The sequence below is a fragment of the Periophthalmus magnuspinnatus genome, chromosome 18 (assembly GCF_009829125.3).
Source record: "Periophthalmus magnuspinnatus isolate fPerMag1 chromosome 18, fPerMag1.2.pri, whole genome shotgun sequence".
Classification (NCBI taxonomy): domain Eukaryota; kingdom Metazoa; phylum Chordata; class Actinopteri; order Gobiiformes; family Gobiidae; genus Periophthalmus; species Periophthalmus magnuspinnatus.
This window is the reverse complement of record NC_047143.1, coordinates 20,065,107-20,285,095: the sequence shown is the minus strand read 5'-3', so window position 1 is coordinate 20,285,095 and position 219,989 is coordinate 20,065,107. Positions and strand designations below refer to the sequence as shown.

Below are 219,989 nucleotides of genomic sequence, written 5' to 3'. Positions count from 1 at the left end.
TGTCCCACCTCCACTGCCCCCCTCCCTCCTTCTCTCACCCCTCTTTCTCTGCACAGCCCTGTCCCGGCCCCTCCCGCCTCTAAACCAGCTCAGTGGACCATCAGGGGGCCCTGCTCTAATTAGGGTCACTAATTGGAGGTCGTCCAGGGCAGAGACCCCTCCACACCTGCACGGTCATGTGACATTCAAAGAGGTGCGCGGGGCCAGAGGTCGCGGAGTGTACGGGAGGGGTGAGATTAGACTGCGCATGAAAAGAGGTACAAGAAAAAATTAAAGTATGGGTCAGTTTGGAGTTTTCGGAAATATGTGTTAGGCCATTGAGGTTAGTTATTTTCTGGATTGGGAAATTGCTTTACTTCTCCAGGGTCAAACTATCCCTTGGTATAGTATTTTTGAGTATTTTTATCACTATGAGAAAACAAAAAAAAAAAAAAAAAAAAAAAAAAACTTGTTAAATGACTGCAACAGCCGAGATGTATGAATTCTATGGGCCTTGTAAACCTTGTACAGCTGGAAACTGCAAAAAAAATGTTGAAATTTTATTGAGGTTTAAAGTTCCATTGACAAAAATATATGGAAAAAGACGACAGTCGCAATAGCTGTTATTTGCATCGTTTTGGCTCTTTAAGATTGATAACCTTGTACAGCCTGTACTGGTAGTAGTAGAAATTGTTACATTATAAATTATAACTTATATTGATAGTTTGCCCTGGAATTGTGAATGACAAAGATAAGACAAGATAGACATGTCTTTGGGCACTTTAAGCTTGATAAGACTGTTCAGTATATAGTTTACTGGTGGTGTTAGTACAAGTCTTAGTTGCATTATTATTTATTATATTTTTTTTAGATTTGAACTTTCCTCTTGTATGTGTAAAGGTCTTATATTGCATAAAACTTTTGCAATCTTTAAGCCATGTTTTTATCTCTTTGAAAACATACTGCAAGTTGTGTTTTGTTTCATTCACACATGTTTGAGTAACCCTTTATTATTAATCTGTTTACATCTTCAAAGCTCAAAATGCTCCGTTCCACCTTGTGATGTCATGAAGCTGTATAGTTCACAGTTAACAGCTAACAGCTAAGTTAACGTTTTTACCTTTTGTTCAATAGAGATTGGCAATTTTAGAGCTGAAATCATCCAAATGATTCTAGTGAAGGTGTATGGAGTTTAAAAACACAGTGGAGCACTTCCTGTATCACCACATGACATCACAAGGTGGAACATTTTTTGTGTTTGAGACCAAATATGCAGGGTTTGTGTGTTAAAAATGTGTGAATGAAACAAAATACAACCCCAGGTATGTTTGTGATGAGGAAACAACGTTATAACATAGATCAGAAAATAGCATAATATGGGCCCTTTAAATAAAACTATTACATGAAGAGCAAACGGACATGCTCTGTGGCCCTGTAAGCTTTATAATGCCATGCAGTAGTAGTAGTAGTAGTAGTTACAATATTAGTTATATATATTTTTTTAATTTGATCTTAACCTTGAATAGTGAAGATACAATTATCTCTGAGAATAGGATGAACATGTCGGAAGTGTAAAACCATAATGGGGTCTAGTCCAGAGGTTAATTGTATGGGAAGTCTCTCTGAAGCCCCCTGTCGCACCTGGTCCCCCTCCTCTCCCCCTTCATCCCCTCTCTGTCCTACTCTGGACTCTTGGACTAAGTGATGTCTGCATGTTTTGACACGGTTCACACAAGACTTGGCCTTAATCTCCACCGCTGCATTCCTTAGAACAGCTTTCAGACACAATCATGGAAACTAATAATGGGTAAAAGGGTTAAAGAGTATTTTTACAACGCAGGAAAATGTTATATGAGGCGATGAATGGTGTGTTGATTTGTTTGGTCCAGTGAAACAGGAGGTCAGCACTTGGGCAGTGGATAGAAAAGATATTATAGTGTCTATAGTGTAGCCGCATCAATACAGCAAGGCCATAAGGAGAGAAAAAATACATCTGATTTAAATTTAAACCTAACTTGCAAAATGAAATGCTAATATATTTATTTGCATACATGTGACATGAATGCTTTCACACTCTCACACACATTACGTCAAAATTTGGACTAAATTGGGGCTAAATTGGGACTAAACTAGGGCTAAACTAGGACTAGAGGCAAACCAAGTCTACATCAAGACAAAACCGGGGTCCATGAATGTATCTTTGGATCTATTTTCTTTAATGAAAATGCTGAAATCCTGTGTATCTTTTCACAATTTATGTTACATATTTTAAAAAGTATACACAAAACTGAATCAATCAAAAAAGAAAATCTGGTGGATCACTTTTTTATACAGATAACAAAATGCATGTCCTTATGATACAAACACACCATTAGCATACTACTGTACTGTTGATGTGTCACTTAGCCTTTTCTTCTCATAAGAGAGATGGTTTAACCTTGGTTTAACAATACACCACAGCACAATGGCATTTTACAGGTTAGTTTCTACATGTAAACCTATCTGGGTGTGCTTTAAAATGCTGCCTTTTCTAATCAGCTTTACCAAATGATTCATCAGTTTTCAATCACGATCATAGTTATGAGAAGTAAAGGATTGAGACTTTTATATTGGCTATTTTTGTATTTTAATAAGTCAGTTCAATAGAAAGTAGGCCCCTTTGCTAATTGCTATAAGCTATTTGTGGATATAAACCAATGTCAATTAGTAGCTTCTGTATAAACAAAATACTACGCTAACTATACGAGTGGAAAAACATGTTTAGTTTTAAGAAGATATTTCAAGGCTTCAAGCGAGACTATGTAACTTTTCTGGTGTAGGGTCTTTTGATGTTTTTCTTTTGCCTAAAATGTTCTCCAGTATGACACTAACCGAGCAGATGACACCACCAGGACAAGTTACAGGCCAGATCTGTGGAGAGTAGGTATGCATGTATTTCTGCGCAATAAAAACACCTGATAAAACTAAATAACTTCAGCGCTACTAACATCTCAATGGAAACAAGCAAATGAGGGATGGTCCACCTGAAAAGTTACACAGTCTACTTTTATTCTCAAGCATGTAAGTAAACAAATGCAAAAAAAAAAAGAAAGAAAGAAAACTATCTTTCCACTGCAGCTTAGTTTAATAACAAATGTTTTGCTAACACCAAAAACTGGGTAAAATTGTTGACAAGAATAAGCTGTCTTTGTTATAATGCAAACCAATGGCATAGTTCAAGGCCTGCGGTGTGTGCATTTACTGTGATAAAAGTCTTCATTGTGTTGGCTCCATTGTGATCCACGAACCATCACACTTCCAATTTCCCAGCTTTCCCAGCAGTGAATACCCTGTACATACAAAAAGCACCCACACATAAACAGCTAAAATTACACATTGTATTTTGCGCTTGCGTACAATAACTTCTACCATGAGGCAAGGCTGCAATGTCTTCCATTCTTGACCCAAGGACCGTTCCATTCTCCAGCCAAATGTCACGATTTTTACATCACCCTCTCACCTATTCAATCCACGCATATTTATGACTGTTTAGCCCCTCATTCAATTCTCTACATGCTGATATTATGTATAACAAGCCATAGACGCATCAACTTCATTATACAGTTTTTGTATTGTAGGTGGGAGCCAATGGAACGGATTGCTAATAGCTTGACTTCAGTTCGGTTGGCCTTGAGGTAGAGAAAGCCGCTTTTGTAACATCAATTTGATTAGGTTGGTTAGTATTCACGCATCAAGGATAATAGTTTTCACCTTACATTTGTCTCTTTGTGCACAATAACTTTGAAGCAATGATCTTTTTGCCATTATGCCAGTGCCTTGTCTCAAAACCTTGGACTATTCCCGCAGAGTGAACTTGCTTTTCAATCCATGTTTGTGGTCGAGTGCTGTATTCACTTTATTTATTCTAGATTTACATTAAAATTGCATAGGGCCAAAACATTCAAGGTGTCTATACCCACAGACAGTGCATAATTAGCATGTAAATGAAGAGGTTATCCAACAGCGTTAAAGCAACAAGAAAAATCACAGAAATGTACTCAATATTAAAGTGCGTCCTTAAGAAACACATTCAAAATTTAAGAGGACTTGTAAATAAACATTTCCTTGGTTATTGAACTCTTTGACTCGTATCTTGACTCTCTATAGTTAGATATTGATAGCGTCTGTCTTCCTATAAAACCCCCTTCTGTGTTTATTTCCCATCCCAATCACAGCTTTGTTTTGTTTGTCAATGGCAGTTACAGTTAAGCTATAGGGCAGTGTCAGCTGTTTGCACGGGCTGTAATTGTAACCGACAGTCAATGTAGAATTACAGTGTTAAAACTACATGTTAAAACAAGGCTGCAATTTCTAAACTGGCTTGGAGATTGAGAAGGGTTTCGTTTGACATGTTAGCTGAAGAAGCATTTTTTTTTCCATTTGGTGGTCTAGTTTTCTGCGATTTTGTGTATAGAAATTGTATTCATTTTAATTCAGCTAATTAACAAACACACAAGTACATATTGGTGCCTTATACAACATAATAACCTACAACATGGTGTTTTTCTAATAACTGAATTACGTATGTTTTCTGCAAATGGTATTCACTGTTGTCGGAACACCATGTAACTTTTCTGCTTGTCTCCATTGAGATGTTATCACTTTGCCTAAAATGTTTCATAATATGGTATTAAACTTATCTATTCTAAACCACAAGGAGAGACAAGGAGGTAAACTGGTTGAAAATAAGAGTCCATGTTTTTCAAGGTATTTGTTTAGCAATGAAAACACCTGCTGTAACTGAACCAATGCAAGATAGATTACTTTATTGTATTTATTCATTTAATAGGGACAATGGCATTAAACAGGCAAAGCAATAACTTCTGCATGATGACAATAAGATGGCGAGCCCTCTACCAGAAAAGTTACATAGTACACTTATTGTCTTCAGTTTTGTCCTGTATATGCTTTTAATTATAGAGGCCTAGTGTTGTCACGATGCTAAAATTTCAATTTCTATAAAGAGTAAACTCAATCCTGATTCTGATACCACAATGATAATAATAATAATAATAATAATAATAATAATAATAATAATAATAATAATAATAATAATAATAATAATAATAATAATAATACAAAAAAAAACAACAAAAAACTCTTTATAGACAATAAAATGTGATTTTGAACATTACTGTACTGTCTTTTATATTACCATGCAGCCTTATATCTGTCGTATGTGGCCTTATACTTATACAGCTTAAGATCATTCTAAAGCTATTCAGGAAAGGTTCAGTTCTGTCCTGTGCATTTGACTTGTTAGTGCTCAAGTGTGTACCTAGTTTCCATACTAGTCTTGGTATCAATTAGTATCAGATTTTTGATACTTCTGACAACCCTACATAGGCCTTCTATAGCATTAACCACACGCTTGTAATTTTATGTAATTATGTGTATTTTTTTTTTTTTAAGATATTATTTTGTCTGTACTGGGTTGTGTGAAGGCAAATAAAATATGCATTTTGGCATAAAAAAAAAGTTATTATTGAGTCGCATATTGAAGTGCAATGTAAATAAATCAACAGTGCATTGACACAGGACTTGTTTATGTAGCCACTGAGGTATCTTTTGTATGTAGCACCTTTTACAGCATAATTTCTCCCCCTCTCTCTGCAGCTGTCACCGTGGTAACCGTCCCTCCTCAAAACCCTCACCAAAAACACCTGACGATTAACCTCTGCTCTCTCTTTTCAAACCGTAACCATCAACCGCCATCATACTCCAAAACACAACAGCTCAATGTTCGCTGGTGACAACACTTTACAATCAAAATACAGACATCTCCTTTCTTCTCCTTCTGTAACCATCTCAATTGATGTGACTGAAAAACTAATGAACTATAATAAGGCTACTTCAACATCATCTGAACGAACCTAAGAGGATTCTGTGAAAATATTATATAAATTATGTCGATGTACTGTGAAGTAGTGTATAGTCAATCTTGCAATTATGTTTATCTTGATTAGATTCGAATGGTACATTATTCCAATTATCACTTGTAGAGAAAATGCTCCTGCTTTGCAACATGTTTAGCCTATATTGTATTGTGGTATTATTGTAAATATATGATGACTTTTTCATGGCTTTCATCTTCCTCTGGTGCCATTTGAGTACTATTCATCCTTCAAAAACTGCAATATTTTGTTTTGATGTTGTTCATCGCTATGGTAACTGTCCTAATTTCATATTAAAACCTCCATAGATTAAAAAAATATAGATAGAAAAAAAAAAAATTATTTTGACCAATTTGTTCTAGTCTTTATATAACAGCTAGTTTAGATAGGGCTGTCTGAAGTATAATATATTGTTACAAAAAATATTATTATGAACTAATATTAAAGAAAAACAAAAAAACACTTTATTGTAAATAGGCTGCAATAAATAAATAGCATAATGGAACATTTTTCCTGACAAGTTATGGATATGAAAATTATTCAACCATTTACAGCTCAAAAGTTAATGTAATACAAAAACAAAATAAGTCCCTACTAGTTCAAATGAAAGCTATTTATGATCATGTTTTTTACTTACTTATTTTGTTATTATGGTAACACGCCTATAGATGTAGGTGGTTAAAGGGTGCAGTACTGGACAATTCCCAGATAATCGCAGGGCTAATGCAGAGGCAGTCCATTACCAGCAAATTGGATTAGCCCCACCTACTTAGCATAGTCTTTTGTGATTGGTCCAAACTGGCTTCTTTGCAGTCAGCCATCAGTGTAGCAATGTGGCTAAGTTTTAGTAGCTAAAATGTAAAGACTTTTAAAAGAAATACTTGTTAAAAGAAAAAAAAAGTCATATTTAGATCAATTCATTCCTTCTCATCTAATTTCCCAAACCCACACCTCACTGACTGACAACTCATAACTCCTAAACTATGAGGCTGGACTATGTTACAAGTTTGAAGCTCCATTAGTTTGCTTTGCCTGAAATGTTCCTCAGTATAGCCATAAACTTATTTATCTCTATGGTGACAAGACCAGGCCAAGGTCAGACCTGTGGACAGGCAAGCCAGCTCACAGTCAGAATCCATGTTTTTCCAAGGTATTTATTTACCAAAAAAGACCTGGCTAGATAAATTTAAGTCCATACAACACTTAAACTTGTATTTCTTAAAATAGTGAATCTTCCGTAGATAAATTTAGGCCGGTAGCACCTCTCTGAAATGTCAATATTTTCAAATTCTTGAGTGTGACCACAACTAACTGATTTAGGTCCATTAAAAAAACAAAACAAAAACAACTCTCTAAGGAATCTTTCAGCGCTTATAAAAGCATATGTTGATACTGATACACTTAGTGTCAGGGGTGTGAAATACTGAAATATCAAAGAAGTACTGTAATGTGAGTCATAGTAATATAATGCAGAATATCACTGTATCAGGAGCCATGTATCGTGTGTCGAATCGTGAGGGACCCTGCAATTCCCAGCCCTACTTATTGATAGCACTTCTCATGTCTAATTTCTCTATAGTCATTTAACTCTTTACTGGGGTCACTGGCTCCTTCCTTGCTCGACCTCTTGGACCCTAGGGTCGAAGCAGGTCGCCCTCATTAGGGGACACAGCCCATTTCTCTATTTATTACCTTTTTAATAGACCCATGAAGACCACACATGTGCTGGCAGTCTTACCCACAAACTAACCTCTAACCCTGAAGACTTTAGTTTGGCTTTGCCCCATTGACATCTCATTCAGGGTACCTCATGCAATCCTTTTAGCCAGAGAAAACAGACAAATATGGTGCAAACTAGGAATGCTTCCTCGTCTTACCTTTGGCTGCAGCTAGAGTGACCACTAGGGCTTGCGATTTGATTTTTAGAGTCTTAAAAATGTGAATATACAAAACTAGTTCATTTTTCAGTGGCCTAAAGTTATTCCTCGCTTACCTCATGATTTCGAGCACCTCAATAATTCACCGCGATGAGTTTATAAACGCTATTGACAACTTTCGGAGAGCAGAGATTGGCTATCATGGTAATGCTAACAACAACTACCATGCTTACGTGCACTTTCTGATTACTACAGTAAAACGCATTACTCAGTGGACTTCTGAACCCTCAAGAGCTGCTTATACATTATATCTGTACTGAGGCAATTTTGCTCAAATACATGGAAAAAAATGATACCGGGCCTTTAAAATGAATCCCCCTTCCTTGTCCCAACACATTCAACAACTCCTTTTTCCCTCTTTTTCTACAATTTGAGGTGGTCACCCTTGACTTCAGCCTTGAACGGCCACACACATAATCTACTGATCATGCAGCGCTCCTTTCCGGGTAAGACATTTTGGGGAAAAAGGCTATTGGAACACAGAGCAGGGGCGCGTCGGTCTAGCCCCTTGAACAAAAGATTGGTTGAAGCCTTGGGTGTTTACTGTTCTTGTATCTATAACCGTGCAGCCCCCATCCCATCTCTTTCTCTCCCCCCTAACTCTAAAGCGGGCCTAGCTTCATTGGGAACAGCAAATTAAGGAAGCATCCATCTGGGTGTGATCAGCAATTACGGAGGGAAACTGTCAACCTGCATTAGGGCCTGCAGGGAAGGCGGGCGTGCTTTTATGGAGGAGGAGAAGAAGCTAAAGAAAGAAGCTATGAAATGCCAAACTAATGAGATATGATTAAGTCTCAATTGGAAATACAGTTTTTGGTGTGCCAAGATTAATCAAGCCCATAGTTAAGTTTGGCACCAATGGGAGATTCACTGTTTTAGAAAGAAATATCTTGAAGCTATTGTAAAAAAAAAAAAAAAAAATCACTTTTGTTTGTTGAAGCTGCAGAGAAGTTGTTAAACTTTATGCCAGTCTTTCTTTCATGTGGATAGCCCCAGTAATGACATTGATATTTAACCATAAACCAGGTCAACAAACCTGCAATGTGACAGTTAAACAGCTCCATTTTAAAGTTTCAGTTTCAGATCCCTGTTATCTGCAATATTTTAAGGACTTTTCATTCGAAATAAACACTATTTTGTGTATATTTTATTCACTATGACAACTGTCCTAATTTTTCATCATTCCAAAACCCATGGATAGGGAGTCTAAAATGTTATGATGTCAAGTAAACCCAACCTATGAAGTTAACTAGTAAAAAAAAAGCTTTAACGTTTACAATATTCACTTCTTGCAGACTCAAAGTTGGAGTTTGTAAACAAATCAATATACAGTACTACCCAATACACACAATATCAAAATGTCAAATAACACAGAAAATAAACTCTTTTTTGTAACAAGGACAGCGGCACAGTGCTAAAATGTAAAGATGCACATAAACAGAACAACAGTGTGTTCTATAGAAACTCAGAGCATAAAGATCCAGGTGTAGTTATGTCAATAGTTAAATTGATTGCAATGTAAAGTGCAAGGCTATGCAATATTGTACAGGCCAATCATATGGCAGAACATTATTTTAGTAAGTCCATGCTATAGGGAAGATGTTGAGAAGTGTAAATATGAAAAATTGAATATTTCTATTCATCAATCCCTGCAACAATTTTGAATGTCTATGTGTGTAAATGTTTTTTTTTATGTATTATACTAATATGTGCTGTACTTTTTGTGTATTATGAAAAACATATAATAATAATAATAATAATAATAATAATAATGTTATTATTGTTAATAATAATAATAATAATAATAATAATAATAATAATAATAATAATAATAATAATAATAATAATAATAATAATAATAATAATAATAATAATAATAATAATAATAATAATAATGTGAATTTTAGAAGCAAAGAGATAGATAAATAGATATCTTTCTACACTCCAAAAATGTAAGCTTAAATATAAAGTCCTTTTTATGTCACATTAACTTTCTTTTATAATTCAGAAAGTTTGTGTTCGTAAAGCTGGTCATATACTAGCAGAATGGTGACATTAAACATTGTGAATAAAAGTAAATTAGGATTAGTTTGGTCATGGTGTCAATAATTGTGAATAAAATCATGATGTTTCTTCTCACAATAGTTGTAACACTAAAATCTTGTATTGTGACAGGCCTAGTTCATGCACATTTGGCTTTTCAAACTAGCTGGCCACCTACTAGAAGAATAGTGATCTATTAGACAATGTGAATGAAAATGAAGGATTTCACTGTTGTTTAAACACAGTGTCAAAAATAATCATATTATTGTAACATCCCTAGTTCATGCATCTATGGCTATCTATAGCTGGTCATCTGGTGATCTAATAGACACTAAATGAAAAGTTACTTATTTCACTGTTGTTTGGCCATGGTGTCAAAAATCCTAAAACAATAGTCATAATCCAAAATGTTTATATGGTGACATCTAAACTAGCTGCAGTAAACATTAGCAGGGCACTTCATCTCCCATGTAAGCGATATAAATATGTTAAAAACTGCAGAGGCGCTTCACGGGACGGCCCCCTTTTGTCGCTGCTCAGTGGCACAAGCGGTGATTCCCTGTAACACTTTTCCTCCGACCGGCTTCTCACAACACAATGGACCCATCATTAACTTTTTGCTCCATCGGAATGCCAAATACGCCCCCCTTTCTCCGCTCCAAACCACCAACGCTCCAGCCCACTCCATTCTCTGTCCATGCAGGCCCTAATTTGTGAAGACCAGGTGTGCAGGGACCCACAGTGACAGGAGGGGGCGAGAGGGTGAGAAAACGGGTGCAATACAAAGAGATCGGACACAAACACAGAGGGCATGGGTGCACAAAGTTCTCAGGGAGGGACACTGCAATTTGCAACTGTTTATCATTTTCTTCCAGTATGTTCTATGAAGCCTAGGTCAGTTATATGTTTTATTATTAGAATTACTACTAATACTATAATTTGTGGTGATGTATTTCTACATACATAATTCGTCTCAATGAACTAACTTCATCTTGCATTTATTCAATTACAGGTGTTTTTATAGCTCAGAAGTCCCGTAAAAACATGCATTCTGTATGTCTAGATATATATACAACAAAAATACTACACAACTAAACTCAATTGGCTGTTCCTGGGCTAGATTGAGTTCCCTTTGCCATGTGTTTGATGTGAGGGAGTTTGGAGCAAAGAGCTGTGTGTTGTCACTGTGAATCTGCACTGGGACGGTTCATACCAGTGCAAATGTGTGAAAGAGTCATTATTGTGCAGAAGTGAGGGGGGCTAGTCGCAGTTCGGACCAGGTTAAACAAGTCGCTTGGCCGTTTTATCCCTCTTTTTGTGAGAGGGGGGAAAGTAGGAGGGAGGGGAGAGGGGAGAGGGGAGAGGGTGGTGCTAGTGGCGGACCAGGACTAATTGGCACTAATTGAATTGGAAGTGCTGATCAGATGGGAGGCTGTGGAAGTAATCGGAGTTGTCACAGCAGATAAAGTTGGGCTGTCCTGGAGTGTCTGCCTCATGTGACAGCCTGTAACATAGCTTGCGAGAGGGCATCGGACCTCTTTGTCCCTGCACAAATGGGGGCAGAGGAGAACTGAGGGGGGAGAAGTGAGGGGCAGGGGTACAGTGAGAGCAACTGGCTACAGCTGCATATGGAAAACATGAAAGAGAAGCATGGACATCAAAACAGGGGGACATCAGACATACGTTAAAGCGTTAGGGAAGAACAGAAAGTGCAGAGTTGGCCGCTTTCTTTCAAGAGCCAAAAAAATTATTTTGAAGTTTGTGGCTGTAAAGATAAAAGCATGGCCATCATTGTAATTAGAGTATGCTCACTGTTCAGAACTGTCCAGACCGCATATATATATATATATATATATATATATATATATATATATATATATATATATATATATATATATATATATATATATATATATATATATATATATATATATATATATATATATATACATACACACACACACACACACACACACACACATATGTTTTAGCTTTACAAAGCAATAGATTTGAATAAATGACAAAATCATTTTTCATTTTAGAAAGATTTTACAGAAATTGCCAATAACTTTTCAATTATAAAATCTGTGGGTGCATAATAGTGTTGTGATTATTTCAGACTTTTGACTTAATGATAAAATATTCCTCATAAATTATTTATCTTCTGTTTGTCTGAATAAACATGATTCTTGATTAGATTTATTTTTTGCTGTATCCAAAATTAAAATATTGAATTTGTGATTTTCAAAGCCAATTTAAATCACTTTTACCAAACTAATAACTCCTATGGATAAAGAAATATTTCAAATAATAGTGCATGTATATATCTGAGTGAATTTTAAAGTTATAGGCTCTCTCTCTCTCTCTCTGTATATATATATATATAAATTTAATATAAAAAATAAATATAATATAAATTTACTTTGCTTATATTAATGTAAAAGCCATTATCAGTTACCATGATGTCCACAAAGCCTCTATAACATATCTGTATATTTTCAACTTTTGAAGAAGACTTTTATTTTATAGAAACCTTTCATTCCCTAATTTATCAAAAAAAAAAAAAAAAAAAAAAAAAGAGTCCTTTCTTCCTCCCCACACCTGCCTCAGCCTCTGGTCACGATCCAGTGCTTTTGGACACAGTTCAAAAACAGGTGACCGACAAAGAGTGGTCTTTCCCAAGCCTCCATCCAATTAAAGCAGATTCCTGCAGCAGCACAGCTCACAGGCCCGGGCAGCTGTGCACCCCTCCCGTTTGAGAAGAGGAGGAGGAAGGAGGAGTGGGGTCCAGATATGCCAATGTTTTTTACAAGTGCGATGAATGAATGAAGATTTTTATTTATTAATTTTTTTAAATCTGATCTATGGTAAGTCTAGTTTTAGCCACACACTTAGTACGGCCTTCATTTGGTGGACATATCACTGACTTTCTCATCTTCAGTATTTATTTTAACTTCAGTATCTTTAACATTAGTTATTAAAATACATTTTTATTTAATGCAGGGACAAATATTTTTTCTTACTTTTAAACTAAAGATTTAAGTATGTAACTGTAGTTTTAATCAAGTACGAATCTTCTGTACTTTGCCTGTCCTCATAGTATTCGTGTGTGTATTTGGGGGTGCGTATTTGGGTGGGGGGGAGCGGGTTTTTTGGGCATCCCGGGGCACGCAGATGTGTGAGTTGGCCCGCTGCGAAGGGTCACGACCTTTACAGATTCAGTGCCTCTGCATGTCGGGACTAATGGGACGCACCCCACCAGCTGCACAGGGACAGCATAAAACACAGAGGAGGGACATTGAGATTTAGGAGGAACACGGAGTGGAAAAGGACAAAAATCTATGTATGTAATACATGCATATTTTTGGTCAAATATAAAGTGGTATTTTTGTTACTGTAAGATCAGAAAAATAGAGAGTAACACAGAAAATAATTTATATACGATCTATGTGCTCAATGGTATCATTATTGTGTTATTGTCATGGTAGAAGAGAAATGTAGTGAAATTTGTAGAGACAAATTAAAGTCACAAAAAATATGTTAATGGAGTTGGCCACATGAAGGATAAGAATCTTTACTTTGTGTATGCCAAAAAAAAAAAAAATCTTCCTCATGAATTATGAATGACCAAAAATGCAGGTATGCAAAGTGAAAAAATAAATAAATTAAAAATCGTGTTCAATCAATGGTGAATTATAAATGAATTTTAAATGGACGGGTTGTAGGGCAGAGTCTTATTTATCGTATTGGTTCAGACATTTTTATTTTAGAAATGAGGCACAGTAGTTAAATGTTAGTTTATATTTTATATTATAGTGTATTATAACATGAAGAATATATAATTTTATTTAGATGATGATGAAATTTTACCAAGCTTGTAAGCTGTAATTAAATGTGTTGAATGTAAATTAAATGTCTAAAATATTCAGTATAACTTTTTATTATTTTATGGACAGAATCCTTAGACATTTTAATTAAGAAGCTAATTACATATTTAAAAAAAAACAAAAACGATTATACTCTATTAATAGAATAATGACTTGCATGGCTATTTTAAGAACCTTTCATAGGAAAGTTAAGCCTAAAATTACAAATAAATAAGATTAAAAAAAAATAAAAAAATGTTACAGCTAAATTGAAATAATTCGGTTAATATCCTGTCCACAGAGTTTAGAGTTATGTCTATGCCTGCTGGCTCCGATCCACTGGCAGAGACCTTACTGTTTATCAGACGCACCACTTCCTCACAGGGTAATGCTATAATGCCCCTGCTGTCTGGGCATCCTCGATTTGTGCCACTGTGTGCCAGGTTTGGGTTGGCGCTTCCTCTCTGACATCATCACTGTGAGACGATGGAGTGGTTCTTCACAATGGGCTGCGAATCCGGAGAGAATGATGCAGCGTCTGGTCCAGTCTGAGGCCTTACCAATATAAACAAAGAAACAAAGGAATTACACCACTCACTATTCACCCACTGAAATAAATAATGTACTGAATTTTGTTAATATCTTATTTTGGTTTATTACAACTGAAATATCTATACAATTACTTAATTACATTATTTGCGCAGATAGAACAGCCTGTTGAAAACTAACAGGTAAAGCAACAGGTGGCAGATCGCAGGGTTAGAGCGACACCTACAGGTTTAAAAGTGTAAAATCTCCCAAAAAATGTAAAGATTTGAGGGATTGGTGCCATTTGTACCAATGAAATCACTATGGTATTTTAAAGTGATATATTTGAACTTTTTTGTGAATTGTAAATACTTCAATAGGAACTCTTATTTGTAATAGCTTTGCATTTAGAGGTTTATTGTGGAGAAACCCTAATCTTTAAACTACATTTCTTATAAAATGTAGTAGGCTAAACAAAACATATATAATAATGGTATATTTCTCAGTATATTTTTCATAATTTACTGTTCTAAATGTTTCATTATCAGTGTCTTTTAGTGTACTATATACTATATAAATAAAACTATTATTATTACTATGTGCAAGACATTTCTAAACATTGATTGGTCTGTGTGATTTCTCCTTTAACCCTTATGCTGAAGTTCCTCTGGGGTCAATTTAACCTGACTTCAGCTAATGCACAGACACCACATTTATTTTAATATTTGGAAATTTTGGTCAGTACGTTGTATGTGAAAATGTGCATTTTTGCCCCTCAAAATGTACTGTAACTGTTTGGTGATTTGACAAGTGCATTTGTCAAAATATTGTGATAAAATAAAATAAAAAAAATAAAAAATAATAATAATAATAATAATTACATGAACGAAATGGACCCCCTTGTACACTTTCAGTGGTCACTGGGTGCACAGATAACACTTTCACTGTGCACCCAGGGTTTGTGCTGTTCACTGCACTGAACAGCACAAACCCTGGGCTCTGCCTGTCAGAGAACATGTCTTATGGAGGTACAGGTTTCTATAGGAGACTATGGCTCTGTTCAATTTGTGTGTTTTAGTTGTTCTAAAGCTCTAATTAAATATTTAGAGTGATATTTTATCCCTGTGTTAGTCCTGATCCTGTATTAGAAAAAGCCTAGTTCCACTGTCCATAGACTTGGCTCCAAACGCAAGCTGGTCTTCTGCTGTTTACCTGCACTGTCAAACGGCTCTGAACATTCATTTCATTAAAGATCATAAATTCTGAGGCAAAAATCTGCTTTGAATGATTTTTGAAGAAATATGAATAAAAACACTATTTAGCTATATGTAAACACTGGGTTTTTGCAGAGGTTTTGTGGCATTAAAACTGAAAAATTATAAATCTAAAATCAAGTAAATATCCATGTAAATTAGGTCCTCTAAGATGTATATTTTATAAAAGCTGGCACTCTGAAGTTTGATTGAAGTTGGGATGAAAGGCCAAACACAGAAATGTAAGCATAACTCCCTGAATCCTGTTGAAATGAATAGGAAAATGGCTGGGATCATAACCCCAAGAAACTTCAACATCACTTTTTGCTCTCATTCAAAAATCTCACATTTTTCAAAAACTGCAGTCACACCAAATTTAGACCCCTCCCACCTTCTAATTAACCAAATATTTTTATTTCAGTACAGTCATTTCACTCATATAATATCAAAGAATTGACTTTTTCCACATAAAAAGGCCTATTGACTCTAAATGTATAAATGTAAGGCAAATGTAAGGCATACATCAGTATCATGTATCAGTACATTAATCTGAGAAGTTAGGCTAATTATAGAACCCAAAATTATAAGAAAATGCTATTTTTTGGCTGAGTTATAAGAGAAACACAATGGGGTCAAACTGACTCCAGAGGAACTTCAACGTTTTGCTCTCAGTCAAAACAATTAAAAAAAATTACATTCAAAACTGATTTTTCACTAAATTCCAAAATCCCCCTTGGCAACTGACCAAATAGTGTTTGTTCAGTGCAGTGATGGAAATCAAGAGTTACAGGACATTTTGAGGGACAAAAATGCACATTTTTTTAAACTAAAATACAAACCTTGCACACCAAGATGAATTCTTGTGGTATTTGTGAGTTTACAAACTCACAAAAATCCATCTGGGGCTTATGGATATGGAAGCCTATTTCCGCCATGAAAAAAAAGAATAAAAGCCCCACAGAAAGTCGAAATTACGAGTTTTAAACTCGTAATTAGTAGTTTTAAACTCGTAATTAGTCGTTTTAAACTCGTAATTAGGAGTTTAAAACTCGTAATTATTAGTTTTAAACTCGTAATTAGGAGTTTAAAACTCGTAATTAGGACTTTAAAAACTACTAATTATGAGTTTAAAACTCGTAATTATGAGTTTTAAAACTACTAATTATGAGTTTAAAACTCGTAATTAGGACTTTTAAAGTCTTAATTGAGCTTGTAGCACACTGCAACTGAGTGTACAGAGCAGAGGAGACAGGAGGAGGACTGTTATGTTTATCACCTACATACTTTTAAAAAATGAATAAATTAAGCTCCAGTAAAGTTTCTGGCGTCTTGAACAAATCAGTGGGCCCTGAGTGCTGTTCTGACCACTCATGAGCTGTGCTCTGTGTCTGTGAGCGCTCGTTTTCCTGGTCTGAGCAGAGTGCTAGCTGGTCACAACCCCGCTGGTTTATTGAGGAAATTATTAAAATACCAAATTCATTTAATCAAAATTGATAAGGTTCACTTTTTGTAAATGTTACATTCCCAAAATTACGAGTTATAAACTCATAATTCATACTTTTAAAAGTCCTAATTACGAGTTTTACACTCATAATTAGTAGTTTTAAAAGTCCTAATTACGAGTTTTAAACTCATAATTAGTAGTTTTAAAAGTCCTAATTACGAGTTTTAAACTCATAATTAAAGCCGCAAGCGGCGATGATGGCCCTCGCCCCCCATGCGACCGCCCCCCCATGCAACCGCCCGGGGCTGGCCACTGCCCCCACGCACCATTTTCCCCACCCGGCCACCCCACGGCCGCAATCCGCCCCCCTTCACACAGTTTCTATAGAAATATCTGTGACCAACACATTATAATGGAGGTCCACGGCGTTGAACCGGCAACCTCGTGCACAATACAGGTATGGTGTAATGGACTTTTTTGCCCCCTTTGAGGTTCACAATTATCTTCCCAAGTTTCATGCCAATCGGACAAAGTTGTGTTTTTTACCAGTACAGTAGGGGGCGCTATAGAGGTCACTGTCCATCTGCTCATTATGTTTCTCTATTCACAGTTTTATTCTGTATCAGTGATTAGAATTTGAGCTTTTTAGGCTGATCAATGTGTCTGTGAGAGGGAATAAATTATGCAGGAAAGCAGTCATATTTTGACAGTGTGCTGTGCATAAACCAGAAAGAATATCCCCAAAACGTGGTTGATTATTGACAATCGACATATGCACATACTGTATGTGGAGTTTGATGTAATTTGGATGAAAAACCTAGGAGTAGATATAATTCATAGACATGTAAGTCAAAGTGCCAAGTGCCAATTTCTTTTCAATTCATTGCGCCCCTGGTGGCCAACAGTGGAAAATAACCCATGGCCATAATGTAATTTTTTGTTTCTTCTGATGCCACCGATTTATTCCCTGAATTTCGCAGGAATCCGATAATGTTGGCGTTTCACCCCTATGGTAGGGGGCGCTATGGTGTTCATTTTGATTAAAATTAATATTTCATTCCATTCATGCCCCAATCTCGCATATGTGATGTGAATGTGAGCTCTGTAGGGCAATGCCTGTGGTCGTGAGAGGACATCGAAAAAACAGGAAACGAAGGCGTATTTCGGTGGCGGCGTACGGGCGAACCGTGTGGAATTCGGAGAAAACGTGGATAACTTCTGAAAACCCATGTGTCTGGATGTGGCATGTGAAATCTGAGCTCATTTGGACCAAAAACCTGAGACTAGTAGCGTTTTGAAAACACGCTGCGAATGAAGTGGCGAATTTTTTATCAAAAATGGCCGACTTCCTGTCTGTCATAGAGCAGTACTTCAATTCATTTTTATGCTTGTCCGATGGTGCTCTATCACTGTTCAGAATTTTGTGAATGTATTCCAAAATTAAACAGGCTCCTCTCCCATAGGGGTGAAGTTTTAGGTGGCGCTGTCGAGTCAGGGGGCATGGGTCATTTTCCCGACACCAATTTTATGAAATTTTTCACCAAGCCAGTCGATTTTATACCCCCATGTGAGACTTTTCGTGAATGTTCAGGGGGTGAAAAATGCGATTGTTTTGGCGGAAAAACGAAGAACAATGTTAATATGCAGTGTGGCCCTGGGCTGTGTGGCTCTGACTCTATATGAGAGGGGTCTGTGGCTTTGCACCGGCAACCATGTACATAATACAGGTATGGTATAATTGACTTTTTTGACCCTTTTAATGCCCCCAATTATCTCCCCAAGTTTCATGCCAATCGGACAAAGTTGTGTATTTTACCAATACTGTAGGGGGCGCTATAGTGTTCATTTAGATAACAATTAATAGTGCATTCTATTAATACCCTCACATCACACGTGTGATGTGAATTTGAGCTGTGTAGGGCAATGCCTGTGGCCGTGAGAGGACATCGAAAAAACAGGAAACAAAGGCGTATTTCGGTGGCGCCGTATGGGCGAACCATGTGGAATTCGGAGAAAACGTGGATAACTTTTGAAAACCCATGTGTCTGGATGTGGCATGTGAAATCTGAGCTCATTTGGACCAAAAACCTGAGACTAGTAGCGTTTTGAAAACACGCAACGAAAAATTTGGCGAATTTTCGATTCAATATAGCCGACTTCCTGTCCGTCCTAGGGCCGCACTATGATTGGCTTTTTTGCTTGTCTCCATGAGCTCTATCACTGGTGTGAATTTCGTCAAGCTAGGGCGAAAAATGAGTGTCGGCTCCCAATTCATTTTAAAATTTTGAATTTTCTGGGTGGCGCTGTCAAGTCAGGGGGCATGGGACATTTTCCCGACACCAATTTTATGAAATTTTTCGCAGAGCCGGTCGATTCTATACCCCCATGTGAGACTTTTCGTGAATGTTCAAGGGGTGAAAAATGCGATTGTTTTGGCGGAAAAACGAAGAACAATGTTAATATGCAGTGTGGCCCTGGGCTGTGTGGCCCTGACTCTATATGAGAGGGGTCTGTGGCTTTGCACCGACAACCGTGTACATAATACAGGTATGGTATAATTGACTTTTTTGACCCTTTTAATGCCCCCAATTATCTCCCCAAGTTTCATGCCAATCGGACAAAGTTGTGTATTTTACCAATACTGTAGGGGGCGCTATAGTGTTCATTTAGATAACAATTAATAGTGCATTCTATTAATACCCTCATATCACACGTGTGATGTGAATTTGAGCTGTGTAGACCAATGCATGTGCGTGTCAGGCATTTTTAAATGATTTTTTTTGGAGTCTTTGCGCCCCTGGTGGCCAAGTGTGAAAAATGACCTATGCCCGTAATATTATTTTTTGGTCCACGTCATGCCCCCAATTTATTTCCCGAATTTCGTAGGAATCCGTTAATGTTGTCGTTTCACCCCTATGGTAGGGGGCGCTATAGTATTCATTTTGATTAAAATTAATATTGCATTCCATTCATGCCCCAATCTCGCATATGTGATGTGAATGTGAGCTCTGTAGGGCAATGCCTGTGGTCGTGAGAGGACATCGAAAAAACAGGAAACGAAGGCATATTTCGGTGGCGGCGTACGGGCGAACCGTGTGGAATTTGGAGAAAACGTCGATAACTTTTGAAAACCCATGTGTCTGGATGCGGCATGTGAAATCTGAGCTCATTTGGACCAAAAACCTGAGACTAGTAGCGTTTTGAAAACACGCTGCGAATGAAGTGGCGAATTTTTGATCCAAAATGGCCGACTTCCTGTCTGTCATAGAGCAGTGCTTCAATTCATTTTTATGCTTGTCCCCCCATTCTCTATCACTGTTCTGCTTTTTGTGTGTGTTTTCCAAAATAAACCAGGCTCCTCTCCCATAGGGGTGAATTTTTAGGTGGCGCCGTCGAGTCAGGGGGCATGGGACATTTTCCCGACACAAATTTTATGACATTTTTTGCCGAGCCGGTCGATTCTATACCCCCATGTGAGACTTTTCGTGAATGTTCAGGGGGTGAAAAATGCGATTGTTTTGGCGGAAAAACGAAGAACAATGTTAATATGCAGTGTGGCCCTGAGCTGTGTGGCTCTGACTCTATATGAGAGGGGTCTGTGGCTTTGCACCGGCAACCACGTACATAATACAGGTATGGTGTAATGGACTTTTTTGACCCTTTTAATGCTCACAGTTATCTCCCCAAGTTTCATGCCAATCGGACAAAGTTGTGTATTTTACCAATACTGTAGGGGGCGCTATAGTGTTCATTTAGATAACAATTAATAGTGCATTCTATTAATACCCTCACATCACATGTGTGATGTGAATTTGAGCTGTGTAGACCAATGCATGTGCGTGTCAGAAATTTTTTTATGATTTTTTTTTTAGTATTTGCGCCCCTGGTGGCCAACCGTGGAAAATTACTCATGGCCATAATGTAATTTTTTGTTTCTTCTGATGCCACTGATTTATTCCCCGAATTTCGTAGGAATCCGATAATATCGGCGTTTCACCCCTATGATAGGGGGCGCTATAGTGTTCATTTTGATTACAATTAATAATCCATTTTATTAATACCCTCATATCACACGTGTGATGTGAATTTGAGCTGTGTAGACCAATGCATGTGCGTGTCAGACATTTTTAAATGATTTTTTTTGGAGTCTTTGCGCCCCTGGTGGCCAAGTGTAAAAAATGACCTATGCCCGTAATATTATTTTTTGGTCCACGTCATGCCCCCAATTTATTCCCCGAATTTCGTAGGAATCCGATAATGTTTGCGTTTCACCCCTATGGTAGGGGGCGCTATAGTGTTCATTTTGATTAAAATTAATATTGCATTCCACTCATGCCCCAATCTCGCATATGTGATGTGAATGTGAGCTCTGTAGGGCAATGCCTGTGGTCGTGAGAGGACATCGAAAAAACAGGAAACGAAGGCATATTTCGGTGGCGGCGTACGGACGAACCGTGTGGAATTTGGAGAAAACGTGGATAACTTTTGAAAACCCATGTGTCTGGATGTGGCATGTGAAATCTGAGCTCATTTGGACCAAAAACCTGAGACTAGTAGCGTTTTGAAAACACGCAGCGAAAAATTTGGCGAATTTTCGATTCAATATAGCCGACTTCCTGTCCGTCCTAGGGCCGCACTATGATTGGCTTTTTTGCTTGTCTCCATGAGCTCTATCACTGGTGTGAATTTCGTCAAGCTAGGGCGAAAAAATGCGTGTCGGCTCCCAATTCATTTTAAAATTTTGAATTTTCTAGGTGGCGCTGTCGAGCCAGTGTGTGTGGGTCATTTTCGTGATGCATATTTTCTTGAATTTTTTGCCAAGCCGGTCGATTTGATACCCCCATGTGAGACTTTTCGTCGACGTTCAGGGGGTGAAAATTGCGATCCCAGGGGGAGAAAAAAAATAATAATTAAAGCCGCGAGCGGCGATGATAGCCCTCGCCACCCGCGCGACCGCCACCCCACGCGACTGCCCGGGGCCGGCCACCGCCCCCACGCACCATTTTCCCCGCCTGGCCACCCCACGGCCGCAACCCGCCCCCCTTCTCACAGTTTCTATATAAATATGTGTGACCAACACATTATAATGGAGGTCCACGGGGTTGAACCGGCAACCTCGTGCACAATACAGGTATGATGTAATGGACTTTTTTGCCTCTTTTGAAGTGCCCAATTATCTCCCCAAGTTTCATGCCAATCGGACAAAGTTGAGTATTTTACCAATACTGTAGGGGGCGCTATAGTGTTCATTTATATAACAATTATTAATGCATTCTATTAATACACTAATACCACATGTGTGATGAGAATTTCAGCTGTCTAGAACAATGTATGTGCGTGTAACACATTTTTTAATGATTTTTTTGAGTGTTTTCGCCCCTGGTGGCCAACCGTGGAAAATGACTCATGGCCATAATGTAATTTTTTGTTTCTTCTGATGCTACCGATTTATACCCCAAATTTCGAAGGAATCCGATAATGTTGGCGATTCACCCCTAAGGTAGGGGGCGCTATAGTGTTCATTTTGATTAAAATTAATATTGCATTCCATTCATGCCCCAATCTCGCATATGTGATGTGAATGTGAGCTCTGTAGGGCAATGCCTGTGGTCGTGAGAGGACATCGAAATAACAGGAAACAAAGGCATTTTTCGGCAGCGGCGTACGGGCGAACCGTGTGGAATTCGGACAAAACGTGGATGTTTTATGAAAACCCATGTGTCCAGATGTGGCATGTGAAATCTGAGCTCATTTGGACCAAAAACCTGAGACTAGTAGCGTTTTGAAAACACGCTGCAAATGAAGTGGCGAATATTCGATCCAATATGGCCGACTTACTGTCTGTCATAGAGCAGTGCTTCAATTCATTTTTATGCTTGTCTCATGGTGCTCTATCACTGTTCCGAATTTTGTGCATGTTTTCCAAAATTAACCAGGCTCCTCTCCCATAGGGGTGAAATTTTAGGTGGCGCCGTCGAGTCAGGGGGCATGGGACATTTTCCCGACACCAATTTTATGAAATTTTTCACCGAGCCGGTCGATTCTATACCCCCATGTGAGACTTTTCGTGCATGTTCAGGGGGTGAAAAATGCATTTGTTTGGGCAGAAAAAACGAAAGGAGGGAAGGAAGAACAATGTTAATTTAAAGCCGCGAGCGGCGATGATAGCCCTCGCCACCCGCGCAACCGCCCCCCCACGCGACCGCCCGGGTCTGGCCACTGTCCCCATGCATCATTCCTCCCGCCCGGCCACCCCACGGCCACAATCCGCCCCCCTTCACACAGTTTCTATATAAATATGTGTGACCAACACATTACAATGGCTTTGCAAGGCGTTGGACCGGACACCACGTACATAAAACAGGTATGGTGTAAATGACTTTTTTGCCCCTTTTAATGCCCAAAATTATCTTCACAAGTTTCATGCCAATAGGACAAAGTTGAGTATTTTACCAATACTGTAGGGGGCGCTATAGTGTTCATTTAGATAACAATTAATAGTGCATTCTATTAATACCCTGATATCACATGTGTGATGAGAATTTCAGCTGTCTAGAACAATGTATGTGCGTGTAAGAAATTTTTTAATGATTTTTTTTGAGTGTTTGCGCACCTGGTGGCCAAACGTGGAAAATGACTCATGGCCATAATGTAATTTTTTGTTTCTTCTGATGCCATCGATTTATTCCCCGAATTTCAAAGGAATCCGATAATGTTGGCGATTCACCCCTATGGTAGGGGGCGCTATAGTGTTCATTTTGATTAAAATTAATATTGAATTCCATTCATGCCCAAATCTCGCATATGTGATGTGAATGTGAGCTCTGTAGGGCAATGCCTGTGGTCGTGAGAGGACATCGAAATAACAGGAAACAAAGGCGGGTTTCTTTGGCGGCGTACGGAAGAACCGTGTGGAATTCGGACAAAACGTGGATGTTTTATGAAAACCCATGTGTCTGGATGTGGCATGTGAAATCTGAGCTCATTTGGACCAAAAACCTGAGACTAGTAGCGTTTTGAAAACACGCTGCGAATGAAGTGGCGAATTTTTGATCCAATATGGCCGACTTACTGTTCGTCATAGAGCAGTGCTTCTATTCATTTTTATGCTTGCCTCCCCATTCTCTATCACTGTTCCGATTTTTGTGCATGTATTCCAAAATAAACCAGGCTCCTCTCCCATAGGGGTGAAATTTTAGGTGGCGCCGTCGAGTCAGGGGGCATGGGACATTTTCCCGACACCAATTTTATGAAATTTTTCACCGAGCCGGTCGATCCTATACCCCCATGTGAGACTTTTCGTGCATGTTCAGGGGGTGAAAAATGCATTTGTTTGGGCAGAAAAAACGAAAGGAGGAAAGGAAGAACAATGTTAATTTAAAGCCGCGAGCGGCGATGATAGCCCTCGCCACCCGCGCGACCGCCACCCCACGCGACCGCCCGGGTCTGGCCACTGTCCCCATGCACCATTCCTCCCGCCCGGCCACCCCACAGCCACAATCCGCCCCCCTTCACACAGTTTCTATATAAATATGTGTGACCAACACATTATAATGGAGGTCCACGGTGTTGAACCGGCAACCTCGTGCACAATACAGGTATGGTGTAATTGACTTTTTTGCCCCTTTTAATGCCCAAAATGATCTCCCCAAGTTTCATGCCAATCGGACAAATTTGAGTATTTTACCAATACTGTAGGGGGCGCTATAGTGTTCATTTATATAACAATTAATAGTGCATTCTATTAATACACTAATATCACATGTGTGATGAGAATTTCAGCTGTCTAGAACAATGTATGTGCGTATAACAAATTTTTTAATGATTTTTTTTTAGTGTTTACGCCCCTGGTGGCCAAACGTGGAAAATGACTCATGACCATAATGTAATTTTTTGTTTCTTCTGATGCCATCGATTTATTCCCTGAATTTGGAGGGAATCCGATAATGTTGGCGATTCACCCCTAAGGTAGGGGGCGCTATAGTGTTCATTTTTATTAAAATTAATATTGCATTCCATTCATGCCCCAATCACACATATGTGATGTGAATGTGAGCTCTGTAGAGCATTGCCTGTGGTCGTGAGAGGACATCGAAATAACAGGAAACAAAGGCAGTTTTTTTTGGCGCCGTACGGGCGAACCGTGTGGAATTCGGACAAAACGTGGATGTTTTATGAAAACCTATGTGTCTGGATGTGGCATCTGAAATCTGAGCTCATTTGGACCAAAAACCTGAGACTAGTAGCGTTTTGAAAACACACAGCGGAAAATATGGCGAATATTCGATCCAATATGGCCGACTTACTGTTTGTCATAGAGCAGTGCTTCTATTCATTTTTATGCTTGTCCGAAGGTGCTCTATCACTGTTCCGAATTTTGTGCGTGTTTTCCAAAATTAACCAGGCTCCTCTCCCATAGGGGTGAAATTTTAGGTGGCGCTGTCGAGTCAGGGGGCATGGGACATTTTCCTGACACCAATTTTATGAAATTTTTCACCAAGCCGGTCGATTCTATACCCCCATGTGAGACTTTTCGTTAATGTTCAGGGGGTGAAAAATGCATTTGTTTGGGCAGAAAAAAAGAAAGGAGGAAAGGAAGAACAATGTTAATTTAAAGCCGCGAGCGGCGATGATAGCCCTCGCCACCCGCGCGACCGCCACCCCACGCGACCGCCCGGGGCCGGCCACCGCCCCCACGCACCATTTTCCCCACCCGGCCACCCCACGGCCGCAATCCACCCCCCTTCACACAGTTTCTATATAAATATGTGTGACAAACACATTATAATGGAGGTCCACGGCATTGAACCGGCAACCTCGTGTACAATACAGGTATGGTGTAATGGACTTTTTTGCCTCTTTTGAGGTGCACAATTATCTCCCCAAGTTTCTTACCAATCGGACAAAGTTGTGTATTTTACCAATACTGTAGGGGGCGCTATAATGTTCATTTAGATAACAATTAATAGTGCAATCTATCAGTGCCCTGATGTCATATGTGTGATGTGAATTTGAGCTGTCTAGACCAATATACATGTGTGTCAGACATTTTTTAATGATTTGTTTTTTGTTTGTGCGCCCCTGGTGGCCAAGTGTGAAAAATGACCTATACCCGTGATATTATTTTTTTGTCCACGTCATGCCCTCAATTTATTTTCCGAATTTCGTAGGAATCTGATAATGTTTGTGTTACACCCCTATGGTAGGGGGCGCTAAAGTGTTCATTTTGATTACAATTAATAGTGCATTCTATTAATGCCCTGATGTCACATCTGTGATGTCAATTTGAGCTGTTTAGACCAATGTATGAGCGTGTCAGACATGTTTTAATGATAATTTTTTTGATTGTTTGCACCCCTAGTGGCCAAGTGTGAAATATGACCTATGCCCGTAATATTATTTTTTTTGTTCACGTCATGCCCCCAATTGATTCCCCGAATTTTGTAGGAATCTGATAATGTTTGTGTTTCACCCCTATGGTAGGGGGCGCTATAGTGTTCATTTTGATTACAATTAAAGTGCATTCTATTAATGCCCTGATGTCACATGTGTGATGTGAATTTGAGCTGTGTAGACCAATGCATGTGCGTGTCAGACATTTTTCAATGATTTTTTTTGGAGTCTTTGCGCCCCTGGTGGCCAAGGGAGTAAAAAGACCTATGCCCATAATATAATTTTTTTCTCCATGTCATGCCCCCAATTTATTCCCCAAATTTCATAGGAATCCGATAATGTTTGCGTTTCACCCCTATGGTAGGGGGCGCTATAGTGTTCATTTTGATTAAAATTAATATTGCATTCCATTCATGCCCCAATCTCACATATGTGATGTGAATGTGAGCTCTGTAGGGCAATGCCTGTGGTCGTGAGAGGACATTGAAAAAACAGGAAACGAAGGCGTATTTTGGTGGCGGCGTACGGGCGAACCGTGTGGAATTCGTGGAAAAAACGGATGTTTTATGAAACCCCATGTGTCTAGATGTGGCATGTGAAATCTGAGCTCATTTGGACCAAAAACCTGGGAGGAGATGCATTTTGAAAACACGCAGTGAAAAAATTGGCTAATTTTTGATTCAAAATGGCCGACTTCCGGTCAGTCCTAGGGCCGCACTATGATTGGCTTTTTTGCTTGTCTCCATGAGCTCTATCACTGGTGTGAATTTCGTCGAGCTAGGGCAAAAAATGCATGTCAGCTCCCAATTCATTTTAAAATTTTGAATTTTCTAGGCGGCGCTGTCGAGCCTGTGTTCATTGGACATTGTTGTGATGCCAATTTTATGAAATTTTTCGCCGAGCCGGTCGATCCTATATATATATGTGGGACTTTTCGTTCATGTTCAGGGGGTGAAAAATGGGATCGTTTGGGCGGAAAAAAAAGAATAATAAAAAGAAACCATGGAAGAACAATACCCCTCGCCATCACTTTGTGAATGGCGAGGGCTAATTAAAGCCGCAAGCGGCGATGATGGCCCTCGCCCCCCATGCGACCGCCCCCCCATGCAACCGCCCGGGGCTGGCCACTGCCCCCACACACCATTTTCCCCGCCCGGCCACCCCACGGCCGCAATCCGCCCCCCTTCACACAGTTTCTATATAAATATGTGTGACCAACACATTATAATGGAGGTCCACGGCGTTGAACCGGCAACCTCGTGCACAATACAGGTATGGTGTAATGGACTTTTTTGCCTCTTTTGAGGTCCACAATGATATCACCAACTTTCATGCCAATCGGACAAAGTTGAGTTTTTTACCTGTACAGTAGGGGGCGCTATGGAGGTCACTGGCCACATATTTATAATGGTTCTCTATTCACAGTTTTAATCCGCATCAGTGATTAGAATTTGAGCTTTTTAGTCTGATCCACGTGTCTGTGAGAGGGAATCAAATATGCAGGAAAGCAGTCATATTTTGACAGTGTGCTGTGCATAAACCAGAAAGAATATCCCCAAAACGTGGATGATTATTGACAATAATCATGTGTACATGCTGTATGTGGAGTTTGAGGAAATTTGGATGAAAAACCTAGGACTAGATAGGTTTCATTTGCACTTAAGGAAAAGTCGTGTAGGAATTTAAATCCAATGACGAAGTCATATTTTGAGGGCATCCTACTCATGAACCATAAAGAATATCCCCAAAACGTGGATGATTATTGACAATCGACATATGTACATGCTGTATGTGGAGTTTGATGTAATTCGGATGAAAAACCTAGGAGTAGATATGATTCATAGACATGCAAGTCAAAGTGCCAAGTGCCAATTTCTTTTCAATTCATTGCGCCCCTGGTGGCCAACAGTGGAAAATAACCCATGGCCCTAATGTAATTTTTTGTTTCTTCTGAGACCATGAATTGATGCCCCAAATTTCATAGGAATTGGATAATGTTGGCATTTCACCTCTATGGTAGGGGGCGCTATAGTGTTCATTTTGATTAAAATTAATATTGCATTCCATTCAAGGCCCAATCTTGCATATGTGATGTGAATGTGAGCTCTGTAGGGCAATGCCTGTGGTCGTGAGAGGACATTGAAAAAACAGGAAACGAAGGCGTATTTCGGTGGCGGCGTACGGGCGAACCGTGTGGAATTCGGAGAAAACGTGGATAACTTTTGAAAACCCATGTGTCTGGATGTGGCATGTGAAATCTGAGCTCATTTGGACCAAAAACCTGAGACTAGTAGCGTTTTGAAAACACGCTGCGAATGAAGTGGCGAATTTTTGATCCAAAATGGCCGACTTCCTGTCTGTCATAGAGCAGTGCTTCAATTCATTTTTATGCTTGTCCCCCCATTCTCTATCACTGTTCTGCTTTTTGTGTGTGTTTTCCAAAATAAACCAGGCTCCTCTCCCATAGGGGTGAATTTTTAGGTGGCGCTGTCGAGTCAGGGGGCATGGGACAGTTTCACGACACCAATTTTATGAAATTTTTTGCCGAGCCGGTCGATTCTATACCCCCATGTGAGACTTTTCGTGAATGTTCAGGGGGTGAAAAATGCGATTGTTTTGGCGGAAAAACGAAGAACAATGTTAATATGCAGTGTGGCCCTGAGCTGTGTGGCTCTGACTCTATATGAGAGGGGTCTGTGGCTTTGCACCGGCAACCGTGTACATAATACAGGTATGGTGTAATGGACTTTTTTGACCCTTTTAATGCCCACAATTATCTCCCCAAGTTTCATGCCAATCGGACAAAGTTGTGTATTTTACCAATACTGTAGGGGCGCTATAGTGTTCATTTAGATAACAATTAATAGTGCATTCTATTAATACCCTCACATCACACGTGTGATGTGAATTGGAGCTGTGTAGACCAATGCATGTGCGTGTCAGAAATGTTTTTATGATTTTTTTTTTAGTATTTGCGCCACTGGTGGCCAACCGTGGAAAATGGCTCATGGCCATAATGTCATTTTTTGTTTCTTCTGATGTCACTGATTTATTCCCCGAATTTCGTAGGAATCCGATAATGTTGGCGTTTCACCCCTATGGTAGGGGGCGCTATAGTGTTCATTTTTATTACAATTAATAATCCATTTTATTAATACCCTCATATCACATGGGTGATTTTAATTTGAGCTGTGTAGACCAATGCATGTGCGTGTCAGACATTTTTAAATGATTTTATTTGGAGTCTTTGCGCCCCCGGTGGCCAAGTGTGAAAAAAAACCTATGCCCATAATATTATTTTTTGGTCCACGTCATGCCCCCAATTTATTTCCCGAATTTCGTAGGAATCCGATAATGTTGGTGTTTCACCCCTATGGTAGGGGGCGCTATAGTGTTCATTTTTATTACAATTAATAATCCATTTTATTAATACCCTCATTTCACACGTGTGATGTGAATTTGAGCTGTGTAGACCAATGCATGTGCGTGTCAGGCATTTTTCAATGATTTTTTTTGGAGTCTTTGCGCCCCTGGTGGCCAAGTGTGAAAAATGACCTATGCCCGTAATATTATTTTTTGGTCCACGTCATGCCCCCAATTTATTTCCCGAATTTCGTAGGAATCCGATAATGTTTGCGTTTCACCCCTATGGTAGGGGGCGCTATAGTGTTCATTTTGATTAAAATTAATATTGCATTCCACTCATGCCACAATCTCGCATATGTGATGTGAATGTGAGCTCTGTAGGGCAATGCCTGTGGTCGTGAGAGGACATCGAAAAAACAGGAAACGAAGGCGTATTTCGGTGGCGGCGTACGGGCGAACCATGTGGAATTTGGAGAAAACGTGGATAACTTCTGAAAACCCATGTGTCTGGATGTGGCATGTGAAATCTGAGCTCATTTGGACCAAAAACCTGAGACTAGTAGCGTTTTGAAAACACGCTGCGAAAAATTTGGCGAATTTTCGATTCAATATAGCCAACTTCCTGTTCGTCCTAGGGCCACACTATGATTGGCTTTTTTGCTTGTCTCCATGAGCTCTATCACTGGTGTGAATTTCGTCAAGCTAAGGCGAAAAATGCATGTCGGCTCCCTATTCATTTTAAAATTTTGAATTTTCTAGGTGGCGCTGTCGAGCCAGTGTGTGTGGGTCATTTTCGTGATGCATATTTTCTTGAATTTTTTGCCAAGCCGGTCGATTTGATACCCCCATGTGAGACTTTTCGTTGACGTTCAGGGGGTGAAAATTGCGATCCCAGGGGGAGAAAAAAAAAAATTAAAGCCGCAAGCGGCGATGATGGCCCTCGCCCCCCGCGCGACCGCCTCCCCGCACGACCGCCTCCCCGCACGACCGCCTCCCTGCACGACCGCCTCCCCACGCGACCGCCCGGGGCCGGCCACCGCCCCCCCACGCACCATTTCCCCCGCCACCCCACGGCCGCAATCCGCCCCCCTTCACACAGTTTCTATATAAATATGTGTGACCCACACATTATAATGGAGGTACACGCCGTTGAACCGGCAACCTCGTGCACAATACAGGTATAGTGGAATGGACTTTTTTGCCTCTTTTGAGGTCCACAATGATCTCACCAACTTTCATGCCAATCGGACAAAGTTGTGTTTTTTACCAATACTGTAGGGGGCGCTATGGAGGTCACTGGCCACATGTTTATTATGGTTCTCTATTCACAGTTTTAATCCGCATCAGTGATTAGAATTTGAGCTTTTTAGTCTGATCCACGTGTCTGTGAGAAGGAATCAAATATGCAGGAAAGCAGTCATATTTTGACAGTGTGGTGTGCATAAACCAGAAAGAATATCCCCAAAACGTGGATGATTATTGACAATAATCATGTGTACATGCTGTATGTGGAGTTTGAGGAAATTTGGATGAAAAACCTAGGACTAGATAGGTTTCATTTGCACTTAAGGAAAAGTCGTGTAGGAATTTAAATCCAATGACGAAGTCATATTTTGAGGGCATCCTACTCATGAACCATAAAGAATATCCCCAAAACGTGGATGATTATTGACAATCGACATATGTACATGCTGTATGTGGAGTTTGATGTAATTCGCATGAAAAACCTAGGAGTAGATATAATTCATAGACATGCAAGTCAAAGTGCCAAGTGCCAATTTCTTTTCAATTCATTGCGCCCCTGGTGGCCAACAGTGGAAAATAACCCATGGCCATAATGTAATTTTTTGTTTCTTCTGATGCCACCAATTTATTCCCCGAATTTCGTAGGAATCCGATAATGTTGGCGTTTCACCCCTATGGTAGGGGGCGCTATAGTGTTCATTTTTACTACAATTAATACTCCATTTTATTAATACCCTCATATCACATGGGTGATTTTAATTTGAGCTGTGTAGACCAATGCATGTGCGTGTCAGACATTTTTCAATGATTTTATTTGGAGTCTTTGCGCCCCTGGTGGCCAAGTGTGAAAAATGACCTATGCCCGTAATATAATTTTTTGGTCCACGTCATGCCCCCAATTTATTCCCCGAATTTCGTAGGAATCCGATAATGTTTGCGTTTCACCCCTATGGTAGGGGGCGCTATAGTGTTCATTTTGATTAAAATTAATATTGCATTCCACTCATGCCACAATCTCGCATATGTGATGTGAGTGTGAGCTCTGTAGGGCAATGCCTGTGGTCGTGAGAGGACATCGAAAAAACAGGAAACGAAGGCATATTTCGGTGGCAGCGTACGGGCGAACCGTGTGGAATTTGGAGAAAACGTGGATAACTTTTGAAAACCCATGTGTCTGGATGTGGCATGTGAAATCTGAGCTCATTTGGACCAAAAACCTGAGACTAGTAGCGTTTTGAAAACACGCTGCGAATGAAGTGGCAAATTTTTGATCCAAAATGGCCGACTTCCTGTCTGTCATAGAGCAGTGCTTCAATTCATATTTATGCTTGTCCCCCCATTCTCTATCACTGTTCTGATTTTTGTGTGTGTTTTCCAAAATAAACCAGGCTCCTCTCCCATAGGGGTGAATTTTTAGGTGGCGCTGTCGAGTCAGGGGGCGTGGAACATTTTGCCGACACCAATTTTATGAAATTTTTCGCCGAGCCGGTCGATTCTATACCCCCATGTGAGACTTTTCGTGAATGTTCAGGGGGTGAAAAATGCGATTGTATTGGCGGAAAAACGAAGAACAATGTTAATATGCAGTGTGGCCCTGGGCTGTGTGGCCCTGACTCTATATGAGGGGGTCTGTGGCTTTGCACCGGCAACCACGTACATAATACAGGTATAGTGTAATTGACTTTTTTGACCCTTTTAATGCCCACAATTATCTCCCCAAGTTTCATACCAATCGGACAAAGTTGTGTATTTTACCAATACTGTAGGGGGCGCTATAGTGTTCATTTAGATAACAATTAACAGTGCATTCTATTAATACACTAATATCACACGTGTGATGTGAATTTGAGCTGTGTAGACCAATGCATGTGCGTGTCAGAAATTTTTTTATGATTTTTTTTTTAGTATTTGCGCCCCTGGTGGCCAACCGTGAAAAATTACTCATGGCCATAATGTAATTTTTTGTTTCTTCTGATGCCACTGCTATATTCCCTGAATTTCGTAGGAATCCGATAATATTCGCGTTTCACCCCTATGATAGGGGGCGCTATAGTGTTCATTTTTATTACAATTAATAATCCATTTTATTAATACCCTCATATCACACGTGTGATGTGAATTTGAGCTGTGTAGACCAATGCATGTGCGTGTCAGAAATTTTTTAATGATTTTTTTTTTTAGTATTTGCGCCCCTGGTGGCCAACCGTGGAAAATTACTCATAGCCATAATGTAATTTTTTGTTTCTTGTGATGCCACTGATTTATTCCCCGAATTTCGTAGGAATCCGATAATGTTGGCGTTTCACCCCTATGGTAGGGGGCGCTATAGTGTTCATTTTTATTACAATTAATAATCCATTTTATTAATACCCTCATATCACACGTGTGATGTGAATTTGAGCTGTGTAGACCAATGCATGTGCGTGTCAGGCATTTTTAAATGATTTTTTTTGGAGTCTTTGCGCCCCTGGTGGCCAAGTGTGAAAAATGACCTATGCCCGTAATATTATTTTTTGGTCCACGTCATGCCCCCAATTTATTTCCCGAATTTCGTAGGAATCCGATAATGTTTGCGTTTCACCCCTATGGTAGGGGGCGCTATAGTGTTCATTTTGACTAAAATTAATATTGCATTCCACTCATGCCACAATCTCGCATATGTGATGTGAATGTGAGCTCTGTAGGGCAATGCCTGTGGTCGTGAGAGGACATTGAAAAAACAGGAAACGAAGGCATATTTCGGTGGCGGCGTACGGGCGAACCGTGTGGAATTTGGAGAAAACGTGGATAACTTTTGAAAACCCATGTGTCTGGATGTGGCATGTGAAATCTGAGCTCATTTGGACCAAAAACCTGAGACTAGTAGCGTTTTGAAAACACGCTGCGAAAAATTTGGCGAATTTTCGATTCAATATAGCCGACTTCCTGTCCGTCCTAGGGCCGCACTATGATTGGCTTTTTTGCTTGTCTCCATGAGCTCTATCACTGGTGTGAATTTCGTCAAGCTAGGGCGAAAAATGCGTGTCGGCTCCCAATTCATTTTAAAATTTTGAATTTTCTAGGTGGCGCTGTCGAGCCAGTGTGCGTGGGTCATTTTCGTGATGCATATTTTCTTGAATTTTTTGCCAAGCCGGTCGATTTGATACCCCCATGTGAGACTTTTCGTTGACGTTCAGGGGGTGAAAATTGCGATCCCAGGGGGGGAAAAAAAATAATAATAATAAGAAGAAGAAACCCAGGAAGAACAATGCCCCTCGCCATCACTTCGTGAGTGGCGAGGGCCAATAATAATAATAAGAAGAAGAAACCCAGGAAGAACAATGCCCCTCGCCATCACTTCGTGAGTGGCGAGGGCCAATAAGAAGAAGAAACCCAGGAAGAACAATGCCCCTCGCCATCACTTCGTGAGTGGCGAGGGCCAATTAGGAGTTTTAAAACTCCTAATTACGAATTTAAAACGACTAATTACGAGTTTAAAACTCGCAATTCCGACTTTCTGTGGGGCTTTTATTTTATTTTTTTTTATGGCGGAAACGGGCTTCCATAGAGGCTGCTCTTGCCGCAAGGTTAATTGGGTGGGCTGACCAATCACAGAGCAGCATTGAGGTTTGAGCGGAAGCCAAAGACCAAGTGAACCAAAACAAACAAGGCGATGCCGACAGATGTATTTCAGCCTATTTTAGCGTCAACACAGACTATTTTGTTTGTGAAAAATGTGCATAAGTTTAGCGCTTTGTACATTTGTGGACAGGGAAGATCCGCTTTTCTCTCATCTGGATGTAACTAAAATTTTATTTTTCATCTCATTGCACTGTTGTGACGCTTTGACCCATCAGATTCCAGTAGCCGTCATCACTGTTCCCTCTAAACTGCGCACGCGCGAAAAATCGTACCGGAGTTGAAAATAAAATAAACACACAACAATTCATTCTGCGCTATTTTTCAATGTGAGTCAGTGAGTGTGACCGGTGACTAACTGCTCCAGCCAATTATGTGATTCACATACGTATTTGCGCTGTCAACGTCATTGACAGGGGTCCTCATGTCCCGCTATCAGTGTTTTGGCCGACGTGGCCGACGTGGAGTGAAAACTCGCTAATGATTCTAAGTGCTGATTCTAAGTTTAACCCCTTTACGTTCCGACGGCCCGCCCTCGGGCAAAGATCAGCGCGTAAAATTACGCACGCGTAATTGCGTAATTTTACGCACTGTTTTGCAGCAGTTTTGCGTTTTAAACATAACGAAACGGACAAAACAAAGGAAGTACGCGACCGAGGACACTGTGGATGTTTGTACAAGTTAAACTAGAGGCATCTCGGACCTGGAGCAGTTCGTGGAACCGAGTGACGATCTCATGATGGAGTGAGGAGCAGAGGACATTATGTTTTGATGGACTGGATGCTGTTCCTGATCGGTAAGCGTGGTTTATTCTGCTATTGACTTAATTGTGGGTCAAATGTGTATTATGTGTAATCATTAGCATTAGCTAATGCCAATCTGCGCCCCCTCCGACCACCACCAATCATCACACACACACCACTTGGGTGAAGTGTCTTGCCTAAGGACACAATGACAGAACTAAGGACACAATGACTGAAGTTGGTCCGAGCGGGACTCGATCCTCCAACCTCTGTCACAGAATGACTGTCACACTGTCACATGTACAGTGTATTTTTAGTTTCCAGTGTGTGTTTGTTTACATTTTGAAGTGTGTGTGTGTGTGTTTGTTCACTGTTTGCAGTGTGTGGTTTGTAAATATATATTTATTTTGACCCATACCACCTTGTTTTGAATATATTTTATACACAAATACACATTATATATTGTGTTTTGATATGATATGTAAATGTACAGTAATAGAGCAGCTGGGTGTGCAGATACAGATTCCTCTCAGTGTGTATTGGGCGTTGAATACTGTCACTAGTTTATGAGTTGTAAAAATCAAATGATCGTGTCATATACTGAAAAAAGAGTTACCAGACTGTCTCCCAGACACAGTAGGACAATCTCACTCAGTGCACAAAGCTTCACACAATGGCTTATACTCATAATACAAGTCAGAGCTTTATCATAAAAATGTTAAGTGTGTTTTCAACATTGGAGTTTACAGTTGTCTTGGTTTGGTTGGAAGCTCATGTTTTGCCACAGTTAAAATTAAATATTTATCTTTAATTATTTATTGGTTTATTTGACAGGGACAGTGTACATTAATAGCATTGCTGCAAATGCACCAGAATTAGCCAAAAGGCTATTTTTCATCTGTTGTCCCTGGACAGATGGCAGACCTGTCTCTCTAAAAACAAGAGTAAAAATATTATACAGCGAAAATTACAATATACTATAGAAAAAACATTAAAAACAGATATAACAAACACTGTCAACAAAAGTGTTCAGAAACGACAAACAAAACACAGGCATCATACAAGACAGTCCACAGCCATTCCACAACATCCAACTCAAGAGAAAACACAAGTGCTCGTCTGGTTAGTCAGGGGGAAGTCATTAGAATTGTTAATGTAGACATGTTTGATGTGTTATGAACCAGTTTTTTAAATGTTTTTTGAACAGAATATAGGTGCTTATTTCTCTGATGTATACTTCCAATAGCATTAACATACTACACAGGTCATGAGCAAGATTTTTGTCATTTTCATTGTATAAGTGGCTAAAGCACTTAATTAAAAGTCTTATAACAGAAATGTAAATGCGGTAATTTGATTCTTTTAATAAACCATTTAACTTGGATGGATGCGATGCAGCATGACCACAGTGCGCACGTCTGATGTTGCTCACAGTGGTCCATGGGACCGCTCAGGGAGTTTGTATGTTTGCTCAGACTCGTAAAAAATTAGAGGGAACATTGGTCGTCATGAAGTTCCGCGCTTTCTGATCGCTTTCAGCGAGAGTCATCCCAGACTGATAATGTGTAGAACTCAATTCAGAGTGACACATATCAATCTGGTGTGACCCAGGCTACTAAAATACAGCCTACTGGCCAAAATATCAGTACTAAATTTGATATTGGTGCTGAATTTGACTGAAGTCTGGAAATAGAGCACAAAATTATAAAAATATATTAATTTATGACTAAAAGGAACTTCAACATAACTTTTTTCAAACAATCCTTATTATAGAATCATTTTTTTCTGCCAAATTTAATTATTGATTAAAGTCATAAAAATGAACAACTAGCCCAATGTTCAGCCCATTTGATGAGGTCACTTTTGGGGTCATAAATGACCCCAGAACAACACAAGGGTTAGAATCATTATTTTAGTGGTACTGAACAGAGTGTATTTTGTTTCTGTGTATTCATACTTGCACAGGACTAGAACAGGACAAAAACCAAGTCTACATCAGGACTAAACCGGGCTCAAATCAGGGCCAAACCATAATAAACATAGCCTTAGTGAGTTGACACTGCAGGTTCACTGTGTCGACTTGGGCAGGTCTATAGGTGTAAGTGAATTAACATGAGGTAGAGTTGAGCAGTCAGAGGCACCGCGACGGGAGACTGTGTGCTCCGGTCTGAAGAAGGAGAAGAGAGTCCATTAGAGAGTCAATGACAATATACTGCAGTGATTAGCCCCATCACACACACAGCCAGAGCCTATGCTATAGATCAACTCAATGCAACCAAGACAGATATGAAGTTTAAATATATATATATATATATATATATATATATATATATATATATATATAAAAAATGAATTGCAGGTACTACAAGTGAGATTATATTTGCAATTTATGTTTAAAAAGTAGGATTTTGTTCAGAGTGCACATTGTAAACAACTCCAGAAGCATTCACATTTGAGAGAAAACCGAAATCTGAACACAAGACCCCATGCATTTCAGAACATGTTTGTAGAGGTCTAAACTACAATAAATAAATCAATAAATAAATAAATAACATCTTTATAGCAGGAATAAGAATACTGAACTTTGAGTCCCTTTAAAAACATTTATTCCCAAATTTTTACTTACTAAAATTGCAATACTGTACAAGTACAGTATCTTTACATTTATGTAGTAATACAAATTTAAGCAGATATTTTCAAAAAGGAGGTTGCCAAAACGTTATCTATACAAAGTGGTTTTAATGTTGATTGTAAAACCTGTGGACATCTCTGTGGTGAAAGATTAAGGTTAATTACTGGTCTAGTTGCAAAAAGCTTTTCTGAGAACTCCAAGTCACTTCTTAGTTGTAACAACAATCTACAGTAATCCAATATAATAAACTGTATTTAGGATACACACTGTTACTATGGAAAACATTTCTAAGAATTTTGTTTTCGCAATCCTGTTTTGCAAGTACAGTTAGAGCAACTTGGAGCAACATAATGATTTTATAATACTCAACCCAATGCCATGGTCCAAGTCTGTAGATAGAAGCAAAGAATAGAGAATATATGATAGCACATTATCAATATAAAAATGTATATCTGTTTTGTCATTCATAATTTCAAGTTTGTTTATCCCTATAATTGCATAAGTGGATAAATATTATACACTTTGAATATCCTCCAGTGATAAAATTTGAAGAAGTTACTGTCACCAACTATAGCCGTGACATTGATTTCACTCCATATGTTTTGTGCTATAGCCTAATGTTTATGTCTTGCATGCTTTATTAGATCTCAGCTGGGTAGACTCAATCTTGATTTGTGTGTATTTATATATTTTAATTTCCTGGAAAATCCAGGATGATATCTGTGTATTTTTTATACAGATTGATATCAGTCTGGTCCCCATGTCCTCCGTTGCATCTCAAACTTGAATGTGATTGTGCAATCAGATCTGTTTTTTCAGTGACGCATGTGAAACGAAGTAGCTTATTGGTCACCTATGATTTTCAAATAAATTAAAATTTATCTCACCTCAGTTTAACAGTTCATTGCTTCGCTCATTGATTCTGCAGAAATCCTCAATGTTTTTCAGTCCTCTGTGAAATTTTTTCCTTTATTTTTCCGATACAGATGGACCATGTGTATCCCCAATTGGCTAATCCAATGTCAACCACGCCCATCTGAAAACGGGGAGATTCACTGGTGACTAGACTCACATTGATTAATTTCTTTCTTTTATATTGCCATGTGGTAATCTCTCAGTTGTCCAGGTATATGTGGTCTTACTCTAGTTCTGATAGAACTTAGGATCATTCTAAAGCTATTCAGAAAAGGCTAATTTCTGTTCTGTTATGGTGACTTTTTTAGTATTGATACTTGCTCAAATGAATCTCTAGTTTCAGTACTAGTTTTAGTATTGATTAGCATCTGATTTTTGATACTTTGACAACCCTACTTGTAAAAATTGATTACAAAAAGTGCATGCCTTTTATTTGCCCAGAACCATTTGAACACTTATATCATGCACCATCCCAAGACGCTTTGCTGTCAGCGCCAAAAGCTGAGTATGAACTCCCATTAAAAAGCTCTTAGTCTGTATTTAAAGGACAGTTTTAGGCAGCGGCTGTTTGTTTGCACTGAACTAATGGCTTGGTCGCGGTGTTGTTGCGCGTGTGAGGAGCACACAGAGCCTAGAGCCACTGCAGCTTCAGCCCTGGTTGTGTTTGTGCTGCAGTGAATACAGTGGAGTCACCAGGAGGCCAGTCATGTCTCCGAGCCCTCCCTGTCAAAATGCATCCCATCTTGGTGTTCTGCTCCCCCTGCCTCTCTCTTCACCCTCCTCCACCTCTACTCCTACCACTATCCATCCAGAGTTACCATGCATTCTACCCATCCTCCTCGTTAAGCCTGTTACAACTGTGGGTGGGCGATATTGAAAAAAACAACCAAAAACCCCCCCCCAACTTATCTCAGTATCTTGACATTCATATGATATTTTGCAACTGGAATATGATAAAATGCACTTGTAAATCTTAGTTGAGATTTAAGTATTGCACAAACTTAGATGGAATATAAAATTAACCATAGAATTGCAGAAATGTAACCTTGTTAAAGGTATTTTATAATTAATTTAATTACAATAAACTAAATATTCAAATTTTGCATACCTGTAATAAAAATAGCTATATATGTTATTCATTTTTCAATACATCTGTCACTGCTTATTGCAACATTATAATTTTGTGGGCTTTGCCATATATTTTAAAATATTCCATATCTGCATATGTTAGTTATTGGCCACACCAGTAAGACAACTATTAGATGCATTAGCTGAAAAGAATATATATTGTACCATCCCTAACTTGTAAAATTCAAATGCTCAATAATTATGTACAGAACTTTTTCTTTTAGTTATATGCTAACATTTGAGCTGTAGGTTTAATTTAAAAATGTGTCACAATACTAACTACAGCCAAAATACTTGCTAAAAGGTGTTTTTTTTGCAGGCTTACCCTCTGCTCCATCGAGAGTTCCCATGCACGTTTCCTAAGTATATCACCATGAGAGCTAAAAATCCTGCTTTTCTAGTAATCCTTAAGTCTATAGTTCAGTCCCTGCTCAGTTCTTGAACCAGGGGCCCAGTCTTATGCAAAGGACGTGACCCGTTGGACCTCTTGTTGACCTCACATTGACCCTAACAGGTTAGAGTCTCTGTCAGCCGCAGCTGTGGAGCAGTTAAGACCCGATAATCCAATCACAGCCATTAGAGCTGTGCAGGAGGCAGAGTGTGCATTTAAGTGTAACACTCGGGTGCATTCTAAAAAGAAGTTCTTTTTCTTACAATAAACATAAGGATATCTATACTTGTATTTATTAGTAATCTATAGGTACAAAATTTAAAGGTGAATTATGTAACTTTTCTGGTACAGCGTCCACACCTGCTTGTCTCAATATAGATGTCATTGTTCTGCCTAGAATATTCCATAGTATAATATGTTTGGTGCAATTCGAGCCTATTCAAGTTAAACTTTGCAGTAGCACCAACAGAATAGCTTGCTAATAGCTAACCAAAGTACTGAAATAGTCCTAAGGAACTTCCATAAACATAAAAACATAAAATTCTAGCAAAGAACAATTATATTGAATACAGCTTAATATTTACTTTGTGGTCTTGCATAATATTACCTGTTCCTTAGTTAGTCTGTCAAGTGGTCAGATCTGTAGAGAGGTAACACTGCTAACAATAAAAATGCAGGCTCTTCAGTGTAGTTTTGAGCAATAAAACATGTAACAACTCCATGGAGACAAGCAGGTAACAGGCCCTCTACAAGAAAAGTTTCATTATGCACCTTTATATTATTATTATTATTATTTTATTTTATTTTTTTCTAGGGCTAGGCAAAGAAAAAATACATTAAAAGGTGGATCACTGACTTCTTGGTGCTTGGGGAAAGATCAGCTAAATGTGATCCATTAATCCAATCAGAATGGTATAGTGTGGTTTTATTTAGACAGTGACAGTGCACAGCAATACATTGACCTTAAAAAACAGGAAAGATGTATGGTGACAGGAATCACTTTTATTCATCCCCAAGGGGACATGCTAATGCATCACTCCACTTACACTATTTACTCAGATACATCTACTTGAGTAACTTTTGAAGAAATAAAGAAATAAATTGGACAATAATATGGTGTTTTGTATTCCTTCTCATATCTATCGCTCATTCATAGGTTGCAGGTGGAAAACAGTTACCTAGGTCGGATAGTTCGGGTAGAAAGGCATGCTTGTTCCCAATCAAAATGTAAATGAGGTAAGAGACATAAACGAGGCTATAATTTTATATTATATTATTAGCCTTATATACGACTGCATTTTAATTCAATACTTACATTAGCGTTAAATGTCTGCTGTGTCTTCTGTGGCGTTGACAAAATGTACAAGACAAAAACGGATGTCAGAGCTTTCAATTATCCATTTCGATTATATATTTATTTTATTTGTCTACATGTCAAATAAACTTGAAAAACTTCGAGGTACTAGCTGTTAGCTACTTAGCTTTTATTTTACCTGGCTCTCAGCACCGCAGCGTCAGAGCAAGCTCAGATCTTGATGAATTTCTCTTTCTATGCATTTTCCATGGTATTTTTCTCAGGTAACTAAAAAACCCCCAGTAGTAACAAGAATTAAATCATGTTATAGTTTCAACCGCGTGAGACTTTTATACTGTATTAGAGTTTGTTTTTTTTATGTACCGAAGTCAAAGAACGGGCTAGGAAGGAAGGAATGTCACGGGAGTGTTGCACGTACTGGGTCTACGGTATTTTCCGAAATATTAAAAAAATTTAGTGCTTGACCAGCACGCTGACATTATAACGCATATAATATAAAGAAATATAAAGAGAAATATTCAGAGAAAATGTCACATTACTCTGGTTAAAAGACCATGTGACTTGAAACGTCTTTACGTCAGGATGGCCGAGCGGTCTAAGGCGCTGCGTTCAGGTCGCAGTCTCCCCTGGAGGCGTGGGTTCGAATCCCACTTCTGACAATACTTTTTCATTTCCTTTTTTCTAAAATAAGATTATTCATTTATTCAGTCTAGCTAATCCCAATCAAAAAGTGCATTCTGAAGATACGTTTTAAGTGTGTGTGTGTGTGTGTGTGTGTGTGTGTGTAGGGGTGTGTGTGGGTGGGTGTGTGTGTGTGTGTGTATGTATGTATATATATATATATATATATATATATATATATATATATATATATATATATATATATATATATATATATATATATATATATATATATTCAAGTAATTGAATGTCTAAAGTAAGTCCTTCAGATTAGGTCCTCAGTGAATAAATGCAAAAATCAAGTTTTTATTTTTGAAGACATCTTTTGCATCTGACTGCCCTTGGTAACTAGGTACTGTAAATTGACTGTTATGCATTCACACTGACAGGCATTTATTAAATGGTATTCAAACATGTATAGGCACATACATAAATAAAGTGCATACACTATATACTATATTATTAGCTCTTTTAGCTAAGTGAGCCTAAAGCATTTAAAGATACACCCTTAATGCCATTACTGTCTTTGAATGGAGGCTGATAGACCATTGAAAACCGCTGGATTAGCTTTCAAAATCATTATTCCCTTTTTTCTCCACAATAATTATTCAAGTCAATTAAGCTTAAATGAAAATGCATTCTAAGTACTATGCTCATAATGATAAACCAGACAAAGATTGAACATGACATGAAATATACTTCTTGTTTATTGTTAGCGGATTTTAATTATAATTGTTCACTCCAAAAGCTATTATAATTTGCTTTTAAACTGACCACAAAATTTAATTATTGCCCATTTTGGTGTATGAAAGGTGAAAGACAAAAGAAACCAAAATAATAACCCTTCATGCTTTGTTAATCACTCGCTGTTTAGATGGAAGACCAAAAGCTTGAATAATGAGCTATTTGACAATGTGGCCACTAGACAACGGTTGATGTTAAGTGACAATTTCACCTTTATTAACATGTTGCAGAATCATTCAGAAAGGTCATGGCGACAGACTGGAGGAGGCGGGACTTCTCAGGTGGTGGTGACTGGAAAAGAGCAGTGGCAACAAAAGAGTGAGAAAATACTCATTAGCCATTAAGGGGTGAGCTATATTGACAAAAAGATATTTTGGGGATTCTTAAAGATGTACACTAGGTCAGTTTTCTCGTGGATTGTGCTTGTTTCCATGAAGATGTTTTGTTTTTTTGTGTTTTACCACAGTATGACATTAAACATGTCGATCTCCATAGAGATAAGTAGGTGACCCCACCAGGCGACGTTACAGGTTGGTTCTGTGGGCAGGTGACTATACTCACAGTAAGAATGCATGTTTTGAGCAATTAACTAGATCTAGCAAATCCATAAGTTATTGGCTTTGAAATGTTAGCCATATCTTGCTTAGTGTTCTTGAGGAGCTCTTTGAAGGTAGGTGAATTAATAAATCAAGAGTAAGAGAAGGGATAAATTTGAGTTTGTGAATTATTTAGTGATGGCATCAACATGAGCAGCAGCATCTTTAGCCTTTGCCATCTCCTGACTGATTACCCATGATGCCGCTCCCCTGGCAGTTAGGGGTCGTGAACTTTTGAGCACAGATGCTAAAAGTGCACTGAGAGGAGAGCTGGCCTTAGCGTAGTGATGAGTGACATTGATCTTGCTGCGCATAGACAGTGGCTCACCCAAGAGACCACATTCATCAGGAAAAGACGTTGTTCAAAATTTTTGTCTAAAAAAACAAGGAAATACGATTTATTTGAAATACTGAAAACTATCTTGAAAGTCCATTTACTCTTCTGTCTCTCTTGCATTTATTGCGTCTTGCGTTTTGTTTATATAAAGTACTGTGAAACATATATTTTTACTGTGAGTGGGCTCGCCTCTCCACAGATCTGGGTTAAAACTTGGCTTGGTGGCGTCACTTGTTTGTTTTAGAGGAGGTAATTTGAATGTCTTTACTGTGGAATCTTCCAGACAATAGAATCTCCATGGAGACAAGGAATGAAGAAATTGCATTGTTTGTCCCACACCAAGTACAAGAAGGCAGACATTTAATGATGAAGGGTATACAGATAGCAAAATAGAAGAAAAATGCACATACAAAAAGTTCTACTACTAAACCCAAGCTGCTCTTGAAACATTGGGTGGGAGATCAAAACTTACCATGGTGCCTGCTTATGCTACTTACTGTCAAGTGAGCATAAAGCCACTTTGTTTTCAAAACTAAGGAAAAGTTCCCTTTTTAAAAGTTGTGGGGGAGGGTTTTTGAGCACAGATTCAGACTTCCTTCCTTCAGAATGAACGAAGAACTCCACAAGATTCAACACAAGTTTTAGTTTAAAGCTGGAATTTGCAGTTTTTTTTCAGTGGGATCAGACAATAAAATACCAGGATGTGGATACAGGACGAAGAGGACTATTCAACTTCAGGTAGGACAATTAAAATGTAGGGATTGTGCAATAGAAGTGAAAGTTATTATGTTATGTTTTCAATGTAGTGTAATTTAGTAAACTATAAGCTATATTTGAATTGCATTTTTTGCTTTATCCAGAAATATTTGATTGGTTAATTGTTTCTAATAGTTAATAACATTTACTTTCAACAAAATGTCAATACTAGTCAATTAACAGAATGAATCAGGTATGATGATTTGTTATACCACATTTTGTTTTTCTCAGTTGTAGTTTGATAATGTTTAAATGTTTTTGTCTTTCATTCCTTGTTTTCTGTCTTTTGGCTCAATGTATTGTCTTCCTGGCCAATACCAACAAAATTCTAAAAGTCTATTTGCCATTCATTGCTTTTAAAGAAGGCAAATTGAGGAAAATAGCTGCATGTAGTTTGTAAAAAAAAAAGTCAATTATATATTAGCTATCTTAGACTGCGTTGTCCTAGGTTAAGCCCAGTTTGAGTCTAAACATAGACTTGGTTTGGTCCCAGGATTAGTCCCAGATTAGTCCCAATTTTAATGTGGTGATTGTGTATGTGTGAACGCACCCTTATACTGTATATGGTAGAGTTACATACTATAACAAATAAATAATTAAAGAAGTACAAAAAGGAAACAATAAAATTACTATGAAGAAGGTTTTAGACAATGTTTGGCCATATAAATTGTTGCAAAATTATCCAGGCCATATGTTCTTTATTATACAACAATAGCTCTGATAGCTCTATCCTTTAGCTCAGCTCTCCTCCTGTTTCTTTATCTAAGCCATCCATTTTCTCTATGGGTCTATAGCTGAAACTTACCTCTAATGCACTTTCAAGGGCAGGTGCAGTATTTTAGTGCCATATCTTACTTATAGCCAACACTGTGTGCATTGCTTGTCTGGGCTTGTTCCTAAGTGTGCCTGTATTTTCTGTTATTATTTTAGATCCATTTGCAACGTTTGGGTAAAATTATGATTACATATTCCTCCCACAGAGTCTGATGGAAGCTCGGAAGATGAGGGAGAGATACAGGTACAAAACTGTCAAAAAGAACTTGAAGACTTGATTATGCCACGTTTTAAATGCATTAGTGACAATCAGGGAAGACTACGCTGCTACACAGACAGATAAACCCAAACAACATAGATTTAAAGACATGAAAACGTGATTACATTACAAAAATCAAATCAGTTCTTAATGAAGATGCTTATTTTATGCTGTGATAAATGTTTTTATTTGTGATTAGTGTGAGGTCCTGGAGAGGCAACGCGATGAAGCTAATCAGAAACTGTCTGAATTGGAGGAAGGTAAGAATAATCAATAATTTTATACTTTCAAATAGTGTTGTCATGGATACCAAAATTTCAACCTTGATTTTAATACTGAGAAACTAACTTTATATGCATTGTGATGCCATTGATAGTAAAACCAAATTTTTTTAATTCATGGATTACAGAATGATGAAAATTAGAACCATTGTCTTAGCAATAAACCAAATATTAGGCCTATATATTGAATGGAAAAAGTCCTCAAATGTTGCCTATAACAATGACATAATGTAATTTTCAAAAATTATGGTAGTTTTTTAATATTACCATGTGAATCTGATAAAGTGTAAAATCTTTCAAAAACTATTCAGGAAAGTCCTTTTTTGTCCTGTTTATGCAGTTTTGTTCAGTATAAATATTCTTTCAACTGAGTATTTAGTTTTTATATATATATTATTTGACAATTTGCTTTCAAATGTTGGTTGTTGTTGTTGTAAGGTTGAATTTAATGTAATCTAAATCTTCTTTGATTACAGTGTCCAGTCAGCTGCTGAAGGAAATGAACATGTTAGAGATTCAGTTTCAGATTGAGCGTTCGTGCAGAGAGTCAGCAGAGGCTCTGGCTGTCAAGGCATGTCTTATTTTACACAATATATTATGATATTTTCAATAGGAAATCTCTATGTTTGTGTCTTTGAAAATGGTCATGGCAAATGATCATGGTAATTGCATTGTAAAAATAAATTATAATTGCTAAGTAGGTCAAATTAGCAAGGTAACACTTGGTTGATATGACCTTTTTGGATCAGCAAATCATCTGACTATTAGAATTCTATGGTGAAATGTAAATGCCAGATTGTAACTGTCAGTATAAATAAACTATTAGCATTTTTAAATTCTTGGTTGAAAGGACGTAAGATTAATATGGCAAGTTTGCGGAGCCAACACCAAACAAATAATGATATGATTCAACATTTATAGATCATAAGTTTGGATATTTCTTTCAAAAACAGCACATCCATCATAGAGTTATATAGGCCCCCTGCCCTCCATCTGAAAGTATGAAATCAAATTATACAACATGAACGCAAACCAGTTGGCAGAATCACCATAATTTTATCCTTTGGTACTTTTAAGTGTAGAAAATACACTGTGGTCCTTTTCACTTACAGCCCATTCCTTATTGTATACCTATGTATATTGTAATGCATTATCTTGTCTGAATCCCACTCACTGTAGAATCCTGTGTGTCTCCTAGGTAACCAGAGAGAACACTGTACTAAAGCGACGGAGCCAGATGCTGCTGCCACTGATCCCAGAACTGCCCGAAAATGTCCTCAATATGGCCCCCAATGAAGACCAGTGTGTGAATCTGATAGAAGACATGTCCGCTGTGACCTTTGACCTCGAGTTGGAGGGGGTCGGAGGCGACGAGTGCGACACAGGAGCACATGGAACGATGACACAGGAGGATGATGGTCTACTACTGCAGAGCCAGGCCAAAATCACAGGTTTTAGCAACTTTAGCATATGTCAGAAATGTTTATGCCTGTAATCGTGTCAAGCAGTGTTTCCCTTACACAGAGAGGTCCCCCATAAAACATCTTGTTTGGCTTATATTTAATTTATGTTCAAACACTATACATTATACAACCTATTTATTATTTAAAAAAACAACAAAAAAACAAAAAACAAATCTCTTATTTTTACATTTTCATTATCCTCAAATTAGACCCTTTATGTTGAAATTTTGTCTTGAATGTAATTAAATATATAGATACATAATAAGCAAAGGACAAAAGAGCAAAAGGATAACCATTTTGGACTATGATGCAACTCCCACCCTCATTGTTTAACTGAGACCACAACAGGAACCAAAAAAACTCATGTGAGTTGGTGTCTGATGACTTACTTCAGTCTCTGTAACATTATTATGAAAATGAAAAAGGTGTAAAAGCCCACATATTTATTTCAGTTTTATTGAACATCTATATTTTTTTTATATTTAGCAAGACTGACAAGATGTAAGCCTGTATGTAGCATTCTTTATGGTCATATTTCTGCAGATAAAAAATATATGGTAATTACTCATAAAAGCACTGACAACATAATGACAGGTAGTAGTGTGCATATAAAAGTTAGTGCACTATGCAACTTTTCTGGTGGAGGGTTGCCACCTATCCCAGTTACAAGTCAGATCCTATTTTGTGATATCTGTATATAAATAAAGAAATAGTAAATAAGTGTAACGTGGAACATTCGGGGAAAAAAAAGTTACGTAGCACACCATTAATTGTACTAATAATGATACATTTTATTTTATTTTTAATAAATTTAATAACATATCGAGAAAACTAAGACATGACATATTAACATTACAACCATGATGCAGCTTGCATGTTATCTTGTATTTCATTGGCCCTTCAAAAAGTTAAAATAAATACTTGATTCATTCTTTGGATCCTATGCAGAGCTACAGGCCTCAGTGGATGGACTTCTGTCTGAAAAACTACAACTGGAAAACCAAGTGGAGCTTTTGACCAAAGAGCAGATGATGCTTAAAGAACAGGTACTATAGCAAACCCCAAGACATCGTAATTGGGTGGTTATGTGTTGCTATCTATTGTTAATGGTTTTCTGTATTCAGCTGGCGATGGAGATGCAGGAAAAAGAAGCATTATTGAGAAGAATGAATAAACAAAGCAAAACTATGAATAAAATCAAAAGAGGTAAGTCACACATTGCTGTACGTGCCAGTAAGTAGAATAAAATCTTATAGTATTGTATTGCAGTGTTGTAGGTTAAAGGTGCATTATGCAACTTTTCTGGTGGAGGGTATGCAAGCAGTTTTTAAGCAATAAAAAGCAACTATAATTGAATAACAGAAATATCCAAGGAGACAAGAAGGTGACGTATTCTCCACCAGAAAAGTTACACAGTGCATCTTTAAACTAACACTTTGTATTGGCATCAGTCTTTTCCACTTTAATAACACAAAAAAACTGAAGCGATGTTCAAGGACTAGTCATTCAAGTGCGACATTTGAAAGCATTTTTGAGAGACCTGTTCAGTGTTATATTTTATGGGACAGAAGTATTAAAGTCTGAAATGATCACAGCTATGTTAAGATTTGTTCAAGATACTAAACATTTTTAGCATGTCTCCTCTATTGCCCTTTGTGACATAAAATGGCTGGTACGTTTGTGTTATTGACATACCTCTACATTTCTGATCATTTTTGTGGATCCCCTGTCTGAAAATGAACTTGAAATGGTTCTTATTCAGCATTACCATGCAGGCTTGTAATTTTGCATAGTGCTGGAACAGTATTAGGACAAACTTGTAGTATATGAAGTATAACACTATTAGACACATTTGATTCAGTCCTCAATTTAAGAAGAACTGAATTAAGATAAATGTGCCTGTATATTAAGCAAACTCTGCACTAGCACTAGAAGATGACTATGTACCAAAAGTAGGACCTCTGTTAGTATATAGTTACTCTTCAAAAAATTATTTCTGAACATTCATCACACTATTTTGTTATTTTGTTTTTTTATTTTGTTTATTTATTAATCGTATTCATACTATTCAGTTATTCTTCGTGACTAAAATTAGGACAAATTAGTCTTTGACAGAACTAAACATGAACCAGGGTACCACTAGCCAATATGCAAAAAAAAAAAAAACAGGATCTCACAATCATATGGGATGTTGAAAAATAGTATAGTAAGTTAAATTTGAGTTTAAAGAATTAGTAAGAAAGCTAGTTTTATAAACCAAAAAACTCAATTCCAAAAAACTTCCCCTTTAAAGTGCTCTGACAGCAGATGATGTGTTGTGTTTCGTGCAGTGTCCGAGCTCATCACGGAGGAGTTCACAGACATGTCTCAGAGACTGGAGCTGGAGCAGGGCCTCAGGCAACACGCCGAGGTTTGGGCTGTCCAGGTGTGATCCACAAACACACCCAAAACATGCAAAACATTCACACCTATTCCATCTCTCTATACCACACACATGTTGGGTTCACATGTTTCTTGGGGACATCACCTTGACTTACATTCATTTACTGGAGACTGATCCCAACCTTAACCATAGTTACTACTTGACTACTTGTACCCCTAACCCAAAATTTTTGGTAGACTAAAGACTTGCCCTGTGTACTAATTAATTAACTAAAAGGGGGAGTGGTGCTAGTTAAAGGTCTCAAAATGATAAGGATCTTCTGCAAAAACTACTACATATACAGAAAAGAAATCAGCATCTTTAAGTGTAAAGTCAAATGCAGATCCAACTGTCCAGTCACTCCTAAAAACTCCAGCTAACTTACTCTATGCTTTCTCCTTTCGACTGTTGTGCAGACATCTTTATAATCTTTATAAAATAGTCTACAAATAAAAATATGGTCGACTAAGACATCATCGATGAGTTAATTGACTAAACAACAACTAAAGGACTAAATCTTCAACCCTAGCTTTAAGGGATCTGTGTGTAGCCTGCGCTCTCACTGTTACAGTCACACCTGAACCGGGGTTGCCAGTGCCTAAACCTGCAGATGGAGATAAAGCATACCATTTTCTCATGTCCAGTATTTTTGGAATTAAGAATAAATCAACAGAGTGAAAGTAGAATGATTATAATTAAAAGCAATATTTGATTTGAACATGTTTATTGTTTACCTCATATATGGGGACACAGATTTATAAAATTTAAAATCTTACATACAGTTCCTTTAACCTATTTTAACACATATCTTAACTTTAAACCATGTCATCGATCTAGTGTTAAAGGCAGTTGGGGATGTTTTTGTCCCCACAAGTGAGGCAGGTCCCATAATGTGATTGTGTATACAAATTTTAGTCTCAACTATCACCTGGCAACCATAATGTTAACAAATGCCAGAACTTGTCTAAATTGCACCAAAGCTGTGATTACACAAATAAATGTTAATTGAAGGTTTAAAACTACCAGAAAAATGCCTTCCTTGCACGTAAATCGTCCCTACATTTAAGACAGAATTTTTGTTGTTGATGACATAGGTGGAGCTTCTCTCCGCTACTTAATTTTTGGACTTTTCTTCTCAACTTTATCTCCACAAACTATTTTAAAACTGTAATAAGCATTTACCACAGGCAGTATCCCACCAAACCAAGTAATAATAAGAAAAATATGAAAACCTGTCATATGCACATTAACCTATTTTAATGCATATCTTAACATTAAACCATGTTGTTGATCTAATAATAAAGGATTTACATCATGGAGACCAAGTTTTTGTCCTCATAAGTGATGAAAGTGCCCATAATGTGAGTGTTTATACCGATTTTAGTCCCCACCATGTGATTAATACCTGCCCACACACACAAGATGGAGCAGGCTGAGAGGACGGTGACAGCTCGTGCCAGACTACGGTACAGGGGTGTTGGCTGTGACCTTCAGGCATTTGGGGTGCCAGAGCAGAGAGAGGTCGTGCTTCTGTCAACAACTCCTTTATTTGTCGAGACAGGAGAAGGGGTGTCCATACCTCTGTTTTTCACTCCAATGTTTAGATGGAAGCAAAACAATACAAATGCTCAAAACCCTGTGTTCAAGTAGGTTTCACAATACTTTTTAAATTTAGTACATTTCCCGAACTTAAATCAAATTGAACATAACCTGCACTATGTACATTTCTGATGAAGTGTCCGCCACTTGCTTGTCTCATGTTATTTGCCTAGAATGTTTCATAATATAGCATTAAACTTTTCTTGCATTTATACAACTTGCGTTTTTACTGCTTTGAAAAATTCTTGCTAAAAGTGGGATGACCTCTTCACAGATCTCCACAGTAACCAGGTCTAGTAGCATGTGCTTGTCTCCATGGAGATAGATGTATTTATGCTTTATAGTGGATGATTTCAGGCAAAACAATCTTTATGGAGACAAAAGGATGACTGACCCTACATCAGAAAAGTTACATAGTGCACCTTTAACCATAATTCATATTTCTATTATCTGTTATTATTACCTTATGATCTCTGAACATCTTAATTATTTACCATGATGAGCACATTTCACAAATATCAGACCGTGGCGGCAAAGCTAACAACAACTAGCATGCTAAATGCGCATTTCCTGTTTTCTCATGTTTTTGTAGTACATTTTTTCAGACCATGTACAGACCAGTATATGCACTCAAGTGTACATTTTCACCTATCCCACATGTCAGTCAGCCTTCCCAGCCGCACCCATTCACGAATATAAGACAAAAGCAATGACAACACCAATTCACTCACATACCCAAACACACACACGTACACCCCAGTGTTGTGCCTGCTCCAGCTGCTCCCATTATAAACCATTTTCTTTCACCCAAAAACGCCCCCTATCCCCATTTGGCCCCTCCCTTCACTATAATTAGTGGTCATCTCTGCCACCGGCGTAGAATAGTGGTCTTTAAGCACAACCTGTCTTTCCCTGACACCTTTATGTTTTCGCATATATAGCAATTGTCGCTTTTGTGTGCTTCGTCCCACATTTACCGGACAGGCATACAATAGGCCGCCTAGCAGGGGTCCTTACCTGTGAAAAGCACCCCCAACTGTTCATACAATTCAACCCTTTTTACTCTCAATTCATGTTAAAAGACCCCCTGCGCCTGAATGCCTCTTGTATGCTCCACTATTTGTGTGTGTTTTCATCTATTTTCACAACACAAACCATTCACACCTCTCCTCTCCGATGCATGGTGGTATAATGACGCAGGACCCCCAAAACAGGAAGCAATTTGAACCTTTTTGTCTCTTTGTATAGCGGTGTGTGTGTGTTATTCTTTGTGTTTCTATGTATGAAATAATGGTGCTAATTGGTGTGAGAAAATGGGATCTTGCAACTAAGGGTTAGGGGAGTAGATAGTATCGAATGAGACCAAAAAAAACTGTTCCTTAAAGTTTTTCTAGGAAGGCAGAAATGAAAGTCAGTCATGCGTGTTTCCAGTTTTCACATGATTGTTCTTCTCATAAAAAGGTCACAGTTCACACATGATCATATTATAGTTAATTGGGCTTGTGAAAGTCACGTTTCAACCATGTTTGGGTACATTTAATGTTAGCTTGAAACAACAGATAATGGTGTATACAAAAAGATATAAACCTGTTCCTATATTACAGTTATGTAAATTAAGCTTTCTGACTAGTCATTATTATTGGGATTTTGCTAAATATGTACAGTTTCAACTGTAAACACCTTTTTACAGCCTTTTTACAGTTATAGGTTAATTATAAATAAAATACACATTAAAATAACTGCAGCATAATTTGTGCTACATTTAGTTTCTTTCAGCTAGACAAAATCTTGGTGTTTTGTTTTATTGTTCTTGGCCTATGTGTCATATTTTCTATCTGTCTGTTTTTGTTGACTTTTGTGTGAAGAACTTTGGCCATCTTAGGTTGTATTTTGAATGTGCTATATAAATAATATTGAAATAAATTTCAAAGTGGAACCTACCTGGACTGAGGGATTGCACAGAGATATGAAAGTGGTAATATTTTTATGGATTGTCTCAGCACGTAACCTAAAAATATACAGTATCTGCTTATTTATTTAACATTTTACCATATTTTATTTAAAGATGCACAGTTTAACTTTTCTGGTAGATTGTCCACTACCTGCTTATCTGAAAATATTATTGCTTTTCCTGGAACACTCCACAAAATGGCATTAAACTTATCTATCTGGTATTTATACCATTTCAGGTGCTTTATATCTTAAAAATACCTTGAAAAACATAAGTCACAAGCCATAACATCATCTATAATAATAACATATAACATAACTTATATCCATAAGCCATACTTGAACATTTCAGACTATAACGTCACCATGGAGACAAGCAAGTGGCAGACTCTCAATCAGAAAAGTTACATAGTAGACTTTTAAGACAACAGCATGACTCTATTAGTGTCTATTAGTGAGTCTTATTATCATAATTTTATTTGGCTTAACATTCATTATGAGTGTTCAATTTTACTTGTAAAAGATTTGAGCAAAAATTTTGTAAACTGCTATAAACATCCTGAACATATTTTGCTTTAAGTCTTTCATTGTTGTTGATATATAAATCTTAATATTTAGGTCACATACTGTTTTTGACTTGAAATGGGTTACCACACATACAGATGCCCTGAACATAGCTTTGTTGAGTGGTTGCATGCTTTGGACAAATTTGGAAAAACCACCAGTGTGTCAATGGCCTACATTACTGACGACAGAAGAAACCACAAATTCAATAGACCTATTCTGGCTCATTTTTAGCATTTAAAAGCTTTCATTCCAGCCACATAAAACAGGTACCACTTAGCAGATACGTGCGGTCAAAACAGCTCACAAAGATAATATCGCAAATCGACGCTAAACACAATAGCCAGTAATGCTCATTTATACAATTTCTTTCCCCTCATTATTAATAGAAAAAACCTATTATGAATCAGGTAGCGGTTTGGCTTCCATAAAAGCAGCTCTTGTGAAAAAAAACTGTTTTAATTTATATTCCGTAAAGCACAATTATTCCTGTCTTTTTATGTTCATTGTGTCACGGCAACCATACAAACTCCCATTTAGACTTTAAGCAAAACATGACCATTTATCCACGAGCTAAAATACATTGTTGATTTTCTTCGCTGCAGATAGTGAATGAATGAAGGCATTGTTCCATAAAAACTTTGCTTTGAAAAGGCTTGTTCTACATTGTGACAACCTCCTGGGGTCTGCAAATGAACATGTAGCCATTTAGATCCCACTTTATCGCACTATAATTGTACCATTTTGTGGGTTTCAGTGCCATTTTCAAGATAATCATAAGGCTTTGTTTAAATTTCTCTCTTTTTCTTAAATTGAATGTTTTTTGTTTCAGATGTTAGAAGCACAGAAAATAAACCCAGCGTCAAACCATGAGACCAATGTGCAGCTCCAAAAAGCTTTAGAACAATTACCTCAGATCAGTGATGCCTTGAGTAACATACAATGCTACTACCAGAATCAGGTTTGTATTATTAAACATTACATTACAAAAAATGAAAGGTTAAATGTCATGTATAGTGACTAGACCTGGAAAGAAACTGTATAATTCTTGTTCAGTGCTTAATGCTTTTTCATTAATCCACAAAATAGTTATATTGACTCATGGTAATTTTAAACTTAGATTAGATTAGCCTTTATTGTGTCCTATGGAGAAATTCTTGTTGGACACTCAAAGATTAAAGTATATGTAACTTTTTTGGTGTGGAGTCTCTGCTTTGTTTTATGGAGATGTTTGTTTTGCCTGAAATATTCTACTGTATGGCAGTAAATGTGTGAATCTGGCATTTATTCAATTATAGGTGTTTTTATTGGTAAAATATATGACACAATCTCCTTGTCTCCTTCTAGATTGAAATATTTAATGTTATAGTGTGGGACATTCCAGGCAAAGCAATAACATCTCCATGGAGACAAGTGGGTAGTGGACCTCACCTAAAAAGTTACAAAGTCCACCTTTAAATAAAATTTGTTCTATTTAATATCATGTTGCTGAATGTCTCTCCCTGTTCTTTGCACGTTTTATGTTGCTTGGTGTCCTATCAAATGTATTTTTTTTTTTCTTAATTTTACATTTTAAAGATTTATGTAAAAATGTGTCCAACAGATTTTGGCCCCAGTTTCTCACTCAATACAAACCAGTGATATGTTTGTGTTTATAAGTAACAAAAACTGTTGCCATGGCAATTGACAAATTGAAATGTTGAAAAGTGCTCAAAATGGCGCCTATAACAGGAATCTGAAGCCCATCTTCCTCCACAGTACATTACAAAGTACATGATGTTTTTATGCAGGTTAACCAGGGTTCACATGATGCAGAGGAAGTGGCCTTGAAATGTGAGCTGCAGGATTTGAAAAAGAAGCTAAGAACCTGCGATGATGAGAAGAAAGCCTTGGAAATTAAACTGTCTGAGGCCATCAGAAAAGTTAATATGCTACAAGAAGAAGGTAGTGGGCCCAAATAGTATTTCTAACAGAAATTCTCAAGATCAAATGGATAAAGTGCCATCTATTGAACAGCATGCCCGAGGTTCTCAGTTTGAAATATATCATTGGAAAGATGTGTATTTCATTTTAAACACGTATTTAGCCAGTAGCATTGGACACATCTTAAAGATACACAAAAAATACATAAAAATAAAGTTAAAGGTGCACTAAGTAACTTGTCCTGCATGTCTTCGTGGAGATGTTATTGCTGTGTCTGGAATGTTTCACAGTATGACTTTAAACGTTTTGGTCTTCTATTACGGGTATTTTTACTGATGAAATACACTTAACTTGGTCGGTCACGATAATTACTATATTGGCTTATTATTCAGTATATGATAGGCAGAACAATAGTTTTTCAGGCTCAGTAATTATATTATATTATCTTTTTTGCCCTAGTTGGGCATTTTGTCTTATTTTTTGTAGTATTAAGCCTATCTGATAAGATTTAAGAGGGTGCCGGTTGAATAATTAACTTCTATGACACATTATAGATACTAAAACTTACTACTAAACTGTATTTATGTATTGCTGGCCAAATTTTTTCAATGTGGTTCACTTAAAAAAAAGTTTTAGTGGCATCATCCTGCCAGAGATATCGTGTCAGTGGTAAAAGTAGTTTCAATATTACCGTGTATCGTGATATTATTCTGTAGCAATATCGTGACAGATCTACGCCTAACATAACATCTCCATGGAAACAACCAAGTGGCTGACCCTCCACTAGAAAAGTTAAATAGTGCAGTTTAATTTAAAATTTGCATTTAATATTATGGTACTATTTTATGCTATATTGAAGTAGTATATAATATTGTTAGACTATAGTGTATGGGTTTGTAACATTTTTGTAATGCAGTATTCTATTTATATAAGAGATAATGTGGTAGTAAATACTTGTAATAAGCATTAAGTTTTGTTTTACATTTATTGAAGTGATACAGTTAAAAGATTCTCAGACACTGATGATGTCTAGAGAGGACCCAGAGGAACAGAAACCTTCTACTGCTGGAGTCCCTCCTCCTCCTCCTCCTCCTCCTCCACCTCCACCTTTACCTCCACCTGCCGCTCCTATGGTCGAGTATGTATATGAACAGGCCAAATACTTCCTCCAATTATAATACACACCTTGGCTGCACAATACATTGCAAATGTATTAAAATCACATATTGGCTAATGCAATAATCAGTATTGCAACAAACTAAATACGGCCTCAAACAGAAATGTGTTGTTTTTTATTTAGTCTAAATAAGTTTGACTAATACATTAAGGCTTGTAGTATATATTGGTTATAATATAACTAAAATTATGGTGTATATGCAAATGTTACAGTTATATCAATCAATCCGTAATGAACAGCTACATCTCATATCGCAATAAATGAAATATAATATTTTAACATTTGATTTGCTTTATTATCACAGTGCCCTTCAAATTCTGAAACAAAGACGTAAAGAATCAGCAGCTAAAAGTAATGGAGAGAAGAGTGAGTTTTAATATTTCTATATTCTACTAAAACTATAACGTGTAAAATAAAATATTAAAATATGTTTGATTTTTTTTTTAGAGGGGCCATCCTTTGCCGACATGAAATCAATGGCAGTGAATGAAATGATGGAAAGGATCAAGAAAGGAGTCGTATTAAGACCAACTAACCAAGTGCAGGTCAGTCTACAATATCTTGTGTTAAATTGCCCTGTGTAACTTTTCTGGTGACGAGTTTGCCATCTAAGATGTCATGGCTTTGCCTTGAATGTTCTGCACTTTTATTGACATTAAATGGAGACAAGAAGGTGATTCCCCCAAGGCAAGTTACAGATCACATCTGTGGAACAAATGCCTCAGATTAGTGATCAGTGTATTAAAGCATGTTTTTCAAGGCATTTCAGAACACACCTGTAACAGAATATAGAGATGTAAGTTTAATGCCATATTGGCACATTCCAGGCATAGGATTTCCATGGAGAGAAGAATGTCCTGAGCCTTTTACCAGAAAAGTTATATAATGCTTCTTTAAAAATCTATTTACTATAAAAATCTTATCTTTCATGTATTTTTTAAGGATGATGATGGCACCTGGAAGGTATGTAAGCCATTTAATGTCTTTTTAAAATATCAGTTTAGAAATCAATTTTGAAATGTCATTATTATACAGGACCAAAGATGTGAAAACCGAAAATCAGCCATTGTGGAACTTAAAGGAGTCTTGGTAATGGACCCATATAAAAAATAACTTCTTCTTTCTTTGTGTCTAGAAATTATAGGTTTTTCACTGTATGCTTAATGGGATGAATGATGATAAAAGCGTATTTACATTATAGGGTAGGGATGTGCAATTAACCAAATTTGAATCGAGATCAAAACTCTGTAATTTCTAATCATCAATGATCAGCTTGGGTCTTTTTTAATCAAGAGGTCTTCAGCCAATTCTCTGTCATTAAAATCATGTGGTTTGGAGCAGAGTTCAAACATTGAAGGAATAAATTTGACTTATTTTGGCAATGATTAAAAGTCTGTTGTTTATGTTCAGGAAAATAATATTGAAAATAATTTTATTTGCTTTTAATAAGAAACATCATTAAATCAAATTGAAAACTGTGATTGTTTAATAGGAGGAAAAACATGATTCATTTTTGTGTTATTTTACCCAGTTTGAGTATAAGATCATGATGTGCATATGTTTGTTTTGTCAGAACACCTTGAAATTGAAGCCCCGTTGCAGACAGTCCTCTAGACGAGGTTTGAGCAAAAATGTGGGAGAAACAGAGCTGCATTCTGTGCTGCAGAGGAGGAGGAGGGCCATGGAGGACCCTCCTGAGCCACTGGAATCGACACAGTCTCAAGGTACACAATCTATGGAAAAAATATAACAATCATTTTCTTTTCCCTCACAGATTTTTGTACTATGTGATTTTTCTGGTTGAGGGTTCACCACCTGCTGGTTTTCATGGAGATGTCATAGTGTTGCAAGGAATGTTCCACAATTTGACTGTAATTTGAAAATGCAAGCAAGATGCAAGTTTAATACCATAATGGGGAAGATTCCAGTCAAAACAATAATAATAACAATAATAACATAATAACAACATAAGATAAGCTGTTGGTGAACTCCTCCAACAGAAAAGACAGCAGCAATATTGAAAGAAATAATCAGTTTATACATTTTTTTAAAATATACATATATATTAAATTTTCTTGAATTAACCCCATCAGACTCGTAATAAGAATATAAAAGTCAATGGGGAAAATGTATGATTTTTTTTTTAACTTTACATTCAAGATTTTGGTTTTTTTTAATTTATACTTTTTAGCTATGTTCTTAAGCAAATGTTTTACCTATACAACCAGAACAATTCTATGATAATAATAATGTATTTTATTTATTAGCTGCTTTTCTGTCTAAACATACAAAAAAGCATTAACATCCATTCATTGACAGTTGTGTGTCAGTTATCCATTTTCACTATGTGCTAACCTTGTTCCAGGTGCATCCAGCTCAGTGAAACCTCAGGACGTTTCATGGTTCAGTGACAGTGGATCTGCCCCTGTGCTGCGAAGACTCAAACAGAACAGAGACCAACGCGACTCCAGAATCAGAGCCTCAGCTTTGATCATCAACTCGGGAAACACTCCACAATAGGCTGCATTCACGTTACAGCACAATGAGTTTCAGCTTCATCTTATCCATAGGTTTCAGAAATTGCCATAGAGATTAAAAGCAAAACATTGTATCTTTTGAATGCAGAAAAAGTTCTCAAAATGTTGCATATAACAGTAAGCTGAAACCTCTGAATAGGTGTCATTTTGAGGACTTTTCATCCTTCAAACGATTAAATATATTGTGTAAATATATTATCACCATTCTGAAACCCAAAACCCAAGGATAGTTTAAAACTGAGCTGCAGGACAGGTCCCAATTGCTGTTTAACTGTGAGATTGCAGATTTGTTGACCTGATTTATGCTTAACATTATTAGGCCTATCCACATGAAACAAAAACTGCCATATAGTTCAACAACAAAAGTTTTGTCTGAAATAATGACATCATCAAATTATACAATGTGAATGCAACCTATACCTGGAAGAAATACCATTTTAGTGAATTGTAGGGAAAAGTGATTTGTGTTGAGTAAATTGCTGTTGGAGAAGGCTATTATGTGTTTAACTGTGAAATCAATATGAAAATGCCTTTGTGTTTTGTGCGTATAATTACAGGAAGCAAGTGCAGTTTTATGGTAAAGGTTAACAAAAGTCCTGTCAGTAATGAGTTCAAAGCCAAAGAAAGCTAACGCAACCACCACGGTTTTAAATAATAAATGCAGCCTATTCAACCAAAGCTTTAAATGATCATTGTGAAAGGATGTAAGTAGGTCAGTGTTTTGTGAGAAAGTTGTTTACATGTAAATCTAAAAATGACAAGCTAAATATACTTTTATTTACAATATTATGGAGGGTTCTTTAACTGTGTCAAAGGCCAATCAATTTTTTTCAGTGATACCATTTCGTAAAGGTCATATATTGTGACGTTGTAACAGATCAGGAAATAGTGTAATATGGGTCCTTTAAGCTCAAAGTATTTGCTGACACCCAACAACACAAATGCAGAGATAGAAAGAAGATGAATTATTATTTTATCACAAATCTTACCCCAATGTGCAACTATTATTTGCTCCTAAAGGTGTAGGTAATGAGTTACCTGCTTGTCTCCATGGAGATGTTATTGCTTTGTCAGGAATTTCCCACAATATGTCATTAAAGTTATGGATCCCCCTGGTAACAAGCAAATGACGCCACCAGGCAAAGTCACAGGCCAAATTTATGAAGCTAGAAGTTTACCGTATTGCGGCACAGACCAAATTTCAGGTGCCAAAATGTTTATCTATTTATGTGAAAAATATAACTTCAACCATTCAACCATGCTTACTGTCCCCACACATTTAAGTGAAAGTTTAAGTACTGTATACGGGTAGAAAATGACCAAACCTGTTAAAATCCACTTTGGCTACTGTGTCCACTTTTTCCAAAGGTGTCGGCCTATCTCTTAAAGTCTAGCAGGAGCACTACTCTATCCAATGTATTTTATTTAAGCCTTTTAAATAAATATATCAACGCCATTGCCAAAAGGCGTTGTCCCAGGACTCAGATGATCTGTAAGTCTATGCTAAAAGTATATTTAAATGTGCTGGGTTGCCATTGTTTTCTCACCTTTACAGACCTTATACGCATGAATGGATAGCACAAAAAAAAATCCGGCATTTTTATTTGTTAAAAGCATTTGAATGACGATGAAGGTACTCTCACCTTTGACTTTGACACCATTTAAGTGCCTTCTTCCCACTGTTTGCACTGCATTATATATTTACTTTACTTTAAATATTAGCCCCTTTTGCCATAAGATCTTTCTTTTCACTCCTGCATTTTTCATTGTTCTCTCCCTTAAACTCAAAAGTGTCAGATTTTCAAATGAAAGTATGGTCTGACTCTTTTTATGCAATCCCTTTGTGTGTTTATGAACAGAAGAAGGGGGGGGGGGGGAAATGAAATTGATACGGCTTATTCAGGGGTATAGCAAGTATACAGATAATGGATCATTTGTGTTGCGAAAACCCTAACTGCCAAAAAAACAAACCTAAGATATGTGTACCTATCTATTTGATCATTTAGATTAAAAGGCCCATATTTGGCTATTTACTGACCTACTGTATGTTATAATGTTGTTCACGTGTCAATTTTATGTAATATAGGACCTTTAATTGCCAAATATAATAATAGTAATAATAATAATTGTGTGGCATTGCTACAAGGCAAAGCATAAGAATCTGTTGATGTTAAACAAGAAAATTTACAACATATGCCTATATAAACTATGTGAGAAGAAAACCCTCTTACTGAACCTAAATTCTAAAATTGATACACAGACCTGTCTGATATTATTCTTCTAAGTAGTATACAATTTTACATAAGCTTTCGATTTGTTGCAAAATGTGGACCGCTATGAAATATTTTTTGTTGTTATTAGAGCCTACATAAACTGCAAGAGAAAAGATAATATTTTTATGTCCAGTTGAAATGATGGCCTTTAAATATTTGACAGGGGAGAAGTGAGTAGTGAGAATGAGGCTATTGGATTATGCTCGGTGCATTAATATTTACCACTTGTGAATAATATAATGACCACTGTACCATGAAGAAACAATGTTGAAAGAAGCACAGTAAAAAGCAATGTCAACTTATGGCATGTTTAATTACATTTTTGTTTTTGAACTTCTACTCAAGTAGAAAACATTTTTACAATTTTAGAGGCGAAATATATACAAAATAAATGTTTGCCTTTGCAATTGCAACATGGACATAGGTTTCATTGATAGAACTGGTTTGAGTGTGGTGATCATACAGGAAGAACAAAATATTAAAAAGTTGTTAATATTATCATATAAGAAATAGGAACAAGTATACCTGGTTGAGAAAACATGTTTTCTATTTAGTTTACTTTTCTGGTCAGTATAAATGCAAAAAGTGTAACATAAAAATATATATAATGATATGCATCCAAAGTAAGACAATTGAAGATTTCATTCACTAAAACAGATATGTCACAATGTTTTGTGGTCTTTTTGACACTATGTCTTCTATATCTATTAACCTCAATTCAACCATGCTTATTATCTTCGCTATCTTAAAGTGTAAGTAACCATAGTGGGCTACTAGGTTGAAAACAGCCAAAGCTGTTGAAGTCCACATAGGGCCTATTTTTGTAAGTTAGTTAGTTATGTTTGCTTAAAAATGGTGAACTAAAATAGATTTGGCTTTTCAAAACACTGCGGTGCTTTACAAATAGTACATTTTTAGCCTTCAACAATTTATTCAAATAGTATTTATGTGTTGCGAATAAACTCTTCAACTGCTCCTCCTCGCCGCTGGAGTCGCTGTTACAAAACCAGCGGAGCTCTTCTCTCGAAAACACAGGAACTTTGACACTGTTACTGCAGCATTAGCAGTAGCTCGTGTCTTTTTGTATTATTTTCATGTTCGTGTGTGTTTTTTCTTATGCATAAAGATGTGGTTTATTTATTTACTGAGCTGGTTGTCTTTGGTCATCCAGATTTCATTCGTCACTTTAGCGATAGGTGAGTAAAACTAAGCATGACTGCACCAGCTAACTTCAAAGCAGCGTTAGCTTTATGCTAGCGCCGCTCTGCAATATTAACCCAAATTATCTTTTATTTACGTTATATTTCTGGTTACTGGACAGTGAAGCATTGTGTGTAACTTGTGATTTCGACTTACAAAGCGTTAGAAGCCAAGTATTTTGCTTTTTAATAAAACATAAGCAATCAGTGCATAAGCTATATTTTATTGTGATCTCATCCAACAAACTGGGTCAACAATGTGACTGATCATTCCATAATTAAATAAAAGATTGATGTAATTGCGTGATGTCATTTTATCAAATGTTGGCTCTTGGCATGTTCATTTGTAAACATTCCCTTTCTCTCTTGTCAACTTTTCAAGCTAAACTGTAAGTAGCATAATATGTAATGTCTGCTATTCAAATACAACATCTAACATAAGTCTAACTTTATAAATGTGTACTATTGTGTAAACTAGAGAAATGTCTTTTGTGCTGCTTCAGATTTGGCTATATTTTACATTTCTGTTTCAGCCTGTGTACACGTTGACAAAGTAACCTAAGCACGTGACCTGTCAGGTGTGGCTGTAGGCTGTCAGTGCTCTGTCAGTGCCATAACTTGTTTTTGTCAGTTCCCTCAAATAATCATAACTATAGTCCACTGAATAATTATCCTGTCTTTTCACAGCTGCTGGTCTGTACTATTTGGCAGAACTAATAGAAGAATACACAGTTGCTACAAGCAGAATAATAAAGTACATGATATTGGTGAGTAAAGAGACATCAAACAAGACATGTTATGCTTTTTCTAGTGCTCAGTATTAAACTATAATACAAGTAAAATTTATATATATATATATATATATATATATATATATTGTAAACTGTAATATTGATTTAAAATGACTCAATAATAGGGACTATTGACTTATAGTCCAAAGCTATCGAACAGATATGCCCTGCCTCTTCACAGTGGTAGTTTCATTATAGTAAGTAGTAGATTTTCATTTAAGTGTTTTTATTGTTGGAAAAATAGCTAGGCAACATTTTCAAACCACATGTGTATAACTTGGTAAGAAATGAAAATTGGGGATGTGAGCAGCCTCAAATGCAAAATAATCAAACATGCATGAATCTATCAAAATGCAACTTTGAGTTAGTTAAGCTGAGATAAAAACACAAAAGCTCAAAAAAGGTGATTTCACATACTGCATACTATGTCTCCCATAAATAGTCATTGTCTAACTGTACTGTCATTCTCAGTTTTCCACAGGGGTGCTAGCAGGCCTGTATCTGTTTGAAGGCTTCCCGGTGTTAATGGTTGGAGTGGGTCTCTTCACAAACCTTGTGTACTTTGGCTTACTGCAGACTTTCCCCTATATCCTTCTCAGCTCCCCTAACTTCATCCTCTCATGTGGTAAGCATTGTGTAACTTTGACCCATTGTATTATAAAATGTTTAGCACCTTGTTATTGAATATTTTTGATGGTTGGCATATTACATTGAGGCACATTTGTTTGGCCTCAATGTGTCAATCTTGTTAGGTAATGCTATTGATTTGATTCTTTGTTTTAAACATGTGAATGGATGTTACATAGTCATACACATCTTATCATAAAGGTCTGTCTGTTGAGCAAATAATAGATAAGTGGTTGCTCTAAATTACACATGTTCGAATGGCTGTGGAATGTAGATAATTGTAGTATAGGCACTTATAACAATATCATTTTAATGACTTTATGATGAGGAATTGGCTTAATGAAATATATTCTCCCTTGTTCAGTTTTTATAATTTTCCCTGTTCATTTGTGCTTCAGTGTTAGTGGTTGTGAACCATTATATGGCCTTCCAGTACTTTGCACAAGAGTATTATCCATTCTCAGAGGTAATACCTTAATCTCTTATCACATTAATGCACAACCTTTGGACTAATTCAGACTTATAACACTCATATAATACTTGTTTGCACAGGTGCTGGCATACTTCACTATATGCCTGTGGGTGATTCCTTTTGCCTTCTTTGTGTCGTTATCAGCGGGCGAAAATGTCCTTCCATCCACAATGCAGCAAGGAGGTGAGATTACAACCACCTCACTCCATCTTGCATTATGATTACAACAGTGGTTTTTGAAATTAAAGACTGGACACTAAAATGAGTCATGAAGCAGTCCATTAAAGTACGTGATGACACTAAACTTTGGAAGCTGAAAAGATGACCTTTGTTTTAGTTTGAGATTGAATTGAGTCCCACCATCCGATTATTATCTTAGAAACCTTTTTCTCAAACTGCAGGCTCCTTCTCAGAAAGTTCAATTCTATTGAGTCCTTTTAAGCTTTTGTCCTGTATACAGCCTGTAGGCCAATTTCAGTCCAGTTTTTACTTTGAAAACCACTGGTGTTGCATACGTTTTACATAAAAAAAATGAAACTAAAACATTGACATATTCTATGTTTCAGATGATGTGGTGTCAAATTACTTCACTAAAGGGAAGAGGGGAAAGCGATCTGGGATCTTGCTGGTGTTTTCGTTCCTAAAGGAGGCGATTCTGCCCAGTCGGCAGAAAATGTACTGAGAAAAAATTAACTCTGGGTATTTGAGCAAGTTTGCCATCTTTTGTATTGGAGCATATGGCTGAAACAGAAAGAACTGTGGACTATTTAACTTAAGCAGTGTCCAGATTTAACCAAGAGGATGGACCAATGAACAGAGCTTACTGCAGAATTCAAGTTCAACAGGCCATATCACTCCCAAGTATTTGTCTCTGTTGAATGCCAAAACATCAAACCCTATGACTCTATGGAGGAGCTGGTCTGTAGCCCAGTACTTCATCATCTTTGACAATTTAGAGGGTCATATCAAAATGTTTCTACCAAATTAACTACAGCACAGTGAAAAAGTTATTGGTTTAAGTTAAATTATTGGTTAATTTGCAATTTCAGGTGCACTACGTGACTTTTCTGGAGAAAGCTCAGCTACCATGCATATGTTAATGCTTTGCCTGGAGTGAATGGCTTAACTTATCTATTTTGCTTTTATTGAATCAAATGTATTTTTATAGCTCAAAAATACATTAAAAACATATCTTCTTACTGTGAGAGGTTTCCACCAGAAAAGCTACATACTGCATCTTTAACAATAATAAAATATTTCGGGTTTCTGTTGGTGGATAAGGGAAAATACGGTGGGGTACATGTTAATATTTTTAATAGTAACATGTCTTTTGGCATATTCTAAGTGAAGCCAAAGGAAAAGATAATTAATTAATACAAAAATGTTATTGGTGTACAGAAAAACTATAAACAACCACTTTCACACTATTTATAGTATTAACAGTCTTCATATTAAGCTAACATACAATGAAAAGTCAATGGATCTCTTTTTATACAGTATAAAACTAAACATTAGATGTTAGCTTTCATATTCACAACACATTACATTTTGAACTGTTCACAACTTCATGAAACATGTTTCCTACATTTTTATTATCAGACTGAAATGAAGACCCTTGTGTGGATCAATCTATAGGCTTTTTCCCCCTCCCCTCTTTTTAGCGATTACTGGATACAGTTCATCATGAGCCAGGAAAAAAAAACAAAAAACTTTGTAAAACAATAAAAGATTTTGAAATAGACTAGTTCGAGCATTTTCCTTTTGTATTTTATTCAAAACATGACATTTTTGCAACTTTGGACAAGGAAAAAATATGGCAAAAATGGTCAAACTTGTACTTTGTCTTCTTAATACAACAGTTTCTCTAAAAAAAACAAGAAAAAAAAACATGGATTAACTGACCATGATTAGGTGGTTTTCATAATCAGATTTTGTTTGTGCATGTAAACACACACCAAAAAACTGTTCTAACCTTTGGGTTATCTGATTATTCTATTTATCTGTATTTTACTGGCCATGTAAAAACCAAACCCAATGTTCTAGTTTCACAGAATTTATTGCTCATGGTTGGGTACGACTTGGGGTCTGCACTGAGTTGACCTTACTGAGGTGTAAAGGTTGTAGAAAAGCAGAGATCAGCGGACCATAGTCCTTCAGATGACCAGAGCTTGTACATTGTTGACAAGGGCTCACCTGGCTCTGCTCCGGTCCCTGGAGGAGAGTGAGGAGGTGACAAGGGCAACCAAAGTGCATGTGTGACAAGTGACCGAGTTCACCCCTCCCTCACCTCTCACATCACACGCACTCAGTGGTATTTATAATTTTGACACTTTGAGAAGGACCCATAAGGCGTCCTTTTTAAGATTTTTGTACTTAAAATATTTCAAGTAGAATTTTTTGCAACATGCCCTATTTCCTTAGACGATATACTGACAAACCAAATAGATTTAAGCATTTTAATGTAATTGAATTCTAAGTTCTGTTGTTAGTGATGCTGTTTACAAAATGTTATGCTTATTGTTGTGTTTATTTACACTTATCATTGTAATGACAAGTACAGAGTCTTAAACATTTTAAAACATCTAGAACAGACTACCAACACTTCTATAATATTTTCATCAGCCCCTCTCCTGTAGACATTTTCCTCTCATTTCTTGCATTAGGGCAAGATTATAAAATAAATATAGTAAAATTATTTGGTATTCACTCTACAGCTATAATTACTGTAGTGTAAGGCAAGATGTAAAGACCCATATGTACCGTATATATTATTGAAACTGAGATTAAATTGGATTGGTTTTGATAATTCAGGTACTGTATTTCATCAAAAAATAGAAACACTTTTTGACAACATGCTAACAAAGCTATTAACATCTGGTAATAAAACCAAATCTATAATGATCTTTGGTCAAATTATATAGATTTAGTAGCTAAAAATACTAAATATTAACCAGTTCTTTTACTTTTAATAATTCATTTGGCTTCCACCTCCATAGCCTCTCAGTAGTGTCCAGGCTCCAGGCTTTCTTGCAGATGCATGGCTATATCTGTCCAGGCTGAGGTGCTCCGTCCCTGGGGGCATGCTCTGTGCAGGACTCCCTCTATGTCTTTAGCCTCGAAGCCACCCAGCGTTTGGATCCTGGGAGGGAAATCTCGGGGAAAAAACACTCTCTGAATTGTGTCTACAGGCAGGCTAGGGGCTTCACGAGGCATTCGGTCCCACTTAGATTTATAGCGTGGTTTGGTTGAGCTAGCATCCCTCCATACTTTAACCTTGCCTCGTAAATCTGGTTCTACCAATGGGCTATTTGGTTCTCGGGCAGTGTATATGACCCATGGTTTTAACTTTGGTAATTTGAAAGCCTTGTTTATTTCTTCTTGCCCTACAGAGGAAGTAGGAGAGGTGCTTTTATCCTCTTGGGGTCTCTCTTCAGGTTGTGGGCTATATTCCCGCCCAGTTTTCTTTTCTTTATGACTATGGGCTTTCTTATTATCTGATATAAGGCATTGTTTATGAAATTGACTGACCAGGACTTTGGGGCAAAACTCTTTCTTGTTGTCCCACTCAGCTGCATTTTTATCAATTTTTGGCTGAAATGAAAAAAAAAGCTAAAAGTTAAAGACAGCCCATTACTACTATCACATTTTCATGGGCAACGTACCTTTTTGTTAATCTTATTGTGTTTATCACATTTCATCAGATCACAGTATAAAGTTTGAGTTTGCCTCCTCGCCTCCAATTCCTTATTTTTTTGTTCACGCCACATGCAGTCCTTGAGATATCTGCAAAGAAGTTAATACCATTCATTTCTGCTTGGGAAATGAGTGCTGTCCTGTAAAAGAGACACTGGTTATGTTTACATGCACAGCAACAATGTTATTATTGGCTGATTTATGGAGTTGCTAGATTTTTTTATGTTCTCTGTGTCTGTCATTTTTAGGTTAGGCACTCCGAGACCATATTTAGAAAGAAACTGAATTACTCAAATCAGATTCTACTGTTTACATGTCATTTTAATAATCAGACAAATCCAGAAATCAGATCATAATCAGATTTTAGTGTGCACCCCTAGCCACTGGAGACTATGGATGTCTATCGACCATCAGTACGGGATCTGGAAACATGAAAACAATGATATATAAACAATGGCATTAGAGTCTGACCATACTTCAACATTATTTTTATTTAATTCAACATATATCGCTAAAATTAGAATGCTTATTATAAGTCAACAAGTGCATTGGAGATATGGTGTAAGATTAATAATTAAACCCCCAAAAATTGCTTATGGTAATAGGGAAAGCCACAGTAAGGAGTCTAGTGTTATACAACAGAGACACGTAATGATATTTTTGTGTGATTGATATGATAAACTGCTGGGATATTTTTATTTTAGTTACCTGCCGACCTTTCTGCGGTTCCACATCCGGGCCATGTCCAGAGGTAGGAGCCCGGAGTGATCTTGGGCAAACAGGTCTGCCCCGACTTCCACCAGGATCTGTGTGTAGTCCATTTGTCCTCCAGCTGCAGCCATGTGCAGAGGGGTCTGACCAGAGGCTGTGGTGCTGAGTACATTATGAACCAGTAAACAAATGTATCATCTTAATTAAATGAGAAATGAAAATCAAAGCAAATGCAGGTATAAATAGTTAATTAGTTCTTCAATGAACATCATGATTTTAAATGTGTGCCCTTTATAACTCAATTAAGCGTAAAAACACAGTAGCTTTTCTATCTTAAAAGGTGTGAAGTCAAGCAGACCTAATTGTATCCCATTTTTAACTTAGGGAGCGTTCCCATTTGTCCTAGTTTAGACCTGGGATGAGTTCAGTTTAGTCCTGATGTAGACTTGGTTTGGTTCTGTTCTAATCCTGGTCTAGCCCAGGATTAGTCTCAATTTAGTTCCAGTTTTGATGCAGTGTTTGCCTAAGTATATAGCGGCATGTGGCCCAAAATATCACAGGGGGTGTAGCGGAAAAATAAGAATGTTAGTAGCTGGACTGATTATCTTTCTACATTTTCAGATGCAAGTTGAGCGGTTTTGTTTGTGCATGTCTTTTTAGTATGTTTTGTAATGTTTCACAAAAAAGCATCAAAATATGATCTTAATAATATTCAGTCCATCAACAGGTTATGCAGTTTCTATTATTAAGATGGAAACTCTTACAGATTGACATCAGCCCCTTGCTGCAGGAGGTAGCGAAAGCAGGCCTGAGCTTGTGGTGAACTGCGTATGCTGAGAAGCATGTGAAGAGGTCTGCGTCCCTGAGAGTCATCGCTGCTGTTGACCCACCACTCCCCAGACTCCAACATGTGCTGTAGGCTACCCAGCTGACCCTGCAGACAGGCCACATGGAGCGGGGATAGGCCCTGGAGGAGACAGAGGGGCACTACTGGATAACTCAAGGACAAAACATGAAAATGCAGAGTGGCTAGAACAGCTACAGTACAGCACTATGCAAATTTAACCTGCTTCTCCATCACAGAAAATATATGGACTTTCGAGTACCAGCAAATCTAAAACCGGTATTTAACCAGACAATTCCAGGTCTAAACTACGGCTAAACCAAGTTTAAAATTGGACCACACAATTGTAGGTTAGTTCAAAACAACGCTCATCCCACTTATTGAATGTTCTGGGGTTTTTTTCATTTTTTTTTTTCTCTTTTTGGATATACTAATATTCTGGGTTATATAAGTTGACATATATTGTTATTCCAATTTCTCTGTGCGTAGTCACTGATAAAAACTGAAAAACATAGTGTGTTACTGGAGTTAAGTTTAGCCTGTCCTTTCATGTCTCAACAAATTTACTACTTGTCCTTCTTTTTCTACAATTATAGGTGCCTGGTCGCTTTGATGATAAATAAAATGTATTAATTTTATAAATGTAGCTACCTACCTGCCCGTCGACCTTCAGGGTGCGCACTATCCTCTCCAAAAACTCATCAGAGCTCTCCGAGTCCCTCCGCACATCGTCAGCAGGGGGCGCTCTTTCAGACCTGAAGGCAGTGTGGCAAAGACTTTTAAAATATCAAATCGAAATACACTGATGATGACCAGAGGACCTTTTAACTTAAGCCAAAAGAAGCGGTCTGTGTCAGTTCTTAATCAGGTAAGCTATCTTATGTTAGCCGACAACACAAAACTTCAGGTCATAAGAAAAGTCTCAGACACGTGTTATTTATGCTAACTGCTGCTAAAACGTTAACGATTAGCTTTCCAGTCCCCATAACACGTATTCGCCTGTTGTGCTAGCACTTGTAATTGTTCCATGAAGTTAATTTGTTAATTTATTCACCTTTTGCTCTTGCCTCGTCCCTTTTTCCCAGATTTGTTGTCTGGTGCCATCGTTGCCATGGAAATGAAGGTGAGGGCGGAGAAAAACTTGGATTTTCTTATTTAGTGCTCATATACTAAAGTATATCAAGTATATTATATAAAGTAAATTTATATAGCATAAAGTAAAGTATATATTATATTTTCGGTCTATGGTGGTGCCATATGAACAGTTTGAGGACCACTGTCTCATGATTAGGGCCTGGCAATATGACACAAATATTCAAGTTGGGGTTTTTTTTCGTCATATTGATCCATCACAATTTTGATTTGAGCTTGTCTTAAAATGGCCATCATTACTCATTTTCCAGAACATAAACTTTTAATCAGAAAGTCACAAAGTCAGTATTCTGCTCCAAACTACATGCTTTTACTGGCAGATTAAAAAAAAACAAAAAAAACATCCAGTGCACAGCCCTACTTATGATACAGTCAGATGAATAGTTATAGGCATATAAGTCACAGATATGCTCCCCTCCCTGTTTAAGTGCCTAACTCCCCCTGTGCTTGTATTGAGCACACATCATTATTGGCTGCACACATTTGGTCTGACTAAAGCAGATCAATCCTGCAGTGGAGGCATGTTTGTTTCGGTGCGACCCAGAGAGTCTATCACGTGCTACAGTCCAAAGTGAATCGGCACATTTATATTCTCCATGTCTCTGTGGGACTGTGCTGTCGATTACCTTATTGAGTGCTGGGGCAGTGTGATCTCAGTTATTGACCATTTGACCTGTCTTTGAACTAAAGGGAGCTGCACAGCAAACAGCAAAAGGCATGCACTCTGGAAAGTAGTGCAACTTTTTCACATATGTATGCACGGGTTTGTAAAGTTGTGGACTGGTGTATTCTATAATTGTCCACATGGGCTCAATATTCATTGTATGTTTTGTACTATTTGAGAATTTTATAGAATATCTTTTTTCAAATTACTGTATTAATCCATGCTAGGAGACTGTGATGGAGGCAAAATCTAGCACACTTAGTACTATGATAATACTAGCACCAATGATGTATGTAGCAAGCTGCAGTATTTTATTTCTTTTTGATAAATTTAACATGTTAATCTTTCTCCAGGATTCTTAGTTGTGATTTTGTTCTAAAGCTGTCTTTCTGTGCTGAGGTTCAAGGATAGTCCATGGATCCCTGGCTTCCTGCTCCCTGAGGCCATCATCATGACAACGCCCTCTGCAGTTCAGCCCTGCGCTGCCCTGAGTGAGTTCATGAGTCCCTTTATGTATATAATATGTATGTGTGAGTGTGCGTGCTTATCAAGGTATGTGGGGACTCAAACATGTTTAGGGCGATTATAGGGACAGCTCCTACAAATGCATACTGCAGTTGTGTGCTTCAGCAAGACACTATCCATCTATGTAGAATTGTACATAAGGTAAGAGAGAGGGCAGTGCATCAGCAACTTGAAAAGGGTGAAATGTACACTAGCTTCACACTTCAGACTTGGATAATAATCTTTTTTTCTTTTTTGTTGGGTGTAATTGTTGGATGTAATAATTACTGTACAATTAATCAAAGGATTCTGTTTGCACAGTCCTAATCTTAACTTTATATTGTCTGTCATTAAACATGTACTTGGTTTGTTTGGCCTGAAGTGACAATGAAGTCATTGTAATGTCCTCAGAAGACACATGAACCCACCATTGTGTGTGTATCTGTATGGGGTTAACAAAGAGCACCGCTTGGCCGCCCCGTAGCCCCAGCATCTTGCTCCGTGTTTGGTCACATGTCGGTGAGGAGGTGGGGGTGGGTTGGAGGTCGTGTGGAGTGTAGAGCCATTTCATGTTTGACTTTCAGCACTGGTCCCTGGACAGCGACCCTGTACATGACTTTCCCTCTAAGGAAGTGAATGTATGTTAGATTTCCTATGTACTGTCATATTCCATCTACTAAAGAGGCTCCTCTGATATGAACTAGAAATGTTTGAAGCAACTGCCATATGATTTAAAGACTTATTGATTTAAACATTGATTTTGAAAGAAAGTGTTGCGTAAGAACATCTGCAATGAGACAATTTTATGCATGATTCCTCCTAATAATAGTAGTAATGGGTTAGTCCTATATAGGGCTTTTAGTCGCTTCATAGTTATACAGTTACACAAATGCAAGAGAGAGTTATAGTATCGGACACAACTATACTGGTTGCAGGAATCAAACCAACAACATTTGGATTTCTGTGCTGACTGAATTGTTTCCACTTCCTATCATAAATATAGTAGTTGAGATGAGATAACTTTCAAACATATTTTTTTCAATGCAACAGTTACAATATATATTACAAAATGAATTAATTAATCAAGTGCACCCCAGTTATAGAACAATTATATTTACAAGTCTGTAGGTATTGTACTTGAATTACTAAAGTGATTTTTTTTTTTTTTTTATTGCAATGAGCATATTGCAAAGACTGCTATTTTTTAGAAACCCGCAAGTTTAGGCCTCTACAAACGTGTTTTGAAATTAATTAATTAATTTTAATTTTTGTTTGCCAATCCATATTTATGTCAGGATTCTCCCTAATGCTAAATGTGTAAAATGTGCCCTTTTAACAGAATCTTGATTTCAAAGCTTAAAACATAAATCTAACCACAATACTAGTAAAAAAAAAATCATAATTGGATATTTTCCCAACTTTTTCAGCCTTATAAAGTCTTTGACTGTTTGGGTAGATTTCAGTGTTTGCATGTGCACATTAGCTAGGGCACATCCAGTTGGTGCAGAGCAGATTAACTGCAGTGAGATAGTAACTGTGTAACCTGCTTAGGGCGAGGATGAGCATGAGATCATGTCCCAGCTGCCCCTCGGCAAGCGCTCTCATTGGTCAGATTTCTCATCCAATCACAGCCCATCTGTTTGTGTTGTGGCTGGTGGCACTGGACAAAAGGTTTATCATCTCTCACTGTACATCAGGGAATTGGGAGGATCTAGCACCCGCAGTTTAGGGCATATTGTGGAACATTTTTTGATTTTGGAAATAGTATTGGCCTAACATTGCATACAATTAGAGGAGAGAATTCTCAAACTAGAGTATAAAGTGATATTTCTGCACTTGTGTGGTTAATTTTTAGGTTTATATACATATTGTCCAATACTTGAACCTCAACCATTCCTGATGCATTGTTAAAATATTGCCAGAATATTGAGATAAAAAGATATTCTCCATTGTGAGATAAGATCCATTTCTATGATTTCTCAAAAAGTTGTTTCAGCAACCTACTCTAGAGCCCTCTGCTTGTTACTTTAGAAATTAATTCATTTTCCAACTTAAAGTGACACCTACTTGGATTCAATTTATGAGAAGTGGTGGAGGAGGCTGAGTAGATTCGTAGCGACCACACAGGCCTGATCTGCTGTATATTTGATGAGGGACCTCAGAAGGACCCCGAGCTCCTTCTGTAAGTGCGCTGATGTTCTTCTTTTCTCTGTTCCCTCCTTCACTCCACCCGCCTCTCCTCTGGCTTCTCATCTCCTATCCTGATTCTCCTTTCTCCCATATGTCCCATTCTCTCTCTCTTTCTCTCTCCCTCTCACTTTTCTTCTTGTCTCTTCTTTCTTTCCTCTCTTGTCACTCCTCTATCTTCTCTCTTTCACTCCCCTTTCTCTCCTCCTCCCCCCTCCCATCTCTTTTTTCTCTTCTTTCTCACCCCTTTTCTTTCCCCTATCTTCCTCTCCCATCCCTCTCCTCTTTTCCTCATTTTCTCCATCCACAGCCTTTTATTTTTCTCTCTCTCTTTTCCCTCTCTGCCTTCGGCCAACTGTTCTTTCTCCCCTCTCCCTCATTCTCTCTCTCCTCTCTTCCCTCTCCCACCTATCACTTCCTCTCTCTCTTCTCTCATCTTTCTTCATCTCTCCCCTCCCTCTCCCTTTCTATCCTCTATGTCCTACCTCTCTCTCTTCTCTCCTCTTTCTTTACCTCTCCCCTCCCTCTCCCTTTCTATCCTCTATGTCCTACTTCTCTCTCTTTCCTCTCCCTTCTCTCACCCCATCTCTCTCTTTCTCTCACTCTCTCCTCTCTTCCTCCTTCTTTTTCCCCTCTCTTCTCTCTCCTCCTCCTCTTTTCTCTTCTCCTCCTCTCCCCTTCTATCTCTATATCCTATCTCTCCTGCGCTCTCTCCTCCCTCCCTTCCCTCTCCTCTCTCACTCACTCACCTCTTCCTCCCTGTCTCCTCTCCCCCCTTCCCCTCTGCTCGCTTCCTCCTCTTCCCCTCTCTCTTCTCTCTCCTCCCCCCGTCTTTCCCTCCTTTCTCCTCCTCCCTTCCCCTCCTCTTTCTCTCTCCTCCTCTCTGCCTCGTGTTCACCCAGGCGGCAGCGCGCTAATGCACCATGTCACATTCTGCAGCTCACAGTCACAGTGCACCAGGCTTTAGGCAGTGACCGCAGCTCGACCTCCCTCTGCAGCTCTGCTCTACTCTGGAGGTGCGGCCTGTCCCCTGTCCCCTCTGCCCTGACCCTGGTCTGGGACAGTGGCTTGGGACATTAACCTGAGTTTAGGACAAAAATTAAAAGACCATGTGCCCTGATGATATTTTGGGGCGACATTCAGAAAAACAAACAAATGTTTCAATTACAAATTTATTCTCTGTTGACATATAGCAGAGGTAACAAAAGTTTTTGCTGTGCGAAATAGTGCTAGAGCAGTGATGTGCGTATTGAGTCACTCTTATATTATATTGTGAGAATCAAATTGAAGGATCTGATAATGCTGACCACATGCAACCTGTGTGTGTATAGTGTGTTGTCATTCTGGTTTATTCCATTAGCGTGAGAATTGAAAAACTGAAACTAGCTCTTGGCTTCCCTGTCTGGTTTGTTTATTTGCAGTGATTGTGGGTGACTCTTATATAAAGCCTAAAGCGTTTTCTGTCCATCTGCTAGTTGTCACTGTGTCCTCATCATAGACTGTAGACTTCATAATGACATCAGCTCATTTCGGTCTTCATTTGTTCAGTGTGCTACAGCAAAATGTTATTGCAACCATTGCTCCATCATCCTTTGTACTGTGTATGAATCAGACTCAAGACTAGGGAATATATGGTCCGATTTGGATATAATATGCCAATATTTTACCTCTGTACCATATTTCTTGACCATTTTATTAACTTGAATCAACTTTTCCATTGTGTAAAAAAATTTGCATTGTATTAAATATCATTTCTTATATATTTGTATAAATAAATACAAATATAAAAAATGCTTTGTTGCTCTTCCATTTTCATACATTACAGATATATACAGATATAAGTTATCCTTCCTTTTTGGTTCATAACCTAAAGCAGCATTGAAATGTGTATCTTGTATATGTTCTTTGTTGATGTCCTTGTGTATGAGATAGTAAGTGTGACATTTTCTCGCTTCACCTTTTGAACTTTGGTGACCTCTGTGTTCGGTTGTTCAGCCTCTGAATAAACTCACACTGCGAATGGTGTGTAAAGCTGCTAAGATGCACCACTCAGCACCACATTAACACACTCACATTTAAATGTACTTTGTTTAACCCCATTTTCTGACGTGAGACATGACTCCAATCCAGCAGCAAAGACTGTGGCACGGCAGCTGAAAGTGATGCAACTGCAGTCACATGCAATACACCTTAGCACTGCTGTTGTATGTATTTCAGCTTCCTGTTATGTGACATTTTGAGGACTTTTTCCCCATTCAAAGGATATAATACTTTGTTTCAAATTCAATTTCAGGTGACTTTATTTGTACCTGTAGGTAGAGTTATTTTGCTGCAATTTTCAATACATATTTAGAATAATAATGTGACACACATAATCAAACTTTCAAAATGTTGATATTGGCTTGCAGATTGAATCACATTTGAATAAACACTTTGTTAAACAAATCTCTTAAAATTTTTGTAAAATTATTCATGGATAACAGTCCAAAGTTTTTATCATTCTGAATTACATGGATAAATGCAATCATGTAGACTAAACAGATTTGCCATAACATAGTGACTACATGAAATGAATTACACAAATTATTTCTTCATGATGGCACCTACTAGTGTGTTTCAAATATTAATACACTGCTAAGTAGTATATTATAATAGGGTACCATGCTTAATTCTTGTAATGAGTAAATTTTGTTTTTCCCCATAGAGCAATGTTTCCCAAATAGATACTAACTAGTTACATAGAGTCAAAAACCTACATCCTCCTTTCGCAATTTGCTTTAAATTGCCAAAAGGAGAAGATGGTGTTTGGACTAAACTGACATGGTTAGATGCCTGAGTCAAAATATCCCAAACTGCAGCACTTGTGTGTTCTTGGTCAATATTTATCAAAAGTGATACAACGAAGAAACAGTAGTGAACTGGTGAGGGAACGGATTTGAAGGCCATGCAGCTTTTGTAGCTCCGGTTGTTGAAAATGATCTGGCCCAATGATTATTTGAACATTTTAAAAAGATTTTAAGTAATACTGTAATATAGTGCTTTAAGGTAGATCTAAGTTCAAATGAAGATACGTCTCATCTAGTTATCCACACTCACTCCTCCTGTTGGTCAACTTCCATTATGCTCTTAGTGACACTTGGATGTAGACAATCCCAGTGAAATGCAGACTTTCAGAAGAAGCAGTTACCTTCAGTTACCCTTAATGTCAATAAACCTCCAATTTACACCAAAGCAGTAACAGATTGTAAGCACAGTAAACATCCAAGAATTGCTTTTGTTATTAACCGGTTAGACAATCTACACCAGCAATGTCATACGTGTATCCAATGGGCCTAAGTACAAACCTGTCATTCAAATTAGGTTGGAGTTCTAATTTCTCTAGGCTTTTCAGTAGGGAAAGACAGGAAAAAGGCACGTGGTGTCAAAATAAATTTCCGGTTCCCTTTCAAAATAAGTTCTCTAAAAACATTACAGTCACGTAAACAAGCCTTGCATCCAGGACCTCGTGAAATGACTCATTGATGGACTACGGATAGTTACTTACCGTTGCAGAAGCAGCTGACTCTTTTAAAGCAGGCCTATTACACAAAATCAAGTTCTCATAGCTTTTAGTTATAGTTGTTACGGTTGTTTACCCTTCTGATTTACCCTCTCAAAGTTGTTTTTGAAGTGTTCCGTGCATGTTTGAGCAGTCTTTAATCGCTTATTTTCAAGATGCCATATTGCTGATCAGTCCCCGTTTTCACTGCCACTGGTACATGTCCATTGCTCTGTACTTATTGTTCTTAAATTTTCTTAATCAATGAAATGCATTAGGCAGCGTAGTCATCTTGGTACAAATGAAAAAAAAATCTGCTACTCACTAGCGTGAACTGCAGCTATCCATAGGAGGGGCCTGTGTTGCCAGATCTACAAAAGCATAATATCATACAGAGCCCAAAATTATTGTATTTTTGGCGAAATTATTGTACAGTACAAAGCTATTAACAATAACATGCTAAAATATGTTTACAATGCCTTAAATAAAGAATAAATCAACAAAACTAGAGTTCCACACCATCTAGAAGCATTATTCATGCATAAGGTGAGATTTGACACCTAATACATACATGCAAACACTATAGCCTACAGCTCAGACTGCAAAGCACCACGTCACAAACAGTCCATCAGCCTGTCTTTTAACAACCACAAAACACCTGTATGCACTATACTCAGGAGCTCTCAACGCACTATTATTTAAACAGCATATCATACCTAACAGCATTAAACATCACATAAAGGACTCATGCAGGATTTATACTTTAGAACTTAACCGCTAACATTAAACTGCATTGGCACTTACTGCGTCATTTGTCTGTCTTTTCACAGAGTTGTGGAGTTGCTCCTCTGTTAAGTAGTTTGACACCCTATTTCTTCTACAAATACAATCCACAGAAGACATCCAACGTTTGAACTTCTGCTCTCCCTTTCAGATGGCTCATTTATAAAAGAGATAGCTACACTTCTTGTCCAACTGTAAGCGCCATTATTTTGAACTGTTTTAGAAAGTGCATTTTCTACTGATCCTGGGTCAGTTTTTCTGTCTAACAGGAGAACATGTAGTAGTACTACTAGTACCACGAGTACTGTTGTAGTGGTGTAGTGTACTGTGAATACAGAGGGTTAGACTGACTTTATCTGGCACTCAGAAAGTATTGTACTGTTGGTCCTTTTTGGAATTATTGATATGATATATCATACGGGGTCAAAATGATCGTACAAATACGATGTTCTTTACATGGTTCTTTATTGAGATGTCATCTATGAAGCTGATCTTTCTTGTGAACTTACAGTGACACCATGACCTTACTAAGATGGCTGCTTTTTGCTATGCCTCTATCCAGGTCAGAGAGCATCAAATTGTCCCGGGTCAACAACAGGGCAAACACAAAACCTATTGTTCACTTGGCATGCATCTTCAGAAAATGGTGGATATAACATGGCGTGAATATGCAAATGCTTTTGGGACAGTGACACCACAACTACCACTCAGGAGAAAGATGGTTAAAATGGTTAAAAAGAAAGATGAGGATTGTGAAGAAGTGCCTGGGGACATTTAGCTAGTTTTTGTAGCTTTCCCATGTAATAAAAGACATTACATGGGCAGACAAATAGGCCATTGATTTTGTCTTCAGAAAGCAAATGGGTCAACAGCTTCAAGTAGTGCAAAAGTAAATACAGTGTGTAGTAATTAGTATATAATGATATAATCAATATAGAAAATGTAATTATTCAAAGGAAGGTCAATCTGTCAAACTAGTTTTTCTAAACATTTGGCACATTGCAAGTACAGTGGTCCTTCACTATATCGTAGTTCACCTTTCACGGCCTCACTCTTTCACGTATTTTTTTTGTTTTTGAGCAATTCTGCATGCTTTTTTTTTTTTTTTGCAGCGCATAAACGCGCTGTGTCTCCTGTACAAAATGTGCTGAGCCAAATTTACATAAATGTTGGATCGCTAGTAGTGTGACTCTGAAGTGCTGTATGTTTGCAAGTTTTCTCCCCGACAAAACCCACAATGTCGATGAAACATTCTGCACCGACAAATTTCAGAAATGCAGAACATAACCCCTGCGATAAACTAGGGACCACTGTATTAATATGTAAAAAGTGAAAGAAAGAGGACCAGGGTGCACACCCAATCTCATCCTGAAACATCAGACATAGAAATGCATGCAGCATAATCGCCGACAAAGATGGGGTGACAGTAGCTCAGTTTGCAGTGGGTTGTTGGTTTGACTCCCACTCTCAACATGAACATAATTGGTTGGGCGGTCTGATCTACTGATCCACAGGTTGGAGGTGGGATTTCAGATCTCATAGATGAATGCCGCTGTTGTGTCCTGGGGCATGTCATTTAACCCACCTTGCCCCCATTGTCTGTGTACACTGGTATATGAATGTGTGTGTGATTGGGTGAGTGGTTCCTTGAAGTGCTTTGAGTGTGTCACCAGAATGATCATTGTTGTTTTCACTTGTCACAAAGTACAATACTATAACAGTTCTTTAAATATGTAATTATTCATAATATTAAAGTTACAATTATTTATACCCATAACATTTTTACTGGCAGCAACTTTAATAGTTATCGTGATATAATCGTTAATTGCAATTATTTTGACCATGATAATCATGACACCAAATTTCAATATCATCCCGTGCCTACTCTGCATATCGTACAGCATCACCTCCCATCTCAGCTGCAGAGACAAAAGGTAGCCTCAGCAGCCTAATGACTGTCTTAAATAATGCAACACTTGTGCCAGCTACATGCAGCAGAGACAAAATCCATTTGGACTTACAACCCTAAGAGGATGTGGCCTTATAGTCCTGTGTACAACATGTTGATCCCTGTATTATTGATGCGTGCTATGCAGTGTGTTTTCTCAACTGAATCAAACTGGAATAGACCTAAACTTAGCCCCAACATTGTTTCGGAGCAAGATATTTCCATTTTAAATTTTAGCTTTAAAAAACAGAAAACTGAATTTTAAGTATCTATTTGCTAATGCATTCTTAACATGTTGTCTTTATAAATCTTGGAAAATAGGCTATGCAGTTGAGAACATTTTAAAAAGTGCAGAGTGGAGTTTGAGTTCAAGAGGTTGGCAAGGGTTTGACTCTAACAACATGTAGCGATCACTGCTTATTAAAGTTATAAACCTATTGCAAGTTCAAGCTGTTCTTTATGTCAGTCAAAATTAAGTCCAGTGATGTTACACCAGAAAGCTAACCTCAAATGCCATTACAGGTAAGAGTTAGTGTCACAAGTGTGCACATTTTGGAAATCTGGTTAGAACTTGTGGTGGTGGTTGTCATCTGCTTAAATATTTAGTTTTCAAAGAGTATGTATCAAATATATCAAACACTGGATCATGAAATTTGCAGGAGTATATTAAAAAAGTGCTTATTTATTTCATTTTCTTATCTATTATTGTTACACCCCTGCTCTGACCATATTCTCTCATTGTGTCCTTAGGCAAGATGCTTCTCCATGGCTAGTATGAATGCGGGGTGTGTGAGTGTTGGTGGTGGTCTGTGGGGCTCATGGTGCAGAGTGGCACCCTGACTTCTGTTAGTCTACTCCAGGGCAGCTGTGGCTAGATAAGTAGCTTAGTATGGAGTGAATGAATAATGACAGCTTTGAGCCTATAAAGCTTATAACAAGTGTGAGGCATTATTATTATATAAAGCTGTTCATGAGTCGAGATAAAATGCAAATTGAGATCTATAAGCTCTGGAAAATTGTTATATAATTTTGGCCTTTTTTGCCAACCCCTAGTTGCTCACTTTTGTGGTTGATATCTCCAACTTACCATACCAGAATGATAAGTTGGAGAAATCTTCCTCTGTGCAATGTATTAGCTGCAGTTACAGGCGCTAGTACTGTGCTCTGTCCCTCCATAGGTGTATTTTACAGTTTAATGTGTTGATGATGCTCACGTCCTCTGGCATCTCCCACAGCGCCCACAGCACACTCCCCCTTATCTCCCTCACCCCCACTCTAAGGATGGGCTAAGGTGGGCTGAGGGGCAGCAGGAGGCAGCTGGACTGTTATGTGGTATAGGAAGGATAGTTATCTTATGTGGCATGTTTGGGTTTGCGCTGTGTTTGATCAGATGGCTGTGTGAGCCATAGTATACACTATACAGTAGTGTGCAAACGTAGGTTTTCAAGAAGATTTTAGACCAAAATTAGTTTACAAGAATAATCATGTTGCCTGGGATGTCCAATTTTTTTGTGTTGTATATATTTAAATATGCACGTAGCAGAGGGCCACAGAACAGTGCAATGAATCCTTGGCCAAACCTCCTTGTCAATCCCAAATTTCAGAAGCTGAATGTTAAGAGCTACAAAAACCCTTAAATTCATTATCTATCCCAGTCTCAAAATGGTGCAGAGTTACAAACACTCCATTATACAACTACAACTGCCCTAATAAAATGTATTCACTATTCTGGACAATGTTGTAACCTGTATTTTTTAACGCACTTAATTTTTTTCACACCACCCTTAAATTTTTGCTTGGATGCGTGTATGACTGTTACAAAAGCTGACACATTCTCTTCTCATCTGCAAACTTCACATTAGTGGTGACATGTGGTGTATACGCTCACATGTTTGGCCTATAGCTGTCCATGTGTGCATCATATTGTACACAGCCTATAATGTGATCTCATTTAATCTAATTCAAAATTGTGTGGAAGTAAATATGCATGTCTCTATTGGTTTACATGATTTTGAAGAGCTATATGTAATACTAACTAATAATTAATAATATAATACTACTAATATCACAGTAAACAGCCAACAGAAAGTACTCTACACTAGGGCTGAAGAAATTTGGGTAATATATGGAATTATTATGATTTTTCTGACTAGCATTGTGATTGAGATTATGTTTGCAATTTTTGTTTTAATAATAAGATTCTGTTCAAAGTTCACAATTTAAACGCATCCAGAAGAATTGACAAAACACTGAAATATGAACTGACAAACTAATACAAGAATCACATTTTAGAACATGTTTATACAGATCTAAACTACAGCCTTAGTAGTTTTTATGCCATTAAAAAGGATGTTTTGAAATTATGGTACTTCAAGAATAGCAGCCTTTGCAATTTGCCAATTGTGTCTATTCAAATTGTGATTTTGATTCAATTACAATGAATTGTCCATCCTGACACAATAACCCTAAAGCAGCATAATCCCAGTAAAATGTTTTGTAAATGTAGTAGTAGTTAAAAACACGACCTGCAAAACAATAAATGGCAGAATGAAACACTTTAGTAGTCCGTTTTTATTAGGGTTGCAAGATTAAACCCAGTTAGCAAATTGAAAGGCCGCAGTTTTTAGTACTACTGTTTCCTCCACAAAATACCCTGCCTTATTCTGCATAAGTGTAGTTTAGAACTGTAATATGTAAATATATTTTAAAATACTATTTTTGTTTTGAAATGTAGTTTTTGTCAATATTCCTGGATGCATTTAAAATATGACCAGAATCCCATTATTATAACATAAATCGCAAATCTAATCACCATTGCAATGCTCACAAATATTTTTCACAAATCATACAGCCCTAGTTTGTATCTGTAATTGGTCAAAGAAGTTAGGTATTTGACACCTTAAAGCTCAAATCTTAAGATACTACAAAAGAATACTCACTAGTGCAAAGAAAATGTGAACATGATAAATACTGAGTACCAAAAATATTGTTCTAGTTTTCATATACTGAACTATAAGTCAGTATTGTAATTATTATGACAGGGGATTTAGCATGTCCAGCTAATGTGACCGCTTGCCTGTGGGGACCTCTTGATGACCCGTAAAGCTGAGTTTGTGGTCAGATGAGTTGACCAAAGTGTGAAACCCGATGAGTTTTTTATAACGCTTCAATCGCACCTCGCTCGGTCTCACTCCTCACGATCCCAGGTGTCATGTGCTCTCACCTCACATAACTTTAATGTGCGGAAAAGACTTTGCGGAATTTGGAGACAATTGGAAAGAGGCTGAAATACTGTGTTTAAACTAGGCAAGGGTAAAGAATGGTACACAGGTTGTCACAATAGTATTATCTCAAACAAATTAATTTATGTACTTTATTCTTAAAGACAGGGTATTCGCTTCTCTGGGGTATTAACTGCTAACACATAACATATTTACAATGTTACCTTTTATTGTTTTGAAAATGGTATATTTGCCAAAACCAATGTATTAACATGTTTTACAGGGATGGGACAAGATATTTTCAGAAGAAGGAGCACTTCTCTCCTTCTTTAGTACTACGTTATGGATGAAGAAGGCCTAAATATATCTTTGTGTATCTTTTTTAAACTATGTGTAAGTGTGAAAAACATTGCATGTATATTTGGTTATATTATCTTTTCTACCAACTTTAGCACATATTATTTGCGTTTTTCTTTCTTTCTTTCTTCTTCAGGGACCATGTACGAATTCATTAATGTTACAAAAGAAGAGATGATTTGTACCAGATTTAGCTACTGCTACTTTCCATCTGCAGTCCCTGGACAGGTGAACACACATTAAAAAACACATTTCAATACGATTACATTAAAATGTGTATTTTAACATGTGTCAGTATTGGTCCTATCACTATGTAATGAAAAAACTGGGGTAGAGTTGAAGTGTTCTCTGTCAGAATATGTGAGCTAAAAGTCTTTGTGGAGTGGAGGAGTTCTGATACAGCTGCTCAAAAATATGTAAATTTCCACAGCTGGTGCAAGCTGTAAACCTATCATGCCCAGGTCAAATGTAAAGACGGAGGATTAAAATCTTGCAAGATCATTTTTCCCACGTGTGCACAGCCTTCTAGCAATTTTATCTCTCACTGCACCTGATCTAGTCCCATGCCTAATGTCTGTGTAGACCGTCAGTCGTCCAGGTCTGATCCATAGCAAAAGACGAAGTTCAAATCTGTCAACTCGACAAATTGTTGTAGGAGTGAAGACGTTTCGCTGCTCATCCAAGCTGCTTCTTCAGCTCATCTTGGCTTGGATGAGCAGCGAAACGTCTTCACTCCTACAACAATTTGTCCAGTTGACAGATTTGAACTTCGTCTTTTGCTATTTCCCATCCCTAATGTTTTATAAGTTTCACTTTTTTGATGAGGGATTTTCCAAATGTGCATTTTGATTCAATACTAGCTTCAGTATCAATGAGGTCATGTGTCATATCAGAACAATTCTAAAAATAAATACAATAAAGTTAATCCATTCTCACTGCGAGCGGGGTCGCCTCTCCACTGATCTGACCTGTAACTTCACCTGGTGGCGTCACCTGCCTGTCTCCATACATATTTGCCATACTGTGGAACATTTCAGGCAAACCAATAATATCTCCATGGAGACAAGCAGATCCTCCTTCAACAGACTCAAACTTTATGGTCATTCAAATGCACAGGTACAATTGTAACTGTATATGAACAGCAGTAGCAGAGTAGCTTTCAGTGACTAATATCTGTAGGCTCTCAACTCTGTCTCTCAGCTGTAGTGAGGAGGTGTATGGTTTTATATGGTTCAGTTGGAGCTCAGTGGCATCTCACCCACACAGTATTACAGCTTTAAAGCACTCCCTGTTACTCTCCTCTGAGTCCAATTTTACACCTCCAGACCAGAGCCTGACCCTGCCCCTGTCTGACCTAATGGGCTGTGAGGGAGCCAGAAAAGGGAGAGATTACTCATATATAAAATAATTCAACTATTATTTTTGTGTGTGATTATGGGTCAAAATCTGTTCATTTAGAAACAGGAAATAACTTGATAATTTCCTCAGGAATTTTCATTTGAATTGATGGCATTTACAAAATACTATTATTATGGTAATATAGTTGGAAGCCTTTTTTTTATGTAAACGTAAATCACTAATAGTTGAGGCAGTAGTATATATTGTTAGTTATAGTAAATGGCAATGCAAAAATACATTTAATTGAAATACAGATGCATTATGTAACTTTTTTGCTAACCCTAACCTTCTTGTCTGCTTGGAGGTATTAATGCTTCATCTGGAATGTTCCATAGTATGGCATTAAACATATCTTTCTCCCTTGAGACAACCAGACTAGTTCTGTGTAGAAGTGACCTTAGAATGCGTTTAAACATTTTGTGACTGTTAATATACCCTTTAACTATGAGATATTTTATATTGTTGGTTTTCAGATTCTAGTCTGTGATGATGTCATAATCTCAGATGGGGACAAGAGACAGTTTTCCCTATTGATTATGTTGTATTTTCCCATGAAATATCCAAAAAGTAAATTCACAAATGTTGAATCTGACAATTTATATTAATGACTAGACTCAAGAACTCACTGTGTTACCACAGAAATAACAATTAATTCAAAAAATTAAATCAATTTAACAATATTCATTTTAGCTGCCCCTCGTCTCTATAAATGATAGTGGCCTATAGAATGTTGTGATGTAATCTGAAACCCAGTAATTGTGTGACATGCAGCAGCAGCACAGAGAATAAGTGAAACTAAAGCGGTGTTAATAAAAAGATGATTGCTATTGTAAAAATGCTGTAGTAATAATGAGTGGGTTAACAGGTTAATGCTTCATTATGAGACAATAATAGTTGATTGAATCAGCTCCTGATTGTGGCACTAGCCTTGATTAAACCCACAAAGACGTTTTGTTTGTTCTGTAATTTGTTGTGACATCTGTTTTATTCTGTTGTGTCCCTTCCTCTTCCCTTTATCATAATTAGAAAACATATCTTATTTGTTGTTTTACTGGTGAAAAAAGACCAATGAAATATACCGTGTAGACATGTCTTTCAATTTGACAATAGTCCTGTTTGGCTGGTGGATGTCCATTTTAATAAAGCAAGATACTATAACTATAATGCATCTTAACCCAATCCGCAACTGTTTTATGCCAAAAAGAGACTATATTGTTTTTTACCCTCTTAATCTATTTTTGTAGTGAGTTGATATGCACATAGTGCTATAGGCAATTACATAGCATTCACAAATTTGTCATTTTAAAACTATGTAACTTTTACTGGTGAGGGGTCTGCTACCTGCTTGACTACACTGAGATGTTATCCTCTGACCCACAGGTTGGCGGTTGCTGTGTCCATGAGCAAGACACTTAACCTCCCTCACCCGCAGTGTCTGCTTACACTGGATTAATCATGACTAGTTGCCTATAAAAAATAATTGTAATTGCATTTTGATAATCAGACAACACAGTTCTCCAATACTTTACAAATATGCTATTAGTTTGCAGTAAACTGTATCTGTCTTGTATCTATTTTTTATTTAATCTAACTTGTATCTATTGAGATAGGTATATATCTCAGAATTACCACATTTTACCTTGCATTTTTCTATTCTGGAGCTTTCATTCTATATGCTGGACATTATTTTATGCTTCCCTGTCTGTACATTGGCAGTTTGTGCCTGTCAGCTGACCTCTCTGTGTTTAATGCTTTCTGTCACTCACACGCAGACTCTGCTTTGACATCTCTACATCAGGAAGTGGTGACTGACAACTGACATGGGATGGACCCTTTATTCTTACACTTACCCTATAAATTTCTCCTACTCCAGTTTGTTTTTTATTAGGGGGTTAAGAAAGTAAAAATCATATTCATATTCATCTGTGGGATGATTGGCATATTGGAAACTTTCACAAGACAATGGTGCCTTCCTATACAGGTTTCTGAATGATAAAAAATAAGGACCATAGCAAATAACAATTTATGAACAGCAAATAACAATTTATTCTTTAGTCTTTTGAATGCGAAAAACTCCTTACAAATGTTGCATATCAGAGGAAGATAAAACACATTAATAGTATATTTTTCTATGGTTACCCCATAGGCTAACACTTGCTGACTGATAAAATGGTATCAAAAATTAAACTTCCTGCCTTATCAGTTTCCACGATTTCTACCAGATGCCCTCCCCCATAAAACGGCACACTTCAACTTTTAACTAGATTCGGTACAGACCCAATTTTTACATTTATTTACATAGTTGTTCTCAATACAGTGATGATGATTATCCTCTAGCAAATTAATGTCCTCCAACTTCCTGGTCTAGAGAATACAATTTTGGAAGTCATATAATAACCACAAACAAAAGCCATATTTCATGTTTTTTTCCAGCCCAAATGCACATGTCAAACTATATCTAAGAACTCCTGTCTTCCTTGTTTTCCTCTGTTACTTTCTATTCTGTGGCTCTGTCCTGAGTGGCAGAGACAGCATCATTAGACAGCACTGCTCACACGAAAGGGATCTCATGACTAACCATAGTGTTGCTGAACTGAAAGCTTAGTTTGAGCCTAGGGATATTTGCTCTTCCTCTATGGGACAACCCAAGCTCTACCCCCTAGTTTAAGCACTGCCCCCTGGTCCTACCCTCTTTATAGGTCTTTTATATAGGGCTGCAACTGATAATTATTTTAGTAGTCAATCGATTATTTGTATTGTACATTTACACTTTTTTATCTTTAACCAAATAAATATTGGAATATAGTGACAATAGACAATATTTATAAATATTGGGGGCAATGCCTCAGTTGGTATAGTGCTTGTCAGCGATTCGAATCCCGCTCTCAACATAAACATTGTTGATAGAGTGGTCAGATTCACTGACCCACAGATGAAAAGTGCTGTTGTGTCCTTGGCCATGACACTTAACCCACCTTAACCCACAGTGTCTGCATACACTGGTGTACAAATGTGTGCGTGAATGGGGGACTGATTCCTTCATATAAAGCACTTTGAGTCTCTTGAAGATGGAGAAGCGATATATAAAACTGTGACCATTGACGAATTAAGCATATTATTGATAAAAACATGAAATGGTTTATTATTATTAGGAGTTTGACTATAAAATATAATTGTAATTGTATTTTGATAATCAGATAATCCCTATCTGAAAGCCCTAAAACACATATGAAAACAACTTTTTTATTTGCTTGGGATCAAGAATAGACAGTTCTCTATTACTCTACAAAGATAAGTCTGGTGAATCTGCCCGAGTTCAGATGAATGGGATTGAGTAGCCAATCAGGGACATGCATGGTTGGTCCAGTATACAATAGAAATAATCGTTTGACTAGTTTATGAATCAAAAATCATTGCTGTCTAGTCGACTACTAAAGCAGTGGTTAGTGGTTAGTTGCAGCCCTATTTATTGACATTTTGATTTAGTAATGCCACTGTCTTTGATATAAAGACAGTATCTTTTTAACTTTGTGCATGCCCTTATTTGTATTTGTATTTATTCAGTGTGTTTATGTTGCACTTTTTCACCGAAGCAAGTTCCTAGTTTGTGAACTGTGTTCACAGACTATGGCAGTAAAAGTCTTCTGATTCTGATTCTGATAAAAAACATTAGCGTCTATATAATCCAAGTAATGATTATGATTATCAATATATGACTGTGATTATGTTTATAGTCAACCAGTTATGATTAGTTGATTAATCTATAGAGCCCTTACATGTTGCCAGACTTTTACATGGCAAAATCAGTAAAATCATGCGACAGAGCTAGATGCGTTTGCCTGGCTACATGGTTGAACTAGATGGCTATTTTTGCCATGTTAATTTGCTCTGTGTTAAGGCTGTGGTTCACAGCTCGGTCAGCCTTCCCTGATACTATATTCCCGTTTGTTTCTGTAAAGGTTTTGCCGTCACATCGCATTTAGGTTGAGATGCCGGTGAACTGTGAATGCACCGCGCGGAGGGACCCCAGCAGCCAGCAGCGAGGAGGATCCTGGGTCCTTGTGTCCGCAAACTTACAGCAAAACCATAATAAAAAGAGTGGGGTGTGTGGTAAGTAAAATACATTGTAGAAAAGAAAAGCTGCAAAATAATTATTAATTTATTTGTATTTTAATAATATTTCATGATTCAATTTCACAATTTACAGAAAAAAAAAAAAAATTCTGGCCCTTACATTTTTCAGCAGGTCATAAAATATTTATAAACCTCTGCCAGCAGTAAAATGGGAAATTCAGATCATTCTCTTTCTGTTAATATTAGTATTCATGTTAAAATAAGACAGATAAAATTACAAAATTGCAATGTAATATGGGAATATCTAAGTACAAGTTGTATTACAAGAACCTACCAGAGCTTGAAAATGCTAACATTTCTCAAAAAAAAAATAAAAAAATAAAAAAAATTTTTTTTAAATTAAAACATTAAAAAATAAAAATTCTATAGAAATAAAAATAAATTAATTTAGAATTATATTAAGTTTTGGTTATAAAAAAAAACAAAAAAAACCCAAAAAACAACAACAACATAAAATCTAAATATATAAAAAACATTATTACAGTATAAAATATGTAATAAAAATTATAGGCCTACTCTTTATATTAAAACATATACAGACTTAGTAGAAATTTATACCAGCATCACAAGCAGCAGCACAATGAAATAAAAAATATGAAATAAAAATAAAATATATAATAAAACATAACGTTTTTTAAGGCCCTGATACGTACCTGGATAGCAGTAGTATCTTGTCAACACAGTAGCAGTAGTAGCAGTAGTAGTAGTAGCAGCAGTAGCAGTTATAATAGTAGTACCTTATAGAGAGGTGGCTGTCTTTCCAGGAATGGCCAGCCTCTGTCTCTTTTGGTCCACCCCTTGAGTGGGCAGCAGCGTCTGTGTCTCTAGTTATCTCTGATTTCATAAATAATTCATTTCACAGCAACCCACAAATGAGAAGCCCAATTTGTGCTCTTTCAAAAAAACACTACCAATTATAATCATTATTATTATTATCACTGTTACTTCAGTCTCCTGTTCATGAAATTAAATTAAAGTGACGGTGATGAAAATATTCTGCTAATAGCCCCAGCAGTAACCCTCTTGTAGAACTATAAACAAATTTAGTTAAATTAAAACAGATAATTGAAGAATTTATTTGAGTAATTGCTCAATTTATTTGCCAGCAGAAATATGGTAATGTCTTTTCACATTTGACTGAAGCAGAGGAAGTTACTCACTGAGGTTTAATTAAACATTAATACAACCAATAAACCCCCCCCCCCCCCCCCCCCCCCCCCTTTACCTTTGTTGAAAGATTCTTGATTTATATTAAAAAAATACTCAAATTTAAATGTATCATTTATTGCTATTCATTAAATGTTTGTTCAATCAAAACTGTTTTAATATTTTGCTGTTAGCTATAAGAAAAGGCAATGGACTATTACACTATTAAAATAACGACTATTTTCAAAATTGTTAGTTGTTATCTGGAGTACGTATAAAACACATTACAAAAGATGATCAAAAGAAATCAACATTATTAATTCAAAAAGAATGAACAATTTGGCATTTTCATCAATAATACACTTTTTGGTAAATATTATCTGGCCAGAACCTTTCTGTTGGCATAGTTTGGTGAAAAATGCATTATGAATCTTAATGCACAATTAAAAAAAATCATTATCTGACTACTATTTCTAAGCAAATATTGCATTGAAATCTGATACTACTGGATAAGAAAATAATTGTACAAACTTACACAGTACAGTTAAGATATTATTAAGAGATGTAGTCCAAAATTGTATTGTTAATTAATTTACTGTATGTATGTATGCATACATACAGTAAATTAATTAACTTCTTGCACTGTTTACGTAATTTGGGGCTAACCTTTAAAACAGACCCTACTTGTCATCCCTCCTAACAACTTAATGTATTCCTATAATATATTCCTGTTTTAAATAATGTCTGGAGGTAATTGAATATTAGCATCCCTATAGGGGCCCACGTTGCATGTTTACTGTATGGCCCTTTAAAGCAGCCTGGAGCTCAGTGAGAGGTTAACGCATGGAAAGGCTAAATGTAAACATAATTAGGTCACATTAGGGTCATGACTGCCTCAATGTAATTTTTAATGTGTTAAGTTGGTCAATGTGAGGCAGAATGATGGAGATTATAGGAACATTAAGTATTTCAAATGTATGGATTCAGTACATTGTTTTTTGTTGGTTGTAGTGATGTCAAAATTAATATTAATGATTAAATGTAGTAATTGTTCATGCCCATTGACTGTTTTTCAAAATCTCACTTTGTTGCTCATTGTATTGAAATATAAACATATGGATTTGACTATATTTGTCAGAAAATTTTTACTTAAAGCCACAGCATGTGACTTTTTTTTTGTGCCAAAAATAGATGTAGTATAGTATGTTTTCATTTGGTTGTGTTTACTGAAAAATGTAGAAAAACATGCACTCATGTGTGTATCATAGATATGACCATGTTTAGCTGTTAAACACGATGTTGTATTTGGCTGTATATATGTGATTTTTTTAATGGCTATTGTTGACATGACCAGAGAGCTGCAAAGTGAATTGCCCTTTTGGGATAAATAAAGTTGATTATTAACTTAAAATGTCAATATATTGAGAAACATTAACTGTGCTTATTTGCTTCCAGGACCCTTTTTCAGTGTATTTGGTATGAGAAAAAATTGCCTGAACACCCTTGTAGAACACGTAGTAGCTGCAGAAACAGCAGACAAGGCAACTGGCAGTGAATGGGATGTGACCAACGCACTGGAAAAACACTGGTAATAATGTGCGAACGATTTGAGACCTGTGGTGGTACCCAAAACCTGTCATTTCAGCTCCTCTTTCACTCCAAAATACATTCCACCTGCAGATATTTACAGACAAAAAAAACATCTCTCTTGTCTCTACCCATCAGCCACTGCAGCAAAGGTGGCAGTTACCATGGCAACAGGGGCAGACATCAAAAAGGGCTTTCTCCGTATGATAGTGGGTGAACTTTTGACCTCAGAGCTTAAAAAAGAGAATTGTCAGTAATGGATATAGATTTGAGTACGTATAGGGCCTCTGCAGCAGCCTGGTACACCATGTGCCAACTTATGCATTTTTTATCATATTGTCCTGCTTTACTGCTGTGCCAGAAGAACTCACTTCATATCAGCTGTTTGAAGCATACCTACTTTAATTTAACATAGTTTTACATCAGCCAAGTGGCAGTTTGTCCAATTTGCCCTGATTAGTGACAGAGCATACATTTTCTGGTGGTGGGGGTCTGCCACCTGCTTATCCACATGGAGTTATTGCTTTGCTTAGATTGTACCACAGTATGGCGTAAGCTTGATTAGGCAAGCAAATAAAATAAAACACTCAGAAATGTTAAATAAACAAAGGATTACCTATAATGCCCATTTAAAGGCATTGTACCTCATTTTTACTGTGTGAAAAACAGATCTAGTTTATTTTAAAAGGTTTGCAGTGATCCAAAGTTATTCCTCGCTTACCTTATGCATTCCGAGCATCCTAATTATTCCCTACAGTGAGTTTTATAGGAAATAATTAGGATGGCCTCAGAGGCCAGAGTTGAGTTCTGTCATCACAATAACGCTAAAAAGAACTATCATGCTAACCACATGTTTCCTGTTAGACAATAAAACACTTTCTAATTAAATACAGACAGCAGACAGTGGACATATTTAGACTTTAAGAGTTGCTTATATAATATATCTGTACTGGGGCAAAACAGATACATGGGAAAAAATCAGTACAGGCCCTTTAAGGAGGATCACCTTGGCCCTAAAAAAGTGACCAGATCAATTTCCAAAAAGTTGATATTTCCTTAAAAATGATTATATATATATATATATATATATATATATATATATATATATATATATATTTTTTTTTTTTTTTTTTTTTTTTTTTTTTTTTTTGCAGTAACTTTATAATTAGTGCATGCATTGGGTCAGCTCTGTACTGGACTAAAACGCCTAACCTGTTCCTCACAGCTGTCTGAATAATCTGAAACTAAATGCATAGATGCATTAGTGGCCTGAGGCGCCGGGTGAGTCAGAGCCAATCTGCAGTGAACCCAAGGACTACTTGTGCTCACAACACAGGGTCTAACAATCTATAGGCAGCTCAGCTTTACATATTTAGACCGGCACTTTAACATGCACACACTGCTTTAAATCTCAGGAGAAACTATATGCACTTAGATTACTTTTTACATGATTGAACATCTAGAGATGTTATTGCTTTGACTAGAAGGTTCCACTATATGGCATTAAACCAGCCTAGCTTGCATTATTCAACTACAGATGTGTTATTGTTCAGATGTACTCTGTAAGATGGGTCCACTCTGCACAGATCTGACCAGTAACTTGGCCTGGTGGTGTTCCATTGGTATACATAAGTTGAAAGCCATATTGCATAACATTTCAGGCAAACAATAAAATTGCCAGACAAGCAGAGGCAGACCCTCAAGACTTACCCATAATGCCCACTGAGTTATCCTAAGGACACCAAGTAGATGAACGTTTAGCAACCCATCCAAAATATGCTCCACAATATCACTTTATACCAGACATGTCCAAAATATGGCCCGGTGGTCAAATGAGGCCCTCAGACTAATTTTTCTTAGGCCTCATAGTGTGTCCTATTGAGGATCTAAGCATGAATAAAGTCATACTGGCTCATCCCAGTGTGTTATAAATGCACATATTTGAAATATTCACTGTACTGACCACCAGTCTATGGGTCTCAATCAGCCCCATGCTTCATCTGTGTTTTGATGAAAAATGAAAAAAACATCCCTGTTTTACACCTTTGTTTATAAGTTTAGAAGTTTTCTTTTTTATTTTTAGTCAGCTCTTTTGCTGCTTTTTGATAGCTTTTAAGAAAATTATAGATGATATACTGGATATTAAAATTTGCAAAATAGCTATTTCAATATTATACATTTTGATGTATAATATTGGAGTTTTTTCATTTTTCTTGATGAAAAATGAAAAACACCCGTTTTACACCCTTGTTTAGAAGTTTAGACACTTTCTTTTTTATTTTTAGTCAGCTATTTTTGCTGTTTTGATAGCTTTTAAGAAAATTATAGATGATATACTGAATATTAAAATTTGCAAAATAGCTATTTCAATATTATACATTTTTTCAATACACATCCCACCTCTACAAATTTGTTACCAAATATGTATTGTATTGTATTGTATTGAATTATTGTGTTGTGTCTCCACCCTGCTGCATCACTATACTAGTGTGGTTGTGTTGATGGTTGACAAAGTAACTTCAGTGTTTTGTGTTTCCACTTAAATTCAACAGCAAAATATTTCAATTAAATAATTTCTTCTTAATGTTTTACTAATTAATTCATCCAATAGAAATTATAGCAAGACTATCACTATTAAAAACTTTAAAAAAGTAAGGGCTCTCAACTTAAAATTGAATCAGTTCAAATTAATATACATCTTGTTTGACGGAGCAATAAGTTCAAATTATACCTCAGTTAGTAGTTTTTGCTGTAAAAAGAAACATTCACGTTTGGATTGTCAAAAGAAAAGATTTTCACAAAGACATCAGGAAAAAACATTCAAGGTTTGTGAGCCACTTTTGTCTTTTGCATCAAGTTACAACTACCAAAAAGTCTATGATCCAATAAGTCTATCTTTTTCCATTCACCTTCAACTGCATAACCTTGTTTTCACGACACATTCTGTATTGGCTGAACTCTACTTTATCTTCTATTTTCTAATTAGACCTTTCAAGTCCAAAGTGTAATAGAGCAAAACAGTACAAAGTGTAGAAAATCACTTTACTTTCAGTAATATAAGTGCTAAGTTCAATGATTGCAATAGGAGCGGTTTTAATATAACTGTATTTTGTTCAAGGACGTGTGCAAATGAAAGAAAGCAACAGTTGTGAATTATGCATCAGCAGGTGTTCTAATGGGGTCCATAATATGCCCCTGTGGCAATAATAACCACTGATTTGAACATAAGATCATAAAGTTATTGACATATTAGTTTGCAACTATTCACAGCAGAATTATAAATCAGAATTAGATTTGTTTTCAAGTCTCTGTAAATGTCATTCACCCTGCATTAGAATTATCAAGGAAAGCCCAAAATTAATGCTATTCAATAAAGAAATCTCAAATGTATGATGGAAAGGTGTCAGGCCTTTGTATAGTTTAGTTATTTGTGGATTTTTGGCACTTTCTGGTGGAGAGTATCTGCTTTTCTCCATGGAGATGTTATTGCTTTGCATGGAATGTTCCACAGTATAACAATAAATTAGCTTTTTTTTTTCATGGAGACACACAGGTGTTGCCACAAGGCCAAGTTATAGGACGCCTGCAGAGAGGCAACTCCACACAGAGACATGATTTTAAAGTTTAAAATTTTGATTAAAAAAAAAGAAAAGAAAAATACCTATACTTCAAAAGAGAGATACATTTAATGGTATACTGTGTAACATTTCAGGCACATCAGTACTGGGTATATGCTGACCCATTGTAATAGTGTATAGTTTGACCCTCAATCCTATGCATTTATTCCTTCACAATTTCCACCTTTTGCAAGCCCACTATCATCTATGTTACACATCCTACACTGAATGTTGTTTTAAAGCTCACCGAAGAAAAGGCAAAAACAATTTCCAACATTGACTGGATTTTACAAACTCAATTAATCTTTCATCTTTTGCTCATCTCATTGCAGAGCTGTGACTGCCAGACCATCAAACTTTCATGAGGGTAATTGAGATAAAACTAAAATGGAAGAGTAGAGCTTTTTCTTTAAACCTTGGCGGAGAAGGTGAAGAAAACATGCTCAAGGTGTGTGAAGGTGCCAGACATTTTCACTGTGAGTAAATGCAGTCTAAAGTACTCTAAAAGTATGAGTTTTAATAGCATAGCAACAGCGTTTTAGGAGAAGATGCAGTTTCGTATAGGGTGAATGTAGTAAAATAAAATAAAAAGTTGATGTTGCTCATAAAAACATACCTGTTACAAAAACATACCTGTAGTTGTGTTTTGTTTCATTTGCACATGTTTGAGTAACCCTTTATTATTAGTCTCCAAAGCGGTTAACAGTCAAGTTAACAGTCAAGTTAACAGCTACAAAAGCTCACCTTTTATAGCTGTTAACTTGATACAAGTGAAATTTAAAAACACAGTAGAGCACTTTCTGTATTGCCAGACAAGGTGGAACAGAGTGTCTGCTGTTTGAGAGAAGAACTCAACCTAAATAAGCAGGCTTTGTGTGATAAATATGTGTGAAACGAAACAAAACCTCAATGTTTTTGAGGAGGAAACAACATCATAACATAGATCAGAAAATAGTGTAACATGGGCTCTTTAATAATATGAGACTTGTGCCTGCCAAAAATCCTCTTTAATAGTTGCAGACATTTTTTATATTAGAGAAAAATATGGTTGCTTTAGGATTACAGATTTCAATCACTTAGTGAAATATCTATCTGTGCAATAGTGACACAATACTGTATGTAATGATACCATGCAACAACAGCTTGAACTCAAAGACCTTTTAAATAGCTCATGTTGGCGGAAGTTGCATTATCAAATTAACCACATGTAACACTTTAATGCCATACCATAGCATACGGCACTTCAAGCTGTGTTTTCCAACATATAGATTCCCATGGTAATTATTTTCCAATTAATTACAGAGCCCTATATTTGCGTGTTTTAAAGCTTTGTATCTCTTCCCATAAACACATCATTGTGGACTTATTAGGCAGCTGCAGATTACCCAAGAGGGTCTATACATTGCTGTTTAAACTCACACGCTAATTCCCTGCTGGTTTGTCATATCCACGCAGCCGTATTTACCCTTTGTAGCTTATATAATGGCTTACACAGGTCGTCTGAGGATCCGTTGAACTAGATTTGACGTGTCTATAAGAGCTATGGTATATCACAACAGAGGGGTAGAATAAGCATGGCCGCAGGGTTGTTTCATGCATGTGTGGGTCTGTATACAGCCCTATACCTTAAATAATGAGCAGAGTGCATTGGGTGCGTTGTACAGATGGGGCGTGTTACTTTTCCACTAGAGAGCGCTCATCCCTTTTTGAACTTTTGACCCCGCGCTGCCGGGCAAACACACAATCACCGCATCTGCTGCAGTGTTATATGATTTCATTAGAACAACGCAGGGGACGGAGAGGTGGAGTGTGACTCAAGTACTGTAAGACTGTTTCTTAAAGGTATATTATGTAACTTTTGGAGGGTACACCATCTGATTGTTTCCATGGGTATGTTATTGGTTTATCTGAAAGTTCTGCAATATGGCATTAATATACAGTATTTATTTCTTATAGTATGTTTTTATTGTTTGTGTGCGTGAAAAAGTCACTTCTCAAAAGATCTCACCTGTAACATGGACTGGTAGTGTTGACTGCTATTCTCCATGGAGATAGATCCATTAAAGGATTGTAGGCAAAGCAATAACAATTAAATGGAGACAAGCAAGTGGCAGACTCACCACCAGAAAAGTTACATAGTGAACCTTTAAACTATTCAAATTTGCGAAAAAAAAAAAAGCTTATTTATTATATATATTGCTTTTACATTGCTGTAGTTGTATGACCTACTTAGCATGCTATTAAGTCAGTAGTAGTGGTAATACCAGTATAATGATGAAAAGTAGTATTAGTGCAAGCTGAAGTACTTTCTGCTAATACTCTGATTTGCAAACTAGAAGTTTAGTATAACTGTCTTAGCTGGCCTGGTCGCTCAGGTAAAAGAGATGATTAATCTAAAAAAGTTTTAACCTGGTTCAATAAAGGTAAAATAAGAGTATAAAATGTAGTAACTGAATGAGCGTCAGTAGTTGTATCTAGGAGTAGTTGGTTTAGTACAATAGAGTAGTAGTAATAGTAGTAACGCCAGTAAAGTAATTTTAGCAGTAGTAGTAATAGGAGAGTTGTAGTTGTAGTTGCTTCTATTATATTCTTTTTGTGGTAACTGTACTTACAGAAGTTCTGATGCTTCCACACTGAGCCAAGTATGCTGTATCTAAAGGGAGAGCCTCTCAAAACTATTAGGCAGAAGCAGAGAGTAAATGTAGTGGGCGAAGTGATGTAGATGGGCACTGTGATAGAGATGGTGGGCGAGAGAAAATAAAAGAGAGGGAGGCTAGAAGGAGAGAGGGGAAAGACAGGAGACAGGACAAGAGAAAATGAGGAGAGCCAAGAGGGGAGAGAAGAGAGAAAGAAGGAAGGCGAATGAAAGAGAGGAAAAGAGAGAGGAGAGAGAAGAGAGAGAGTAGGAGGAGAAAAAGAGAGAAAATGAGGAAGAGGAAGGATGTGAAGGGAGATATAGGGTAAGAGGAGAAAAGGAGGACTTTGACTTTTGAATACACTTATTATGTGTCCCTTAAAAAGAAATGCGCAAAACCATAGAATGCAATCACACGTCTGTCACATGTACCAGTCCCTCTCTACAGATGTAGCACTAACTGCCTAACTCCACCTGCCCCAGCAGCATACTGTACAGAAACTCCACTTTGATCTGTGCCCCCACCAGACTCTTTAGAAGGAACTATGGGTCTGTGCAGCCCGAGACAGCCATGTGGTTCCTCTGTGAGATCTTTTTTTTTTTTTTCGTTTAGGAGAAGGTTTATTAAAACAATAGTTCTGCTTTGCCACAGAGACCCAAACACAAAGAACTCCTGGGCCCAGATTTCCAGTGTATCCTCTTGATTTCAAAAGGCACAGTGGCTGTCTTGAGCCACATGTCTGTTTGTGGCCACGGCCCCGTGCTCCACCCTCCCATCTGCGCAGTGTTTCTCTATGGGTGAGATTGTTCATAAAGCCCCAGTGCCTTTCTGAAGCACACACCTCCTGCAGCAGCATCTGCAGCACCAGCTCAGACCTCACCTTGTCCGCAGGGTCAACCTCACTCAGTTCTTAAGCTTTGTGAGCCCTGCTGACATGAACGCCGGTCTCAGAGGCCAACAGGCTGCTCCTAACCATGAGGTTAAGTAACAGTGTCCCTGCCCCACACGCCCATGATTCCTCTCTGGAGCACATCAACACAGAGCTGTAAAAACCTAAAGTCCGCGACCGGTCCACAGGAGGTAGCCCTCAGACTTAGGCCAGTTCACCTGTGCGGATGAGGGGCACTCACAAAGGGACAAACTCTGCTGCACTGTACCAATATCCTCCTGCCCCGAGATGACCACAGTGATGTCGTCCACATAGGCTAACAGGCAGAGGGGCTGTGAGGCCTGCTCCAGCCTGACCCCCTCAGTCCTCTCTTGAGCATTTGGAACATAGGGTCTATGGCCAGAACATTGAGCATCCTAGTCAGAGGATGGACCAGCGTGATTCTTCTCTTCATCCTTACCGAGCCTTCCCATCACTTATGAACATCCTGGGAAACCCAAAAGCATGCTTGTCTTGAAAAGGTAGTTGTGGGCCGCCCAATCAAATGTCTTCTCCTGGTCGACAGGAAACCTACCTCCAAGTCCTTTCATTTTGTAGTTTCAGTGATTTCACTTATGAGAAAAAGATTGTTCATAATAGTTAGTCCAGTGATGAAGTAGGTTTGTGTAGGTGAGATTATTGTGTCCAAACACTCATTCTGTTGGAGAAGACTTAGACAAATATTTTAAAGCCCGTAAGGAGCAGAGAGGCTGGCCTCTAGTTAGGTCGACCTTCTTATTTATTTATTTATATATTTATTTGACAGGGACAATGCAATCTGACATAGTTACAACATGAACATTGCAGCTGATGTGATGCATATAGAGTTTGTAGCAAAAGCTAATTCTCAACTCCCGTCCCTGGTTGAGCTTCTCCACAATTCACCAATATGCAAAATATATTAAAACACCTGCCCCATAAAATAGATACATCAGTGCACAAAAATACATTCAACACTCACACGTTCTCTCTCTCTCTGTCATACTGCCTATTTACAAGTGGGTACAGTTTTGACTCATTTTCAGCCATTTCTTAACCCTAGAGGTGAACATTTTCAACTCAGAAATGTTTTTTATTTCAGTGGGCAGTGAGTTCCACAGTTTGCAGCTCTGATATGAAAAGGCGGACTGTCCAAAAGAGGTTCTGCGTTGTGGGATTGTACAGTTCTTGTTTATGGTGCCTCTTGTCACTCTGGTGCTGTTTAATCTTTGTATAAATGTACTGAGTGGTTCTGGGGCCAAGTTATAAATACACTTAAAACATAATTTAAGAAAACATAAACTAGTAAAACTTTCAAAACTTAATAGATTATATTTTTTAAGGATGTGACAATGATGAAAACGGATTGGCTTTCGATCCATAATTTTGATTGCTTGGTTGTACAAAGAACCAATGCGCTTTGTGGCTGAGGGAGCTGCCTGGGCCCATGCTGTCATGCAGTAGGAGATATGAGAAAAAATCATACCATGCATGTACAGCAGGGCTGCCTGATTTGGAATATATTGCCTTATCAATTTAAAACAATTTAGATTTCTTTGTATTGTTTTGGCTATACTCTTGGGTATCAGGTCAGGACCACTGTGGTCCTGACCCAGATCCAGCTCTGACATGAAGGCCAGAACCTCTTGTAGATCTCTGGAGGCAGCTCATTGATCCCTGGGGCTCATCCACAAATGAGCTGCTGCACTGTGGCTGTTAGTCACATTAACATGACTGTATTATTCAGAAAGTTTGATTTCATAACGCTGGTCACAGGCATGAAGAATGTCAATATATTACTCTCTGGAAATGAAAGAACATTAAGGATTTCACTGTTTGTTTAATAAGGAAAAAATGTTAAATTGTGATGTTTCTTCTCCCAATGATTTTAACACAAAAATCTAATATCATAACATATCTAGACATGCACACGTTTTACTTAATTACAGTTTTGGCAGCAGTACTTGTAACTTGTAATTATACTTTACAATACAATTTTGTTATACTTTCAACACTGGTGCAGAGGAGAGAGGGGGGCAAGGGAAGAGTTGAAAGAAGAGAAGGAGAGATGAGAAAAGAGAGAGCGTGTAAGATAAAGCTTTGGTCCTGTGCAGATCTGGTGTTAAATAGTTGTACGTGAGAAGACAGACAGCAGCCTTGACCCTGAGTTTGTGTGTTTACATTATGTCTTTTTTTCACACAAGGACAGAGTTCACTAAGTACATGACAAATTACTATGAAATCACATCCAGTAGACAGTAATGTATGATTTCACAGCGACAATTCACATTGAGACATGTTGAATGACTTGTATGTATAAACTATGTGGGGATGAAGTAACTTTGTATCCAATTTAAAGGCACTTACAGGAACATTTCTATATGATCCATATCTAAAATCCAACTAGCACAATCATGATATGGCATACAAGGGTCCAAGTTGCCCAAGTATTTTGTATTGCACAATAATGCTTCAATTAACAGAGACTGACAGGGTTTTTTACATGTAAAAACATCAAATTGTAGTGTCTGTTTATATCGTAACATAGTTTGACTGGTAAATTAAGTTATTTACAAGTAGTCATTTATAAAGTTTGTTTGAATTTAACAGATTAAGCTGTTTCTAGGTAAATAAAATAAAATATACTAAGTATGTTGAAAGTAATTTAATAAGTTACTGCAATGTCAAACTTAGTCATTGAGTTTGTGGGTTAGCATTCACCCTTCGCTGCAAGAAGGTTCTGATTTTGACACCTGGGTCACCTGGGCCTTTCTGTGTGGAGTTTGCATGTTTCTCCTTGTGTCTGTGTGGGCTTCCTCAACCCAAAACATACACCATAGATAAAATACTGAGTCTGGCCAAGCTCTGTAAGGATGGGTCAAATGCAGATAAAAAATCTCCTCATGATTATTATGTCAAAATGTCAAAAAGTATAAGCAATTAGTTATTTTCATCAATAATCACTTTATTTTTAAATATTCTATTTTAAAGACTTAAATTAACAACAGAAATAATCGTTTGACTTAAATAATGAAGATAATAATCGCTGACTAGTTGACTACTAAAATAATTTTAACAGCCCTGATCATGTCGCCTACTTGTAAACAACTTAAATCAACCAAATGGCTCTCCCCTCCTGTTGTGTCCCTATCCCTCTTCTTGCTCCATGGAGCAGCCTCAGAGACACGTGCCTCCAAATGCCCAAAAATACAGAATAGAACAGACTGGTTTGAACAGATCACTGCTGTGCCCCGTCTTCACTCGACCTCCATCTGAACTCGCCCAGCAGCAACAACTGAGCCACGGAGATAGAAACAACGTGACAAACACGCAAAATTAGGGTTCAACTTAGGGCTAAACTCAGGTCATGAAACACAGGCTATGCAGGGTTAATCATTTTGTACCAAATTAAATGCAAAAGTTCAGAGATTTATTTATTTAAGGTGTATTGATTCTGTTACATCTATACCTTAAACTATATATAAATCGACATAGCGAACCAAATGGGGAATGAGCATGTTGGGCGTGTTTCTGGCTCCATCAACTCTGGCCCCAATTCACTTTCTACTCGAAAACTGTCACCCCTATCTCCGTAACTGCAGCTGTCATGCTCGTCATTTTGGTCTTAAAATGTTCGTATTAACCTGCTCTACATGATCCTGGTATTATTTCGCTGTTGTGTCTGTAAATCAAGATATTATCATTAATAACGAACAAATCGGTCGCCTTTTTTCCCCCGAGGTTGCTTCTGAGGTTGCGTTTGCTTACTGGCTCCAAATTGGTTGCTATCATACTTGCGGTCAGAATTCCAAATATGGAGCTCGGCTCCAAATTTGCCTCAATGAGCTTTATTTGACTGGAGCCGATGTGACACTCCCTTAGTCCACTTCTTATACAGTCCCTGGTCTATAGTTAAGACCATAGACTGTATAAGAAGTGGAATAAGGGAGTGTCACATCGGCTCCAGTCGACTCTACGTAACTTTTCTGGTGGAGGGTACACCACCGGCTTGTGTCCATGGAGATTTATTGCTGTGCTACAGTATGGTATTAAACTTGCCTATCTCCCTGAACACAAGCAGCTAATGCTACCAAGTCTAGTTCAAATTCAGATCTGTGGTGAAGAAACCCATCTTATAATAAGAATGTATGTTTTTCAAGGTATTTTTTTTACCCTGAAATTAAATAAATTAATAAATTAATAAGCTCAGTGTCATCCTGTGGAACATTACAAATAATTACATCTCCATGGAGACGAGCAGGTGGTAAAACCATCACCATTTGAACTCGCCCAGAAGTAACAACTGGGCCACAGAAACAGAAACAACATGACAAACAGGCAAAATCAGAGTTCAACTTAGGGCTAAACTCAGGTTACAAAACACAGGCTTTGCTGATTACTATGCAGGGCTAATAACTTTGTACCAAATGAAATGAAAAAGTCCAAATATTTATTTATTTAAAGAAGACCTCTTGTGCTTTTTTCTGCTATATAGTTATAATCTATGACGTCCATGGATTATCATGTTATACTCTGCACATTTTAAATCACAGCATTCATCTAAAACAAGTCCACTGACTTCCATGTTAGAAAACTGTGGTGCCCAGTGAGCGCTGACGTCACCGTAAACATCACCACAACAAAGAGTCAGCACCTCCGATGGATAGTTGCAGATCATGCTAGCAACCAGTGAATATTTTTTTCATTTATACCAAAATGACTACACTGCGTGGCCAAATCCTGCATGTATCACTAAGACTAAGAAAATAAAATTAGAGAACTAAGTAAGTACAAAGCAGTGGGTGTATGACGGTGGCAGTGAAAATGGGGATTGACTGGCAATATGACGTCTTCATAATAAGGAATTAAAGATTGCTCAAACATGCAAGAATTACTCCAAATACAAGATCGAGTGAATAAATGTTGAAGGGAAAAAACTATAACACGGTTAAAAGCCCTAAAAGGTTGATTTTGCATAATAGGTCTACTTGAAGATTTTACACAGTATGGTTTTATTATTAAGATGCCACTACACCAAGTTACAGGTCACACCTGTGGAGAGGTAGGCCCACTCACAACGTGAATGTATGCTTTTTAAGGTATTCTTGAGCAATACAAAGAAAATAAATAACTGATAAATAAAATTAATACAAACAGGTGGTGAAAAATCACAAAAGTTACATAATTTGGTTTTAAAATTAATAGTAATAGTTTAAACATTTTAATAATCTACCAATGGAGTGTTTAAATGGGCAGATAAAAGGTTCAAAACCATTTGTAATTTGCATGCATAGCAGGTTAGCCTCAAGAAAAACACCTTAATTTTGCACAACGTAAACTAGATCAGGTAACAATTATTTTGAAAAGTTCCCCCAAAATTGTAAATAAATTGGATTTTAAGAGTAAACATGTAGCTCTAGCATCACATTATCATACATCAAATTTTGTTTCATGATGTACTTTTCTACATGTTGTTTAGTTATGTATTGAACTATGTTAAGTTTACCAAAGTGCCCCAAAAAACATAAATGCAATATCCCATTTGCATGTTGTAAAAAAAACTATATTTTATTCATACCACAATTCTACTGCATGTTGCCTTTATTGTCTCCGCTTCAAGTCTTGCACTGAATTAATAAAAGCTGCTATGTATGTGCTATTGTTTGTATTGTATTATATATGTGCTATTTTTCTGCGCTAGTCTTGTTATATAGGGAGCATAGTTTGTTTGTGCTGAGTTGAATATAGCCTTTTTGAAATGAAAGGAAAACCGAGTGGCGTTCTGTATGGAGGCTTCATAAGTCATTCAACCAGAAGGAGATGAAAAGATCATATACAGTTTGCAAACAGAGTGCACAGAGTTAAATGCGTTGTGTCAAATGGTGTAAAACATGTAGGCAGACGAGAACATTGGCTGCTAGACTAAGTAGAAAATGGTTAATGCATTTTCTATATTCAGTATTTCCGTTCAGTAGGTTTTGGTATGATGATAGGCAGATAAATAAAAGGTTTTGATGCAGGTTAACGGGTTTGTTAACTTATGGGTTAAGTCATGTTTTTAAACCATAAAATGTAAAGAAGACATATTGTGCTTGTGTCTGCTATACAGTTATACTCTGACACCGGTGCATCATGGACATTTAAAATATTGATCTAAATAACTTTAAAGAAACTAGTCTGTTGACTTCTGTGTTGGAAAATTGCAAGGCCCAATGTGAACTGATTCCCGCCTGCCCCATTATGGTGCGTTGCTGTAAACATCATAACAAAGTGCCGCTTGCTCTTGGCCCATCCTATGTATAGCTGCAGATCACGCTAGCAAGCTGATGATTTTTTTTTTCTCAAAATGACTATGCAACGTTGCTGAATCTGATGTGTGTCACAGATTAAGAAATTAAGAAAGTGGGCGTGCATTGTGGCAGTGGTATATCAAAGCAATGACTTCTTGAATGATGAGAATAAAGATTACTCAAACACACATGACTCACTCTAAATACAACTTTGAGAGGGTAAATGAGAAGAGAGACAATTATAACATGATTTTAAAAAGTCTATTAGACACTTGTATAAGCCTCCACTGCAGTTTGACTTGTGGGGTTAAAGGTTACATATTTTACAGCTAAATTCTTTTAGTCCAGTCAATTGACTTCTGTTTGAAATTGTATATTTTTTCTTGTTAGTTTTGTGGTTTAGAGTCTTAATTATCTCCATTTGATGAACATATATTTTATTCTTCTAAGGGATGCTCATTTTGCATTTTTACAAGGGAGATAAGAACATAGCCTATTTATCCTGACAGTAGCCCATCCTCTATTCAGCCAGCCAATCACGACGGCCGCTCAGAGTGTTTCAGCCAATCGGATTCGCTGCAGCCTCAGGGGGGTGTTTCTCATTAGCTAGATTCCACGACCTGGCTCCGGCCCACTGAACGCACTCGACCAGAAGTGATGCAGTCCGGAGGGGCATTCGTCATCCAAATGTATTGCCTCCCCCACCTCTTGTGTGCCTTTTCAAAGCCCTTTACGACACACGGACATAAAACTGCCAAAATTACATAAAAATCATATTTATTTGATGAAGTCTGCTTTGCATCTCATAGCTCACTGCTCTAACTCTCTGCCTAAAAAGCCAGAACATTTTGTACTTTTGACTCATTAGGGGCGTCTGCCGTGTTGGACCAAGCTAACTGCTCTAGTATAACATATCATCAGAAAAATAGATTACAGACAGTAGCAATGGTGAAAATAGGTCAAACAATATAACTTGAATTAAAAGTATCATTAACATAGTTAAGTATTTTTATGCACTACTTTGGAGGGCATCAAATTTCATGTTTGTGGCTATACGACTATTTGGACTAGGCATCATAAACGACTGGCAATTTTGACTTCTTGCAATCAGAGGGCCTTCTGTTTATACTGTAGAACGTAAGAGGAAAAGCACCCTACCAGAAAAGTTACATACTGCAACTTTCAATCTTGTCTTGGATTAGCAATACTAGTTTATTTTTCAGCATCTGTAGCCATGTAGTATACCTTGATTTCTCTTGTTATGCTTCTTGTAAAATGACTTCGAAACACACAGTTAGTAATACCAAATAATTTAACTAGTTAACTTAAGTTTATGACAAAACACAGCTGGCATTTGTGTCCTGTTCCTATGTACTGGGACATACTTGCTCCATTGGTCAGTATGTAACTATAGGCAGTCCCTTTTCTGGCTCTAAAAGGTTGTGCAAATATTCTCTGTGGGAGGTGCAGGTGTGCTTCTCTCTGACCGCATGCTCCATCAGGTCCGATATAAATCCACCGCTCAGAGGGACCAAGCCTGACCTTTGGAGGCAAGTCCATACCTGAGTAGAGCACAGGTTGAATCCTTGGCCTCTCTTGCACTCTCCGGGAGAACTCGCTCACGTGCTCCAGAGAGATACTGCTGGAAATGAACATCAATTTTTCTAAAACATCCATGGAAATGTCCCGGAAAAGGCAAAGACATGAGCACATATTGGGGACAAGTTTGATGTGCCAATAATAAGAATCTTAAGTGGCTGTAGCCAATTTTTGTCTATGTAGTTGAACAAAATTAGTTTTGCCCCTGTGCAGATATATTGTAAAAGCTTTTACAATACAAGTGTTTTACCATCTGTTAACCAGGAAGTAATGCTGATACTTGTTTCTGAAAGTTCTGAAAAGGCATTTATGAATTCATTGTGGTGAATAATGTTTGTACCATATTATACTGTATATTTATTTTGCAGTACCACTTTACAATAACTCTTGCATTTAATGAGCCTTAAAGCCACAGTATATCACATTTACCCAAAGCATGTTTTTTGGTTGTTTTTATGGCTCTGAAAAACTTGCTTTCGCTGACATATCTCTTCACTGTCAGATGGCTTGCATCTCCACAAACCTAATTCTTAATTGGCTTGGCTTTCTTCTGCTTGTTTCTGTGGAAGTGTTTGTCCTTTGGGAGTAATATTCATTCTATTCTAGTATGGCCTAAAAAGTATATATATTGCTATAGAGAATGCTGCTAATGCTGCTGTTTTAGCTGTTTTTCCATGGAAAGACAAGTCATGATGAAGAAATAGTGTATTATGAAATGTTACCTGTTTTGCAAAGATTTTACATCAGATGCCCTTCCTCACATAACTTTGAACTTTTAACCAGGCTTGGGACTAGCTTTTTAAGGAAAATACTTAATTGAATTTATCTTATCTTTAGTATTACCTTGCTAGACAAAGCATCTGCTTAAAATACATTTATCAAAACCTACTCTTATTTGATATTCTAGAAAATACAGTATCCTGATCCTTTTATGAGCTACAGATAAAATTATTGTTCCTCTTTTAAACTCAGGCCTTGAAACATCTGTCTCTGTATTACATTGACATGTTTCCTTTGTAACAAAGCCTCTCATTTTTCACAATCAAAACATGATTTATCAGACTGCTGCGCTAATTACAGAGAGCTCAAAATAAACGCGGGGTATTACGGCCCACTTGAATATTAATGGAGGTGAATCACGTCTGTTCCTTTCTCGGGTCAAGTACAGGCAAGGAAAAAAAAACACAACATTGCTAGAAAGACCATTATTCAAATGAGAGTGCACGTACCTTAATAGAAATCAGCAATGAACCATTAATTTGTGTTTTTAATGTCGCTTCATAATTTGTGTCTAACATTTGTGATTGACTGTAAGCGCTTGCTGCAGTGCATGTAAATGTGTCCAAAAGTGCTAAAAGGCTCCGAATAAAGATAAATTAGGGTTAGCACGTAGCGTTAATCCTCGCAAATTCTAGCTAAAACCAATGTGAGAGTGCCCAGAGATGGCTTTATCATCACCATTCATCGAGATTAGCAAGCTTTGACCTATGAACTTTTGCTATCCGCTGGTTGCGTTTGGCTTCCTGAATAGATGCATTATGGCCTTTGCTGCAAAAAAGAAAGTATGATTTGGCATGTAAGGTCAAAAGTCACTTCGCATTTTCTTATCTGCATACCTGAATGTCCCTGACGCTGCTTATCAAGTCCACAAAGGTTAAAATATTTCTTTTTTGTGCAAGAAAAGCTATTGATTTAACTTGAAAGGCAAGAACAAACGTCTACATGTCCTGCGTTTACTTTGGCCAGAAGATTTATATAAAAGTAATTCATAATCCTCTGCATAGATCTGTATTAAGACCGATAATGTGCTGTTTTGATGTCCACATTTCTTTATATTTGCAATACAAAGTGAATATGTAATTTATAACTAACTTGTACTCTATGCCTGATTCAAATGCTTTCTTATTATTTTTGACCCTGGCATTCACATAGTACAGAAGCAGTACAGAACCAGTCAATTTACAGTGATAGAAAACACATTTGCTTTGAACATAGGAATCTTTAAGTCTTCCATGACCCTGTTCAAGTACATTGCTTTAACACGTTTACAAGTAAAAGTTTCCGGACTAAAACATCAATTTGTACATAAAAGTACTGCTTCAACTTCCAGTTTAAAACAACATTAATTGAATTTTCCACATAACAATAATGAGATATCCTTCATTTCCTGTGTGTGTAGAATTGCTATCTTCCTCCCACTGCCTATCTATAATGATCCATATAAAGTCTATTCAGATGAACAAAATCATGTAGGCATCGCATTTAAGGATAAGAAAGTTAAATTAACTTGTGGGCAAATAATGAACCAAGTTGGATTTGTCGAAGAAAGCAAAATCACTAATGGCTAGCTGTTGCAGTGTGTAATCAACCCAGCTTATAATCAATTGTGCCAAATTAGCTACACGATGGATAAATCTATGGACTTAAAAGTGCAAAGGGAGTATTTTAAATGACACTTTATGGCTGTTTTGTCAGGTATCTTAAAACATTACGCCTAAAATGTATGAAAATTATGTGTGCATCAACAACCGTAATTTGGCAACTTTTCCCCGTCTTCTTCGCGCCTTTTCAAAAACAGTGCCCACCCCGCAGAGATGATCAAAGACGGCTAGATCCATCTTGACATGCTACACCCTCTCATCTATCCCTCCAAAAGGCAAAACGTTTTTTTTTCCCTACTGAATGAATGGACAGATTAAAAAAACATTTCTGCCATGTTGGAGATAGAGACCAGCACTCACACACTCCATAATTATTAGCCCGATGATTGCACATGAGTGTTTTTGGATGTTGCATCTGGCCTCGAAAAGGGTTGATAGAAACTTGTTGTATATATCCAAACGCGCATTTTCCCGGCTGTCAAAAAATTGCGTTCAGAAAAAGCTGTACTCCTCTCATCAAGAGTCATAATTTACTTGTCAAAGCAGGGGTCCGCGCCGCATGTGGGAGGCACCATGGGGTTATAATTGCGAGACGGTTTTTGCTTCTCCTGAAATGCCTCTAGTCAAGAAGGAGCACAGGCGTGATAGTCATGCTTTGTATGTGTGCTCCTTTCTTTTTAAAAAGTATAGCCATTTGCGCTGAAAATTGTAAAACATGATTAAAGGAATATTTGACTAGACTATTTTGCCATCAACTCCCTGTCAGGGACTACTCTCAACACTATTTCAACACTGATTGCCACTCAGCGTGATCTGGTGACTAGCGCAAGGTAGCCATCTGGTGGAGAAGCAGGGGAAGAACTGTTTTGTGGTGGAACAGGGCAACAGACTGCATTTAAACTTTTACATACATACCATATAAAAATTGGCACTATACCTGGAACTAGACCAGGACTAAACCAGGACAAAAGCAGTACCAAACCAAATGTACATCAGGACTAAATAGGACAAAATCACAATCAAAACTGAACAATTTTTAGATGCATGTTTTAGGCTTTGGAACAGATCAAAAGATAGTAAATATAATCACTTACCTGTATTTATTTTTTGGTATTTTTTTCTGAAATTTTTTTTCTCTATTTTTATTTTACTTTTTTGTTTCTTTAAGTAGTTAGTAAGTTTTGTAATAAGTACAAACAAACTATGTTCAAAAACATTCTTCTCTATAATGTTTATGTAGATGTAATTTCTTTATATCAATTTCAGTATAAAAAGACTAGCAAATTTACAGATTAAGTTTTACCTAGACTACATTTGGTCTCAGTTAGATTTGAAAAGATCTTGTTTTTCGTCTGGTAGCCCCTTAAGTTCGTGTCCATCGCTCGCTTGTGTGGTCCAACCATGCGATTGAAATCACTGCACGTTGCTGCTTATTTGCTGTTTTATTTGCTCTGTATGAAAATGAATCATGCATTGAGGCTACATAATTTTATTCATAGATATTTCCATCATAAGGCACATTTTTTACATATTAAAATGAAACCACACAGCCAAACATATTTTAAAGTAAATAATATGTTTCTACGGTGACATGCGCAATTTAAGACGTTTTTCATTTTATGCGTAGAAAACTCAAAAGACCATTTAATATCTAACACTGCCACACCAATGTATTTGTATTGTCACTCGTATGAAATTCATATTTAAAATGAAAGCTAGCACACTCTAATCAATTGAATAGAGCGTGTAAGCCCAACCAATCTGCAGCGGTCTACAAAAACAATCATTTTATCTGGGAACAAAGATGCTAGTGATTTTGACTTGCTTCATCTGAAACTGTCAAATTAATTATTGGATTTTCGCAGTCACAAATTAACAAGATCCTAGTCAATGATGTTAAAGCAGTGTTTTTTTAAACAAATGGTAGCTTTTCAAAATGCTGTTTGGATAAAACCATTTGTAATTGTATGCACTTAGTACCACTGACTTTAAATATTTGCAAAACTGAATTATCTTAAGTCTCGCCTGTTACTACCAAATCGTCTCTTTTGTTTATAGCTTCATTCATTTTCTCAAACAGTTTCGCAATGCTTGAGTTGTTTTTCTTGCTTGTCAATACATGATATCGGCCCTTACATTTCTCAATTAGCTTTCTATGTTCCCCATTTCTTTGTATATGCTGTTCTATGTTTACCCCTAAAGTCTCCCCCCATGTAAATAGCACCATTGCATGCTCCCATATGTCACTCGCGACTAAGTTAACATTATATTCTATGGCTTTTCTGTATGCTTCTGTGCAGGTTAAAAAAACAGGCAATACTACGATGACAATATCAGGCTCGGATTCGCACCAAGTTACTGCATCTCGTATATTTTCACTTGAAGTATTTGTACAATCTTGCCATTTCAATCCTTGTGGTTCAACGATTGATACTTGCCTTCCTGCTATCCCCCCGCTCCAATACCTTAAGTTTAGACCGTTTATTTGGGACATTTCTTCTTCTTTTCCTGTCAGGATACTAACCCCAGATGGTGAACGTGCTGACCAACTTTCTCTTAACATCAAGATAGTCAAATCGCTAGTTTCTTTGTAGTTTTTGGGTTGTTTTGAAAGCCCTGTAAGGTCACTGATAACCTTTACGCTATCTACTTCTTGTTTATTTTGTGTTTCTTTGCTTTCATTTTGTTCCGCTATCTCATGCAGTGTTTCAAAGTGACAGTTGTTGCCTTTTCGAGATGCTAATTCAGCCGTTTTCTGAACCCTATCTTTTCTGCCTATATCCTGGTACATAAATTCAACGTCTTCTTCCTTAGGCGTATAATCTAACCGATTTTGCCTCGTGCTTAACTCTGTCTCTCTTTCTTGCAAACTAACTTCCCATTTATTTAAATTTTCAAACATTTGCCTATACTTTTGGTCTTTATGTTGTAGTTGTTGTTTGAGCGATGCTAATTCTCGGCCCATTTCGTTCAGTTGTTGCGTCGTAAAGCTAACGTGCTCATTTTGTGCATTCAACTGTGATGTCCAGTTGATCAGCTCCTGTTCTTGATTTTTTAAACAAAACTCTTTGTCTTTCAGCTCTTTTCCCTGGTCTTTCAAACCTCTCACTTTCTTTTGCAAATCTTGACCATGAAAATTTAACTCTTTTTGCTTTTCTTCAAGAATTGCTAACATTTTTTCAAATTCACGTTGTTTTTGTTCGATATATTTTTGTCTCTCGCGATCTTTTTCATCAAGTTTGCTTTGTTTTGCTGCCAAAGCTACTTCCCATTGGACTAATTCTTCCTGCTTCAGTTCAAAATTCAACACTTGTTCCTCAATATTATGTTTTTCTTTTTTCCAAATTTCAAATTCTTTAAATTTCTCCTTTAAATCCTGTTTTTCCTCATCATCTTTCTCTAGTTTCTCTGCCAACTCTGCAACTTGCTTTTCAAAGTCCTTTTTTATATTTTCTTTTTCCTTTTGTAGTTGGCTGTTGATTTGACCTAACTCCAAAATCTCTTGTTTATAGTTTTTACAAATTTTGTCAAATTCAGATTCTTTAACTTTAAACTGTTTATCTTTCTCTTCACAATCTTCTTTCAATATTTTACATTTTATTTCAAGCTTTTGCATTTCCTCTGCCATTTTTCCTTCAATTTCCTCAGTTTTCTTTTGACTATTTTCTAAAGTTTCCATAACTTCCATTACTTTTTGTTGCTTTTCTTGTTTCAAACATTTTATAGCTTCATCTTTCTCATTCACAATAATCTCTAATTCTTGAGTTTTTCTTTCTATACTTCTTTCATACTCCTGGATCAAGTTTGTCATCTCTCTCTCCATTTTTTTGGTCAGTTCATTTAGTTCTGCTTTTGTTTGTTCAATTATAAGTCGCATTTGATCACAGTCTTTGTCTTTCTCAGCCAGTTTTTCCACCATTTCTCTTACTTTGCTTCTGTAACCCTCCTCAACCTCTCCATGATTTTTGACACAGTTTTTCAATTTAGAAATTTCTTGGACATAACTCTCTTGCATCTTCATGACTTCCCCGTACTCCTCCTCTTTTAACATGAGTTCATTTTGAATCTGCGCAATTTCATTTGTCAGTTTTTCGACTAATTTCTCATTTTCAAAATTTTTCTCAGTTTTGTTTAAAAGTTTTTGCTTTATCTCATCTATCTCTTTATTTCGAAATTCCAGCTGGATCTCTGCCTCTTTTTTCTGGGTTAGCAAAATCTGTCCCCTTTCATCATCTTTTTTTTGCAGCATTTCTTCAATTTCTTTTAATTTCTCACTGAGCATTTGTATTATTTGTTCTTTCTCAACCAATTTTTGCTCGATCTGTCTCCATTCGTGGTCTTTTGTGTTTTCAAATTCTTCTAGTTTCTTCTCTCCTTCCTTTAAACACTCTGTCAACTTAAATATCTCTTGTTCTCTCTCTTGTAGTTTTACCTGCACACCTGACATACTGTCCTTCTCCTCCATTTGTTTTTGCTTCAATTCTTCAATTTTAGTTCCAAGTTTTTCAATTTCTTCACCTTTTTCTTTCAAAATGTTCTCAATTTCTTTATTTTTCTGATTAATCTCATCAATATATTTGCATTTGAGGTCTTGAATCTCTTTGTCTCTCTCTATAATATGCTGTTCTTTGTATTTTTCAAATTGTGACATGTTTGCATTCAACTCTTCTTCATGCTTTAGACGTAGTGTTACCATCTCTTTTTCTTTTTCTTCTAACATTTTTAAAAATTCCTCCTTAATTTTTTCTATTTCAGTTTTTTGTCTCTTCAAATTATCTTGAATTTCCTTACTTAGTTTAGTAATTTCTTCATCTTTCTTATGTATTTCTTGTTTTTGATTTTCCATAATTGTTTGCTTTTCAATTTCATACTCTTTGGACTTTTCTTTCATTAATTCTGTGTATTTTTCTTCCATTGACGCTAACTCTCTCTGCTTGATTTCCATGTTATCTTTAGCCTCTTTTGTTAACTGCTCTTTTAAGTTTTTGTTTTCTGACATTTTTTCATTCAACTCACTTTGATGTTGCTTTAAAATGTGTTCAGTTTCTTCAAAATGCTGTATCCTCAACATCTCTAGTTTATTGTCCATTTCGCCAAGTTTGTCTTGCATCTCATTGTTCAAAATTAGCTTAACTTCCTCTAACTGCTTCTTATGATGGCCAGCCATCTCATCCATTTTCTTTAGCATATCTTGTTTATTATTTTCAATACTCTCCAACGCTTTCTGCTTTTCATCATTCATCAACTTTCTGTTTTGTACAACCTCTTTTTCCTTTTCACATAACAAAATTTCAATTTTTGATATTTTAACCTCAAAATCTTTTAGGGCAATTTCTTTTTCTTGTTTTATTTTCTCAACATCATCCTCATAGCATTTTTTAGCTTGTTCTAAATCTTCGTTTAACTTTGCCGCTTTCTCCTTCCACTCTGCGCAATCACCCATCGCCATTTTAACATTTTGTTGTAATTTCTGTACTACATTATCACACTCCTTGAATGCCTCCTTGTATTGTCTCTTATCTTGTTCATGCCCGACTGCGATGCGTTCAAGATCAAGTATTTTTGATTGCTGTTCGTCAATTCGTTCATTCAGTTCTTCAGTCTCTCTCTCTTTAATTTCAATTTTAAGAACTGCCTCCTCAGACTCCCGTTTACTTTTGTGCAGCTCGGCCAGTATCCTCTCGTGCTCAACATTCAAATCTATTATTTCTCTTTCTTTCTCTTCTATCATCAGTCTCATCCTTTCTTCCAATTCTTCAATATTCTGGTCAATACTCCTCTTTTCCTCATCCTCCTCCTCTTCTTTTTTCAAATTCCCGGACGATTTTGACTTTTTCTTGCGTTCAAAAAACCACCTCAAACTTTTCATCTCCCTATCCCTCAGTTTTTTAAGCTCCGCCTCTTGCCGTGACATCTTCTCCTGCAGTTCTTTCAAACGTTGGTTGTATTTCTCATTTTTTTGCCTGCTTAGCGTCTTCACTTCCCAAACCAACCCTGAAAAAGCCTCGCATCTATTTGTCGTTGCCAGTTTTTCAACTTTTTCCAGCAATTCCGTTACTTGCGTTGCCTTTTGTAACCCATTTGCATAGCTTATTGCGTGGTATCTGCCTTTACACTTTTTCAATAGCATCTGCAACTCTTTACCCCCCTTTTGAATATGTTTTTCAATACTGACCCCCTCTCGTAGTTGATCACAATGAGTAAATAGTAAAATTGTATATCTCCAAGTGTCCTCACCTAACAGCTCCAAATGATTGCAAATATGGCTTTCTCTAACCGCCGTATCGATTCGTAAAGCTAACAAAAATGCATGAGGACCTGGCGGGCATAAACCAACACTTGTAACTATCTCCCTTTTAACTCGTTCAGGTGTGGCTCCCATGACGCCTCCCTCCCATCCAGGTGTGTCCACTACAGTCACGTGTCGCTGGGAGACGTTGGCCTGCTTACGAACACACTCCTCTGTAACTGTTCCAGCTTGGAATAGGCCAGAATGACCCAAGATGGTGTTCCCGGCGCAGCTCTTTCCGGTCTCTCGCTCCCCCAAAAGAACGAGGCGGATTTCTGGAAGACGCCGAGGGGTTTTAGAGAAGGAGTGGTGGACGTCGGACTCGGAGCACTGCAGATTGTCACCTATGAACAAAAGGTAAAGAAAAGTTATTCATTTCCAGTTATATGCATTTTGAGGACTTTTTCCTATTTAAAAGATATAATATTTTATTTTAAATTAATAATGACCATGGCAACAACTAATTTTTTCATCATTCTGAAACCCATTGATTGGTATTTTCCTCATAAAACTAGCCTACTTATTTTGCATATCATTTTATATTTTTTTATATTCATGTAACATTTATTTTGTTATATGAATATATTAAACAATAAACTACTACATTTCAATATTCTATACACAAATAATTCAAAACAACAAATAAGCTGTGGGGAAAGAAGTACTCAGTTCTGTTACTTATTTACTGTAAAAGTACAGATACTGGAGCAAAAAAATTTACTCAAGTAAAAGTATCACATGAAAAAATCTATTTAGGTAGAAGTATTAAAGTACTCATTTAAAAATGTACTTAAAGAGTATTTTGTGCAGATTTTGGAGCTTTTTTGTGCTCTTTTCAGCAGGTCTCAAACAATAATGAAAAAAACTTGTACTTTTCAGTTCTTTTTAAAAATGTAGTGGAGTAGAAAGTACAGCTACCTTCTCTCAAATGTAGTGAAGTATCATTGTAAAGGATCCACTTTAAAATGTACTTACTGGTAAGTAAAGTACAGATATCTAAAATTTGTACTTAAGTACAGTAAATCACTACTTTCATTTTGTTACATTCCACCACTGCAAATTAATGACGAAAATATGTACCGGTGTTCACTTATATATATCACCCCAAATGTGTGGAACCAATAAAAAGTAAACAGCTACTTTACAATTTAGCAACTATGTACAGTATTCATTTATAAAGCGACGTGTCAACCTTAGGCTCAATTAAACCAGTAACTAAATAGTAGGCTAAAAATAATTTGGTATAATTAACAGGGACGATCCAATTTTGAGACAGCATTTGTATTGCCTAATCACAACTTTTCAGAAATTGACAAGTTAAGTACTGCACTGATCAAGTCTTATTACTATAAAGTGTGTGGTCTAAAAGTAAAGCTACGTCTCAAACAGTAGTGCCTATCATACTTGCATACATAGTCTGTTAAATAACTCACTGATGAGAGCAGTCTTGATGGTCCCTCTTTGTGCCTGGGCCTCCATCTGTCTCTGTCTTTTCCTCCTCTCTCTCGCTCTCCTCGTCCCGTCCACCTCCAGTACTGATAGCACCGCAGCATCCATCCCCAAATGTTTGCACCTCTCTTCTTTCTCCTCCACCATTTCTTTCAACTTCCTGATCAGTTCTTTAACCTGTGTCCCTTCTTTGGTTCGATTCTCAATCACTTGATATCTATTTTTACATTTTTGAAGTAGCTTTTGCAATCCGGGACTAGTTTGAATGCGTTGTTCCATTGACACTAATCCTAATTCATCTCCTCTTGTAAATAGTACTATTGTGTACTCCCAAATGTTTCTTCCAAGTGGCAAAAGATGTTCCCCTATTTCTTTAATGTAATCTTCATTGACAGAAGCACAGGATCTAACCACAAGCAGGATGGCATGAGGTCCTGGGGGGCATAGGGTAATGCTTCGTAAAGTCTCGCGTTTAACCCAATTTGGGGTGCTGTTGAGTGGGTAGTACCATTCCCATCCTGGGGTGTCAACCACTGTTACTTTAATCCCATTCACATCTGCACGTCTTTTGATACATTCTTCAGTTGGTTTTCCAAATTCAAATCCCGCTCCCAAAATGGTGTTCCCGGCCATACTTTTTCCAACACCTTTTCTTCCTAATAGGACCAGCCGGAGATCAGATATAGGAGAAACAGGGCTGTGATTCATTGCGGGACAGGATGAAGGAGATGCAGGGGTGGTCATGATGGATTGTAAACTACAGTCTGTGAAGAAAGGTAGAAGGAGTTCCTCAGTGCAGTGGACTGGGTAAGCTGAGAAAGACAAAACAGAAATCATCAATTATTATCACTTCTATTAAATACTATATAAATAGATCATACATTTCAAAGCTTCAACAGTGTATAGATTATTCTAAAATAAATATAATCCCATTAAACCTATAATGGAAAAGTAGCAAGGCCTGTAATAACTAACTTTGGAAGTCATGGATTTCAGTTTCCTCTTTATAAGCACAATTTTGAGCACTTAATTTAATAATGTAATTTTTAATAGTTTTGAACAACAGTACTAATTTTTCATTTTACATGTACAAGTATGATTCTTGTTAAATTTATTGTGGGGGTCATGAATGGTCATGGATAAAAAACAATGATTATTTTTATTTTATTTTTTTGTAACCCAGTTACAACAAGCAATCCATCAGATATCGCTAAAATGTTGAGAAGTGATGAATGTACTGTAAAATTAGTGCAATATAATTATAGACCCTTTTTTGAGAGATTACGCTGCAAGCTTTTTTTTGGCAGCTTTTTGACAGCTTTATTATTATAGTCAGTATACTATATATATTGAGATGTATCTTTAGACAAAACACCCCCTCGCCTCAAAATCAAGGTTTAAAAGCCATCAACTACCAGCTACGACTAATGATGAAAGGCTTTTTAAAATGAACCTAATATGGGAAGAATACATACATTGAGAAACTGAAACTTTAACACAATGATAGGAATATACTGATGTGCAGTCAATAAACTGTGATGCCAATCCTGTATTTTTGTAGTGCTGAAATTGTTGATGGCTGTGAAGTTTTTGGCTACATACAGGTTTGAAGTTTTGAATAAAAGTGAGCAAAACATACAAGGACATTTTACCTAATAACTTGTTTATCTGTAAACTCTTTTTTAAAAGGCCACAAATTTATTATAATCTTTGTTGTTAAATAAATGGCATGTCCAATGCCATTTGAGGGTAAAACAGCACAGATGTAGTGCTTAATAACCAACTTCACCGGTTAATTAAACATTAAATTATTTTTAAAAGATTGGAAAACCAAGGCTGGTACTTCTGTTGATTGTTTTTTTTTTTTTTTTTTTTTTTTTTTTTTGCAAATTAAATTAAATTGGGGAGCACATGGCTTTGTGGAGTTAACAACTTTTGCTTTTATAAAAAAAAAACCCTGAATGAATTATTTCTATGGTAAGGCAATGTGTAGGGAAATTTGTCCTCTGCATTTGATTCATTCTATACAGTCACTATTGCAGCTTAACAAGAGCAGTGGACCCAATCCCCTGATTTGGAGTGTGCTTGCTTGGTCAGAAGTACCTTAGCTGGAGGATTAGTGTACATATCACAACTACTGTAAAAAACAGTAATGTTAGTAGTTAGTTATATAACAGCTGACTAATGAATACTCGCTTGATTAGTAACGTTAGCAACAGTTAAATTATTTGAAAGCAATAGCCAAGGATGGTTCACCAACATAAACACTCAAATGGTAAACTAATAAAAACTTTAAAAATTAGGCAGGTTATTCAAATGTAGTATGTGATATGTAATATGGCTATACTGAGGTAGAGCAATACCTTACCAAGAATGAACACACCTCAACATTCTTCGCAAAACACAAAAAAATGTTCAAAACTGTAAGAAATTTTAGATAGGACATTCACAGTAATGAGCAAGTGCAAACTGAACAAACTTACCTTCATTTGTGTCCGTGCCGTGGCCTAAGCTGCTACTATCTGCCTCCATCACCTCTGTCCTTCCTCCTTTTTTAGCTTCCTCTTTCTACTTCCCGTTTCTCTTTGTAAAGCAAGTATTTCTACACTAGAGTAGTGTCAGATGCAAACTGTTTCAAATTCAAAAACTATATGAAAACTAGAGATGTTTTAGTCACATGATTAACTGTGGTTTTCCTCATTTCACTTGACAGGAAGTGTAAGGGTATGCCACCGAGAGGGTTTGAAAAACATAATCAGACTTTTAGATTCAACGCTATTGTCATTACACTTGTGCACAAGGCAAGTACAATGCAACAAAACACACACACACGCACACACACACACACACACACATATATATATATATATATATATATATATATATATATATATATATACACACACACACACCCTATGGTTATATATGCAAAACAAGCTTAACTTAAATTATCCATTCAGTTGAGTGACATTAGAGGATCATAAATGCAGCACAGTTTGATGTCGGTGGTAGACTTACATAACGTGCCTTGACACTGAAATTGTGGTGAGGTGTGACTATTTCCACTTCCTCTCAAAAACCTACTTAGACCTGTTTCATCTGAGTACAAAGTGTACATTTTGTAGTTTATGTATGCATTTATTCATTCATTTCCAAAAACAGAAAAAGTCTTGGCTTGCAGTTTAATCTTAGTGTAGTAATATTTCCAAAAGCCAAATTTGTTTTACTGCTATCAAAATATATTATTATTATTATTATAATTCCATCCCCTCTTGATAAAATCCACTGTACATTATTTCTTTCTGTGTGGAGTTTTGCATGTTTCTCCCCGTGTCTGGATGGGTTTCCTCCGGGTACTTCGGTTTCCCCCATCAACCAAAACATGAACGCCCTTCGAGACAACTTTTGTTGTGATTTTGGGCATTACAAAAATAAAATGAATTGAATTCAAATGAATTATTATCATTGCTAATATCTTTAGAAAATGGTAACTTTAATTTTTTTTTTTTTTTTGCTCTTGAAGTCTTCATATCAAAATCTGTTAAAAAAAATGTATCATAATTTTCTTCATTATATGCCATTTTTTCCTAGGTGTTATCCAGCACCCAACTAGTAGAAAAAAAATAATGTAGGTATTAAGGTGTGTTATTGGTGTATTGACCTTTTTCTGCCCTGCCCACTTTTGCCTCTGAATGCTTCTAAACCACGCTTTCTTTGTGGTGGTACTCCCGGAAACTGCAGCAGTCACTGGAGGCAGCACACACTCAGTTTGTGACCAGACCACTACAAATTTACCTAGTTTGCACTAACATAAAATAATGACAGTAGATAATGCTATTAAAAGACCATGTAGTAGCAAACAAAAGTAAATTTAGTGTTTAGTCCCACTTTAAAGACACATTTAAATAGCTCTGAATGGACTTTTTGTTAGTCCTTAGTCATTGCTGTCGCTGCGGTAACAGTTACATGGTACAACCTGTCCATTTCTGCACATAAATAACTATGATTCACTCTTTCCAGCAGCTGTCCTCTGACTTTTCTAAAAGCAGTCATTGTTTATGGAATAGCCTGTATTAATTCAGACCTATTCACTCCATAGAACTGTATGTCTAAATGTTCACTGCTTATTACCGTGATGGACTAGTTGGTAATGTGCTTTTTGTACATGTCAAATGAATTACTCCTTATTAGGCTCCCTGCAGTGCTAGCACTTTTCTGCAGTGTACGAAATATGAATAAAAATGTATTTTTTTAATATCCTCTGTCAATGTTCATCATGTACATTCAATCATGTGTTGCTGTCTTAAAGAAATGTCAATTACATTTTATTAATTAGATGGACAAAATAAATTTTAAAATGGAGCTATCAGAGGTTTTTAGCTGGGGGTAGGCAGTACTCACCTATAGAATTATTTTTGTACAAAAGTTAGACATAGGCGGTGTTCATACTAGTAAAACTAAGGGAAAGGGTATATTTATTTTTATACCACAAAACATATTTTTTTACACAACAGAATTTAATTTTCTGCATAAAATATTGGTAGCTTATTTAATGTTACCACATGTTACCACATGGCATTATGCTAGTCCTGATAAAGCTCAAGTTTCCATGTTGCTATATAAGTTTAATAACATACTTATCACTGTGTTTTTGTAAGCTATTGGCTTAGTAGTTTTAGCTTAGAACCTCCTTTATTTAGTCATCATTTAGGCTCTTTTAACATTTTACAATTGTCGGAATTCTTGAAAATTCTCAACTTTAAATGAAAAGTTTGAGAATCAGTGGTCTACTATATATGGTCATTTAATGTTATCAACTTATGGAAGATTGTAAAGATTTTTTTCCTTGAAGTCAACAGTACACTTGCGATTATTATGTTGGTATGTGACTATATTTAATTGGTATTGATTGGTTTATAAAGAACATTTTACCCTCCTATTCTCCTGACTCACATTTTTCTCTTTGGCCTTGTCCACTGTCACTAAAAGAGTAGATTGTGATAAAGGAAAGATATTGCCAGACCAATTGAATGGAAGTGGACTGGCCATAGTTGGAAATAACAGCAATACAATCTCGGAGTAAATTAGTTTTTGGACAAATGGCCCTCAGAGAAAACTTGTTGAATGAACTTTCTATTTCTTATTGATTTATACTTGAGCTATACTACATGGGCTTGGACAAGGTTTTGCTATCCTTGTACACTGTGTTATGTCCTATTGACTTAAGCATCACTAAAAGAAGACAAAACTATCCACTCAATACAGAATAATAATATCCATCTTGAACTATGTAACATTTCTCAATAGGGATGTTATTGTTTTGCCTGAAATGTTACTCAGTATGGTATTCAACCTGTCCATCTTCTTGGAGACAAGCAGGCCAAATTACATGTCAGATCCGTGGAGAGGGAACCCCATTCACAATAAAAGTGTTTTTCAATGATTTTCAAGATATTTTTGAGCAATAAAAACACCTATTCAAGAAATGCAAAATAGATCAGCTTAATGCCATACTTTGGAACATTGTAGGCACAGCAATAAGATCTCCAAGGAGACAAATATGTGGCAGACTCCCCCCTCCCCCATTTAAAGTACACCTTTAAATGTTAAATTATTGGTTATTTTCATATATTTTTAAATGTATTGTCATACTCCCATTTAGAAGAACCAGTTTTCCCTTATCTCTTTTGACTATATTTATATGACCTGACTTTTTCTTTTGATTGAATAGTTGCCAGGCCCTTGATCTTGCCATGTTACAACTAAATTTAGTAATTTTATATGCCCCATATTATAATGTTTTGTCTGTATTGTAAACTTAGTAAACTTAACCAAATATGGACGGAATAACATAAAATGTGTTTTGAAAAGTAATTGACACAAGGTTTATGTCTTTGTCAGTAAATAGAAAAGTTTGATATTCCCGCTAAAGCAACTTGGTTTAAGATTTGAGAAATGCCAAAGTCAAAAATAGTGCAAATAATAAATAAATTGTTTGTTTAACCTGGACAGAATCTGCTTTAACACTGTAAAAATAGAAAATCCTTATTCACTGTGGAAACACAAATAGCACTTGTATTGACTTTTTATTTTGTGGTTGTGCTAAATTATCCATTGACTTTGTCAACAAACCATTTGATCCAGAGGTCACTTGATGTGGACAGGAAATAAATTACATACTTTGATAGCTGTACCTGGAAATGTTAGAACCACAATGGTAAATCTTCCCAACCAAAGCAATATTAAAGGAAAGTGTTTGAAAGACCACAACTTTGAACTGGCCTATTTTGTGCGATGTAAACATTATAACTTGTCACTGAAATCAGAGGTTCTTTTATCCATAAAAGGCCAACTGTTGTTTTATAAATAATTAGTTATTATAGTTGCATTATATTTATTGTTATTTCTGAAATGTTTTCCAAAAACAGAGCAAGCACTTTGCATTGTAAATGAAGTGTGCTGTCAATTCTAAAGAAAGGGAGATGTTTATATTTATGTTTATTGCTTAATAATAATAATAATAATAATAATAATATAATTTTTATAATAATTTATTTTTAATGCACTCTTCGTTTCATAGAATCTCAGAGTGCTACAATAAAACAAGAATTTTAAACCAATACTAAATTGCTCAATGCTCAAAACATCAACAATAAGCTTTTCTAAATAAAAATTTAGATTAGCTTTTTGTCTGGAATGTCCCTCAGTTACCGGTGTTTTTATTGTTAAAAAATATATCTTCTTTCTGTGAGCAGGCTTCCTTCACAGATCTAACCTGTAACTTGGCGTGGTGGTGGCACCTGTTTATCTCCATAGAGATATATAAATCTAGTGTAATACTGTGCATTGTAGGCTAATAAATAACATCTCCATTGAGACAAGCAGGTGGCAGTCCTTTAACCTGAAAATGTACATGGTGGACCTTAAAATGTTCTTCAAAAAGCATAATCACATTCCTTTTCAGTTCATATTTACAGTATTGCTGATTAAAAACAAATAACATAAATATTGAAATATATATTTAAACAAAATGGTTATTTAAGCATCTTCGTTGAATACCTGTATAGCTGCAGTTAGTTGATTTGGTTGATCTCTGCATTTCAAAGTACTTCACATTCATTTATCATCACCTCATCTTTGTATCCTCCCCTGTGGTTGGTACAGAGACGGTAGATTCCACATCCTGCTCCCAAGTTGGAACGGCTGCACAAAAACTGCACAACACAAAAGTACACTAAAGTACACACGTCTACCCCTTGATGCCTCCTCCTGGGTTTAAAAGCAGAACTGCAGTGTCCCAAACCACGGCAGACCAGGCTCTTGCACTGAGGACAGCAGCTTCTCTACAGATTACAACAGGTACTACTACTACTTCTGCAGCTAAAACTACTACTAGTAATGCTATTGGTATTTTGTTACTACTGCTAAAAATATAACTTCTTGTATATATAACATATGATGTGATATACGTAACTGCTAGTGCTACTACAACAACTACTACTGCTACTTGAACTTCTACAACTTATTCTTGGATTTGTTTTACTATTGCTAAAACTACTACCACTACTACTACTATGCCAATCTCTACTAAAGAAGAAGTAATGCAATTGATTAACTGAAATGTTTGAAAGTATTTCAGTAAACAGGAAGAATTGTGTCAGAAACTGCAATATGGAATAATTTTGAAACAGTTTGAATGAAACTAATTACAAATGAATGAAACATATTATTATGTATTAATTGGTCAAATATTGTTTTAACTATTGTAATTAAAAGTTCACAAATCTCACTTAATGAAATTCATACTTTTGAAATCTGTGCCAACAATACACTGTCAGCATTTGGGTATTTGAAATATGGGTGTGAACATCTGCTGGAGCTGCATAACTTTCTCTGCCTTGTACAATACTTCTTTTCAACAATTATCCATAATCATCCAATTATCCATTGCCTCTCACCAGCCTCACCTCACAACGAAATGGTCCTGAGTTTTATTCCTTGACTAAACAGAGCCTTTATATTGATTTTTTTATTTTTATTTTTTTTTAATAAGCACCAAGGTAGACACTCATGTTTGCATCTCTCCATATCTGCATGGGTGTCCTTCTGCTACATGAGTTTCCTATACATTCAACATGCCGTTAAATATTCATGCAACAAAATAAAGGTGTTGTCATATATTTTTTATTTGTCAAAATAATAACCATTTTGTGATTAAGACAAGCTTATACTTGTGTCACAAATTCTGCTCTTGTCCAAGCAGAAATTAAAATGAGAAACTTTACCAGAATTGTCAAACTAGGGAAAACTAGACAATTTTTTTTTTTTTTTTTTTTTTACAAAACTTACTTACTTTACTTATGTAATTATACTAACAGTGTTTAAGGCACTTAACAGACTATACTTATGTTCACTATGTATCTATTCTGGTGTATGGTCTGCCGCTTCTTGTCTCCATAGAGATGTTACACGTTGACTATAATGTTCCACAGTATGGCATTAAACGTATTTATTTCCATGAAGACAAGCAGATGACACCGCCAGGCCGAGTTTGAGGTCAGATCTGTGGAAATGGAAGATAGAATGCAAGATAATTACATTTAATGCCATACTGTGGAACAAGCGAGAATATCACTCTATTAAGGCAAGCATGAAAATCTACATCGTGCACCTTTAAACAGTGCCTTCTTTCTCTGTGTTGGGCTGACCGACAGCAGTGCCCAGGCGCACACATTATGTAACTTTGAGGTGGGCAGGTGACAGAGCCTCACACAAAACATAATACTGCATATGCCCACAACGTAATTACATAATCCCCTGGCGTTGCCCCCCTGTGGTCATACTCTAAACTGTAATTTTAGTTTTGGTGGATTTAATGAGTCACTCGGAGCGGGACACTGGGGGCTTTGTTGACAGGATTATAGCTAAGTTTGTCAAACCCACAACACGTTTCCACTCAAAATATGTTCATTTGCTTTGGTCAGCCACAAAAGCCAATGCAATAGTTTTACTCGCACTGTACATGCTACATTTAGCACATACTTTTCTAAATATGAAATACATTCAGTTGTTTGGTTTGTTCCCATATAATTTAGGTCTTACTTCAGTTGCGAATTGAATAGAATTATTTTGTCTTGAATGGGCACTGCATATATGTTGTTATGCAAGGTTTGTGTCTGAAGACATGTCAAGTAGTATGTTAGTAATACTTCCAGGATAAGCTATAACATCACCATGGAGACAAGCATGTACATGGAAAAGTTACCTAGTACCACTTTAATGGACATTAATTAGCTTAAATGTACCCGCAATAGCTAACCTCATACATGCACATAGACATATTTGGTACAAGAATTACAGAAATTAATGTTCAGAGTAATTGTTCCCCTTATGTTGTCTTAATGTATTATAAATGTATTGGATGCAAACCTATAGAAACCACCTCCCTGAATAAACTTGACACAATAGGTAGTCACTGAAAGGTTCACACTCATAATACCTTCTTTTACTGTAGTATATATATGAAAAAGAGATATAACTACCATATTTACCAACTTTTTATGTAAAACTTGTGTTATGGTTAATGTCAACATGTCAGTTTAAATACATGTTGAAGATTAGTAGCAATGTTGCGTGAATGAAGCTTGTGTGTAAGTCACATGTTTATTTTACACATGAGGCAACCACAACCTGTCTTTAGTCAGACTTTCCATACAGAGCATACATATGTTTATTATGTTACTCATGCATTTTATATAATGTTGACTTTTAGGACAAACCAACGGTGAATTAGCTGCAGTGTCGTTAATGATTCAAGGTCCTATATTTAGCAAAATTGACTCGTGTGAGCTTTAGGCCATGTTAGAATGTTGTTACCTCATCAAATACATACCTGGATTGTGTTTATGATTATGTTTGTGAGTAACTTGTGATTTCATGAAGCTGTAGATTTCAAGTGAACAGGTAACTTTTATCATTTATTCAGTAGAGATTGGAAATTCCAGGGCTCAAATTATTTAAATGATTCTAGTGAAGTTGTAAGGAGTTTAAAAACACACTGGAGTGATTCCTGTATTGCCACATGACATCACAAGGTGGAACAGAGTGTTTTCTGTTTGAGAGAGGTATTCACCCTAAATATGCATGGTTTGTGTGTTTAATATGTGTGAATGAAACAAAACACAACTTCAGGTATGTTTTTGAATGACAACATTATGACATAGATCAGAAAATAGCATAATATGGGCCCTTTAAATCACCAAGACTCCCAATTGTAATGTTTTAGCAAAGCCAAATAACTATTTACCATTAGAAACCAGCACAGATGCAAACCAATTGTGATGCAAGACATTTTTTCAAAGTATAGTCATGATTCTCAAAGCCACATTGCAATATGTTTGTTGGGCTGTGGTTATTGTTTACTGGCAGAGCAGGGTTGTTCTTTATATTGAAACCAGATGCAGATTATACTATAAGAATGTCTGCAGACCAGATGATTGGATATGTTTTGTGTTTTTGAAGCAAATAGATAAATACAAAAGTCAAGTGTTTGCCATCACGATAGTCCTAACAACAACTAGCATGCTAACAGCTCACATGGTTAATGGAGGATAAAACACTTTATATTTAGATGTTGACAGAACTCTGGTGTCTTTTTTGACCCAAAGAGCTGTATATCTCTGTGCTGTGGTAAAACATTTGACTTTGTTACATGAAAACAATCGGATATAGCTCCTTTAAGTAACTCTTCAATAATAAAAATGTTTTGTATGTTTGCTCTGGAATGTTAGAAATATTTACATTTTAAGCATTACAGCAGGTGTACCTAACATTGTGGCTAGTGAGTCTTCTGTTTTCTTGTCTTTTTTTCAGTGACTCTGATCTACCTTCACTATGTCGGACCCATCCACTTTCGTCGAATCTTCTGCCCCTCCCCCTCCTCCCTCCGGACCACGCCCCAGAATCACCAACAGAGGGCGCACTGCTGGCCCGGCCGCCAACTCAAACTTGGACACTTCTGACATCCCAGAGTACGAGTACTTTGTGGCGCCCGGGCCTAGAGGGTACCCACCCCTGACCGGTGAGCCAAAGCAATAGCTATTGGTTATAGTGAAAAAAGTCACAAAATGTACCAGTACTTGAGTATCATAATAAAGTCATTTTTGCTTAAAAAAAAAAAATCTTTTTCACTTACATTCAAACTATTATTTTAATGGATTAATTCTTTTAAGATACTAATCAATATTAAAACTAGTATTCTGGAAGTTGCCATGGGCGTTGCCATTGCCATTCAGGTTGTATTATTTTGTATGGGGATGCTGATCTTGACAGCAAATAAGTTCTAGATGTACTACAAAGCCATTTTAAAGCCTCCAGAATTGATGCCCTGTTGATTTGTTGCTGTACATGAACATTGAACATTTCACACAAAGCAGCCTACTTTATATCATATTTTAGCAGGGGATTCCCACTTAAGCGGAAGTGCCGCCACAAAGAAAGTGCGGTTTTAATGTCATTTTGAGGCAAAAGTGAGTGGGGCAGAATAAGGTCAACTGAACCTAGAAATACTGAAAAAATACATAAATAGGACAAAATTGGACCTTTCCTGAATAGTTGGTCTTGATCTATATCAGAACCAAGGAAACATTAAAGAAAGTACTATTATTTTGTGTGGAACCATACATTCAAATATTACTCTCAAAAATCTATTTTTATTATGATAGTGATATCAAAATTGGTATTGAGTAGCAATTATTTTCCTTAGTATTGAGTTTGAAATTTTAGTACTGTGACGACACTAATGGTAACAGGAACTTGCATGTTAAAAAAAAAAAAAAAATATATATATATATATATATATATATATATATATATATATATATATATATATATATATATATATATATATATATATATATATTATGGTTTAATTAACATTTCATCAGTTTTAGAGGTCATTAAAACCAAACAAAACCAAAAAAGAGTGTTTTCACCTTTTTGTGAGAGTTAATATTAGTTATTCTCTATATTTAAAATAAATAACTTGATTAATTTTACCTTTTTATTTGAAATAGCATAGTTTTATACATTTTGTTCCTCAAATGCATTTTCTTCTTTCCCCAGAGTTTTTGGACATCGTTGATGTGGACATGAAGCATCTTCCTGAAGGCAAAAACAGGATCAGTCACAAAACTCACCTCTTTAACCTGAATGCCCTGGTTGTGAGGCGTGGACAAGAGTTTGAAATCAAGATCATCTTTAATCGCCCATACAAGCCCTCAGAGGACAAGTTTGCTGTGGAGTTTGTCATTGGTGAGAACTAGATGAGCTGTTTGAAAGATAGATGTATATTTTTAGTATTATTATTATTTTACTGTAATATGGAGACTAGAACTAGAATTTTATTAGATTTTTATACACTTAAAAACAGAAGGATCACATTAGTCTTAATGGATAAACAAAAATACACCTTTCATTTACAGCATTTCATTTATTAATAGTTCATTATATTTTGTAGCCATGGATTGGTTATCAAATTTTGGTTGTAGTCAGTGGAGACATTGTATGGTTTGATACTCTCATTCTCAAGGTCATTCTGCCCTTGTATGTATCAACCTTTATTTATTTAAAAAACTACATTTCAAAAATCATACTGTACAATAGAAATTATACTAAACTATCATACATTTATATCCCATTGACCCTTTTTGTAGGCTCCAGTCCTCAGTACAGTAAAGGCACATACATGCCAGTGTTCACGAGCAAAGACCGGCAGACATCTTGGAAAGGTCGCATCACTGATACATTTGAAAACACCTTGACCATGGGCATAACCCCGGATCCCAACTGCATTGTTGGTAAATACCACATGTATGTTGCCGTGGTAACACCCTATGGCATCCGCAGAACCAAACGAGAGAAGAGCCGTGACCTCTACATCTTGTTCAACCCATGGGCAGCAGGTTGGTAAAGCCATATTATGTAACATTTCAGCCAAGAAATATACTAACATAGAAAATTGTTATTTTATTACAAGGATTTTATTGCTCAGAAATAACATGAAAAACTTGAGGCTTGCCTTTCCACATACCTGACTTGTAACTTGACCGGCACGCGGGCATACCAACTGCTTGCTAGATAAGTTAAAGCCAATTCCCTAGGAAATGCAGCATGAAGAGAAGCAGGTGGCATGCCCACCTCCAGGAATATTGTACAGTGGGGCTGTTTACTTACATGTAATTTTCTCTGCTCAAGATGACGAGGTGTTTCTGAATGATGAGACTGAGAGACAAGAATGTGTGATGAACGAGATGGGAATCATTTACCACGGTTCCTATGATGACATTGCAGAGAGGACCTGGAACTTTGGACAGGTACAGTATTTACTAAACTCTATCTAATCTATCTATCCTATTTAGTGTTTAACTAAAGCAACAAAAGTAGCCTTTCTACTGTCAGCCTCCTTGTATTATTGTAAAAAATATTGAAGGCCTTTCCATAACACAACAACACATCAAATGATATATTGATATATATAAGAAAATATAGACAATAAACGGTATTATTATATTATTTCTACTAATTCATGCGACTGACAATATAACCCTGAAGCTGGATTGTCCCAACTATTCTAAATGTACAATATTGTTAAAGACATAACAGTCTTATATGTAGTTCCCCACTAATACAAACAAAAAAGTACCTATTCAATCCATCATTTATAAACTAATGTAGCAATTATTGTGATTTATAATCCATAATACCACACATTTGGATACTCTGACATCCCTACAATCTAAAGTGCAATTTGTATAACTTATAATACTTAATTTCCTGTGTTGTTGTCTCTAGTTTAACTATGGGGTCTTGGACGCCTGTCTGTACATTCTGGACCGTTCTCAGATGCCCATCACCAACAGAGGAGACGCAGTCAAAGTTGTGCGCCAGGCCTCGGCTATGGTCAGTGAAAGGGTTCTTAAAACACAAAAAATAAATGCATTTTTTAAATATGCAAATATAATTTATACAATATAAAAAAAATCTGGTTTTGAATTTTTTGTAGGAGTAGTAGTATTTTATTTTAGCAAGTCATTAACTTAAACAGGGCTTGATTCAGAATGTTTACTATGAACAGTGACTGAAGGAGTTTAAGCTGAACCTTAACTTACTTAACCGTAAATTTGATTAATATATTGACTTTGACAAATTATGATTTAAATTCTTTTGGTGTGCCTTGTGATTGGCTGTTTCTTAAGTAGTCAGATACAATTTGGCAGTGCACGTTAGTAAATCAATAACATGGATCCAGGAAGTGTAGCCAAATGCACAGTCATTTATAGTGGACAGTAATTTTAACTTACAAAAAATGTTACAAAATGTTAGTTTGTAATATTATAGACCTCACTTCCATATAGATTCTAGTTTTAGTTATATGTTTCATTTGTAATCATTCGTGCACATTCATACTGTTTTTATTTGTTGATGTTAGCAGTTTTGTCAATAGCCACTTTAATAGATACTGGCCAGTGCATACCAAGTTAACCTAACTAGTCATCATCACGAAATATATTTAACTGAGGCATTCAAAAATGAGTTATTTGTAGCATGGCTAGTAGTAGTTTAAAGCATGTTTGCGTTGATCTTTTAGCCTGTGAAATTGTAAATACACATTTTTCTTCTTTTTATTCATAAGTCATATAAGCAACCTGGTCTTAGTCAAAACTACTAAAATATATTTGGTGAAATTGAAGTAATTTTAAACCATGTGAGATAATCCTTTTCTGCAGTGCTCAATTTGCTTTCCTTGTTATGCTCCTTCCTTTGTAGCTGAACTCCCGTGATGACGAGGGGGTGCTGGTGGGGAACTGGAGCGGGGACTACACCTATGGAGTGGCCCCCACCTCCTGGACTGGGAGCACGGACATCCTGCTGACCTACGCCAGCAGTCAGCGCTCGGTCTGCTATGCCCAGTGCTGGGTCTATGCTGCAGTCTTCAACTCCTGTAAAAGACACTTACTCCATATTATCAGTGTGCAGTAGGGCTGTGCCAAAAATCGAAAGGCAATAGATTGATAGATTGCGATCTAAACTTTGGCCGATCTCGGTGATAAGGCAAGTGCATTTTAATCGACAGGTCAATAGCCAATCCTGTGGCAGTAATTGCGCATGATGTTGAAGAGTAGTCACTGCCCTCTTGTTTAGGGGAAAGCTCTGAGTCAGGGCCACAGATTGCCTCTTTATGTCTCTTCGCGTTTCACAATTGCACAATTTGACTAAAAGTCCAGTGTTTCCTTCCCTCTGCCTCTGTGTGTGCGGTTCCATCTGCCCGTACAACATCACACAGTAGCTGTTGTGCATGCACATCTGTCGATAGCAGTAATGCCTGCATGGTTTTAGTTTTAATATATTGTACAAACGATTTCCACTTTGAATGTGGATTTGTCTGGAATTATTGGTCCTGTCAACACGAAATTAAAAACTGTAGTGATCCTGACACCCTGCTCTTTATGTCTGTATTTTTACAATTCTTAACTAAACTAAACTGGTCATTTATAAGTCCTGATATCAAGTCAAAAATGTGTTTCAGTTCTGCGGTGTCTTGGGATCCCGTCTCGTGTGGTGACCAACTTCTTCTCTGCTCATGACAACAACGGAAACCTGAAAACTGACATAATTCTGGATGAAAACGGCAGAATTGACCGCGGACAAACAAAGGACTCAATCTGGTAACTCTACTCACTTATTAAATTAATCAAATATGCTCCTTTTAAACCCTATTAAATCCCTTTGTAATGTTTATTTTTAACCAAAAGGAACTACCATTGCTGGAACGAGTGCTACATGGCCAGAAAGGACCTTCCTGCAGGTTTTGGAGGCTGGCAGGTCGTTGATGCTACACCACAGGAGACCAGTGATGGTAAACAATTCACTTTTTCTGCCCATTTTTACCTATAAATACATGTTTAATGGGCTCTAAAGATTATACATTGAGTTTTTGTAGCTTTGAATCACTATATTGCATTATACGAAGAGAAATACACTCCCTGACCAAAAAAAAGTTGCCATCTGGATTTAATTAAGGAAATAGGTACAAGCCTTCTCCAGTTAGTCAGGTCTAGGTTCAGCAACAGTCTGTGTTCAAAGAATAAGGTCACCTGAATATACTGAATGACCAGGTTATTCCTCTAATGGATTTTTTCTTCCCTGACGGCACGGGCATATTCCAAGATGACATTGCCAGGATTCATTGGGCTCAAATTATGAAAGAGTGGTTCAGGGGCATGAAACATCATTTTCACACATGGATTGGCCACCACAGAGTCCAGACCTTAACCCCATTGAGAATCTTTGGGATGTGCTGGAGAAGGCTTTGTGCAGCGGTCAGACTCTACCATCATATAAATATAAAATAAATCTTGTGACATTGCAGAAGCTTATCGAAACAATGCCACGCTGAATGCGTGCCGCAATCAAAGCTAAAGGCGGTCCAACGAAATATTAGAGTGTGTGACCTTTTTTGGTGGCGACTTTTTTTTAGCCAGGCAGTGTATCAATGTCATGGTAAGTAGTTTTAAAAGCAATACATGATGTATGATATTTTAGGACACATACCACAATTTGGCTGACCAAAACGATAGGCTCTGTACACAGCAGCATGCTAACTAGCTCACTGTGTCTCAAAGCTAACTGTCACTTTTATTAAAATCAGAAAACATAAAATTAACCATCTCTTAAAATTCAAATTAATTTAAATAAAGACAACACAATGAGATTTATATTTGGAATACTTTAGTTTGTGCTGTTTTATTTATTATGCCTCAAAATTAGCATTAGCATTAGCATTGAGACACAAACCTTCCTCTTTCTAAACACAAGTGTCCTCCAGTGAAGTATTAATTTTATTGTGTAGTTTTTAACATGTTGTCAGTGACATCCACCCACAGCTTCCTGTCTACTGCCTTATCTTTAAATTTGTATTCATTTTAGCGTGACTTGACAAAAAACCCATAGAGATAAACTTGGACAGGAAGTAGTGTCGCTAACAGTTAGGTTACCGGGCGCTGTTCGTCATAGAGGCCATTGCGGTTTTAATATGCCGATAGTACCTTATCAAAAAGTCCAGTTCCTAGATGACCAAACTATACAGTGTTTCAGTAACATTTCATAAGTGAATTTGCTCAGAATGTTTTGTCTGGTAAAGGTTAAAAAAATATAATAATAACTATGCTTTTGATAGGCCTGATTAAGCGTGAACGAAGACTTAACTGATATTGAACAAATAGTTTATTGAGAATGACTCATGCTTAGTAATCTAATTAATACTCTAACAACCCTAACTCCTAACTCTAATCAGTCATTCTTAATTTTCATATTTGTTCATTATTAATTAAACAGAGACATAGTTTTTAATATTTAAATATTATTCTTTTTTGTCTTTTATACAATCTACAGGCATGTACAGATGTGGACCTGCCTCTGTCAATGCCATCAAACACGGACAGATGTGTTACCCCTACGACGCCCCCTTTGTCTTTGCTGAGGTGGAGTTCTTATTGTTCAATTTCGACATAAAGATCATTTTTAGCTCAATAAATTGTATATGTTTTTTTTATCTTGTAGGTGAACAGCGATGTAGTTTTCTACATGCGCGGTAAAGATGGGACCCTGGAGCCAGTGAAAGTGAACCATTCTCACGTGGGACGAGGCATTTTCACCAAAACACCTGGAGAGCTTACTCGCAAAGAAATCACAGACCAATACAAGTTTGAAGAAGGTAATTATTATAATGTATAATATTAGTCAGTCAACAAATGTTGAACAAAAGGAAAACAATATAACCTGTTCAACTTCATCAATAATTTGTCAATGTTTACCATCAGCTGTAACATTTGGGATTCCTGCAAAATATTGTAGCATTCTGGTGTAAGGAAGCACACCAAATTTTACTGTACTTCGTAACCCACGCAAAAACAAGAGCAAAACAACAGGTGTCTCAACTCAGTGGAGCAAGTCTCCAAAACAGACTAGTAACTGACCAATAGAGCCTCCACATCAACTTGTCGGCATAGCATCCAAGTGTCACATACAAAAGCAGTTACATTAACAACAACACATAACCAGTTACAAGAACAACAAAAGTTATGGCAATTTTATCTTTAACTTACTTGAACTTATTTGGAGTTATTCCTAAAATAACTGACTTCGGGTCATACTTATAGGGTTAAAAATATCATACTTTTCAAAAACAAAGACAAGTTAAAAAAAAAAAATCATTATGAGCCTATTAGTTCAGTTTTAAATCGGAAGTCGCCGACCCTCTTTTTGTTAACTAAGTAATTTTATATCAGCATTGTGAACAATGAACAAAATGTAAACAAATAATGTCTGTATGCAATAGTTCAGTGTTGAATGCCAGAAAAAAGCTGAATTTGTCTTCTTTGTGAACACTGCAGAAGCAGCATACTAATTCTTTGTATTCAAAAGTTTTAAAAAAATATATTTTGAAACTAAGAAACACATATTTTGGGACCACATAATTTACTATGAAAATGACTGGTTTTGTGGCTGGTTTTGGTTGGTTGTATTGGCTCAACCCCCTAAGGCCCTCTGGCAGTTTTGGTGGTTTTGGTGATTCATTTTTGCTAATTTTCCACCAAAACACAGCTCTAGTTGCTATTCATTGTGTTGGAATCACTGCAAAAGTTCTGCATGAAAATAAATGTAGTACAAACTGTATAATTACTGCCAAATCTATCAAATTTGACGTAACTGTAGTGCCATGTTTTGCCATTATGAGTCATCTTTTTTTCTATTTAGGCCAAAAACCTTCGGCCAGTGGAATTAACTAGACTCACTATCAAAACAAGTTTATACTCTCTTCCTCTTCCTTTTTAAGCTGTACACTATTGAGGACTCACCATATCATAGACACCCTGTTTAGGTTTATTGTCAACAGGTATTTTGTTGTAGTTGTAGGATTAGGCAACCTAAAGTGAGGTGTTTATTCTGTCTTCCAATAATAATCATAATCATAATCATAATCATAATCATAATATTCTGTCCTCCAATAATAATAATAATAATAATAATAATAATAATAATAATAATAATAATAATAATAATAATAATAATAATAATAATAATAATAATAACTGTCCAGAAAACCAAAATACAAAATGTTAAGAAGCAACTTTGAGAGCACATGTTAATGTTTCAATTGTTATCAATGAAATCAATATTAGATTTTAGCTTGTTTGTTATCTGAGGACACCAAATTATTTCTGGTTGTTTATTTTTTGAACACAAGGGTTACTGTACTCTGTAACCCACACTAAAACAAGAGCAAAACAACAGGAGTTTCAACTCACTGGAGCAAGTCTCCAAAACAGACCAGTAACTGACCAATAGAGCCTCCACATCAACTTGTCGGCATAGCAACCAAGTGTCACATACAAAAGAAGTTACATTAACAACAACACATAACTAGTTACAAGAACAACAAAAGTTATGCCAATTCTATCCTTAAGTGATGTTGAGATTTCAGAAACTTACAAGAAAGTGAAGAAAATGTCAGATTAACTATGATGCCAATGTGTTTGAATTGATTCATGCATGTTTGAATAATCCTGTATTGTCCTGCATTTTAGGCTTGAGTGCTCCTAAAATTGCTGCTTTCATCTACCCTGTATCTCCACCCACTCACTTGAACTTACTTGCAATTATTCCAAAATATCTGACTTCGGATCATACTTGTAGGGTTAAAAATATCACACTTTTCAAAAACAAAGACAAGTAAATAAAAAATCACTATGAAGAGGTCGAGCCTATTAATTCAGTTTTAAATAGCAAGTTCCCAGCCCTCTTTTTGTCAACTAAGTAATTTTAGATCAACATTGTGAACAATGAACAAAAATGTAAACAAATAATGTCTGTATGTAATAGTTTAAGGTTAAATGCCAGACAAAAGCATAATTTGTCTTCTTTGTCAACAATGCAGAAACAGCATACTAACTTTGTATTAAAAAAAATAAAAAAATAAAATATATATATATATATATATATATATATATATATATATATATATATATATATATATATATATATATATATATATATATATATATATATATTTTTTTTTTTTTATTTTTATTTTTTTTTATTTTTTTTTTTTTTAAACACATATTTTAGGATCATAATTTACTATGAAAATGACCTCTGGCAGTTCTGATGGTTTTGGTGATTCATTTTTGCTAATTTTCCACCAAAACACTGCTCTAGTTGCTATTCATTGTGTTGGAATCACTGCAAAAGTTCTGCATAAAAATGAATGTAGTACAAACTGTATAATTACTGCCAAATCTATCAAATTTGGCGTAACTGTAGTGCCATGTTTTGCCATTATGAGTCATCTTTTTTTCTATTTAGGCCAAAAACCCTTGACTAATGGAATTAGTCAAACTAGACTCACTATCAAAACAAGTTTATACTCCCTTCCTCTTCCTTTTTAAGCTGTACACTATTGAGGACTCACCATATCATAGACACCCTGTTTAGGTTTATTGTCAACAGGTATTTTGTTATAGTTGTACGATCAGGCAACGTAAAGGGAGGTGCTTATTCTGTTTTATAATAATAATAATAATAATAATAATAACAATAATAACAATAAAAATAATAATAATAATAATAATTGTCCAGAAAAACAAAATGTAAAGTCTTAAGAAGGAACTTTGACAGCACATTTTATTGTTTCAATTGTTCAGTGAAATCAATGTTAGATTTGAGCTTGTCTGTTATTTGAGGACACCAATAGGGGATATTAAAACAAATTGCCTTTTAATAAGTTTTAATAATCTAATAGTAATCAGTTTTTACTGAATCAGAATCTGAAAAGATTTATTGCCAGTGTAAAAGAGAAGCATTCAAATAAAAAATGTGCTGTGTTGATTTTGGTGCAAACATGTGTCCGGGGATATACAACAAAACACAAGAAAAAAAAGTATTATCCTATTACAAATTTTGATTACAAACTTAATTCGCCTTAATACAGCCTGAATAATGACTTAATTAATAATGAACAAATAGTTTATTAAGGCATGAATAAATATAGTTATTATAAAGTGCTACCCACATCTCCAAATATCTCATCTCTAGGCAGCACAGAGGAGCGTACAGTGCTGGAGAAGGCTGAGGAGTTTGGGTGTAAGCGCGAGCAGTCTGACCCTCCTCCCGCTGATGTCGACCTGGTGCTGCCCTCTGTGGAGCTGGCAGTGGGACAGGATCTGGAGCTCAGTGTGGAGTTTGTGAACCGCAGCCAACAGCGCCGCACGGTGGACGCATACGTGAGCGGCAGCGTGGTCTACTACACCGGAGTCACCAGCTCAGAGTTCCTCTTCAGAACTCCCTCTGTCACCATAGGGCCCAACAAGAGTGAGTACTATTTATATAGTACTTACACAGTTTTATTATTAATATACCATAGGAGAGGAAAGCATTTATTGTTGTTTTTTTACAGTAAATGGGAGAAATTTGCACATTTGCTACACAAAAGTAGCATTGTAGTATTAAGTAGAGTTATGTTATAAGTAACTGTGAGTAGTATATAACATAGTTTCCTTCTGTGCCCAGGTGTGAAGGAGCTGGTGGACATTGAGGCTCGGAGCTACATGAAGCACCTGGTGGAACAGGCTAATCTCAACTTCATTGTGACCGGAAAAGTGAAGGAGACTGGGCAGATTGTCACCGCCATGAAAGTGGTGACTCTGCACAACCCCAAACTCTTTATCAAGGTCTGGGATAAGTCTAAAATCAACTGTATAAAATGAATATATCTGACATACATTTAAACATTCCCTGTGATGTGAGCAGGTATCTGGAGTGGCCAGAGTGAGTGAGGAGATGTTGGCCACGGTGCAGTTCACAAACCCATTCACCTTTAACCTGGAAGGAATCTACATGAGGATGGAGGGGCCTGGAGCCATGCTGCCGCGTTTCAGATACTACAGGTGAGTATAAATGACATTTGCTTTCTGAATATCTCATTGAGTACCATGTTTGTAGGGCTAGACAAATTGAAATAAATAACTTAATTATGATAGCTTAAATTAAACACTTTTATCTTGATTTGAATAGACACTTTAATTTTCATCCCTTTCCATTTGAGCAGGTAGTTTGATCAATTGCAATAAGACTTTGTTTCTGTCATAGCAAACAAAATATGTTGTATTACAAATACTGTCAGATGAAACTAAGTTAAACGAAATGACAATAACGTCTTCCAAACTAAAAGATAAACACGTGTATGTACATATTCTTGGGTTTCAGCTTTCTGTTTCCACAGTTCTAAAGATAGAATGTTTTGGTTTCAGTTTTCACTTTTTTATCATTCTGAAACCCATTGACACTGTTTATGACCAACTGTCTGGACTAACTTTATTAACAATTAACTACCTTTTTTCTTTTCAACATTTTGCTGCCGAACCTAAACTGATTTCCATTTATGTTTATTATGTTATGTGTATTTATACTTCTATATTTTTATTACATTTATATTTTACATTAAATAGTGTTGCTGGCAAATAAATTAAGATTATTCTTCTGACATTGTTCATACATTTACATGTATACATTTTATTAAAGTTTTTCTCTCTGTCCCTCTTCAGTCTGCTGACTCCGAACTCGTCTCTGGTTTGGTCAGAGAAGTTCAATCCGCAGAGAGCTGGGACAACCAGGATTATCGCAAGTCTGGACTGTCCCGCGCTCAGGCAGGTCTATGGAGAGGAGTCCATCATTGTGGAGCCATAGGGAGGTCACAGGACGTGTAAAGTGCAAATGACAAGTTTTCAGGTTTTTCTCATTTTTATTTGGTTTAGAACTTGTAAATATTTATCATCAGTTAAGTAGCAGTATGTTGGAAAAGGTTTAAAAAGAAAAGGATAAAAATACAGGAAGGAGCTGTGACTTCTAACACAGAATACCTCTACCTTTGTCACCAATAACTAAAATTTCATCCAAAATGTCGGGGACAATTTACGAGCAAGGAACACATTTTTCTGGTAGTTTAAACCTTTATTAAACAAAATAAAGATGTTGTCATTTATTTTTATTTGTCTAATCAATACTACTGCGCAATTTAGATAAGCCTTTGTTAACATTATCGTTCCTATGTCACATCTATATTATAAACTTCACCAACATTTAAAAACTAGAAAAAACTAGGCAAGCAGGATGTTAGTAAAATGTTAAAGGTATTGATGCTAACTATATTTTAGTGAAATGAGGAGCCTGACCTGTCATATGCACTTTGAATAAAGGCTTTTATATGCAGCCGGGTCACAGTAAACACCTAATAATCTTTATATTTGCTTCATAAGAGCTTATTATTAGTAATTCATGTTTTCTCTTTACGCTATTATGGAAAAACAATATGAAGTTATTTAGTAATGATATTTACGCTGTTTTTTTAGACGCAAATATTGCAGCAATAAATTAGTGTTACTGAAAGACAGCTAAGAACTTTTACTTTTACAGACAAACTTGAATATTTTTTTAACTCACAGACAAAATGAAAAATGGGGAAACTGTCTGGCTTGAATAAAAATGTTTAATATTTCAGGAACAAATACAAATATCAACTTCAATAAAAGATTAAAGCATCTTGACTGATCTGGGTTCTTGGATTAATTCTCTGTTTGTCTTTACAAAGATGTGAGTATGGTCACTGGTGAATCTCTATGAGTTCAGATGGGCGTGAGGGACAGGTGGAGTAGCCAATCAACAACATGCATGAGGTCTGTTCATATTAAAACAAATAAGGCTGCTTACAAGGAAAAAAAGACAAAAAAATATATCACAAGAGACTGAATAACCTCGCAGATTTCTATAGAATCAATGAGCAAATCACTAAACTCTTGAGTTGAGAGGTGTTTTATATTGTTTGTAAAAGATAAGTGACCAATGAGCTCCAGTCAGTGAATAAAGCACATCAGATTGCACGATCATGTTTGGTCGGGCTTGAAACGTAACAGAGGGCGTGAGGACAAGACTGATATCTCTTTATATAAAAATACAGAGAGATATAATTTTACATTTGAAACCTTCTCTACATTGAACCACTCTTGGACAAATGAGGGATTACACCGTCTCACACTGTGGAACATTCCAGGAAAAGCAATAACATCTGAATGGAGAAGAAAAATTACATGATGCACCTTTAACTATTATGTATTATTAGTTTGTCTAAGTTTTGGAGATATTGAAAATATATTGAGTATTCTGTCTTCACTACAGTGTCTACCAGGGCTAACAGATAACAAACAAAAAAGAGAGTCTACACAACCATACAGAGAAGACTTTACTGATGTTTTTCCCCACACTCTTTGTAAAATTTTAAAACTGTAACAAACGTTAGCACCCACTAGAGGGCAGTAATCGACTTTAACGTAAAAGATTTTGAGTGAGTGAGTGAACAGTACACTAAGTATAAAATACAAATGTTATAATGTAATAGTTTTACATTACAGGAAAAAATTACTATATTTTTCATGGACTGCAAAAATATGGTCATCAGAATAATCAAAATAGCAGTCATATTAAGTGTGTCAATATTTTTCCCACTCCTTTTCCCTGTACAATCATTTAAAGGTGATGAGGTAGTCTGGGTAAGCCTGGTGGTCCTGGAACACTACAAACATATTGGGCTGGAGCATGTTGTCTACCACACTGTCGAATCGGTCATGGGAGGCTCGGAGGTCTCGGGGTGGGGGTAGTTTCATGTCCTTCTGTCCCAAAGTGTGGAGACCTGTCAGGACTCGAACCAAAAACATGCGCTGGGTCCCATCCATAGTAGGTTTAGAGTAAGTAGGATGGGCAGAGTAAGAGGCATGAAGGGCGAAGTAGTTGCCTTGACCAAAATAAGTGGCTGTAAACAGAAAGAATTACAATGTATTGACAACAGACTTTAAGGCCCGTACCCAGTTTTCTCCCATGTATTTGAGTGAAATTTGTCTTGCTCCAGTACAGATATAGTACAAAATAAGTGAATTGGGTACCCAAGATTTAACGGCATGTAGGCCTATTACAGTAATTACTATATCAATCTCAATAGATGAAAGAGAGAGATGATGAGAGATTAAAACCATATAAAATATATATAAATAATATATATCTTGACTCAGTAATTATTGTGCTATATATCATTATACAAATATGTTTTATTTGATTAATTAGCAAAAGTGAATGAATAATTGAACTAAAATAATACATCTTAGAAAAACATCATCTGAAACACAATGATAATGGCAAGATCATTTGATTGGGTAAAAATAATATATGTGTTTACAACTGTTCAAAAAGTTCTTACCATTTTGTCCAGCAAAGCGCCAGTCGAACCCTTTGTTCATGATAGCTTTGGTGCATTCATTGGTCGTTCCATGATACAGTAGTCTCTCTTTGGCTCCTCCAATGCGTTTGTTTTTATCTGAGATGTGCTTCAACTGAACCTCATAACATCTGCGCAGGTGAATGTTCTGTACTCGCTCAATCTGATAAAATGGAAAAAAGTACATATTATTAAGGACCTTCTACAGCTGCAATTGTATATTTCTGAGTCTACCTTGATCACAGTTTTGGGGCAGGACTGTTTAAATTGCTGCTTTACTTTCTGGTACTCTGCACACGATTCCAACAATGGGACTACTTTGAGTTTTTCATCAGAGGCCATGTCGTCCCAATACAGAGGAAAGGTGAAGTCTAGAAACATAAAAAGGCAATTTAAAGGGAGGGTAAGTGTAATATTCGTCATTGTCCAGATACAGGGTAAATATGCTCTTCAAATATAACTTTTAATGATAGTTATTATAACAATTGTAATTACAAAAACATTGACCATAATGGGCAAGTTGTTTATTTTAATTATATTAATTTGTTTGGTTGTCAAGGTAATTATCCAATCAGAAAGCAGAATGAGCCTTATATGAGTCTCTCATTTGGGTTGCCAGTTTCAATGCTGAAATCCAGTTGTCTTAAATTTAACAGGACTATCTTTGATCTGAATCCTCTCTACTTAAACCCAGGGGTGGAAAGTAACTAATTGCAAATACTCACATTACTGTAATTGGGTAGATTTTTTGGGTAATTGTACTTTTTAAGTAGATTTTTAAACCTGTGCTTCTGCTTGTAATTGAGTATAATTCTAACCATGTAATTAGTTAATTTACATTCAAATCAGAAACATCTGCAGCTTTTTACCACCTAAAAAACATTGCAAAAATCAAAAATATACTGTCAAAGCCAGACTTGGACAGACTTATCCATTTGTCTGTAGTAGGTTAGACTACTGTAACGGCCTGCTCACTGACTTCTCCAAACCAGCATTAAGACAGCTGCAGTGCATCCAAAACACTGCTGCTCAGCTCCTAACAAAAAACAGGAAGTACTAGCACATAAGTCCTGTGCTCAGGTCTCTGCACTGGCTCCTGTAGCTCAAATAATAGACTTTAAAGCAGCTCTGCTTGTGTATAAGTCTCTCCATGGCCTAGGTCCAAAGTATATCTCCAACATGTTAGTTCCATATGAACCATCTCATGCTCTGAGGACTTCAGGGACAGGCCTCCGGCTGGTGTCTAGAGTCAGGACTAAACATGGGGAAACAGTGTTTCAGTTTTATGCAACTAAAACCTGGAACAGTCTTCCTGAAAATGTGAGACAGGCCTCTACTCTGACAAAGTTTAAATTCGGGCTCAAAACAGTTCTGTTTAGTTGTGCATATGACTGAAAGGTTTTTATTCTGCACTCTTCTGTTTTAATGTTATTTTTATGATGATTATTTGTGATTTATTTTTTGATTTGTGTGATTTTAATGTCTTTCTTATTCTGTAAAGCACTTTGAATTACTTTGTGAAAGAAATGTGCTGTACATATAAACTTGCCTTGCCTTGGCTTAAAATCATATGAGTACTGAGTACAGCACAAGTCCAAATCATTCTTTCTTTTTATAACAACAAACACACATAACTGCACAACATCACCTGCTCTGATTGGACAGAGCTCATAACAATTCTTCTTTATACCCACCTGGTAGATTTTCTAGTCTTTTCAGTGCTGCTTTTTCATTTGAAAACTTTTTGGTGAGCTCCATATTTGTCAAATCAACATCCCACTCCAGCCCATGAGCGTCTTTTACCCCTCCCTCTGTGTTTTGATTCTCCAGCTCGTAATTTGCAGCTTTGGGCAGCCTTTCCCACTCTCCATTGGATCCTTGAATGCACCATGCCACTTTTCTGTACAATTCTTCCTCCTCCCTTGTCCTCTTCTCTCTGGTCAGCGTCCCATACATGAAACTTTGAACTAAATTTATTACTTGGTTCACTTTGACAGTTAGTCCAGTCACAATCCAGTCGCCTTCACTGGTTTGTACTTTTAGACCCAAAGACTCCACTACTTCCTTCAATGTTGCAAAATCTGCAGGCATTAAAGCTTCTAGTTCTTGTTTTTTGAATGTTTGTGAGGAGCTTTGGGCTTGGTAAACTTCTTTCATGGTTGTCATAGCTTTGGAGATGTTGTTTTGAGATAGACCGATGATTCTAAAAACAGATTTCTGATCAGATGAGCTTGTCCGAGATCTAGGTGTGGTAATGCTGGCAGGAGGGGGAGGGGGAGCAGGCTCACCAGGAGGATAGGAAGATGGAGGAGTGACCACTGGAAAAATATAAAATGAAATAATAAATGTAACCTGGCATGAAATAACTGACATGAAAGAATCAGAGAACCCTATTGTAGCCTTTACAGATACTGTTCAATATATTGGTAGAAAATAATAGTGTACTTTATGCTTCTTGTATTACTGTTGACATTTAAAAGCAACAATTTTGTGAGAAAGGACTGCGAAGATTAGGGTTGTTTTCACACATGTTAGTGCGCTCTGTGGACCCACCTCAGCGCACATTAAAGTTTGTTCTGGTTACTTCAGTTTTGGGTCAGTCGAAACACACCATGAGGATTGTACGTGCTGGTAGCGGAGGAGGAAAAGCTTGTTGAATGGCACACACACAGACCCATGCTCACCTGAGCTGTGTTAGATTCACACCCACCCAAGTGCACCGCTCTCAGACCTAATACTCTTTTACACCGAACTAACTAGTGACAGTGTGAAAACGACCTAAGTGACAAACTAACTGTTTTAGTTGTTTCAAATAAGGATGTCTTGTGCCACTAGTTGCAGTAGTACGGGAAACAATGGAATTGAATATTACTTATTTATTAAATTGTACAGAATATAAAATGCTTTGAGTGCGTGGAAGATGGAAAAGCACTATATCAACATGTGACCATTTATCATTTGTCATTTAACTTTCTGGAGGTGGCATGTCACCAGTATAATTTCATGGGAATATAAGTTAAGTTAAAAGCATACACCAGAGCATTAGCTACATTTGATGTCATACTGTGGAATATTATTGTATTATTATTATTATTATTATTATTATTATTATTATTATTATTATTATTATTATTATTATTATTATTATTATTATTATTATTATTATTTCCATAGAGATAAGCAGGGGGAGGCCATTTTTCAGTGCCATAAACACATAAAAGGAAAATACTTCGGCTAAAAAGTTACATACTGTGGCTTCAATTACTGTATAAATAAACATATGAAAATAATTTTACTAGTGTAACGTCAATATATAAAAAATCCCCATAGTTAAAGTACTGTATTATAGTGCTATTCTTTATACCTTTTCGAACGGCTGAAAACATCTGGGAAGCTTCCTCTCTGAAAGTTGAGAAGATGTTGATTTTGTTGAAAACAAGTCTGACTTTGACCAAACTTGACAGAGGATAGGACAAAGAGTCACTCAGCCCTTGAAGCATTGCAACGGCCACATCCCCAGCAGACAGACCACTAGCTCCTGAAATAATGTTTTATTCATTTAAAGTTGTTAAATTGGTAAAATGTTCATGTTAAGGATGTTCAACTGACATGTTTCCTGTTTTAAATATGCAAAATAAGTTGTTAAAGGTGCACTATGTAACCTTCCTGTGGGAGTGTTGGCCACCAGCTTGGAGATGCTATTGCGTTGCCGGGTACGTTCTATTAAATTTCTACCTCCACAGAAACAATGCCAGGCCAATATGCAGGTTAGATCTGTGGAGACAACCCCTCTCACAGCTTTAGATTTTAAAACACATGTAATTCAATAAATGCAAGGTTTAATGTCATACTGTGGGAAATTCCAGGCAAAACAATAACATCTCCATTAACACAGCATGTGGCATTCCCTCTGCTAGAAAAGTTACATAGTACACCTTTAAATCTAGGGGCAAAAAGGACAAAATGTTGATATTAGCTGATGCTGAATTGTCCAACGTTTGTTGCCCCAGTTTCTGTGTTTGTCAGTTAAAACTGAATAGGAGAGCAACATAAAAAGAAACAACAAAATCATATTGAACCATTCTTTTCTTCAGTTAACATACATATATACCAACATATTTACCAGCTCCAATAGCAGGTATAGCCACAGACGACCACCCGTACACTTCACAGTATTGTACAATGCTGCCCATTAACTGTCTGATGAGTTGTCGGTCCCCCTTTGCAGACACATGCATCAAGCCCTGGCAGGGGAACCGGCCAGGCTGGGTCACAAACACTTCCCCTCTCTCTACTGTGGCTGAAGAAGATAGGGAAATATACACATTGTTATACATCTTGAAAATAAGAAGATGAAAAAAAATAGGAAAATGAAAAAAATCCATGTAAAATACAATTTTACATGCAGTACTAGTTGTTGTGATACAACTGACTATGCAGCTGGCAATCACTGAAGCATGTGTTGGCCTATTTATTTGCCTTGATTCAGTTCAACAATATTCAAAGGAAATAGTTTAGAGAACATCATTTTTATATGTTTGTTTGTATATTTATATATAGCCTTAATAAAACAAAGAAAGGCCAAATTCATGATAAACAAAAAGTTAATTAAGAATAATTTAGGCTTAGAAATGACTTAATTAATTAGGGTTAGGTTTGTTTGATGCAAGCCCGTGACCTTTAATTTACCTGACTTTAGTTCAGCTTCCACTTCTGGTCCTGCTACAGCCAATATATCTTTGCACACTCCAGCTTTAAAACAAACAGTCAATTAACAATTTAAAAACAATAATATGAAATTATGTATATGTGTCATTATAAATCATATACGTCTTACTGTTTAAGTTCTCAAAGTTGGTGGAGTTGACCACAGCTTGTGTCCTCTCATTTGTGATATCTCCAAAAACAAGCTGCAGCTGAACACCACCCACAGTTATGGACAAATCAACAAGTTCACTGCTGATAGACCTAAAGCTCACTATGAAAACAAATTGGACATATTTAATTAAATATTTAACCAGACTATTTTTATTTCATTTTGGAGAAAACCAGGTCTAAACCAGAAAAGGACCAAAATTTCCTTTACCTTGTCCCTGGTTCATGTTCTGGATGAGCTGTCTGTAGACCTCATGGTAAATCTGTGGGAAATAATTATGTTAATTCATAAACACAAGAAAAAAATTTAAGGTGCACTATGTAACTTTTCTGGTGGGGGGATTTGCCACCGGCTTGTCTCCGAGGAGGTGTTATTGCTGGAAGGTTCCACAGTATGGAATTTAACTCGCATGTCTTCCATGTCAAGTGCATTTATTGCTAAAAATAATACCTTGACAAACCTGTAATTTGACCTGGTAGCACAAAATGCTCATCACCATAAATATAGATAACATTAACGCCATACTGTAGAACACTCTAGACAAAGAAATAACACCTCCCTCGTTGCAAGCAGGTGACAGACCCTACACCTTTAAAATTAAACTATATATTAGGACTACATTGTGACTGCATTATAATATTCTTAGCTATGTCTATGTCCAATTTGCCAGGGAAATTACACAAGTCTTTATGTTTACATTTAAAAAGCAGAGCTAGAGCTCACAGACTCCTGTTTGAATGAGTTTAGAGCCAAGTTCCAGTAGTTAGCGTGAGCAAATCAAAATGACATGAGGCAAAAAGAGAACGTGTGTCTTGCTGTAGCAGTGGGCTGAGATAGGCAGGTGTGAGACCCATGGTAGTTTTATGTCCCAGTAAATGTTGCAGCGGGACTGCAGTGAGGGCCAGTGAACATGAGCGTAGAGCAGACAGTGATATATCTTATTGGGGCATTTTTAACTAAATAAATAGGTTGCATCTAATTTTTCAAGGTTTCCTTTGCAGGCATGACAATAAATTATCACCAAAGTCAAAAAGAAGATGGATAGACATTCAAAAATGACTTCTTTAGCTGAGGCAGAAAAGGAGGAGCAGCTTCTGTACCAAAACTCCAGTTTAAGCTTAATCTGGAGGATAATCAATCTAAGGTGGTTCCTTTGGCAGTTGTAAAATAGAATTTGAGAAAATTAACGACTTTGTTGCCACTAAACCAGATAGCTTTTTTTTTCGTCTTTGCATTCAGTGGAAGATCCAGACAGGGAAATGTTTTTTTCTACATTGAGGAAACTCTCCTGTAGATTCTGTAAGATCGTTTTGGGGGTTGGGCCACAGGAGTACAAAATTGTGTCATCTGCTTACAGATGAACAGTTTCTTAGCTAACAGACCACGGAACATCATATATATAAATGGAAAAGAGAGTTGGTCCAGGGCTGGGCCCTTGAGGCACACATGACATGCAGGGGGGATGATAAAGCTGAGAATCAATATTTTCCTTTAAAACGCTGGTGGACTAATGCAGATTTCCACCCAGATGGTATTTCACCAGTTTGAAAAGAGAAATTAAAAATAATAGCAAGCGGAGCTGCAATAATAGCCACAGCTGTTTTGAAAAAGAAAGGAGCAAGCCCATTAAGTACAGCTGGATTTTTATAATGCAAAGATAACAGCTCATTTCTTACTCCTTTTACAGAGAAGGGTTTTAGAAATATTTTTTGGAATGCAGCAGGTAAAGGAGTTTTGACACTAGGACAGACACCAGGACATGTACTTGCCTCAAAATGTTTTGACTTTGTAATATGTTGGTTAAACAAATTTGCCATGCTGAACTTATCATTGACTATTACAGTGATGTAATCTAGACCAATGTTCCTCACCTCCTCAGTCTGTTCCCCATCAGGTTTAATGACAATGTGTATGGATTTGAGAGAAGAGGACATTGTAACTGTTCTTCCAAACTGATGGAGCTTCTCTGTTAGCAGCAGGATGGCATCTCTGAGTGGGTATTTGAGCACTTTTCCAGGACCTATCACGGGGAGGGCCATTGAGCTGTACCTCTGCTCCTCACACAGCTCCAGGCAGCGCTGCAGACCGACGCTCAGGGTCTATATAAACATAACAATGAATGCTGGGGCACAAAAACAAATATAATGAATGAGAAGAATGGCACAGGAAATGTTTAATCGTGATCTGAAACCTTGATTAGGCCTATTTTGTAAATTTGGATTTATTTGCTCAATAGGGGAACTTAAAGCAGAATGAAGTATCTTTCAGCATTGGAGCATCCCCTTAGAATAGACTGTCAGGAGACTCAAGTTTTTTTTTTTTTCATGTCTTCATTTCTTTTTTTTCCCATCTTCAGTATAATCACATATAACGTTACCATATATCTTAAAAAGAGCCGTCATGTCAGCCATATTTCAAGACAGCAGGTGGAGATGACGAACAGTTCAAACACCCCGAAAAAGCATGTTTAACCATCACAGGGACTTACGAAGACATTTAATGAAGACAAAATGTTAATTAGTTCTGCTTTAATAGAAATATCTTACTACAACCGTGTGTGATGAGTGAATGAATGATACAATGTAAAGCAAGTTTTATTATGCAATATTAATATCTGGAGACTTAGGAGCCAAACAAACGGCAGCTCGTGAAATCAGAACCAAGCCCGCATCAGCATCTCAAGCATGATGTCTACGCACAGCACTGACTCTTATGTTTTTCAATGGGAAAGCTGTTCAAACCTGATTTGTAGAGCCACTTGTAACAGGTCCTCAATGAAAGATCCCTACCGTCATGCTCTGCCCTCCCAGTCCATCCCAGGGCATGCACTCGATGAAAAACAGTTTGGAGCAGCCCACAGAGGCAGGGGCCATCATCTCCAGCACCCCTCCAGGCATCAGGGACTTACTCCTCACAGATTTAAACTTCATCTTCATCGCTAGACCGCCTTTTCTCACCAGACTTTTACCAATCATAGTGGACTGTAGACTCTTCTTCAGCATTGGGGCCACCAGCACATCCACCTGTAGATTATATACGACATGTTACTTTTGTAGACATTTAAAACATGATGGAGCTACAATACTGGCCTGCCTAAAAATTGTTTAAGAGAAAGTCCAGGAGTCTTTAGATCAATGCTGAGGCTATGAGAGTTTGCTGAATGCCTAGCTCCACATTTCACTCCAATTGTACACTTCTTTGCTTACTTCTAATAATCTCTATGAAAACTCCACCTATTTGCTCATTCATATATAAAAAGTAGACCTATATCACCAAATCCACAATTTCAGTTCAGTTTCAGTCGCATGGCTTATTTTTTGTTACTGAAGCCATTTTGAGGACTTAAAAATGAGAATATTTTGTTATTGTATTAATTTGTCACTACCAGTTGACAGACTAGAGTCTAAGAAAGGGTTACACTTTATATATAATTTCTTTTCGTTTCTTCTGTCAGTTGTTCTGCTGCTTATAAACTAAAAAAGAACGTGTTTTGTCTCACCTGTTCATTGACCAAATTTCCCAGCTTGACTTCCACATTGATGTTGTTGATTGAGGTCTGCCTGTCAACAATACTACTCCTTCTGGATACTTCTTCAACATTGCTTGTGGCTGGTAGACATGGCACAGAATATATAATTTCCTGAATTTCTTGTATGAGAACTTGATTCAACCTTTCAATCAGTTCTTTACTTGGTTTCCCTTCTGCATTGAAGTACTCAACTGCTCCTGGTCCATCTATAACTAAATTTTCCGAAATCAAACTTTCAAGTTCTCTGTTAAGTTCCACTTTGGTTTTTCGGACTAACTGCTGAGGCCCTGAAAGCAGCACGCAAGGATAGGGGACTAGTGATGCGTTCAAGGACACTCTACTATCCTTTCGTGCAAACAAAGTCAAAATTTTACTAAAAAGTTCAACCATTTCTGCATTAAGTAGATCTAGTTTGTCTTGTACTGTTACATGATTCAGTAGATAGTCATGTAACTCCTCTTTTAACTGGTTTACACATTCGCTGTAGCCTACAAGCTGGACTTTGATTGTACTATTTGGTTCAGGGACTAAATTAACATCAATTCTACGTTCCTGGATATTTGCATGATCTTTACTTTTTGTTAAAAGTTCATTCATTCTATCCAAATCTGGTGATTTTGCAGCGTTTCCCTCCAAATGCACAATAGCCATACAAAAATCTCTTTCTAAAATAGCTGCAGCTTCTTCAGCAGCTTCCACTGACAAACTTGACAAAATTAAATCTAAATTCAACATTTCTAAGCAGACTGGAATTCTTAGACATTGCTGGAATCGTGCCTTGTACTTTGCAATTGCATCACTGGTGGTGAAGAAATTTTGCAGTTCAGCTGAAAATGGTACATGCTTTAGTTGGATCTTTTTGAGTAATTTGTCATATACATCCAAACCTAAATGCACTTCAGTATGAAGACCGTCAAAGACTATAACATTATTGTTTTTTACGATTTTAACATTTGGCAAGTTTGTCCGCATCTCTCTTGTGAATTCTTCTCCAATCAAGTTATACTGCTTTTCATCTATTGACAACTCTGTTTTAGTCGGAAAATTTCTGTTTAAATTTAGTATTTTTTCCTCAACCAAGCTTTTTTCTCCAACCGCAACCAGATATCCCAATTCATTATACATTTTCACATCATCATCTGTGAAAGTTTTATCTTGCAAAATAGTTTGAATTTTCTTGGGATCAACCACATGATGGCAAGTGAAGCTCTCTCGAAAACTACTCAAAACGCGGTCAACTTGGATTTCCCATTTTTCTGGTACGCCACTGAACGCACCACCAAGTCCATTCTTTGCATCTGCTTTCACCACAACAACTTCCTGATCAAAGTTAAGCTCGACAGTGCAGCCAATGCAAGTTAACTGCTTCTCCAAGATTTTAAAAGCTTTGCTACAGTCGCGTAAATAGCATAAAAGGAAAATATCCCATGAAAAAGTCCTCTCCAGGTAATTTGATGCATTTGAAGGCTTTGGTGGTGCTTGCACTGATGTTGTCTGTAAGAAAATAGAAGCAGGAATATATTTTCAAGTCAAGAAAAACTAGTTGGTTCACATAACATGGGAAGTTTTTTACTGAAGAGATTGCCGGTAAATGACAATTGAGTGATGTAAGTTAAAAGCATTACAACATGGAAATCCCTAATCTAACCATGATATTTACATATTCAAATATACTGGTCACTGGTCAATGTCTGTGAAAGTAATTGAATTCAATCAATCAACAGTAAATCAAGAAAAAAGATCATTTTGAATGCCACATGTATATATATGTATGTGTGTATTAATATTGTTAAAACTGTAAAAAAAAATAAATAAAAAAAAAAAATATATATATATATATATATATATATATATATATATATATATATATATATATATATATATATATATATATATATATATATATATATATATATATATATATATATATACAGAGAGAAAGAGAGAGAGAGAGAGAGAGAGAGGCAGGCAGGCATTGAACTGAGCTATCTGCCATTTATTCATTTATGGCTATAGACATACCTTAAAAAATGCATTCTGTTGTCACCTGCTTGTCTCCATGAAGATAGATGCCATATTCCAGGCAAAGCAATAGCAACTTCATGGAGACAAGCAGGTGGTAGACCCTCCACTAGAAAAATACACAGTGCACCTTTAATTATTGCCCTCAAGAGGTAATAGTCTGTTTGCATAGTGGCAATAATCACATCTGATATTCAATCAAATTTGTTAGATCTCACTACTAGTAATAATATTGTTACATTTAACTTTAACTTAAATACAGATAAAGAATTTTCTTAGTTAATAGTTATCATGTACTGTAGCTCTATGCACCATTATTGTACAGTACATATGTACATGTTTCTTGTTGCCCATGTAATCAAACTATTATTACAACATCACAATATTAACAAGCAAGTTATGTAAGTCATAATGACAGCTGAGAACCACCTTTATGTGATATTCATACATGTAGTCAGTCTGTATAAACTGTATAAATGTAGCCTAATTTGATTATTTCATTGACTTTCAGTTCACAAATTGAAAGGAGCAAATTCCTGTACCCAATAGCCTATGTTTTAGGCATTAATATTGGTATATATGGAAACTTGCAGTAAGCCTTCATTCACTTATTTACAATATTATATCTATCTATTCTATATAGTTTTAACAGTGTTAAGTTTTGTAGTTTAATTATTGGATTTAACAAATTTCACAGTGAACACATCTAAACTAAAATATGAAATGAATCGCTCTGATGTGGCGTAACTCATAGGATTATATGATTCGAAATGTCACATAATAAATGTGGCCTATTGAACAGTAGAAGAGGTTTGGGTTTATCCAAATGATTAACTCACCTGCAAACTTATAGCTTCTGCCTCAGTCCTGGTCACATTAAGATGTAACTGTCCAGACGGAAGTGAAGCTGTGTGAGTTTTTCTGTTCAAAACCCTTTCTTGATCTGTAAAACATTTAAAAGGACAATCAGTCTCTATTTAACTTACCCAATGAATAAACGTGCGCAAGTCTTACCTTCTTGTTGTTCGAAACTGATTTTGTAAAGTTTCTCACCGACTTTTTCTATCACTCCACAGTCGCCTCCTCCTGAGTCCCGTCTTTTCATAAAGTACCTTCTTATTTTGTGTCTCGCTTGATCCTCGAGGTCGTCAGCCACAAAATACAGCGGATATTTATATTTTTTATCCATTTGACACCTGCTCTTAGCTTGTTTATGTCGAAGAGTTATGGCAGTATGACAGGTTACTTTCACTTTCACAGGTAAATGCAGGTTTATATATGCGTACAGGAACTTGGGTACTTTTGGTACTTTTACTTTGGAACTTTTGGTTACCTAGGCAAGATTTGTTTTACTAATTAGCCTAGGTCAATTGAACAATTTTAACCATTTTAATAGCAGCTTAGACTTATTTTAAAGATATTGCCAAGTCACACACTTTGCGGTAGTATCAGTGCGTGCCACTAGATGTCCCAGACAGACTACATAAGCTGTATTAGTCTGCGTCTCTTTACGCAGCCAAAGCTGTCAGATAAGAGCCTTTACCCTATTTGTCCTCAGTGGGGAAATTCCAGCGCCGAAACGCAAGGTACGAGTAGGCCTATTAGGTTCATTATTTATTAATTTGTTTTTGTTTGTCTCAAAGTTATTCTGACCCGTGTGCTGACATGGCTCACGCAGTGCAGACTATAGACTGTAGGCGCAGAAAAAGTCCTACACCGCGGTTATTCAATTTACTCTGTATTGTGGTGATGTCGTGTCATCAAGATAAGAAGAGCTATGTGGTATAATTTGTCCAGTTTCAATCAAATTAATTGGCTGGACGGTTCATACTTGGAAAACTTCACGTCCCTGGGTGGGCTCGAACCACCAACCTTTCGGTTAACAGCCGAACGCGCTAACCGATTGCGCCACAGAGACCTACTGCACCATAATCTGAGGCTCTGAGTACCTCGATTGATTCATACTATACATGGACAAGTTGCCCAGGTTAGTCGATTGCTAAATATTCACAACTAACTATCACTTTTTTGTTGTAGTACCATTGCAATCCCAAAGGATGTCCAATTTAAAGTAAACATGAATGTGCTCTAAATCCATCCATCCATCCATCAATTTTCTTCTGCTTATCCGGGGCCGGGTCACAGGGGCAGCAGTCTAAGCAGGGACTCCCAGACTTCCCTCACCCCAGACACGTCCTCCAGCTCCTCCGGTGGGATCCCAAGGCGTTCCCACGCCAGCTGAGAGACATAGTCCCTCCAGCATGTGCTGGGTCTTCCCCGGGGCCTCGTCCCGGTGGGACATGCCCTGAACCTCCCTAGGGAGGTGTCCAGGAGGCATCCTGAGCAGATGCCCAAGCCACCTCAACTGGTTCCTCTCAACGTGTTGGAGCAGCGGCTCTACTCCGAGCTCCTCCCGTGTGACTGAGCTCCTCACCCTATCCCTAAGGGTGCACCCAGCCACTCTGCGGAGGAAACCCATTTCGGCCGCTTGTATCCGCGATCTTGTCCTTTCGGTCATTACCCAGAGCTTGTGACCATAGGTGAGGGTAGGAACGTAGATTGACCGGTAAATCGAGAGCTTCGCCTTCCGGCTCAGCTCTTTCTTCACCACAACGGACCGATACAGCAACCGCATCACTGCAGACGCTGCACCGATCCGCCTGTCAATCTCACGCTCCATCCTTCCCTCACTCGTGAACAAGACCCCGAGATACTTGAACTCCTCCACTTGGGGCAGAAACTCCCCACCCACCCGGAGAGGGCAAACCACCTTTTTCCGGTCGAGAACCATGGCCTCGGATTTGGAGGAGCTGATTCTCATCCCAGCCGCTTCACACTCGGCTGCAAACCGGCCCAGTGCCTGCTGCAGGTCCTGGCTCGATGAAGCCATCAGGGCAACATCATCCGCAAATAGCAGAGATGAAATCCTGTGGTTCCCGAACCAGACCCCCTCTGGCCCCTGGCTGCGCCTAGAAATTCTGTCCATAAATATAATGAACAGAACTGGTGACAAAGGGCAGCCCTGGCGGAGTCCAACATGCACCGGGAACAGGTCTGACTTACTGCCGGCAATGCGAACACAGCTCCTGCTCCGGTCATACAGGGACCGGACAGCCCTTAGCAAAGGGCCCCGGACCCCATACTCCCAGAGCACCCCCCAAAGGACACCACGAGGGACACGGTCGAATGCCTTCTCCAGATCCACAAAACACATGTGGACTGGTTGGGCATACTCCTATGAACCCTCGAGGACCCAATGGAGAGTATAGAGCTGGTCCAGTGTTCCACGACCAGGACGAAAACCACACTGCTCCTCCTGAATCCAAGGTTCGACTATCGGTCGGATTCTCCTCTCCAGTACCCTGGAATAGACCTTACCGGGAAGGCTGAGGAGTGTGATTCCCCTGTAATTGGAACACACCCTCCGGTCCCCCTTCTTATACAGAGGGACCACTACCCCGGTCTGCCATTCCAGTGGTACTGTCCCCGACCGCCACGCGATGTTGCAGAGACGTTTCACCCAAGACAGTCCCACAACATCCAGAGACTTGAGGTACTCGGGACGGATCTCGTCAAGCCCCAGCCCAGAGCCTTGCCACCGAGGAGCTTGCTAATCACCTCGGTGACTTCAGCCAGGGTGATGGACGAGTCCGCCTCTGGGTCCCCAGTCTCTGCTTCCTCCCCGGAAGACATGACGGGGGGATTGAGGAGTTCCTCAAAGTATTCCTTCCACCACCCGACAACATCCCCAGTCGAGGTCAGCAGCTCTCCACCCGCACTGTAAACAGTGTTGGTGAAGCACTGCTTCCCCCTCCTGAGGCCTCGGACGGTTTGCCAGAATTTCTTTGAGGCTACGAGCGGCCGCATTGACAATAGAGGCGGGAGAACATGGCCCACTCGGAGTCCATGTCTCCTACCTCCCCCGGGAGAAGGAGGAGATGTTCTCCCGGAGGTGGGAGTTGAAGACCCCTCTGACAGAAGGCTCTGCCAGGCATTCCCAACAGACCCTTACAATACGCTTGGGTCTGCCAGGTCTGTCCTCCGCCAGTGGATCCAACTCACCACCAGGTGGTGATCAGTTGACAGCTCAGCCCCTCTCTTCACCCGGGTGTCCAAGACACGCGGTCGGAGGTCAGATGACACGACAACAAAGTCGATCATCGACCTCCGACCTAGATTGTCCTGGTGCCACGTGCACCGATGGACACCCTTGTGCTCGAACATGGTGTTTGTTATGGACAAACTGTGACTAGCACAGAAGTCCAATAACAAAACACCACTCGGGTTCAGATCAGGGAGGCCGTTCTTCCCAATCACGCCCCTCCAGGTGTCACTGTCGTTACCCACATGGGCGTTGAAGTCCCCCAGGAGAACAACGGAGTCCCCAGTTGGTGCACTGTCTAATACCCCTCCCAGGGACTCCAAGAAGGCCGGGTACTCTGCACTGCTGTTTGGCCCGTAGGCCGACACAACAGTGAGAGACTGCGCAGGGACGCGACCCTCTCGTTCACCGGAGTGAACCCCAACACAAAGCGGCTGAGCTGTGGGACAATGAGCAAGCCCACACCAGCTCGCCGCCTCTCCCCGCGGGCAACGCCAGAGAAATGGAGAGTCCAGCCCCTCTCAAGAAGTTGGGTTCCAGAGCCCAAACTCTGCATGGAGGCGAGGCCGACTATATCTAGTCGGTAACGCTCAACCTCCCACACAAGCTCCGGCTCCTTCCCCCCTGCTCTAAATATGATCTGATATCACTCACAAATTGGCCCATTTCCAGTCTAAAATGGAAATGGGCCAATTTGAAAAAAACAAAACAAACAAACAAAAAACAAAACAAAATTTGCACATTTTATGTTATTCTGCCTACTAATCCAATGTGTACATTGGGTTAGGGCCCACTTCATTGTTGCCCCCTGTTATCCCCATTCCGGACCGTACAATATTGGACAATTCAATTACACACTTTAAAATGGTTTACAAGGATATTCAAACATTTTTCACCAAGGGCCAAATTTTGAAACCTACACAGAGCAGAGGGCTACAAATATCGGTCACTGAAGTGAATAAATCAAAATGCTGCATTTGCGAAGGTTTGAATGAACCATCACACCATAGGCTTGGAACATTTATGTTAAGCCTGTACCACATCAAAATGTTTCTTATTTAGGTTGTAATAGGAGAACTTTTCAAAATTTGCCATGAAGTGAACTACTTTTGGTCATTTGTTCCAATTCAGCCAGATGCTTGAGGGACAACAAAAATTGGTCTGAGGGCCTGATTTCACCAAATTTGGCCAAAGGCATCAGTCTGGGAGAATGGGAAAAGGTGTGTATTTGTTCACTTTTGTATTCTAAATGCGCCCTAATTGACAGCACTGTCGGTTACATAGTTATTTCAGATTTAGAAGCTGTAACTCTTTTTATTACATTTGATGTTAAGTAGGTAAGGTAAGACTCTTTAAAAGTTATTTTAAACATTATTTTACACTGAAATGTATGAATAGGATTTTACTACAGCTACTGATACAATTACTTTTGTGTGTTAACTTGTATGGGCAACTCAAACAGCATCCCTACTGCTTGCTATTATGACTACTACTACTACTACTACTACTACTACTACTACTACTACTACTACTACTACCTTCTTTCTGGAGTCATTTCTGGCCAGACTGTGTTATGATCATGCATGTTTTTCAGTGCTATTATAATCATGTAAAACCATGTAGTCATGTTTAGACATGTATGACACTGTTTTAAGTCTCTGATCAACTGTTGTATGTTTGTTTAGGAAATTGTCCCGAACCGGTGCCAAGAAAAATCCTAAAACAACAACTGAACCATCTGCAGAATATTCACCTGCATCTGTCAAAACTCTCCAGACATCACCAACTTTAATTTCTTCTACTTTAAAACAATAATTGTGCCGTAGGAAAATGAGTTCAAATGAGTCTTTACAGTGGTCAGGCATGACATGGCTTGAAACCTTGAATGTTTTAGTCTTAAATGCCAACAACAAATCATAGTTTAGACAACGTTTTTTTTTTTTTTTTTTTGGGGGGGGGGGGTTTCCAATATAATTTTATGTTTCAAATACATTTTTCCATGTCATTGCACACTGTTATTTCTACTAGTTGAAGTTATGAAAACATTCATGAAAAACACACTATTGGCAGGTGTAATAAAATGCATAGTTCACATTTTTATAGTGACCATTGCGAATGAAAAGGACTATGAATCTTGTTTTGTATAATACGTACATGTATACATGACATTTTTTGATATAATAAAAGGACTCACCATTTTATTTCTTGTTTGTTCACACCTTTTTTCAAAATAAATAATTATTAGTTCACAAATTTTTCTGTTGTATAATTATGAAGGAATTACACAACCCAAAGCAGAAAGTACCAGGTAAGAAGTTAGTTAACAGGAGTTTGGGAGTAAATTGGGAAAATAGTGATATTTGATTATTTGTTTTTATGATTAGGTAAATTATTTATCCATTTATTTTTTGTTTTTCCTCAAAGTTATTCTGACCCGTGCACTGACATGGCTCAAGCAGTGCAGACCATAGACTGTAGGCACAGAAAAAGGCCTACACTGCGGTTACTCTTACTCTGTATTGTGGTGATGTCATGTCATCAAGACAAGAAGAGTTATGTGGTATAATTTGTCCAGTTCAAATCAAACTGGCTACACATTTAATGTTAATTATCAAGGAAAATTGATCGTCCCTGGGTGGGCTCGAACCACCAACCTTTCGGTTAACAGCCGAACGCGCTAACCCATTGCGCCACAGAGACCTGCTGAACTCAATCAACTGCTAAAGAGACTAACAACTAACTACCACTTTTTTGTTGTAGGACCATTGCAATCCCAATAGATGTCCTACTTAAAGTAAACATGAATGTGCTCTAAATATGCTCTGATATCACTCTCCTACAGTCTAAAATGGAAATGGGCCAATTTGGAAAAAAACAAAACAAAACATTGATTTGCAAAATTTATGTTATTATGCCTACTAGTCCAAAGTGTACATTGGGTTATCTCCATTCCATAACATATAATATTGGTCAATTCGATTACACACTTTTAAATGGTTTACAAGGATGTTCAAACTTTTTTCACCGAGGGCCACATATTGAAACTTATACAGAGCAGAGGGCCACAGATACAGGTCACTGAAGTGAATAATTCAAAATGTTGCATTTGATTTAGGTTTCATTGAACCACCACACTTGTAATAAGGCTTGGAACATTTATGTTAAGTCTGTATCACATCAAAATGTTTGTTATGTAAGTTATAATAGGAGAACTTTTCAAAATTTACCATGAAATGATCTACTTTTGGTCATTTGTTCCAATTCAGCCGGATGCTTAACGGCCAACAAAAATTGGTCTGAGGGCCTGATTTGACCAAATTTGGCCAAAGGCATCAGTCTGGAAGAATGGGAAAAAGTATGTATTTGTTCACTTTTGTATTCTAAATGTGCCCTAATTGACAGCACTGTCGGTTACATAGTTATTTCAGATTTAGAAGCTGTAACTCTTTTTATTACATTTGATGTTGGCCCATGTAATTATTTTAAACTATATTATCTTGTTTTAATGCATGTACCATTTTTCTTCTGTTCTTTAACTGCAATACTGGAATTTTCCCACTGTGGGACTAATAAAGGCATATTGTATCTTATGTAATAGGGCACACATACTGCAGCATTTACCCATGATAATTTCTCAATTGTGTTTCAGAAAAGGACAAGATTTTTAGGTAAAGTTAAAAGTCTCACATGCACTTGGATTTTAACTTTTTACTCCAAGCTAAAGATCTTGCCCTTTCTCTGAAATCCAATACTACTGTTTACTGTCCTGGCTGCACAGAATTTCTAGGCACAGTCAGGGACCAGAGGGGGTCCAGTTTGAGAACCACTGGATCTCATCTCTGCTGTTTGCAGATGATGTTGTTCTGATTAAACCAGGACCTGCAGCATGCACTGTGGCGGTTAGAACTGTGAACTGGCTGGAATGAAGATCAGCTCCTACAAGTCGGAGGCCAGGGTTCTTCATTGGAAAAAGGTGGTTTGCCCTGAGCAGGTGGGTGGAGAGTCTCTTCTCAAGTGGAGAAGGTCAAGGAAAAGATAGAGCATGAAACTGAGAGGCAGGTGCAGTGTCTGCACTGCTGTGGTTGCCCTGTGTCGAAAGGCAAAGCTCTTGATTTAGTCCCATAGAGATAGGGTGAGGAGCACTGTCACACAGGAGGAGCCCAGACTAGAGCTGCTGCTCCTCCACGTTGAGAGGAGTCAGTTGAAGTGGCTCGGGCGTCTGTTCTGGATGCCTCCTGGACACCTCCCTTGGCAGTTAAAGGTGCACTTTGTAACTTTTCTAGTAGAGGGTGTGCTACCAACTTAGCCTCTATTCACAGTGTTGCATAGATGTATGCATCTCCTTGAAGACAAGCAGGTGATGCTGCCACATTTTAAAGGTCAGGTCTGTGGAAAGGCGAGCCCACTCACAGTAAGAATGCATGTATTTAAAGGTATCTCTGAGCAGTAAAAACTTTCATAATTAAAGTAATTTTTAAAAAATCAAGTCAGATTAACCAGTTAGTACAGTAATATTAATAGCAATCAGTTGGAATGTCTTATAAAAAGCTCCATCATAAGACAAATATGATACATTTGGTAACCCAATCTCAAAGAAAACAATCAATGTATACATTTGAACATTCATAATTTTACACTGCAAAGAAGATTTGAATTTTACTGTTGTCTATTCAATTATATGTAGACATGTGGTATGCAATGACTATAGAAAGTAGTAGTGGATCAATGAGGTAATTGGGACATTTTTTAATTTGAATTTTTCGTGGAGCTCTATAGGAAGTGAAACACAGTATTTGGAGGAGAGTAAATAATTGGAAGGTGAATGTTCCTGAGGAATTCTTTTTTTGGAAATCCTGCGAGGGAGAATTCTCCCTTTTACTTGAGAACCTGAGAAGGTAAGATTCTTTAAAAGTTATTTTAAACATTATTTTACACTGAAATGCATGGATAGAATTTTACTAGAGCTACTGTTACAATTACTTATGTGTGTTAACTTGTATGGCCAATTCAAAAATCGTCACTACTGCATGACTACTACTACTACTACTACTACTACTACTACTACTACTACTGCTGCTGCTGCTGCTGCTGCTGCTGCTCCTGCTGCTGCTGCTGTTAGTACTACTACTATCTACTACACAAAAACAAAACAGCAAAAACAACTGCTGCTTTTGCCTCTGCTTACTATTACCACTACTACTACTACTAGCAATTCTACTACTTACCAATACTGATCCTACTAACTATAACTCGTTTTTGCTTCTGCTGCTGCTACTATGCTGCTAACTATTACTACTGCTACTGCTACTACTATTACTGTTACTACCACCACCACTACTACTGTTATTACCATTACTACTACTACTACTAGTAGTAGTAGTAGTAGTACTACCACTACCTTTTTTCTGACCAGGCTGTGTTAAGATTATGCATATTTTTTAGTGCTATTAAAATCAAGTAAACCATGTAGTCATGTTTAGACATGTACAACACTGTTTTAAGTCTCTGATCAAATGTTGTATGTTTTTTTTTTAGGAAATTGTCCAGAACCGGTGCCAAAAACTTTAGAACAAGAATAGTAGCGTAGGAAAATAGTTCAAACGAGTTACTGTTATCTTTACAGCTGTCAGGCAAGACATGGCCTGAAATTTTGAATGTGATAGTCTTGTATATTCTAGACAATGATATATATATATTTTTCAATATAGTTTTGTGTTTCAAATATATTATATATAAATATAGATGTCATTGTACAAGTTTTTTCTACTAATTGAAGTATGTTTTTGTGATAATGTTTATGAAAAACACACACTATTGGCAGCTGATTCTAGTAGTAAAATGGATTTTAGTCATAATAAATTCATAGTTTGTATTTTATATCGACCATGTGAATGAAAAGGACTATGAATCTTGTTATGTACAATATGCAAATCTTGTTTTGTACAATATGTATACTAATGTAGACTGTTAAATTATACCCAAATAATAAACCATGGGTTACGAAAACCTTGAAGATCTTACTGGGTAAGAAGAGAAGGGCTTTTCGCGAGGGTAACCTGTTAGAACTAAAGCAGGTAACACGAGAGACCAAATGTGAAATTAGGAGAGCTAAAATCAATTATAAATCAAGGCTTGAGAATCAGTTGGGACAAAATAGAATGGCCTCGGCCTGGGATGGCCTAAACACTATTCTAGGTTCCACCAGGCAGAAACAGTCTAAGATTAACTTGAATGATATTAAATCTGATAAACAATTAGCTCAAGTTTTTAATTCCTTTTACCTTAGATTTGAAACAATGGATTTTACTAATGAAATTCTTAAACGGAAAAATGATTTGCTTTGCCCTGGCTCACCACCTTTCAATGAACGGTTAGTGTTCTCTTGCTTTAGACAAACTAATGCGAAGAAAAGTCCAGGCCCAGATAATATTTGTGGCCGCCTATTGTCCTCTTGTGCGGAACAATTAGGTCCAGTCTTCTTTTATATATTTCAGATGTCAATCCACCAGCAGAGGGTACCAAAGACATGGAAAAAAGCACAATAATTCCTGTGGCCAAAACAAAACACCCCAAGGTTTTAAATGATTTTAGTCCAGTGGCTTTGACCTCATTAGTCATGAAATCCTTCGAGAGGCTTATGAAAAATGAACTTGTTCCTTTAGTGGAGCACTTGCTTGACCCCCTGCAATTCGCATACAGGGCGGGCCGTGGGGTGGAGGATGCCACAGCAACTCTTTTAAATATGGTCCTTAAACACCTAGAGAGCTCGAAAACACATGCAAGGCTCCTATTCTTGGACTTCTCCTCAGCTTTTAATACCATCCAGCCACACCTTTTAATTGATAAACTTGTTTCAAATTTTAATTTGGATTTTAACATGGTGGGCTGGATTTTGGACTTCTTAATTGGGAGATCACAGAGGGTAAAGGTGAATGGGTGCCTCTCTGATGTCTTAAATTCTTCTACAGGATCTCCTCAGGGTTGTGTGCTCTCACCACTTTTATATATTTTGTATACAAATGACTGTCGCAGTAATTATGTAAATCGACATATATTGAAATTTGCAGACGACTCTGTCATCATCAGTCTTTTGCATGGTGACGAAAAGGACCATGGCCCAGTTGTTGAGGACATGGTACAGTGGTGCGACAACTCTTTTTTAAAACTAAATGTCAGTAAGACTAAAGATATGTCTATTGACTTTAGCAGACAGGTCACAACTCCCAGAGTGACCGTTATCAAAGGTCAAGAGGTAGAGCTAGTGGAAAATTATAAGTACCTGGGAACCTTGATTGACCACAAACTGAACTTTAATGATAACACAAACATGCTGTGCAAGAGAGGTCAGCAGCATCTGTTCTGCCTCAGAAAACTGTCGTACTTCCAGGTGGACAGGACTTTGATGACTTTGTTCTATAAATCTTGTGTTGAGTCTGTTTTAACTTTTTCTATGTTGTGCTGGTATGGGAATCTGAATATCAAAGCTAAAAAATCACTCAGTAGAATTGTACATTTGAGTGAGAAAATCTTGGGGGCCCAGCAGACGTCTCTGTCTGAGCTGTTCTCCAGACAGGTGAGAAGGAAGGCTCTGAGCATCTTGTCTGATGATGCTCATCCTCTTCATGATGAGTTTATTTTTCTTCCTTCTGGCTCTAGGCTCAGGTTTCCTTCAGTGAGGAGTAATAGGTACAAGAACTCTTTTATTCCTGCGGCCATTTTGCTTTTAAATGCTGCTCAGGGTAGAAACCCATTTTAATCTTACTTACCGCTGTGTATTTTTCCTGTTCTGTGGATAGATGAATATGTACTGGTTTTTCTTGTGTCCTTTCAATGTTTTTATATATGTTTGTCTTTTTTGTTTTCTCTCTATTGTAAAACTAATTGCCCCATGGGGGACACAAATAAAGTGAAGTTGAAGTTGAAGTTGATGTATGGCATTTTTTGATTTAATAAAAGGACTGAACATTTAATTTCTTGTTTGTTTACATCTTTTTTCATAATAAAGAATAATTAGTTCACAAATTTTTATATAGCCCAAAGCAGAAAGTAGCATGTAAGACGTTAGTTGACTGGAGCTTGGGAGTGAATTGTGAAAATAGTGATATTTGATTATTTGTTTTTATTATTAGGTTCATTATGTATCCATTTGTTTTTTGTTTGTCTCAAAGTTATTGTCTCAAGCTGTGCAGACCATAGACTGTAGGCGCAGAAAAAGGCCTACACTGCAATTACACAATTACTCTGTATTGTGGTGATGTCATGTCATCAAGACAAGAAGATTTGAACTGGTATAATTTGTCCAGTTCAAATGGCTATACATTTCATGTTAATTATCAAGGAACACTGATCATCCCTGGGTGGTTTTGAACCTTAAACCTTTCAGTTGACAGCCAAACACGCTAAGCAATCGCACTATAGAGACCTACTACACTGTGATCTGAGGCCAATCAACTGCCAAATATTGCCAACTATCACTGTGACTTAATGTTCACATGATTAATAAAAACAAGATGGATTACCCTCATAGAAATACCCTCATGTGGAACTAATATGTGTAATTTCTGTAGTCATCCTCTAACAACTAAAAATGCCTAAAGTTAAATGTGTAGGCTACTAAATAAATGTCTGGTACAATGCATTTGTTAATGTGTACCACTTATGTTCTGATATCACTCACCTACAGTCTGAAATGGACATGGGCCACATTTAAAAAAAACAAAAATAAAACAAAAACAACAAGAACACATTGATTTTCACATTTTATGATATTCTGCCTACTAATCCAATGTGTACATTGGGTTCGGACCCACTTCACCATTGCCCCCTCTTATCGCCATTCCGGAATGTACAACATTGTCTAATTGGATTAGAAACTTTTAAATGGTTTACATAGATGTTCAAACTTTTTTCACCGAGGGCCACATATTGAAACTTATACAGAGCAGAGGGCCACAGATACAGGTCACTGAAGAGAATAATTCAAAGTGCTGCATTTGACGTAGGTTTGATTGAACCACCACAGATTTAATAAGTCTTGGAACATTTATGTGAAGTATGTATCATATCAAAATATTTGTTATTTAAGTTATAATAGGAGAAATCTTAAAAATTTGCTGTAAAATGTACTGCTTTTGGTGATTTGGGCCAATTCAGCCAGATGCCTGAGGGCCAACAAAAATTGGTCCAGGCATCAGCCTGGAAAAATGGGAAAAAGTGTGTATTTTTTCACTTTTGTATTCAATGTTGGCCCATGTAATAGGGCACATATACTGCAGCACTTAAGCATGCTATTCTCTCCATTCCATCCATCCATCAATTTTCTTCCGCTTATCCGGGGCCAGGCCACGGGGGCAGCAGTCCACGCAGGGACTCCCAGACATCCCTCCCCCCAGACACGTCCTCCAGCTCATCTGGTCGGACTCCAAGGCATTCCCAGGCCAGCCGAAAGATGTAGGCCCGCCAGCATGATCAAACCAGGACCTGCAGCATGCACTGTGGCAGTTAGTAGTGTGAACTGGCTGGAATGAATATCAGCTCCTCCAAATCCAAGGCCATGATTCTCCATTAGAAAAAGGTGGCTTGCCCTGACCGGATGAGTAGGGAGTTTCTTCTCAAGTAGAGGTGTTCAAGGAAAAGATAGAGTGTGAGAATGACAGGCAGGTGCAGTGTCTGTAGTGATGTGGTTGCTGTGTCAGCTGTTGTGGTGAAGTTGTTGAAAGGCAAAGGAGGAGGCCCTCGATGAAGACCCAGGACAGGCCAGAGGAACGATATCCATCAGAGGGCCTGGGAACCCCATGAGGTCCTCCTGGAGGAACAGGAGGACATGTCCAGAGTGAGGGAAGTCTGTAAATCCCTACTTAGACAGCTGGCCCTGCGACCGGCTCTGAAAAAGCAGAAAAAAGTTCAATAATATACTAAACTGAAATGATTTAACATAAAGCAGTTAAAGGTGCACTTTGTAACTTTTCTAGTGGAGGGTGTGCCACCTACATAACCTCATTTCACAGTGTTGCATAAACATATGTCTCTCTGTGGAGACAAGCAGGTGAGGCTACCAGATTTGAAAGGTCAGGTTTGTGGAATGGCGAGCCCACTCACAGTAAGGATGCATGTTTTTTAAGGTATCTCTGAGCTGTAAAAACTTTAATTAAAGTCATTTTTTAAAAATCTAGTCAGATTTATCAATTAACAGACTAATGTTAGTAGCAACCAGTTAGAATGTTTTATAAAAAGCTCCATCATAAGACAAATATGAGATTCATTTGGTAACCCAATCTCAAAGAAAACAATCAATGTATACATTTGAACTTTCATAATTTTACACTGCAACGAAGATTTGAATTTTACTGGTGTCTATTCAGTTATATGTAGACATGTGGTATGCAATGACTATAGATATTTTTTCAGTCGAAAGTAGTATTGGATCAATGAGGTAATTGGGGGATTTCTTGACTTGAGAGTTTCGTGGAGCTCTATAGGAAGTGAAAAACAGTATTCGAAGGAGAGTAAATAATTGGAAGGTGAATGTTCCTGAGGAATTCTTTTTTTTTTTTGGAAATCCTGCACAACTTTGGAGTATAAATATGAGACTGGAGATTTTAGGGGCATTAGCAACAACAAGAGGACAAGAAGACAGCCAGACTAATACAGACGTCTACTTACAACTGGAGAAAACTCAACAGTGCAAGATGAAGATCCACTTTGTATTTCTTCTCATGTGTGCTGCTATGTGTGCATCAAAACGTAAGAACCTAATATGTTTTATGAGTTTATTTTTTGCTTTGTTTTTTAGTTGTAAATTATGCCTATTTATTTCAGCAATTGAGCCACATTGCAAATGTGTGAAAACAGACAAACAAGTGTCCCTTAAACTAATATCATCCTATCAAAGGACAAAACCAAATCCATTCTGCAACAAAGTGGAAATCATGTAAGTAGTGTGAAGAAAGTTGCCTATTTGTAAAAGTAAAAGCTAAAATAGTCATTGTTATAATTTGCAGACTGACCCTCAAAGACAATAGAAAAGTGTGCATTGATCCTGAGGGAGAATTCTCCCTTTTTCTTGCGAACCTCAGAAGGTAAGACTCTTTAAAAGTGATTTTAAACATTATTTTACACTGAAATGTATGAATAGAATTTTACTACAGCTACTGATACAATTACTTGTGTGTTAACTTGTATGGCTAATTCAAACAGCAAAAACAACTGCTACTTTTGCCTCTACTTACTACCACTACTACTACTAAATATTCTGCTACTTACTAATAATGATACTACTAACTATTACCGTATTTTCCGCACTATAAGGCGCATCGGAATATAAGGCGCACCTTCAATGAATGGCCTATTTTAAAACAAATTTCATATATAGGGCGCACCACATTATAAGGCGCATAGAATATAAACTACTGTAGTAGCTGGGGTTGTGTTACGCATCCACGAGATGGAGCTGCGCTGAAGGGAATGTCAACAAAACAGATAAGTCAGTCAAACTCAAAAAACAAGTTAATGCATTCACAATATAGTAACTCTCGAAATAGTGCAACGTAATAACAATAACTCAACGTTGTTCAAACGTTAATGTCCATAGTCACAATATCTCCCAGCCTTGTTTAGTTGTAAACACGTGAAAGAAACACGTAAAGCCTCACTTTTTCAGTTCATTCCTCATTCACGAATCCGTCGAGTTCTTCCTCTTCAGTGTCTGAGTTGAACAGTTGGTCGAGCTCATTCAAAGTGCCCGATTCCGTCTCGTCAAAATCGCCATTATCCGTGTCGCTGCTGTTGTCTTAACAGTTCAGTGACATTTCCTGCCTTCGCGAAACTCGGACCACAGTTGAGACTGATATCTCAGCCCAGGCATCCGCGATCCATTGGCAGATTGTGGCGTATGTCGACCGGCGCTGTCTCCCCGTTATCCCTATAGCGTCGGATCCTATCGTCGCCGTTAGACTCGCGGTTGCGGACTTTCCAGCAGCGTAACTCCGCGCCCAGTCGTGCTCTCATGTAAATTCAAACGGCGTCTCAAAGCGGAGACACGGGGCTATCTAAATATTTTACTATCATTACGGTAATCTGCCTCTGTTGTCCTGAAGGTGACGAATGAGAGCGCGGTGCTGCGGGGATTTTCCCAGTCATTTATTCGACGCGTAAAAGAAAAAATACGGATGGATGTGTAAAATAGAAGTAGTTGTGTGGAAAAAATGCAGCAAATGCTGATACTTCGTTTAACATGATTTTTATGGCTAAAAAATAATAAAAGTGTAGGTCTAGGTGAGCTATACTGGCCCACAGTGTGCTCAGTCGTTAAAGGGATATTACCGCTATTACTTCAGCGACGCCTCCTGACTACGGGTGTCATAATTGACCAATATTGATCCATATATAAGGCGCATCGGATTATAAGGCGCACTGTGGGTTTTTGAGAAAATTAAAGGCTTTTAGGTGCGCCTTATAGTGCGGAAAATACGGGTACTCCTTTCTGCTACTGCTAATATTACTACTAACTGTTATGACTGCTACTGCTACTTCTATTACTGCTATTACCACCACCACTACTACCTATTGCTACCATTACCACTACTGCCACCACTACTATTACTTCTACTACTACTACTAACTATTACTACTACTACTACTACTACTACTACTACTACTACTACTACTACTACTACTACTACTACTAGTACCTTCTTTCTGGAGTCATTTCTGGCCAGACTGTGTTATTATCATGCATATTTTTAGTGCTATTATAATCATGTAAAACCATGTAGTCATGTTTAGACATGTACAACACTGTTTTAAGTCTCTGACCAACTGTTGTATGTTTGTTTAGGAAATTGTCCCAAACCGGTGCCAAGAAAAATCCTAGAACAACTGAACCATCTGCAGAATATTCACCTGCATCTGTCAAAACTCTCTAGACATCACCAACTTTAATTTCTTCTACTTTAAAACAATAATTGTGCTGTAGGAAAATGAGTCTTTAAAGTAGTCAGGAATGACATGGCTTGAAATCTTGAATGTGTTAGTCTTAAATGCCAACAACAAATCCTTATTTATATTATAGACAACGTTTTTTGTTTTTGTTTTTCAAATACATTTTTCTATGTTAGCTTACACTGTTATTTCTACTAATTAAAGTATATTTTTGTGGAAATATTTATGAAAAACACACTATTGGCAGCTGAATCAAGTATTAAAATGGATTTTAGTTGTAATAAAATGCATAGTTCTCATTTATGTTGATCATGTGAATGAAAAGGTTTATGAATCTTGTTTTGTACAATATGTGAATCTTGTCTTGTATAATATGTTTACGTATATATGATATTTCTTGATATAATAAAAGGACTGACCATTTTATTTCTTGTTTGTTCACACCTTTTTTCATAAAAAATAATAATTAGTTCACAAATTTTTGTGTTGTATTATTATGAAGGAATGATACAGCCCAAAGCAGAAAGTACCAGGTAAGAAGTTAGTTAACTGGAGTTTGGGAGTGAATTGTGAAAAATTTGATTATTTGTTTTTATTATTAGATTCATTACTTATCCATTTATTTGTGTTTGTCTCAAAGTTATTCTGACCCGTGTGCTGACATGACCCAAGCAGTGCAGACCATAGACTGTAGGCGCAGAAAAAGGCCTATGCTGCGATTACACAATTTACTCTGTATTGTGGTGATGTCGTGTCATCAAGACAAGAAGAGTTATAGTTATGTGGTATAACTTGTCCAGTTCAAATCAAATTAATTGGCTGAACGTTTCATACTCGTTATAAAGGAGAACTGATCGACCCTAGGTTGGTTCAAACCACCAACCTTTCGGTTAACAGCTGAACTCAATAAACAATTGCACCACAGAAACATGTGGTGCTACAATTTGAGGCCTTAAATAGCTCAGTTGATTCATATCGTACATTGAAGAGTTGCCAAATTCAATTGACTTCGAAATACTGACAACTAACTACCACGTTTTTGTTGTAGTACAATCAATCCTACTTAAAGAAAACATGAATGTGCTCTAAATATGTTCTGATATCACTCTCCTACAGTCTGAAATGGGGGCCAATTTGAAAAAAAACAAAAAAACAAAAAGCTAAACAAAACATTGATTTGCACATTTTATGTTATTCTGCCTACTAATCCAATGTGTACATTGGTCTTAGGGCCCACTTCACTGTTGCCCCCTGTTATCTCCATTCCGGACCGTACAATATTGGCCAATTCGATTACACACTGTAAAATGGTTTACAACCGGTGTGTCAAACTCATTTTCACAGAGGGCCACATCAACAAAATGGTTACTCTCAAAGGGCCAGATGTAACTGTAAGATAAATGTAACTAAATGTTACCAAATGCAATGTAAAATAAATGCAACTACTTTTTAATCTTGTTAATCAACCGTTTCTATATTTATTACTTATTCAAGTTACAAATATTGCATATGGATTTGCATAGATATGAAAAAATGGTTGTGTAACTGTGTATCTCCTAATAAACTGATAGTTCAAAACAGCCATACCTTTGAATTTTCTTTGCCGCGGGCCACATAAAATGACATGGAGGGCCAAATTTGGCCCACAGGCCTTGAGTTTGACACATGTGGTTTACAAGGATGTTCAAACTTTTTTCACCGAGGGCCACATATTGAAACTTATACAGAGCAGAGAGCCCCAGATACAGGTCACTGAAGTGAATAATTCAAAATGCTGCATTTTACATAGGTTTGATTGAACCACCACACATTTAATAAGGCTTTGAACATTTATGCTAAGTCTTTATCACATCAAAATGTTTGTTATTTAAGTTGTAATAGGAGAAATCTTCAAAATTTGCCATGAATTGAACTACTTTTGGTAATTTTTTCCACTTCAGCCATATGCTTGAAGGACAACAAAAATTGGTCTGAGGGTCTGATTTGACCAAATTTGGCCAAAGGCATCAGTCTGAAAGAATGGGAAAAGGTGCGTATTTGTTCACTTTGTATTCTAAATGGGCCCTAATCGACAGCACTGTCAGTTACAGAGTTATTTCAGATTTAGAAGCTGTAACTCTTTTTATTACTTTGATGTTGGCCCATGTAATAGGGCACACATACTGCAGCATTTAACCATGATAATTTCTCAATTGTGTTTCAGAATAGGACAAGATTTTTAGGTAAAGTTAAAAGTCTTACATGCACTTGGAGTTTAACTTTATGCTCAAAGCAAAAAATCTTGCCCTTTCTCTGAAATACAACACTGCTGTCTACCAGGGACCAGAGGGGATCCATTTTGCAGACCACTGGATCTCATCTTTGCTGTTTGCAAATGATATGGCTTAATCAAACCAGGACCTGCAGCATTAGCAGGTTAGTAGCGTGAATTGGCTGGAATGAAGATCAGCTCCTCCAAATTCAAGGCCATGGTTCTCCATCGGAAAAAGGTGGCTTGCCCTGACTGGATGGGTAGGGAGTCTCTTCTCAAGTAGAGGTGTTCAAGGAAAAGATAGAGTGTGAGAATGACAGGCAGGTGCAGTGTCTGCAGTGATGTGGTTGCTGTGTCAGCTGTTGTGGTGAAGTTGTTGAAAGGCAAAGGAGGAGGCCCTCGGGGAAGACCCAGGACAGGCCAGAGGAACTATATCCGTCAGCTGGTCTGGGAACGCTATGAGGTCCTCCTGGAGGAACAGCAGGACATGTCTGGAGTGAAGGAAGTCTGTTATTCCCTGCTTAGACAGCTGCCCCTGCAACCGGCTCTGGAAAAGCAGAAAAAGCTCAATAATATACTAAACTGAAATGTTTTAACATAAAGCAGTTAAAGGTGCACTTTGTAACTTTTCTAGTGGAGGGTGTGCAACCTACATAGCCTCCATTCACAGTGTGGCATAAACATATGTGTCTCCTTGGAGATAAACAGGTGATGCTACCAGATTTTAAAGGTCAGGTCTGTGGAATGGCGAGCCCACTCACAGTAAGAACGCATGTTTTTTTTAAGGTATTTCTGAGCAGTAAAAATTTTTGGAATTAAGGTCATTTAAAAAAATCTAGTCAGATTAACCAGTTAAAATGTCTTATAAAAAGCTCCATCATAAGACAAATATGATACATTCAGTAACCCAATCTCAAAGAAAACAATCAATTTATACATTTGAACATTCATAATTTTACACTGCAAAGGAGATTTGAATTGTACTCTTGTTTATTCAATTATACGTAAACATGTGGTATGCAATGACTATAGATTTTTTTTTAATTTGTCAAAAGTAGTATTAGATCAGTGAGGTAATCGCTGCATGCCTTGACTTGAGTTTTTTGTGGAGCTCTATAGGAAGTGAAACACCATATTTGGAGGAAAGTAATTTATTGGAAGGTGAATGTTGCAGAGGAATTCTTTTCTGGAAATCCTGCACAACTTTGGAGTATAAATATGAGGTTGGAGATTTTAGGGGCATTAGAAGCAACAAGAGGACAAGAAGACAGCCAGACTAATACAGACGTCTACTTACAACTGGAGAAAACTCAACAGTGCAAGATGAAGATCCACTTTATATTTCTTTTCATGTGTGCTGCTATGTGTGCATCAAAACGTAAGTACCAAAAATGTTTTACAAGTTTATTTTTTGTTGTTTTTTTAATTGTAAATTATGCCTATTTATTTCAGCATTTGAGTCACGTTGCAAATGTGTGAAAACAGACAAACAAGTGTCCCTTAAACTAATATCATCCTATCAAAGGACAAAACCAAATCCATTCTGCAACAAAGTGGAAGTCATGTAAGTAGTGTGAAGAAAGTTGCCTATTTATAAAATTAAAAGCTAAAATAGTCATTGTTATAATTTGCAGACTGACCCTCAAAGACAATAGAAAAGTGTGCATTGATCCTGAGGGAGAATTCTCCCTTTTACTTGAGAACCTGAGAAGGTAAGACTGTGTTAACTTGTATGGGCAACTCAAACAGCATCCCTACTGCGTGCTATTATGACTACTACTACTACTACTACTACTACTAGTACCTTCTTTCTGGAGTCATTTCTGGCCAGACTGCGTTATGATCATGCATGTTTTTCAGTGCTATTATAATCATGTAAAACCATGTAGTCATGTTTAGACATGTATGACACTGTTTTAAGTCTCTGATCAACTGTTGTATGTTTGTTTATGAAATTGTCCCGAACCGGTGCCAAGAAAAATCCTAGAACAACAACTGAACCATCTGCAGAATATTCACCTGCATCTGTCAAAACTCTCCAGACATCACCAACTTTAATTTCTTCTACTTTAAAACAATAATTGTGCCATAGGATTAATTTTTTTTTATCGTGTTACTGTTATCTTTACAGTAGTCAGGCATGACATGGCTTGAAATTTTGAATTTTATGTTTCAAATACATTTTTCTACATCAGCTTACACTGTTATTTCTATTAATTGAAGTATGTTTTTGTGATAATATTTATGAAAAAAAAAAAAACTATTGTCAGCTGAATCAAGTATTAAAATGGATTTTCGTTGTAATAAAATGCATAGTTCTCATTTTATGTTGACCATGTGAATGAAAAGGTTTATGAATCTTGTTTTATACAATATGTGAATGTGTCTTGTATAATATGTATACATATATATGACACTTTTTTTATATAATAAATGGACTCACCATTTTATTTCTTGTTTGATCACACCTTTTTTCATAATAAATAATAATTAGTTCATAATGATACAGACCAAAGCACAAAGTAACAGGTAAGAAGTTAGTTAACAGGAGTTTGGGAGTGAATTGTGAAAATAGTGATATCTGATTATTTGTTTTAATTATTAGGTTCTTTATTTATCCATTTATTTTTTGTTTTTTTTTCTCAAAGTTATTCTGACCCATGTGCTGACATGGCTCGAGTAGTGCGGACCATAGACTGTAGGCACAGAAAAAACACCTACACTGCGGTTATTCAATTTACTCTGTATTGTGGTGATGTCATGTCATCAAGACAAGAAGAGTTATGTGGTATAATTTGTCCAGTTCAAATCAAACTGGCTACACATTTAATGTTAATTATCAAGGAAAACTGATCGTCCCTGGGTGGGCTCGAACCACCAACCTTTCGGTTAACAGCCGAACGCGCTAACCGATTGCGCCACAGAGACCTGCTGAACTCAATCAACTGCTAAAGAGACTAACAACTAACTACCACTTTTTTGTTGTAGGACCATTGCAATCCCAATAGATGTCCTACTTAAAGTAAACATGAATGTGCTCTAAATATGCTCTGATATCACTCTCCTACAGTCTAAAATGGAAATGGGCCAATTTTGAAAAAACAAAACAAAACATTGATTTGCACACTTTATGTTATTATGCCTACTAATCCAAAGTGTACATTGGGTTATCTCCATTCCATAACATATAATACTGGTCAATTCGATTACCACACTTTTAAATGGTTTACAAGGATGTTCAAACTTTTTTCACCGCGGGCCACATATTGAAACTTATACAGAGCAGAGGGCCACAGATACAGGTCACTGAAGTGAATAATTCAAAATGTTGCATTTGATTTAGGTTTCATTGAACCACCACACTTGTAATAAGGCTTGGAACATTTATGTTAAGTCTGTATCACATCAAAATGTTTGTTATTTAAGTTATAATAGCTGAAATGTTCAAAATTTGCTGTAAAACTTTTAACCTTCTTTTGGTGATTTGGTGATGTTTGAGGGCCAACACAAATTGGTCTGAGGGCCAGATTTGACCAAATTTGGCCAAAGGCATCAGTCTGGAAGAATGTGAAAAAGTACGTATTTGTTCACTTTTGTATTTTAACTGGACCTTAATCGACAGCATTTCAGATTTAGATGCTTTAAGTCTTTTTATTACATTTGATGTTGGCCCATGTAATAGGGCACATATACTGCAGCACTACAGGCATGCTATTTTCCCAATCATATTTCAGAAAAGGACAAGATTTTTAGGTAAAGTTAAAAGTCCCACATGCACTTGGATTTTAACTTTATACTTGAAGCAAAAAATCTTGTCGTTTTCCTGAAATATAATACTGCTGTCTAGTGTCCTGACTGCATAGAATTTCTAGGCACAGTCAGGAACCAGACAGGGTCCTATTTGAGGACCCCTGGATCTCATCTTTGCTGTTTGCAGAAAATATTGTCCTGATCAAACCAGAACCTGCAGCATGCACTGTGGCGGTTAGTAGTGTGAACTGGCTGGAATGAAGATGAGCTCTTCCAACTCCAAGGCCATGGTTCTCCAGGTGGGTGGAAAGTATCTTCTCAAGTGGAGGAGTTCAAGGAAAGGATAGAGCGTGAGACTGACTGTCAGCTGTTGTGGTGAATGAGCTGAAAGGTAGAGTTCTCAAATTAGTCCCATAGAGATAGGGTGAGGAGCACTGTCACACAGGAGGTGCTCGGAGTAGAGCTGCTGCTCCTCCACATTGAGAGGAGGGGAGGTGTGTTTTACATGTCCCACTGGGAGGAGGCTCCCAGGGAAGACCCAGGAGACGCCGGAGGAACTATATCCCTCAGCTGGTCTGGTAACACCATGAGGTCCAGGAGGACATGTCTAGAGTGAGGAATGTCTGTAAATCCCTCCTTAGACAGCTGCCCCGTTGACTGGGTCTGGAAAAGCAGAAAAAGTTCAATAATATACTAAACTGAAATGTTTTAACATAAGGTAGTTAAAGGTGCACTTTGTAACTTTTCTAGTGGAGAGTGTGCCACCTACATAGCCTCCATTCACAGTGTTATAATGTGCACATGTGCACAGTGTTATAATGTGCACATGTGCATAAACATATGTATCTCCTTGGAGACAAGCAGGTGATGCTACCAGATTTTAAAGGTCAGGTCTGTGGAAAGGCCAGTCACAGTAAGAATGCATGTATTTTAAGGTATTTCTGAGCAGTAAAAACTTCTATGATTAAATTAATTTCAACAAATCAAGTCAGATTAACCAGTTAGCACAGTAATGTTAGTAGCAACCAGTTGGAATTTATTGCAAAAAGCTCCATTATAAGACAAATATGAGATACATTTGGTAACCCAATCTCCCAAACAATTTTACATTATTTTACACTGCAAAGAAGATTTGAATTTTACTGTTGTCTATTCAATTATATGTAGACATGTGGTATGCAATGGCTATAGATATTTTTTTCAGTCAAAAGTAGTGTTGGATCAATGAAGTAATTGCTTATTTCTGCTCATTTCAATTGCTTTCTTTCTGATTACTTGACTTGAGTTTTTCGTGGAGCTCTATAGGAAGTGAAATACAGTATTCGGAGGAGAGTAAATAATTGGAAAGTGAATGTTGCAGAGGAATCGTTTTTTTGGAAATCCTGCACAACTTTGGAGTATAAATATGAGACTGGAGATTTTAGGGGCATTAGAAACAACAAGAGGACAAGAAGACAGCCAGACTAATACAGACGTCTACTTACAACTGGAGAAAACTCAACAGTGCAAGATGAAGATCCACTATGTATTTCTTCTCATGTGTGCTACTATGTGTGCATCAAAACGTAAGTACCAAATATGTTTTACAAGTTTATTTTTTGCTTTGTTTTTTTGTTGTAAATTATGCCTATTTATTTCAGCATTTGAGCCACGTTGCAAATGTGTGAAAACAGACAAACAAGTGTCCCCTGATCTAATATCATCCTATCAAAGGACAAAACCAAATCCATTCTGCAGCAGAGTGGAAGTCATGTAAGTAGTGTGAAGAAAGTTGCCTATTTGTAAAATTAAAAGCTAAAATAGTCATTGTTATAATTTGCAGACTGACCCTCAAAGACAATAGAAAAGTGTGCATTGATCCCGAAGGACAATTCGCCCTTTTTCTTGAGAACCTGAGAAGGTAAGACTCTTTAAAAGTTATTTTAAACATTATTTTACACTGAAATGTATGAATAGGATTTTACTACAGCTACTGATACAATTACTTTTGTGTGTTAACTTGTATGGGCAACTCAAACAGCATCCCTACTGCGTGCTATTATGACTACTACTACTACTACTACTACTACTACTACTACTACTACTACTACTAGTACCTTCTTTCTGGAGTCATTTCTGGCCAGACTGTGTTATGATCATGCATGTTTTTCAGTGCTATTATAATCATGTAAAACCATGTAGTCATGTTTAGACATGTATGACACTGTTTTAAGTCTCTGATCAACTGTTGTATGTTTGTTTAGGAAATTGTCCCGAACCGGTGCCAAGAAAAATCCTAGAACAACAACTGAACCATCTGCAGAATATTCACCTGCATCTGTCAAAACTCTCCAGACATCACCAACTTTAATTTCTTCCGGTGCCAAGAAAAATCCTAGAACAACAACTGAACCATCTGCAGAATATTCACCTGCATCTGTCAAAACTCTCCAGACATCACCAACTTTAATTTCTTCTACTTTAAAACAATAATTGTGCCATAAGATTAATTTTTTTTTATCGTGTTACTGTTATCTTTACAGTAGTCAGGCATGACATGGCTTGAAATCTTGAATGTGTTTTTTTTTTTTCAATATAATTTTATGTTTCAAATACATTTTTCTACATCAGCTTACACTGTTATTTCTATTAATTGAAGTATGTTTTTGTGAAAATATTTATGAAAAAAAAACTATTGGCAGCTGAATCAAGTATTAAAATGGATTTTAGTTGTAATAAAATGCATAGTTCTCATTTTATGTTGATCATGTGAATGAAAAGGTTTATGAATCTTGTTTTGTACAATATGTGAATCTTGTCTTGTATAATATGTATACGTATATATGACACTTTCTTGATATAATAAAAGGACTCACCATTTTATTTGTTGTTTGATAACACCTTTTTTCATAATAAATAAGAATTAGTTCACACATTTTTGTGTTGTATTATTATGAAGGAATGATACAGCTCAAAGCAGAAAGTAGCAGGTAAGAAGTTAGTTAACTGGAGTTTGGGAGTAAATTGTTCAAATAGTGATATTTGATTTTTTTTTTTTATTATTAGGTTCATTATTTATCCATTTATATATATTTTTTTCTCTCAAAATTATTCTGACCTGTGTGCTGACATGATCCAAGATGTGCAGACCATAGACCATAGGCACAGAAAAAGGCCTACACTGCAATTACACAATTTACTCTGTATTCTAGTGATGTCATTTCATCAAGACAAGAAGAGTTATGTGGTTTAATTTGTCCAGTTCAAATCAAATTCATTGGCTATACATTTCATGTTCGTTATAAAGGAAAACAGGTCACCCCTTGGTGGGCTCAAACCATCAACCTTTCAGTTAACAGCCAAATGCACCAACTGATTACACCACAGAGACTTCATGTGAAATTAGTTGAGGTCCTAAGTTGCTCAAATTATTCATATTATACATTGAATAGTTGCTGAGGTGAATCAACTGCTAAATATTGACAACTATGTAGCAGTTGTTTGTTGCTGTACATTGGGTTAGGGCCCACTTAACCGTTGCCCCCTGTTATCTCCATTGCGGAGCGTACAATATTAGCCAATTCAATTACAAACTGTTAAAGTGTCTACAAGAATGTTCAAACCTTTTTTCACCAAGTGCCACATATTGAAACTTATACAGAGCAGAGGGCCACAGATACAGGTCACTGAAGTGAATAATTTAAAATGCTACATTTGATGTAGGTTTGATTGAACCCCCACAGATTTAATAAGTCTTGGAACATTTATGTTAAGTCTGTATCACATCAAAATATTAGTTATTTAAGCTATAATAGCTGAAATGTTCAAAATTTCCTGAAAAACGTTCCCACTACTTTTGTTGATTTGGGGCAATTCAGAAGGATGTCTGAGGGCCAACAAAAATTGTGTTGGGGGGCCAGATTTGGCCAAATTTTGCATCAGTCTGGAAGAATGTGAAAAGGTACATATTTGTTCACTTTTGTATTCTAAATAGGCAATAATTGACAGCATTTCAGATTTTGATGTTTTAAGTCATTTTATTACATTTGATTTTGACCCATGTAATAGGGCACATATACTGCAGCACTAAAGCATGCTATTTTCTCAGTTTTATTTCAGAAAATGACACGCTTTTTAGGCAAAGTTAAAAGTCCCACATGAACTTGGATTTAAACTTTATACTCAAAGCAAAAAATCTTGCCCTTTCCTGGAATACAATAGTGCCGTCTACTGTCCTGGCTGCATAGAATTTCCAGGAACAGTCAGGAACCAGAGGGGGGACAGTTTTAAGACCATTGGATCTCATTTCTGCTGTTTGAAGAAAATATTGTCCTGATCAAACCAGAACCTGCAGCATGCACTGTGGCGGTTAGTAGTGTGAACTGGCTGGAATGAAGATCAGCTTGTCCAACTCCAAGGCCATGGTTCTCCAGGTGGATGGGGAGTCTCTTCTCAAGTAAAGGAGTTCAAGGAAAGGATAGAGCGTGAGATTTACAGGCAGATGCATCGTCTGCAGTGATGTGGTTGCTGTGTCAACTGTTGTGGTGAATGAGCTGAAAGGCAGAGTTCTCAAATTAGTCCCATAGAGATAGGGTGAGGAGCACTGTCACACGGGAGGAGTTCGGAGTAGAGCTGCTGCTCATCCACGTTGAGAGGAGCCAGTTGAGTTGTTGTTCCAGATGCCTCCTGGATGATTCCCATAGAAGGTGTTTCAGGCATGTCCCACAGGGAGGAGGCTCCCAGAAAAAACCAGGAGACGTCGGAGGAACTATATTCCTCAGCTGGTCTGGGAACGCCATGAGGTCCAGGAGGACATGTTTGGAGTGAGGGATGTCTGTTAATCCCTGCTTAGATAGCTGCCCCTGCGACTGGCTCTGGAAAAGCAGAAAAAGTTCAATAATATACTAAACTGAAATGTTTTAACATAAGGTAGTTAAAGGTGCACTTTGTAAATTTTCTAGTGGAGAGTGTGCCACCTACATAGCCTCCATTCACAGTGTGGCACATAAACATATGTATCTCCTTGAAGACAAGCAGGTGATGCTACCAGATTTTAAAGGTCAGGTCTGTGGAAAGACGAGCCCACCCACAGTAAGAATGCATGTTTTTTAAGGTATCTCTGAGCAGTAAAAACTTCTATCATTAAAGTAATTTAAAAAATCAAATCAGATTAACCAGTTATTACAGTAATGTTAGTAGCAACCAGTTGGAATGTCTTATAAAAAGCTCTATCATAAGACAAATATGATACATTTGGTAACCCAATCTCAAAGAAAACAATCAATGTATACATTTGAACATTCATAATTTTTCACTGCAAAGACGATTTGAATTTTACTGTTGTCTATTCAATTATATGTAGACATGTGGTATGCAATGACTATAGATATTTTTTTCAGTCAAAAGTAGTCTTGGATCAGTGAGGTAACTGCTGCATTTCTTGACTTGAGAGTTTTATGGAGCTCTATAGGAAGTGAAACACAGTATTTGGAGGAAAGTAGATTACTGGAAGGTGAATGTTGCAGAAGAATCGTTTTTGGTTTTTTTTCTTGCACAGCTTTGGAGTATAAATATAAGGCATTAGAGATTATAGCGGCATTAGAAGCAACAAGAGGACAAGAAGACAGCCAGACTAATACAGACGTCTACTTACAACTGGAGAAAACTCAACAGTGCAAGATGAAGATCCACTATGTATTTCTTCTCATGTGTGCTACTATGTGTGCATCAAAATGTAAGTACCAAATATGTTTTACAAGTTTATTGTTTGTTTAGGGGTTTTTTTTTATTGTAAATTATGCGTATTTATTTCAGCATTTGAGCCACTTTGCAAATGTGTGAAAACACACAAACAAGTCTCCCTTGATCTAATATCATCCTATCAAAGGATAAAACCAAATCCATTCTGCAACAAAGTGGAAGTCATGTAAGTAGTGTGAAGAAAGTTGCCTACTTGTAAAATTAAAAGCTAAAATAGTAATTGTTACAATTTGCAGACTGACCCTCAAAGACAATAGAAAAGTGTGCATTGATCCCGAAGGACAATTCTCCCTTTTTCTTGAGAACCTGAGAAGGTAAGACTCTTTAAAAGTTATTTTAAACATTATTTTACACTGAAATGTATGAATAAAATTTTACTACAGCTACTGATACAATTACTTATGTGTGTTAACTTGTATGGGCAACTCAAACAGCATCCCTACTGCGTGCTATTATGACTACTACTACTACTACTACTACTACTACTACTACTACTACTACTACTACTAGTACCTTCTTTCTGGAGTCATTTCTGGCCAGACTGTGTTATGATCATGCATATTTTTTAGTGCTATTATAATCATGTAAAACCATGTAGTCATGTTTAGACATGTATGACACTGTTTTAAGTCTCTGATCAACTGTTGTATGTTTGTTTAGGAAATTGTCCCAAACCGGTGCCAAGAAAAATCCTAGAACAACAACTGAACCATCTGCAGAATATTCACCTGCATCTGTCAAAACTCTCCAGACATCACCAACTTTAATTTCTTCTACTTTAAAACAATAATTGTGCCGTAGGAAAATGAGTTTAAATGAGTCTTTACAGTGGTCAGGCATGACATGGCTTGAAATCTTGAATGTTTTAGTCTTAAATGCCAACAACAAATCATAGTTTATATTATAGAAAACGTTTTTTGTTGTTTTTTTTCCAATATAATTTTATGTTTCAAATACATTTTCCATGTCATTGCACACTGTTATTTCTACTAATTGAAGTTATGAAAACATTCATGAAAAACACACTATTGGCAGGTGTAATAAAATGCATAGTTCACATTTTTATAGTGACCATTGCGAATGAAAAGGACTATGAATCTTGTTTTGTATAATATGTACATGTATACATGACATTTTTTGATATAATAAAAGGACTCACCATTTTATTTCTTGTTTGTTCACACCTTTTTTCAAAATAAATAATTATTAGTTCATAATGATACAGCCCAAAGCAGAAAGTAACAGGTAAGAAGTTAGTTAACAGAAGTTTGGGAGTGAATTGTGAAAATAGTAATATCTGATTATTTGTTTTAATTATTAGGTTCATTATTTATCCATTTATTTTTTTCTCAAAGTTATTCTGACCCGGCTCAAGCAGTGTGGACCATAGACTGTAGGCACAGAAAAAGGCCTACACTGCGGTTATTCAATTTACTCTGTATTGTGGTGATGTCATGTCATCAAGACAAGAGTTATGTGGTATAATTTGTCCAGTTCAAATCAAACTGGCTACACATTTAATGTTAATTATCAAGGAAAATTGACCGTCCCTGGGTGGGCTCGAACCACCAACCTTTCGGTTAACAGCCGAACGCGCTAACCGATTGCACCACAGAGACCTACTGCATGCTAATCTAAGACCCTAAGTAGCTCAATTGATTCATATTATACATTGACTAGTGACTGAACTCAATCAACTGCTAAAGAGACTAACAACTAACTACCACTTTTTTGTTGTAGGACCATTGCAATCCCAATAGATGTCCTACTTAAAGTAAACATGAATGTGCTCTAAATATGCTCTGATATCACTCTCCTACAGTCTAAAATGGAAATGGGCCAATTTGGAAAAAAACAAAACAAAACATTGATTTGCACACTTTATGTTATTATGCCTACTAATCCAAAGTGTACATTGGGTTATCTCCATAACATATAATACTGGTCAATTCGATTACACACTTTTAAATGGTTTACAAGGATGTTCAAACTTTTTTCACCGCGGGCCACATATTGAAACTTATACAGAGCAGAGGGCCACAGATACAGGTCACTGAAGTGAATAATTCAAAATGTTGCATTTGATTTAGGTTTCATTGAACCACCACACTTGTAATAAGGCTTGAAACATTTATGTTAAGTCTGTATCACATCAAAATGTTTGTTATTTAAGTTATAATAGCTGAAATGTTCAAAATTTGCTGTAAAACTTTTAACCTTCTTTTGGTGATTTGGTGATGTTTGAGGGCCAACACAAATTGGTCTGAGGGCCAAATTTGACCAACTTTGGCCAAAGGCATCAGTCTGGAAGAATGTGAAAAAGTACGTATTTGTTCACTTTTGTATTTTAACTGGGCCTTAATCGACAGCATTTCAGATTTAGATGCTTTAAGTCTTTTTATTACATTTGATGTTGGCCCATGTAATAGGGCACATATACTGCAGCACTACAGGCATGCTATTTTCCCAATCATATTTCAGAAAAGGACAAGATTTTTAGGTAAAGTTAAAAGTCCCACATGCACTTGGATTTTAACTTTATACTTGAAGCAAAAAATCTTGTCATTTTCCTGAAATATAATACTGCTGTCTAGTGTCCTGACTGCATAGAATTTCTAGGCATAGTCAGGAACCAGACGGGGTCCAATTTGAGGACCCCTGGATCTCATCTTTGCTGTTTGCGGAAAATATTGTCCTGATCAAACCAGAACCTGCAGCATGCACTGTGGCGGTTAGTAGTGTGAACTGGCTGGAATGAAGATGAGCTCTTCCAACTCCAAGGCCATGGTTCTCCAGGTGGGTGGAAAGTATCTTCTCAAGTGGAGGAGTTCAAGGAAAGGATAGAGCGTGAGACTGACTGTCAGCTGTTGTGGTGAATGAGCTGAAAGGTAGAGTTCTCAAATTAGTCCCATAGAGATAGGGTGAGGAGCACTGTCACACAGGAGGTGCTCGGAGTAGAGCTGCTGCTCCTCCACATTGAGAGGAGGGGAGGTGTGTTTTACATGTCCCACTGGGAGGAGGCTCCCAGGGAAGACCCAGGAGATGCCGGAGGAACTATATCCCTCAGCTGGTCTGGTAACACCATGAGGACCAGGAGGACATGTCTAGAGTGAGGAATGTCTGTAAATCCCTCCTTAGACAGCTGCCCCGTTGACTGGGTCTGGAAAAGCAGAAAAAGTTCAATAATATACTAAACTGAAATGTTTTAACATAAGGTAGTTAAAGGTGCACTTTGTAACTTTTCTAGTGGAGAGTGTGCCACCTACATAGCCTCCATTCACAGTGTTATAATGTGCACATGTGCACAGTGTTATAATGTGCACATGTGCATAAACATATGTATCTCCTTGGAGACAAGCAGGTGATGCTACCAGATTTTAAAGGTCAGGTCTGTGGAAAGGCCAGTCACAGTAAGAATGCATGTATTTTAAGGTATTTCTGAGTAGTAAAAACTTCTATAATTAAATTAATTTCAACAAATCAAGTCAGATTAACCAGTTAGCACAGTAATGTTAGTAGCAACCAGTTGGAATTTATTGCAAAAAGCTCCATCATAAGACAAATATGAGATACATTTGGTAACCCAATCTCCCAAACAATTTTACATTATTTTACACTGCAAAGAAGATTTGAATTTTACTGTTGTCTATTCAATTATATGTAGACATGTGGTATGCAATGGCTATAGATATTTTTTTCAGTCAAAAGTAGTGTTGGATCAATGAAGTAATTGCTTATTTCTGCTCATTTCAATTGCTTTCTTTCTGATTACTTGACTTGAGTTTTTCGTGGAGCTCTATAGGAAGTGAAACACAGTATTCGGAGGAGAGTAAATAATTGGAAGGTGAATGTTGCAGAGGAATCGTTTTTTTTTTTTGAAATCCTGCACAACTTTGGAGTATAAATATGAGACTGGAGATTTTAGGGGCATTAGAAGCAACAAGAGGACAAGAAGACAGCCAGACTAATACAGACGTCTACTTACAACTGGAGAAAACTCAACAGTGCAAGATGAAGATCCACTTTGTATTTCTTCTCATGTGTGCTACTATGTGTGCATCAAAACGTAAGTACCTAATATGTTTTATGAGTTTATTTTTTGTTTTGTTTTTTTAATTGTAAATTATGCGTATTTATTTCAGCATTCGAGCCACGTTGCAAATGTGTGAAAACAGACCAAGAAGTCTCCCTTGACCTAATATCATCTTATCGAAGGTTAAAACCAAATCCATTCTGCAACAGAGTGGAAGTCATGTAAGTAGTGTGAAGAAAGTTGCCTGTTTGTAAAATTAAAAGCTAAAATAGTCATTGTTATAATTTGCAGACTGACCCTCAAAGACAATAGAAAAGTGTGCATTGATCCTGAGGGAGAATTCTTCCTTCATCTTGAGAACCTGAGAAGGTAAGACTCTTTAAAAGTTATTTTAAACATTATTTTACACTGAAATGTATGAATAGAATTTTACTACAGCTACTGATAAAATTACTTATGTGTGTTATGTTAACTTGTATGACCAATTCACACACCATCACTACTGTGTGTTACTATGACTACTACTACTATTATTACTAATATTACTACTTCTTTTACTACTACTACTACTATCTACTACACATAAACAAAACAGCAAAAACACCTGCTGCTTTTGCCTCTGCTTACTACTACTACTACTACTACTACTACTACTGCTACTAGATATTCTACTACTTACTAATACTGATACTACTAACTATTACTCCTTTCTGCTAATGCTAGTATTACTACAAACTATTACTATGGCTGCAGCTACAACTACCTTTTTTCTGGAGTCATTTCTGGCCAGACTGTGTTATGATCATGCATGTTTCTCAGTGCTATTATAATCATGTAAAACCATGTAGTCATGTTTAGACATGTACAACACTGTTTTAAGTCTCTGATCAACTGTTGTATGTTTGTTTAGGAAATTGTCCTGAACCAGCGCCAAGAAAAATCCTAGAACAACAACTGAACCATCTGCAGAATATTCACCCGCATCTGTCAAAACTGTCCAGACATCACCAACTTTAATTTCTTCTACTTTAAAACAATAATTGTGATGTAAGAAAGATTGTTTTAACGAGTTACTGTTATCTGTTCAGTAGTCAAGCATGTTATGGCTTGAAACCTTGAATGTGTTAGTCTTAAATGCCAACAAAAAATCATAATGTATTTTCTATACAAAGATTTATTTTTTCAGTATAGTTTTGTCTTTCAAATATATTTTTATACACCAGTGTACAGGTTTTTTCTACTAATTGAAGTATGTTTTTTCGATAATATTTATTACAAAAAAGACAATACCGGCAGCTGAATAAAGTATTAAAAAGAACTTTTGTTGTAATAAAATGCATTTTGTGTATTTTATATCGGCCATGTGAATAAAAGGACTATGAATCTTGTTTTGTACAATATATGAATTTTGTTTAGTACAATATGTAAACTTAAATATGTCATTTTTTGGTATAATAAAAAGATTGCCCATTTTATTTCTTGTTTGTTCACACCTTTTTATAATCAATAATAATTACTAATTATTGTACGAAGGTTATATTATATGAAGGAATTATATAGACCAAATCAGAAAGGACCTAGTTAGCTGTAGTTTGGGGGTGCATTGTGAAAATAGTGATACTTATCATATCTCTTATTTTACCAGCTATTGGTGCCATCAAAGTATACTGCACTGATTTGAACTTCCCAAGTATTTTTTGTTTCAGTTCCTCAAAGACATGACCTCATTTACACGAGCTGTAGTATTGTTGTACAGATAAAGTAGTTGCAATGTGTGTACTTGTTTGTATAATCAACAAAAATCTTAAGTACTGGTACCTCAAAAATATCATGCACAAAATACATAGGATACATACAATACTAAACCCCAGCATCATAAGGCTATAACATGACTTAAGCCACTGTTGGTGACCACTTGTGCTTTGGATCACACACACACACACACAAAAAAAAAAAGTCATATTATTCACAGTGTAATCATGTGGTTCGTGCATTATGACCCATTTGAACCCAATCTATCTAAACCCATATACCAGAAAAACCTCTCATTTAAGTCACAAGATTTCATTGTTTACTACTTGTGTGCAGGGACATCCAGTGTGTTACAGGAGCTGAGTTGTCTTATGTTCTGGGTCAAATAAAAAGGGAAAGAAACTTCATCAACACTAATAACCTTTGGACAGTTTCATATAATGAGGCTAAAGAACAGAATTGCTTACACAACTCAAAACTGCTGATGGGTTAATTCTAATTCTAAGGGCAAACAAAAGTGACTCTAGAGATAGCAAGAAAAAAAATAGATTTAACTGTATGTACTAACAGGCTTATCTAGATTAAATTTGGGGTAAATACTCACATAACATACAGGATACCAGTCAATTGTCACAGCATCTGAAGAGTATCCATTGGTTTCAGAATGATGAAAAATTAGGACCGTTGCCATAGCGATTAACAATTTAAAACTAAATATTATCCTTTAAGTCTTTTAAATTTTGCATACGACAGTAAATTGAAACCCATGAATACATTGGGCATTGGCATGAAGACCTTATATAGTCATTGTGCTTTGAACTACTCTTGTTTTTCTTCTCTAACAAATCATGTGTCAAATTAAAGGTGTACTATGTAACTTTTAGGTCACATCTGTAACTTGGTCATGTAGCTGCTTGTTTCCACTGGTATACATCTTTTAATGCCATCCTGTGGCACTTTTCAATCAAAGCAGTAATATCTCCAGGTGGCGAACTCTCCACCTGAAAAGTTACATGGCGGATCTTTAAAGTTAGATTTGTGTCTAAACTGTAGGATAGGCCTAATAATGCATAGGTCTTATATTTTTGGACTGTTTTGGTAAACTACTGGGCACAGCTATCATGGTCCAGTCCTGGTTCAGCACTGTTTTAATCCAGGTTTGGTTTCAGGTTTATTCCCAGTTTGATTCCAGTTTTGATGTGGTGTATGCAAGAGTTAACACAATAGTGCACGTTATCATTATCAAAACACTATATTATTTTTCAAATTCTCATATATTTTCATTTTCTTTTTGAATTAAGTAATAATTAAAAGTACCAATTTTCCTCATTCAGTTTTGTTATGAATATTCTTACTGTAAAGCTGTTTGAGTCACTTCTCCCTAGGCCCCTCTGTCCCATGATTGTCTCCTGCTGCTGCACATGTGAACCAACCTGAAACCAGCGCACACCCACCACCACAATCACAGCATTTTCTCGAATCTACAGTAAAATCAACAACACATGACCTCCAGTGTATGTATAAATACTGACTGTGTGCACTCATCAGAACAGTGGCAGTCTTACAGCCATAGAGTTGTCATTGACTTTGAGTGGAAGAATCTTCTGGACAATGAAGCTGTGCGTTGTGGTGATGCTTGGGACCCTCCTCGTCCTTGCTTACGGTGAGTAATGATACATTTATTTATATAAGTCTTTTTTTTAGCATAGGTAGGAAATATTAACATTATCTCTTTTTGAAATGTGTTAAAACAGTTGTGAAATGTTACTGAAAATTACAATGCAAGTTACTTTGCATTTAATCCCTCAGTCCATAATCCATGCCTGGACTGCCCTGAGAGGGGAGTCAAAGAGGCCATTTTTGTTAGGAAAAACAATCCATCTTCGAACAGTAATAAGGGGCTTAGACATAATTTATCTCTTATTTATAACTCCATCCTCAGACCTAAATCTAAACAATAGCCAGTATGCTAATAAGTGTGATAGCACCCATTAGATTATTAAAACATGACTCAGTCACAGTTCACAGGGTAGTTCAATAGATTTAGCCAACAAACAGAAACCACAAACAAATAGGTGTGTTTCAGTGTTGCTAGCTCCTCCCTTCAAATAGATATCCACCACTAAGGCAGTGTCCACCAGAAATCTGACCAGAACTGAAGAAGCGGCTTGGATGAGCATCGAAACGTCTTCATTCTAAAACTTTTGTCCAGTTGACAGAATTGACACCAGTCAAAGTAAAGTTGGATGATACCACAATTTTTGATACTGGTCTAATCTTAAACTGGAAAGCGCCACATAGGCTCTAACGATTCTAGTGCCGTTAAATATACTTTATGTACATGGCTTACACTGGGGAGGTCGTGGATTTGACTACAATCTCACTGAAAATAGGTTGGGTTCATGTGACACCATGACAATAATGTCTTTATAGTTTAAAATTGAGCTGGAGGGAAGCTAAGAATTCTATAGTGGGATTTGCTGTTTAACTGTCAGATTGCAGATTTGTAGACCTGGTTTAGGTTAATATCTTTGCAAAGCTATAGCATAGGTGTAAAAAGGCAAGGCAAGTTTATTTGTATTGCACAATTCATACACAAAGTAATTCAAAGTGCTTTACAGAATAAGGAAAACATTCAAATCACAATACAACAAATCAAAACATAAATAATCACTAATAATCACCATAAAATGAACATTAAAGGAGAAGAGTCCAGAATAAAAACCTTTCAGGAAGGACATGCAGCGATGCCATAATGAGAACTGAGAAGTTTAGAATACTTTCATCATCTCCTGTTGCCTTAAACTTCACTTCTGTGGAAGTAAAAAGACATTCACTTTTCTTAAAAACATGTCAGAAGTGAAACTATGAGAATTGCTAGTACAAGGAATGATAATTATGGGAGCGTGCATTGAAAAATCTTATTGTAGATATACATATAACCAGATACTATGCAATTGGTATTTTCTTTTTTAGTAAAGTTAAATTAAAGATGTATAGTATACACAAATTCCTAGTTTATGCATGGTTGAAAACAAAACATATTAACAAAATCATTAAAAATGGCAAAAATGTGTGTATACATATATATAAAAGATCTCATGCTTATCATTCATCTTATGCATTTGAGCATCTTGTATTGATGTATTTTACAGGCATGCCTCCGATAAACAGGGAGTACAACAGCCACTGCCGCTGTCTGCATGTAGAGTCCAGGATCATTCCCCCGGACAGTCTGAGGAGCATCAAACTGGTGCCAGAGGGACCTCACTGTCCCCACACTGAAGTCATGTGAGTTACTTTAAAGTGCCTATGACAGGTTAAACCACTCATTTCATTGAAACAGTGTTAACATAATTATACTTAGGATTTTTATGAATAATCTTGACTAGTTTTTTCAAGTTTAAAAATTGTGTTGAAGTTGTTCATTTTACACAGACATCAGAGATCACATACGAAATACAACAAAACCATAATGTCAACGTCAAGGGCCAAAACCTGTCTAAATTACTCAATAGGTTTAGATGAATAAAGACAATGAACAACATGGTCATTTTTCTGTTTACGTCAAATTACTACATTCAGAAACGCTGATTCCGTAAAGATGACTACATCGTCGAGGAATGGTGATAAATGCAAATAATCCAATTCTGATTGAGAGAGAACAGGGTTAGAGCTTCCTCAAAACTGCGCTCTTATGAAACTGGTTGAGAGAAGATAGAATATATTATTTCTGAAAATGTTCTAAATGTCAAAATACATCATAGTTATTAGAGTTTTTGTCATTTCATATTGTGTATTATTGTAAGAATTTAGTGTGTGACAAACTATAACTTAGGAGGTCCATATTATGTTGATTCATAATGATTTTACAAGTAGAAAGAGGGTGCACCAGGGTGATCTGTATATTCTGTATAATCTCGATATTTCACAAGGTTCCATTCACACGAGATCACAACATTCCTTTAAGTCTACAGTTTAACATTGAGCTGGAGGTCATAGATGATATTTATTACAGGCCCTGTCCCGATAGAACAAAAACTGGCCCAAAGTTCAACCTCTTCTTTCAAATCTCAGCACAAATAAACAAAAGTGACTTATTTCACAATATAGCTTCAGAAAGTGGTCATTAAAGGTCCTACATTACGATCCCTAAAAAATTATAAGGTTCAAATCTTGTAAATTATACCTTTGGATATTTCTCAAAAACAGTGAACCTATCCAAAGACTTAAAAACACCTGTAACCTCTATATATAAAATGAAGACATCATCAAATTCAAAAAAGTGAACGCAACATATTTGTGTCTCTAAAATGATATTCTACTCACATTTTCCAGTATTTTAATGTGATCTTGTCTTCTGCAGCGCTGGACTGTCCAATGGAGAGAAGGTGTGTCTGAATCCACAGTCTTCCTGGGTCAAGAAACTGGTGAAATTTGTGCTGGAAAAACAGATGCAAGGGCCCCCCAAAACCCAAGTGTGAAATCAACTCTGAGAACCACAATCTGTGCTTTATACTTTCATGCTGTACTGTCACCTGTAATGGAATTTGATTTTAAACTTTATGATGTAGCCTACTTAATCTTTATTATATCTGTTGTATATATTGTCTTTTCTTAAGGATTGTTTTGTACTCATTTTAAGAGACTGTGCCGGTGTTTTTTTAATAAACTGTTTGATTACCTACTTTGTAAGGTGTCTAAGGTGAAATTTATTAATACAATTTAAATATTTGTTGCATTATTGAAAATGAGATATATGCTGCATTATTTATATCTGTCTATCTACAATAAGATTTTAATAATTGGTACAGCACAGTACAAAACGTTTAGGAGGTGACACATCATTTGTATGATTCCACGGGAATATAAAGTTATAACCATACTTTTATGTCATGCTATGGAATATTATTGCCAAAGAAGTAACATTTCCATGGAACCAAGGAGGAGGAGACTCCTCTCTAGGCCAAGTAAGAATCAGCTTTGTGACTTGAAGTCTTCTAATTTCACTATTTGTATGATTAATAACTACAGAAAATTAAATGCATGGGGCAAAATCAATCAAATGAGAAAATGTTCTTTTTTGTATTTTATTATTTATATCTATATATCTATCTACAATAAAAAACTACAATATTTTAATGTTATGTAATGTAATGATTGTATTAAAAATAAAGAATACCTTTAGTGAAACAAAAAGTATAAAACAGGCCACACACAACTCTAGAACAAAAAGTTGAACCAACATAATAATTTCGAAGAACTAATCAAATAAATATCTTGAATGAGGTAATGAAAATGTGGTTTGTGGTTTTAAATGGCAGAGAGAAACATTTACCCTTAAAAGTTGTGATTTAGTACCATAAACCCTGAGAAATACTGAGGAGGAAGTAGTAGTAGTAAAAATTGCAGGAATTCACATTTTGCACTGTTCTTAAGAAGGTTCCAAGTAAGTGCTTCAAAATGCAAAAAGAAGAAGTGGGAGTGAGACGAAAAAAAATTGAGTAAGCAATTTATTGCCAACAACCATTAAACTGAAATAGGCTGTTCATCAGCTGATCAAAGTTTTCACTTCAAAAATTTGTTTCAGCATGCTTGATGCTAAGTATTTCCAGGAGGCTAGTGAGAATGTTGCTCCAAGTGGTGAAGATGGCTTCACGGAGGGCATCCACTTTCTGGAACTGGTGTCCATTTTTGTAACCTTCCCTTGCCATCCAACCCCAAAATATTCTCAGTTGGCTTTAGATCAGAGGAATACACAAGATGGTTCAAAAGAGTGATGTTATCGCTCTGAAAGAAGTCTTTTGTCAGGCGGGCATTGTGAACGGCAGCATTGTCCTGTTGAAAACCCAGTCATTACCACACAGACAATGGCCTTCAGTCACGAGGGATGCCCTCTGCAACATCTCCATGTAGCCAGGTGCTGTTGATGCCTCTTCACAACCTGAAGCTCCATTGTTCCACTGAAGCAAAAAGCCCCCCAGATCATGATGGCACCCCCTCCACTGTGCCGTGTAGAAAACATCTTAGGTGGAATCTTGCTGTAATGCCAATAACGTTGGAAGCCATCAGGACTGTCAAGGTTACATTTTTTCTCATCAGAGAATAAATCTTTCTTCCACTTTTCAATGTCCCATGTTTGGTGCTCTCGTGCAAACTCCAAACGGGCAATTTCGTGTTGCTGAGGGAGACGGGTGAAATTTTTTTGGGTCTGCCACTTGACTTTTTTCCCCATAACCCTCAGGATCTTTTAAGAAGTTTGAGAGGCCTTGCTGATGCAGCTCAACAATCCAATCATTTTCAAAGAGAGAAAGCTTTTTTGCCTTTGCTACCAGGAGGTTGTGACAGTGTGGATACCTGACAGAAAATGACAATGAATGCACATTTTTGCGAAGATTTGGGCTGATGAACAGCCTATTTCAGTTTAGTGGTTGTTGGCAATAAATTGCTTACTCAATTTTTTTTGTCTCAATCCCATTTCTTCTCTTTGCATTTTGAAGCACTACTTAGAACCTCCAACAGTGCAAAATGTGAATTCTTGCAATTTTTCAACTAGTCTTAAAATTTTGACCAGGAGTGTATATACAGAATATTATGCTCCATCAGATTTGTGCAAACATTTTGGTTCTCATTTACACATGTTAAGAAACTGTATTTTAATTGCAAAAATAATTGTATCATTTACAGATTGTAATTAAGAACAAATAAATACATGTTATACACATTTTGGTTTTACTTGGGTTGTAAGAAAAAAATACATGTACATACGTGTAACTTAACCACAGATCAGACTTTTTCAGGGTAACCCAATAACACTTTCATGGAGACAAGCAGGTGAGGGACTCTCCACTAGAAAAGTTGAGCACCATCAAAGATCTCATCAAGTGTGTGCAAAAAAATAATGTGCTATATCCTATGTACATTGCTGCCAATAAATTAAATGTAAATTAAACAGAGGATGTCCCACTAACTTTGAGATTTTGAGGTATTTGGGTCAACGGTGTATCCCTTCCCCAAAGGAAACCACAACCTGAAGGCCTCTGTCCAGCTGCCAGTGTCACAGAATGTCAATAAGATGTCGAAAACTGGAGAAAAGAAAATACAGATTAGATTAGAACAATAAACAATGTGTGAATGTTACAGTGGCAGTAAACACTACTCACCCTGGTTAATAGCCAGTATTTTAGAGTGGAAGTTTTTTGGGTTGTTTTTCTTGATCATGTATTCTTCTATTGGGAGTCTGGCTGTGAGAACGCTCAACTCACTGGCTCTGCCCAAGCTCAACTTCTATAAACGCATGATATTTTCACATTATTTTTGAATTATTGATTACATTTTGAAAAAAAAAGGACACGTAGGAGCTAAAGTAATGCTGTACCTTTTGAATGCTTTCATCCACAAGTCCACCAAGAACATACACTTTGCCAGGGTCCACACTCTGTAAAGCTACAGAACAAACAATGAGTATAAATTAAAGGCACACTGTCACTTTTCTGGTGGGGATTTGCCATCTGCTTGTCTCCATGGAAATGTTATTGCTTTACCTGGAATGTTCCACAGTATAGAATTAAACATATTCATCTAGGAAAAACCTTGGAAAACTTGCATTCACATTGTGAGTTACTTGTCTTACTCTCAATGGAGATAGATAAGTTTAACACCAAAAGGAAAAAAGTGAGAATAATTGATTGCTATGGTTACGGCTCCCTCTGCTGGCTAAATACTAGTATTAGTAAATGTAGTATTTCACCTTGTTCAGCATCTGGTGTGAGGTAAACAATTGTCACTGATGGGAATAGATCTAAACAGCTTTCTTCCATTAGGTCCATCTGACAAAATATACAAGACAGTGTCTTAATGAAGTTGAAGTGGGCTGAGGTTCAATAAGTCAAGGCATATTTTATAAATGTTGTGAGCTATTTTAACAAAAATATATATCTAAATATTTTTCTATACTATCCATTTTCAATATCTCACTCCACTATTAAGAAATATATAGTATAATAAAAATAATAATAATATATTCACAGCGTAGTTGAGGAAGCCATCGTTCATTCGCACACACTCTCTGTACAAGCGGCTGTCCTCTCTCAGGTCCGTCAGAAACAGGTGAAATGGTCGAGATGCCTTTTTGTTTGAGCCATAGAGGCGTCTGAGCTGCCCAGACAGTCTGCTGATCTCCTGAACACAAAATAATATTTAATTAGCATTTCCATTAATAATAATTACTTTTAATCCTTAGGAAAGTCTTAATGTCAGATTAAGAGAAATATAAAAAAAAAATAAAATCAAAGTGAATAAACGTTCGACTTTTACAATGCCTGCGTTTCAGATTATATCATATATTATATCACAACATTCTATAGGCCAATATCTCAAATCTTGCATTTTAAACGTGCTTTTCAGACTTAAAACAACCGTGTTATGGATCTTAGTTAACACATAGCTGTTTAGCCTCCGTTGTGTCTTAATATTTGATTTTTTTTTTATATATGAATGGAAAATTTACTTCAGAAACAAGAGCTGGAGGGACTGTTGACTTCATTACAAATGCTCATTACTATCAAACTATCAAAAGAATCAGATAAATTAATAAATATTAATAACTATAGCAGCTACCTTTCAATTACCAATCTGTCACACACCACACACTACAGGAGTACTCTATTACCAAGTGTTTCTATTTCCTGAATTTGGGACTAGATTCATATGTTCTTGTAAATGAGCTGTACCTTGTCAGACATGCAGTCCGTCATACTGAGGTCCACACACAGTCTGGGACCTGTGGACTGAGCTTCTGCCAAACGCTCTTTAGTAATGGCCTTCAGCACCCTTTTGGTATGCTGAGGACGGTCTGCATCACCATCTAAACAAACAAAACAAAAGAAACAAGCTTTAATTTACTGTTTCAAATTATAAATCATGGCTATGTTGAAGTTTACCAGATTGCTCTCGATTAAGCTTCCTACGTTGCCTCTCCTTTTTTCGTTTGCTCTTTTTTGCAGTCAGTTGTCTCTCCCAGTGTCGCTGCTTCCTCAAGACATTTTTCTGTAAATGGACACAAATGTCATCAAACCAAGTCACTTAAACAGTAACCAGATATAAAAACAAAAAACAAACATTTAATTGATATCAGTTTTGGGTGCATTATATGACACTAAGTTTGGATGTGTATTGTGTTATGAACTGCACAATGAGTTCCTCCTCTGTAAAATAAAATTTCAATTTATGACTATACACTAAATTTCACCTTGTAAATAAATAAAGTGAACTTACAGAACAAACTGCATTTTCTCTGTCGGGTCTGTTCTCAGTCAAATCTGTGTCCACCTCAATGTGAAGCAGGTCCAAATCCTCCGAGATGACATTTACATCATTCATACTATTTTCAAAAGAATTAGCCATTGTTTCTTCAATTATCACCTAAAACAAGAAAATACGTGACACCGCATAGCTACACGCAAAAATTGGACTATGCTAACTAAATTTTGGTGATTTAAAGACATGGAAGTATAGTATCATAAACTCTTATTGTAGATCCATGTTTAAAAATGACTTAAACAAGAAAAATAAGCATGAGTGGACTTTTCACGTGTGTGTCGCATGCTGATGACGCCAGAGTAATCGAGACAGGAGCTTGCAATTTTTAACGTGGTCAGTAGAGTGCACTATAACATAAAAAAAAGTATAATTTTGTAACGTAAACATCAAGTGTAGTTAAAATCATAGAAATCAACAGTTTCTAAAATAAGAGGACATTTGAAGAAGTCTTATCCTTTCATGTTATGCAACTACGATTATAGTTTTAATATTACTTTAATGTATTTATAGTGTTATCCAGTCTTAGCAGTAATCGGTGAATATTTTGGACAATTAAAGGTGAGTTTCCACAAAAATGTGCTAAGGTTGGCTATCGCTTAGCAAAGATAATCACGTTGCCAATCAAGTCTGACGCTACCTTAATTACCCCTTATGTAATATGAATTTACTTGTTGTTATTATATCTTAAAATAGATAAAAGTTCATTTCAAACTTTTAATATGTATTACACGGTTTTGGATAAGTTTTGCATCGTTTTTTCATTATATTTGAAGGAATGTGAAAGCAAACACATTTTGATCATTTAACGCTACGTCTATGTATTATATCTTAAATGCTTATTAATTTAATTATTTAATGATCAGCCTTTAACTGTAAGTATTATTACAGATTATGTATTCGCTAACAACGGTCTCTGCGAACTAGGAACTCAATATTGTTTTTTGTTTTGTACCGGTCGGTTTAGGAGGTGCACATCGCAGGCTAATTAGCATTTTTAAAGTTTCTTGTTTTATTTACGTTTTATTTCCATATGACATGTTCTTTTAGCGTCTCAACTATTACACCGTAAAACCATAGTACGAGAGATCCACGCATTTCAATACTTACTCATAAAATTCATCTTAATAAACGTATTAAAGTTGTAATGTTTTTAGCATAGGGTGACACGTGTTTGGCAACCACCAATCACAAGGTAGGAGGCCAAGAATAATAACGATAGTATTATAACTTTTGTCGTAAATGCTATTCAGTAATGTAATTTTGCAGTGAATTTGGATTTAATTGACTGATGTATAGTTTTACAGTAGGTTTTCGTTTGATCGTAAAAATATTACAAATATTATAAAGTATAATGTTTTATATTTTGTATTAAAAGCTAAGTCGGTCTCCAAAATACGTATTATGTTGTGTACATGTACTTGCTGCGTGTTTTGTTTCGGTGAAATATGTGTTGTGATGAGTTTCTATCAGATTATGCTTTGGCTTGAATTTTCACCGTAACCTAGACCCGCGTGCTCGAGGTATGAGTGTTTGCGGAGTTTCAACTTTACTTTAAGACTATACTTTCAGGGATCATTTCTATAGTTCATGACTTGCGAAATGTGTTTCTAAAGTGTTGGTCTCGCTAACCACGATGAAGAGTGGATGATACTCTTCTCTGAGCGCGAAGCAGGTAGAGAGACTTGGAGTTATCCTTATGCTCTCTGCTCTTGATGACCGTTCACTGTTCTTTCGGGGACAGCGAGGAGGAGAGTATGATCAGAGTGGTTGCGAAATGATGTATAAATGAATTGAAAAGATCGTCCCTACGAGGCGAGTATCACTTTTAAAGCTATTACCAAATGTGCTTTACTAAATGTTATTGTGCATCTGTCAAAAGATTATTGTGAGCATTTCATGTAATACCCATTTATTCCATATTGATGTTTAATGGCTGTTTTATTTCTGTGCTGGAATTAAATTGTAACACATGCCACTACACATAAGAAGATTTTGCATACAACTACCTACAATGACAGGGAAAATCTAAATATTACAAGTCACATACACTGGTTCATCTCAAACTCTTCCAAAGCATCGTTATCTTCTTCCACCCCAGCTTGAACTCATCTAAAACATTAACTGTATAGTACCGGTGAATTTTGAAATCAATATTTGAGAAATTTTCAGTGTCAATATTATTCCATGAGAAACTATACCTTTTATAATTCAGTCAGTATCAATACATTAGTGTCAGTCCACTCATCACTAGTTTCTGTGCATAATGGACGTGTCAAATATTACTTACATATATTCTTACCTAACCCCATCCACATTTGTCTTTGGATTTAAATGTACCAGGGACAGTTCATTTCTTGTTTCCCCATTCATATCTATGGGTGAGTTGGGTCTGGGATTGAACGAAACATTATGTTTAACTTATTATTGTAGTTATGGGCAGCCTAGCTCTTTGCAACAATATGGTTGTTATGTATCGTATTACACCTGACAGTTTTTTGTTTTTTTTTGTGTAGTTATGTTTGTCTTTGTAGTATGCAGCAGACCCACCTATCCAAACAAAATTTCTCTCAAGGGAGACAAATAAAGTAAACCTTGAACCTTAATAGTTTTCAAGGACTGTACTTCAGAACGCCAGCTCCAGTGTAAAATATTGATTACCTGTGTTCATCTTATAACACAGAGTCACAGTGTGGTGCCTCTAGTGTCTGTTGTAGCGCTGTCCCATATTAAGACTATACTTTCAGGGATCATTTCTATAGTTTGTGACTTGAGAAATGTGTTTCTAAAGTGTTTGGTCTCGCTGATCACAATGAAGAGTTGTTGATACTCTTTCTTGAACATGAAACAGACAGAGAGCCCTGGTTTACTCCTCATGCTCTCTGTGACTGATGACTGTTCACTGTTTCCTCTGGAGACTATGAGGGGCGGAGTATGATCTGAGTGAGTCATCCAATATAGAACTGTGGAATTGTACAACATGGCAGAAATAAAACTCCACGCAAAAAAGGAGACAAGGAGCAACCAGAAAAACAGAAGTCATTTATGTTCTATAAGCCATTCTGATAATGTGTTTTTAGGATTTTGCTGGTAGGGAGAGAATTTATATTACTTCAGCCCCAAACAATTATACAACAGAGCAATGACTGCATTTGTGGATTTTTCCCCCCAGTTATCTTCTAATAGTGATGGGTGATAGTGATTTTAGCAGTGATCTGATACCAAGTACTATGCTAAGTATACTAATACCAATATCAATAGGTTTGGTTCTAAAATGCAAACCCCTCTGCTATAAAGAATATTACCCCAGCTTGAACTGGTCTAAAATTACCACACATAAAGTAAAATATAAATGTATTTCATAAGTTTGATACAACATTTATCAAATAACTATTTTTGGAGAGATTTGAATAATGATTACTTTTGTTGCTTTAGTAAGTAAATAAAACACTGGTGTTTTTTGGAGTTAAGCAACTGTAAAGTCATTAAACAAGACTTCAAACAATTTATTCTCTACATAGTTAAAAAAGAAAAAAAAAACACTCAGATCATACTCCCTCCCTCAAAGTCTCCAGAGGAAACAGTCATCAGTCACAGAGAGCATGAGGAGTAAACCAGGGCTCTCTGTCTGCTTCATGTTCAGGAAGGAGTATCAACAACTCTTCATCGTGATCAGCAAGACCAAACACTTTAGAAGCACATTTCTCAAGTCACAAACTATAGAAATGATCCCTGAAAGTATAGTCTTAATATGGGACAGCACTACAACAGACACTAGAGCCACCACACTGTGACTCTGTGTTATAATGTGAAAACATGTGAATGTAATGTCAGTGTCACTGTAATTTTTCATATAAAACAAATTTAAAGTCACCTCGACCACAGTTCTGTAGATGTAATAATCTTATATTGCTACATAATAAATGAAGCAGTATAAGAACATTTAATTATATCTTATATTTTTAATTTAAAAAATCCTGTAACTTGTTGTCTTGCATTGAACTCCAACAAAGACAGAAGAAAGAATTAGACAGATCATAATTCTACTTCTGAGTCTACTCGAAATAATTTCATGGATTATTGGACTAATTTGCTTTTAAATTTCACCTGTGTTCACCTTATAACATAGAGTCACAGTGTGGTGGCTCTAGTGTCTGTTGTAGAGCTGTCCCACATTAAGACTATGCTTTCAGGGATCATTTCTGTAGTTTGTGATTTGAGAAATGTGTTTCTAAAGTGTTTGGTCTCGCTGATCACGATGAAGAGTTGTTGATACTCCTTCCTGAACATGAAGAAGACAGAGAGCCCTGGTTTACTCCTCATGCTCTCTGTGACTGATGACTGTTCACTGTTTTCTCTGGAAACTTTGAGGGGGGAGTATGATCTGAGTGGTTAGTGTTAGGAAGAAAATTGTCTATAAAAATCTATGCTTATCCATCCATCCATCCATCCATTTTCTTCCGCTTATCCAGGGCCGGGTCGCGGGGGCAGCAGTCTAAGCAGGGACTCCCAGACTTCCCTCACCCCGGACACGTCCTCCAGCTCCTCCGGTGGGACCCCAAGGCGTTCCCAGGCCAGCCGAGAGACATAGTCCCTCCAGCGTGTCCTGGGTCTTCCCCGGGGCCTCCTCCCGGTGGGACATGCCGGGAGGAGGCTATGATAAACAATGATACCCTAAAACTTCTGTAAAGTTAAAGGAAGAAATAGGTGATAAAGCCCCCCTTAAAATTCTGACCATCATACCAGTTTCAAATTTTCAGTAAACAAATTATAATCTTATACTTGTTATTACGCTTTGTGTATCTGAAGAGACATTTATCGTGATAACTTAGCTACAATATAGCTATAATAGAGATATGGATTTAAGAGCTCATGGAATATGTGTTAATTTAGTGTAAAAAAAGGAAAATAATAATTTTACATAATTGCATGTAGTTTTCCACAGGAAAATATAAAATAAAGGGCAAATTTTTTTTAGGCTTTTAATAAAAGGGGATTGACAATTGCTGTACATGGTATTGGGCATAAACTGGCATCTAAATGGTTAATTATTTATGCTAATTTATGGAATCAATATACCATTTTGAAGAGAACACCTTCGTGAATTTTTTTGTTAAAAATATTTGAAAATATAAATGTTTGACAATTTTATGGCTGTTTAAATATTGAAATACACACAATTTCTAAGAATCACTCTCATTTTTTTTATTTATTTTTTTTTTTCAAATTGACTCAAAAACAAAAAAATGACCAAAGACCATATTCCCACTGAATATTCACATCGATTACACTCACCCTCTCTCTGTGGCTCTACTAGAAAACAACAGTCAAAATACAGTGTTGTGCTGATATGACCACAAACTGTTCTTGAATTTCATGGATACATTTATCACTCAGATCAGACTCCTTCCTCAAAGTTTCCAGTGAACAGGCATAGTCATCAATCACAGACAGTAGTGAATCAGGTATCTGTCTGACATATAGCAATTGGCAGACACTTCAGCAGATAAATTACATAGTACACCTTCAAAAGAGTTATACTAAGATTAGATTTGTAATATTATTTTCTAGTCTAGTCATTCGTATCAGTCTATGTCATTTATCAGATTAGTTATTATAGACCTATAGGCCTGTGTGTTATGGTTTAACACCAGTTTTTCACCAGATTATTTGGAATCCAAATGATCTGGTGATTATAAATCTGATGTTATGTCTTATGTAACTCTTATTATTTACATTATTTGGCTACTCTATCCAATTCTGCATTTTATGACATAAAGAATTGATAAATGCAAGCCCACTTTAGTCAAGTGGAATATATCAAAAATGCACCAGAAACCAAGAAAAAAATGTCCAGAATTTTTACATTTCTTTGGCAGACTTCCTTACATGTTTTACAGTATTATACGTGTGGCTATTGCTGTCGTGAGCCTCTAGAATTTGCAGTCTTAATAATTTAATAATTTGCTTTAAATTGATAATTGCCATAAATCACTTACACCCATGGATGGCCTAAATTCTGTATACTATAGATGTATTATATTATAATAAGAAAATGGTATGGTCTGGCATTTTAATAACAATATTAAGTTTTTTGTTGACTTTTGTCAGCCAAAGCAGAGTGCATTGAGTACAAATATTTTCACTTGCATTTGCAGTATTATAACTTAAAGAGTCCAGCTTGGACCACAATAACATAGTGTATGGTAAAGTAGAGTTGAAAGTTATTAAAGACATATACAATAAACTGTGTGCAAGGATCTCACTACACTTGTATTGTAGAAACCAGTAGATGTGTAATATTTGGCAAAATGAATTGGAAAAAAACAAAAACACAGAAAACATCCAATCATAATTAACTTTAGTTTATTAGATGAGAATCTGCTTGCCCTGATCTGATGCTTGCCCCTGTAAATTTTGAGCCATATTTGAACTGGAGGATGGTGTTACTGCTCTGTATATTTTAATGGTACACTGGGCAGTTGCAGGATGGTATTAGGCAGGTGCAATATGACAAGATGGTATTTTGATGTGGTAGTTTTCTTTTGCCCCTGTAGATGATGATGGCAGGCTGGGGCAGTAGAATCAGTTGAATTTGGAAGCATGCAGGTTTATTTGGACAGGCAGCCTGTTGTTGAAAACTGCAAAACACAGATAATAAAGAGTATTAGTTGACAAACACCCACCCCAGGCCTGGCTCCAGGGTGGGGCCCCAGTAACGCCAGTCCGGTCAACAAAACTGGCCTTGTTCTTAAACTCATCATGGAGGCTTCTGAACCGCTCTTGGTCTGATCCGTCTCCCAGGACCTGTTTGCCGTGAGTGACCCTACCAGGGGCATGAAGCCCCCGACAACATAGCTCCCAGGATCATACGGGTGCACAAACCCCTCCACCACGTTAAGGTGGCGGTTCGAGGAGGGGAAAAAAGAGAAAATAAAGAGTATTAGTTCACAAACTTAAGAGGTACAAATTCAAATTCAATGATGCAAACACATACCTGTAACCATTGAGAAGAGTTTGGAGAGTGGCAGATTCTACTGCCCCTGTAGATGGTGATGGCAGGCTGGGGCAGTAGAATCTGTTGAAATTGGACACATAAGATGTTACATGTGTCGTAGGAGACGGTGGAGAAGATGGAGATGGCTCGCCCCTGAAGATGTTGATTTGAAGCAGTAGCCATGAAATGCAAGACAACCGTTTTTTCAGGGGCAGTCTGGTGTTGAAAGCTACAAAACACAGACAATAAAGATTATTAAATGGTACACATTCAAAATCACAATCAAATCTAAAATGCTAAAATTACACAAGAGCACAGTTACCACCAATAATTAGACACATATTTTTAAGGAGAGTCTAGTTATGAATAAGAACTAAACCAGAGGCCAAACACGTACCTGCACACTGACAGTTGTAACCACGGAGAAGAGGTTTTGGATGGAGGCTGGATGGTGGAGAATAGATGTTTGCCCCTGAGGTTGGTGATGGTAGGCTGGGGCACTGACTGGGCAAAGTCATGTTAATTTCGGTGGAGAGCTGAGGAGGATCAAAATGGCTGCTTGCCCCTGTAGATGTTGCTGGTAGGCTGGGGCTGGAGCATTGTTTTGATGGAGGAGATCTTGGCTGATGTCGGAGCCATATTTATCTTTGAAGAAGATGGAGAAGGTGGAGATGGCTCGCCCCTGAAGATGTTGATGTAGAGCGGGGGCAGTAGCCACGAGGTGCAAAGCAGAAGAGATGGTTTGGTGGACAGTTTTTTTTTTTTTTTGTTTTTTTTGAGGGGTTGCCTAGTGCTGAAACCTACAAAACACAGACAATAAAGATTATTAATTGGCACACAAATGGTATAAATTCAAAATGACACACAAAGAAAAAACAATAAAATATAAAATGGTCGACACAAAGATATTAATGGTGCAAATGCAAAATGGCACAAAGTAACTCTAAAATCTACAAATAAAAGTTAAAACCACTTCAAAATGTAAAAGTTCAAAATCAGTCTCATGTTGAGACTGAGAGCCCATGTTTAGTGGGACTTGCGTCTCTTGGCTGAGTGAGGAGGGGTGGGAGCAGAGGAGTCGGCAGCTTGTCTTTTAGGAGCCTGCACCAAAGAAGGAACATGGGGATTTGAGAAAACCACTTTCTTTGGATTGATAAAAGTTCTGCATTGGCTTGTATTTACCTGCCCTGTCAGAAGGTGGTGCTGTGGGTGACTGGGAGGAGCTCCAGCAGAGACAGCGGGCTGGGCCTGAAAAAGAAAAGGAGGAGATGTTTTAGGTGCCGGCTCCTTAGACACATCCACATCAATGAGAGGTGGATAGGGCCTTGTGCTATGGGACTCCCTGTAGTGCAGGAGACCTCCACTGGTCTCTATCTCGCAGATGAGGGGCTGCTCCATCTCCCCCCACAGGCGTTGCTTAATCCTACGGCCCAGCTTCAGGCTGTAGGGACGGGGACGACCACTGGGATACCTGCAAACACCCAGAGCATAAGAACACCAACAATTAGACTCATGTTTTAGAGGAGAGACTACTTATAAATAAAGACTAAACTGAGTAAAGCAGGACTGAGCCAAGACTAAAAACAGACTAAACAAGGAAACAAGGACCAAATAAATCTGAACCGGGACTGAACCAACTGAAAATGGTTCAGTAGCAGTAACATAAAACCAAAGAAAAATGTTGCTCAGTTACCAAATAATATGACAATGAACTGGTAGGAGTTAGAAAATGTGACCAGAGTTGAATCTGGTTGGTGAAACGTACGTCAGCATGGAGTCCACAACAGAGTGGTAGATGGGCTGATACTCCTCCACAGTGTGGCCATGGATGAGCAGAGGACACTCAGGGTCAGCGGGGCAGGGAGACTCAGGAAGAGGGTGAGCTGAGACGGAGGACTCCAAGGTGGGGACCTGGACCTGTTCAGGAGGAGTGGCAGCAGAGGGGGGAGGAGGAAGGAGGGGGGGCACGATTTCAATGTACATTTTAGCACAATTATTGAAACCGAAGTAATGTATTTGGTTAAGCATATTCTTGTTGTTGCATGGGAAAATAGCAGATTAAACTATACAGACTTGAATTTCCCTCTTACCGATTTCGCTTTGCGCTTCAAAGCGAGCCTCCTGGAGACACGCCTGGACTCCTCGGCTGGGGGCAGAGGCGGAGACAGGGACCAAACCCGCGACTTTGGCCACCTCAGGAGCGGGAGTGTTGCTCAGGGCCTAAGGGACACAGAGGTGAGTTAGGTTTGATAAACTTTAGTGAGGTGCATTGTTTACCAAACTGTGGTACGAGTTTCACTGGTAGTTTGTAGCAGCCATTCTTAGAAAGTAATTTTATCTACTAAACATTGTAGCTCACGGTAGTTATAATGGGGTGATATGTGCTTTGTACTTTCTTACCTGTTCAGTCAAACCCCGAGACCTCCTCCTGCAGCAGGCACTGTAGGAGTGGTCAAACAAGTGACCAGACAACACAAACTGGAAAACACAGAATAAAAGTTCAAGTTACTTTATATAGAAATAATTGGACTGAAACTTACCACAATATGTCTCTTATATTATTTGGCTTTCCAAATAACATTTGGTCTAAAGCAAAACTAGCGTAAACCTTGACTACATTGGGGGAAAATATGCCAAAATCTATATACACTCAATCTCCCTTAATGAAACATAATGTACTTAATTGTCAAAATAGTACAATAAGTTTGAGTTAAAATTAGCTGCTCCATGCTGAAAGCCTGTTAACTCAAGCACCAAGACAGTAAAAAAACACCTGCGGATCAGCTGATTTTCGATAAATCGTTGAATGAAAGGCCAAAGCGTGACTTTTTTCTCTCAGACTTTGGAATGTTGAAATTTTTAAAAATAAACACAACGCGTCCATAGCAACACAACGCGTCCTTAGCAACACAACGCGTCCTTAGCAACACAACGCGTCCATAGCAACACAACGCAACCACTTCACGTTCTAACAATTCCATAACTGATAAATGTAGAAATAGGCCTATTTACTTATCTACTTATTTAAAATTAAAGCAAAACTATTTATTTCATGAATATTACATTACTCCTGAATGTGCTGTGAATACTCATATAAGGATGCACCGATACCACTGCAAATTAATTTCGTAGGATTTTATTTTGTAGCCTTCTTTTTCATCTTAGAATACTTATCTTATCTACTGAAATCATCACTGTAGTTAGGTATAATGCCAATGATTTATTTAGATAAGCATCTGGCTTTAATATTTACCACTTCCTCTTAGCTAACATGCTAACTGCTAACACGCCACTCTTAGCATAACAGTGACTGTTTTGTTACTTTTACAACGGCCACACTGTGATCAATATCGACATGTTATGTCTCTTTTAAAAGCTCTGGACATGCTCTATTCATGCTCTATATTTCTTTGTCAATTATAATACGTTTCAATGCAGCACAAGCAAATAAACGTCAGCGCCACTTAGCGAAGTTAGCATGCTACTATTGTAAACACAAACACTGCGCCGATATCCTCTGTGAACTGTATCAAATCAAATCAAATCAAATCAAACTTTATTTATATAGCACTTTTCATACAAAAAAAAGTAACACAAAGTGCTTTACAAAGCATTAAAATCAGTCCCACCCACCAAACCCACCCAGCCACCCGACAGCCCAACAACCCAACCCCAACACATCAATAATCATAACCAAACAACCCCCCACCCCAACACACACTCCCACCCCCCACCTCAACACATGTTAAAATACCTCAGTTTCATTTAAAATATGTTTAAGTGGAACAGGCTGGATAAAGATGAACCAGATGAGAGAGCGCCACCAGAGGAACCATCTGCACCAGGAACAGGGTCACCCACAGCCACAGGACACCAGCCCAGGGCCCAGAGAAGAGATGAGGCAAGACCAAACCTCCAGGGCCCACGAACCAGGGCCCAGCAGCCACAGCCAACCACAGCTCCCGGTGCAGAGGGCTCCTCAGAGGAAACACTGGCAAATCTAAAATGATTAAAAATAATAAAATAAGTCAAAACTAATAAATAAGTCAATAAATAATAAAATAAATAACCAATAAATAATAAAATAATCAATAAATAATAAAATAAGTCAAAACTAAACAAGTAAATAAAACATAAGTAAAACATAAACACACTAGCCAGCCTAAATAAGACTAAATAAATAGAGAAGTAAACTAAAATGATAAATACTAATCAAAAGCTATGCTAAAAAGATGGGTCTTGAGCCTGCTTTTAAAAACCTGAATGTTCTCTGCGGCCCTGAGGTCCTCCGGCAGACTGTTCCATAGACGGGGGCCATAAAACTGGAAAGAGGCCTCTCCATGCGTGTGTGTCCTGACTTTGGGAATGACTAGGAGCCTGCTGCCGGAGGAGCGCAGGGGCCGCGAGGGTTCATAGGATAAAAGCAGTTCTGTAAGATAAGAAGGCCCAAGACCATTAAGACATTTAAAAACCAGTAAAAGAACTTTAAAATCGATCCTGAAACACACAGGGAGCCAATGCAGGGATTCTAATACCGGTGTAATGTGGTCCCGCCCCCTGGTCTTAGTCAGGACACGTGCTGCTGAATTTTGTAATAATTGTAGACCTGAAATCGCCTTTTTGGGAAGACCAGAGAGCAGGGCATTACAGTAGTCTATACGACTGGTGATAAAAGCATGCATCAGCGTCTCTGTGTTGGCCCGAGAGAGAATGGGACGGACTCTGGCTATGTTTTTCAAATGGTAAAAACCAATTTTTGTGATGTTTTTAATGTGTGGAATAAAAGTCAGCTCAGAGTCAAAAATAACGCCCAGGTTTCTTACTTGTGATGATGGATTAAAAGACTGTGACTGTAATTTGGGTAAAAGTTTCTCTCTCTGGGCCTCAGGACCGATGATTAAAACCTCAGTTTTGTCCTGGTTAAGCTGGAGGAAGTTTTCTGCCATCCAGGATTTGATGTCTAAAATACAGTTAAAAAGAGCATCCACTGGGCTGGTGTCATCAGGAGACATGGAGATGTAAAGCTGTGTATCATCTGCATAGCTGTGGAAGCTGATTCCATGTCTCCTGATGACATCACCAAGAGGGAGCATGTACAGGTTAAAAAGTATAGGACCTAAAATGGAACCCTGGGGCACACCACATGTGATTTTATGAACCTGAGAGGAGTAGGTGTCTAAGCTTACCATAAATGTTCTGTCTGTGAGGTAGGAAGTAAACCATTTGTGTACAGTACCAGAGAGGCCGACCAGGTGTTTGAGTCTGTTTAAAAGAATAGTGTGGTCTACTGTATCAAAGGCAGCGCTTAGATCCAGTAGAACCAACACTGTCACCTGTTTAGAATCATAATTTAGTCTAAAATCATTTAAAATCTTTGTCAAGGCTGTCTCTGTACTGTGGTTTACTCTAAAACCAGACTGACATTCTTCAAGAATGTTCTGTGTGTTTAAAAAATAATTAAGCTGGGTAAAAACAAGTTTTTCTAAAATTTTGCTTAAAAATGGTAAGTTAGACACTGGTCTGTAATTGTTAAAATCATTAAAATCTAAATTGCTCTTCTTCAGCAGGGGCCTCACCACTGCAGCTTTAAAGGCAGTGGGAAAGACCCCTGTCTGAAGAGAGTAGTTCATCATGTTTAAAAGCTCGTCTCTAAAAGATTCATAAAATGACTTGAAGAACCGTGTTGGAATGGGGTCAACAAGACATGTGGTGGGTCTCACTGAGGAGAAAACTTCATCAAGCCTCTCAGCATTAACCAGGACAAAGCTGTCCAGTGTTTCCTCTGGTAAAGACAAACAATCAGATGTGTTAAAAACAGTGGTTTGGTTAGATAAAATGTCACATCTGATTTTGTTTATCTTTCCCATGAAGTGGTCTGCAAACTGCTCACAAAGGGAGTCAGTGGGAGGGAGTTTGGAGTTGTTAAGAACAGGGTTAGTGAGATGGTCGATAGTGGAGAAAAGAATTTTGGGGTTGTTTTTATTATTTGTGATTAGTTTGGAGAAATATGAGTTTCTATTGTTTCTGATGGCGTTATTATATGTTTTTAGATGTTGGGTGTACATTTGAAAGTTAATTGTGATTTTGTTTTTCCTCCATTTTCTTTCTGCCCTTCTGCAGTTTCGTTTAAGTTGTTTTATTGATTCAGTTTTCCATGGTGCTGCAGGTTTGGGGGGGGCCTTGCTTAATTTAAGAGGAGCAACTGTATCTAAAGTGGATTGAAGTTTGCTGTTAAAATCATCAACAATAAAATCACAGGAGGCAGGTAAAACAATTGGAGGAGTGTTCTCTAAAATTTGAATAAAATTTGCAGCCACTTCAGGGGTAAGATGACGCTTCCTCACAGTTCTCACAGAGGTCTCCCGCTGAATAAAACCAGTGATATTAAAAAACACACAGAAATGATCTGACACAGCCAGGTCAACAACAGAGGACACACTCGCAGACAGGCCATGAGTGATGACCAAGTCCAGAGTGTGTCCTCTGTTGTGAGTTGGCTGTGTCACATGCTGGGTAAAATCCATGTAATTAAGAACATTTAAAAATTCCCTTGCAACAGGGTCTAAAATATCTACATGTAAATTAAAATCACCGGTTAAAATAATCATATTGTAAGAATTATGTAGAATTGATAAAAATTCCGAAAATTCATTGATAAAAATACTGCACTTTTTTGGTGGTCTGTAAATTGTTACTGCTAAAATTTGTGGGTTATTAAAAACAACTGCGTGGTATTCGAAACTCTTAAAATTATTAAATAAAATAGGTTTGGTGGCCAGAGTACTTGAACATATAGAAGCAGTGCCACCTCCCCTTTTACTACCCCTAATTGAAAAGGCATAGTTAAAATCAGAGGGGGAGGCCTCATTGAGAACAACCGGTCCATCTCCACCCAACCAAGTTTCTGTTAAAAAGAGACAGTCAAGTTTGTGATCTAAAATTAAGTCATTGACAATAAAAGCTTTGTTCAGCAGAGAGCGGACATTTAAAAGTGCCATGTTTATTGTTGAAGGAGGATGAGTAGGAGGAATCTTTGATAAATTAATTTTGGTGAGATTTTGGTGGTGTAAACACCTTTAGAGTCCTAAATATTTGTATATTTCATGTGACAGTCAAATATGCAGAACAGTTAATGTGTACATTTTATGCTTCTGTACTCAGAGCTCACTGCTCTCTGGAGAGATGAGGTGTGAGCGTCAAACAAGAAGCAGCACAGCTACAGTGGTATCGGCTCTTGGTATCGGCGGCCCATTGACAGTACGAGTACTGACCAAACAAGAAGCAGCACAGCTACAGTGGTATCGGCTCTTGGTATCGGCGGCCCATTGACAGTACGAGTACTGACCAAACAAGAAGCAGCACAGCTACAGTGGTATCGGCTCTTGGTATCGGCGGCCCATTGACAGTAGGAGTACTGGCCCCCTATAGTGGTATTGGTATCTGTGCATCCCTACTCATTAATATTGTAATAGCTCTGTGTTGGGATGTGTTATTGTTTTATCCCTGTTGCATCAGGAGGGGGCGCTGTGGGGGTTTTGGACAATGTGTTGTGTTTTGAGAAGAGGGACTGAAGGCGAGGTCCAAGTTCTGTTCTGTGTTTTGGAGAGTTAGCGTGAGCTGTGGCTGAACAGCAGCTCGGTTGAGTGCCACCACTTTATTAAATAAACCCGTTTGCAAGAAACAAGGCGTGTGCTTCTTACCTGTGACTACGGGGCATTGCAATATGCGCATTTATGTGAAAATCATTCCAAAATCATTCCAAAATTTGGAAGGACTTAAGATTAAAGATTTGGAATCCAAATGATCTGGTGATTATAAATCTGATGTTATGTCTTACGTAACTCTTAACTTGGATCACTACTTTGTACTTCGTGAGTGATATGATTTTGAAGTAAGTGTACCCTTGCTTAAGTACATTATTTGGCTACTCTATCCAATTCTGCATTTTATGACATAAAGAATTGATAAATGCAAGCCCACTTTAGTCAAGTGGAATATATCAAAAATGCACCAGAAACCAAGAAAAAAATGTCCAGAATTTTTACATTTCTTTGGCAGACTTCCTTACATGTTTTACAGTATTATACGTGTGGCTATTGCTGTCGTGAGCCTCTAGAATTTGCAGTCTTAATAATTTAATAATTTGCTTTAAATTGATAATTGCCATAAATCACTTACACCCATGGATGGCCTAAATTCTGTATACTATAGATGTATTATATTATAATAAGAAAATGGTATGGTCTGGCATTTTAATAACAATATTAAGTTTTTTGTTGACTTTTGTCAGCCAAAGCAGAGTGCATTGAGTACAAATATTTTCACTTGCATTTGCAGTATTATAACTTAAAGAGTCCAGCTTGGACCACAATAACATAGTGTATGGTAAAGTAGAGTTGAAAGTTATTAAAGACATATACAATAAACTGTGTGCAAGGATCTCACTACACTTGTATTGTAGAAACCAGTAGATGTGTAATATTTGGCAAAATGAATTGGAAAAAAACAAAAACACAGAAAACATCCAATCATAATTAACTTTAGTTTATTAGATGAGAATCTGCTTGCCTTGATCTGATGCTTGCCCCTGTAAATTTTGAGCCATATTTGAACTGGAGGATGGTGTTACTGCTCTGTATATTTTAATGGTACACTGGGCAGTTGCAGGATGGTATTAGGCAGGTGCAATATGACAAGATGGTATTTTGATGTGGTAGTTTTCTTTTGCCCCTGTAGATGATGATGGCAGGCTGGGGCAGTAGAATCAGTTGAATTTGGAAGCATGCAGGTTTATTTGGACAGGCAGCCTGTTGTTGAAAACTGCAAAACACAGATAATAAAGAGTATTAGTTGACAAACACCCACCCCAGGCCTGGCTCCAGGGTGGGGCCCCAGTAACGCCAGTCTGGTCAACAAAACTGGCCTTGTTCTTAAACTCATCATGGAGGCTTCTGAACCGCTCTTGGTCTGATCCGTCTCCCAGGACCTGTTTGCCGTGAGTGACCCTACCAGGGGCATGAAGCCCCCGACAACATAGCTCCCAGGATCATACGGGTGCACAAACCCCTCCACCACGTTAAGGTGGCGGTTCGAGGAGGGGAAAAAAGAGAAAATAAAGAGTATTAGTTCACAAACTTAAGAGGTACAAATTCAAATTCAATGATGCAAACACATACCTGTAACCATTGAGAAGAGTTTGGAGAGTGGCAGATTCTACTGCCCCTGTAGATGGTGATGGCAGGCTGGGGCAGTAGATCTGTTGAAATTGGACACATAAGATGTTACATGTGTCGTAGGAGACGGTGGAGAAGATGGAGATGGCTCGCCCCTGAAGATGTTGATTTGAAGCAGTAGCCATGAAATGCAAGACAACCGTTTTTTCAGGGGCAGTCTGGTGTTGAAAGCTACAAAACACAGACAATAAAGATTATTAAATGGTACACATTCAAAATCACAATCAAATCTAAAATGCTAAAATTACACAAGAGCACAGTTACCACCAATAATTAGACACATATTTTTAAGGAGAGTCTAGTTATGAATAAGAACTAAACCAGAGGCCAAACACGTACCTGCACACTGACAGTTGTAACCACGGAGAAGAGGTTTTGGATGGAGGCTGGATGGTGGAGAATAGATGTTTGCCCCTGAGGTTGGTGATGGTAGGCTGGGGCACTGACTGGGCAAAGTCATGTTAATTTCGGTGGAGAGCTGAGGAGGATCAAAATGGCTGCTTGCCCCTGTAGATGTTGCTGGTAGGCTGGGGCTGGAGCATTGTTTTGATGGAGGAGATCTTGGCTGATGTCGGAGCCATATTTATCTTTGAAGAAGATGGAGAAGGTGGAGATGGCTCGCCCCTGAAGATGTTGATGTAGAGCGGGGGCAGTAGCCACGAGGTGCAAAGCAGAAGAGATGGTTTGGTGGACAGTTTTTTTTTTTTTTTTGTTTTTTTGAGGGGTTGCCTAGTGCTGAAACCTACAAAACACAGACAATAAAGATTATTAATTGGCACACAAATGGTATAAATTCAAAATGACACACAAAGAAAAAACAATAAAATATAAAATGGTCGACACAAAGATATTAATGGTGCAAATGCAAAATGGCACAAAGTAACTCTAAAATCTACAAATAAAAGTTAAAACCACTTCAAAATGTAAAAGTTCAAAATCAGTCTCATGTTGAGACTGAGAGCCCATGTTTAGTGGGACTTGCGTCTCTTGGCTGAGTGAGGAGGGGTGGGAGCAGAGGAGTCGGCAGCTTGTCTTTTAGGAGCCTGCACCAAAGAAGGAACATGGGGATTTGAGAAAACCACTTTCTTTGGATTGATAAAAGTTCTGCATTGGCTTGTATTTACCTGCCCTGTCAGAAGGTGGTGCTGTGGGTGACTGGGAGGAGCTCCAGCAGAGACAGCGGGCTGGGCCTGAAAAAGAAAAGGAGGAGATGTTTTAGGTGCCGGCTCCTTAGACACATCCACATCAATGAGAGGTGGATAGGGCCTTGTGCTATGGGACTCCCTGTAGTGCAGGAGACCTCCACTGGTCTCTATCTCGCAGATGAGGGGCTGCTCCATCTCCCCCCACAGGCGTTGCTTAATCCTACGGCCCAGCTTCAGGCTGTAGGGACGGGGACGACCACTGGGATACCTGCAAACACCCAGAGCATAAGAACACCAACAATTAGACTCATGTTTTAGAGGAGAGACTACTTATAAATAAAGACTAAACTGAGTAAAGCAGGACTGAGCCAAGACTAAAAACAGACTAAACAAGGAAACAAGGACCAAATAAATCTGAACCGGGACTGAACCAACTGAAAATGGTTCAGTAGCAGTAACATAAAACCAAAGAAAAATGTTGCTCAGTTACCAAATAATATGACAATGAACTGGTAGGAGTTAGAAAATGTGACCAGAGTTGAATCTGGTTGGTGAAACGTACGTCAGCATGGAGTCCACAACAGAGTGGTAGATGGGCTGATACTCCTCCACAGTGTGGCCATGGATGAGCAGAGGACACTCAGGGTCAGCGGGGCAGGGAGACTCAGGAAGAGGGTGAGCTGAGACGGAGGACTCCAAGGTGGGGACCTGGACCTGTTCAGGAGGAGTGGCAGCAGAGGGGGGAGGAGGAAGGAGGGGGGGCACGATTTCAATGTACATTTTAGCACAATTATTGAAACCGAAGTAATGTATTTGGTTAAAGCATATTCTTGTTGTTGCATGGGAAAATAGCAGATTAAACTATACAGACTTGAATTTCCCTCTTACCGATTTCGCTTTGCGCTTCAAAGCGAGCCTCCTGGAGACACGCCTGGACTCCTCGGCTGGGGGCAGAGGCGGAGACAGGGACCAAACCCGCGACTTTGGCCACCTCAGGAGCGGGAGTGTTGCTCAGGGCCTAAGGGACACAGAGGTGAGTTAGGTTTGATAAACTTTAGTGAGGTGCATTGTTTACCAAACTGTGGTACGAGTTTCACTGGTAGTTTGTAGCAGCCATTCTTAGAAAGTAATTTTATCTACTAAACATTGTAGCTCACGGTAGTTATAATGGGGTGATATGTGCTTTGTACTTTCTTACCTGTTCAGTCAAACCCCGAGACCTCCTCCTGCAGCAGGCACTGTAGGAGTGGTCAAACAAGTGACCAGACAACACAAACTGGAAAACACAGAATAAAAGTTCAAGTTACTTTATATAGAAATAATTGGACTGAAACTTACCACAATATGTCTCTTATATTATTTGGCTTTCCAAATAACATTTGGTCTAAAGCAAAACTAGCGTAAACCTTGACTACATTGGGGGAAAATATGCCAAAATCTATATACACTCAATCTCCCTTAATGAAACATAATGTACTTAATTGTCAAAATAGTACAATAAGTTTGAGTTAAAATTAGCTGCTCCATGCTGAAAGCCTGTTAACTCAAGCACCAAGACAGTAAAAAAACACCTGCGGATCAGCTGATTTTCGATAAATCGTTGAATGAAAGGCCAAAGCGTGACTTTTTTCTCTCAGACTTTGGAATGTTGAAATTTTTAAAAATAAACACAACGCGTCCATAGCAACACAACGCGTCCTTAGCAACACAACGCGTCCTTAGCAACACAACGCGTCCATAGCAACACAACGCAACCACTTCACGTTCTAACAATTCCATAACTGATAAATGTAGAAATAGGCCTATTTACTTATCTACTTATTTAAAATTAAAGCAAAACTATTTATTTCATGAATATTACATTACTCCTGAATGTGCTGTGAATACTCATATAAGGATGCACCGATACCACTGCAAATTAATTTCGTAGGATTTTATTTTGTAGCCTTCTTTTTCATCTTAGAATACTTATCTTATCTACTGAAATCATCACTGTAGTTAGGTATAATGCCAATGATTTATTTAGATAAGCATCTGGCTTTAATATTTACCACTTCCTCTTAGCTAACATGCTAACTGCTAACACGCCACTCTTAGCATAACAGTGACTGTTTTGTTACTTTTACAACGGCCACACTGTGATCAATATCGACATGTTATGTCTCTTTTAAAAGCTCTGGACATGCTCTATTCATGCTCTATATTTCTTTGTCAATTATAATACGTTTCAATGCAGCACAAGCAAATAAACGTCAGCGCCACTTAGCGACGTTAGCATGCTACTATTGTAAACACAAACACTGCGCCGATATCCTCTGTGAACTGTAAACACCTTTAGAGTCCTAAATATTTGTATATTTCATGTGACAGTCAAATATGCAGAACAGTTAATGTGTACCTTTTATGCTTCTGTACTCAGAGCTCACTGCTCTCTGGAGAGATGAGGTGTGAGCGTCAAACAAGAAGCAGCACAGCTACAGTGGTATCGGCTCTTGGTATCGGCGGCCCATTGACAGTACGAGTACTGACCAAACAAGAAGCAGCACAGCTACAGTGGTATCGGCTCTTGGTATCGGCGGCCCATTGACAGTAGGAGTACTGGCCCCCTATAGTGGTATTGGTATCTGTGCATCCCTACTCATTAATATTGTAATAGCTCTGTGTTGGGATGTGTTATTGTTTTATCCCTGTTGCATCAGGAGGGGGCGCTGTGGGGGTTTTGGACAATGTGTTGTGTTTTGAGAAGAGGGACTGAAGGCGAGGTCCAAGTTCTGTTCTGTGTTTTGGAGAGTTAGCGTGAGCTGTGGCTGAACAGCAGCTCGGTTGAGTGCCACCACTTTATTAAATAAACCCGTTTGCAAGAAACAAGGCGTGTGCTTCTTACCTGTGACTACGGGGCATTGCAATATGCGCATTTATGTGAAATCACAGCATCCAAAGCCTGACAATAAACAAAAAATAATGTGATCCTAAAATCCACTTTCTTTAATCTTAAGTCCTTCCAAATCAGGGGTCGGCAACCTGTAACACGCAAAGAGCCATTTGGACCCACTTTCCACGTAAAATAAAACACTGGGAGCCGCAAATACTTTTTGACATCTAAAATGAAGATAACACTGTGTATAATAATAATAATAATAATAATGTTTTAGGTTTTATTTTCATGGACAAGCCTTCTACACGTGGCAGATAAATATGGCAAAAAAAACAACTTAAGTGCATAAAAAAATACAACTCACCAAACCGCTGCATCAGTGTGAGCTCTGCGCTGATTATGTGATTATGTCTACTCTGCTCCGCAGTTTCTTTCAAACAAAAACTCCCAAGGCGTATCGTTTAATCCCAGGTGCTTATTCTCCATGTGCCAAAGCAGTTTTGAAGGTTTCATTGCCTCATTTGCTTTTCCCGCATGTTATGCAGAGCGGACTCTGCGCGTGAGAGTCACCTGTAGCGACAAACCCAGATTTTAAGTAGGTATTGTCTGTTAAATTTATCTTTCTTTTACTTGGAGGTCGTAGTCTCCTCTTCTGGCTCCTCAGTTGTCCTTTTCCCCTTTGTTAAAAAGCTCTCCAAAGACTTGTTTTGGCTCATTTTCACTCGCTTGTGGCTCTACTTTTGTGCGTCGTGTCTGATGTGTTATACGTGAAACGTCATCGCGGAGACAAGAGCAGATAATAAACTTGCTACTACATCAAATAGATTTCTGTGGCGATTTCCAGCAGGATTTTCATGATACATCTACGGACGAGCTTATTAGTGTGTCATTAGGGACGGGCGAAAGTTGCTCCTGACCCCTGTGCGCACAGCGTCTGAAAATCAGGGCTCTTTACGAAGGACTGTGAGCTGTGCCTGTGTCTGTGTCTGAGACGTGAGACGTGAGCGGTGTTTGTTTTTAACATTGTTCCGCGAGTGTGACGCTTATTTTGAGCAACGAAAAATAAGAAAATATTATTTTATTTTAAGATCATAATAATATGGAAGCCCGTTTCCGCCATGAAAAAAAAAATAAAAGCCCCACAGAAAGTCGAAATTACGAGTTTTAAACTCGTAATTATGAGTTTAAAACTCGAAATTACGAGTTTTAAACTCGTAATTACGAGTTTAAAACTCGTAATTATGAGTTTAAAACTCGTAATTATGAGTTTAAAACTCGTAATTACGAGTTTAAAACTCGTAATTTCGACTTTTAAAACTACTAATTATGAGTTTAAAACTCGTAATTATGAGTTTTAAAACTACTAATTATGAGTTTAAAACTCGTAATTAGAACTTTTAAAGTCTTAATTGAGCTTGTAGCACACTGCAACTGAGTGTACAGAGCAGAGGAGACAGGAGGAGGACTGTTATGTTTATCACCTACATACTTTTAAAAAATGAATAAATTAAGCTCCAGTAAAGTTTCTGGCGTCTTGAACAAATCAGTGGGCCCTGAGTGCTGTTCTGACCACTCATGAGCTGTGCTCTGTGTCTGTGAGCGCTCGTTTTCCTGGTCTGAGCAGAGTGCCAGCTGGTCACAACCCCGCTGGTTTATTGAGGAAATTATTAAAATACCAAATTCATTTAATCAAAATTGATGAGGTTCACTTTTTGTAAATGTTACATTCCCAAAATTACGAGTTATAAACTCATAATTCATACTTTTAAAAGTCCTAATTACGAGTTTTAAACTCATAATTAGTAGTTTTAAAAGTCGAAATTACGAGTTTTAAACTCGTAATTACGAGTTTTAAACTCAT

General features: G+C 37.2%; 10 protein-coding genes, 2 long non-coding RNA genes and 9 other non-coding genes across 21 annotated transcripts; 12 read left to right on the top strand and 9 right to left on the bottom strand.

The window, feature by feature from the left end:
• Positions 1-42,305: 42,305 nt before the first annotated feature.
• On the top strand, positions 42,306-42,388 carry trnal-cag (transfer RNA leucine (anticodon CAG)). Its single transcript has one exon. It is a non-coding gene; the product is annotated as a tRNA-Leu (tRNA).
• A 1,005-nt stretch (positions 42,389-43,393) lies between these two features.
• On the top strand, positions 43,394-59,790 carry shtn2 (shootin 2). Its single transcript, XM_033983691.2, has 18 exons — positions 43,394-43,501; positions 44,764-44,825; positions 45,824-45,861; positions 46,076-46,136; positions 46,634-46,728; positions 47,356-47,608; positions 48,569-48,666; positions 48,745-48,826; positions 49,951-50,045; positions 54,988-55,116; positions 55,946-56,099; positions 57,072-57,216; positions 57,560-57,621; positions 57,703-57,800; positions 58,198-58,218; positions 58,291-58,344; positions 58,829-58,979; positions 59,621-59,790. The coding sequence occupies exons 2-18, from the start codon at positions 44,789-44,791 to the stop codon at positions 59,773-59,775; spliced, it is 1,728 nt and encodes a 575-aa protein (XP_033839582.1). The 5' UTR covers positions 43,394-43,501; positions 44,764-44,788; the 3' UTR covers positions 59,776-59,790.
• Positions 59,791-63,075: 3,285 nt separating this feature from the next.
• tex261 (testis expressed 261) lies at positions 63,076-66,897 on the top strand. Its single transcript, XM_033983580.2, has 6 exons — positions 63,076-63,261; positions 63,952-64,031; positions 64,527-64,680; positions 65,081-65,148; positions 65,235-65,337; positions 65,721-66,897. Exons 1-6 carry the CDS (start codon positions 63,192-63,194, stop codon positions 65,834-65,836), a joined length of 591 nt encoding a protein of 196 aa, XP_033839471.1. The 5' UTR covers positions 63,076-63,191; the 3' UTR covers positions 65,837-66,897.
• Positions 66,898-68,154: 1,257 nt separating this feature from the next.
• On the bottom strand, positions 68,155-71,506 carry ankrd53 (ankyrin repeat domain 53). The gene is made up of 6 exons (XM_055228899.1): positions 71,457-71,506; positions 71,058-71,178; positions 70,323-70,525; positions 69,556-69,720; positions 68,817-68,937; positions 68,155-68,745 (listed from the first exon to the last, which is right to left on the bottom strand). Exons 1-6 carry the CDS (start codon positions 71,504-71,506, stop codon positions 68,155-68,157), a joined length of 1,251 nt encoding a protein of 416 aa, XP_055084874.1.
• A 21,438-nt stretch (positions 71,507-92,944) lies between these two features.
• On the top strand, positions 92,945-97,091 carry LOC129457100 (uncharacterized). Its single transcript, XR_008649093.1, has 3 exons — positions 92,945-93,022; positions 93,115-93,230; positions 96,971-97,091. It is a non-coding gene; the product is annotated as an uncharacterized LOC129457100 (long non-coding RNA).
• A 14,750-nt stretch (positions 97,092-111,841) lies between these two features.
• On the bottom strand, positions 111,842-120,796 carry si:dkey-185m8.2 (interaptin). Its single transcript, XM_033983396.2, has 3 exons — positions 120,673-120,796; positions 118,174-119,001; positions 111,842-117,084 (listed from the first exon to the last, which is right to left on the bottom strand). Exons 1-3 carry the CDS (start codon positions 120,719-120,721, stop codon positions 112,466-112,468), a joined length of 5,496 nt encoding a protein of 1,831 aa, XP_033839287.1. The 5' UTR covers positions 120,722-120,796; the 3' UTR covers positions 111,842-112,465.
• Positions 120,797-125,423: 4,627 nt separating this feature from the next.
• On the top strand, positions 125,424-142,187 carry f13a1b (coagulation factor XIII, A1 polypeptide b). Its single transcript, XM_033983954.2, has 15 exons — positions 125,424-125,548; positions 129,062-129,269; positions 130,313-130,501; positions 130,903-131,151; positions 131,444-131,562; positions 132,041-132,148; positions 133,016-133,190; positions 133,776-133,914; positions 134,002-134,105; positions 135,641-135,729; positions 135,809-135,962; positions 139,343-139,618; positions 139,817-139,977; positions 140,057-140,193; positions 140,851-142,187. Exons 2-15 carry the CDS (start codon positions 129,083-129,085, stop codon positions 140,990-140,992), a joined length of 2,229 nt encoding a protein of 742 aa, XP_033839845.1. The 5' UTR covers positions 125,424-125,548; positions 129,062-129,082; the 3' UTR covers positions 140,993-142,187.
• A 66-nt stretch (positions 142,188-142,253) lies between these two features.
• Positions 142,254-155,219, bottom strand: LOC117386604 (protein mono-ADP-ribosyltransferase PARP14-like). The gene is made up of 14 exons (XM_033984013.2): positions 155,009-155,219; positions 154,834-154,937; positions 151,943-153,466; positions 151,233-151,466; positions 150,315-150,542; positions 148,654-148,705; positions 148,405-148,545; positions 148,257-148,319; positions 147,691-147,867; positions 146,932-147,105; positions 145,262-145,885; positions 143,802-143,938; positions 143,550-143,730; positions 142,254-143,108 (listed from the first exon to the last, which is right to left on the bottom strand). The coding sequence occupies exons 1-14, from the start codon at positions 155,181-155,183 to the stop codon at positions 142,822-142,824; spliced, it is 4,101 nt and encodes a 1,366-aa protein (XP_033839904.2). The 5' UTR covers positions 155,184-155,219; the 3' UTR covers positions 142,254-142,821.
• A 619-nt stretch (positions 155,220-155,838) lies between these two features.
• trnan-guu (transfer RNA asparagine (anticodon GUU)) lies at positions 155,839-155,912 on the bottom strand. Its single transcript has one exon. It is a non-coding gene; the product is annotated as a tRNA-Asn (tRNA).
• A 4,810-nt stretch (positions 155,913-160,722) lies between these two features.
• On the bottom strand, positions 160,723-160,796 carry trnan-guu (transfer RNA asparagine (anticodon GUU)). Its single transcript has one exon. It is a non-coding gene; the product is annotated as a tRNA-Asn (tRNA).
• A 7,923-nt stretch (positions 160,797-168,719) lies between these two features.
• On the top strand, positions 168,720-171,132 carry LOC129457109 (growth-regulated alpha protein-like). Its single transcript, XM_055229107.1, has 4 exons — positions 168,720-168,839; positions 168,915-169,026; positions 169,097-169,174; positions 170,932-171,132. Exons 1-4 carry the CDS (start codon positions 168,785-168,787, stop codon positions 171,017-171,019), a joined length of 333 nt encoding a protein of 110 aa, XP_055085082.1. The 5' UTR covers positions 168,720-168,784; the 3' UTR covers positions 171,020-171,132.
• A 3,333-nt stretch (positions 171,133-174,465) lies between these two features.
• LOC129457080 (C-X-C motif chemokine 9-like) lies at positions 174,466-179,581 on the top strand. Its single transcript, XM_055228898.1, has 5 exons — positions 174,466-174,664; positions 174,739-174,850; positions 178,859-178,936; positions 179,280-179,395; positions 179,559-179,581. The coding sequence occupies exons 1-5, from the start codon at positions 174,505-174,507 to the stop codon at positions 179,579-179,581; spliced, it is 489 nt and encodes a 162-aa protein (XP_055084873.1). The 5' UTR covers positions 174,466-174,504.
• On the bottom strand, positions 176,141-176,214 carry trnan-guu (transfer RNA asparagine (anticodon GUU)). The gene has a single exon. It is a non-coding gene; the product is annotated as a tRNA-Asn (tRNA).
• A 3,301-nt stretch (positions 179,582-182,882) lies between the features above and the next one.
• LOC129457110 (uncharacterized) lies at positions 182,883-183,563 on the top strand. Its single transcript, XR_008649101.1, has 3 exons — positions 182,883-182,941; positions 183,012-183,089; positions 183,436-183,563. It is a non-coding gene; the product is annotated as an uncharacterized LOC129457110 (long non-coding RNA).
• A 757-nt stretch (positions 183,564-184,320) lies between these two features.
• trnan-guu (transfer RNA asparagine (anticodon GUU)) lies at positions 184,321-184,394 on the bottom strand. Its single transcript has one exon. It is a non-coding gene; the product is annotated as a tRNA-Asn (tRNA).
• A 5,713-nt stretch (positions 184,395-190,107) lies between these two features.
• On the top strand, positions 190,108-193,210 carry cxcl19 (chemokine (C-X-C motif) ligand 19). Its single transcript, XM_033983922.2, has 3 exons — positions 190,108-190,223; positions 191,716-191,851; positions 192,927-193,210. Exons 1-3 carry the CDS (start codon positions 190,172-190,174, stop codon positions 193,042-193,044), a joined length of 306 nt encoding a protein of 101 aa, XP_033839813.1. The 5' UTR covers positions 190,108-190,171; the 3' UTR covers positions 193,045-193,210.
• Positions 193,211-195,272: 2,062 nt separating this feature from the next.
• Positions 195,273-198,031, bottom strand: trmt10b (tRNA methyltransferase 10B). Its single transcript, XM_033983394.2, has 8 exons — positions 197,837-198,031; positions 197,503-197,608; positions 197,293-197,426; positions 196,589-196,741; positions 196,311-196,389; positions 195,939-196,006; positions 195,724-195,847; positions 195,273-195,645 (listed from the first exon to the last, which is right to left on the bottom strand). Exons 1-8 carry the CDS (start codon positions 197,963-197,965, stop codon positions 195,527-195,529), a joined length of 912 nt encoding a protein of 303 aa, XP_033839285.1. The 5' UTR covers positions 197,966-198,031; the 3' UTR covers positions 195,273-195,526.
• A 1,403-nt stretch (positions 198,032-199,434) lies between these two features.
• Positions 199,435-199,649, top strand: LOC117386734 (small nucleolar RNA U3). Its single transcript, XR_004542710.1, has one exon. It is a non-coding gene; the product is annotated as a small nucleolar RNA U3 (small nucleolar RNA).
• A 960-nt stretch (positions 199,650-200,609) lies between these two features.
• LOC117386737 (small nucleolar RNA U3) lies at positions 200,610-200,826 on the top strand. Its single transcript, XR_004542713.1, has one exon. It is a non-coding gene; the product is annotated as a small nucleolar RNA U3 (small nucleolar RNA).
• A 590-nt stretch (positions 200,827-201,416) lies between these two features.
• On the bottom strand, positions 201,417-201,626 carry LOC117386735 (small nucleolar RNA U3). The gene has a single exon (XR_004542711.1). It is a non-coding gene; the product is annotated as a small nucleolar RNA U3 (small nucleolar RNA).
• Positions 201,627-202,055: 429 nt separating this feature from the next.
• Positions 202,056-202,271, top strand: LOC117386736 (small nucleolar RNA U3). Its single transcript, XR_004542712.1, has one exon. It is a non-coding gene; the product is annotated as a small nucleolar RNA U3 (small nucleolar RNA).
• The last annotated feature ends 17,718 nt before the right edge of the window (positions 202,272-219,989 follow it).

Bases quoted from the DNA above. Each gene is read 5' to 3' on its own strand.
- ankrd53 (XM_055228899.1), bottom strand. From the start codon at position 71,506: ATGGCACCAGACAACAAATCTGGGAAAAAGGGACGAGGCAAGAGCAAA. The intron at 70,526-71,057 runs GTAGGTAGCTAC...TGTCTCCTCCAG, and splicing joins CCCTGAAGGTCGACGGGCAG to GGCCTATCCCCGCTCCATGT. The intron at 69,721-70,322 runs GTAAGAGTTTCC...TAATGTACTCAG, and splicing joins CAAGGGGCTGATGTCAATCT to CACCACAGCCTCTGGTCAGA.
- cxcl19 (XM_033983922.2), top strand. From the start codon at position 190,172: ATGAAGCTGTGCGTTGTGGTGATGCTTGGGACCCTCCTCGTCCTTGCT. The intron at 190,224-191,715 runs GTGAGTAATGAT...TGTATTTTACAG, and splicing joins CCTCCTCGTCCTTGCTTACG to GCATGCCTCCGATAAACAGG. The intron at 191,852-192,926 runs GTGAGTTACTTT...TGTCTTCTGCAG, and splicing joins TGTCCCCACACTGAAGTCAT to CGCTGGACTGTCCAATGGAG.
- trmt10b (XM_033983394.2), bottom strand. From the start codon at position 197,965: ATGGCTAATTCTTTTGAAAATAGTATGAATGATGTAAATGTCATCTCG. The intron at 197,609-197,836 runs GTAAGTTCACTT...GTCCATTTACAG, and splicing joins GAGAAAATGCAGTTTGTTCT to AAAAATGTCTTGAGGAAGCA. The intron at 195,646-195,723 runs GTGAGTAGTGTT...TCTTTTCTCCAG, and splicing joins AATACTGGCTATTAACCAGG to TTTTCGACATCTTATTGACA.
- LOC129457109 (XM_055229107.1), top strand. From the start codon at position 168,785: ATGAAGATCCACTTTGTATTTCTTCTCATGTGTGCTGCTATGTGTGCA. The intron at 168,840-168,914 runs GTAAGAACCTAA...TATTTATTTCAG, and splicing joins TGCTATGTGTGCATCAAAAC to CAATTGAGCCACATTGCAAA. The intron at 169,175-170,931 runs GTAAGACTCTTT...ATGTTTGTTTAG, and splicing joins TTTCTTGCGAACCTCAGAAG to GAAATTGTCCCAAACCGGTG.
- f13a1b (XM_033983954.2), top strand. From the start codon at position 129,083: ATGTCGGACCCATCCACTTTCGTCGAATCTTCTGCCCCTCCCCCTCCT. The intron at 131,152-131,443 runs GTTGGTAAAGCC...TCTCTGCTCAAG, and splicing joins GTTCAACCCATGGGCAGCAG to ATGACGAGGTGTTTCTGAAT. The intron at 135,730-135,808 runs GTGGAGTTCTTA...TTTATCTTGTAG, and splicing joins CCCCCTTTGTCTTTGCTGAG to GTGAACAGCGATGTAGTTTT.
- si:dkey-185m8.2 (XM_033983396.2), bottom strand. From the start codon at position 120,721: ATGGAGGCAGATAGTAGCAGCTTAGGCCACGGCACGGACACAAATGAA. The intron at 119,002-120,672 runs GTAAGTTTGTTC...TGTCTTTCTCAG, and splicing joins CGGCACGGACACAAATGAAG to CTTACCCAGTCCACTGCACT. The intron at 117,085-118,173 runs GTGAGTTATTTA...TTTTGTTCATAG, and splicing joins CATCAAGACTGCTCTCATCA to GTGACAATCTGCAGTGCTCC.
- LOC129457080 (XM_055228898.1), top strand. From the start codon at position 174,505: ATGAGGTTGGAGATTTTAGGGGCATTAGAAGCAACAAGAGGACAAGAA. The intron at 174,665-174,738 runs GTAAGTACCAAA...TATTTATTTCAG, and splicing joins TGCTATGTGTGCATCAAAAC to CATTTGAGTCACGTTGCAAA. The intron at 178,937-179,279 runs GTAAGACTCTTT...ATGTTTGTTTAG, and splicing joins TTTCTTGAGAACCTGAGAAG to GAAATTGTCCCGAACCGGTG.
- shtn2 (XM_033983691.2), top strand. From the start codon at position 44,789: ATGTGGATACAGGACGAAGAGGACTATTCAACTTCAG. The intron at 47,609-48,568 runs GTTTTAGCAACT...GATCCTATGCAG, and splicing joins GAGCCAGGCCAAAATCACAG to AGCTACAGGCCTCAGTGGAT. The intron at 50,046-54,987 runs GTGTGATCCACA...TTTTTGTTTCAG, and splicing joins CCGAGGTTTGGGCTGTCCAG to ATGTTAGAAGCACAGAAAAT.
- tex261 (XM_033983580.2), top strand. From the start codon at position 63,192: ATGTGGTTTATTTATTTACTGAGCTGGTTGTCTTTGGTCATCCAGATT. The intron at 64,681-65,080 runs GTAAGCATTGTG...TTTGTGCTTCAG, and splicing joins TAACTTCATCCTCTCATGTG to TGTTAGTGGTTGTGAACCAT. The intron at 65,338-65,720 runs GTGAGATTACAA...TCTATGTTTCAG, and splicing joins ATCCACAATGCAGCAAGGAG to ATGATGTGGTGTCAAATTAC.
- LOC117386604 (XM_033984013.2), bottom strand. From the start codon at position 155,183: ATGGATAAAAAATATAAATATCCGCTGTATTTTGTGGCTGACGACCTC. The intron at 153,467-154,833 runs GTGAGTTAATCA...ATTTTCTTACAG, and splicing joins CAGAAGCTATAAGTTTGCAG to ACAACATCAGTGCAAGCACC. The intron at 143,109-143,549 runs GTAAGAACTTTT...TTCTGTTTACAG, and splicing joins GCGCTTTGCTGGACAAAATG to CCACTTATTTTGGTCAAGGC.